Below are 243,793 nucleotides of genomic sequence, written 5' to 3'. Positions count from 1 at the left end.
TGGAAATTTAAAGTTATTCCCGATTTTGTCTTTGGCTGCCTATTAGTTGATTTTTGGACCTGGGAGAGGCATAAAGCTAGAATTGTACTTTAACTGGTTGAATATTAAAGCAAACATTTACTTGCAGTATATTAAGTGTATACAGAGAGGAAACCAGCTTTGGAAAGGAATGTGTTCATTGAGTATTATAAGCCCCTTGTACCCTGTCCTAGTACTAGAGACAAAGTCAATGGATTACAAGGCCAATGCGTTACTGGTACAATTTCAAGAAGTATTTTTTTCTGTTTCTGGGGTATACACTTTGAATTCGAGACAATATGGAACTAATGTCTTTAAAAAGAAAGATACAGTATTAGGTGGATTCTTCACTCCTACCTCATTAATATTAGATAAAACTAATCTCAGATAAATATTAGATAAAGCTAAGATTGATGAGTGAAAATGAAGATCCATACCTTATTTGTATGGTAGTTTATTTACAAAACAATATGTACAATACAACAGATGGTAAGACTTTGGTTCTTCTTCCCCCCATCCCATCCCCCAATTTTTAAATATATAGACAGGTCCTCAACTTGAGGAGACAAAACTCCTAGGAGCAAGAGATGCCCTGCTGTAAACAAACTGTTACCACCCTTTGGACCAAACACTAGGAGAAAAATAACACACACGAAGGAAGAAGGGCTAAAAGCGGTTTTGAGTTGATCGCCTCTACTGTGTCATAAAGGCAGTTAATGGCTTTATCTGCCTCCTCAAATGTGCAAACAACAATGGGACTCTTGCTTGTAATTCTCCTGGCCCAGTTTCTCTCTTGATTGAGGTCCCTTATGGCTAGATACGATTTTACTAGCAAACTGGCTTTAACATCCACTTTAAATGATTGTGATGTAGTTATGAAATGCGAAAGTCATGATGGCACAATGGGTTAAACTGCCAAGCTGCTGAACTTGCTGACTGGAAGGTTGGCAGTTCGAATCTGTGGGATGGGGTGAGCTCCACTGTTAGCTCCAGCTTCTACCAACTTAGAAGCTTGAAAACATGCAAACATGAGTAGATCAATAGGTACTGTCTCGGCAGGAAGGTAAACTGCGCTCCATGCAGTCATGCTGGCCACATGACTTAGGAGGTGTCTACGGACAATGCAGGCTCTTCAGCTTAGAATGGAAATGAGCACCACCCCTCAGAGCCAGAAGGGGAAGCCTTTACCTTGATCTGTGTTTCATTGTTTATAGGCACTGAATGTTTGCCTTTGGGTTTGTGCATGCTGGAATCCGCCCTGAGTCCCCTTGGGGAGATACGGCGGAATACAAATAAAGCATTATTAAAGTCCAAGTGACTCCAACAACTGGGGAAACAGGAATGAACAAGTTACTGGTGGGAAAGCAGGCGAAAGAATATGGACCAGGAGTGGTGAGCTGCACTCTGCTTCAAAAGCATAAGCATCTGCTGTCCTGTTGAGTCTTGCAAGGCATCTCTTGGAAAATTGCTTCTTCCTTGTCTAGTCCAGGTTCTGGGCTGCATGCTGAGGGACATGGGATTCTGCAGGATGCAGTGTAACAACCATTGGCTTTTGGCATCCCTCCTGGTGCTTACACCACAAATAACAGCTGTGATGTTGGCGCGAGGATAGTTCCATCAGCCCTGACTCATTCTCCATGTGCTATTGGACATAGCGCCAAGTCATGTGCAGAGGGGTCAAGCCCAGTGATGGGTTAGTGGTGTACAGTAATGCTGATCACTCCTTGAAGCCTTGGATGCTGCACAGAATACGCTTCTGATGCCCAGGAAGTGTCACTCCCATTTGCTTCAAGTCCCTTGGAAGAAAAAGGGAGAAAAGTTTAGTCAGGTGACTGCACAAGGCAGCTATCCAATGGTGGATTTCATAAAGCACTAACATCCCAAGAAATGCAATCCCCTTTCCACCAATCTAAAATCTCAGAACCGCTCTGCTCTAGTCGATTCCTAGAATATAACTAAAATCAAAGAACAGCTTAGAAATAAACACTTCCAAGGTGCTATCTCCCAAAGAAAAGATGACAATTCAATACTGGTGGACACATAATAGAAATTTAACAGATCCAATAAAGGCTTGTTCATCCACTGGGGGGAAAAGCTTTATAGAGTTGAATTTCTCTTATTTTATATTGAAGTACAAAACTGGGAAATGGTTCCTCCTGTTAAGGGAAAATTGTAGAATATAATCATCTCCATGCCTTTGGTGGCCATAAATCTTCAAGATAGATATCTCACTATTTGAAAGTGTTCTTGGTTGTTTAAGGCTGGATCTCCACTGCCAAATAGTTAAGTTTGAACTGCATTATATGGTCAATATAGATCCATATAATGCAGTTCAAACTGTAGATCTAGCCAAATTGCAGTGATACTTCTGAGAAGTATCACATCTACAGAAAAGCACGGGATTGTGTAATATGTGGACTTTTTTGGCCTCTGTCACAGTATTTTCCTGTTTGCTCGGTTTAGTATTTAGAATACTACTGCATAAGTACAGGTTGCGTATCCTTTATCCAAAAGGCTTCGGACCTGAAGTGTTCTATATTTTGGATTTTTAAAAACTATTTGCATGCAGATAATGAGATATCTTAGAGATGGGACTCAAATTTAAATATGAAAGTAGTTTATGATTCATATACACGTAATACAAATAGCCTGAAGGTAATTTTGTACACAATGTTTTAAAATACTTTTGTGCATGAACCACCAGAAAGAAAAGGTCACAATTTTGCCACTCGTGGACAGCTTTGGATTTTGGAATTTCAGATTTTTTTTCATTTCAGGAGTGACTTGAGAAACTGCAAGTCACTTCTAGTGTGAGAGAATTGGCCGTCTAAAAGGATGTTGCCCAGGGGACGCCTGGATGTTTTGATGCTTTACCATCTTTGTAAGAGACTTCTCTCAAGTCCCCACATGGGGAGCTGGAGCTGACAGGGAGGTCATCCGCATTCTCCCCGGATTCGAACCGGCAACCTTCAGGTCAGCAACCCAGCCTTCAAGTCAGCAGTCCTGCCGGCACAAACATTTTACCCATTGCACCATCGGGGGCTCTGGAATTCCAGATAAGGAATGCTCAACCTGTATTATTTGCTACTGTTGTGTGCACTCTTATTCTTTCTCTCTTTCATTGCTGTCTAGGCTTTTTTAGCTCTACAGAAAGCTGGAAAACCTGGTTAACCAGAGAAAATCAGGGGGTGGGGAGGATACATTTGTGGCCATAAGGTCTTATGATTCTACTCTTTAGAATGAAAAAAAAAATCTGCCTTTGTAGCTTTTCTACCACTTGATTGACAAAATGAGGTTGGGATGGAAATGGGATAGAAAAGTCTTCCTGATCAAAGCAGCATCACATGTGATTGTGTGTGTTACACCTAAATGCATGCACATGCTAGACTGCCTACTTTTCTTGAATTATAACTTCTTACCACATATTAATGCTGGAAAAAGCTGGCTGAAGAGCTCCTAAAGAACTATTTATTTATTTATTTACAGCATTTATATTCCGCCCTTCTCACCCCGAAGGGGACTCAGGGCGGATCACATTACACATATAGGCAAACATTCAATGCCTTTTAACATAGAACAAAGACAAGACAAACACAGGCTCCGAGCGGGCCTCGAACTCATGACCTCCTGGTCAGAGTGATTCATTGCAGCTGGTTGCAGCTGGCTTGCTCTCCAGCCTGCGCCACAGCCCGGGCCTAGCGATGTGGTTGCTGTTCTAGGCACAGGACAGAAAGCTTTTCCATGCTTCATTTAGTAATGATTATATGGGTTTAATGGTTGCTCTGGCCATTTATAGCTGCCACTCCTATTTCCCTGCTCTCTGAGCAGAACCAAGTCAAGATACCCCAGACTTACTCAGCAGTAAGTTCCAGAACAGACTCCATGGTGTTCAGGCCAGCCGTGCGGAAGTTAAGGATGTAGCGTTTCATGCGGATGGATTCCAGCCATTCTGGGATAGACCGATAGGGAATCCCATCGGACCCACTGCAGCTGGGCAGGCGGAGCGTCACCCTGGAGATTGATAGGTGGAGTTTAGAGATTTCAAACTGCAGTGTCTAAGAGAGACAGGATCCCCTCCAGCTGGATATGGAGAGAAATGGCTCCTATTTTCATGGGGAGTTCATAGTGGCCATGATTCATTGATATCTTCCTAGGTTAGCCTTGAGAAACTGCCCTTTGCATCAAAAGACCCAGGACCATGGCATTTCTACTTTATGCTAAAAACAGAGTTGCATCTAACAGGGCATAGTTCTACACACAAGTTCTGTGTACAGAATTCTGCTAGCAGAACTAAAATTACACTTAATTTCTACAGGCAGGGAAATGCAGGTAGGAACAGCCTAATCTGCCCCCACCCCATCCAGCATTTACAGTTCTGACCACTTTGGTTATCACTCACCTGGGGTCAAAATCAGCCACACTCCGAAGCAAATGTGGGCTGGAGATGAAGTGGTCTAGCTGAGCTTGGATCTCCCGGAAGCGGGGCCTTCGTGCCCGATCATAAGACCAACACGCTTTCATAAGTTCATAGAGAACTGATGGGCAATCCACAGGTGGCGGGAGCCGGTACCCATCCTCTATGCTTTTCATCACCTGCCCAGATAAAATAAAGGAAATTGTTCAACTGATTCCTGCTTCTTGACAGGGGGTTGGGCTGGATGGCCCATGAGATCTCTTCCAACTCTGATTCTATGATTCTCTTGGAAAAAATGCCTTCTTAGAAGAAGAATTTCTGAAAGGCCCACTTTCTTAAAGTGTTAAATCTAAATAATATGGATGCTTTGCAATTGGGCTGTAACTGATCAATTAGTTAAAATTCTTGAATCAGGTAATGGCCCCTGATACTTTTGATTTTTTTCCTTTTCACACAAATTTAGGATTTCAGTTTAAAAGTTCTACCATTTGGGGGAATCCCCCAAATTGGGCATAAGAAGACTACCATTTTCAAAATTACACTTATCAAAGCACATGTAGGAAGTCAGTGAAATACGCTGCTTTGGGGTAGTAGTGGAGTCTCCTCTGAAGACTTTTAAGCAGAGACTGGATGGGCATCTCTCAGGAATTATTTCATGGCAGAATAGAATTGACTCTGGAGTTCTCTTCCAATTCTATGATTTAATTATTCTTTTATAAAGATTGTGTTTCTTCAATACTACTGGATCCAGCAACATATGGCTGTAGATGTATGGGCTCTTTCTCACTACAAAACACTTTGTTTAATAGAGTTCTTTCACTGGCTGAGTGTGGAAGAGATTGGCCTGAACCCTGCTGGTTATCTCAGCTAGAGTAAATCAGCTATTGAACACATAGACAAATCCCATTGATTTGATGGGCCTATGCCACTTAGGACTAACAATAGGGTTTGAACAATTGTTTTCTTATCTCTTTCTTTCCAAAAAATATCCCAATCTGCCCTGAAAGGTTAGGCGACCTTTGTCAGAGAAGTGGGAATGCTGCAGGCACTCTTTCTTTTTAGGCTCTCACCTCCTGATTGGACATATCTCCATACGGCTTGTCACCATATGAGAACACCTCCCACATAACAATGCCAAAACTCCAGACGTCACTGGCAGAGGTGAAGATCCGATGGGCAATGGCTTCTGGAGCTGTCCAGCGGATGGGAATCTTGCCACCCTGTGAAAAGAGAGCTTGCAAATGAAAAGCTTGTACTTGGCCCCTACAAGCTTAGGGGGGATCTGTTTCCCTCCAAACTGGCATACAGTAATTTGATCTTTTTACATTTAGTGACAAAGTACCAAGGGAAAGTTTTTGCTTTGTAAATAAATGCACAACATTTTACAGAAGGCACCTATTGGCTGGGCTGTATATCCCCTCAATTTTTCATCCATGAAGGATGAACATATAAATGTCTTAGAAATCATATTACTTTCCAAGTTTTAAAAAAGGAAAGAAAGCATGACATTCACAGGCACAAGATGTAATCAACTGGTACTGCTATGGCATCTGTTGCTCCAAAAACAGAACCAGGAGGAAGCCAATCTTTTTCCGAGCTCAGGATAATCTGTTGTGATTTATAATAATAATATAATAATATACTTTATCAATAATATAATATTCTGCGCTATCTCCCCGGAGGGACTCGGGATGGATTACAGGTACATGCATGGCAAACATTCAATGCCATTATACAATTGACAAAGACAGAACAGTACATAAACAGGCAGGCTTCCCTCTTTTTCAATCTCTGGCATCTGGAGGCTGTATTCAACTCGACCATGGGGAAGTGCTGTTGCTCCATTCTTTCATGCCAAGGAGCTTTGTCATTCATAGACACCTTCCTGATTGGACAACTGGCGCATTTTTCAGGGGTGCCTTTTTCCTCCCTGCTAAAAGTCGTACCTATTTCTCTACCCACATTGCTGTTTTTGAACTGCCAGGTAGGCAGAAGTTAGGCTGACGGCGGGAACTTCCCCCGTTCGTGGCTTGAACTGCTGACCTTCTGGTCGGCAAGATCTTCTATAGTTGGCGGCAGTTAAGTGGCAACCCCCCTCCAAAAAAAATTCAGTTTTTTTAAAAAAATCTGGTTTACTCATGAATTTTAATTGGTTAACCAAATCCCCATGAGTGTCCACTGAAGTTTATCTGTCTTGAATGTCCACTGAAGTTTATCGATGGAGCCTGATTTCTAAATTATTTTGTGTTATGGAACTATTCGTGATTCGCTAAAAAAGTTTGAACCCCCCCCCCCCTCCACACACACACACACACACACTGAAATATTTTTCTGGCTGCGTTCCTGGTTGGTGGTTAACCAGCTATGCTATGCTGCGACCTACCCTGTTTCCCTCAAAATAAGACCAACCCCGAAAATAAGATCTATCATGATTTTATAGCATTTCTGAGGATGCTCGAAATATAAGCCTTATTCAAAAATAAGCCCTAGATATAGTTCACTTCAAAAGTCAATTTGGAAGAATAAGACTGCCCCAGAAAACAAGCTCTAAAGCATCCTTTGGAGCAAAAATTAACATAAGACCCTGTCATTTTTGGGGAGACAGGGTATTTCTTTATTTGTACAAACTACCTTTTCATATATAATGCCCAAGGTGGAGAGCAATACCATAGACAACCTTAAGTGAACAAAAAAGAAAAGTACAGTGAAGAGCAACATAGTAAAATCATGTAAGAGCAGATTTATAGAAATCAGATAACAATAGCAACTTAGAAGCCTTTGGAAAAATAACAGCAGCAGAAACAAAGCAGTCACAAATACACACACAGCAACAGAATGATGTCTTCACTGTCGGATGCTATTATGACAGTGTGGGTCAGGGAGGAAACTGGTGCTTTGATCTGTCTATTCAGTAGCTGCCTATTCAGTTTTCTGGTGGCCAAACAGAAAAGTCTTCTATATCTCAAGGAAATCTTTAGCAAGATTTGTATTAGATTTTCCCTGAGTGCTGCTCAAACTGATCTAACTAGATGGAGTTTTATACCTTTAGAGGGACAGTACATTTCTCCAGATCACAAGGATAAAACAGATTCAATCCAATTACGTAAAGGTCCAACAATCTGGATAATGAGAAATGCCCAGGGAAGAAAATAATAGGGTTGGGTCAAAGGCTGAACCGTAGAAGCTATGTTACCTCCACCAGTGTTAGGAGAGAAGAGACATAGCCTACCCTTATAATAGATGGGGGAGGCCACAGGTTAGTGATGAAGCACAGGCCAAGTTCAAGCTCCAATATCTCATATATCAAGAATGAGACATCCCAAAGGCTGAAATCAAGAAAAACGCTAGCCATGCAGATTTATCACATATATAGAAAGAGAACCAGATGGGATGCTTCTCCAATATATGAAAGATAATCTACACGAGGGGGAGAAAACCTCATTTTAAGTTTCACTCAGTATAAGGTGCCTTCACAGTTTCAAAACTGATGTCAATCCTTACTTATAAAAAGATTCATCACATATATAGAAAGAGAACCAGATGGGATGATTCTCCAATATATGTAAGATCTATGTGAGATGGGGGGGGGGGGGGTCATTTTAAGTTGGTGAATAAACCAGTCTTCTGTTGGGATCTTACGTTTATAAAACTTTTGTGGTTTGCAATCTATCTCTACCTTTCCTTCCTTCCCCTGCCATATGTTCCCATCAACAATGTCCTTTTCATCAAGAAGAAACCCTTTTGACATATTTCTTCATTACCTTTGTTTCATACGTTCCTTCCACGTCATTTTCTAATATCCGAGAAAGGCCAAAATCGGACACTTTGCACTGATGGCTATGAGATACCAGAATGTTGCGAGCAGCCAGATCCCGGTGTACGTAGTTGCGGTCTGACAGGTAGGTCATCCCTGAGGCAATGCCCTGCAGCATTATCACTAACTGCACGGCGCTAAACTTGTCCATGTTCTCCTGAAAGGAACAGAAGAGGCAAAAGATGAGTCTTCTGGTTGTGCTCAGAAGCTCAGAAAGGAACTTGGAATCACTATCAGCTGATGTACTGAAGGCAAGAGGATTTAAGCTTTGGAATTCTCTACCCAAATATGCTCTCGTCTTTATAGTTTCTAGACTTTTTAATTATCCCCCCCCCCAAATGGATCTTGTCCTGTTGTTGAACTTCATTTTGTGTGGGGTATTTTGTTTTAAAATATGTTTATATTATTTGATTACATTTATTGTACACTGTGGATTTTAAGCTTTAGTTTGTGACATGTCAAGAGTCTTCACCTATCGAACAGGAGACCCCGGTAGTGCAATGGATTAAACCCTTGTACAGGCAGGACTGCTGACCGAAAGGTTGGCAGTTCGAATCCGAGGAGCGGGGTGAGCTCCCATCTCTCAGCTCCAGCTTCTCATGCGGGGACATGAGAGAAGCTTCCCAAAGGATGGTAAAACATCCGGGTGTCCCCTGGGCAACGTCCTTGCAGATGGCCAATTTTCTCACACCAGAAGCGACTTTGAGTTTCTCAAGTCGCTCCTGATACGAAAAAAACACCTATAGAAAAGAAACTCAAATACAATTTCTGTCAAGACCTACCAGTTCTTTCATGCATAAGTTTAGACTGTCAGGCATCCAATTATTTCATCCAAGTTCTGCACAAATCGTGAAACACCAAAACAAGGCCAAGGTACCACCGGAAGTGGATTGACAATATTATTTTTACAGTCTGACTGCAAATCTGGGGTTTTTACAGAGCCCCTGGTGAGCCATCATACATGGCTGATAGACTATATTTGCCTGATGATCTCAATACATACAGATGTCATCTATGAACTTTACTTCCTTGACTCCTCCTTTATACTTTTATAGATATAACTATTTCAATGTGGAAGCTCCCAAGGGTGCTAAATCAAAACAATAACTAATACAAAGTAACACAAAATAATGTCGAGAATTTGGAAAATACATTAACACCCATTAAAACAAAACTGGGTAATCATCCGTCAAATTAATTTTTTTCAAAGGAAGCAAAGAATATTTGTCGATGGTAACAGTTTGTAAGGCCTTGTTGAAGGTTTTCATGGCCGGAATCACTGGGTTGCTGTGAGCTTTCTGGGCTGTATGGCCATGTTCCAGAAGCATTCTCTCCTGACTTTTTGCCCATGTCTATGGCAGCCATCCTCAAAGGTTGTGAGGTCTGTTGGAAAATAGGGAAACTAGGTCTAGGTGGCTGACAAATGTATGCAACAAATCAAAATGCGGCCTCTTACCCGTAAGAAGTTATCCAGGGCCCCGTTATCCATATATTCTGTAATTATCATCATTGGGTTTCCTAGAATACAAACATAGAAGGAAAACAAATTACTTCTGCCTCCTTTATATAGCTCTCATCTTTGTTTTGAACCTTTAATTTTATCCTAATCTAAATGCTAATGTTCAGTTTTTTGACTTACACAATATAACAAAATTTGAAAAAAAAAACCTGTTCCTGGTTTGAAGGTGTTATTTCCTGTTTAATTGTGCAGAACTTACTTTGAAAGTAGTTGTTATAATCCAGAAACTTCATTTTTGTGGCTGACACAAACTATGTTGAATTGCTTGAGACTTGATGAGATATTCATTGAAAAACTATAGCAAAATGTCCTGCAGGATGTCCTGCAAAAACCAAGTTTTTGCAGTTTAATAAAACTTTTCCATATTTTTATTACAGAACCAATTAGGAAAGGGCATGTATAACCCAGGAACAAAAATTGTGTTATGTAGTGTTAATAAAGTTACTTGTCACAGGATCAGACTATGTGCCTTCTAGCCTAGCAGTGCACATTCTGCCTTAGTAGTAATTCTCATTGCCAAATCTACAACTTGAAATTATTTTGACTATTCAAGACAACCTGTGTGCAAAGTTTGTATCCTGCCCAAATGGTGCTATTGTACACCAGGAATGTGATGCTCCTTGGTGTTGCAAGATTTTATTATCACACTGCCACTTCTGCTGCCTCCATTGAGCTCTTACGTTTTGTAACAACTCCTTCTAAGCGAACGATGTTGGGGTGATTGAATTGGCCCATGATTGTTGCCTCGCGCAGAAAGTTCCACCACGTGGAATCTGAGTAACTTGACTTCAATGTCTTGATGGCCACAACAATATGGTCTTTTCCTGGGAAACGCAGAGACCCACGATAAACTTCCCCAAATTCTCCTGTAGAAGTTAAAAAGGAAAGACAAGGTATGCATAAAAACGAAGATGTGGAATTTCCTGAGATAGGAAGGCTAAAGTCTAATGGTACCCACCTTCACCAATAACGTTCTCAATATTGACAAGAGATGGGTCTAGCTCTTTCGTGAACTCCAGGACTCCCCTGCTGGGATCCTCATAGGGCTGGAGGTCTACATAAGGTTTTAGCCAGATATCATCTGCAATGATATGGATGTAAAGGATTTTGAGAACAAAGATTTTGATGAGGGAGACAAGTTTGTTGACTTCATTGACAGAAACAAGAAAAACGCCAAATCTTATCCCAAATCATGCTGGAGAGGAAGTAAATTCACTGCAATAATTGGCAAGCTCTAGGCATCTTTCCAAAACATGCAACTTTCATTATGATTTGTTAAAGTCTTTAGAACTTCTATGTAAGGAATATGTGTAAATAATAATTTACTCAGTTGCTTGTACAGTGTTCCCTCACTACTTCGCGGTTCACTTTTCGTGGATTCGTTGTTTTGCGGTTTTTCAATAAACTCTCAAAGACTATAATAAATCATAAAAAATTACAATTTACAGCCTAAGGAAGGGAGGAAGGAGAAGCCAAAGGGAGAGAAAAGGAGACCAGGCAGCAACAGGAGAAGAAGGAGGTGATTTATCAACACACGATTGGTTGATAAAGACTTAAAATAGTGTATAACTACTAAAATAATGTATAAATATTAAAATAAATATAGCGTCCCTACTTCGTGGATTTTCACTTACTGCGTGTGGTCCTGGAACCTAACCCCAGCGATAAGTGAGGGAACACTGTACTGTTCAGTGTAATGACCCCAAATGCATTGGAATGGCTAGTAGTTATCTAATATTTAAGTAAAGGTAAATGTAAAGGTTTCCCCTTGACATTAAGTGTAGTCGCATTCAACTCGGGGGGGGGGGGAGGGCTCATCTCCATTTCTAAGCTGAAAAGACTGCATTTTCTGTAGCCACCTCCAAGATCATGTGGCCAGCATGACTGCATGGAGCACCATTACCTTACTGCCGAAGCAGTACCTATAGATCTACTTACACTTGCATATTTTTGAACTGCTAGGTTGGCAAAAGCTGGGACTGACAGCGGGAGCTCACACTGTCCCATGGATTCAAACTGCCAACTTTCCGGTCAGCATGTTCAGCAGTTCAGTGGTTTAACTCCCAGTGCCACCGCGGCCCCATCTAATATTTAACATTTCAGAATTACATATTATTATTGCTGTTGTTGTTGTTGTTGTTGTTGTTATCTCTCTAAAAGGTCTCAAAGTGGCTCACAATAAAATCAGTACAATACAATACATTCCTGTTTTACATAATTTCATTACTATATTTTATTTATTTAAATGCACTTAAATGCATTTTCATACTGAATTAGGATGGCCTCTTTCATTTCAACCAGTGTTTCCCCTGGTAAACTACCACCACAATTTTTCTGATTAAGGATCTGGAACATAATATTTTTTATTTTTTTAAAAAAAATCCCTCAATTTCAGCAGACTGACATTTCCACTCCTACCTAGTACTGGCAGTCCTTGGGTCACAAACAATATAGGTTGTGTAGGTTTGCTCTTAAGTTGAAGGGGCAGTGGCTAGCACAGCAGGTTAAATCGCCAGCTACTGAAGATCTTGCTTTTAAATTGAAGAGGCAGTGGTTAGCACAGTAGGTTAAACCTCCAGCTACTGAAGATCTTGCCAACCTGAAGGTTGGTAGTTCAAGCCGCGAGTGGGGTGAGCTCCCGCCATCAGCCCTACCTAGCAGTTCGAAAACAGCAATGTGAGTAGATAAATAGGTATTACTTTGGCGGGGAGGTAAAAGTCACTCCTGAAAAACATGCTGGCAATTCAATCAGGAAGGCGTCCATGTATGACAGGCTCCTCGGCATGGAAAAATGAAACACCAGCGTCTCCTCATGGCCAAGTTGAGCATAGCCTCCAGATGACAGAAATGGAAAAAGAGGGAAGCCTTGCCTCTGTTTATGTACTGTACTGTCTGTCTTTGTCAATTGTATGGCGGCATTGAATGTTTGCCATATATGTACCTGTAATCCGCTCCGAGACCCCTCGGGGAGATAGAGCGGAATATAAATAAAGTATATTATTTTATTATGACACAGCAAACAAGATAGATATGCTGGATTTTGTATCACAAAATCACAAGTCGAACACTTCCCAAGTGTCTAGGACTGTGTGATGTATTTTTGGATGATGCGTGCAGATCCCAGTAGGGTGGCCTTTTGTAGTTGGCAGATCGTGATTTTGTCAATGTCTATTGTTTCCAAATGCCGGCTGAGATCTTTTGGCATGGCACCCAAGTACATTATTATTATTATTATTATTATTATTATTATTATTATTATTATTATTATTGCATATATATGTAAATCAGAACAGGTACATTTTAAGTATAACTCTAGCCAATTTTTTTGCTTGTTTCAGATATCATAGGGAAGAGTTAACACCTCCGTAATGTTTGAATTTCTGTCCATATCCCTATTCAGAAGATTTCACTTCACTTTTTGTCTCTGTGACAACTGGATTTTGAAAAATTTGGATTGTCATGGAAACAAGGATTGGCGATAAAGCTTCAGTGGAGACACCATTTTTCCACGATGACTCCTCTAGGAGTGAGTTTCCCTTCCTAGGGGTAGATTTCCACTCACTTCCTGTTGTTTCCTGTTTGTTCCCCGTTTGTAACCAGAAGTCAGATATGTGTCGGATGTGTGTAACTCAGGGGACTCTCTGTATTTGGTAGGTTGGTATTGAACTGGCTACTGATTGGCTACTTGGTATTGATTGGCTACTCGGTTCTTGATCATTTTGCTGCAGATGAAAGGCTCAAGCAACCTGTGACCATAATGGCAGGAGTTTGAGAAAGCATCTGTGTGGCTACTAGGCTTGAGCGATCCACGAAAAAATTGATTCTAAACTCGTTTCAAAAGTAGGGGGGGTAGCGTTTCGTTTCTGATGTCATTTCCGAATTTTGCCCCCCCAAAAATTCGAAATTAACGAAAATTCGTTAGTTTCAAAAGTAATTCGTTAATGGCGGACGTGCATGTGCAGTGGCCCAAAACAGCTCAAGGGGGGGGGGCTTTTATGGGGCTCTCCTGCACTCATTTTTTCAGCTATACTGATCAAATTTGGTACAGTGGGAGAACACAATCCACCCTGCTTGCTCACTAAATTGCAGAGTGTTTGCCCTTTCCTAAGATTTATTGCGTAATTTCATAGTTCATATTAAAAAACTTTATTTAACAATTGCAAAAATCTGTTCCTGCTTTTGAATTGTTATTTCCTGTTCAATAGGGGTTCCTTCACTGTGAAAGTCCTTCAAATACAAATAAACAAATTACAAAAACAAATACACCCTCCCTTTTGCCCAAGCCAAGTGGTATTGCGGAGGATGATGGGACTTGCAACCTTTTGCCAGACTTTGCTAGGGTTGATAGGAGAAAGAGATTTGCAGCAAGCCCAAATTGAGCAGCTCAGGGAAGAAAGGAAAGAGAAAGCAATTCACCCTCCCTTTTGCCCAAGCCAAGTGGTATTGCGGAGGATGATGGGACTTGTTGTAACCTCTTGCCAGACTTTGCTAGCATTGATAGGGAAAGAGAGTCACTGCTGCCTGCCAGCCCTATTGAGCAGCAGCCCCGAGAAGAAAGGAAAGAGGGGGAACCAAATACACGCTCCCTTTTTCCCAAACCAAGTGGTATTGTGGAGGATAATGGGACTTGTTGCAACCTTTTGCCAGACTTTGCTAGCGTTGATAGGAGAAAGAGATTTGCAGCGCACTGAAAGGAAAGAGGGAAAAACAATACACCCTCCCTTTTCCCCAAGTTGTTTTTCGGTGGATTATGGGGAGTTTTGCCAGACTTTGCAAAATGAAAATTGGAATATTCGATTTCTTCTATTTGCAACTCACTTTAATGCCTATGCAAAGAAAAGTTTCCTAATCAAACGAAAGCCCACCTCGCCCGCACCAGCAGGCAATATGGCGCAGCAGAAAAATTGCAGGGCTGGTGGGCAAATGGCAAACGCCAAGCTTCTGGGGAAAAAAGCCCACAGGCCCTTTGGAAAAACACCCTGCACAAACACCCAACAGTTTCCCACCTCACCCACCCACCCTTTTCTCCCAGTCTTCTAATCTTTAGCTCAGCCAAGGAAGCTGTGACGCAGCAATCTTGCCTGCCTGCCTAGAATCTCACTTCCACCCTCTCCAGATTTGCGGTGCAAATGAGCCACGAGGCTCCCTGTGCTTGCTCTTTTGACGTACAAGCCCCTCCCCTGAGTTAAAAGTACTCTCTGATTGGCCACAAGGTGGAAACAACACGCTAGGTTGCCCAAGTGCACTGAAACAAGTTTGGGTGATTTGCAAAAGCTTGTTTTCCTAACGAAAAAAAGACGACATTAGAAAAAGGGCCTATCGCGGTTCGAAACCGCGGGATCCACACAAGTGGACAATCTAGGTCAAATATTGCTTCACAAGTTACAAAACTAACGAATTAGTAATGACAAACGGGGAAATCGAATTATTTGAGCAAGCCTAGTGGCTACGGTTGAGCCAAGTGGTACTGTCCATTGTACCTTACCAACTCTTCTGCCTGCCTTCTTTTTGGGGGTTACATCTTCAGTATGTATTTCTATTTGCAAAGAGAGAGTGTATTCTCTTTGAGGAGAACACAGTTCAGAGGAGAAAAGGCAGAAGCTGGGAAAGTGCAAACCTCCCATCCAACCAAGCACAGGGGAGGGTTTTGCTATTCCCACAGGACCTTCTAGCTCATTGACTCTCAACCTGTGGGTCCCCAGGTGTTTTGGCATACAACTCCCAAAAACTCCCAAAACAGTTTACCAGCTGTTAGGATTTCTAGGAGTTGAAGGTAAAAAAATCTGGGGACCCACAGGTTGACGACCACTGTATCTAGCTCCATTTGTGGGCAGCATGTTGTTGGCTGCTCCTTTGCCGTTCTTTGAGCTTAGAGTCTCACCTCGATTGTAGCTGGAGTGCTTTTGGCATGGCCGGGCTCGACGATGTGCTTGCCTGAAAGGAATAAAAATAAATATTAGGATGATGGCAGTGACCTTGCAACATACCAGTGTCAGGAGAACTCCCCACCAAATCCACTTCTATACTGTCTCAACTCTTGGAAATTGCCATTTCTACCTTCGCCGTAAAATGATGAGTCCTCCAACCAGACCAATAAACAAAAGGATTCCAAAGATAATGCAGACAATCATTCCTCCAGAAGGAATTCCAGTCTCTGAAAATAGAAAGAACGGGTTTCAGATATATTTCCAGGACAGCCCAGCTTGTGCCCACATGTGAAAGCATATTTAATCACTATATAAAGGGCAGTGTGATTGTGACCTACTTCCACAGAATCTTATTTTTCCCCTCCCTACCAGGGACCCAACTGGAATGTGGAAGAGCTGTCAGTCATAAAGCCTAGCATATGTTGACACACAATTTGCAACCCCCAGTACTCAAAGTAAGGACTTTGGCTTCTGTGAGTCACATTCTGTGTTTCTAGATCAGTGGTTCTCAACCTGTGAGTCCCCAGATGTTTTGACCTTCAACTCCCCGAAATCTTAACAGGTGGTAAACTGGATTTCTGGGAGTTGTAGGCCAAAACACCTGAGGACCCACAGGTTGAGAACCACTCTTCTAGATCTAAGTGAACTAGATCTCAGCAATGCAAACATAAGAACTTACAGATGATATACACGTGGACAAAGAGACCTCAGAAAAGTTACATTTTTGATTACAACTCCCAGAACTCTGCAGCCAGTTGTCTTCATAATGATAATATTAAAAGTCCAACACAAAGAGTAGATTTCCCTGGGGGCAGAGCCGGTCCAACAATGAGGCAAATTCAGTGGTTGCTTGGGGCGCAAAACATACGGGGGCACAGTCGAGACTGCTTTTTCTGTTGATTTCTTGTAAAACATGATGTTTTGGTGCTTAATTTGTAAAATCTTAATGTAATTTGATGTTTAATAGGCATTTCCTTAATCCCTCCTTATTATCCAACATTTTCGCTTATCCAATGCTTTTATTTTTCAGTGATTGGTTTGGGGGGGGGGGGTGTGCCAGAATTCTGTTCGCCTACACTTGAAAATTACCTAGGGCTGGCTCTGCCTGGGGGCATATCCTTTCCCTCCTATTTGTCAATTACAGCTCCTTATCTATAAGGTCATTAGAAGGACTGGTAGAGAGAGACAATTATGAAGTTTATGTTCAACATATAAATGCTAAGTGTATAGTCAAAATGCTATATTTAGTATTAAAATGCCTTGAGAGCTGCTTATAAGTAGGTGGTTTGGCCAAATTCCAACTCAAAATAACACAGATTGTTGCATGGGTAACTTCTTTCTCTTTCTTTCTTTCTTTCTTTCTTTCTTTCTTTCTTTCTTTCTTTCTTTCTTTCTTTCTTTCTTTCTTTTTTCTTTGAAACCACAGTTGGCAGTTTCCTCCGTTCCTGTCTTCCAAATGTCTCTGCTGACCTTGTATTTGGCACAGACTGCTGCATTTATACTTGTCAAGAAAAAATATAAAGTGTGAAAAACTGTGAACAGCCCAAACTTGCAGGAGGCAGGCATCCAAAAAACCACACAAAACCTAGTGTGCATCTCCAAGGTGCTATAAGACACATAGCTTTTAGATTTTATTGAAGGAAACTAGCTGGTGTAACACCAAGGTAGGTGTGAGCTGCAAATATGGCTACTAGATAAAGTCTTAACCGAAAAAGGGATGGCAACTGCATTAAGTTTTACTTCTGCAATAATGGCATGGAATCATTCCTTTCCTGTGAATACTTTTTATCTGCTTGTTTCTCTCCTGATATTTTTATTTTGTCCTTCAACAAAATCCTCTGTAACACAGCCAAACCATATTTTATTTACACTATTTCCAAAAACTTGTGAACATAATACAGTGTTCCCTTCAATTATCGTGGGGGTTAGGTTCCAGGACCACCCACAATAAGTGAAAATCTGCCAAGTAGGGATGCTATATATTTATACATTATTCTAGTAGTTATATACTATTTTAAGTCTTTATCAACCAATTGTGTGTTGATAAATTGCCTCCTTCTCCTCCCGTTGCCACTTGGGCTCCTTTTCTTTCTCTTCAGCTTCTCTTTCCTCCCTTCCTTAGGCTGTAAATTGTAATTTTTTATGATTTTTAATATTATTTTAGAGTTTATTGAAAAACCGCAAAACAGCGAATCTGCAAAAAGCGAACCGTGAAGTAGTGAGGGAACACTATATGTTCTTTCTGCTATTATAAACAGAAGTCAGAAAAGTGGTCCCCAAGAACAAAAATATGATCCATGGCCTGACCGTTACTACACTGTTGCAACGAGAGCGACTGGTCTCATGAAACCCTCATAGTGCTGAGGGAACAGGATGCAACAAGTCTCCTGACTGCTGTTTCTCCTCCTCCTCCCTCCCCTTGAGCGGAGCCATTCAATGTGGCGCCTAGAAGCAGGGGTGCTTTGGTGTCTTCATTTTTAGGCCTGTTCCTGGGGTTATTTAGGGTGCTGATTCAGAAAATTGCTTTGGATAGACCACATCAGCTCTAGATTATTAAATATGGTTTTCTGTGGGTGAGCAGATGGCACCTACTATATGGCATATGTTTTGTATTAGAAACTACTGCTGATGTGGTCTATCCAATGCAGTTTTCTGAATCAGCACCCCAAATAACCAAACCGAATCTAAAGTTGACCAAACACTGATTCGGAACGCTTTTGGTACTAATATTGGAGAGTGGTCCCTGGTCAAAAAAAGGTTGGGAACCACTAACTTACACTAAGAAAATTCACATATGTATTATATATGAGGGCCTAAATACTCTATTGTCACTCGAGCCTGTCTGATCTTGGAAGTTAAGCAGGGTCAGCAGTGGTTAGCACTTGGATGGGAGCCCACCAAGGAATACCTGGAGCTGTAGGCTACATTTCAGAGGAAGGAACTGGCACAAGCACTTCTGAGTCTTTCTTGCCTAATAAAACCCTGTGGAGTTCATGAGGTGATCCGATATCACCAGGCCAAGATACAAACATACATGGATATATGTATTGATGTTTTTGGGATCACACTTCTTTGAATATAATTCAAGATGGATAAACAGCATACAGGGAAATTTCTATCTGCTCTGTAACAAACTCCCAGTCTGGATTGCTCACTACTCCACCCCATCCTGAGAGGCCTACCTTGGGGAAGCGTGCGGAATTCCTGCTCCTGGGAAAACGGTCCTTCTCCGGATGGTGTGACAGAGCGCACACGCAGCAGGTAGGATGTGTCAGGCTGCAGGTTTGCCAAGGTCACTTTGGGTTCCTTGAGATGTTGGACAGTGTAGTGTTTCTCTTCTCCCTGTAAAAAAGCGAACAGTTGAGTCAGCTTCCAAGATTTGAACAAATCAGGGAATTAATGGGTTGCTCTGAGTTTTCTAGGCTGTATGGCCATGTTCCAGAAGCAACCTCTCTTGATGTTTTGCCCACATCTATGAAAGGCATCCTCAGAGGTTGAGAGGTCTGTTGGAAAATAAGTATGGTAAGAGAGGTTTATATATCTGTGGAAGGTCCCGGGTGGGAGAAAGTACTCAAGCAGATAGGCGTTCTTTCTCCCGTGGTGGACATTCCACAGATATATAAACCTCACTTCCTTAGTTTCCAACAGACCCCTCAGTCTCTGAGGATGCCTGTCAAAGATGTGGGCAAAACATCAGGAGAGAATTCTTCTGGAACATGGCCATACAGCACAGAAAACTCGCAGCAACCCAGTGATTCTGGCCATGAAAGCCTTCGACAACACAAATCAGGGAATGTGTTGTCGAAGGCTTTCATGGCTGGGATCACAAGGTTGTTGTATGTTTTCCAGGCTGTATGGTCATGTTCTAGAAGTATTCTCTCTTGACGTTTCACCCACATCTATGGTAGGCATCCTCAGAGGTTGTGAGGTATGGAGAAACTCAGCAAGGAAGGTTTATATATATATCTGTGGGAAGTCCAGGGTGAGGGAAGAACATAGGGACCACCAAACGCAGCGCCCAAACACGAGTCAAAGAACATGAAAGGCACTGCAGACTAACTCAACCAGAGAAATCAGCCATAGCAGAGCACCTGATGAACCAACCTGGACACAGTATATTATTTGAAAACACAGAAATGCTCGACCACTCCAACTATCATGTCAGACTACACAGAGAAGCCATTGAAATTCACAAGCATGTGGACAACTTCAACAGAAAGGAGGAAACCATGAAAATGAACAAAATCTGGCTACCAGTATTAAAAAAACTCAAAAATCAGAACAGTAAATAAGAAGCAACACTCTGAGACATAGGAACAAGGGCAGCTAACAAAGGATGCCCCCAGGCAGAAAGGAACCAGTAGATGAAGCCATTCAATACAAATTAGGGTGATTAACTGCAACATTCACGCTGGCCCCCAACTGACTAGAGTTCTTCCCTCACCCTGGACTTCCCACAGATATATATATAAACCTTCCTTGCTGAGTTTCTCCATACCTCACAACCTCTGAGAATGCCTGCCATAGATGTGGGCGAAACGTCAGGAGAGAATACTTCTAGAACATGGCCATATAGTCCGGAAAACATACAACAACCCAAATCAGGGAATGTAAGGCTCCACCTACATTGTCCTATAATCCAGTTTCTGAATCCAGATTATCTGCTTTGAACTTGATCAAAGGCTCTCAATCTGTAGATCCCCAGGTGTTTTGGCATACAACTCCCAGAAATCCCAGCCAGTTTACCAGCTGTTAGGATTTCTGGGAGTTGAAGGCCAAAACATCTGGGGACCCACAGGCTGAGAACCACTGAACTAGATTATATGGCAGTGTAGACTTATATAATCCATTTCAAATCAGACAATCTGGATTCAGAAACTTGATTCTATGGCAGTGTAGATCCAGCCAAAGAGGAACATTTTGTGGCACTTGCAAGCAGAGGACACCTCACCTTCTCAAAGTACATGACTTCATAGCTGATGGGGACATGACTCCGATGCCGAGTCGGCAGCCAAGTTACAGAGAGGCTGCTCTCATTCTGGCTGTCCAGGTTGATATTTGTCACTATGATAGGATCTGGAGATTTAAGAAGTGAAGGGAGGGGGGGGGGGAGAGAGAGAGAAATAGTCAAAGTATGAGATGCCTTTTGGCACGATGTAGCAATGTATTCAAATGTCACATTCTCATACAAAACCAGTGCATTTATTTGCTTTTCCTGCTTCTGCCCAGGCAGTGCAACCCTGGCTAAATCGGCTATACAATTCTACAGTAACCAGAGGACCAGGGGAGGCAGCTGTTTCAAATGACAAATTTTGAATGCCATAAAGGCACTGGAATGCGAGACAGACACATCTTGCACACGGCCCACCATATGTCAGCATTCTCCCAACATCACTTTCTCCTCCACTGGATTTCCTTCCCCAGCTAGCTAGAAATAATAGGACACATATTTAACCATAGGCAGGCATATTGAGCAGATGAAGAATGTCACTGTGCCCACGTGGTGAATGAAGAGAGGAGAAGGGGGAAGGGGAAGGAGGAGAAGGAGGAGAAGGAGGAGAAGGAGAAGGAGAAAGAGAGGAAGCATTTGAGTTTTCTGTCTCAGGCCCACTCCAAGTTTTACAGCTTCCAGCTCTCTGTTGTATAGTATACAAAATGACAACAGAATCCTAGAATGGCAGCACAGAGAGGCTTGTAGGTCCCGTTCACTCCCTTGTTCAGTGCAAGAGGTCTACATCTAAAGTGCTCTCAAGAGGCAGCTGTCCATCCTTGCGGCCATTGGTGATGGACAGGCCATCCCAATATCAGATCCATTGTCAGACTGCCTTCTTTGTTGTGACATAGGCCTTTGGCTATGGTTCATGTCCTTCGGGGCACTGAATCTTACTCTTATTTCAACTCCTTTCAAATCTGAAAAAAAAAATACTTTCTTTGACTCCAACTCACCAAATTACCCTAACAGGAATGCTGAATGGTCATACTGGCTGGGAGATTGTGAGTGTTATAGTCTAATAAAAAGTTAAAAATCCAGGCTTTCCTTATGTTGAAGTTTCCAGTTACAGTGGGCACTCTAATGCAGTGGTTCCCAACCTTTTTTTGACCAGGGACCACTTTGACCAGGACCACTCTCCACCATTAGTATCAAAAGGGTTACGAATTAGTTTTGGGTCAACTTTAGATTTGGTTATTTGGGGTGCTGATTCAGAAAATTGTATTGGATAGACTATGTCAGCTCTACCTTCTGATACAGAACATATGCCATCCAGTAGTCACCATCTGCTCACCCACAGAAAACCATATTTAATAATCCAGAGCTGATGTGGTCTAGCCAATGCAATTTTTTGAATCAGCATCCCAAATAACTCCAGGAACAGGCCTAAAACCGAAGACACCAAGAATTTTTTTTAGTTAGGCTGTGTTATTATCCATAGTAGTAACGGTGCAGCCATGGACCATAATTTAGTTTTTGTGGACCACTGGTGGTCCATGGACCACAGATTGGGAACCACTGTCCTAATGCATCAATGTGACTTACTATGGATTAAACATGATTAGGCTGAGTCTCCATATTTACTAACTGCATCCACTTTAAAGAGGGAAAACAAAACGAAATGCTTTTAAAATCTTGACACTTTCCATGTTTCAAACATGAAATAACCAGAATCAAACTGGCAAATTAGTTATTTTTAGTTTTAACTGACCAGGCCATACTTTTACATTCTTTATCTGAAAGAACTGTTCAGTAGTCTTCATTACATTTTTTGAAACACAGTGGTGTTATTTCATTGTTAGCCTCACATTAAGTCTCTCTTGGCCTGACCTACCAGAATGGGAAGCTGTGTTAATAAAACAGGAATGCCCAGGAGTCCCGGAAGAAAGATGGGATGCAAACATGATAAAGACTGGAAGGTCTTGTTTGGAGAGAAGAATCAGTAAGAGAGGCAACCTGCTCCCATGAAAAGTCAAGAGGTGGGGCTGGAAAGCTGGAAATTGCCATAGGCAGGCTAAGCAAGGGCTTTGTTTACTACTCGCCATTTGACACAAGGGGGCAGAAAAGAGAAAAGTGTGTGTGTGAGTTCACTGTATAAAATTTTCCATCACTGTTGTGGAATTTTTTTAACTCAGTGATTCACCGGCATTAGAAATACATAAAATCATAGCATTGAAAGGGATTCCAAGATTAACCTAGTTCAACATTTGCCAAGGTAGGAATGCACAGTTAAAGTATTCCCTTTGTGTGTGTGTGTCAGGAGTGACTTGAAAAACTGCAAGTCGCTTCTGGTGTGAGATAATTGGCCGCCTGCAAGGACATTGCCCAGGGAAAGCCAGAATGTTTTTGATGTTTTACCATCCATATCTCCGCATGGAGTTGGAGCTGACAGAAGTAGCTCATCTGCACTCTCCCCCGGGTTGGATTCGAACCCGCAACCTTCAAGTCAGCAACCCAACCTTCAAGTCAGCAGTCTGCCGGCACAAGGGTTTAACCCAGGCATGGGCAAACTTGAGCCCTCCGGGTGTTTTGGGCTTCAAGTCCCACAATTGCTACCAGCTGTTAGGAGTTATGGGAGTTCAAAACAACTGGAGGGCCCAAGTTTGCCCATGCCTGGGTTAACCCACTGCGCCAATGGGGGCTCCTAAGAGATATAGAGATGGCCATTCACCCTTTGCTTAAAGACCTTCAAAGAAGGAGCGTCCACCATCTTTTGAGGCAGTCTATGTATTTTATTGTTCAAGAGCCTTTACTGCAGGAACGTCTTCCTAATCACTTTCCTTGCACTTTGAATCCATTGGTTCCCATTTTAGTCTCTGGAGCAGTGGAAAACAAGCTTGCTCCATCTTCTACATGACATCCCTTTAAATATTTAACATGTCCTCACAGACCTACAGAGCTTTGTATTCAAGTGCTTATATAACATAGACATAGGAGATATAGCAAAGGTAAAGGTTTCCCCTAAAGTTAAGTCCAGTCGTGACCGACTCTGGGGGTTGGTGCTCATCTCCATTTATAAGCCAAAGAGCCGGCGTTGTCCGTAGACCCCTCCAAGGTCATGTGGCCGGCATGACTGCATGGAGTGCCGGTACCTTCCCGCCGGAGCAGTACCTATTGATCTACTCACATTGGCATGTTTTTGAACTGCTAGGTTGGCAGGAGCTGGAGCTAACAGCGGCCGCTCCTGGGGTTTGAACCTGGGACATTTAGGTCTCCAGCTCAGTGCTTTAATGCACTTTAACGTACTTCGCTACCGGGGCTCCATATAGGAGATATAATTACAGCATAAATGGCTTGGAACACAACCTTCTTGGTGCCCCAGCTTGCCTTAGGTCAGTGGTTCTCAACCTGTGGGTCCCCAGGTGTTTTGGCCTACAACTCCCAGAAATCCCAGCCAGTTAGGATTTCTGGGAGTTAAAGGCCAAAACATCTGGGGGCCCACAAGTTGAGAACCACTGTCTTAGGTGATATAAGCATTGGCCTGCTCTAAAAGATTGGATTTCTTTATAATAATAATAATAATAATAATAATAATAATAATAATAATAATACTTTATTTATACCCCGCCACCATCTCCCCGTGGGGACTCGGCGCGGCTTACATGAGGCAGAGGCCCAAACAACATAAGGACAAAATATAAGCAACATAATACAATCACAATATAAAACAGATAAAACAGTAATGCAATATATCAATTAAAACAACAATACAGGATAAAAAATTACATTAAAAACACATAAAAGGTAAGACCGTAATAAATACAGGATAGATTATTATAAGACATTATTTTAAGCACAAGAGCAAATCTCTTGCAATAAAAAGAGCATTCCCCAGCCTTATCATGGCAGCATGGAATCATGATGCTTGGAAAGATTTTGCTGCAGTATCAACAGCTCCTAATTCTCTCCCATGAAGGCCCCCATGATGAGAATTTTGCAGGTTTGGGATAGTGTGGGGATAGGAAAGACATAACAGGGTGTAAGGCAACACTTATGTTGGATTAAATTAAACTAAATGATAGATTGCAACGCCCATCACAGGGCTTTAATGAACAACTAGGATGCTGTTGCTGTTGCCTGGAATGGTGATGCAAAAGAAGTCCAAGGGCTTTTCTGTCATCACCACTGTATCCTCACCCCCATCAACTTAACACAATTTAGCAGTAAATGCCACTGCAATTTAGCACTCCAACGTTCTTATATCAAGGACTTGTGCATTTAATTTAAGGACAGATGGCTTCCCCTGCATTTGAATTCATCTTCAGGCTGGCTTATCATAGTAGGTTCGCTCCACATGGCATCTTTCTGTCATCAAAGATATCATGTTTTCAGAACATTTAAAATGTGACTAACCTGTTGTGAATTGGGGAAGGTGCGGTTCCTTGCAGAACTGCATCGTCCCCACTTCACATGTTACTAGCATTTAAATGTCCTGAAAACATGATGTCTCTGATGACAGAAAAAATCCCCAAAAGAATGCTCTCATGTTTTACGTAACTCCTCCATTAGTGATCCAAGGAATGAGCAACTTCAAACAGAGAAATGGCTCTTTTGCCACATTGTTTCCCCCTTGCAAGTTCAATTCAGCACACCAGGTTGCATAATTTCCGACCAGCATTTTGACAAATTTGGGGACTTTTTACATCCGGGAATTTGACGGGAGATGAAGTGGGGAAGCAAAGTGCCACATGTATGAATGGTTTTTATGACATCCATTCGGCTTAGTTTGTGGAGAAAAAATCTTCCACAAAACAACACTTTTAAAACACGGGGTTCAGGAGTTTTGGGAGGGTTTTAGGGGCCACACTTTGGGGTGCCAAGGGCCACAGGCAGCCTAGATTGACCTACATCCACATGCAACCTTAATCTTTACAGTGACTTTATATGGCTCTCCAGGATGCTTGCACTATATGGCAGTACAGATGACACAAAGAGAAGGGGCTGACAGAGAGAGGATTACTCTCAGGGAAGTATGGAGACCCACATGATTCATTGGTGGGGTAATGGGTTAAACCCTTGTACCAGCAGGACTGCTGACTGAAAGGTCAGCAGTTCGAATCTGGGGTGGGGTGAGCTCCCATCTGTCAGCTCCAGCTTCCCATGTGGGGACATGAGAGAAGCCTCCCACAAAATGGTAAAACATCAGAGTGTCCCCTGGGCAACGCCCTTGCAGATGGCCAATTCTCTCACACCAGAAGCAACGTGCAGTTTCTCAAGTTGCTCTTGACATGGAAAGAAAATCCATTGGTCATGTTGACTGGGGTTGATGGAAACTGGAAGGTATTAGGTTCTTCCCCATTGCTTTAAGGCTTTGTGTGGTTCACTTAAGATTTGACATAGAGATCCATATTCTTAGCCAAGATTATATGTAGTCTCTCATCACTCTCTCTGATATTATGCACAAGAAATGCCTAATAATACCAAATTGACTATATGTACTCACATAAACACTTGGCTGCATTTAGTTAATAAAGGTGACATATACAATAATATAGAGCCACATGGTATAATGGGGTTTGGGTGTTGGACTAGGCTTCTGTACTCTAGGGCTCAAATCATTGCTCATCCATAGAAACCCACTGGATGACCTTGGGCAAGTAACACTCTGTCAGCCTCTGAGGAAGCCTACTCTGAATAAATCTTGCTCATACAAGGTCTCCAATAGAGGTGCCATAAGTCAGAAAAGACATGAAGGCACACAACAAGGGAAAACTACAGTGCAGGTATTACTAAGACTTTTATTTGCTTTGGTTGCTCACATCCATAAGCTGGAAAGATCCCTTCCCTGGGTTCACCCCAGTGACTCACCTGCGTAGCCCACAGTCACCCAGACGGAAGAACTGGTGCTTTTGTGTGAGGCAGAGCTAAGCCCTGACACACCATTATAAGCCCGTACAGTGAAGCTATAATTGGTGTAAGACTCCAAGCCATCGACAACCACATTTGTCCTAGTGAGGCCTAAGGCACGGGGAGAAAAAACCACGTCACTCCCGCAAGGTTCACACACCAGGAAGTGGCAGCGTTTGCAGGAGACATTGTAGGAGAGATCACTGCGCCCACCCTGATCGATGGGTGGTTGCCACGTAAGGGAGACTTGGCTCCCCACAAGGGAAGAGGTGACATTGTGCGGAGCCGAAGGAGGACCTGCAAAGGCAAACGAGAGAGTGAATTGCTGTTTACAGTATAATTCCCCCAAAGCGAGTCTGAAACATGTTAGTCTTAAGGTAAAGGTTTCCCCTAACATTAAGTCCAGTCATGTCTGACTCTGGGGGTTGGTGCTCATCTCCATTTCTAAGCCGAAGAGCCGGCATTGTCCGTAGATACCTCCAAAGCCATGTGGCCGGCATGACTGCATGGAGCGCCGTTACCTTCCCGCCAGAGCAGTACCTATTGATCTACTCACATTGGCATGTTTTCGAACTGCTAGGTTGGCAGAAGCTGGAGCTAACAGCGGTTGCTCACGCCGCTCCTGGGGTTTGAACCTGGGACCTTTTGGTCTGCAAGTTCAGCAGCTCAGTGCTTTAACACACTTCGCCACTGGGGCTCCTACTGGTACTTTACTTTTTAATAATAATTTTTATTCAAGAAAGGGACAAAATGAAAAACACAAACATTTTAGATATATAAAACTATCCAAATTGCACAACTACATACTATCAACTACAACTAAAAAAACTATTTTTAAAAACTACCTGATGGTTGTGATTCCTTATGAGTTTACTCCCTTGAAGTGATAATGTGGCCGCACTACCTGCATCTATATTATTAAAGTTTACGTGATCAATAGAAAAAGTGATTTTGTGGTTACCGTTGGGACTGGATCATTTTTTTCTTGCCCTGCCACTGGGCACAAGTTGCTCATGTGCAATAGACAGAATGTGCCTAGGGCATTCCAATAGTCACCATGTTCTCAGGGCTGCCTCTTAGCATGCTGCCAAGATGCACTGTAAACAGATCCAGGACAGACCCCTGCTGCAAGTAGTCCTGTGTCATGTGATATGGTCTGGCGGGTTCCATCCTGGCATCCCACAGGCCGAAACTGGATGCATACCTGGGAGACCAGTTGTATCAACCAGATTTGATTGACCACATTATCTCCGGGATCCATATACTGTATAGACTCTGGAATCCACCAATATACTCCTTTAACCAGGGAGTTATCCTTCTTTGTTACTATTGACATGGAACTTTGATTTACTTTGAATGATTGATTTTGAAGAATAGTGTTACAAACCTTGAGAATATGATCAAGACTTTAATAAGACCAATAATTATATATGTTAGAACTGGACATTGAATTATACGTGGTTTGTTATATTGATATTGATACTATACATAAATCTATCATTATTCATTCTGTAAACGACAGGAACGGAGTTACGGTCAATCATCAGGTTTATTTAAACCTAATTTAGATCTGAGACAATTTTGAATCATATGTATTTACCTGTACAGTTGGAATATATAAACTGATACTACAATCATAATATACAAGTGACTATATCACTATAGAAGTATATAACTATAACATAACTTACTTTATATTATATTATATACCATACTTTTCCTTTTTACTGTATATAATAGACATCTGTGCATATAGCTATAGCTGCATCTGTGTCCTAGGATAGGCAAAAAGCCCATTGTGAAGGCATGTGCTGAATCCAATGAACATTGGTCTAATAGCCTCCAGTTCTTGTGCTTCACTCAATCCTTTGTTTTTCTGGCTAAGGATTACATAGTACACACACACACATATATAGACTATATGATCCTTAGCCAGAAAAACAAAGGATTGAGCAAAGATTCAGCACATACACAATGGGCTTTTAGCCTATCCTAGGACACAACCAAGACGTAGCTAGGATGGAGCCTGCCTGAACATATCTCATGATGCTGGGCTACTTCTAGCGCAGCTCTGTCCTGGGTCTGTTTACAATGCAACTTGGCAGCATGTTAAGAAGCAGCCCTGAGAACACAGATGACTACCCATGTTCTCATAGACTAAGCTGGGGAAAACATGGGACCAAGTTGGAGACAGACAGAAAATGGTGTGAGATGGTAAGGGGGTGATGTTGGATGCTGCCCAGCGGGTTACCCCACTGTCCGATAGATTCCATCACTTCCCCAGCTTATGGACCTCCATGTGAAGAGATTCAATATTACATCATTACCATTTAAATCACTGAGGCTGGAATACTCTTACAGCTTTACACTAGTGAAGTGGGAGTTACACTGGGGAAAAAAACAAAAACATTTCTCCCAGCACTGCACAGAGATGCTGCATACAAAATGATTTTGCTAAGTGGTACCACAGTGCAGCTCTTCCTCTCCAAAAACCCAAACAACTATTGATCAGCCTTCATATCAGCTTCATAACACTTCTATGGCATGGGAGGCTACAATGGACAGGTTCAAGCCATTAAAGTCACTTTTTTTCGTGTCAGGAGCAACCGGAGTTGCTTCTGGAGTGAGAGAATTGGCCGTCTGCAAGGACGTTGCCCAGGGGATGCCCGGATGTTTTGATGTTTTACCATCCTTGTGGGAGGCTTCTCTCATGTCCCCGCATGGAGCTGGAGCTGATAGAGGGAGCTCATCCGCACTCTCCCCGGGTGGGATTCGAACCTGGTAGCCTTCAGGTCAGCAACCCAACCTTCAAGTCACAAGGCTTTTATCCCCTAGGCCACTGGAGGCTTAGTCACTGAGATAGGTACTTTTGCCTACTCTGTCTCCCTCACAAGGTCTGTTTGCAGAAAAAGTAAAAAGAAACCATGATACCATCTTGTGATTGGAGAAAAGCTGTTGTACAAAAGTAGCTCTATGAGCAAAAAATCCCAAAATCCCAAACTGTACTTTCCAAAAGTATTTTTTTTTAGGACCTAAGTGGGTCTTCACATTCCAAAGAGCCAAATTCCCTTCTGTGTATGTACTGTTCTTTTATCTAGGACTTACGTGTGCAGGCAATAGTTTGATCCTCAGTGGGTGTCCGGAAGAAGCCCTTGTGGCAGGGACACGCTGTGGCTGCTGGAGAACTGGAAAAGCTGTTGGGCGGGCATTTGAGGCACTTTTCGGTTTCCAGTGAGTGACGATAGAACCCTGGCTGGCAGCCTGTGAAAAGAGCAAAACAGAGCATGAAATATTCTCATCAGTGGCTAAAGGAAATGAATTCTCTGGGGTCTTCATATACACCCCTTTACCCAAAGTAACTGCATCTCAAATTTAGGAATGATGTTCATTATAACTACCACCTGCCATCAAGACATGCACATGTAAATATAAAAGCAGTTCAGATCCACAAAATATTTTATTTTGACTTCACAGAATTTCATAGATGAGATCCATCCTTGCCAGACAGGCCATTCCACTTCAGACCTAAGGATTCTTGATGTGGGCTGAATATCTTGCAATGACCATGATGTTGATCTTGACTGTTTTCATGACATCCAAGACTTCCAGATAAACCCACATGAAGGAAAGCCAGAGAGTACTTCAGAGTTTTGCTGAAACTCTGGAGCAACTCTGCAGTTTGGGCACGGTGTGGACAGCATGACCAGGCAACCAGCACCAATCTTCTTTTTCCCTGCACTCATCAACACAGATAAAAGGAAATGGATGGAGCCTGTGTTGTCATTGCGAGATAGCCACAGTGATTTGAGACAGCTCCTGGCTCTTGTGGGTATCATATGCCAGTATAATCTGAGATGCCCTCACAAGCAGGGAGTAGGATTGTCCAGCTACATTGGCCACTTGTTGTGGAAGCCAGTCGGAAGTAGTCTGGAAGCCTTGGAGATAGCCACACACTCTGTTCCCAATCTGTGGCAGTGGTGGAGCACAATCTACATGGTCCAGCCAGGCTGAGACAAATACAGCCAAGCTGTACCTTATCTTTCCTTACTGGGGAGAGCTCCCTTCAATCAAGGAGAGGAATGGTTCAACAGGGGACATCCATGATAAGGACCAGAAGTAGACTTCAGCCAGTGACTTACGGGAGCTGCGGTGGCGCAATGGGTTAAACCCTTGTGCCGGCTGAACTGCTGACCTGAAGACCTGAAGGTTAGCAGTTCAAATCTGTGAGATAGGGTGAGCTCCCATCTGTCAGCCCCAGCTTCCCATGCAGGGACATGAGAGAAGCCTCCCACAGGATGGTAACACTTTTGGGTGTCCCCTGGGCATCGTCTTTGTAGACGGCAGATTCTCTCACACCAGAAGCAATGAAGTTTTGACACATTAAAAAAGTGAATTACGACTTTCTCACATTGATGAGGTTGTATAGGATGATTCGCGAGTCTCCGCAACAAATTAGCAAGGCAGTGGGGCAATCTCGGTGCCCCACACCCCACCTCACCCACAGCTATGCTTCCCCATCACATGTGGGGAAGTATTGCCACACAGCTTGCCCCAGCATTGGTCTCATTGTTTACAACTGAACATGGGAAGCCTCCCATGTTCTGGGTGCAGTGTCATATTTTTTATTTATTTATTTATTTATTTATTTGCAGCATTTATACTCCGCCCTTCTCACCCCGAAGGGGACTCAGGGTGGATCACATTGCACACATAAAGGCAAACATTCAATGCCATAACATAAAATAGAGACAGAGACAAGACGCAGGCACGGACTAGCCTCGAACTCATGACCTCTTGGTCAGAGTGATTTGTTGCAGCTGACTGCTAACCAGCCTGCGCCACAGCCCAGCCCATAGGCCGGTGTCATAGGACACCTTCACCCCAATTGATCCACAGAGGCCTGCTGGAAGTGAGCATGAATTGTGCGGTGGGCAGTGTGGGGCTTCGTGGATAAACTGGGGCAAAAGCATCCTGCAATGCTGCTGAAGACACATATGATGAAGTCCTGAGTACAATCTCTGTCTGAAGCAGTGAGCCATCTTTCAAGAACAACCAGCGGCCATTTGGGGGTGGAAGTGGAGGTGGAACTGGGTCTGGGCAGTTTCAGCCAATGGTTGTGCAACTTGGGGAAAGCATGTGCAACATCAAAAAAGCAGTTACATTACTATGATACCTCTGCTGGTGCAAGCTTTGAGTTTCCAAGAGGAGGCTGGTCTTACGATTGGCTTTCCTATATCAGTGTCTCAACCAAATTCTTCTAAAAGCAGCTGCTGCCATGGGGAAAGAATCAGGTTCCCGGTTTAGTCACTAAACTAGCCCACAGCTGTAGGAAGTTGCCAATACGTCACTACTAAACTTTTTCAGTGTTTTTTCCAAACCCATTCATGTCAGAAGGGCTCCCCTCCATGGCCTCTTTTAGTGGGAGACATGTTTCTGTTATCCTCATTCTTCCCTAAATCTTCTCGTGTATTGTTTCACATGTTAGCCAAGAGCTGCCACCATGATAGAGCTGTTCTGACTTCTGCAGACAAGGAAACAGAGAAGAAAACTATTGCGTGGGAGGTATAAAGGGAGTGACTGGGGAATGAGGCAAAGGCGAAAAAGGAACCCGGGCAACAGGCGCCAACTGGTTTATGTCATCACAAGAAGAGAATGGAATGACAAGATTTTAAAAAAAGAAAGCTAGGAATGAAACAGAGGACAGCAGGTGGCAGCAGCCACTATACAAAGGTGGGAATTCCTTTTTAACTTTCCCTAATCTTCAGAATGACACATATATACATCTAATTGAATTCAACAATATATTTAAACTTCTTACATCCCCCCCCCCCCCAATATACTGCAGGGCAATCAGAATTGCCTGATGAATTGTATTGTTTGAAACCAAATGGTCTCACTGAGATGTTCAAGTACTTTGGAAATCAGATTGGGACAACAGAGCTGACTATTCCTTCACAGAGAAAGAAGATTGCTACATATAAAATATCGTGTTAGGCAGATGAGTCCCAGCTGAGACTTCTACCGAACAGATTAGTTTGCTATGAAGAAATTTTATTTCTAGATTGACCTGTATTTGATCATGCAAGCCTTCACCTGCTGTATGAGGTATTAGAGTTCACCCACAGACTTAACATCTCTGTAATGAGACCACACCTGAAGGATCTGTTTCTAATATGCAATGGATTGAGAACCCTATATACTATGAACAATGCTGTAAAAACTGAAAGAAGCAGGGTGCAAAAGGCCATCTGTAGCCCAACTCCTCCTTTTGTGGCCTCCAACAATTCTGGGATTAGTCTGTCTTGGAATACAGAAGATAATTACTTCTGATTAAACAGGGGTGAGTTAAATCAGAGCAGACGGGATGATTTCCTTAGAGGAAACATATAAATTGCTGGGTGTTGTGTCTAAGCTCGATTTGCCCTGAAGGGAGTAATAGCTTTTACAAATAAGCCTCTCAGGCCTGTTTGACACATCACACAATAACTACTTTGGGTTTCCCGCAGAGTTTACCAGCCTCCCTTAACCTGGTAGCCTCTAGACCAGTGGTTCTCAACCTGTGGGTCCCCAGATGTTTTGGCCTTCAACTCCCAGAAATCCTAACAGCTGGTCAACTGGCTGGGATTTCTGGGAGTTGTAGGCCAAAACACTTGGGGACTGATAGGTTGAGAACCACTGATTTAGACCTTTGAACTTCAGCTCCTGCAATCCCTCCCCATTCCCTATGTTAGCCAGGACTGAGGATTGGCAATCCTAGCGAGTGCTAGTTTTTGAAAAGTCTGTGAGATACACTTCACAAGTTAGCTGCAGCTCATTGATGGAGACCTGATGAGTGTGTCTGCAGATATGATTGTGGCATATCAGGTTTGGGGGTCATTCTATGGAGAGGGAAAATGCCAATGCCACCTCGGGGACCCACTCCTGACCACAGCTGCTATTGCATTCAAAATGACAAAAAGAAGTACCATGGCAGAGAACCTTAAAAAAGGTTATCCTGGAATGAACTACATCTTGCCTTTCACTGCTCTACTCAAAGGACCTCATCATATGAGTAAAAAATTCAGCATTGCAGGACGCTTCTGCCCAAGTTGAGCCATGGACCCCACACCGCCCATCAGACAACATAGGCTCACTTTAGGCAGGGCTCCGTGGCTCAACTCGGGTGCAAGCATCCTACGATACTATGTCTGCAGCACTGGAACCTCCCAATGTTCCATTAGGAACAACGGGGGTAGTGCAGGGAAAGCCGTGTGGCAATGTTTCCCCACATATGATGGGAAAATTTTGCTGTTGGTGAGGCAGGACGCTGGGCACTAGGATTGCCCTGCTGCCCTGCTGATTCATCACATAGACTGGCGAATCGGAGGGTGGGATCTCATCAATGTGACGGGGACAGTTCCTTTTCTTGACATGTAGATAAATCGATTTCGTTTTGATTTTATGGACTAAAATTTCTAGATACAATCTATGAGTATATAGGGGAATAATTCCTCCAGAACAATGACTTCAGGACAGAAGTAGAGTAGCAAACCTCACCTACCATGGTCTTCCACACTGGGAGATATCTTAATGCCTATATATGAGCCACCAAATCTGCTTGTTTTGTAGTGGCTGCTAGACAACTGGGCTCAACTCTGCTTCACAGTCCTGAAGCAGGCAGACAGGCAGAAAAACTGGATGCAATTTGGGAGGGAAGAGAACCAGCAGCGAGACACCCCTCCCCTGTGTGGGGGTGGCAGACAGTGGCACCAGCTCAATCACTACCACCCATCAATTATCTTTAACAAGGCCTACATGAGCTTGTTAAACAGAAGGAAACAAAAAGAAGCTTCTACCTTAACTCACCCAGAAATCAAGAAAGTCCCCCCATTAGGGCAGATAAGGCTGCTAGGGATTTTCCCCTGCAACCACCATGCAGTTGCTTGCACCCTGTCATCAGGCTGTTCCCAACTTCAGGCCGGTATGCTTGCAGAAGAAGAGGAGATACGGATAGGAAAGAAGGAAATGACACTCCCCTTGTTTAGTGGTCTGGGAAGTACCTGCAGCAATCACTACATTGTTAAAGCTAAGCAGGTTACTCCCTTGGTCTCTTCCCTAACTGGGCAGCTCCTGATCCCTACTGAAGCTCAATGAAATGTAATAAACATTTTTTAAAAAGGAATAAAAAAACACTGCCCTAATTATTACCTCAGAAACCGCAATCATTCAACCTACCAGAAACTTCCACAACTTCTACAACTACAGACCCAAAAACACTAGATAATTGTTCACCCATCTACTGCTATATCTGGCAAGGAACAAAACAAGATCCACATTCCTTTTCAGCTCCTGTACCACTGTGGTACTTGATGTATAGAAATACTATTTTCTTGGCATGATCTATTCAGGGGTGGATTTACATTACCTTCCTCTTTAGGGTGAGAGTGTGACCCGCCCAGGATCTCACAGGGCCTTTCCACACAGTCATATAACTCATAATATCAAGGCAGATAACCCACAATATCTGCTTTGAACTGGATTATCTGAGTCCACACTGCTATATAATCCATTTCAATGTGAATTTTATAGCAGTGTGGAAGGGGCCACAGTCAGTCATACAACCTTATCACATGAGTCAGATAAAGCATCCTGCTTCACTTTTGAATAGAGGGACCCCGGTGGCGAAGTGTGTTAAAGCGCTGAGCTGCTGAATTTGCAGACCAAAAGGTTGCAGGTTCAAATCCCAGGAGCAAAGTGAGCACCCGCTGTTAGCTCCAGCTCCTGCCAACCTAGCAGTTCGAAAACATGCCAATGTGAGTAGATTAATAGGTACCACTCCGGCGGGAAGGTAATGGTGCTCCATGCAGTCATGCTGGCCACATGACCTTGGAGGTGTCTACAGACAACGCCGGCTCTTCGGCTTATAAATGGAGATGAGTACCAACCCCCAGAGTCAGACATGACTGGACTTAACGTCAGGGGAAAACCTTTACCTTTACCTTTTAGGGTGAATCCGTCACCCCGTGCGTCATTCCCTCACAGTAACGCTACCCCCATCACACATGGGAAGCATCACTTGAGAGGTGAGGATTCGTGGTGGCTCCATTGGAGCCAGCACAATTCAGGCGGGCTCCCATGTTGGGAAGGAAGTATTGTACGACACTTCCACTCAGTTGTGGCCAGGGCTTCCACTGGAAGTCCAGCAACATCATGGGATGGGCAGCGTGCCCATCTATTGTGCTGGACTGGCAGGGAAGCATCCTGGGATGCTTCCCCAAGCCCCATCTGATGAGGTCCGTGGTCTAAATGTAACAAGCTCTGGAATCATGGGATTTAAGTTTAGGGATGGGCACTTAGAATTCTCTGAGCCTCACTAAATACAAACTCTAGCATTCCACAGAATCTTGTTGTGCCACTTGAAGTAAAATAATAGCACTGTAAAGGACAAGTGAACACTTGTGAACTTAGCAGGCAGGGATTAGAGATTGACTGATCTGTTCATCTTTGATATTTGGTATGGAATTCAGTACCCCGAGGATTTCAATTTTCATTAATATGAAAAAAGATACCTTTCTAGTCCATATTCAAGCAGGGACAAAACTTGGAATATATGGAATGTTGCCGTTCCATGAAACTCCCAAAGACAAAAATTGTACCAGAGGGTGAGAGACTTGTACCTCAGTTCATATATCAAAGAGGCAATTTATTTGGAATCCCACATCAGAACAACATATTTTATGTGTGGCCAAGAACCAAAAATATCTATATATATAAAAGAGTGATGGCATCACGGCGACCCACAAAACAACAAAAGTACAGGCCCCCCAACCTCGAAATTTGACAAAACAACCCATCACCCACGCCTCAGGGTTGATACAACAAAAAGAAAAGAAAAATAAAGTCCTAATTAGAGGGAGAGCAATAATTGTTTTTATCCAATTGCTGCCAGTTTAGAGGGCTAATTTCTGCCCACTTGGTCGCCTAGCAACCAATTCAGCCAAAGGACAGCCAGGATTCAGTTAGGGGACAGGCAGATTTAGGCCTCACTTAGGCTTCTTCCACAGATTATCTAATTTGCACTGGATTATATGGCAGCGTAGATTCAAGGCCCTTCTACACAGCTATATAACCCATTTATAATCTTATATTATCTGCTTTGCACTGGATTATCTTGACTCCACACTGCCATATAATCCACTTCAGTGTGCATTTTATACAGCTGTGAAGAAGGGGCCTCATATAATCCAGTTCTAAGCAGATAATTTAAGATTATCAATATACAGTAGAGTCTCACTTATCCAACATAAACAGGCCGGCAGGATAAGTGAATATGTTGGATAATAAGAAGGGATTCAGGAAAAGCCGATTAAACATCAAATTAGGTAATTGTTATACAAATTAAGCACCAAAACATCATATTATACAACAAATTTGACAGAAAAGATAGTTCCACGCGCAGTAATGTTAAGTAGTAATTACAGTAGAGTCTCACTTATCCAACACTCGCTTATCCAATGTTCTGGATTATCCAACGCATTTTTGTAGTCAATGTTTTCAATATATCGTGATATTTTGGTGTTAAATTCATAAATACAGTAATTACTACATAGCATTACTGTGTATTGAACTACTTTTTCTGTCAAATTTGTTGTATAACATGATGTTTTGGTGTTTCATTTGTAAAATCATAACCTAATTTGATATTTAATAGGCTTTTCCTCAATGCCTCCTTATTATCCAACATATTCGCTTATCCAACATTCTGCCGGCCCGTTTATGTTGGATAAGTGAGACTCTACTGTACTGTATTTACAAATTTACCACTAAAATATCACAATGAATTTAAAACACCGACTACAAAAACATTGATTATGAAAAGGCAGACTGCGTTGGATAATCCAGAACATTGTATAAGCAAATGTTGGATAAGTGAGATTCTACTTTGATATGAAATAATTTCTGGGATAGAATAATGCAGAACAATATAATCTCTAAAACCAGGACAGTAAATAAAGAAATAAAGAAAGTAAATAAAGCAGTGAAATTGGAAATTCCACAAAGGAAACAATCAGGGCCAGCTAACACCTCCCAAGAAAGGATTCTTCCAGAAAGGAATCTGAGAAGGCAGTGAAGCACTGTATATTACCAAAGTCATTATTATTACTATCATTATTATTATTATTATTATTATTATTATTATTATTGTGTGGCGGTCAACCGTGAAAATGAATACAATCTGGCTCCAAGTATTCAAAAACACTAAAATCAGAATATATAAAAATTAATGTGGTATAATAAAACAGAACAATACAATCTCTAAAATCAGAACACTAAATAAAGAACAACACTCTGAAAACAGAGGAATTCCACACAGGAAACAATCAGGGCCAGCTAACACCTCCCAACAAAGTATTCCCATCATCAAAGACTGGCAAATCCTCTGTTTTCTTAGGGCCACAGACATTAGAAGCACATAAAATATCGCAAACAACACCACTCTGAAAACAAGGGAATTCCAGACAGGAAACAATCAGGGCCAGCTAACACCTCCCAACAAAAAAATCACTCAGAGGAAACAGCCAGGCTTTAAAGCTGCGAGGCCATTACATCCTAATCATTTTTCCTAATTGCAGCATTCATACTTGCCTCCAAGAGACAAAAAAAACAAAAAAACAATCAGAAATATTGTATATTCACAACTTTTAGGAAATAATATCCCCTGATGGCGCAGCGTGTTAAAGCGCTGAGCTGCTGAACTTCTGGACCGAAAGGCCGTAGGTTTGAATTGGGGAAGCGGAGAGAGCCCCCATTGTTAGCCCCAGCTTCTGCCAACCCAGAAGTTCAAAAACATGCAAATGTGAGTGCATCAATAGGCACTGTTCCGGTGGGAAGGTAACGCCGCTCCATGCAGTCATCCCACATGACCTTGGAGGAGTCTACGCACAACGCCGGCTCTTCGGCTTAGAAATGGAGATGAGCACCAACCCCCAGAATCAGACATGACTGGGCTTAACATCAGGGGAAAATGTTTACCCTTTACCTTAACTACCACCAATTCCTCAATACTTTATTTCCCATACCACCATACTTCGCCACAGCAACGCGTGGCCGGGCACAGCTAGTAACATATAAAACAGCTCTGTTTTGAAGTAAAGCAATACATCTGATAACCAAATATGTGGGGTTGATCGGGGTAAATTGTAGGGGTGAAACAGAAACATGATGTATATATTCAGTTTTATCATATTTATTTACTGTATTGTTATAAGTGTTTTATTTAAATTACTATATAGAGTGTAATCATGTTTCATCAAGCCTTTTTGTTTGGTTTTGTACTGTGATGTGGCCTAAGGGCTAATCAATAAATTTACTACACAATAGCAAGGACGGAAGCACCATAAGACAATGTGGAACAACAATAAACGACCAATATGAAAAATCTAATTTTTCATGTGTTTGGGATTATGCCTACATGGCCACGATAATGTGCACTCTCAGGTCAGATTTGGAGTATACTCATCACATCCAGCCATAGTGGGATATGGGATTTAATCTGGAGTTTTCTGGAAGCTCCAGAGTGATTCTTGCATTGGAAGTGTAGACAGCTGGATCTGATTTACTGTCTGCATCATTAATGGACCCATTGCTATGTTGCTGCCAGCAACCAGCATCCTCCAAAGGCTTGCTTGTGACATCACATTTTTGGTGATGTCTTGAAGCCACATGCAAGAGCTGCTTGCTGGTAGTAAAAGAATAACAGCGGTGGTCCCAGTACGCCCAGCTAGCCATGTGAATGGCCAAAAGCCTCCTGGGACTGCATCAGACAGCTCTGGAGCCCTTTAAAACAGTAAGTGTGGAAAAGACTTAAGATAGTAATGGAAAAAAGACCAATTGTCAACCAAACGTAGCTAGACTTGTATCAAATACCAGAAACATGAGCCAGAATCACAGAATCATAGAGTTGGAAGAGACCACAGGAGTCATCTAATCCAACCTCCTGCCACGCAGGAAAACCACAAAGTACTCCCTACATAGAAACACTTAACATCTGTGAAACTAGAGTGAAAGAAGATTTTAAAAAACAAATCAAAACTGAAGGAGGATAGTATCATAGACCTTGGATGTCTGCTATAGCTTAATTTTTGCACCTATAGCATTCTTACAGAGAGAGAAGGCAGAGTATTAGCCCCCAGTGACGCAATGAGTTAAACTCTTGTGCCAGCAGGACTGCTGACGGAAAGGTCAGTGGTTCAAATCCAGGGATCGGGGTGAGCTCCCATCTGTCAGCTTCAGCTTTCCATGTGGGGACATGAGATGAGCATCCCACAGTAAAACATCCGGGTGTTCTCAGGGCAACGTCCTTGCAGACGACCAATTCTCTCATACTAGAAGCAACTTACAGTTTCTCAAGTCGCTCTTGACACGAAAAACACACACACACACACACAGTCAGGGATATTTTAATGACTTTTGTTTGTAGCTACAGGAAGTTGGCTTTCCAGATGGTAAGCCACTGTGCTTAGCATAGTTTTCTCCATAAACACCTAAATGGATTATGAAAAATGAAGGACACATACTGCACAATGCAGTTTACAGAATTCTGATCCAACATTAGGATGCAAGGTAATGTGTGTGTGTGTGTGTGTGTGTGTGTGTGTGTGTATGTAAAAGTTTTCCCCTAATATTAAGTCTAGTCGTGTCCGACTCTGGGGTGGTGGTGCTCATCTCCATTTCTAAGCCAAAGAACCAGCATTGTATGTAGACGCCTCTAAGATCATGAGGCTGGCATGACTGCATGGAGCACTGTTATCTTCCTGCTGGAACGATACCTATTGATCTACTCACACGCATATTTTCGAATTGCTAGGTTGGCAGAAGCTGGGGCTAACAGTGCCCTGCTCCTCAGATTCGAACCACCGACTTTTCGGTCAGCAAGATCAGCAGCTCAGTGGTTTAACTCGCTGTGCCATCACGGGTATATATATATATACACACACACACACACACACACACATACACACACACACATACATACACACACACACACACACAAACACACAGTAGAGTCTCACTTATCCAAGCCTCGCTTATCCAAGCTTCTGGATTATCCAAGCCATTTTTGTAGTCAATGTTTTCAATATATCATGATATTTTGGTGCTAAATTCGTAAATACAGTAATTACAATCTAACATTACTGTGTATTGAACTACTTTTTCTGTCAAATTTGTTGTATAACATGATGTTTTGGTGCTTAATTTGTAAAATCATAACCTAATTTGATGTTTAATAGGCTTTTCCTAAATCCCTCATTATCCAAGATATTCGCTTATCCAAGCTTCTGCCGGCCCGTTTAGCTTGGATAAGTGAGACTCTACTGTATGTGTATGTGTGTGTGTATGTGTGTGTGTGTATATGTATATATATATATATATATATGTATATATATATATATATATATGAATGAAGACGCACACAACTGTGAACACTCTAGGCCCAGCCGTTCTAGTAAACTTTGCCATTTACTTTCAAAGGCAAGTAGGACAACTGTCCAGCACTCCTCTTGCCATAAGCCAAAGTAAAGTCCAAGCAAATACTTCCTTCCTCATGATATTCAGTTTTTTAGCCCATCCCAAGATAGAACAAAGATCAGAGCTGTACAACCCTTCCCCTTTAGACCTTTTCTTGATCCCATTTCGGAGTGACCCCACCCTGATCTTAGAACAAAGGCCCAAAGGTGCACCTTTGGCACTTGCCCAACACTGGGTGGGTGCAGTAAATGCCTTGGATCAAGCCCTGATTTTGAAAGCATACTTGGGTCTGCTGCCAGCTTAGGCTGCCTGGGACAGAGATCGAGAAGGAGAGCTGCCAGATTTGCATGGTTTTTATTGCGAGTCCTTAGGTGCTGGGAAGCTCCAAAACATCCAGAAAGGTGAAAATTCTTTCTGAATGAGAGAGGCTTTCCCCACAATGGAGTGAGAACTTGTTTTAAAAACAATTTCTAGTACCATGAAAGCTCAAGTATAACAATTCTTGTGTGTTTGGAGATGCATGTTGAAGGGGTTCACTGGAAAATCATGGTCCAAGCAGTCCCCTGCTCATTGGCTGCTGCAACTGAAGTGAGAGATACATAACTTAAAAAGACACCATCAATATGTCCCTTTTGATAGATGTTCTCTTTCTGTGTTTTTGTATGCAGACGTGTGTGCAGGATTGACAAGAGTGTGGAGATGGTGGTTATATAACCAAGGCCTAATGGTTCAAGAAGGGCGGTAATGTTGGAGAGGAGGTAATTTGCAAAAAGGAAAAAAATGATTTAAAATAGTAAAGCAGCAACAACAGCAGTGGCAGCAGTTTGGGAGATCAGAAGCTTCTAGTGTCAGCCGTAGAGCAATAGAGCTTAAACAATTCAGGAACAGAGTAAAGCTTAAAAGTTCTGTTAAAATGTTTATTCAAAAAACTACATATCTAGATATGAAAGTAGGACAGGGGCCTAGCTATCTATCTAAGTAACAGTAGGCATCTTGTCTCTTGATGCTCACAGGAGAAGAAGGACAAAATGAAGGGCTCAGGGGCTTGCCGTGTTCCCAGAAAAGGAGTAGTGTCCCTGAGATGTATTGGTCTAAGAAGAAAGCAGATACAGTAGAGTCTCACTTATCCAACATAAACGGGCTGGCAGAACGTTGGATAAGCGAATATGTTGGATAATAAGGAGGGATTAAGGAAAACCCTATTAAACATCAAATTAGGTTATGATTTTACAAATTAAACACCAAAACATCATGTTATACAACAAATTTGACAGAAAAAGTAGTTCAATATGCAGTAATGCTATGTAGTAATTACTGTATTTACGAATTTAGCACCAAAATATCATGATGTATTGAAAACATTGACTAAAAAAATGCGTTGGATAATCCAGAGACTCTACTGTAGATCGAAGAATCATAGAGTTGGAAGAGACCTCGTAGGCCATGCAGTCTAATCCCCTGCAAGAAGCAGGAAAATTGCATTCAAAACACCCCTGACAGATGGTCATCCAGTCTCTGCTTAAAGTGGTGGAAGCTCCAAAGAAGGCATCTCCACCACACTCCGGGGCAGAGAGTTCCATTGCTGAGCAGCTCTCACAGTGAGGAAGTTCTTCCTAAAGTTCAGGTGGAATCTCCTTTCCTATCCTGCTCCCTCCTCCCTATGATTTCCCCTCACATATTGATACATGGCCCTCATCATGTCTCCTCTCAGCCTTCTCTTCTGCAGGCTAAACATGCCCAGCTCTTTAAGCCGCTCCTCATAGGGCTTGTTCTCCAGACCCTTCATCATTTTAGTCACCCTCCTCTGGACACATTTCAGCTTGTCAACATATCTCCATTAAATAGGAGGAGAGAAAGGAAGACAGGCAGACAGAAAGCCCAAGAGAGGAAGAATCTTTCCCTGCCAGATAATATATCTGCCGATCTAAGTCCTTGATGAAGACTACAACCTTGTGCAGGAGGCGGTTGAGTTCCAACAGGCAAGGGCCTTAAAATGCATGTGTTTGTCCTTGGAGCAGAGAAGATCCGGGTTTTTTTTTCTTTCTTGGGTGGGAAGAACAAGAGTCAACTGTGTTTCCAACAGACCAACCGGTGAACATTCAGTGTGCAGGAAAATGGCCTCAAATTACATGCCTAATGCTGGAGAGGAATCTGCCTGATGCAACCACTGCTGGCACCCGCTCTTCCTACTTTCAGCTGTATAGGCTGAGATGATGAACCTATATAAAGCCTACCTCAAGTCTGATAAAAGGAGAGTCCTGGGTTCCTGTGAGATCTCTAGTCCTTGAAGTCCTGTGTCACATGGACTAGCCAGTAGTGGCAACTGAGCAGACTGTCTCATACTGATATTTGAAAAACCTAGTAACCTGAGATGGTTCTAGAACCTAATCCCAAAATTTTTTAAATGTAGATTTCCCCGTCCCACACTCCCCCCAGTCGAGTCCAAAACTGCCCCTGCTATACCTGTGCACATGTGTGGAAGGATGGCCTGCTGGTACACTGGAAAAGGAATTATTGGGAAGTATCAGCTGAAAAGAACACGCACAGAGTAGATCTTATTCTACTTTAAGGGCATGCTACATGGCAGCCTGCTCACTTGATAAGCTCATGTATGTATTGTTGTAGAAAACATGTAAATCATATGCTGCACCCATCTTGGCTTGGCAATTGATTTCGTTCCAGGCATGACTTCGCTCTTATGTAAGGCCCCCATTTTGCATTCACTTTCCAAGTCTCTGCAGTTTTAGAAACAGACATTTCCTTTGAAGTCACTGTCTGAAGATATCTCTGTCTTCAACTATGCCTAAACTAGGTATGGGAGAAGGTAGGATGGCAACTATTACTTGGGCGAGTGCAGCTGGGATCTGCCTGGGCAGGATGGGCTCCCCATCCCATTCCAGGGGACTGTTCAAAACCCAAGAGGGTGGGGAGAAACAATAATTGTAGTAGCGAAGTGGAAAAACTGGCTGAGCCATGGAACAGCAGGAAAGGAGGCAGCAACTCAAGGCTGGGAAATTTTGTTGATTTGTCACCCAAGACAGGAATGGTCAAATAAAATAAGGACTTCCAGTGTCAAGCAATTGCCCTGGATCTGGCCAAAATCTGCCATGCAATTTGTTCACCAGTCATGAGATTGCAAAGGATGGGATTCTAAAGCAATAAAACCATCACATAATGGCCCCAGATGTCACTTGTACTAAGAGGCAGTGGCAGCAATAGCAATGGGGAAAATACCTGGATTGCCTATTTCTTGAATGGCTGGCTTCAAGGTGTTCTTAGAACCAAGGCACTATATATGGGGCAGGTGATCTGAAAAATCTCCTGTGCCATGGCTTTCAAAGCTATCATATTCATAGTCCTCTGTTTCTCAAGACCCCTCAAGTCCAGCCATCAAAGATACTGGACCTGACCTTTTCCCATTGTGAGTATGGTCAAGATGAGTAAAGCTATGAATGAGGAAGGACACATAAGCTTTAGGAGTGGTTGCAGAAATATGTTTTGAAAGAAGAAAGTGCAAAAGCCGGGCTGCAGTTAAACATCAAGAAAACCAAGATTATGGCAACCAGAATGATTGATAACTGGCAAATAGAGGGAGAAAACGTGGAGGCAGTGACAGACTTTATATTTCTAGGCGCGAAGATCACTGCAGATGCAGACTGCAGCCAGGAAATCTGAAGACATTTACTTCTTGGGAGGAGAGCAATGGCCAACCTCGATAAAATAGTCAAAGGCAGAGACATCACACTGGCAATGAAGGTCTGTGTGGTTAAAGCAATGGTATTCCTCATAGTAACCTATGGATGCAAGAGCTGGACCATAAGGAAGGCTGAGCGAAGGAAGATAGACGCTTTTGAACTCTGGTGCTGGAGGAAAATCCTGAGAGTCCCTTGGACTGTAAGAAAATCCAACCAGTCCATCCTCCAGGAAATAATGCTCGGCTGCTCACTGGAGGGAAAGATATTAGAGGCAAAGATGAAGTATTTTGGCCACATCATGAGGAGACAGGAAAGCTTGGAAAAGATCATGATGCTGGGGAAAATGGAAGGAAAAAGGAAGAGAGGCCGACCAAGGGCAAGATGGATGGTATCCTTGAAATGATTGGCTTGATCTTGAAGGAACTGGGGGTGGCGACGGCTGACAGGGAGCTCTGGCATGGACCGGTCCATGAGGTCATGAAGAGTCAGAAACGACTGAGTGAATGAAGAAGAGAAGAGAAAGGTTAGATTTCACCCTCTCCCCTCCTTTCCCCAATACCGAGTTAATGGAGTACAAACTATGTCTAGCTACACTTTGCACACAGTTTGCAGCAAATGAAGTAAACTGAGGACAAAGTGGACAAGTGAAGAGACATTGGGACATTTTAAAGGTATCCTAAACAGCGAAGGGGCAAAAGATTAATTGGGATTGTCCCCCAAATTGGAACAGTTGAATAGTATGTTTTCAATTGTGTTCATTTAAATCCCATTTATTTGTTTTGCCAAGTCTGATTGCTGTCACTCCTTGCAAAGCAGGGTTGTTGTTGTTGTTTTTTTTTTAAAAAGATGATGTAGATGCCCCCACAGGGTGTAAATATTAGACTGAATTGGCTTTAAGAAAATAATGACCCAGAGAGATTGTTATGTAGCACCTATTCTTCTGTCTGAAAAAACACTGCCTTTTATCTCTCTTGAATCTCCACGCATTTGGCTCCAGTAGATGTCCCCAGATTCAAGAATTATAACAAAAGAATGCAAGCCTTACTTGCTACCAACATTTTACACCATGTATTATTTATTGTTATGTTCCCCCTTCCTTACCTTTTGGCACACTCCACACATGAAGATAAGCAGGGGTGAACAGGGGACTTTTGGGGGAAGTCAACGTTACCCACCTCTGTATTAATAGACACAGGGAGGAATCCTGTTGGAATGGATAGTCTCCACTTGAGCAGACCCATTGAAGCAGCTCTTGAGGATGCTTCAAAATACAAGGACATCTAATTCAAGGGTGTCAAACTCATTTTTACCAAGGGCCACCTCAGTCTTATGGTTGCATTCAATTGGCTATTTGTAATTTTAAGACTATGTTGCTCTGGCATTGAAAGTCTCATGGGCCACATAAAATAACCGCTATAGCCTTTGCATTTGACATGTGTAATCTAATTGATTCAATGGGTTTACGCAAGTCAGGAATAGAATTTAGTTCACTACTTTTCTAGCTGCCTTCAAAACTGTATTTTAAAGGCATTTTATAGCCATTTAACATAAATATTTTCACATTTCATGCCATTTTGTTATTAGACTCAATGATTTTTTTTACTCTCAAATGAGTCACATAAAATAATAGAAAATTAATGGGAAATGCAAGAACCAACTTAATTAGTTACTTGTTTTTATAGTCATAAAGAGTAAGATAAAAGTAAATATTTCTCCCTGACATCAAGTCCAGTTGTGTCTGACTCTGGGGGTTGGTGCCATCTCCATTTCTAAGCTGAAGAGCCAGCATTGTCCGTAGATGCCTCCGATGTTATGTGGCCGGTATGACTGCATGGAGCGCCGTTACCTTCCCATCGGAGCAGTACCTATTGATCTACTCACGTTTGCATGTTTTCAAACTGCTAGATTGGCAGAAGCTGGGGCTAACTGCAGGAACTAACTCCACTCTCTGGATTCAAACCGCTGACATTTCGGACAGCAAATTCAGCAGCTCAGCGATTTAACCTGCTGCGCCATTGGGGGCTTCTTCATAAAGAGTAAATGTAGCCAAATACTTTGAATACTACTATGAGTTTGGATAGTTACATTTTAAAGATGAACTGCCTTTAAAAAGTAACTTTCCAAATTTTGCCAGCAGCAGAAGTTTATTCATTTGTATGTCTGTGATTCTGGCACACCTGAAATCCTGGTAAACCACTGTTGTTCTTACTAATAAAAGAAGAAAAGAGTTTCCTACACAGCGGTTCCTGGCAAGGATCCCCAGTTGTTGTTACACAAGAACCGCCACCATTCCCAAGAACCATGGTTAAGAATGCCATCCAACGAAATCTTGAGACTCAGGCTGGGTCTACGCTGCTGTACAATCCAGTTTCTGAATCCAGATCATCTAGTTTGAACTGGATCATATGAGTCTACACTATAATCAAGTTCAAATCAGATAATCTGGATTCAGAAACTAGATTATATGACAGTGTAGATGGTGCCTCGGTGCTGAGAATGACTGTGATTTCCCTTTGTTCCATATTTTTTTAAAATAATTTATGTTTGCAGGCCTTCAAGGAGTGTGATTGTATTTGGTATTCATTTTTTCTCTCATGATCTATGCTTGAAACTACTGTTTGGCTGTGAGTATTTGAGGGTAACAATTACATTTGGAGCCACACATTATTCTCATTGTTGACTCTCAAGTGGCCTACACAATGATTTTAAACTAGCCGGATTGTACTGCCACAAATATGACTTCAAGAGCTGGAGACACTTGTTGATTGTACCGCTATCTGACAACCAGATCTACATCCCAGAAAGAAAATAAAAAACTTGCTTGGCACTAAGAGGGTGTGGAAGAGCAAGTATGTTGAATTGTTTAACTTTACCAGCAGAATAACAGTGAAACAGAAAGCCTTCCTGTGAATCCGGAAGGACAGGTGAATTAGATGTATAAACAGCAACAGGAGTCAGATACGGTATGCCGCTATTAGGTGCATGCCATGAGTATCATCCCTTGGCTTGCCCCATTGAGTACCTACCTACACATGCTCCTTCGACCTCTTCAAAGCCAATGACGCATATACACTGCCCCATTGGTAACAGCCATTCCCCGTTGGAACTGCAGTGCATCTTGGGTGGAAAGCCTGGTTTCTCCGCTGCATCCTTCAGACAAGTGCCAAATACTGTTTCCAGTCCCTCTGAACTAGCCAATGTCTCTGGGAAATGGGCCAGGCCATGCACAGATTCTGAGCATGTCTTGTAATAAACCCGCACAGAAACCAGTGCCACACAAGCTCCCGAGTTCTGAAAGGCTAGATAGAAACCACGTTGGTGCAGCTTTTCTATAGAGGACACTTCCATATTCAACTGCATGTCACCTGATGCAATGTCCCGGGCTGTGAAACTACGGTCACCGGCCACAGTGTTGATCTGGAATAAAAGAGAATCATTAATACTTAAACCAGTCAGTAAAATCAAATCCTGCCCCTGTCTCAAATTAATCTTCTATGCCTGTAGGTGAGGGTTTGAATGCTCACCCATATTCAAAATATCCTGGCTATAGAAAAGTAACATGTTGCAGAAAGGGTTTGATCTGTCTTTTTTGTTCATATGCAACTTTTCGAAGTGTAGGGGGTTTTTTTATGAGGAAAGGTCTCACAGGGATAATTCATTCTGTGATCATCATCACTTCATACTCTAGACCAGAGGCATTTAATATGTGGCCATCCAAATCCCAGAAGCCCTAGCCAGCTTGCCCAGGAATTCTGGGAACTGAAATTCAAAAGATTTGGAGGGCCACAAGTTTGAGACCACTGTTCTAGTCTATGATAATGTTGTTGATGATGATTACAACACTTTCCTTGCTTAAAACTCAAAATGGTTCAATACATTAAAAACCTACAACATATAAATATTAAAATAGAATTAACCATAGACATGTTAAAAACAAATACGTTTAAATCATACAAAAGCATTACAAACTTGTTGGCTTGTTGTTAAAAACTTTCCTCTTTAAAAGCCTGCATGAACTTGAGGACTTGAGGACTGTTTCACTTTGGCACTTGGATTGTTAATTTAAGACTGTCAGTTTTATCCACAGGCATCACTGCGTTTTAGGAATTTTAAAATTTTTATTATGTGTCATTTTATGCATGTTTGCAGTTGTAAATTTTCGGTTGTGATAGCCTTCATGTTTATATATTGTTTATTTTATGTTTAGCACTGGTAGTGCTTCTGTGAGCGCCCTGAGTCCCTTTGGGGAGATGGTGGCAAGGTATAAATAAAGATGGTGATGATGATGATGATGGTGATGGTGGTGATGATGATGATGATGAATAAAAAGATTGTAGCCTGTCGCCGGAAAGCAAACAGGAAGGAGGCCAATCTGGCTTCACTGGGCAGGGAGTTCCAGAGCCGAGGGGCAGCCATTGTTCCCACCAACTGTGATTGAGAAAGTGGTGGGACTAAGAGAAGGGCCTCTCTTCAGGATCTCAAAGTCTGGACAGGTACATACAAGGAGATACAACCTGCTAAATAGACCTGAGCCATATAGAGCTTCAAAGATATTACCCTTGTATCTGGAAACAAAGTGGCAGCCAGTGGAGCTATTGCAGAAGAGGAGTTGTGTGCTCCCTCTAGCCCAGGGGTCCCCAAACTAAGGCCCGGGGGCCGGATGCGGCCCTCCGAGGTCATTTACCTGGCCCCCACCCTCAGTTTTATAATATAATATATTGTATATACATATAATATTGATAATAATATTATAATGTAATACAATATAACACTAATAATAATACCATATAATAATATTAATTATATATTCTATATTACATATAATATTACTATATTATATTACAGTATAGTGGTATAGTTCAATAAAGTAATATATAATTCTAATATTGTGTTATGCTAATAATATAATATATTGTATGTACATATAATTTGTAAGCCACTCTGAGTCCCCTTTGGGGTGAGAAGGGTGTGATACAAATGTAGTAAATAAATGCAATAAATAAATAAATAATAAATAAATACATTTTAGACTTAGGCTCGGCCAAAGTTTGAAATGACTTGAAGGCACACAACAACAACAACAACAACAACAACAACAACAACAACAACAACCCTAATTAACTTGACTATCTCATTGGCCAGAAGCAGGAGTACACTTCCCATTGAAATCCTGATAAATGTATGTTGGTTAAAATTATCTTTATTTTTAAATATTGTATTGTTCTTTCATTGTTGTTGTTGTTGTTGTTGTTGTTGTTGTTGTTGTTTTTGCACTACAAAATAAGACATGTACAGTGTGCATCGGATTTGTTTGTATTTTTTTTTCAAATGATAATCCGGCCCGTCAACAATCCAAAGGATTGTGGACCGGCCCTCGGCTTAAAAAGTTTGAGGACCCCTGCTCTAGCCTGTTCCAGTTAACGATCTGCTGCAGCTCTTTGGACAAGCCAAAGTTTTTGCATTGTTGATGCAAAATTTTAACTATGCAAAAGCATTCCTGGACACTGCTGAAATGTGGGTCTACAGGTTCAGGAATACCCCCAACCAAGAACTTGTGTCTTCAGAGGGAATATAACCACATTTAGCATAGGCTGAATCCTTTTTCCTTGATCTGCCTTCCAACTAAACAGGAGCACTTGTTTTGTCTGAATTCATTTGTTTGCCTTCTTCCAGTGTATTATTATTATTGTTGTTGTTGTTGTTGTTGTTGTTGTTATTGTTGTTGTTGTATGACACAGCAAACAAGATAGATATGCTGGATTTCGTATCACAAAATCACAAGTCGAACACTTCCCAAGTGTCTAGGACTGTGTGATGTATTTTCGGATGATGCGTGCAGATCCCAGTAGGGTGGCCTTTTGCAGTTGGCAGATCGTGATTTTGTCAATGTCTATTGTTTCCAAATTCTGGCTGAGATCTTTTGGCACGGCACCCAATCTGCCCATCACCACCGGGACCACCTGCACTGGTTTCTGCCAGAGTCTTTGAAGTTCAATTTTGAGGTCCTGATAGTGGCTGAGTTTTTCCTGTTGTTTTTTGTCACCTGGGATGGCAACATCAATGATCCAAACCTTTTTCTTTTCCACACCTGTGATGTCTGGTGTGTTGTGTTCCAGAACTTTGTCAGTCTGGATTCGGAAGTCCCACAGTATCTTTGTGTGCTCATTTTCCAATACTTTTGCTGGTTTGTGATCCCACTAGTTCCTTATTGCTGGGAAGTGGTACTTGAGGCATAAGTTCCAATGAATCATTTGGGCCACAGAGTTGTGCCTCTGTTTGTAGCCTGTCTGTGCAATTTTCTTACAGCAGCTGAGGATATGATCAATGGTTTCATCGGTTTTCTTGCATAGTCTGCATTTTGGGTCATCAGCTGATTTTTTGATCTTGGCCTTAATTGCATTTGTTCTGATGGCTTGCTCCTGGGCTGCAAGGATCAGGCCTTCTGTCTCCTTCTTCAGTGTCCCATTTTTGAGCCAGAGCCAGGTCTTCTCCTTATCAGCTTTTCCTTCAATTTTGTCAAGGAACTTTCCATGCAATGTTTTGTTGTGCCAGGTGTCAGCTCTAGTTTGTAGTGCGGTTTTCTTGTACTGGTTTTTTGTCTGCTGTGCTTTGAGGAGTTTCTGATTTTTGACTTCAATCAAAGCAGGTTCTTCACTTTGCTTTACATATTCTGCCAGGGCATGTTCTTCTTCTTCTTCTTCTTCTTCTTCTTCTTCTTATTATTATTATTATTATTATTATTATTATTCCACTTTTCTCTCATGGCTGGGATTCAAAGCATCATACAATGTTTAAAAGCAGCAAAAATACATAACATAAAAATTCAAACAAAATCATATAACTAAATAAACAGAATACACACTACATAAACCACATATAACAACTTAATAAATATTAAGATATTATACAATTAATATTCCTTGATACACACTGGTTTAGGGACAGGACAGCTTCAATTCACATTTGAATGGCACTTCTTATTCTTGAGTCACATAGTCGTTTCCAACTCTTTGTGACCTCATGGACCAGTCCACGCCAGAGCTCCCTGTCGGCCATAGCCGCCCCCAGTTCCTTCAAGTTCATGCCAGTCACTTCAAGGATACCGTCCATCCATCTTCCCCTTGGTCAGCCTCTCTTCCTTTTTCCTTCCATTTTCCCCAGCATCATGATTTTTTCCAGGCTTTCCTGTCTTCTCATGATGTGGCCAAATTTTGGATGGCACAGCACCACAAAATTCCAGATGATTTCTCCCAGCAGTTTCATGTACATACTAAATAGCATGGGATGTAAGACAGAGCCCTGAGGTACTCCACAGACCAATAGCCACGTCTTGTACAGGAATCCCCTAGCATTATCTTCTGACTTTGTCCCTCTAACTCCCATCTCAGCAGGGCAGCCCATAAGGATACCATGGCCAATTGTATTGAAAACTGCTGAGCAGTCCAGTAGAACTAACAGACACATTCTCTGTGTTCAGTTGTCTGAAAAGGTCATCCACCAAGGTGACCAAAGCTGCTTTAAAACATATTGAAATGGATCAAGGTAATCTATTTCACCCAAAAACCCCTGGAGCTGAGAAGCTACACACATTCCAATATCTTGCTCAAAATATGGAAGTTTGGACACTGGCCAATCGTTGTTCATTACAGAACTATTCGGGGACAGCCTTTTAATTTAAGCTTCTTAGAAAATTAAAGTTAAAGAAGAACAGAAGGGTTGAAATACAACTTGAAGACTATCTCCACAGAACTTAAAGATAAATAGATTTGTACTATGAAATCTGACTGAAGACAGAAGAACTCAGAGATATTGTTATGGAAGAATGCAAAAATACACTATCTGTAGCCAAAAAAAGGAGGATCCTCAATGGATGACAGATGAAGCTCTTCAAGTAGTTAAAGACAAGTGACAAGCAAAATTAAAAGATGACAGAAATAGAATCAGAATCCTGAATGCAACTATTCAGTGACTTGTTCACAGGAACAAGCATTACAAACTATTATAATAATCAGTGAAGAGAAATCAAAGGTGACAACAACAAAAAGGAAGAACCTCTGGCAGCTCCACTGGCTACTAGTTTGCTTCCAGGTGCAGTTCAAGGTGTTGGTTTTAACTAGGGCCATGGCCAGAAAAAATGGGGGGGGGGGGGGGTTGAAACTTTTTTTTAGAGAATCATGAAGAGTAGTTCCATAATGCAAAATAATATAGAAAGCAGACTCCATCAATAGACTTCAGTGGACACTCAAGATAGATAAACTTCAGTGGACACTCATGGGATTTGGTTAATTAGTTAAAATTCATGAGTAAACCAGGTGTTTTAAAAAACCTGAAAAATGGGGGAGGGGGGTTGAACCCCTAACACCGCCCTATGCTACAGCCCCGATTTTAACTTTTAAAGCCCTGAACGGTTCAAGCCCAACCCATATCTCTGACCACATCTCCCAATAAGAGCCTGTCAGAGCACTACAATCTGCTGGAGAGGCTCTACTCTCGGTCCCACCTCTGTCTCAGGTACGGCTGGTGGGAACAAGAGAGAGAGAGCTTGCTTAACAGTGGCTCCTCGGCTCTGGAACTCCCTCCCTAAAGACATCAGAAGGGCTTCCTTTCTGTTGTCCTTCAGAAAGCAAATTAAAAACCTTTCTCTGGAAAGAAGCCTTTGGAGAAGACAATTGACAGACTGTGTTAAATGACAATGGACTTCGACTATGGCAATGAGATGGAGCTGGTTTTAAATATTGTTGGATTTAATGCTGTTGTACCATATTATAATTTTTGAATTTTTGATGCTTTTAATTTGAGTTGATATTGTCTTATGTTTGAACGGCATTGAATTGTTGCCTACTGTTAGCCGCTCTGAGTCCCTTTACGAGGGGGAGAAGGTGGGATATAAACCAAAGTAAGTAAGTAAATAAATAAACCTCTTCCACAAATCCAAGAAATTAAAGAGAAATTTAAACCAAGAGTGAGGATGCCTTATATAGCCATCAATAGAACACATTTCATGAACAAATAGAAAGAAAAAAGATGACAGAAGAAATACACAGAAGAACTATACAAAATAGATAAAAAGCGGACAGATTCATTTGAGGAAGGATGATATAATGATGAACTTCCAGTTTTGGAAAGTGAAAGTGGCATTCAGAGTAATAAATCACTAGTTGGCATATGAACAGATCCACTTGAGTCTACAGAGACAGGAATTACTCTAGCTGATATGGAAAATGATATAAAAGTAAAGGTATTGCCCTGACATTAAGTCTAGTCATGTCTGACTCTGGGGGTTGGTGCTCATCTCCATTTCTAAGCCGAAGAACTGGCGTTGTCCATAGACACCTCTAAGGTCATGTGGCAGAAAGAGGGAGGAGCTTAGAGAGAGAATCCTAGGATTGGCCAGAGCAGATGGGAGGAGCCAAGTCTTAGAATGCAGAGAAAAAAAGAGCTCCGAGGCAGTTCGGTTTTGGGTTTTGGAGAGGAAAGAGCAGTTTGGAGTTTTGGTTGTGTGTGAGAGAATTGAAAGCTGTGAAACTGACAGGATAGGTCAGGCAGTTTGGATCTATTGGGAAAGATAATTCAAGAGATTGACTCTCACTACTGGGCTGGTTAATAGAAGGACTCTAGGTTAGAGTTAGTTAACAACCCAGGGGGCTATCTAGATTAGGTTAGTCGAACTTGTGACTATTCTCAGCAAATAGAGCGAGGGTTTCTGTGACCAATAGATAGTTTGGTTTGATTGGAACTGTTTGAAACTAAGTGAAGTAATCTGAAACATACAACTAAGTTAAGCTGAAGAACTTCTGTAACTGTTTACGCTTATGTACCTCTCTGAAGTAATTATTTGCTTTTTAGGAAAATAAATTTTTATTCTATTTTCAACTTTCAAAAGCCTCTACAGTATATCTTTCTATTAAGAAGCCTTTATAATAGTTCCATCAATACAACAAGTAAATACCACAGAAAAGCCTCATAGTAAACATCAGTTTGGGAGCCAGGGGGTGGGCAGGGAATAGGAGAAACTTATCTCAAATACATTTAACAACACAAATCCTAAAAACATTTTAGGTTGGTGGCAGCTACCATTTTTAAAGAAAATCTAAAATCAAACTGTGTTCCCTCACCTCTCACATACGCGTGCTTGTGTGTGAGAAGAGTGTAGAGTGAGGGGTGTGTGTTATAATGTGCCTTTGCAATTCGAAAGGGGAGGCTTCTGAAAAACACCCCAAGGGGCCTGGGACAGGTAACTGATTACCTCAACTGCAAAGTAGCACTTTCCCATTTTTCACCTCTTATACCTAGAGGGCTGATGCACATATCCCCTGGAAATAGAAAAAAATACTGCAATTTCTGGATCCAGATTGATCTAGAAATCCAGTTTGTTTTAAAATCTGTGGTGTGATCCAGCCTCTGTGGAGATATCACCCATCTACCCTCAACCTGTTCCAGATATGTCAATCTAGTCATGCGCATAGCTAAACCGGTTTCTGCCAAATTGGTTCCAAACTGACGTAAGTAGTCAGTGTGCTCTAAGACATTTTAAAATCAGCTGAAATATTAATGAAAAAGGATCAATGGGACCATCCTTCCTAAATCAGCACAATTGGAGGGCATGAGATGTGCATGCTGGAGTTTAGATTTTGCTAAATCGTCATCATGGCTCCAGCAGCATTGTTTCTATGTTTTCAAATATTTTTAAAATGTTGAGGGAAGGATGGGATGATTTACACCAAACCTAGTTGTATGCATTGAGCCTTCTTTCAATACCTGCCTTCTCATCTTCCTTGTTGATAAATTTCCCAACCCTCTTTTGCCCTTTGCAGCTGCTAGAGGGATTTACTGAAGTAGGAGGAGGCAACTCTTCATTCAAAAGATGTATGTGTGTGTGTTTTAAAGCTTAAGAAAGAACCTGTGTCATACAAGGATAAAGAAAAGAACAATTGGATAACATGAGCAGGGGACAGATATGTAGCTTTTAATTAGGGATATTGTGGTGTTGGGAAATACTCATGCCCTTGTCAGTCATGAAACCGCAAACCAGACTGTATGGCTTCTGTAACAAAAGAAGTGGCAGTGTAGACAATGGGAGTGAGCAATTCAGTGTTGGAAAAGAAAATTACTTTTAAAAGTAATGTTGTGGGCCTCTTGAGTAACATAATAGTGAGTAAGCAATATTTTTTTCCTTAGGAGATATGAAAATGTCAGTAAAAACAGACATGAACAAAAGACCTATCTTCCCCTCACCTTTTAAAAATAATTTCCATACTGATTTTAAATGAATGATAATGAATTTAAAACACTGATGAAATAGGGATAAACAATTAATTTTAAATTAATTATACACATGGTTTAAAAAACCTCAAGAACTCTCAAAGATGATTACCAGTGGTTCTGATATGACTTCCACTAGTTCCTTCAATACTCTTGGATGTAGTTGATCTGGCCCTGGGGACTTACATTTGTTTAGAGCGGCCAGGTATTTCTGGACAACTTGTTTCCCTATTTGGGGTTGGATTTCCCCTAATCCTTCGTCCACTCCATGTTGCTGAGGTTGAGGCTGGCTTTCTTTTTGTGAGAAGACTGAGGCAAAGAAGGCATTAAGTAGTTCTGCCTTTTCCCTATCCCCTGTCAGCATTATCCCATCTTCTCCTCGCAGAGGTCCTATTGCTTCCTTGTTCTTCCTTTTTCTACCAATGTAAGCAAAGACATAAGGTGCTCCATGCAGTCATGCCGGCCACATGACCTTGGAGGTGTCTACGGACAATGGCGGATCTTCGTCTTAGAAATGGAGATGAGTACCAACCCCCAGAGTCAGACACAACTGGACTTAATGTCAGGAGAAATCTTTACCTTTACCTCCTCTAAGCAAAGAAGCCCTTCATTTCTTTGAACTTTCACCAATAACCACAGGATATCAATTTCCCCACTCAGTTTACTCTTCTTGCAACCCTTTTTTGTTTCATTGTTTAAAGTATTGTCTGTATGAGGCAATGAGGGTTTTTTAAAATAAAAAAACAAACAAAAAAAACAAAGCAAACAACAAATGTTTCATGATGTCGCCCAGTCAATCAGCAACCCCATGGTCTTTCAGCTTTAAACTAGTACTACACTTGATCTTAGCCAAAAGGCCGAGAAGCGATAGCTTTAAACTAGTACAATTTGTTTCCACAATGCTCAATTTTCAAAAAAAGAATTCTAAGTATGACATAAATATGGTATGCATACTTACAATGATTTGCATTCTTATGTATATCTACATTTCACAAATATAGTATTTCATGAAATACTACATAGTTCTGCTACATAGTTGACAGTCTTTAGTAGTGGTCAACAGCCAATTAGTAAAAAATTCTGCATTCCTAGATGTTTTGTTTCAGTGTAACTGAATAACAAATTGGTGCATGTAGCGATTTTTTGTCCACCTGCTTGCAAATAGGCCATGATGAGTAACACCTTTGCCTTTTATGTTTCCCAAAAACTCTTAATTTGAAGGTAGTGGTTCTCAACCTGTGGGTCTCCAGATGTTTTGGCCTTCAACTCCAGAAATCCTAACAGCAGTTAAACTGGCTGGGATTTCTGGGAGTTGTCAGCCAAAACACCTGGGGACTCAAGGTTGAGAAAAATTGCTTTAGGGGATTCAAGCTCTCCTTGAAGCCATGGAAGAATTCAGGGGCTTCAGCTGAGAAAATAACCTGGAAAATCCTTACTGATGCTGTTATTGTTGTTGTTTAGTTATACCCCGCTTTTCTCTCCACAAGGAGACTCAAAGAGGCTTAATGATAACTTCATAAGGTATACTTTGCTAGATATAGATCGTCTTTTTAAAAAAAAACATACCTCTAATATCTGACCAGAAAAAAGAGGAACATGTATACAAGCAAATAATCAGACACCCATGATGAATGTGCATTCTGTGTCAAATCCAGTATGAGCATTGTGTATATGTGAAAATTTGTGCCAATTTGTGCTGAACAGACACAAAAATGTGCATGTGCATATGCACACACAATGAGTGGTCCAATTTATTTCATAATAAAGTTTTCCTGTTCGCATTGCAAATAAAAAATGGTCTCTCTGGTGATAGAAGACAAAAAGGCACTTCTGCTTGGGAAGTGGATCCATCTTTGAGTTTAAATGCTAATAAAATTTCTTTGGATAATTTCAAAAACAAACATCCAGGACATACTGCAAATGAATGCTTACCTTCAAAGCTCTACCTGGCTGTGCTCCACCCAATGTTTTATATATACCGGTACTTCCTCTATGTCCCTGGCCATGATCTTTAGTCCTGAAACTCTACTAAATTGCTCTCACCCTCAGACACCTTGGAGAATTTTGCTCATGGCTTCCTCTGAAGCCTGGAACTAATGAGACTTTATTTCATTTCTCTGCATTTACCCTGCACTATCCTCACTTAACTTCTATTATCTTTCCTATGATCAGCATGTAAAAGATAGGGCCTGGGGGATCTTACATTTATGAAAGGTCCATGCATAGAGGGAGCATGCAAAATGTATCAATAGATCAAATTTCTACAAGATAGCCAGTTTGTGGCAAGGATTTGAGTATTGAACTAGAATTCTGGGAGGCTAGGATAGGAATCCTTGCTTAACCATAGAAGCCCAGTGGATGGCACACTTTTAGCCTCAAAGGAAGGCAATAGTAAAACTCCTCTAAATAAATCTTGTCTCCAATCTCTATGATAAGGTTGCCATAAGCTGAAGGCAATTTGAGGGACATACAACACTCCTATGCACTTCTCTTTAACAATATTTGCTAAATCTTGCTGACCTTAGTGAAGAGCGGGCGACGGAACTGGATTCCAACGTCATTATCTGACTCCATGTAGTAGAGATTGAATGTCTCCTTGCAGCTCACCACCTCTCCTTTGAAACTCTTGCAGTCACGAATAGTGAATTTCAGCTCCACAAAGATGTTAGAGGAGGCGACATCGCGGATTATCCAGTTGGTGCGAAGCCAGTGGTCTGTGTCTCCCTCGGAGAGGACACTGCAATCCTGGTACATGTACACAGGTGTCCCGTTTATCATGTGTTGTGTCTCACTCCACTGTGCATTGGAAAGGAAACAGAAGAGAGGGATTCACATTAACATGAAGCCTTAGAGAGTGAATGCAAGAGCAAGTGAGCAGAAGCAAGTACTATTGGTAAAGGTAAAGGTTTTCCCCTGACATTAAGTCTAGTCGTGTCCGACTCTGGGGGTTAGTACTCATCTCCATTTCTAAGCTGAAGAGTTGGCATTGTCTGTAGACACCTCCAAGATCATGGAACCAACATGACTGCATGGAGTGCCATTACTTTCCCACTGAAGTGGTACCTATTGATCTACTCTCATTTTCATATTTTTGAACTGTTAGGTTGGCAGAAGCTGGGGCTAACAGTGGGAGCTCACCCCACTTCTCAGATTCGAACCGGTGACCTTTTGGTCAGCAAGTTCAGCAGTTCAGCAGTTTAACCCCTGCAAGTACTATACTCGTGTATAAATCTAGAAATGTTAGTTTGAAAAATCGACGCAAATGTATCCAAAGATCAGTGTAAGACCTGCATCTTAACTCTAATGAAAAAAGCAACCATCCCCTTCTCTGCGTAGTGTCAAATGGCAAGCAGCATAGTATTTCCGGGGAGGACTTAAAAGAAGCACCGACCCTCCGTATTCTCTTGGCATTCCTGAAATGTCTGAGCAGGAAAGCAGCAGCAGAGGCCATGGGTGGCTGGTGCCCTGCGGTAGCATCGGTGCTTTCCCCTCTCCACGGAATGACCCTTGACTTATCTGTGGGTCATATCAAAATCCATAATTTTGGCCTACAAACCTGCCCTCAATTTATACATGAGTATATACAGTACTCTTTTTTTAGTGCTATAATGGGCCAAATAAAGAAAGCATAATATGGAAGTTAGAATAAATAAAAAGGCAGGTATGCTTAGGACTGCCCTCTGCTTATTTACTGTCACCTTTACCTTACTACACCCATTCTATATTCTCCTCTGTGAAAAGTTTTAAATGCAGACTACACAGACTAGACATGGTTTTGTTGTTCAACATTTCAGAATCTCGTTGGTTTATGTTAATTTTATCATATAAACAAATCAGTAGCAAGAACCAATAGCACATAACCCATGCCTACAAAATGGGATGGGAGTCAAACTTGTCATAAGGCAGATAACTGCTTCATTGTGGGGAAAGAGATGTATCTCCCATTCAAAACAAAGTAGAGTCCACGACATGCGAATTTGAAGAAGAACAAACCACAGACCACCTATTACAATGCAACCTGAGCCCTGCCACATGCACAATGGAGGACCTTCTTACAATGACACCAGAGACACTCCAAATGGCCAGCTTCTGGTGAAAGATGATAATAATAATAATAATAATAATAATAATAATAATAATAATAATAATATAGACTACAAACAGAGGCACAACTATGTGGCCCAAATGATTCATTGGAACTTATGCCTCAAGTACCACCTCCCAGCAGCAAAGAACTGGTGGGATCACAACCTGCAAAAGTCTTGGAAAATGAGCACGCAAAGATACTGTGGGACTTCCGAATCCAGACTGACAAAGTTCTGGAACACAACACACCAGATATAACAGTTGTGGAGAAGAAAAAGGTTTGGATTATTGATGTCGCCATACCAGGTGACAGTCGCATTGACGAAAAACAACAGGAAAAACTCAGCCGCTATCAGGACCTCAAGATTGAACTTCAAAGACTCTGGCAGAAACCAGTGCAGGTGATCGGCACACTGGGTGCTGAGCCAAAAAATCTCAGCCGGCATTTGGAAACAATAGACATTGACAAAATTATGATCTGCCAACTGCAAAAAGCCACCCTACTGGGATCTGCACGCATCATCCGAAAATACATCACACAGTCCTAGACACATGGGAAGTGTTCGACTTGTGATTTTGTGATACGAAATCCAGCATATCTATCTTGTTTGCTGTGTCATACAATAAAATAAAAAGTTTATTTATATCCCACCTCCATCTCCCCCGAAGGGAGATGCTAGTATAATGCCAAGTTTTAAACTTTGCTTGTGTTTTGGACTACAAGTTCCAGAATCCTCTAGTCAGTATAGTGAGTGGAAGTTCGTAATCCCAATACTATCTTTTCCAATCTCCCCCCTCTCCTGCGAAATGGCCCCTTTTGTTACACAGCACTTTTCCTAACAATTGAAGCAATCGGGTTTTGTTCTATATTGATGTCTGCTTGCAGTCAATTCTCACAAATAGTTTTTAGGTAATCCATAAATGATTCTGACACACTGAAAATATGAAGATGAGGCACAAAGTTAGAAATGTTCCCTAAGACCATACAGCAGGTGCAGAAGCTGGAATGTTTACTCAGCCAAATGTGCTCACACATCCTATATAACAACTTCAAAACTCTTGTCTGTGGTTGGCGCTACTTTTAAAGGCTTTGTTCAGATCTTTTAAAAATCAGTTGTATGTTATCAAAAATGAACCCCAAAAGCGAGGAACAGATTAATTGCCTTGCGGGGTCCCACTCTGCCTTTCTCACAAATCCCATAACCACATGAAGCCTCCCTTATGGATCTGGCCCCAAGTCTGCATAAGCACCACGCATTGCTGCATACCTGCACTATCACTATAAGCAAGGTTAGGACTTGACTATTTCTCTTGTGTCACAAAGGTCCCAAGCCCAGCAGGAACTCAAAAACCCACATTTTTGCACTTTGTTATATCAGTGAAGCTCATCTGTACACCTAAGAAGCACCCATTGTCCATATATCCCAGGATCAATAAGGGTGCCTGGGCTTGAAAACAGTCTGGAGAGCAGACCATCTATCCAGACAGAACCCTGCAACTACCATCCTTTCCCTGTACTGATTGGCGGGGAAAAGGGGAATTTCCGAGCCCAATTCAAGGTGCAGGTTATCACCTATCTATATATATATATATAAATGTTCTGACCGTTTCCCCCTTAACTTAAACAACAAAAGTACTGGAGCAAATCACACCAAATTTGGCAACAAAAGACATCGTCATCCAGTCTGTGTTTTTACAACAAAAAACCTAGAAAAAATAAAGACCAAACAACAAAATGTAGCAACTGATGTCTAGGTTTTAAAGTAACTGTTATGTTATGTTGTTTTATTGTTATATAGTTAAGTTGTTTTAAATTCATGGATTGTATGTTAACTTATGTTGTGGTTGGGTTCGTCCCCATGTAAGCCGCCCCAAGTCCCTTCGGGGAGATGGAGGTGGGGTACAAGAATAATATATTATTATTTTATTGTATGACACAGCAAACAAGATAGATATGCTGGATTTCGTATCACAAAACCGTAAGTCGAACACTTCCCAAGTGTCTATGACTGTGTGATGTATTTTCGGATGATGCGCGCAGATCCCAGTAGGGTGTCCTTTTGCAGTTGCCAGATCGTAATTTTGTCAATGTCTATTGTTTCCAAATGCCGGCTGAGATCTTTTGGCACGGCACCCAGTGTGCCCATCACCACCGGGACCACCTGCACTGGTTTCTGCCAGAGTCTTTGAAGTTCAATCTTGTGGTCCTGATAGCGGCTGAGTTTTTCCTGTTGTTTTTCGTCAATGCTACTGTCACCTGGGATGGCAGCATCAATGATCCAAACCTTTTTCTTCTCCACAACTGTGATGTCTGGTGTGTTGTGTTCCAGAAATTTGTCAGTCTGGATTCAGAAGTCCCACAGTATCTTTGCATGCTCATTTTCCAATACTTTTGCAGGTTTGTGATCCCACCAGTTCTTTTCTGCTGGGAGGTGGTACTTGAGGCATAAGTTCCAATAGATCATTTGGGCCACATAGTTGTGCCCCTGTTTGTAGTCTGTTTGTGCGATTTTCTTACAGCAGCTGAGGATATGATCAATGGTTTCGTCGGTTTCCTTGCACAGTCTGCATATTGGGTCATCAGCTGATTTTTCAATCTATTATTATTATTATTATTATTATTATTATTATTATTATTATTATTATTATTATTATTGATTGGCTGAGTATGATTGTCTTCCAAAGATAGAGACTTGAATATTATTATATTATTGGCCAAGTATGATTGTCTTCCAAAGATAGAGACTTGACGGTGGTCCGTAAGTAATTTCAGAAACCTATTCTGGATCCACACGGTCGTTTACATTGAGAACATAGGTTTCCAGATTGAATGTGGTTATGACAGTGGTTTGCGTGACATGCCTTCCTCTTGGCACATTTGTTGGATTGTAATTGTGTTGCCACCACTGCTCCCAGCCAGCCACATAGCTCCTTCTTGCTAATTGTGCCATGTCCCTTCTAACGTTAGCTGAGAAGCCTGCATCAGCCAGGAGTTTGGACAGATCTGGCCAGGATCTGTAGTGGGATGACATAGAAACAGCCCAGCAGAGCAAATATGATCCTGGGCCATCTGGACAGTGAGCTGAATCTAGAATCACTCAGGGAAAAGTTTTCACTGCACTTTATTTATTTCGTGTCAAAAGCATTGCATAACAGATACATTTTAAAATGATAAAAAAAGAAAATCACAAGCAACTAAATAGTTTTAGACCAAAAGCGGGCAATAGCAACCGCATTGTCCGTAGCTTTAAGCAACTCCTCCTCCGTACATGAGGCAGGACATTGTGGGCAAGCATACATATGCGGAGTTTTTTGTTCTGGACACGGAAAGAGCCTCCTCGAAGAGTGAGTAAATTCAGTCGGGCGTCCCCTGTGAAACGTCTCTTGTAAGCAGCCAATCTTTCCAAACCCAAAAGCATTGGATGATTTCACTGCACTAACCTGCCTGGAGTAGACAACACCCATGGCCTAATTCTCAAGGTTATTATGAGGACAATACTGGATATCAAATAATCGCATATGCTACCTCAACCTCTCTGGAGGAAAGATTCAATTAAAATGTAATAATATAAATAAGTATAAATAATTAACAGAAATTGACACCCATAATTCAAAGCTTTACCGACTATAGATGCAAACTGGTTGTGTCAGTGTGTCATTTTAAATCTTGAATTCATAAGTACTTCACAATTTGTTTATTTCATTGCATTCTTCTCGCTCTTTTCCTCCCTTGATGGTATATATTACTCTTCTTCACCTGTGAATGTGATTCAGTTAGGACTTCATCCCATTGATGAGGGGCAGCGGGGGGATTCACCAGCCTCTGTGGTGAATCTGCAGAACATCGAGGTAATCCTGTCGCCCCGCGCCCCACATCGCCCACAGCAACTCTTCCCCATCACATGCAGAAAAGGGTCACTGAACAGCTTCCACTTGCGCTGGCCTTGTTACTGCCTTCATCTATGCATGGTATAATCTGTACAATTTGACAGTCTGCATAGGAAAAATACCTCAACATGTGCACAAAAGAAGAAATTGATGCATTAAAGAAACCAGTGAGAGTGTTTCAGCCACTTGGGTCACAATACTCTGTCATTGGGGCTGGGCTGTGGCTGTTTGGCAGCCAGCTGCAATAAATCACTCTGACCAAGAGGTCATGAGTTCGAGGCCAGCCCGTGTCGGGGTGAGCACCCAACAATTAAAAATAAAATATAGCCCCTGCTCGTTGCTGACCTAAGCAACCCGAAAGATAGTTGCATCTATCAAGTAGGAAATTTAGGTTCCACTTATATGTGGGGAGGCTCATTTACGACACCATTAAAAAAAATCATCCAGCCGCCATTGGAATGAGGAAGTTGCCGTTGCAGTGGATGATAAAGCAGCTGCTCCCCCTGTGGCCGGAATCAAGCATACCCTCAGGAAGCTGGAAGCTGGAGAAGGTTTAAATTGCCTCTGCGTCTGTCTCTGTCTCTGTTCTATGTTATATGGCATTGAATGTTTGCCTTATATGTGTACAATGTGATCCGCCCTAGTCCCTTTCGGGGTGAGAAGGGTGGAATATAAATACTGTAAATAAATAGTAAATAAATTATCTGTCGATGAAAACCCTACATTACAATTTGTCAAGAAGTACTGGTTTACCCCTGTGGCTTAAATCAAGATAATAGGGTTTATTCTCACACTTCGTGAATGGTAACTGGTTATTTTGCATGCATTTTATCTTTAATACAATGCCCACAATCTGCTTTTGAATTGGGTTTTTTTTCCTGTCAGGAGTGACTTGAGAAACGGCAAGTTGCTCCTGGTTGTGAGAGAATTGGCAGTCTGCAAGGGTGTTGCCCAGGGGAGGACCTGATGTTCTGATGCTTTACCATCCTTGTGGGAGGCTTCTCTCCTGTCCCCACATGGGGAACTGGAGCTGACAGAGGGAGCTCACCCGCTCTCCCGGATTCAAACCGCCAACCTGTCGGTCAGTAGTCCTGCCAGCACTTGGTGGCACAGTGTGTTAAACCGCTGAGCTGCTGAATTTGCGGACCGAAAGGTGCCAGGTTCAAATCCCGGGAGCGGAATGAGCACCCGCTGTTAGCCCCAGCTCCTGCCAACCTAGCAGTTCGAAAACATGCAAATGTGAGTAGATCAATAGGTACCGCTCCGGCGGGAAGGTAACGGCACTCCATGCAGTCATGCTGGCCACATGACCTTGTAGGTGTCTATGGACAACGCCGGCTCTTCGGCTTAGAAATGGAGATGAGCACCAACCCCCAGAATTGTACACGACTGGATTTGATGTCAGGGGAAACCTTACTTAACCACTAGGCTTGCCCAAAAAATTCGATTTCCCCGTTTATCGTTCGTAATTCATTTGTTTTGTCGCTTTTGAAGCGATATTCGAATTGCATTATCCCGTCGTGTGGGTCCTGCGGTTTCGAACCACGATAGGCAATTTTTCTGATGTTGTCGTTTTTTTTCGTTAGGTAAGCAAGCATTTGCAAATCACCCAAACTTGTTTCAGTGCACTGGGGCAACCTAGCATGTCTTTTCCACCTTGTGGCCAATCGGAGAGCATGTTTAACTCAGGGGAGGGGCTTGTATGTTCTGAATGAAAACTGCAGGGAGCCTCATGGCTCATTCGGCCCGGGGATCTGGAGAGAGAGGGTTTCTTTCTCACTAGCTCATCCCTCAGTACCAGCAGAACTACTTGTAATGAGTACAGAGCCAGTAACATGAATACAACACTGGAGATAATTTCAAGAGCCACAGGTAAAAAATCACTTCTGTAGCCCTTTTATTTTCTTGCACTGCACAAATGGCTGGCTCTCTTAAGATTATCAATGCTTGCAAAGTCTAGCAAACGGTACAATCCCCATAATCCTCACAAATAGAACTTGGGCAAAAGGGAGGCTGTATTTTTCCCTTTTATTTTCTTGCACATTAGTGCAGTAAGTGCACATTGGCTGGGTATCTTACTCCTATCAATGCTTGCAAAGTCTGGCAAATGGTGCAATTCCCATAATCCACACAAATAGAACTTGGGCAAAGGGGAGGCTGTATTTTTCCCTTTTATTTTCTTGCACATTAGTGCAGTAAGTGCACATTGGCTGGGTATCTTACTCCTATCAATGCTTGCAAAGTCTGGCAAACGGTGCAATTCCCATAATCCACACAAATAGAACTTGGGCAAAAGGGAGGCTGTATTTTTCCCTTTTATTTTCTTGCACATTAGTGCAGTAAGTGCACATTGGCTGGGTATCTTACTCCCCCGCCCCTTCCTGGGCTGTTTTGGGCCACAGCGCATGCGCGTCCGCCATTAACGAATTACTTTTGAAACTAACGAATTTTCGTTAAATTTCAAAAATATTTGAGGGCAAAATTTGAAAATGACATCAGAAACGAAACGCTAGCGCCCCCTACTTTTGAAGCGAGTTTAGAATCAATTTTTACGTGGATCGCTCAAGCCTATTAACCACCTGCCAGCACAAGGGTTCAACCCCTTTGGGGGGTATTTCATTTTTTTTTGGTTTTACACAGTTTCCTTTAGAACGGGGGATCTTAACTAGGGGTCCATGTACCGCCCTGGGGGTTATTGGAAAGATTTCAGGGGGTCCATGAACTTGAATTGAAAAATAAATTGAAAAATAAATTAAGTACAATATAGCATGGACTTACAGTATAATGATGATTTATTATTATTTTTACTTTTAAGTAGGGTGTTTTGGCTACAGTAGATAACTGCCTGCAAAAACTTAGTAAGGTTAGTGGAAATTGTTTTATGACACATTGGGGGAAACTCGAATTTCTGAATGTTCGATGAAAATGACCAGATGTTGCATCATGTTAGGTTATCAGGTATTGAAATTGCGGGAAAGTTGTGTATAATGTAATTTTGAATAATTCTAAAATTTAATTTAAAGATGTCGATGTTGAGAGTCATAAAACTATCGACTGCTACATTCTGAGAATGGATCAGTGGTTTTCACCTGACTGGCAAAGGGGTACATAGAACAAAAAAAAATGTTAAGACCTATGTAAGTAAATACCTGTCAACTGATAATGGAGCTTCTTGAGTTTCATAAAGCAGACTGTAAGCCATAAGGCTGGAAGTGGCAGGTTAATAGCAAGTTTGTTTATCTTTAAGGTGCCACATGAGTCTTGGTTTCTTTTGTTTCAGAGGTCAGAGGAAGGGAACAGAATGTAATGAGAACGGAAGCAATTTAGAATAAAATAGTGACTGTGAATTTTTAGCAGGGGTGGGGAAAGAATAGAGTTTAGCAAGAAGCAGCAGCTTTGGGCTTGGACTAATAATAGACTTTAAAATCCACATGCATTTTAAATATGCAAAGTTATCATTCTCACTTATTCTATACATGTGGCCTTCTGAAACTGTGGAAACGAGTAAGAACTGATTAGAAACACCATCTCATTAAAAGTATAATAGATTTCTTAAACTATATATATCCCAGCACAAGGAGAAGAGGTGATGGCTGTTTATTTTTTAGATTCAGTACCCTGTTTGAGGGCCTCCAGTGGCACAGCTGACCAAAAGGTCGGCGGTTCAAATCCAGGGAGCAGGGTGAGCTCCTGCTGTCAGCCCTAGCTTCTGCCAACCTAGCAGTTCGGAAACATGCAAATGTGCGTAGATCAGTAGGTACCAATCCAAAGGGAAGGTAACAGCGCTCCATGCAGTCATGCCGGCGACATGACCTTGGAGGCATCTATGGACAATGCTGGCTCTTCAGCTTAGAAATGGAGATCAGCACCAAGCCCCAGAATTGGACATGACTAGACTTAATGTCAGGGGCAAACCTTTACCTTTACCTATCCTGTCTGAGGCGCCCCCAGTGGCGCAGCGGATTGAACTGCTGAGCTACTGAACTTGCTGACCGAAAGGTTGGTGGTTCGAATCCAGGGAGCGGAGTGAGCTCCCAATATTAGCCCCAGCTTTTGCCAACCTAGCAGTTTGAAAACATGCAAATGTGAGTAGATCAATAGGTACCGCTTCTGAGGGAAGGTAACAGCACTCCATGCAGTCATGTTGGCCGCATGACCTAGGAGGTGTCTACAGACAACGCCGGTTCATACAGTTATGATGGAGGACCTACAGATTATTAGCAAGAATAACGCTCTAGGACTCTCTAGCTCTTCCAGTGTGATCCTATGGCCAGCTTCCAGCACAACTTGACCACAGAGTTGTTCTAGAGGACCTAGAAATTCATAATAATAATAATAATAATAATAATAATAATAATAATAATAATAATTTATTCTTGTACCCCGCCCCATCTCCCCGAAGGGACTCGGGGCGGCTCACATGGGGTCTTGCCCAACATCACAATATAAAATCAAAACAAAAACACAAATTTACAATAAATCAACCTAGAAATTCCTATAGAAACATTCTCTGAAGCAACCCCCCCCCCCAAAAAAAAACTTTATTCACTTTCAAAGGTGCCCTGTGTCCTTAATCCCTGCAAATTGTGGAGTGCTGACTGTATCCACATATTCCAATCCATTAGTAGAGGTATGAACAAAGAATATAGCCTCTCTTCTCAGAAAAGGAGATAGCTCCTTTTTTTCCAGGGCTCACATTGACCTGTGGATAAGTTGACCCATGTCTTTTTTGGTTGATGTCTTTGACTAAAATTTATTGATTTATATGTGGGTATATAAAGTACAGTAGAGTCTCACTTATCCAACATAAACGGGCCGGCAGAATGTTGGATAAGCGAATATGTTGGATAATAAGGAGGGATTAAGGAAAAGCCTATTAAACATCACATTAGGTTATGATTTTAAAAATTCAGCACCAAAACATCATGTTATAAACAAATTTGACAGAAAAAGTAGTTCAATACGTAGTAATGCTATGTAGTAATTACTGTATTTACGAAATTAAGACCAAAATATCACAATGTATGGAAAACATTGACTACAAAAATGTGTTGGATAATCCAGAACGTTGGATAAGCGAGTGTTGGATAAGTGAGACTCTACTGTAATGTATACTGCACATGTAAAAAAGGGAATAATCTCAGAGAGAATTTTTAACACTTGGAAACAGATGTATTGTTTTCACACATTAACACTAACAGACCACTGTAAAGATCTGAAAGACGTCAATCATTTCACATTGCTCTTTGTGACCAGGAACATGATTTCTTCCTTCTAGAACAGTGGTTCTCAACCTGTGGGTCCCCAGGTGTTTTGGCCTACAACTCCCAGAAATCCCAGCCAGTTTACCAGCTGTTAGGATTTCTGGGAGTTGAAGGCCAAAACATCTGGGGACCCACAGGTTGAGAACCACTGTTCTAGATCCTACTACATTTCCATCCCACTCTCACAACTACATACATTTTGCTCAATGCCTGAGGCTTTAACATTGTTTTGTTCTGAATCTGAGTAAGTGCGTTGTTATCCAGAAAAATTCCTCCTAGTCTTAAAGGTTTGCCACATTCTGTTTGCCCTCCACCTTTCTTCTTCCTTTTTATGCAGCAAGAGACTAGCATGGTTACTTCTTTGAAAGCAGTACAAAAAAAGTAACTTTCAACACTCTGGTCCTGTGGCAGTTACATCTAGAGTCTTGCTAGCATACTGATGTGTGTCCAACACAACTCTCTGAGCCCTACAAACACACCTTTCCATGCAGTGGCTCAGGATTGCTAGTCATCCAGCCTGCTGTGCAGGAATCCACCAGCTCCTGGGTAGCTCCTGTTCCCTTGGCCCTGTGATCTCAAGTTCCTTTCTGATTGAAGACATTCAGGAAAAGAAACTTTATGGAAGGGTGTGGGAAACAGTATATGGGGCGTGTTTGCATGTGTGTGTGTGCATGTGCGTGTAAGGGGACGATTATATCCTTTTTATGTCTTCTTGGGTTTATGGAGCTTCTTGATGAGTGGTGTTCAACTAAGTACACAAAGCAGGATTTATTGCAACCTTTGTCTCTTAACAAGTCATGACAGGAGCCCAGCTGAAAATGGAACAAATTGTAGGAAGGGAAAGATCTATGTCGATAGATACATAATTGCGTGTGTGGACTCAAATGATAATGGAGATCCGTACCTCATAGAGTTTTTTTTATTAAAAAATCCGATTCATGCCAGAAAAAAAGATATTCTCTAGGTGGAAAACATAGTCTGCCCATTCGTTTTAACAGCAGACATTCATGTGGGAGAATTTTTTCCTTCAAAGTGCAGCTGTAGGCGTGAAAGACACTGTAATAACAGTGCAACAGATTTGTTTCCTGTGTGTCTTCTAATTCAAATTGGCTTCCACTGGAGACAAACATGTTTATTACTAGCATTAGCACTGCCGAGCTACAGTTTCTGTCCCTGACAGGAGGTGGAAACTGGATTCTGGAGTTTACTGACGCTAAAGACGTCTGTTGGTTGCTATAAAATTCTAATGGCATTCTTTAAACTTGCTGGGAATTGAAATTTACTGGGGGTTTTAAGACCCCACTCTGTTAGATGTCATTAGCACCTCTCCTATAAATATAAAGATGTGAACTGTTGCCACTTGATATATTTGGTTTAATATACAGGCAGTCCCCAAGTTATGAAAAAGATAGGATCTGTAGGTTTGTTCTTAACTTGAATTTGTTTATATGTTGGAACAGGTACATTTTAAAGTGTAACTCAAGCCATACACACACGTGTTGGATAGCATAGAAAAGGTGTAACACCCTGTGGTGTTTGTTTTGCAGTCTGCACCCTTGTTCAGAGAATTTTACCTCACTTTCTGTCCCTGTGATAACTGGATTTTGGAAAATTTGGCTTGCTGTGGAAACAAGGATTGGCGAAAAAGCTTCAGTGGAGACACATTTTCCCCATGATAACTCTTCCAGGAATGAATTTCCCTTCTGATGGGTATATTTCATAAGCTTCCTCAGAGCAGGTGCTGGACACCCCAATTCTTCCCAAGAGAACTGGTCCGCCAAAGACATCTCACCAGGTGTCTGCCTCCCTAATTCTTCCCAAGAGAACTGGGCTAGCCATAAGCGCCTCACTCCACTGATCTGGCACTTCATCATAAACTTTGCTTCTTTTCTGTTTTCAGAAAAGCCCTTCGATCAAACAGTAAACCATCCGGAGAACCCGGGAGAGGCTGCACTGTCTCAAGGGCGTCCTTAATTGGCTCTGGCACGGAAATGTCAACAGTAGGCATCTGGAAAGGAATTGAATCTTGCTGACTTGGGAAAAAACCCAAGTTTTCTTCAGTTTGGTCAGCAATGGCCGTGGGGTCAGGGGCCAAAGGTGCCTGAGACATCACATCTACACTCTTCCTTAGGAGTGAAGTGATAAAAAAGTTGACCCTGGAAATTTATCCTCTAGTGATTTCCAAAATAATTAAAATATAATTTCAAGAAAGTTGATTTTCTAAATGATTTGGCAATTTCAATCCTTCATTATTCCCATACCACAAATACAGTGTTCCCTCTCTTATCACTGGGGTTAGGTTCCAGGACCACCCGCAATAAGTGAAAATCTGCGAAGTAGGGATGCTATATTTATTTTAATATTTATACATTATTTTAGTAGTTATGCACTATTTTAAGTCTTTATCAACCAATCATGTGTTGATAAATCGCCTCCTTCTCCTCCCGTTGCTGTTTGGGCTCCTTTTATCTCCCTCTGGCTTCTCCTTCCTCCCTTCCTTAGACTGTAAATTGTAATTTTTATGATTTATAATATTCTCTTAGAGTTTATCGAAAAACCGGGAAACAGCAAATCCGCAAAAAGTGAACCACGAAGTAGTGAGGCAACACTGTATTTGTTTCAGGTATCTGGAAATTGAATAATGGAACTGCATGCATTCCAAACCTGGCGAGTAACATCTGCAGCCCTGAGATAGTTGCTCACACCGGTTTGAAATGAAATATTAGAAAACATGGTTTTTCCCCTAGAATTTGCTCTACATGGGGGAGAGAGGAAGAATATGGTCCAGAGGCTTCCCATGCTTACTTTCAGAGACTTAAACTGTGAGGACAGCTCTGAGCTTTCTTCAGGAATAACCCATTATTACAGTTTATCTTTTAATTCTAATCCAAAGTGATTTCTAGAGAAGGCATGCTGTTTCTCTTGGAAGACTTAAACGTAAAGCAACTGACACCTGATAGACTTGAAATTGTTACAGACAGCCTGTCAAAGTAGTTGGAATGTATTGGCTGAATAACAAAGAAGTCTACAGGGAGCTTTGTTTTAATTCTGAGGTCTCTTGCTCTGAGCTCATTTGTTTAGCTGTATCCTGCAGAAACACTCCTGTGCCATTTCATGGCCTACGGCAATTGCATCAGATTAATTAATACTAGCATGGCCAATGAGGCTGGGCCCATAATCTGGCAGCAGGGCATATCCTGCCCAAGGAGATGGCGCCAGATTAAATCATGGGTACGTCCAGATAAAATATTTCAAACAGGATGGTCAGGAAATAATTGTGAAGGATGTCCTTGATTTGGCATGTGCCAGGTTAGGGTATGGATATTTCCAGGAAAGCAGCTTATGGTATATATTATTTATTTTACTCAAGGTATTTTTACACAATCCTTATGTTATAGTCCCCAGACAGTTTAAGAGAAAGAACAGAATAGCAAACAGAATAAAATAAAACAATAAAATCGACTACTGCCGATTTCTGAGCCTGAATATATTGCACAAGATTTCCCTAGCCTAAAATGATACATTTTAATATATTGGGTTTATGGTTCCCGTCCCCTTGATCTGGTCATGTAAGTGTGATTTATTGTTATAATTGTATTATTTCACTTTTTTTAATAATGTGTATTATGTTGATACGTAATGTTTGTGTTGCTTTTATGACTGTAAACCGCCCTGAGTCCCATCCGGGAGATAGGGCAGTATATAAATAAAGTTTTATGATGATCATGATTATTATTATTATTATTAAAACGCTCATCTGCAGTTGGTGGCTCTTCCATCATTTGTAGTTTTGTAGGGGTTGGAGGGGCTTGAAAATCTGACTGAGGTATCATGTTTTTTTTTTTAATGTCATAAGCGAATTGAGAACATACTGTAAGTTGCTTCTGGTTTGAGAGAATTGGCCATCTACAAAGACGTTTCCCGGGGATGCCCAGACGTGTTACTATCCTACTGGGTGGTTTCTCTCATGTCCCCGCATGGGAAGCTAGGGTTGTTCTTTATTTACTTGTCCTGATTTTAGAGTTTTTAATACTGGTAGCAGATTTTGTTCATTTTCATAGTAAATAAATAAAGAACGCCACTCAGAAAACAGAGGAATTCCAAACATGACTCAATCAGGGCCAGCTAACACCTCCCAACAAAGGATTCCCCCAGGCTGTAAACATCTAGTCCTTGAAAATGAAAGGCTATTCAGTGCTAATCAAGGTGGTCAATTAAAACATTCACACCTTCCTCAAACAGACAAGAGTTCTTTCTCCCACCCTGGACTTTCCACAGAGATATAAACTGCACTTGCATAGTTTCCAACATATTTCACAACCTCTGAAGATGCCTCCCACAGATTCAGGCAAAAGTCAGGAGAAAATGCTTTTGGAACATGGCCATAAAGCTCAGAAAACTCACAACAACCCACTGTATTAGCTTGGCAAGAACCAGGCCTGTAGCGAGGGGGCGGTTTTAGAGGTTCAACCCCCCCCCCCCCCGAAATTTTTCAGGTTATAAAAAAAACCTGGTTTACTCATGAATTTTAAGTTAACTAAATCCCCATGCTAAGTCTATGAGACACAAAACATTAAGAGCCCCTCCAGGCACTATCTCAAGCAGATATTGACAGGTTTGTAGCGGGGAGGGGTGTGTGCTAGGGGTTAAACCCCCCCCCCCAAATTTTCAAACCCCCCCCCCCCCCCGAAATTTTTTTCTGGCTACGGCAAGAACTGTTTTTAAAGAAACCTATGCTGTTCTTAGTAATCACAGTATTAATTTCAATGGATACACAATGGGATTTTCTATCTATTTTTTTGTTCCAGATTCTGTTCTATGCCAAGTTGACTGGTTTTTTTCTCGCCTTTTTTTTTGAAGACAGAGGCAACAATTGCCCTTCTCTGGTCTGCTGAGATCTCTCCTACTCTTAAAGAATTTTCAAAGTTTACACACAAATAACAAAATTATCAGTTTTTAGGCCTGTTCCTGGGGTTATTTAAGATGCTAACTCAAAAGTTGCATTGGATAGACCGCATCAGTTCTAATTTCTTTTATGTGGTTGAATTTATAACATTGTAGTTTGTATCATAAATTTGTGCTTTTGGAATGAAATCAATAGATCTTCATATAGTACACTTTAATTTTAATTTTAATATACTTCCTTTGTGCTTAAATACTATTAATTTAAGCACCATATTTAAACATCCCGATTTTTGAAGGGTGAGTTGAGTGAAGAGTGGTATATGGTATATATTCTCTATCTCAACAACTAGAACTGAAGTGGGAAACTGGTGCCATTTTGGAATCAGCAGGGTAAATATTCCCAGAAACAGAGGTAACATTTGAGTGTTGGATTATTGACTGTTGCTCTGAGATTACATATGCAATTTCCTTTAGTACTCTGGAATGTTGCTCATTCCACCTTGGAAATTTTAATTCATTGTAGTCATTCAAAAAATAAAACAAAACTGTGATTGAAAATCTTAGAGAAATAGCAATGTGTCAGGTATTAAAAATGTAATAATTCAAATCCCAAACAAGTCCCTCTAGAGCAGGGGTCCTCAAACTTTTTAAGCCGAGGGCCGGTCCACAATCCTTCAGACTGTTGAGGGGCCGGATTATCATTTGAAGAAAACAAACAAACAAATTCCGATGCACACTGCACATGTCTTATTTGTAGTGCAAAAACAATAACAACAACAATGAAAGAACAATACAATATTAAAAAATAAAAATAATTTTAACCAACATACATTTATCAGGATTTCAATGGGAAGTGTACTCCTGCTTCTGGCCAATGAGATAGTCAAGTTAATTAGGGTTGTTGTTGTTGTTGTTGTTGTTGCGTGCCTTCAAGTCATTTCAAACTTTGGGCGAGCCTAAGTCTAAAATGTATTTATTTATTTATTATTTATTTACTGCATTTATTTACTACATTTGTATCACACCCTTCTCACCCCAAAGGGGACTCAGAGTGGCTTACAAATTATATTATATTATTGGCATAGCACAATATTAGCATTATGTATTACTATATTGAACTATACCACTATACTGTAATATTATTAGTAATATTATATGTAATATAGAATATATAATTAATATTATTATATGGTATTATTATCAGTGTTATATTGTATTATATTATAATATTATTATCAATATTATATGTATATACAATATATTCTATTATAAAACTGAGGGCGGGGGCCAGGTAAATGACCCCGGAGGGCCGCATCCGGCCCCCGGGCCTTAGTTTGGGGACCCCTGCTCTAGAGAGTACATTTACAGCTAGTGAACAGAGGACGCCCTTTGGAAACATGTCAAAGTTGCTCTCGGAGAGTTCTTTAACATCATCAGATGAGACAGACTTTTCCACTGAAAGAACTCCTAAGTAGGAAGACACAGTGTTGTCAGAGAAGAACTGCCTCTTTGCTAACATTACAGACATTGAAAAGTCTTTATAACGAGGCTCATTAGTGTTTGATAAAAATTTATCATGAGTCTTATATCACTTGCACTGTATTCACTTTCCTGCTTAATTTATTGCACTCAGCTCCCTACAGTCCAAAGGACTTCAGCATTTATGATGCATAGGTAAAGGTTTTCCCCTGACGTTAAGTCCAGTCATGATCGACTCTGGGGGTTGGTGGTCCATTTCTAAGCCGAAGAGCTGGCATTGTCCATAGACACCTCCAAGGTCATGTGGCCGGCATGACTGCATGGAGCACCGTTACCTTCCCGCCGGAGCGGTACCTATTGATCTACTCACATTGGCATGTTTTCAAACTGCTAGGTTGGCAGGAGCTGGGGCTAACAGCGGGTGCTCATTCCGCTCCCGGGATTTGAACCTGGCACCTTTTGGTCCGCAAGTTCAGCAGCTCAGTGCTTTAACGCACTGTGCCACAAGATGCATAGGAGCAATCATATTCCACAAAGAGATCGAGGTATGCCAGCCATTCCAACTGGGAACTGTCACAAGCCCTCTGGAATACTGTGTTTTCCATAAACTTCCTGAGGCAGACCATCCTCACCAGCCCTTCACTCCTGCAGTGGAAAATAGTCTAACTTCATCAGGAAGTACCTAACCATATTGTATAGCAGGGGTCCCCAAACTAAGGCCCGGGGTGCGGCCCTCCAAGATCATTGACCTGGCCCCCGCCCTCAGTTTTAGACTTAGGTTCGCCCAAAGTCCGAAATGACTTGAAGGCACAACAACAACAATCCTACTTAACTTGACTATCTCTTTGGCCAGAAGAAAGCCCACACTTCCCATTGAAATCCTGATAGGTTTACACAGTATGTTGGTTAAAATTGTTTTTATTTTTAAATATTGTATTGTTCTTTAATTTACTAATACTGTGCAATCCTAACAATATAATATATTGTGTATACATATAATATTGATAATAATATTATAATGTAATACAATATAATATTTATTTATTTATTACAGTATTTCTACCCTGCCATTCTCACTCAATAGGGGACTCAGGGTAGCTAATAATAATGATACAATATAATAATATTGTATAATATAATAATATTAATTATATATTATATATCAAATGTAATATTACTAATAATATTACGGTATAGTGGTATAGTACAATATAGTAATATATAATGCTAATATTGTGATATGCTAATAATATAATATATTGTATGTACATATAACTTGTAAGCCGCACTGAGTCCCCTTCGGGGTGAGAGAGGGTGGGGTATAAATGTAGTAAACAAACAAATAAATAAATAAATGTTGGGGTTTTGTTTGTTTTTTTGGGGGTTTTTTGCGCTACAAATAAGACATGTGCAGTGTGCATAGGAATTTGTTTGTATTTTTTTAACGATAATTCGGCCCCTCAACCATCTGAAGGGCCATGAACCGGCCCTCCACTTAAAAAGTTTGAGAACCCCTGTTGTATAGTCTTCAAAAGGAGGCAATCTCTGTCCACGGAAAGCCAGAGTAAAATCTCCCACTTTCTGTTCAGTCAACAAAACCAAATAAAGGGGAAAAATACAATTTCCCCCAAACCAAATAAACAGTTTCCCCTGCTATATAGGCTGGGGTGATGACATGTTGGGACAACCTTACCATGGTCATGGCAGACATGCATTCTGAAGTTACCAAGACTAAGATGCTGGGAATTGTCATCCGAGAGTCCTCAATCTCAAATCCAAGACTACCCCTGTCTGTTGAGCAACCAGGTGGGCTGTGGGTTGGGTGATACGCCAGCAGGATATCACCTTGACTACCCAGAAAAAGACAGAAATACACTCAAACCTGGAATCCAACCAGGCAAGTAGCCTGGAGACGGCTATGGAATTTTACATGTCAGGAGAATAGTGCCTAAATCATGGGTAAAGGTCTATTCTGCTTTGGTCAAACCTCACCTGATTGTGTCTGGGCATTACAATTCAAGAAAAATATTGGCAACCTAAAGTCTGTCCAGAGGAGGGTAACCAAAATGGTATAAGGTCTGGAAGCCAAGCCCTATGAAAAGTAGCTTAAGGAGATGGGTATGTTTTACTTGGAGAGGAGAAGGGGGATGCAATATCTAGCCATGTTTAAATCTTTGAAAGAATGTAATACTGAAGAGGGAACAGGCTTGTTTTCTGCTATTTTGGAGACTAGGACATGGAGCAATGGATTCAAATTGCAGAAAAAGATATTTCACCTAAACACTATAAATGATGGTATGAACTGTTTGACAGTGGAAAATGCTTCCTTTTATAGAGGTTTTTATACATGGCTCAATGGCAATCTGTCAGGAGTGCTTTAATTGCGTGTTCCGGCATAGCAGGGGTTGGTATGAATGGTCCTTGAGTCTCTTCCAATTTTATGATTGGTATGATAGATTGACTCAGCTCAACTATTTGAATTTGGGAGACATATGCCAGCCAGCTCTAATGATTTCACAGGCACATCTTCCTTCAGCCAGGAAAAAAAGTAAGAATAAAGCAACCAAGAATGTCATTAAATGTACTAGTGTAGTATGCATTCAAAGTGCAAGTTAAAAGAGACCAACTGCTAAAGTCAAGGCACGATTTCTCAGATACAATCAATACTTAACCGTGATCATCCCATAAAACCTGTCACAATTATAACCAAATATCCGGAAGCAAAATTAAATTAATAGATACATTTCATTTAAAAGCTAGAGGCTAAGATCAAACAACAAACACATCACATTCCCACTCCTAAGCCTACTGGTTAGCTCATAAAAATACAACTCAAGATCTAACCGCGCTGTGCTCTTTTATACTCTATGGCAGTGGTTCTCAACCTGTGGGTTCCCAGATGTTTTTGGTCTACAACTCCCGGAAATCCCAGCCAATTTACCAGCTGTTAGGATTTCTAGGAGTTAAAGGCCAAAAACATCTGGGGACCCTAGGTTGAGAACCACCACCTTAGAGGCAGTAGTTGTGGTGTGGCTGTTTTGTTCATCTATGCCAGGCATGGGCTGTTGTGACTCAGCCTTTGTGTGACTCTGATGAGAATTCTGGGATGCAGTTTCCAGATGATGGGATTCAGGTTCAGGATGAGTTTCAAGATAACTTTGATGGGGATTATGGGATTCAGGTGCAGAGTGTTCCTGCTGTGGGAGATGAGGAGCAGGGAGGCTTTCCCATGGGAAGAAATGTTGTTGTCAATGATGATGGTTTTCAGGTGCAAGAAGTAGAAAGGGAGAGCGGTTCGCAGCCTCAGTCTGATAACACTAACAAGCCCTGTGGCCTTGAAAGCGAAAGCGATGAGGCCGCGTCTCTAGATCAGGCTAGTCGTTTGGAATTTCGGGGGTTGCACAGAAGTCTCAGAATAGCAAATAAGAGGGAGTTCAAAGGGCAAAGAAATGTCTTCATGTTATGCTATTAAAACAGTCTGCTGAGAGGGAAATCTTCGTCAAAGCAATTTCCTCGCTTGAATCAGGAACCAAGTCGGCTTTCCTGTATTATCTTGTAGCCTGGTGTGCATTTGGTGTGCAGTCTGGTGTCTTTAGCAAGGTGAAGCTAACCTGAGGTGCGATATGGGCAAACTTTGGCCTTCCAGGTGCTTTGGACTTCAACTCCACAATTTCCACAAGAGCCAGTAGGCTGTTAGGAATTGTGATAGTTTATTTATTTATTTATTTACAGTATTTATATTCCGCCCTTCTCACCCCGAAGGGGACTCAGGGCGGATCACATTATGTACATATAGGGCAAACATACAATGCCCATAAACCAAGACAGAGACAACAGACAGACAGACACAGAGGCAATTTAACCTTCTCCTGAGGGGATCTTCGATTCTGGCCACGGGGGGAACAGCTGCTTCATCATCCACTCTGATGGCACTTCCTTCCTCATTCCAATGTTGTAAATTAGTTAAACTTGCCTCCCCACTTTTATAAGTGGTACCTTATTTCCTACTTGATAGATGCAACTATCTTTTGGGTTGTAGGTCAGCAACGAGCAGGGGCTATGTTTTATTTTATTTTATTTGATGGGTGCTCACCCTGCCATGGGCTGGCCTCGAACTCATGACCTCATGGTCAGAGTGATTTATTGCAGCAGCTGTTTACCAGCCTGCGCCACAGCCCAGCCCCTTAGTTGAAGTCCAAAACATCTGGAAGGCCAAAGTTTGCCCATGCCTGATTTATAAGATCCCCAGTCTCTCTCTTTTGTTATTAGCTGTGTACTTCCACCTTTGATGTGGTGGCAATCCTCTTCATCCTTCTTTGAGATCCTCAGAGTCTTCTCAGTCTCGCAACTTATGCTTAACACAAATAGCAAACAAATGAGACATAACATTGGAGAGAGACTGAGGATCTGTGAAATGATGGGGACCCAAGTATAGTGCTTGGCAGAAATCCACATCTTTCTAGCTTCTCACAAATACAGTATGTATGTACCAAACTACTTGTATTCCAAAATTTGAAACAACCCAAAATACAAAATACTTCTGGTCTCAAGGGATACACAACCTGTACAGGAAAGCTGAATCCTTTGCCTCACTAGCTATCCCTGAAAATAGGTCACTATGGGGAGTAAAATAGAGTCTGCAGGCTATATTAGTGACATTAAACTCCAAGGAGGCTGAGAACCAACCCCAGGGTGATGGGCAGCCACATCACAGACGCTGTGGCTGTGGAATAATCTGATAACATTTTGAAACCGCCATTATGTGACAGAGATTGTCTCCTCCTCTGGCAATCCCTGACACATGCAGTAGAATTTCATTAATCTGCTATTTATGTAGGCGTTAACATGTGGTATAGAAACTAACAGGCGGGACAAAAAGAGTCTGTTTTCATTAATCTGAATTATCTATTGAAAGGTTTTTGCCACTCATTTCAGGCACCTTCCCATGGTTTGCATAAAATCAATCAATAGAGGGTTTATAGTCTAAAGATATGACACAAAGGGAAAAGAGGAAGAGGAGGAAAAGGGGAAACAAGTAACACAGGTGTTCATTCTTAAAGTTATATAATACTTTTATAACTGGGGGAGTTGAAGTCCGAAACACTTGGAGCCCCAAAGGTTGGGAATCTCTGTTTTAAAGTCAAGGGCAGGAAGGGATACAGAAGTGGCAGAGTCAACTGAATCTCATCCTTTCACAGAGCTAGTAGAGTGGGCCTTCCTTCATAACTTCCTCTGGGGCAGACAACGGAATAGCAACTCAAAAGTGAAAATAGAGAATAAAATAACCAAAAGTGGAAGAGGAAATAAAGGCAAAAAGACTGGAAGCATTTAATCACTATCTGCCTAAAGCAGCTGTGCAAGCAATGAATTGAGGTTGGGACAAGAAAAGACTTTTCAGGTCATGGAAAACTGGGTTTACAACTCAGAGAAACTGCTGTACTAAAAGGCCTAGTGAACCTTTCATAGGTTTTAATCTTTCAAAGTGCTGTCCAAGGTAGTGGGTCTGATTCCCCCAAACAGTTTGGCATCTTGAATAGCTTCTTCAAAATTGGATGAGGGTGGATTCATTGTGCCCTAACAAAAATCTACCAGCTGCCACTAGTTTTTAATGTTGTTCCTGAAAGGCAGTCCACCACTCACATGTATTTTTCCCCCTGAAAGACACTCAGTGCATTGGAAGCATTCTAAGAATGGAATAGCCCTCTTGAGCACCTTAGCCATTACTATTAATGTTTTTTTTATCATGTCAGAAGCTACTTGAGAACATACTGGTGTGAGAGAATTGGCCATCTACAGAGACATTGCCCAGAGGACACCTGAATGTATTACTATCCTGCTAGGAGGCTTCTCTCATGTCTCTGCAAGCTAGGGCTGACAGACGGAAGCTCGCCCTGTCTTGCGGATTCAAAAAGGCAACCTTCAGGTCAGCAACCCAACCTTTCAGGTCAGCAGTCCAGCTTAACCCATTGCAACACCATGGTCGGCAGTCCAGTTTAACCCATTGCGACACCATACCCTGTTTCCCCGAAAATAAGACATCCCCGGAAAATAAGACCTAGTAGAGGATTTATTGAATTGCTAAATATAAGGCATCCCCTGAAAATAAGACCTAGCAAAGTTTTTGTTTGGAAGCATGCCCGGTGCCTGCCAAACAGAACACCAGAGCATGCAGAATTGTTAAATGTCCATACCAGCTGTACATGGAAATAATGGTAGTAACAAGAAATTATTGATAGGATTCACAGTTTGTCTGGTCTTGCTGGTTTGTGATGACAACTACTGTATAGTATATAATAAATGTTCATATTTGTTTTGTTCAACAATAAATGTGAATTCTTCTTCATTGAAAAATAAAACATCCCCTGAAAATAAGACCTAGCACATCTTTGGGAGCAAAAATTAATATAAGACACTGTCATATTTTCGGGGAAACACGGTAGCTCTTAACATTAATGTTGTTAATCATTTATTGATTGATTGAAATATTTATATCCAAGCCATGGAAATCTCAGAGCAAGTTAAAAAGGGTTTAAAGCAATTCAGCAAACGGCAACAAAATGGTGTTCTGTTCTCCTTCCTCCCATCTCAGGGGGAGAAAAGGTTATGTTTTTGCTTTGCGGAAAGTGCATTCAGAAGTTGAAAGGATGGGAAAGAGAGTGGGGGGATTGTTTCCATTCAATACAAGTTTAACATGACATGAAGATTGGTTTAGGATGAATGTAGGATGATGTCATGCGGAAGTGAGTGTTTTGATTCATGTCTGGGGAACTTCCAATGCATCTTACAGGCTTATGTGATAATCTCCTATCTGTTAACGTAAAAACAACCAATGTTGTGCCACTTTCTCTTAAGTTGAATTGCTTGGGAAACTCAGGAGCAGAGCAAGGTCAATAAAGGTAACTGGGATTTAGAACTAGAGTGCTTCTGAATATGGGCTTAGCTGATTCAGCTTATAGTTTCTGATAGACTTATCCCTTATGACTTTTCCCAGCTTTTTCTTTGTTTATCTACAATTCTGTATTATTCATTCACTTATAATTGTGTCTTGTTTTCACTTGTGTGTCACATAACGCAAATAGAAAAAAAGGCAAAAATTAAAAACAGGGTGTTATGTGTCACAATTTCAGCCAACACTGCTTGAATATTCGTAAAATTCAAGGAAGTCCACAAGTTATAGAAGCTGGAAAAAGACGACACCAGAGGAGGAATGTAAAATAAGATACCCCTCCCCAATATTATTTATGACTCCAAAATGACCAAGCAAACATGTCATGTAAGTACACATATTATGTAAAGCAAGAAGCCTACTTCATAGTTTTGCAGTTTTGTTGGTGTCTAACCTCATTAGACTATTGTACTGCATATGAGGTGTAGCCTGTTTATTTTGAACTACCAATCTTTCCAGCTTCCCAAGAGTATGAAAGAAGAACCACAGAAGCCAAAATTCAGGTTTTCTAAACTTAATAAAGCTCACATAGCCTGAAAACATTCAACGCAGAAGTGAATGTGATGACAAACAAATCACTCTGACAAGTCTGTCTCAGGCATATCTGCACAGCTGTCATCCTGCTCCAGAGAGAATATCTGAAACCCACAATATTGTTTATAATATTGTGCAGATTTGTCTCAGCTCACCTGGTGGAGCCAGGTGTTCTGTGTATATATGAAGCGGGAGGTTCCAGTCACGTCACTACTACCATCTACTGTATTTCAACTTACACCAGCTCCCCACCAGAATGGCTAAAGGGCAGAAATGCTAGAAAATGTAATCCAAGACATCTAGTAGGCACCAGGTTTTGGAAGGCAGCTTGAGATTCAAGAAGACTCCCCACTTCATCACACGGGCAAACTTACCAGTCGTAGGACTCTTTCAGCACAGTTTGGGGATGGAAACCTCCAGAAATAGCTGCATTTCATTTGATGGGATCTGGCAAGTTCTGTCTCCAAACTGTGCTGAAAGTATCCTACATCAGAGATACGAGGACAGCATGAAGCCAGGCAATGATGCTTTCCCCCATGTGCAGGGTGTGGGGCGCAGGATTCTCCCACTGCCCCAAAGATTCTCTGTAATGCCTAGTGAATCCCCTTGCTGTTGCCTGCATTAGGGCACCTAATGTGATGAAGTCCTTAGTCTGCATCTAGGTAAATGTAAAGTCTAGTCATGTCCGACTCTGGTGGGGGGGGGGGGGGGGGTTGGTGCTTATCTCCATTTCTAAGCCAAAGAGCCAGCATTATCCATAGACACCTCCAAAGTCATGTGGCCAGCATGACTGCATGTAGCGCCGTTACTTTCCCACAGAAGTGGTACCTATTGATCTACTCACATTTGCATGTTTTCAAACTGCTAGTTTGGCAGAAGTTGGAGCTAATAGTGGGAGCTCACTCCACTTCCCGGATTCGAACCACAAAACTTTCAGTCAGCAAGCTCAGCAGTTTAACCCGCTGCACTATTGGGGACTCCATGGTGGACTGCATCTACACCAGTTGAAATACTCCAGAGTAGTCTCAGATACAACACAGGGAATCCATGCCAATCAGTGTAGATGTACCCCAGAGCACATTTGCAGTCAACACGGTTGGCTGATCCACCAGTACATCAGTAACATAACCCTGTTCTTTAGGGGGCCACCACCATCACTATTTCATCAGCCAGAAACAACTCGAAATAGCTCCCAGGCAGAGCCTGCTCACAACAGAATGCTTGGCCATGTGATCACCAGAAGTGATATTGCCAGCAAGGCTCTTCTGGGGAGCTGCTTGGACTGCTTCTGGCCAGTGAAATAGCAGTGAATCATTGTATTTATTATTTATTTATTTACTACATTTATATCCCGCTCTTCTCACCCCGAAGGGGACTCAGAGCGGCTTACAAATCAAATGAATATACAATATATTAATAGCAGAGCACAATATAAGCATTAAATTACTATACTGTAATATATCATTATATGGTAATATTGTTAGTAATATTACATTTAATATGTAATATATAATTAATATTATTATATTGTATTATTAGTAGTATAATATTGTATTATATTTTGTGGTGTGGACACTTGATTGCCCTGAATCCAGGCTGATACAGCTGTCCTACACATCCAAAACACTGGGGGTCATGCTGGAGTTTCCTGGAAGCCCTCGAGTAACTTGTTCTTGTACTGGATTAACAGCTGAAAGCTGCAGAAACCACTGTTTGTCACATGGACTGCTCACAGTGGGTTCATAGAATCATAGAATTGGAAGAGACCTCATGGGCCATCCAGTCCAACCACCTGCCAAGAAGCAGGAAAATCGCATTCAAAGGTTCAGAGTGAATATGTTCTATTTGACCCATGTAGACCCGGGGCCAGTGTCATATCCATGCCAGCTATGAAGCCATATAAGTGACCTTGGAATAGTCAACTTATTTGACTCCAAGAATTACTTTGAAAATAAATAGGATGAACTGACTGTGTAAACCTCCCTGGCCTCCTTGGAGGAAGGGATGTGCGTGAGAGTAGGTGAAGTATAATAAGCATATTTGTCTCAAGTCTAGTCCCTGCCCGAGGCTTGGGAAAGCCTGTATCTGTCATAAAAGACAGCGCTGGGTCACATGGATAGGTGGTTGACTAAAAACAAAAACAAAATGCTCCAGATGTTTCTATTATTACTACAACCATACAGTCTGAGGTGTCAGAGCCCTGGGAGGTTGGTGTAAGAAAAAGACATTCATTTGCCACATTGTTGTCATCTCTACAGCATCACCACCAGTTTCGTGACACTCAGAACCTGTTTCCCAAATGGAAATTGTTTTTCCTACATAAATTTTTCAGTTCCTCCCTTTGCCAAGAAAAAAACAAACCTTGATGATTCCATTTCTTTCTTTACTTCCATTTATATTATACCTTTCTCCCAAATAGGACTCATACATTAATCAAAACAACTGAAATGTTAAAACATAATTTATTTAATAAAACACTATATGAAACATCAATACTTTAAAACAATATCAAATCATTTAAAACCATAACCATTAAAATCAATGCAGTATATGTACCATATAAAGCCCACTTAGGTTGCATCTGCACTGTAAAAGGGTTCTTTCTCCCACCCTGGATATTCCACAGATATATATACACTCCACTCGCCTCACTGCCAACAGAATCTCAAAATATGCCAGCTACTGATGCAGGCGAAACGTCAGGAGAGAATGATGCTGGAACATGGCCATGCGGCCTGAAAAATTCAGAAACCCAATAATTATGGCCATGAAAGCCTTCGACAACACAGTAACAAGACAATTCATAATTTCAAAGGGAAAGCCACCATCCAGTCTTAACTATTTACTGCTGTACTTTCAGCACTTTATCCTATTCCTGAATCTCATTGCCTTGCGTTTTTTGCACATGCCTGCCTTCCCTGTAATTTCTTAATAGCCCCACCATTTAGGTTTTTATTCATGATGCTCGCTATGCATTTTCTGAATGTTATTTTACAGTTATTGTTTTAATTATATATGATGTTGTTGTATTTTTATCTGTTGATCGGGCTTGGTCTCCATGTAAACCGCTTTGAGTCCCCTCGGGGAAACAGAAGTGGGTTATAAATAAATTATTTGAAACACAACAAGATGAGTCCACAGCAAACACTCTGCTGGCTGTTGTGTTGGATCACACATCGGACACTTTCCGACTGTGTGATGCAGGGGTCCCCAAACTTTTTAAACAGGGGGCCAGTTCACAATCCTTCGGACCATTGGAGGGCCGGACTATAGTTGGCCACCGAGCTATAATAATAATAATAATTATTATTATTAATAATAACAACAGCAATAATAATAAAAAAGAGGGTTGGAAGAGACCCCTTCGGCCATTGAGTCCAATCCCCTTCTGCCTTTGTGCATGGAAAGCACAAGCAAAGCATCCCTGACAGATGCCCACCCAGCCTCAATGTTAATAATAATAATAATAATAATAATAATAATAATAATAATAACAACAACAACAACAACAACAGCAATAATAATAAAAAAGAGGGTTGGAAGAGACCCTTTGGGCTATTGAGTCCAATCCCCTTCTGCCTTTGTGCACCGAAAGCACAAGCAAAGCACCCCTGACAGATGGCCTCCCAGTCTCAATGTCAATAATAATAATAATAATAATAATAATAATAATAATAATAATAATAATAAAGAAGGTTGGAAGAGACCCCTTGGGCCATTTTGTCCAACCCCCTTCTGCCTCTGTGGACCAAAAGCACAAGCAAAGCACCCCTGACAGATGGCCACACAGCCTTAATGTTAATAATAATAATAATAATAATAATAATAATAATAATAATAATAATAATAATAATATAATGGTTGTAAGAGAAGAAGAGAACCCTTGGGTCATTTAGCCTAACCCCCTTCAGCCCTTGTGCCGTGGGGGCCGGATAAATGGCTTCGGTGGGCCGCATCCGGCCCCCGGGCCTTAGTTTGGGGGCCCCTGGTGTGATGTATCGGCGAATAATGCGGGCAGATCCCAGTAAGGTGACCTTTTGCAGCTGGCAGATGGTAATTCTGTCAGCGCCGATTGTGTTTAAGTGCAGGCCAAGGTCTTTAGGCACTGCACCCAGTGTGCCGATCACCACTGGGACCACCTTGACTGGTTTGTGCCAGAGTCTTTGTAGTTCGATCTTTAAATCCTTATATCGTGTCAGCTTTTCCAGTTGTTTCTCCTCAATCCTGCCATCACCTGGGATTGCAACATCGACAATCCATACTTTATCTTTAACACGATTGTGAGGTCAGGAGTATTGTGCTCCAAAATTCGGAAGTCCCAGAGTAGCTTGACATGCTCATTCTCTGTAACTTTTTCTGGCTTGTGATCCCACCAGTTCTTTGTCGCAGGCAGATGGTATTTGTGGCACAAGTTCCAATGAATCATTTGAGCAACAGTGTTATACCTCTGCTTGTAGTTATTATTTTATTATGACACAGCAAACAAGATTGATATGCTGGATTTCATATCACAAAATCACAAGTCGAACACTTCCCAAGTGTCTAGGACTGTGTGATGTATTTTTGGATGATGCGCGCAGATCCCAGCAGGGTGGCCTTTTGCAGCTGGCAGATCGTAATTTTGTCAATGTCTATTGTTTCCAAATGCTGGCTGAGATCTTTTGGCACAGCACCCAATGTGCCCATCACCACCGGGACCACCTGCACTGGTTTCTGCCAGAGTCTTTGAAGTTCAATCTTGAGGTCCTGATAGCGGCTGAGTTTTTCCTGTTGTTTTTCGTCAATGCGACTGTCACCTGGGATAGCCCGGCTAGCTCAGCCGGTAGAGCATGAGACTCTTAATCTCAGGGTCATGGGTAGTTGTTATTATTATTATTATTATTATTATTATTATTATTATTATTATTATTATTATTATTATTATTATTAAAGTGCCAGTAGAAAAACCAGGTGCAATAATACCTTAGAACAAGAGTGGGTAAGATCTAGCCCTCAAAATCCTCCAAGTGTCTAGCAAAATAGCAAGCAAAAATAATTATTTCACTCCAAAATGAAAGCTAAGTGCTGTGAAAGGCATTTACACCACATATGATGCCAGTTAGGGAGCCAGCAAGATATAGTGACTTGGAGACCAGGGTTCGAATCCCACTGGGGCCTTGGGCTAATCACATTCAGTTCAGAGTAAGGGAATGACAAAGCTCCTCTGCAAAAATCATGCCAAATAAACTCTGTGAGAGGGTCACCTTAGGATCGCCATAATTCAGAATACTGATCAAAATACTGTCCCTTCAATCATTTCATGAGAATTTAGCATTAAAAAAGTGTTTTCGTTTTTGCAGATGTATGTGTGGATTCGACCCTCCAAAATATCCTGAATGAGAAATGCAGCCCCTTCAGTTTTCCACAGTTGCCCACTCCCACTTTAGAGATTCAGAGGAAAGATTCTGCTGGAGAAAAGCACTTAGTCAACTGCCAGATTGAAAACAGACAAATTTGCAAAGAATTTGTTCACTGTATTATCTTTGGCAAAAGGCAGGCTACGGAGAGGAATCTCTTCTACTGGGTGGGGGCTCAGGTGACGGAATTGCCTTCCCCAAAGTTGAAACTGAACGCCGACATGTTCCAGCCCAAACCTGTCTATCTGTTTTGGCAGCTAGGAGCTTTTTTTGTGTCAACCTTGGATTGAGCCAAAGAGCTCCTCAAACACATCTTTTCTGCCCGGAGCTAGATCCCTCATAAAGCAAATCACTCCTCCACTTGACGAGAGACAAACACTTCGCTAAGGAGAGGCACACACTTAATTTTTAGTTAGACCCACACCTTGACCTCAGGTAATAGATAACTCTCCATGAATTTTGGGTAAGAGGCCAAAAATGAACTATTTTTGCAGAGTTTTATCTGGAACCCACACATGGGAAGAAAGTTGCAAAAGAGGAATTTTCTGGTGTGTGAGTGTGAAAAGAACAATTACAGTAGAGTCTCACTTATCCAAGCTAAACGGGCCGGCAGAAGCTTGGATAAGCGAATATCTTGGATAATAAGGAGAGATTAAGGAAAAGCCTGTTAAACATCAAATTAGGTTATGATTTTACAAATTAAGCACCATAACATCATGTTATACAATAAATTTGACAGAAAAGTAGTTCAATACGTGGAAATGTTATGTTGTAATTACTGTATTTACGAATTTAGCACCAAAATATCGTGAGATATTGAAAACATTGACTACAAAAAATGGCTTGGATAATCCAGAAGCTTGGATAAGCGAGGCTTGGATAAGTGAGACTCTACTGTATGTGCAAAAAGGAACTATAAAGAGTCTCTCTTTCTTTTGCTTCTCTCTGGAGATTTTTTTTTTATGTCAGGAGTGACTTGAGAACCTGCAAGTCACTTTTGGTGTGAGAGAATTGGCCGTCTGCAAGGACATTGCCCAGAAGATGCCCGGATATTCTGATATTTTACTATCCTTGTGGGATGCTTCTCTTATGTCCTAGCATGAAGCTGGAGCTGATAGAGGGAGCTCATCCACACGCTCCCTGGGTTTGATTTTAACAGGCAACCTTCAGGTCAACAACCCAACCTTCAAGTCTTCAGTCCTGCCGGCACAAGGGTTTAACTCACTGCACCATCAGGGGCTCCTTTTCTGGGGATGAATTGCATTTTGTTTGCATTAGGGCAGTAAGGAAGAAAATCGCAAGGCAGAAGCCACAGTTGAGGCCAGAAGCCATTAATATCGTGCATATTCTTTCAGTTTAGAAATGAAGTAAAGGATGCTCTGCATTTATCCAGAGGCATTTTAATTTGTTCCTTTTGGCATTTGAGGGTTGACTCTCCCTTATCTGAAATGCTAGGGAACAGAAGTGTCCCGTATTTCATTTTTCCCCAGATTTGAAGCAGAATAGTGCAATAGGTACATCTAAAGGAGATGGAGGTGCGGAGACTCAGGAACTAGGCTTGGAAATAATTTATTTTGTTTTTAATTATCCCTTGTTTTTTAAAAATTTAACAACACATTTAAATTCATTGGACACCAAGTGACAGTTAAAAACAAGATCCTTAATGATTAACTTACTAGTAAAACAAATTAAGTTTATTTGCCTCTTAATGTGTCAAGCTAGATGAATTAATTGCCCTTATCAAGATAATATTTGCATCCCCATGCATGTATTCATTTCCTGAGTACATATGTACACTTGAGCCCTGTGCAGGCATTCATCTGCTCATTCATACATTTCGATTGGGATAAGCCACACGACCTTGGAAGTGTCTACAGACAAAACCAGCTCTTCGGCTTAGAAATGGAGATGAACACCAACCCCCAGAGTCGGACATGACTAGACTTAATGTCAAGGGAAAAACTTTATCCTTATGATATAAAACAATTTCGCGAATGCGGTATGTGGTTTTAATTTTAAAAAATTGCTGGTTGCTTGACAGTTCTGGTTGCTTGAGTTTTGGTTAACTGAAAGTCTACACGGCATGAGTAGCTTTCCTAAAGAACACAATCCAATGCAAACCCTAATGAACAATCTAGGATTTACAGTAGAGTCTCACTTATCCAACATTCGCTTATCCAACGTTCTGGATTATCCAACGCATTTTTGTAGTCAATGTTTTCAATACATTGTGATATTTTGGTGCTAAATTCATAAATACAGTAATTACTACATAGTATTACTGCGTATTGAACTACTTTTTCTGTCAAATTTGTTGTATAACATGATGTTTTGGTGCTTAATTTGTAAAATCATAACCTAATTTGATGTTTAATAGGCTTCTCCTTAATCTCTCCTCATTATCCAACATATTCGCTTATCCAACATTCTGCCGGCCCATTTATGTTGAATAAGTGAGACTCTACTGTATTACTATGTAGGGCAGCAGCAACACTTTTAGGAATAATTGTTTAAATTACAATCAAAATCACACAAGACCCCAACATTCCTTACTTCTACTGTTTGTTAAACAAGAAACTGGAATACTTGAGTGCAAATCCCCAAATTGTTGAATTTGAAAAATTGTATGGATATGCAGATCAGCAATCAGTATACTAACATATATAGACTATGGACATCATCAGGCAAGCAGGAGGAAAGCAGAGGGAACTGTTCTCCTTCGTTTCCTACCACCGTTCCCTGTCATTCCACGTCATTTTCTGACCTTTCCCCTGCTTTCCCTGCTTTCTCCCCATTTTGTGCAATTACTCGGGTAGCACCTGACTCCTGAAATTGGAAACTTCTCTCCGTGTTCAGATGCTGGCGACACAGATTGCCACAAGCAGCCACAGGGAGTGGTTGTCCGTCATGGGATGGCCTCTGTGAGACTTGTTTTGCTAGCACCTGAAAACACAGATAAGACTAGAGAAGATTTGTCTCTTAGCTATAGTGTCCTAAACTTGCATTCTGCCCCCCAGGTGTGCTAGCAAATGTTATGCTATCATAATTGTTGAAATCATACGTGGCAGGTATTCCTATGTGTGGAAAGGCGCAGCTGTGTCCTTTTTCCTTTCACTTAATGCATCAAAATGAATAAGACTGGCCCTGCTAAAAATGCTCGTACTAGCCAAAAATGGTTTCCTCTTGCTTACCATTATTATTGGACCTACTTGCCTGACTAAAGTGTATTGTTCAAAAATTGTAAGTTAGTCACTGGCACCTCGGTGGCGCAACAGATTAAATCCTTGTTGTTAGATCCCCGCCAGCCAGGGCACCAAGGCCCGCAGTGTTTCAGGACTTGCACTTTGACACAGATAATGCTGAGGATTATACTGACATTTCACCCTCCACGGAGGGGCCTTTACAGCTACAGGTGCCTGAAGATATTGGCTCTGGAGACTTACTAATTGGGGAAGCTTCTTCAATTCCTCCCTCGCAGATAGAGCCAGATGTTGCTGAGATGCCTGGGAACGGGGTTTTTAATCGTAGAGATTTTGTAACCAGGGACAGAAGTGCAAAACAAGGGGTTCGCCAGAGCCAGAGACTGGCAAATAGATGGGATAATGGTTAGTGTTCTCATGGGAAAGTTTTGGGAGTTTTTACTTCCTAAATTCTGAACAGTCCAGAATCTGTTAAAAGTGTTTTGCTCAGTAGATTTTCTCACGGTATCAACGTTGCTTTCTTGGAGAGAGGTTTCTCCATCTCCAGCTCTTGTTTCCAAGCCAAGTATTCCAGTTCCAGTCAGGCTGTGCCGTGCCGCGACTCTCGAGTAGACCTTGACTTTACTTCAGTTGTTATTCCTTGTTCATGTTTCAAGTTTGCCTCAGCTTTGACAACCTTGCTGCCTTGATTGCTACGAAGTATTTTCAGTGGATTGAACTCTGTTTCCTGCCAGCCTTGTTTCCCTGTTTCAACTCATGGACTTTGATTTCTTTGGAGAGCTATCGAGTTCTCATTGTGGATTATAATATCGGACCTTTCCCTTTACCCATTTGGAACCATCATTGACTTTCTAAAAAGAACTATTCCTTACTCAGACTCTATACCTAATTTCCTTTGGATATATACAGTAGAGTCTCACTTATCCAACACTCACTTATCCAACGTTCTGGATTATCCAACGCATTTCTGTAGTCAATGTTTTCAATACATCGTAATATTTTGGTGCTAAATTCATAAATACTGTAATTACTACATAGCATTACTGCACATTAAACTACTTTTTCTGTCAAATTTCTTGTATAACATGATGTTTTGGTGATTAATTTTTAAAATCATAACCTAATTTGATGTTTAATAGGCTTTTCCTTAATCTCTCCTTATTATCCAACATATTCGCTTATCCAACATTCTGCTGGCCCGTTTATGTTGGATAAGACTCTACTGTAATTGCTTTAATAAAGATATAATGTGTTATATTGGCTCTTGTCTGGTTTTCGAGTGCTCATGCTCCCTTGGGGTGCAACACTTGTGCTGGCAGGACTGATGACTTGAATGTTGAGTTGCTGACCTGAAGGTTGCCAGTTTGAATCCAGGGAGGGTATGGATGAGCTCCCCCTGTCAGCTCCAGCTCCCTATGTGGGGACATGAGAGAAGTCCCACAGGATGGTAAAACATCAAACATCCAGGTGTCCCCTGGGCAACGTCCTTGCAGACAGTCAATTCTCTCACACCAGAAGCGACTTGCAGTTTCTTAAGTCGCTCCTGACACACACACACACAAAATCCAAAGAAACTGGCACCTCTCACTTACCCTGGGTAAAAGTTTAAACCCAGCAACGACCAGCACTACTTTGAAAAACACTTCCCTTCCTACATTTATCCAGTTGTGTCCCTCCTGACCACACCTGGCTGCAGGTCATCCAAACACTGCATCCCAGGATTCAAAAACTGATATGCATTTACCAAGCCTTTTACCATTAGTTGGCTGTAAAAGCTGCTCAACAATGCCCCCTAAAGATATTCAAGCTCACTGTTCTTTGCAAAAAGACATCAAGGAAGCAGGCAGAGCTAAATCTCGGAAACCTAGAACCGTCTTTCTGTTACACAACATATGAGTATTCAGACACAGAGAGAGACTGTAAGAGACATGAAACTGCTTCCGCAATCTGCATATATTTGATTCTGTTTCTTTAAAGGTCTCGGCAACATCGTGCAGAGATGTTCTACGGTAATCCCACTGCAATTGTTCTTAATGTAATGCAAATCAAATATGTGAATAAGGTGACTAAGAGAAATAATGGAGTTAGTGACTGAACTTGCATGTAAAACAGGCATGGTTAGTTGGCAATATAATTAATTACATGAGTCACAGCAGCAGAATGGCTATTAGTATACTTTTCCCTCTGTACAAATGGCTACATTTCCTCGCCTTAAACAATCCCTTGTGCATTTGACCCCACAAGAGGGATAAGACCCCCAGATGCAATGCCTCTTGCCAGTACTGGTCTATGGTCTATGTTACCTATGACATTATTGGCCCCAATTGGAAGCTACTGTTGATTTTACTGATGGTTATTTTAATGTAAATTTTATTTTTTGTGTAATAATGTGTTTTTATATTGTTATATATTATATGTCTGTATCTTTGCTGTAAACTGCCCTGAGTCCCTTCTGGGAGACAGGGCAGTATGTAAATAAAGTTATTATTATTATTATTATTATTATTATTATTATTATTATTATTATTATTATTATTATTATAGTACTGATCTCTCACCCACAAAATCTCCTTAACCCAGCGCCAAACTACACAGTCAGCAACCTGACATGACATCACTGTTGCTGTTGACCACCGACTGGGAGAAATGGAAGGCTCACACAAACTTTTGAAAGAACTGTGTTGTCGAAGGCTTTCATGGCCGGATTCACAGGGTTGTTGTGTGTTTTCCGGGCTGTATGGCCATGTTCCAGAAGCTTTCTCTCCTGACGTTTCGCCCACATCTATGGCAGGCATCCTCAGAGGTTGTGAGGTATGATACATCTTTAGAATCAGAAGGTCAAATAGAATCAGAAGGTCAAATATACCCAGAAGCAAGTCTAACACATGAGGTACCAAAACGTGTGTTGGTCAGCATTATCTTTTATTTCTCCTCTATCTAATCTTACTTTGTAGGTTAATTTTTTAGATAAGGTTATGGCTCGTATTCCATTTATCCAATTCTATATTCATTAATTCTATTTTTTCCATATTTTGATTATCTCCATCCTTGCAGCACATACCAGAAATACTACAAGGTCTTAGTTTGGTACATTCTCATTTCTTCAAATAAGGAAATAAGCAGTAATGCCCCCCCTAAAGTACACCTTTTTCCCATTATTAAGCTTATTCAGGTTAAGATCTCTTCCTAAACCTTTGGTATTTTGGGGCATGGCAGCCACATATCTCCTAATGCTCCACATGCTCTCCAGCATAATTTTGATTAGTAATTCCGTGTGATTTGGTAAAGGTAAAGATTTTCCCCTGACATCAAGTCTAGCCGTGTGCGACTCTGGGGGTTGGTGCTCATCTCCATTTCTCAGCCAAAGTGCCAGCATTGTCCGTAGACACCTCCAAGGTCATGTGGCTGGCATGACTGCATGGAGCGCATTTACCTTCCCGCCTGAGCAGTACCTATTGATCTACTCACATTTGGATGTATTCGAACTGCTAAGTTGGCAGAAGCTGGGACTAACAGCAGGAGTTCACCCCACTCCCCGGATTCGAACTGCCGACCTTTCAGTCAATAAGTTCAGCAGCTCAGTGGTTTAACCCACTGCATCACCGGGGGCACTTGAGTGGATAGTAATTCTGTGTGATTTGGGTGGCTTTCAATTCATTTTCTCTTATTTGAACTGATTTTCATTGACGTAAAGTACTTCCTTTGGTTTGATCTGGATCTCTCTCGGTTCAGGTTTAGGTATCAAGGGGAAGAAAAGCATACCTATAATCACTACCAGGGTTCCATGCTTGGTCATATAAACTTTCCCCAGTACTTTTAACCCATTAAAAATTGGTAGTATCCCTTCCTTTTTGGGAAGGGACTCTAACTATGTAATACATTTGTTTTGCACCCTTGAAGTATTTTTGACATGTGACACATACAATATTTTAAGTATGTTTAGCATAGTTTTGTATAAGAGCATTATGATGTTGGTAATTTATCCTCCCTCCCTTCCCTCAGCAATTTCTAATACATTTGTCTTTCTTGCAGTACATTGGGTCAAACTGTCCATCATGACCTCAAAATCCTTTTCCTGGTCAGCTACTTCCAGCTCAGATCATATCAGTGCAATATGTGAAGTTAATGTGTATTGCATTATACTTTCTCCTACTTATTTGCATTGGCTGTCTTGCTGCCTGTTCATGTCGTTTGCAGAGATTTTTTAATAATTCAGTGCAACCCATTTTAAATTTACCATCTTAAACAACTTGGCCACTTCAGTAGTCAAGTTTAAATTCTGATAATTTATAAGCATGCTAATAAACATTAGTTATTAGTGCACATCCTTGTTCCTGTTGTTTCACTCCTGTTCTTAATGAGTCCTTTGGAAGTCGGATGTTTGTAATTCAAGGACTACCTGTACTCTTATCCCAGAAGTACAGTAGAGTCTCACTTATCCAACACTCGCTTATCCAACATTCTGGATTATCCAACAAATTTTTGTAGTTAATGTTTTCAACATATCGTGATATTTTGGTGCTAAATTCGTAAATACAGTAATTACTACATAGCATTACTGTGTATTGAACTACTTTTTCTGTCAAATTTGTTGTATAACATGATGTTTTGGTGCTTAATTTGTAAAATCATAACCTAATTTGATGTTTAATAGGCTTTTCCTTAATGCCTCCTTATTATCCAACATATTCGCTTATCCAACGTTTTGCCGGCCCGTTTATGTTGGATAAGTGAGACTCTACTGTACTAGGTTTACTGCGAAACCCAGTCAGGGGATTTTTTTTAAGTCCTTGTACATAGTGTCTGTCTATCCCATATTTTGGAAGATTAGTCTGGATGGGTACTCTTACATGCGTCAACCCTAGTTTAGTCTCAACAAAAGTAGATCTGCTGTGTCAAGGGAACTTATATACGTATTGATTTATTAAGTTCTCATTGATTCAATGGATCTGCTCTTGTTGGGATCACCACTTTATTTAAACTCAATTCTCTGAACTTCACGTGCCATAATCCCTGACAATTTGCCATCTAAAAGTAGCAATGATCCAAAACATCAGCAGGTGGTAGGAATAAGTATTATATTGTCTACCTTGCTTAGTAGGATTTGCCTTTTCTCTGCAGAAGCCATACTGAATCTTCTCCTTCAGCAAAACATTCTTCTATGTGCTTGATAGTTTCATGCCTAAGATTTTTTTTTTTCGTGTCAGGAGTGACTTGAGAAACTGCAAGTCGCTTTTGGTGTGAGAGAATTGGCCGTCTGTAAGGATGTTGCCCAGGGGACGCCCAGATGTTTTGATGTTTTTATCATCCTAGTGGGAGGCTTCTCTTATGTCCCCGCATGGAGCTGGAGCTGATAGAGGGAGCTCATCCGCGCTCTTCCCAGGTGGGATTCGAACCTGGCAACTTTCAGATCAGCAACCCAACCTTCAAGTCACAAGGCTTTAATCCACTACGCCACCAGGAGCTCCATGCCTAAGATTATAATACATGATTTACCTTGAACAAGATGTTAAGGTAACTAACTTGTAAACTAGGAGAGTATTTATTAAAGACAATTTAACTGTTTATAGGTCTGTAGAAGATTCTACAAACCAAACCTGTTAGTAGATTGCTAGCTTTCATCATCATAATCAGTTTCACGTGCAAATGCTATGCAGTTAAAGAATCTCATGCTTGGTTACATTGACAGGGATTACAAATGGTTGCACAGCACATTGTCATCTTATATGTGTATAGGTTCAGTCTCTGGCAATCTCTACTCACAGCAGCATATGACAAGGAAAGCCTATTCAACTTGGTATGCTTTGAGTCTTGTTTAGGCAGAAAAACAGACATCTAAATAAATAAAACAACAACAACAATACTTGGCAGAGAGGACTCCAGGGATACTGCCTTAGTCTCAGAAACTTCCAAAGCTCTGAATCTCCAGTCCTATTCCTCTGACTTCTTCTCTTTGCACAATTCCCTCATCCTAATTTATCAATTAGACAATGTGGGCTACTACACAGCAAATGAGAAAAAGACAATGTGAGACGACCAGTAGAAGAATTACAGTAGAGTCTCACTTATCCAACATAAACGGGCTGGCAGAATGTTGGATAAGCGAATATGTTGGATATTAAGGAGAGATTAAGGAGAAGCCTATTAAACATCAAATTAGATTATGATTTTACAAATTAAGCACCAAAACATTACGTTATACAACAAATTTGACAGAAAAAGTAGTTCAATATGCAGTAATGCTACATAGTAATTACTGTATTTACGAATTTAGCACCAAAATATCACAATGTATTGAAAACATTGACTACAAAAATGCGTTGGATAATCCAGAACGTTTGATAAGCGAATGTTGGATAAGTGAGACTCTACTGTAACTGGTGGGAGATAACTACATTCTCTCCTATTGCTCTGTAACGTTTTCAAAAGGAGGGGTGGGGTGGTGGTTTCTGAATCGCATTCTGGAGATTCTGCCATTTCAGCATCTTCTTAGTATCTATCGGAATGAAAGTCTAGAATTGGTGGGAAAGTGATAAACTCTAGGGAAAGACAGCAAGGCAGGAGGAAATCTAAAGACAAAAGGTAGACAAAAAAAAGGATCAGATGCTCCTGGGAGAAGCAAGGAATTCTTTGTGGAATTGAAAGGCGGCATGGATTGAATGCTTAGTGTGAGTGCAAGTGTATGCATGACTAAGCTTGCCCTGTCTTAAACTTTGCCTGAAATTTGAGGATTTTGCCTCCTTCTCCAGCAGGATTTTTTAAAAAATCCAGTCTGGAGCAAGCAGAAAGGCTACTTTATATTTGACTTGATGTTTCTTTTATTAACCTAATATAGTAGAATCTCGCTTATCCAACCTTCACTTATCCAACATTCTGTGTTATCTAACACAATCTGCCTTTTAGTAGTCAGTGTTTTGTAGTCAATGCTTTTACTACATTGCAATGTTTTGGTGCTAAATTTGTAAATTCAGTAATTACTATATAACGTTACAATGTATTGAACTGCTTTTTCTGTTAATTTGTTGTAAAACATGTTTTGGTGCTTAATTTGTAAAATCAAAACGTAATTTGATGTTTAATAGGCATTTCCTTAATCCCTCCTTATTATCCAACATTTTCGCTTATCCAATGTTCTCCTGGCCCATTTATGTTGGATAAGTAAGACTACCGTATTCACATTCCCTAAATCTGTGACTATCAGGACCTGAGCACCAAACTTACTTGAGGTGTTGGGGGTTTCTGGGCAACTGCCCTTAGTAGTTTGCCCCATTTAATCCTGCACATGCCCATTACCCATAGTGGCTAAATGGGGCCCCAGTAAGGAGCTCAGAAGTAAAACCAGTAGTAGCAAGATGATGGAATTTGAAGGACAAAGAAGAAGAGACAAAGGGAGAGTGCAAGAGCGTCAAGGACAAAACAACATATCCGGTACAGTACACTCTCCATATTAATTTGGGAGTTACTCCTTGATTACCTAAATAATGTCACATGAGACACTTGGTCCTTAGGGCAAGCCAAAAATAACAGAAACTGCTATTTTAATTGCATTGTTTTTCTCCCCAGCTCCACATAGTACTGCAAATGGGTTGGCCCTGTGGAAGTCCCAGCATATACTTGAGTGTGTTGAATGCTGGCATTGGGCAGGAACACAACAATAATCTTTCTCTGACCTGAAAGATGCCATTCTGCAGCTTCAACAAGTGCCACAAAATCTCATTTCCTTACCCTTTAATTTCCAGTCTCTATTCCTTAAGCGTTAAGGTCTAAAACTTCGCAATCCCAAATCCATGAAGTATTGGGTTGTGATCCTGACTTTGTGATACTCAGAACACCATCTGTGTGCTTTTATTTCTTAAAATGGAATATCTAAAAAACCAAGTGTTGGACAGAAGTGATACCTCTTCACTGAGATACAGTTGCCTAGACTTTTCAGCAGTGTTGCTTTCTTCTTAGCACCCGAGAACTCAATGATATTTCTCTTCATATGAGAACCACATCTCTTGAGGACAAATGTGGCTTGTATTTGTATAATGCTTTTACAGATTGTTCTCTGTAAACCTTTCATAACCATCCTGATGATTGCCTCAGAAAGCCCAGAGGACACACAAGTCCAAGAAGTTGACAGGAAAAGTTTAGACACGGGAACTCTTGACCTAAACTACCATGTCACCTATTGATTAAACTGTACACAATACTATCTTCATATCTGTAGGGCATACATTCCGGGACCTACAGTGGAATCAGAAAAGTAAAGATAATAGCAACCCTATTGAAACTTCTGGACTTCCATCATGTTACCACGATGGAGCTGCACTCAAAGACTAAGAAAACTCATAGAAAAGACTTATTTTGTCAGATATGAATAAGTGGAAACCATGTGAACTGGCTCCACAGATATGGAGGTCATATTGTAATGGCACTATGTATTCAGAGATCCAGTCTACCCTTGCTTCAGTTTGCCAATGAGGACATGGGGGATTTTTTTTTAATGCTGGCAGTCCCCAAGTTATGAATAAGATGACTTCTTTGGATAACATAGGGAAGAGTTAACACTCTCATGGTGTTTGTTTTGCTGTTTGTGCCCCTGTTCAGATTTCCCCTCACTTTCTGTCCCACTGATAATCGGATTTTGAAAAATTTGGCTTGTTGTGGAAACAAGGATTGGAGATAGAGCTTCAGTGGAGACACCTTTTCCCCATGATAACTCTTCCAGGAGTGAATTTCCCTTCCTAGAAGTAGATTTCTCTCACTTCTTGTTTGTAATTATGAGTGAGTGCCTGCTGTTAACTCCAGCTTCTGCCAACCTAGCAGTTCGAAAACATGCCAATGTGAGTAGATCAATAGGTACTGCACAGCGCTCCATGCAGTCATGCTGGCCACATGACCTTGGGGGTGTCTACGGACAATGCCGGCTCTTCGGCTTAGAAATGGAGATGAGCACCAACCCCCAGAGTCAGACATGACTGGACTTAACGTTAGGGAAAACCTTTACCTTTACTTTACCTGGATGTTTTTAACGTAGGGACTGCCTGTATACAATATATAAAAGGAGTCTCAGGACATAGATAAAGATGTTTATGGGAACATTTAATATCTTTGTGTTGAAACATGCTGATCAAATACTGTCAAGTTGTGTAGAAGGGATCCATCAGGAAGTTATCAGAGTTCTAGATCCATAGGCTTTTGATCCACCCTGCTTTTTTACATTAACAACCCTGTGGCTATGTCCTGGACATGCAGCAAGAAACTCTCTCATACTGGATAGCATCCAGTGCCTTTTCTTTGTGTGGGCTAATATTTATCATAAAAACATTGAGTTGCAAGAGAACTACAAAGCCATCCAATCCAACCCCATTATGCCATGCAAGAATACACAATCAATGCATTCTCAACAGAAGGCCATCCAGCCTCTGTTTAAAAACCTCTTGAGAACGAGACTCTACTATTTGTGCCTATCTGAACTACGGAGATGAAAACCACTAAAGTAGCTCATCGAGTTCTCTGATTAGACATGCCTGGACATATCCTCTATCTAAAATCCATTCATTGTGAAATCAAAGTGGCTGCTGTCATTTTACTAGAAATCCAGTAAGATCGACAGAGAGATAAAACATTGCTTCTGTAGCAACACCCATGGAGTTTGTAAAACTCACCTCTCTCAGTGTCAAATCAGAAGTCAACATGTTAAACTCAGTCTATAAAATCTTTAGCAAGTTGGTTCCTTGCTCTTATATCCCTGGGGTGAAAAGCATCCCTAAGGTGAGAAGCCCTTCACATGTTTTAGACTTCAGCTATCAGAATTCCTCATCACTGTCGGGAGTTGCAATCCAACCCAGATGGATGGCTGCATGATTCCCATTCCTTCCCATTTCAAGAAAACAGCAATGTTTTATGTCATGATTTTCACATTGGAGTTTGGGACTGGGCTGTAAACATCGGTGCAGGCCAAAATGCTCATATGCATATTTCTTATTCCTCATGTGCAGTTACGATTAATCAGGTATTCTTTCTGTATATTCAGGTTTATGACCTATGATTGACGCTGAAGATTTTGTGGCAATTGAGAAGCTTCACATGTCCACATGAACACAATGGTCAAACTTTTTAACAAATGACATTGCTATAAAGCACTGTTCTACATGTTGAGTATTGTTGAAATGGAATTGCTGCCTGTACGCAAAATATGCCTGGAATTCCTTTTCCAGTTTCCCTGGCTGGTAGTGAGAGCTAACATCAGCAGAAGCCAAATTGATAGTTCATATCAGAGAGAGGGCCTTCTCTGTCGTGGCCCCTCAGCTTTGGAACCTGCTCCCTAGGGAGATTAGGCTGGCCCCCACCCTCCTCTCCTTCCGGAAGAATCTGAAAACCTGGCTTTTCCGGAAAGCCTTTGATGAGTGACTTTTGTTGGTTTAAGATGCCTGCCTATGTAATAATAGACCCACTGATCTGCCCTCTTACTGTCACTATTGTCATTTATAGTACTTCATTGACTATGTCAATTATGTAACTATCTCCCCCCGATTTGACACATTTACCTTTTGGCCCAGACTTGTGTTTGATATACCTGTTTTAACATTTTATCTTGTAAGATTGTCCTTTACGATTGTTTTACCGATATTGTTGATTTATTATTGTAAATTTGTGTTTTTGTTTTGATTTTATATTGTGATGTTGGGCAAGGCCCCATGTGAGCCGCCCCAAGTCCCTTCGGGGAGATGGGGCGGGGTACAAGAATAAAATTATATTATTATTATTATTATTATTATTATTATTATTATTATTATTATTATAAGTGATATATATAGGCACTTATACTTGGGGATTATCATTCAACTCTTAAGATATATGTATATCTGTATCTATCTATCTATCTATCTATCTATCTATCTATCTATCTATCTATCTATCTCTCCCCCTTACATCAGCACAGTACATAGAATCATAGTGTTGGAAGAGACCTAATTGGCCATCCAGTCCAACCCCCTGCCAAGAAGCAGGAAAACCACATTCAAAGCACCCCTGATAGATGGCCATTCAGCCTCTGCTTAAAAGCCTCCAAAGAAGGAACCTCCACCACACTCTGGGGCAGAGAGTTCCACTGCTGAACAGCTTTCACATTGAGGAAGTTCTTCCTAATGTTCAGGTGGAATCTCCTTTCCTGTAGTTTGAAGCTGTTGTTCCACATCCTAGTCTCCAGGGCAGCAGAAAACAAGCTTGCTCCCTCCTCCCTATGACTTCCCCTCACATATTTGTACATGGCTATCATGTCTCTTCTTAGCCTTCTCTTCTGCAGGCTAAACATGCCCAGTTCTTTAAGCCGCTCCTCATAGGGCTTGTTCTCCAGACCTTTGATCATTTTAGTTGCCCTCCTCTGGACACATTCCAGCTTGTCAACATCTCCCTTCAACTGCAGTGCCCAGAATTGGACACAGTATTCCAGGTGTGGTCTGACCAAGGCAGAATAGAGGGGGAGCAGGACTTCCCTGGATCTAGACGCTATACCTTTATTGATGCAGGCCAAAATCCCATTGGCTTTCTTAGCAGCCGCATCACATTGCTGGCTCATGTTTAACTTGTTGCCCACAAGGACTCCAAGATCTTTTTCACATGTACTGCTGTCTAGCCAGGTGTCCCCCATTCTGTATCTTTGCATTCCATTTTTTCTGCCGAAGTGAAGTATCTTGCATTTGTCCCTGTTTGTCCCAAGATCTTTTTCACACGTACTGCTATCGAGCCAGTCATCCCATTCACGAAACATTCAGCAGCCAACATTTTAAAATTGCGGGTGATCAAATTTTATTATTTCAGAGATGCCTTATCTTGGACTCCATCTCAGTTCAGGTTACATCATATACCAGCCTAATAATCTCCATGATCAAAGAAATAATCCAGTTTGCACAGAGCTACAAGGAAACAGAAGGATCAACAATCCTGTGCAATTTGGAAGTGCCTGCTGGTAGCTACAAATAACTTAACCACAACTCCCGTGCTGCTGGGGATAGGGCAAAACAACAATGCACACCAAAACAAAAGCCAGAATTGCTTGGGTGGCATTTGCCCGGCTACAATTACAATTAATAAGGACTTCAGGGTTGCAACCCGTATCCAAAATCTCACGTCCTGTCCTGGCACTCCTAGAACGAAGGAGTGGTACTTGTTGGAGCAGGGTGGGTGGGTGGCGTCATGTGGTAGTTAAAAGGGAAGGAGAAAGAGAGAGATTTCCAAGCCTCCTCGGTCTTATCTCCAGTGCAGATTAATTATGTACCACTATTTCCTGTGTGTTTTCAAGTATGATTATGCCTCCCTTGATACCTTTTGCTTCCACTCTTCCACAGGGAAAAAAGATATTAACAGTGCAAAAGGGAGTGGTTTTTAGCTTGCATCTTTGCTCTCCTTGCCCAGAGTTTTAACCCCTTCACTGGAAAAGCTGAGGAATGTATTTGGGGAAATGATTATGTTTGGTCTAAAATTATTATATTTTTCTATTACAATTACAAAATGGGGCCGTGGCGGTGCAGCATGTTAAACCACTGACCAGTGAAACTTGCTGACTGAATGGTTGGCGGTTCAAATCCACAGAGTGGGGCAAGCTCCCATTGTTGGCCCCAGCTTCTGCCAATCTAGCAATTTAAAAACATGCAAATATGAGTAGATCAATAGGTACCGCTCTGGCAGGAAGGTAACAACGCTTCATGCAATCATGCCAGCCACATGACCTAGGAGATGTCTACAGACAATGACAGCTCTTCGGCTTAGAAATGGAGATGAGCACCAATCCCCAGAGTCGGACACGACTGAACTTAATGTCAAGGGAAACCCTTACCTTTACTATATTACAATTATGGAAAGCCGTCACAAACCTTTCTCCAAATCAGGGGTGGGCAATTATGAGAGATTAGTAGGTAAAGGTTTTCCCCTGACGTTAAGTCCAGTCATGTCTGACTCTGGGGGTTGGTGCTCATCTCCATTTCTAAGCCGAAGAGCCGGCGTTGTCCGTAGACACCTCCAAGGTCATGTGGCCGGCATGACTGCATGGAGAGATTAGAGGCTGCATTATACCCTGCAGGAGACATTGGAAAGATATAGCTTTTCAGCACACTCCCACCAGGCCGTTTAAGAACAGAATATGACTTTTTGACAACCATTACCTGTTGTCAAACAGAAATCATTTGCTATTTTAAAATAAGTCTACCTAAACCTAAAATGGGGGTAGGGATGCCCTCATGGATCCAAAAGGTATTTTGGGTGAGAGGGTAATTTTCCCACCCTGCCCACCCCTGCTCTTAATGTAAGTTTCTTTCACTGTTATTCAGCAGGAGAAGCTGAAGTGCGCATTCAAACACACACCTGAGGATAGCTTCCAACATTATTTCAGGTGGAGTTGGCATCCCATGATTAATGAGAGAAGAGAGTGATCTCCGTGCCAGGTCTAGTTAAATCATGAGCAGAGACATACTATTCCTACCTTACCTTCTGCTCAAACATATTGCTTAGTGTCTCATCAGAATCAAAGATCCTGGTTTGCTGCCTTAAACAAGCCAGGATTAATAAATTATAAACAAGTCTTAGTTCTTAGCTTACAAAGTGGTCAAGAAAACAACAGATTTGTTCAACATGCTGAACCAATTCTTTCGAGTTTGTTTAGTTGTTCACACTAAAGGGAGGAACCAGGTAATTGGGACTGGACTGAACACATCAAGACAGAACTCTTACACAAGAATGTGTCAGTATTCATGAATTATTGCTCTATGCAAATATAGCCAGCCTTTTGTAAATTCTGCCAGAGGCTGATCATAGAATTGTGTTGGAGGCCTATATGCGGCACTTGGAGTGTTTCTGTGAGCCGCCCTGAGTCCCTTCGGAGAGATGGTGGTGGGGTACAAATAAAGATTTATATTATTATTATTTTATTGTATGACACAGCAAACAAGATAGATATGCTGGATTTCATATTACAAAATCACAAGTCGAACACTTCCCAAGTGTCTAGGACTGTGTGATGTATTTTCGGATGATGCGCACAGATCCCAGTAGGGTGGCCTTTTGCAGTTGGAAGATCGTAATTTTGTCAATGTCTATTGTTTCCAAATGCTGGCTGAGATCTTTTGGCACGGCACCCAATGTGCCCATCACCACCGGGACCACCTGCACTGGTTTCTGCCAGAGTCTTTGAAGTTCAATCTTGAGGTCCTGATAGCGGCTGAGTTTTTCCTGTTGTTTTTCGTCAATGCGGCTGTCACCTGGGATGGCGACATCAATGATCCAAACCTTTTTCTTTTCCACAGCTGTGATGTCTGGTGTGTTGTGTTCCAGAACTTTGTCAGTCTGGATTCGGAAGTCCCACAGTATCTTTGCGTGCTCATTTTCCAATACTTTTGCAGGTTTGTGATCCCACCAGTTCTTTGCTGCTGGAAGGTGGTACTTGAGGCATAAGTTCCAATGAATCATTTGGGCCACATAGTTGTGCCTCTGTTTGTAGTCTGTCTGTGCGATTTTCGTACAGCAGCTGAGAATATGATCAATGGTTTCGTCGGTTTCCTTGCACAGTCTGCATTGTGGGTCATCAGCTGATTATTATTATTATTATTATTATTATTATTATTATTATTATTATTATAATAAAAAGAACATTTCTCCAGGATTTTCTCAGGACCTTATCACATTAGTATATGGATTCGCTATGCACAGTGGCGAATCTATGGGGTCCCATTGCAGGGTGTGGAAAACCTGTCTCCACATGCCCCGATTTCCTTACTTACTACTGGTCCCATGCCATGGGGAAAGTGTCTGCTGCCTGGTTCCTCTCACTGTTACAAGTGCAACATGGGAAGCCTCCCATGTTGCCGCAGTGGTGGCGTATGCCATTTCCTCTCCCCTTTCTCTATGAAGCCCCACTGGAAGTACATGTACATCATGTAATGGGCTCCATGGCAAAAGAGGAGAGGAACCGGTGTATGACAAGCAAATTAGCCCGTCATAAGTCCTTCTGAGTGATCCTATGTTAGCCTATGACCAAAAGCCCCAAACGCCGTTCACTTCAGGTAAGAAAACCAGGGTTCCAGATTGTATTACATTAAAGGTCCTGGAATGGATTCCTGCATGATATGTGGACCTACTGGAAATACATAGAGCCTCTGGAGAATCTTTACAAGTTCCAGCATCAAATCGAGCAATCCTTGCACGTTGCTGGAAGCTGCTGCTCTGCTAGTTGAGCTGGAGATTGCCATAAAGCCCTTTCTTCTCTGCCTGGAGCTAAGCTCCCTGAATGTGGAGAACTTGCATCCTGGTCTCATGCCTGGAGGTGACTCGTGAAGACTGACAACTTAAGGCCAGGCCCCAAGACCTGGCAAACCCACCTCTCCCAGACATTTCTTTCCTAAAACTCTATAATCCTATTTGATACAGGTACTTATGCCATATCAGAATTATAGGCAGTCCCTAAGTTACAAACAAGATCGGTTTTGTTGCTTTGTTCTTATGTAAGTTGGAACAGTTACATTTTTAAAGAGTAGCCACAGATAGGTAAAGGTTTCCCCTGACGTTAAGTCCAGTCATGTCTGACTCTGGGGGTTGGTGCTCATCTCCATTTCTAAGCCGAAGAGCCGGCGTTGTCCATAGACACCTCCAAGGTCATGTGGCCGGCATGACTGCATGGAGCGCCGTTACCTTCCCGCTGGAGCAGTACCTATTGATCTAATAATAATAATAATAATAATAATAATAATAATAATAATAATAATAAAACTTTATTTATATACCGCCCTATCTCCCGGATGGGACTCGGGGCGGTTTACAGTCATAAAAGCAACACAAACATTACATAACAACATAATACACATTATTAAACAAAGTAAAATAATACAATTATAACAATAAAACACACTTACATGACCAAATCAAGGTCATGTCTACTCACATTGGCATGTTTTTGAACTGCTAGGTTGGCAGGAGCTGGTGCTAATAGCGGCTGCTCACGCCGCTCCCGGGGCTTGAACCTGGGACCTTTCGATCTGCAGCTCAGTGCTTTAACGCACTTTGCCACCGAGGCTCCTTAGCCCCAGATAAATATATATAAAAGCTTTGGATAGCACAAGGAAGGATGAACACCCTTGTGGTGTTTGTTTTGCTGTCTGTGCCCTGTTCAGAATATTTCACCTCACTTCCTGTCATACCAACGCCTTAAATCAAAAAATAGTTTTCTAATATCTACAGAGATACTCGCAGGAACACCTCAGCAAGTGAGAGTCCAAAAGTGGCAGGCAAAAACTCGGAACCTCAAGCCATAGCTGATACTGAATGAGAGACTCCCTCCTGGGCACACAGAAGACTGGGCAACTTGGAAGGCGCTGAACAGACTGTGCTTAGGCACCATGAGATGCAGAGCCAACCTTAAGAGATGGGGCCACAAAGTGGTGTCCACAACATGCAAGTGTGGAGAAGAGCAAATCACAGACCATCTATTACAATGCAGTCTGAGTCCTGTCACATGCACTATGTAGGAACTTCTTATAGCAACACCATAGGCACTCCAAGTGGCCAGTTACTGGTCAAAGAACATTTAGTATAATGCCAAGTTTTTAACTTTGTGTTTTAAATACATCACCAACTGTATCCTCGGTTTTCTTCTGACATGACAAATAAATAACCTCACTTTCTGTGAGAATTGGATTTTGAAAAAATTGGCTTGTTGTGGAAACAATGATTAGTGTTAAAGCTTCAGTGGAGACACATTTCCCCCCGATAACTCTTCCAGGAGGGAATTCCCCTTCTGAAAGGTAGACTTCTCACCTTCTTATCTCACCCCTGTTCTTAACTGTGAGCCAGATGTCTGTAACTTGGGGATTGCCTGTACAAATGGCACATAAAGTCCCTGCTTTATAGAAGATGCTATGAAGGCAACACGGGTCAAGCTTGGCAAAACAAATGAGAAATGGGATTCAAGAGAACATGATTGGAGTCATACTCTCTTACAGTTCCAATCAATCTCCTGTATCACTTTTCCAGCTGCTATTAAAATCCTCTAGTTTCTCTCTTTCTCTTCTGCTTTCTCCCTTTTTCCTTAAATTACTTCAATTCAAAGTGCAGAAAAAATATTTGTATCCCATTAATTTGAGTGGGGTGTAGAAAGAAAGCTGCTGTAACCTCTCATAATGTATATCCTTTTCTCATTAATAACTTTAGCCATCTTGACTATGTTGTGTGACCACGTGTATCTCGGTTTTGTCTGTGAAATATTGGAGGGTATCTGCTAAGCCTCTTGAGTTCTTCCTGCCTTTATGTCTGATCTTCCATCTAACTGCAAGCAGAATAGTGTATAACACTCTCAATTTGCTTCAGAGTGGACAAGGCACCATGCAATTGCCCCTTGTCTCCTTTCTGAAAGGGCAGCACTTTGGAGTCACAGCCTTTGCTCTTGCCAAGGCCATCGGAAGTGTAAACAATCTCACCGGCCCACAAGTATCAAAGGCTGATGTCCATCCCTGGGTGCTTTGCCTTTGTCCACAAGGAAATAATTGACAAAATTTGTGATTGAGGCATGCCTCAGTCTTGAAAGCCAACTAGAATAATGAGGCAGAGAAGACTATTGCACAATATTTGTTGAGATGGTTGCCTGGCTACAATATCCAGTAATTGCAAGAATCTTTAGATAGTGACCCTTGGCAGGAAACACAGAAACAGCCAAGCCCACTTGAATGCAAAGCAATACCTCGTGCTGATTAACCACGGCGTTATGAGACATGCTTTTGCATTCACAGAAAGAAGGCCTTCCCACTGCCTTGGATCCCTGGTCACTTCCTCGTTCACTCTGGAGAGACGTCCTTAAAAGACAAGGAGAAACTCCAAATGATTACAATGAGGCATAATTGCCTGCTTTGGGCAAAGTCCTATTAGTCCAATATGCTGGTAGGGCCAACAAAATTGGGTGGGTGGGTGGGTAGGGAGCTGGTACAAAAGACTGGCAGATGAGAGAAGATCTTGGGGGTCTAACCATGTTGTATACAGTTCTGCCTTTCTTGCTGGTGTCATTTCAAGGAAAGTAATAATGACACACTGGGGGCACAGTGCGTTAAAGCGCTGAGCTGCTGAACTTGTGGACCAAAAGGTGCCAGGTTCAAATCCTGGGAGCGGAATGGGCGCCCGCTGTGAGCCCCAGCTCCTGCCAACCTAGCAGTTCAAAAACATGCAAATGTGAGTAGATCAATAGGTACCACTCCAGCGGGAAGGTAACAGCGTTCCATGCAGTCATGCTGGCCACATGAGCTTGGAGGTGTCTACGGACAACACCGGCTCTTTGCCTTATAAATGGAGATGAGCACCAACCCCCAGAGTTGGTCAAGACTGGACTTAACGTCAGGGGAAAACCTTTACCTTTACCTAATAATGACATGCAAAATTCAAATGCCCGGTTAGATCTTTTTGGCTGGTCCACCTGAGACTCAAAGCTGCCTCTTGGCAAGCAAGGAAAAGAAGCTGGACTCCTCAAGAGTTGCTACCACAGCTGCCAGTTGAGGCAGTCTGAACATGGGACCAAAGGAATGAAGTCCTCCTGCCTTTAGCTATGCCTGGCTCTACGCTGTGCTATAGACCTATCCCTAATCCTACCACCAAACAACCTTTATTTCCTTCCATACCCAGTGTGCCTGCTTTCCTTGTCTCTTGGAACAATGTGGGTTTGCACAGGAGAACCCCTGTAAGCATGTTTGCAGAGCCATTTCCCAGGCCACAGGAGGAGCAGGCAAAGATCCTGTTTCTCAGATCTCTCCCCTTCATGCATAGCTCAGATCCTTCTACACAAGCATATAACGTGGCTTGGAATATGCATGAAAAATGCTGGTTCCAATCCGCATAACGTTCAGATTGGTTTCAATATGACTGGAAATGGGACAGGATTTTAACTCCCCAGCACCCCAATCCCCCTCCAAATCTCCCTTTACCTATGCTCCCTGCTTTTTTCTTCCTATTTAGTCACCATTAAGTGCGAAGTAAGGAAGAGTGAGCACTTCCTCTCATCTGAAGTTGTCCATCTCAAGGAGCACTGGTTAGGTGATATTTTCTTGCTTTTTTAGGCCAATTAGGGTGCAGGGGGCAAGAAAGAACTGCCATCACTACCTGGTCCTGAGGAGCATGAGACCACACATAGGGGTCCGGGATAGCTGTCCCCATTTCTCCCAAATGGGTGTAGATCTGAATCCTGAAACAGGATTCAAATCTTCCCTGGGTTAAATTGCTGTAGCCTGTGTGTGTTGTGTGGACAGAGGCTAATGCACCTCTACACCGCATTATTTGTAGATGCACCCCCAGAAGCCCCTACCCAACTCACCTATGGTTACCCTTCATCAGTCTCTGTCTGTTGCGCAGATTGGCTTCTGCTTTTTTTCATGTCAGGAGCAACTTGAGAAACTGCAAGTCCCTTCTGGTGTGAGAGAATTGGCCATCTGCAAGGACATTGCCCAGGGGATGCCCAGATGTTTGATGTTTTACCATCCTTGTGGGAGGCTTCTCTTGTGATCCCGCATGGGGAGCTGGAGCTGACAGAGGGAGCTCACCGCCTCTCCCTGTATTCGAACTGCCCAGCAGTCCTTGTGGCACAATGGTTTAATCCATTGTGCCACCAGGGCTGCTAATCCAATGAGAGACCTGCCTAGAATTTTTTTTTTCACTAGGGCTCAAACATGCTGTAAGTACTGGCAGCCAATATAACTATGTCAGCATATTTGGCAGAAGGCAGTAGAAAGTAAGAGACTGCAGAAATGTGGCTTGGAGCTGGTAGATTCTATCTGTCTTATCTCACTACCGCTGCACAATACATGGAAATATACAGTCACCAATGTAGTGCACCAACAGGATCCCACCCTTAGTGAATGCATGGATCACACTGCATCAGTATTGAGAGAGATCAGCTGGCAGAATCTGACTGTGAACTACAGCAGCCATTCTTAGTCTTTGATCCAATAGATGCTTTCGACATGCTTCCAAAATCCATGGGGATCCGCCATACTGACTGGAGCTACAGAGAACTAAAATTACAAACATCTAGAGAGCCAAATCCAAAACAGGTCAATGAAACCTCACCAAATACTATTCAGATTAGCCATTAATTAGTTTGTGGCTAAGAGATGATTGCTATGTGCTTGAAACTGGGACTTTTTTTGTTTGTCATAAATTGTCGAGCAAAACCCTTGCTAGTTTCTTTCAGAAATGAGGTGAGCACTTTCTTTCACCACGTCCCAATTTTCTGCTGTTTGTGGACACGTTGAAACAGGCATTAAATGGCAGTTGTATGAAATATTACGATTGTCAGACACACAGTATACTACAAAATTGTGGTGTGTGTGTGTGTGTGTGTGTGTGTGTGTGTGTATATATACACACACACAAATAAACACACCATGAGTAGAGATACAGAATATATATATATATATATATATATATATATATATATATATATATATATATATAGGTAAAATGTAAAGGTTTCCCCTGATGTTAAGTCCAGTCGTGACCAACTCTGCGGGTTGGTGCTCATCTCCATTTCTAAGCCGAAGAGCCGGCATTGTCCGTAGACACCTCCAAGGTCATGTGGCCGGCATGACTGCATGGAGCTCCGTTACCTTCCCTCTGGAGCGGTACCTATAGATCTACTCACATTGGCATGTTTTCGAACTGCTAGGTTGGCAGATATATATATATATATATATATATATATATATATATATATATACACACACACACACACACACACACACACACACACACACATACATACACACACACACACATATAAATACATACATACATACATACATACATATATATATATATATACACACACATATAAATAAGCACACCATGAGTAGAGATACAGAATTTTGGAAATGCTGAAACCATTGAAAATTCACATCTCTTAATACCCACAACACCTTCCCCGCAGAAAAACCCAACTTTTTCCCAATAATTGAGGAAGTACAATATTAACACCCTTTACAAAATTCCCTTTGTTATTTTAGGGATTTCAAATATATTATGTATAGCCTGGTTTCTTTTTGAAGTTTTATTTTTTGAACTGTAAGAAATACCTAAACTACAGAAACCTTTATGGTTTTGCTAGTTTAGAAAGAAGTGGTGGAAAGACCAATAAAAACTGAAGGGACCGTCAACATCAGTGACAGAAATACATAATTTTATCTCATTTAGTCCTCCATAATGCCAAGCAGACACATATAAAAGAAATCTGAGAAAAGGAAATCAAGACCAGAAATGGCAATGATACTGTACATAATCTTAACTAAAGGTCTATCTGCTATATAGATTTTGGAAGTAAGGTGGGAAAGTAAATATATTAACACCTTATCATAAATATGTTATTCATATCCCATAATCCAATTTTAAATCTATGGAAAACATGCCAAAAACAGATTTTCCTACTTTTTAAAAACTTCTTCCCTCTGGAACTTCACATTTCTACATGTCAGCGATCAACACAGGGACTGTTTGTCTCAAGTGGCACAAGCAGCAAACATGTTTTGCATGTCTGGACATAACTTTAGTTACAACACACTTGCTACTACTGCATTATTCTCTTCTGTAAAGTAAAGAGGGGGGCATCTGCCTAGTTTTTTTTAATAACTAGGCAGTTGGCAGGCTGTACAATTCTACAACCACAATTGGTAAAAACTAGGTGCTTAAGCACTTGTCTCAGTAGAAATTCCCTTTTGTTGGCAGAAACCTCTTCTGATAGATGATTTCAGAAATTTGCCAAAATAAATATTTGCCAACAGAACTGGGTGAGAGAGGAGCCAAATTATCCCAGACTGAAACCTCTTACCACCCAGTGACACAGTCACAACTCTGGAACAAAGTTGGGCTAGGATGAGAATAATCCTAAATAATTTCCAAGATCATCAGATTGGGAGGAGCATAGATCTAATAGAGCATCACTTGATCCAGTGGTTGCTCAGTTGGTCCTTGGCCACCTTGGCTGATGAGAAGTATTCTTTTGAAAGAGTACTAATGGCCAGCCAATACTGCTAAAGCCTGGAATAAAAGCTTATAATGGGCTGTTTTTGTAGTGTTTGTTTTAAATTGAAGCAATACAACTTGTTTATTTTTATTGTGTGTATTTTTAGCATGCATTGTGCCGATTATGGTTGTGCTGATCACTCTGACTGTGGTGATTCCAGTAATCGCTGAGGATTGTGCTGATTCTGGAAGGTTTGTTTTGTGCTGATTATGTTTTATTTGAGCTTTCCTCTATTTGTTCTATCCTCCTCCTCTGGATTGGTGTCACAGGGTGAGGGCTTTAAACCTTTGCCCTAGCTGTCTACTATTTTTTCAGGGACAAACTCTTCCATGCTCCCATCACAAAGAGCAAGAATAGGGGAAGTGATCTGGATTGGCATTGTGTGAGAGATAATGGATTAAAGGCACTCTCCATCATCCTTCGGTGCTGATTCAATTTACCTCCTATGTTTTTGTTATTTACTTAACAAAATCATACAGAAGCAAATTGCAGTTTGCATCACACATAATTTGGCCCTATGGCTAATACTCTGCTTATATGTCTGTATCAAAATAGTTTTTTAAAGCCATAGGTATCTATTTGTATAAACAGGGACAGGGTCCTTAAAACAGCCTTGATTACTGAAAGGACATGGGGATACTGACAAGCTGTGTTAGCACATTTTCCATCTTTTTTGCTGTTCAGATTTTCTATATAAATACAGGAATTTATCACATGAAGTAGGAAACTGGTGTTGCGGTTTTTTTATCATGTCAGAAGTGACTTGAGAACATACTTCAAGGCCATCTACAGAGATGTTGTCCAGGGGATGCCCGGATGTGTTACCATCCTGCTGGGAGGCTTTTCTCATGTCCCCGTAAGCTAGAGCTGACAGACAGGAGCTCATCCCATCTCGATTCAATTTGAATGGGCAGCCTTCAGGTCAGCAACTCAACCTTCAGGCCAGCAGGCCAGTCGGCACAAGGGTTTAACCCATTGCGCCTCTGTGGTATTGCAGCTGGACTGTCACTACATGATACCATGTGTATCCTCTGACCAGTTTGTCTCCCCCTGTCATGATTTTCCCATCCCTAGCTATCAATGAGTAAACCTGCTTGATCTACTACCTTAGTGCAATGAGTCCCTTTCACTTATTTTATTTATTTATTTATTTATTTATTTATTACAATATTTATATCCCGCCCTTCTCACCCAACAGGGGACTCAGGGCGGCTTACAATGAAACACACATATAAAACCTGTACAATACACTATAAATCAGTTAAAAATTAACTTACATAAAACATTCATAAAACGCATTATAAAATACAGATAGGCGTGTTCAAGTATGTGCCAGCATACTGACAATAACATGATTTCAAGGGATGGGATTCCTCTCCTCACTCCTTTGTTATGGCCCAGGCTATTTTTATTTTATACACATCTTTGTCTTTGTTTGGTTTTGGTCCCTTTCATTTTTTAGGAAGGTAGGGTGGGGTGAAAAGAGCTGATCCAAGAGACTAGGGGATGTTAAGGTAAAGGTAAAGGTTTCCCCTGATGTCAAGTTCAGTCGTGTCCGACTCTGGAGGTTGGTGCTCATCTCCATTTCTAAGCTGAAGAGCCGATGTTGTCTGTAGACACCTCCAAGGTCATGTGGCCGACATGGCTTCATGGAACGCCGTTACCTTCCCGCCGGAGCAGTACCTATTGATCTACTCACATTTGTATGTTTTCAAACTGCTAGGTTGGCAGAAGCTGGAGCTAACATCGGGAGCTCACTTTGCTCCCCGGGTTTGAACCTGGGACCTTTCGGTCTGCAAGTTCAGCAGCTGAGAGGTTTAACACATTGAGCCACCGCAGGATGTTAGAGATGCCAAAAAAAAAGTATCAGGGGCCAGAATGCTATAGTTTGCTAGCCTTTGATTTAGGTTTCTTTCACACTACACAATTTTAACACTCTGATCCCCTTTCTGATAGCCACAGCTGCAGACTATGAAATTCCAGAGTTTGCAATTTGGAGATGCATTAGAACTCTCTAGTACCCTTTCCTAACCAGCAAAACTCATGATTCCATATGGTTCACTCATGGGAATTAATATGGAATCACAGCACTAGAATTGTGTAGTGTCAAAGATTTGGGATTCCAAGGAATCACATATTCCTTGCTCATGCTGTAAAAGAAACGTCTACAAAAGGAAGACTTTGGAATGATAGCCTGGTAGAGCCTTCCTTTCCCATGAAACAAAAGCACCAATCTAAATGCAAGTGAGAACAACTCTCAGAAAAGTCGAGGTCACCTTACTGCACTGCAAGAACATCAAAAAAAAAAAAGAGAGAGAGAGAGCAGCTGAAGTATATGTGAAAATCCCCAGAGGCAATGGAGATTTACTGTGCATTTCCAAAAAAACGTTTGAAGTATAATCACGTAGACTTACACAAGGATAAATTTAAATAGATAAATAAATCTTGAGAGCTTATGATCAAGAAATTTATTTGGGAATCCTTAACAGAAATTGTCTATCTGTATGGAGCTTTTTCATATTTCAGCACTAAAAAACAGAACAGAACTCTTAAAACAATTAACATACAGCTCACAATGGGCAACTAGAACCAACAGGGTGTAGTGGTTTGTGTATTGGACAAATCATCATCATCATCATCATCATCATCATTTATATTCCACCCTTTTCTCCGAAGGGACTCAGAGCGGATTACAATATATAAAGCAGACACAGGCAAACATTCAGTGCCTTATTACAATCACATAGAATAAGACACACAACACAAACAAAGGCAAAGCCTTCTCCTTTCATTTCCGTCTTCTGGAGACTAGGACTCCAGGAGACCAGGGTTCACGTCTACACTTTGCCATGGAAACTCACTGATAACTTTAGGCAAGTCACACACTCCCAGCCCCAGAGGAAGGCAATGGCAAATCCCCTCTGAATAAATCTTGCCAAGAAAATCCCAAAATAGGTTTGACTTAGGATCACTATAAGTCAGAAATAACCTGAAGGCACACAGCAACATGATTTTGTCTCCCAAATGAAGTGTTGGGAAGTAAATGCTGGAAGAAAGTAAAGAAACACAAAGCTAGATGTTCATGGAATGAGACCAAAAAGTGCAAAATAAAGGGGGAAATGTATTAATAGATACCATCAAGTAAAAATCAACATCACATATGATCTGTGGGCTCGATCATTAAGCTAAACCACATAACAGCTATTGATCCATAATACCGTTTGCAGAAAAATAGAGAAAAGGCTGGACAAAGATCTTAAAGATGGTTCTAAGTCAAAGGTCCCAAACTAAGGCCTGTGGTTTGGATGTGGCCCTCATTTACCCACCCCTGCGCCCTACCCTAAATTTTAGACTTAGGGTCGCCCTAAATCAGAAATGACCTGGAGGCACACAACAACAGCAACAATCGTGACTATCTCATCAGCCAAAAGCAGGCCCATACTTCCCATTGAAATACCGGTAAATTTATGTTGGTTAAAATTGTTTTTCATTTCAAATATTGTGTTTTTGTTCATGTCTTCTTTGCGCTACAAATAAGGTATGTGCAGCGTGCATAGAAATTTGTTAACTTTTTTTTTTTTCAAATTAATGTCCAAAGTTCCGTCTTGTAATGTGAATGTTGGCTTTCTTCTCCTATGCAAGTCCCGGTACAAGCATCTGTACTAGAGTTGGGCCCTGTTTCATCTGTTTCTTACATGTTTTTGTTCTGTTCTATCCATTCAGATGGCACGGAATGGTACAACCCCCTCCAGAACGGAAAGAACAGTGAAACAAAAAAAGAAGGGGGGAAGGTAGCCGGTTTATTTTCGGCACGCCGGCTGTAGGCCCTGGCTGGCATGGCTTACAGCCAAGCGCTGGGCACACGATGCTCATAAACCCTGTTGTCAAGGCCTACACCTGAGTGTTAAATGCTTGTACTCCCAGCTCGCAGGGCCTACAGCCAAGCGCCAACCGCTCAATGTTCATAGGCCTGGTAGGCAGGGCCTACAGCTAAGCACTGGGCACCAAACCCGCTCAGATGTAGTCCCTGGCTGGCAGGGCCTACAAGCCTTTGCTGCCCAAGGTCCGAAGATCTTCGTATTTTTTCGGACCTTGAACAGAAAAGTTTGTATGTGTAGAAGCCCGTTTTCAGAAATGGCAGATGGAAACAGAAACAGGTAGTGATTCCATACAAATGCATGAGACTAATCTCTACTCCATTTGTATTCTCTCAAGAGCTTCCCTTTGTTTCTTTGCATTTCTCCCATTTTCCAGATCTCACCCATTGAAAATCACTTACACTCACATTATCACTTCCTTTGACATTTCTATTTCCTGCCTGTTCTTTTCCAAGGCCTTTGCTGCTTCTGCCACTCATTTATAGGTTTTCTCTCTGCATTTTCCTTCCATAAGATTAAATCAGCTCGGACAGATGCAACCTGAAGCCTTTCTGACATCGAGGCCAATGCTTTTTGAAATTCCACCACTACGGTACAACCACAAAATTCCATGTTGCAGTTCAATATATACATTACTTCCTGTTCCATTACAGAATGTTTCCTACTTACCCCAGATTCAGAAGGATCTGGCAACCAACCTAGCTCATTCTGAGCAGTACTCGTGTCAAGAAGATTCACTGGAACAAAAATACAAAAAAAGATTAGACGGACAGGTGTCAGACAGGTTTCAAAGTTTGCTGAGATGACAGAAGAACATACAAGATCAATCTAGTTTGGTGTTTTTGTCAACCAATAAGCTGTATGTTATTTAGAATCAGAACACAAGCTGAAGGGCAGCATCCTGCTTGCTATAAGCCCCAAGCTTATTAGCATATCCTTAGCCTTGGTTGTTAAAGGAAAGCTATTATCCGCTCTGCTCTAGGTACATAGTTTGCCATAGGGAGGCATCACTTGTACATGGGCAACCAAAAGTTGTATTCTAAAACAAGAGACCCAGGAGTGATGTTAAAAAGTAACTGGTAGATTGACTGATAAACAGACAACATCAATATGTTTGGAGGACAGTGGTGGCGAGATCATGATAAGGGGTGTCACAGCTTATTCAGCTTGACTTTGCTTACTTGACAGGACTTTCCCTTCCTTTGAGCTCCCTTTACACCCCTTCTCTTTGCTATGGAAGACGTTCCACACATCTTTAGTGCATTTTAAGGGCATGCATACCTTGGGTAGCAGTGGGAATGGAAAATCATTTCTCCATACAGCATGTGTTGTTTTGGAAGAATAATATAGTAGAATATAGTGAGCCCTCCACATTAACTCTGGTTAGGGGATTAGGAGCATAGGACCTCTGTGAAAGTGAAAAATTGAGGGAACACCTTTCTAGGAATTTCTAGATTCTCTAGGACAGCTCTATGGCCAACTTATGGATGCTGACCTTAGAATCCCATTGGAGGACCTAGAGCAGTGGTTCTCAACCTGGGGTCCCCAGATGTTTTTGGCCTTCAACTCCCAGAAATCCGAACGGCTGGTAAACTGGCTAGGATTTCTGGCAGCTGTAGGCCAAAAACATCTGGGGACCCCAGTGTGGAGATGTGGCAGGCAGAGGAGGAATTTTTTTATTCACTTTAGATGGAAGCGTAACTTAAGTTAGAATATATGTGACAGAGGCTTAGATGTTAAAGAAAATTACAGTAGAGTCTCACTTATCCAACATAAACGGGCCGGCAGAATGTTGGATAAGCGAATATGTTGGATAATAAGGAGAGATTAAGAAAAAGCCTATTATACATCAAAATAGGTTATGATTTTACAAATTAAGCACCAAAACATCATGTTACACAACAAATTTGACAGAAAAAGTAGTTCATTACGCATTAATGCTATGTTGTAATTACTGTATTTACGAATTTAGCACCAAAATATCATGATATATTGAAAACATTGACTACAAAAATGTGTTGGATAATCCAGAATGTTGGATAAGTGAGTGTTGGATAAGTGAGACTCTACTGTAATAAGTTTATTTCAGGCACAGAGCTTAGTGGTTACAATTTGTTTCTCAGAGTTAAATTTTCTTAATCTGTTGCAAATATAACTTATGATGAATCCTCTCTCAAAATACTTTCTCCTTTCCTTGAGTAGTCTAAACCTTTTCTTCTTCTTACAACCAAAACTATTAACTGATCACTTTGGATCTAACTGGGATTGCTTCCCCTTACCTCTCAGACTCTCTGAATAAACCCAAACAAGTCACTTAACTTGCTTGATTTGACACAACTAGAGGTCTGAGCTTCCCTGGTTTCCCTAACTTGGAACCAGTGTCTTTCCTGTGACTAAAAATCACAGACTAAACTGTTTTTTAAAACATTCCCTCCTTTTCTTCCAAACGGCAGGTGGGTCCGCCTTCGTTGCTATGGTAACCTGCCTCAGAATGCTGAGCTGGCTACCATCCCCCTCGCACTGGTAACTAATACTTACCCTTTTAAACATAGTTAAACATGACTTTTAAAACAAAATTAAACAAACATGACATCTATAAATCATAATAAAAACACACTTCTTTACACCCAGGTTGTCAAGACCCAGGCTGCAGAGCACCAATAACCATACACAGAGGCCAGAATCTATCTAATATCTTTATTGAAGGAATATATAAAGTTAATAAAAACAAGTGTAGAAAATAGTCCAGAATTAGACCTTTCAGGAAAGGTCAGAATTAGTCCAAGAAAGCAATGTCCAATAAGAAATATTAAGGTCCAAAGTTGTAATCCAATAACCGAAACACTCACTTTGCCAAGCAAAGTGAGGGGAGATGACAAGGTCCTTTAGTCCATGAAACTTGAGCGAGGCTAGGAAATAACTTGATACTTGAAACAAGGCTTGAACGTGGAACAAGGTAACTAGGAACAAGAACAAGGTCCGTGGAATAACTTGGTAAAATCCGTGGTACAAGGCAAGGATTGGTCCTGGGAAACAAGGCAAAGTCCGTAGGTAAACAAAGGCTGGGAAGCAAGGCGAAGGCTGGATAGCAAGGCAAGGCTTGAGCGAGAGCGAGGCTTGAATCGGAGCGCGCTGTCCAGACACGACCCGCTCCGTAGGCTGACGAATTGACTCCGCGAAGTTACTACGCGGGTAAAACACCTAAATAGAGTCTAGCTTTCCCGCCGAAGCAGTTCTCTGGGAATCAGAACCGAAAGCTAACTCTGAGACCAGATGTGAGACTCCCCAAAGATTCTCACGAGAAGCAGTCTTAATTGGCCACATTCTTAGCTGCAATCCTTGCACTCCTGCGCGAAGCTGAATCCAAACTTCTCTGTTGTTTACAAAACTCCCGGCGCAAGAATACGGGAGAAGTAGGCTCTGGGCTTGTTTGACATACTTCTGGGAGACAACTTTCTTGCAGGTGCAAGGTTCCCAGATCTGCCTGGGAAAGATCTGGCTGAGAGGAATCCAGTTCAGACTGGGAAGGTAAAAAACCCAAGTTTTCATCTTCATCAGGAATTACAATGTCCTGAGCAGGACTACAAGGCCCATGGGTCATCACACAGGTTGAGAATCACTGACCTAGAGATTCTTAGAGAGGTATTCTTTCTGGGAATCTCCAGCTCCTCCAGTGTGACGGAAAGACCTGGAATACTTTGGACCACCTGTCTCCTCTGAAATGCCTTCCATTTCCTTTCTCTGCTGCAGTTGTAATGTCAGACAAACAGAAATGGAAGAACTTCCTGCAGCCACTTTAAAAAGATCTCCAAGACTAGAGACTTCTCCTTTGTTCTGGAGTCTTTTTGAGCTACTGTCATAAAAACTGTACCTTTGTAGCTCTAGAGCAGTAGTTCTCAATCCATGGGTCCCCAGGTGTTTTGGCCTACAACTCCTAGAAATCCCTGCCAGTTTACCAGCTGTTAGGATTTCTGGGAGTTGAAGGCCAAAACATCAGGGGACCCACAGGTTGAGAACCACTGCTCTAGAGAAAACTATGGAGACTTGCGGCATTTTAAATCCACATGATTCTAATTTTTATTGCAATAAAAACTCATAGGTATCGCCGTCACAGCCATAGAAAATGATCTTATCCCAACAAGATGTCAGAAGGCCAGCTGAATTGATGTGATGAAATGTCATATGGACATTTAAAGGACATTTAATGTGATTTTTGAAACATGCATTTAAATCAGAGATATTGTATCAGTTGAGATCAGTGAATTACTGCTTTATATTTGTTTCTTACAAAAAAAAAAAAAAACTGCCATTAATTGTCTATGATTACAACATGCCAACTAGCCCAAAATAAACCTAAAACTATCTGGGACTTAATAGGAAAGAGAAATGACACCATAGCCAGGAGCCATCTCTCCAACCCAGAGGAGTCACATCTAGCAAAAGGATGAAGTGACAGGGACAAATTACCAGAACAACAAATCAATTAGTGTCGCCTCAGGGAAGGAAGCAGAAACAGGAATGAGAGGCCAACAAAGATCACGTGAAATACCTTAGAAAGACAAAGTATGTGTTTTAACACAATTTTGTATCCCACTTTGTTCGTTACAATGAATCCACAATTTGTTCCACTGTGTCTCTAAGGGTGAATCTACACTGGAGAATTAATGCAGTTTGACACCTGTTGTGGCAGAATGCCATGGAATGATAGAAGCTGTAGCTTAACAAGGTCTTTAATCTTCTCTGTCAAAAAGTGGTGGAGCCTCCCCAAACTACATCTCCCAGGGTTCCATAACATGAGCCATGTAAGTTAAAATGTGAAATTGCATCAATTCTACAGTGTAGATGCACCCTTAGTTAAGCTTCTACCCTGATAAGTTTCCGGGTTTTGTACAAACATAAGACTTGTTAGGGGACCAAGAATGCCTTATGACTGATGCACTGCTTCTTCTTTATCTTTTGTGTGGGCTTTCTCTTCCCAGTTTCAGTCCAATGGCTATGGTTGACTTGGCAGCTACACCTAATCACAACCAGCTCCAAACCAGTTTGCAATCATGATTATAAAAGAGTTTGCTGGTTGCGGTTTGGGCAGTCCAGCAATTATTGCAGAACTCCTTTTCCTTGGGTTCATCCCAGAGTAAGGCTGTGACATTTAAAGACCTATAGCTATGTAGATGAAACTAATTGTGGCCGAGGACGGTTCCTACTCTAAAACTTCTGCTGCTTCTTCCCACGGCTCATCTTTTAACCACCCACCCTCCATGCCTTACTGGCCAGAAGATGAGATCTCTTTTTTTATTTATTTTTGCTTCCTGATTCCTTCTCATCCTTCTCTTTTCTCCTTTGAATTCCATACTTGTCATCTGTTTCCCCATCTTAATGTAAATTTTGCCATTATCTACTTTTGGCCTCGATTGTCCCTCTATCTTGATTTGTGTTTCATTTTTCGCTGCTCTTCATCCTCAACTCTTCTGTCCATTTGCCTGAATTATGTTGGTTACTATTCAGTGTGATTTTTCCTATGGTTATTTTTTGTTTTGACCTGTTATTCTCTTCTCTTGCACTCCTTGAATGCATACTTTAGCATATTCTCAGTGACTATACTTTGGACTTGCTGGTTTTCTTAACCCTGTCTTCTTCTTAACCTCCTTTGGTTAAGCTTTGCTTTGCATAATCAGAGGATCCTGTCTTATGCAAAATTCTAAAGGGCTGGGTGGCCATCTGTCGGGGGTGCTTTAAATGCGATTTCCTGCTTCTTGGCACAACTCTATGATTCTATATAAGTGTCGGACATCCTTACAAATTTGTAAAACAATGCTTCTTTTCATAATTTACAATGCATGTCTGGAACTAAGATTGCCAGCCAGTGTTTCTTTCAAGCCTAGGGTTTCTTGGGAAATTGTGATGGGGTGAGATGCTTTTATTGAGATTGTGCTGTAATCAATATGTTGTCAAAGGTTTTCATGGCCGGAATCACTGGGTTGCTATGAATTTTCCAGACTGTATGGCCATGTTCCAGAAGCATTCTCTCCTGATGTTTTACCCACATCTATGGCAGGCATGCTCAGAGGTTGTAAGGTTTGTTGGAAACTAGGCCAGTGGGGTTTATATATCTGTGGAAAGTCCAGGGTGGGAGAAAGAAGTCTGGTCATTTTGAGGCAAGTGTGACTGTTGCATTTGGCCACCTTGATTAGCAATGAATAGCCTTGCAGCTTCAAAATCTGGCCTCCTCCTGCCTTGGGGAATCCTTTGTTGGGAGGTGTTAACTGGCCCTGATTGTTTTCTGTCTGGAATTCCCAGAGTGTTGTTCTTTATTTATTGGGATTTATATGTGTGTGGAAAGTCCAGGGTGAGAAAAAGAACTCTTGTCTTTTTGAGGCAAGTGTGAATGTTGGCCACCTTGATTAACATTGAATGCCCTTGTAGCTTCAAAGTCTGGCTGCTTCTTGCCTGGGGGAATACTTAGTTGGGACACTCAATAAAGTAGCTAATACATTTTGTTGATTAGCCTATCGGCCATATCAAAAGTTTTGACAAACACATTTAACACATACAACATGCAACCCACATTAAAAACAAAGTTAGACTACACAGAGAAGCCACTGAAATCCACAAGCATGTGAACAATTTCAACAGAAAGGAGGAAACCATGAAAATGAACATCTGGCTACCATTATTTAAAAACTTTAAAACCAGGACAGTAAATAAAGAGCAACACTCAGAACAACACTCTGAAACTAGGGGAATTCCAGACAGTAAACAATCAAGACCAGCCAAAACCATCCAACAAAGGATTCCTCCAGGCAGGAAGCAGCCAAGCTTTGAATTGGTAAGGCCATTCAACTCTAATCAAGGCGGCCAATTTATTCTGAATGGCCTGCACTTTGATAATCCTTCTCCAGAAACAGATTAATCAGATAGTTATTAAATTTACTGCTCCTATATGCTTGGATACAGAATTCATAATATCTCCATCTTAATTATACAGTGATTTTAAACAATATTTATCTCACTCTTTTCAATGTTAAATTATGATGGGCCAGTTCAGGATTAGCCCTATCTACCTGCCTGCATTTTTGATCAATCAAATACAAAAATTAGAAAAATGTTCTATACTTGTTTACAGAATAATAGTCATATTACTCCATAGGGGTGGGCAGGAGGAGTTTAATAGCATCTTTAAAACCAATAAATGTTTAATAGCATAAATTTTATGGAGCAGAGTCTATTTAATCAGATGTCTGAAGTATCCTTAAATATTTCATTCCACCTTCTTGGGTTTTAATAGAGACAATTATTTCTCTTGCTTCTATAAATATTTTATAGATTTATTTATTTGTAGATTATTGCATTATCGTGAATTATTGCAGTTGTGGGTGGATACAATTAACCTTTAATTTATTAGTCACAGGCTGTGCGTGTAGTATTACATTATCAAGCAGCCTCTATTTACATTTTCTTTTTCTACATCCATGTAGAGCATCATAAAATGTTGAATATCTGATGAAGCTGAATTTATATAATTGAACAAATGCTCTCGACAGACAGAACCTTAGGACCTCGTCACATTACTGATTTTCAGCATCCTAAGACGCTTGCATCACACTAGGAGGATGGAGCCTGCCAGATGCCATCAGAGTACAAACATCTACTTCCAATGGGGCTCTGTCCTTTTAGCATGCTGCAATAATAAATAATAATAATAATAATAATAATAATAATAATAATAATAAAACTTTATTTATACCCCGCCACCATCTCCCCAACGGGGACTCGGGGCGGCTTACATGGGGCCATGCCCAGAACAGTACAATATAGCAAAATATAAAACAACATATCATAATACAATTAAACAATACAATAAATAATCATGTACAATGCAACACAATATATATACACACACACACACACACACACACACACACACACACACATATATATATATATATATATATATATATATATATATATATATATATCAGGGCGGGCTGCATGAGACAGTTAGTTAAAACTAGGATAAGTGTCCTAGGATACTGAAAAGAGAACAGGGGAAGCTTCCCGTGTGCTCACAGAGCAGTGGTTCTCAGCCTGGGGTCCCCAGATATTTTTTGGCCTTCAACTCCCAGAAATCCTAACAGCTGGTAAACTGGCTGGGATTTCTAGGAGACATAGGCCAAAAACATCTGGGGACCCACATGTCTTTCTCACCCCGAGTTTTAACTTAATGTTCATGTGGTCTGCCCTTGTTTTCATTGTCTCCTTGTTTTATTTTGTAATGGATATTATTATTTATTGTATTGCTTATTGTATTGTGATGTGCTGTTCTTTTATATGCTGTTTACCTTGTATTGTTTTGGGCATGGCCCATGTAAGCCGCCCCGAGTCCCTGTTGGGGAGATTATTATTATTATTATTATTATTATTATTATTATTATTATTATTATTATTATTGAGAACCACTGCCATAGAGTATAAAAGAGCTAGTGCAGGAGCAGCAATGCTTCCCCTTGTGCGATGAGTAAGTTGATGATGCGGGCGATGCAGGGTGATAAGTTGGCGCTATCCCCGTAAATGGGATTAGGTCCATAGAGTTAAAGGGATACTTTCTAGCCTCTTTTTGCAGTTATCTACAGAATGAGGCATCACCCCTGCTCTTTAGGTATTTATCTTTAGGTGTTTATCCACTGCAAAACCGCTTGTAGTGTCAAGACATTTCTTCTAATTTTCAATCTCAATCTACCTTCCTATAACTTAAAGCCATTTGACCTTGGGAACATTTACACAGACCATTTCATGCAGGCTTTTTTATTGTTATTATTATTTAAGAAAAGTTACAATTATATACTTCTGCCAACCTAGCAGTTCGAAAACATGCCAATGTGAGTAGATCAATAGGTACCGCTCCGGCGGGAAGGTAACGGCGCTCCATGGAGTCATGCCGGCCACATGACCTTGGAGGTGTCTACGAACAACACCGGCTCTTCGACTTAGAAATGGAGATGAGCACCAACCCCCAGAGTCAGACATGACTGGACTTAACGTCAGGGGAAACCTTTACCTTTACCTATTACATTTAATATGTAATAATAATAATAATAATAATAATAATAATAATAATAATAATAATAAATAGAGTAAAATAATAAATGTAACAATACCAATAATAATAGAGAAAAATAATAAATATACCATATATACTTGAGTATAAGCCGACCTGAATATAAGCCCACCAGGACCCTCACCCGAGTATAAGCCGAGGAGGGTTTTTTTTTCAGTCCTAAAAAAAAGGGCTGAAAAACTAGGCTTATACTTGAGTATATACAGTACTTCTCTCAACTTGGACATTATGCCTCTTTTAATGCAAGCTAAAATATCATTCCCCTTGCAGCATCACAATGCTGGCTTCTTATATTCATTCTATAATTAATAATATCTCTCAAATTGTTTTCATATATGGTACTTCTGAGCCATACATTCCCCATCCTATAAGTGTGTATCTGGTTTCTGCACCTGAAATGAATAATTTTGCATTTGTCTTAATTTATTTTAATTCATTTCTGCCCAATTTTCTAGTTTATTAAGATATTTCTAAAGTCTGTTCCTGTCTTTCAATGTGTTAGCTACCTGTCCCAGTTTTGTGTCATTTGCAAACTTGGTAAAGATTCAGTCTTCTTAAGGATTCACACCTCCTCCTCTTTTAAACCATTCAATACAAATGTTAAAGAGCAATGGCCTTGGGACAGACGACTGTGGCACTCCACCGCCTTCAAGCCATTGATGACAACTCTTTTGAGCACAGTTTTCCAACCAGTTATGGATCCATCTATTCGAAATTCAATCTGTTTGCTAATCAAAATATTATGAGAGATGTTATCAAATGCTATTCTGTAATACAGATAAATGACAGCATTCCCACCATCAATTAATGACCTAATCGAAAAAAGATATAAGATTATTTTGGCAATGTTTGTTCCTGACCAACCCATTCTGTCGCCTACTGATTACTATATCAATCAAGATAATTGCAGACAGACTCCTGCCTAGTCTGTTCCAATATTTTTCTTGGTAATATGGTCAGATTGACTGATCAGTAGTTTCCCAGATGTTATTTTTTACCTTTTTTGAAAAAGGAAAAAAAAAATGCTTCTCTCTACATATACTAGCACTTCACCTCTTTTCATAGATTAAAAAATAATAATAAGTGGCCTTTTTACATAACCAGCACATATGGTTAAAAAGTGTCCACCTTTCCCCCACATTTCCAACAGTCTCTAAAACAATTTTTATACATCTTGGCAATCCTTTCTGGTGTCAGGTACCATCTGTACATCATTTTATAATATTTTTATTTCAAGGCATTACAGTGTAAATTTCAGACTCTTTGTCCAGACTCTTATCTCTACAAAATCCATGCAATTCTGTAAGGCAGTTTTTCTCACTCAACTAGATTTGTTAAAACAAAGATTTAAAAATTGCTTAGAAGTTTGAATACAAAGCGACAATTTCTTTTCCCTCCCATCCCCTCGGCCATACTGTTGTGGGACCACAGTTTATGAACAAGTTTAGACACCTGGATGGAAGTCACACACACATGTTCATCTGTTGCAACTATTCTCTGCCTCTCTGATTCCCATCCTATTTCAACTGGGTCCTCCATGAATAAGTGAGGGCTATAAAACTGAGCATGCTTTGAAAGCGTGAGAGAAAATCCCAGAAGTATTGTTTCACTGCAGGCTCTCAGATGTTCTTAAGTTTCCAAAGAGAATCTTACTTCATTACAGTGAAGATTTAAGATGATCATGAAACACTGTACTCTTTTACAGATAGAGTATCACTTCCTATATACTGCAACACATTACAGAATCTATGAAAAGGGGGGAATACTTCAATTTACCAGTGATATCAAACTATGGATCAGGGACCGAGACCTACTCATTTACACATTATTATCAAGGATGAGGCATACAAGTTCTTCTCAGCTGCTTGCTACAGCATATCTTGCTTGAGCTTATCTCAAAGGCAAAAGAATGCCTATATTTTGGGTTAAAGTAGGGGTTCTCAACATTTTTTTTGGCCAGGATCTACTTGACCAAGGCCCACTTTGACAAGGGATAACTTGAACAGGTACCATTCTCCAACATTAGTACCAAAAGGGTTACGAATCAGTTTTTAGTCAACCCTAGATTCGGTTTTTGGGAGCCCTTGGTGGCACAGTGTGTTAAAGCGCTGAGCTGCTGAACGTGCGGACCAAAGGTCCCAGGTTCAAATCCCGGGAGCAGAATGAGCGCCTGCTGTTAGCCCCAGCTCCTGCCAACCTAGCAGTTCAAAAACATGCAAATGTGAGTAGATCAATAGGTACCGCTCCAGCGGGAAGGTAACAGTGCTCCATGCAGTCATGCCGGCCACATGACCTTGGAGGTGTCTATGGACAACGCCGGCTCTTCAGCTTAGAAATGGAGATGAGCACCAACCCTCAGAGCTGGTCACGACTGGACTTAATGTCAGGGGAAACCTTTACCTTTACCTTAGATTCGGTTTGGTTATTTGGAGTGCTGATTCACAAAATTGCATTGGATAGACCACATCAGCTCTAGTTTCTTAAACAGAACATATGCCATTCAGTAGTCAGCAGGGCTGTAGCCAAGGGGGGGTGTTAGCGGTTCAACCCCCTCCCCGAAAATTTTCAGGTTAAAAAAAAAACCTGGTTTACTCATGAATTTTAACTGATTAACCAAATCCCCATGAGTGTCCACGGAAGTTTATCTGCCTTGAGTGTTCACTGAAGTTTATCGATGGAGCTTGATTTCTAAATTATTTTGCGTCATGGAACTACTTCACTCCCCCCACCCCCCTTAATTTATTTTCTGGCTTTGGCCTTGGTAGTCGCCATCTGCTTGCCCACAAAAAATGATATTTAATAAACTAGAGCTGATGTGATCTATCCAATGCAATGGTCAGCTCTGCAGAAAGAAGCAGAAATAAAATTAATAAAATCAAATCAATAAATAAAAAGGAAGGAGGTTCGCGGACCGGGTTTTCATTCTCGCGGCCCACTGCTGGGCTGCGGCCTACAGCTTGAGAACCACTGGGTTAAAGATACACTAGAAAAACATAGTTGGCCTATAATAGGTTGCCATATGTGTGAGAAGGCAGAGTTTAACCTATTTAGCAGCACTGGCATAGAGATTTCACTTCCAGAATGGAACCTGAAAAATGGAAGTGTAGGAAGCAGTAGCAATGTACAGTATAGTCTCACTTATTCAACATAAACAGGCCGGCAGAATGTTGGATAAGCGAATATGTTGGATAATAAGGAGAGATTAAGGAGAAGCCTATTAAACATCAAATTAGGTTATGATTTTACAAATTAAGCACCAAAACATGTTATACAACAAATTTGACAGAAAAAGTAGTTCAAAATGCAGTAATGCTACATAATAATTACTGTATTTATGAATTGAGCACCAAAAAATCACGATATATTAAAAACATTGACTACAAAAATGCGTTGGATAATCCAGAACGTTGGATAAGCGAGTGTTGGATAAGTGAGACTCTACTGTATTTAGAATGCTGCAAACCATGCCTCCACCCACTTCTATGGGTTCCAGTTGCCTGGGACTTAGGGCAAGAACACTTTGTCCACCGCTGGGATATGGAGAGTCCCACTAGCAAAACCACCAGGCTCTGTATATCCCAGCTTTCAGACCTACAGTATCTAGGGAGCCAATACTTTGCAGAAATATATATTCTATCCCCCCACACTCTGAAGGTGAAGATTTATCTATTGAAATTCAATTTCTGGATTCCAGACATGTATAACTTTTAGATATTTTGATAAATCTCTGTACCAGTGCCAGCAAAAGCAAGGTCTGAGAATGGGACTGAGTGTAGCAGGAAGAGCAAGATACTTCAATGTTTTTCTTTTGGAGGTTCATAGTTCATTCCACAGACAGTTCAGGCACTGACTCTTTTTCAATATGTGCATAATGTAAATGGAAAACACTAAGTTTAGTCACATGTTCATGTTCAAGTCTGTCATTTAAGAGGTGGGGCACAAAATATTTGAAATTGCAAAACATGAATTTGAACTGTGTCAATTTATCTGAGATATCCCCAACATTATGGTGCCCAGTTTCAGGAAATCACTATCCATTACCAGAATGCCTTGTACAAATACAGTAGAGTCTCACTTATCCAACATTCGCTTATCCAACGTTCTGGATTTATGTTCTGTTTATGTTGGATAAGTGAGACTCTACTGTACCGGTATATATTTTCCTTCCTGTGCCTTATTTATTTAAATAGATAATGGCTCAAAAAACCTCCAGAAAGTATACTTTTTCTTTAAAATGACACTTTCTAGCCCAATTAAATTATTGTTAAAAGGGAAACCACACTGGAGGCTTCTGAGTGCAAAATGTATCATTTGGGGGACTAAAAATCCTTCTTCCAGGGTTGCAAAAAAGTTATGGCTCAAAGATTTTTTCTCTCCTGTGAATAATGGAGAAAAGGTGAACTCTTTTTAATGTGAAGGTTAAATGGGAAATTAAAGATTTAAATTTGGATGGACCATTATTCCACTTACTGCTATGGCAAATGGACCTATAATGGCAAATGGACCTCTATGTTTGAAATGATTATGCTGGTTTGTGATGACCACTATTGTACAGTTTTTGTTCAACAATAAATGTAAATTCTTCTTCATGGAAAAATAAAACATTCCCTGAAAATAAGACCTAGCACATATTCGGGAGCAAAAATTAATATAAGACACTGTTTTATTTTCGGGGGGAAATAGTAGTGGTCCTGAGTTATACTTTATTTCCAAGCTCTGATATAATGTTATTGATTAAGGCTTCAGTTCAACTTTTAGACACAACTACCCTGTTTTCCCCAAAATAAGATAGGGTTTTATATTAATTTTTGCTCCAAAAGATGTGTTATGGCTTGCTTTCAAGGGCAGTCTTATTTTTCCAAATTGACTTTTTAAATTAACTATATCTAGGGCAGTGATGGGCAACCTATGACACGCGTGTCAGCACTGACATGCCTAGCCATTTTTGCTGACAAGCTGCTGCATGCAGATTGATTGGATGACTAATGTCTTTTGTGGCCAAATTTAGTGTGATTTGGTCCAGTGGTTTTGTTGTTTACTCCATGGGAATTATGCACATTACATATATATATAATTCTATTATTATTCTATTATTATTGTAGTATATTATTATATCATTACTATTATATTACTATCATATTATTCATTATTCATGACTACATTGAAACTAGAAGAGAGAGAAATCAGCGTGGAAACTGCAAGAGGTACCATAGATTGTTGTACATGGAAATAATTGTAGTAAATAGTTTTTGATTTATTAAATACAGTTATATATTAAAATAATATATTTTTGTTATTTAAACTATATGTATTGTGGAATTATGGTTTTTTTCTCGAAGTGACACACCACCCAAGTCATGCTAGGTTTTTTGGTGAATTTTGACACACCAAGTGCAAAAGGTTGCCCATCATTGATCTAGGGCTTATTTTTGAAACAGGGCTTACATTTCGAGCAACCTCAGAAATGCTGAAAAATCTTGATAGGTCTTATTTTCGGAGTAGGTTTTATTTTGGGGAAAACAAGGTAAAGTTGTCTCATGCTGGTTCTATGCTGCCATAGGGTCAATGTAGAATCATATGTTGCAGTTCAATACAGTTCAAACTGCATTATATGGTTCAACACTCTTTTTAAACTTAGGATCGAGATGGATTAATTGGCATACCATGGATTCAATCGTATTAGCCTGTGTGAATCATGTGGGCACATAAGGCTAATGCAATTGCTACACTGTATTAAACAGCTGTGTTAAAAATATTCCTCTCATGTTTTTTTTTAAAAAATCGTGTCAGAAGTGACTTGAGAACATATTGCAAGTCGCTTCTGGTGTGAGAGAATTGGCTGTCTACAGAGATGTTGCTTAGGGGATGCCTGGATATGGTTTTATTGGTTTCTTGTCTTGTTTTTATTGTTCTATTCGGGCTTGGCCCCATGTAAGCCGCCCCGAGTCCCTTCGGGGAGATGGGGCGGGGTATAAGAATATTATTATTATTATTATTATTATTATTATTATCATTATCATTATGTTAGCTGGGAGGCTTCTCTCATGTCCCTACAAGCTAGAGGTGACAGATGGGAGCTCACCCTGTCTCACAGATTCGAACGAGCAACCTTCAGGTTAGCAACCAAACCTTCAGGTCAGCAGTTCAGCCAGCAAAAGGGTTTAATCCATTGCACCACCACGTCTCTCTCTCTCTCTCTCTCATGTTAATATCACTTCTAATGATCAGCCTTCCAGTGCATATATAAATCAACCTTAATATCATTTAAAACATTTTCCCAAATTTCTTAGACCCCAAAGTCTTGTTTTCTGCCTTCTTTTATACAGAGTACATTGGGCCGTTTATATTAGCTGAGGTAAGGATGCAGACCTGCACATATGTTGAAAAAAATCTAATTAAAAGCCCACTTAGAGACTTCTAGAAAGAGAATATCTCTCTGGGAGTTTCTAAATCCTCCAGCATAACTTGACCATAGAATCACACATGAGAATGTAAAGGAGTCCTCTCTTGGAATCTCAAAGAACTCCAGCACAACTCCGTGGTCAACTTCATTCTGGGAAACCTAGGGATTCCTGGAGTGAATACATTAATCAAATCCCTGAACAATCAAATTTGCAAAAGTCAGACTTAAAAATCCATGAGGAATCAATTCTGCAAAAGTCAAAGTCCAAAATGTCGGAGGCTGACTGTAAACATGGGACACCAAGCAATGAAATACATACATTTTCTGGCAATTATGGCCCCTTCTACACAGCTGAATGAAATCCCACTTGTTTTGCTTTGAACTGGAATATATGGCAGTGTGGACTCGGATCACCCAGTTCAAAGCAGATATTGTGGGATTTTCTGCCTTGATATTCTGGGTTATATGGCTGTGTGGAAGGGCCCTATATCATTGCATTCTTCTACAACAGTGGTTCTCAACCTGTGGGTCCCCAGGTGTTTTGGCCTACAACTCCCAGAAATCCCAACCAGTTTACTAGCTGTTAGGATTTCTGGGAGTTGAAGGCCAAAACATCTGGGGACCCACAGGTTGAGAACCACTGTTCTACAAGCTTGACATATCATATATAGAGTTAGCAATTTGTCTTCACAGCAACTCCTTAGACACAGTGTTGCAATAGCACAGCCTGTCTGTTTGGCTTCTCTTGTTATTCAAATTGTTTTCAATAGGATACCTCTTCCAGACAAAACAACTCCACGTTCCCATAACAAACCAATCTCTTTTCTCAATCCATTTTTACTTTTAAAATAGCCACCAAGCAACCAATCTTCCACAACTTCCCTTATGAAACCTTAAATATTTTTAAAAGCACTCTTTAAGATCTCTCATATTAGAACAAAAATCAGGAAACTCACCGAGAGATTATGTAGTATCATCACTGAATCAAATATTTCTTTATGTCAAACCAATTCGGATGTTTTAAAGAAGTACTGTATATACTCGAGTATAAGCCTAGTTTTTCAGCCCTTTTTTAGGGCTGAAAAAGCTTTCCTCGGCTTATACTCGAGTGAGGGTCCTGGCCGGCTTCTATACAGGTTGGATTATACTTGAGTATATAGATATTCAGAGTTGGACAGTCCTATCTTATTAAAGTCTTATTATTATCTTAAATTACAGTTTTATATAAATACTAGCTGTGCCCAGCCACACGCTGTGGAGAAGTATGGTGGTATGGGAAATAAAGTATTGAGGAATTGGTAGTAGTTAAGGTAAAGGGTAAAGGTGACATTAAGTGCATTATAAATGGGTTATATAGCTGTGTGGATGGGCCTTGAGTCTACACTGCCATATAATCCAGTTAAAATCAGATAATCTGTATTTTATAGGCAGTGTGGAAGAGGCCTAAGTGAGGCCTAACTCTGCCTGTCCCCTGGGCTGAGTGGGTTGCTAGGAGACCAAGTGGGCAGAGTTTAGCCTTCTAACTGGCAGCAATTGGATAAAAACAATTATTCCTCTCCCTCTAATTAGGACTTTAATTTTATTTTATTTTTGTTGTATGAATGTAGAGACATGGATGAGGGGTTGTGCTGCCAAGTTTAGTGTTTCTGGGATGTGCAGTTTTGTTGTTTGGTCCTAGGCTGAAATTTCACTACCCTTTTATATATATAGATTCAAAACATTTAACCTAGTGATGCCTCAAATAATACAATTTTATTAATATCTATTTTTTATTTTTGAATTTGACTAGTAGTTGCTGCATTTCCCACCCTCGTCTTATACTTGAGTCAATAAGTTTTCCCAGTTTTTGTGGTAAAATTAGGTGCCTTGGCTTATATTTGGGTCAGCTTATACTCGAGTATATACAGTAGTTGAAATAGTGAGTGAGACTGCACTTTTGTACAGCAACATGAGCTTGGCAAGATTCTTGGGCTGATAGAGATGATCTCAGTTTCAAATAAATTCTTAGAGTCCACATCCTAGTTCTAGCCAAAGAGATAAAAAAATTAATACCTTTTCACAAAAAAAGCATTTACTGTGAAAAAGCAGGAAGAATTTTTTACCATGGGAATTTTCGAATATATAGTATATATAGTGTTTCTTGAGTGTCTGGAAACCCCAACAAGATGGATCTTGGACTACGAAAGAAAGCAAGAGTGGCTCAGAAAACAGTTTATTCAAGAAGAGTCCCAAACTTACAAGTATGCTATGAAGTATGAGAATGAAGTATGGGAGGGAAAAGGTACGAAACTAGTTAAACCTCCAACTAATAGCGACATTTGGAAGACACTGTGGCCACTTGGAAAATTCAGGAGATGTCTTATTTTTGGGAAAACAGGGTACCAACATGGGAATTAGAGGGAATGCTTAAACAATTGAATTAAAAAGAAGGTAATATTATTTTATTTTCATAATTAAAAATCATGTTGTCCTTTGATATGATTTAATATCAGAATGATTATTTATAATTGATATGTATATGTTTTTATAGTTTTATAATATTGTGTTTTACTGTTATTGTTATTGTTTGAATCTGGTATTGAATTATTGCCATAGTTTGTAAGCTGCCCTGAGTCCCCTTTCGGGGCTGAGAAGGGCAGAGTATAAGTACAGTAAATAATAAGAAATAATTGTTTCAGAAATCCTCCTACGAAAGTTTTAGGAAGTGGGCCACTTTTGTATGCAGCAGCTACTTTAAAATGACGTGTTAAGGTGTTGTATTAGTAATTACTGGCGGAGTTAACTAATAACATGCTTCAAGTTCTTCTGAAAAACAATGAATGGTGATGATAGGAGGTGTTGGTGATAATGATTGAGGAAAAGTGCCAGCAAAAAGCCAAAGGGAAGGGGACTACCCTAATTACTCTGTCATCCCGGTTTCTCTACTGCTTTTAAAATGTCCTGGTTTCTCTCTTCTTCTCCTCCCACTTCCTTCTTTTGTCCTCAGTTTACTTCAGTGGCTGCAAATTGAGTTCAGAAGGGGGTGGATTTGGCCTTTCCCTTTAGACTCAGTCAAAAAGAAAAAGGCTGCATTTCTCCTAGCTTATGCCTTCTTTCTCGTTCATAACTTTTGCCATCTTGACCACACTCTGATGTTGCTTAGCCAGTTTTCACCTGTTAAATGTTGGAAGTTATGCTGAAACAAAGGTTTAAATAGGAGCCCTGGCAGTATGCATCAAAGGGTATTATGCAATTCTTTCACCTTTTAGTCCTTAACACATGATGTGAGGCAGGGAAGGAATGAAATGGCTAGCGAGGTAGAAGGGGGAGGATTATAGGATGCCATTGTTTGGGTCCTTGGTAAAGTTTTGTCAACATAGTAGATAAAAGCTTTGTCTGGAAGCATCATTAATTCAGCTGAGCCACGGTGGCGCACTGGGTTAAACCCTTGTGCTGGCTGAACTGCTGACCTAAAGGTTGGGTTGTTGGTCTGAAGGTTGCCTGGTTTGAATCCGCGAGATGGGGTGAGCCTCCGTCTGACAGCTCTAGCTTGCGGGGACATGGGAGACGCTTCCCAGCTAACACACCTGGGCGTCCCCTGGACAACGTCTCTGTAGATGGCCAATTCTCTAACACCAAAAGCAACTTGAAGTATGATCTCAAGTCACTTCTGACATGATAAAAAATTAGCTTTGACGTTATCTGGAAATTTGTACATTCTACATCTTCAACCAGAAAGCATTAATTGAACCACTAATTCAAATTGGTGGTTTATGATTGCTAAATTTCTGTGTATTTTGGTTATTTCATCAGGACGTATGTCAATATTTTAGTAACCTGGAACTGAAGGTCATTCTAGTACATGCTGCCAGTTACTAATAGAGTGTTAAGCTGAAGTCCTTTGACTGACACAATGTTGATCACAGAGTTGTGACTAATTAATGTCAGTAATTACCACGACATTACAATGTCCTATGCAATCCTCGTCTGTGAAGTATCTGAACTATATCTAAATTAAAGACGGGCTGTATTCATTTGGGGATTATAAGTGTTAAAAGCCATTTTAATGTACATATTTGCTGTATTTTAATTGTTTTTACTACACTGTTATTATTTGTTTGTTTTTTTTAACTTTTGTATTGCTTTTTAAAAACTTTTTAGTGTGGATAAATGTTAGCCGCCTTATGTCTCCATGGGGAGAAAGGCAGGATATAAAAAAAGATGATGATGATGATGATGATAATATAGTAGAATCTCACTTATCCAACATAAACGGGCCGGCAGAACGTTGGATAAGCAAATATGTTGGATAATAAAAAGAGATTAAGAAGAAGCCTATTGAACACCAAATTAGGTTATGATTTTACAAATTAAGCACCAAAACATCATGTTATACAACAAATTTGACAGAAAAAGTAGTTCAATGTGCAGTAATGCTATGTAGTAATTACTGTATTTACGAATTTAGCACCAAAATATCATGATGCATTGAAAACATTGACTACAAAAATGTGTTGGATAATCCAGAACGTTGGATAAGTGAGACTCTACTGTAATAATAATTTCAAAGTGACTGTTGTACATATTCAAGATGGTAATTGATCAGTCAAGCCCCATCAACACTGCCATATAATTCAGTTTCTGAATCCAGATTATTTGCTTTGAACTGGATTATATAGATCTGGCCTGAGGTCCCTTCTATGCTGCCATCTAAAATCCACATTATCTGCTTTGAACTGGAATATATGGCAGTGTAAACTCATATAATCCAGTTTAAAGCAGATAATGTGCATTATATGCTTTGATAATCTGGATTATATGGCAGTGTAGAAGGAGCCTTAGACACTTGTTTGCTAGGAGTCTTAGCAAGTCAGCAGTGATAGGCTATATAGAAAAAGAATTTTTCAAGGACACCAAGGCCCTTTCTACACTGAAATATAATTCAGATTATCAAATCAGATAATCCACATGAACTGGATTATATGAGTCTACATTGCCATAGTAATACAATTCAAAATAGATAATATGGATTTAATATAGCAGTGTAGAAGAGGCCCAAGAAGCATATTCAGTTATTAAATACTACTGACAAAGAGTGGTGGTTGAGAATCGGCGACAAACAGGAGTGTTTGGGTTTTTCTTATACATCGGTTATAAAGCACAGGTGCTGTATGTTACACAAAGAAGCTTTGATTTTCAACTGAACTGTCTTTAGGGCCCCTCAAGCATTTTGATTCTATCTCTAGTACATTGGTTCTCAACGTGTGGTCACCAACTGTATTTGGCATTCAACTCCCAGAAATCCTAACAGCTGGTAAATTAACTGGGATTTCTGGGAATTGTAGGTGAAAAACATCTGGGGATCCCAGGTTGAGAACCACTGCTTAGTGTAATAGATTGACCCTAAAGTTGCTTCTTCACAGGAACCAAAATATTCTATCCTATCAACTCTTTGCCTATTAAATATATTTCTCCCCCAAAGTTTAGAAATAAGTTTTATTTGAGGTGCTGTGTCACTGTTGGAAACATAAATTCCAAGACACATCTTAACCCTCTCTGCTACGATGCATGCATGCATTATATGGCAGAAAGCACAGGCTTGCACTGAGAAATCATGCATTTCATTCTAAAAGATTCCTCTGAGTCATCTCATATATCCATAACCTGGAGTGTATCTACACTGTAGACCAGGGGTCCCCAAACTTTTTAAACAGGGGGCCAGTTCATGATCCTTCGGACAGTTGGAGGGCCGGACTATAGTTGGCCACTGAGCAATAATAATAATAAAAATAATAATAATAATAATAATAATAATAAAAAAGAGGGTTGGAAGAGACCCTTTGGGCCATTGAGTCCAATTCCCTTCTGCCTTTATGCACCGAAAGCACAAGCAAAGCACCCCTGACAGATGGCCACCCAGCCTCAATGTTAATAATAATTAATAATAAAGAGGGTTGGAAGAGACCCCTTGGGCTATTTAGTCCACTTCCCTTCTGCTTTTGTGCACCAAAAGCACAAGCAAAGCACCCCTGACAGATGGCCACCAAGCCTCAATGTTAATAAATAATAATAATAATAATAATAATAATAATAATAATAATAATAATAATAATAATAATGGTTGTAAGAGAAGAAGAGACCTCTTGGGTCATTTAGCCCAACCCCCTTCTGCCCTTGTGCCATGGGGGCCGGATAAATGGCTTCGATGGGCCACATCAGGCCCCCGGGCCTTAGTTTGGGGACCCCTGCTGTAGACTTAATATAGGCATCATCTACACTGGCATATAGTACAGTTTCATAATGCCCTTTGAACAACATTATATGCTATTGTGTAACCCATGAAATGCAGTTCAAAGCAGTTAAACAGCATTATGAAACTGCATTATATGCCAGTGTAGATGGAGCTCTAGTGATGCACCAGTATTCTGTGGCAGAGAAGGGTAAATGCCTTGTAAAACTACAACTCCCATTATTACAAAGCATTGGTTACTTAGACGTACGTGAACCAACAATAAGCCCTCCCTTCATTTCACAACTGAAAATGTATAGGCCCCTTCCACACAGCTGTATAAATCCACATTGAACTGGATTATATGGAAGTGGACTCAGATAATCCAGTTCAAAGCAGATATTGTGGATTATCTGCCTTGATATTCTGGGTTATATGGCTGTGTGGAAGGCAACCATGCATGATTTTACGGGATCCTTCTCCTCTCTTTACTTATTGGGGGTCACAGTGTCAATTTCATATCATCTGCGAGCTAGGGAGAATATTAGGATGAATAAAGATGATAAACAATTAACTGGGCTTTTCAGTCTGTAACTTCCTTCATCTAGGGCCATTTCACAGAGTGTATGTAAGTATATACCTTCAAGTCACCTACTGCTGTATAATGACCCCATGAATTTCATAGGGTTTTCTAAGGCAAAGAATATTCAGACGCATTTTTGCCAGTTACAGTCTGCAACTTCCTTCACCCAGGGCTGTTTCCCATATTTTGTGTAGGCACGTACTTTCAAGTCCCTTGTCAACTTATATAGACCCAATTAATTTTATAGGGTTTTAAAGGAAAAGAATATTCAGAGTTGGTTTTTCCATTTCCTTTCTTTAAGCTGCTGTAGCCCACAGGAGGAGTCCCCAAACTAAGACCTGCAGGCCAGATGTGACCTTCCAATATCTTTTACCCACCACCTGTCCTAAACTTTAAACTTACTGAATATACTCGAGTATAAGCCTAGTTTTTCAGCCCTTTTTTAAAGATTGAAAATGCCCCCCTCGGCTTATACTTGGGTGAGGGTCCTGGTTGGCTTATATTTGGGTTAGCTTATACTCGAGAATATATGGTACATTTATTATTTTTCTCTAATATTATTGGTATTATTACATTTATTATTTTTCTCTATTATTGTTGTTACTATTACATTTATTTTACTCTATTTTATTATTATTAATACATTTATTATTTCACTTTAATCTTATTATTATTATTGCATTTATTATTTTACTCTATTTATTATTACATGTATTATTTTACTCTATTATTATTAAAAGGATACATAACCACATTTACATTGAAGAAGATGAGAATAATGATTTGATCAGAGTTGGACAGTCTTATCTTAAATTTGAGCTTTATGTAAATATTCAAAAACATTTAACCTACTGATACCTCAATTAATGTAATTTTATTGATATCTATTTTGTACAGTGTGCATACTGTGTTTCCCCGAAAATAAGACAGTGATTATATTAATTTTTGCTCCCAAAGATGCGCTAGGTCTTATTTTCAGGGGATGTCTTATTTTTCCATTAAAAAGAATTCACATTTATTGTTGAACAAAATGAACATTTATTATTTACTGTACAGTAGTTGTCATCACAAACCAGCATAACCAGGCAAACTGTGAATCCTATCAAGAATTTCTTGTTACTACCATTATTTCCATGTACAACAATTTATGGTACGTACATTTACCAATTCTGCATGCTTCGGTGTTCTATTTGGTGGATATGCTTTTAAACAAAAACTTTGCTAGGTCTTACTTTCGGAGGAGACCTTATATTTAGCAATTCAGCAAAACCTCTACTAGGTCTTATTTTCAGGGGATGTCTTATTTTCGGGGAAACAGGGTAGGAATTCATTCATGTTTTTTTCAACCGATAGTCCTATCCCCAACAGTCTGAGGGACCATGAACTGGCCCTCTGCCCTACAGTATTCATTGGCGGTTTCCTATTCAAGAATTAGCCAGGCTGATCCTGCTTACTTTCCAAGATCAGACAGGATCAGATGCCTGTTACAAAACAGCAAATCGAAGTTACTGTCACCGGCTTCTGCAAAGAATTGCAGCTCATTGACAAGTGTACTTGTGTGAAACATGAGCTTCCACAGTGTTCGAGGTTGTGTGAGGTGGTCCTTAGTTTACTCCCCAAGCATTCTCCTCCATTCAAGTTCACACACTTTGCAACTTCTCATGTGCTCTTCCCAATTTCCGGCTTCTAAGGAAACATGCCGTGTTACTGTGTTTCTATTCCAGTTTCTTTATTCCCCACTCTGATACCTTTCTGAGTTTGCTCTGGTTGATCCAAAACTCCAGACCTTGGAGCTCTCCCACTATCTTTCTGATGGCTACTTGCAAGGCTTTCTTACCTTCTTTTCCAGCTACTTCACACAGAAGGGAAACCCACAGCAGGAGAAGGAGCTCGAAGGAAAGACATGCCTTCACACTAGGCAGCCTCAGCACCATATTCCCTGTGGAGGCAATCCTGCTCCCAGATCTTTGGACTGCTCTTCAGCTCTGCCAGTCTACAGCTTGTTCAGTTCCTTGGCCACAGGTCCCAGACATCTGGGCACTTGCGGGCTGCCTTTTTGCACGAGGCTCTGTCTAGAGCCGTTTGACTGAGTGGGGCTCAGGCATTGCAAAATCGGCCTGCCTGTCCCTGAGTTATGATGAAAGACTCGAGGCAGAGGAGTGGTGAAACCAGTTCTCTCCCAATCAACTCCCTTGCCTGACTTGCTTTAAAGGGACTGGCCCAGAACTTCCCATCTGACAGACAAATAAACTCACCTTAAAGGTAGCACTAGTCACCTTTCCTGGGTTCCTCCCTTTCGGTGTCCTGTTTGTGACTCTAGGGTACCACCTTGTGGGCTTCTACTGACAATTTTGATCTCCTACTGAGTGCACTTTGGCACAACTTCCACAAGTGTTTAACAGTGGAAATCCTAGGCTTTATAACCTACACAGATTACATAATGCTATAGGAATTATCTCTCTGCTCAGTTTAAATACATTTTAAGAAAAATCTAACTTGAAGCTGTTTTCTTCACTGAATGACCAATGAAGGTAAAAGTCCCACTTATCCAACACAAAACGGGCTGGCAGAACGTTGGATAAGTGAAAATGTTGGATAATAAGGAGGGATTAAGAAAAAGCCAATTAAACATCAAATTACATTATGATTTTACAAATTTAACACCAAAACATCATGCTTTACAACAAATTGACAGAAAAAGAAGTTCAATACACAGTAACGTTTGTAGTACAGTAGAGTCTCACTTATCCAACATTCTGGATTATCCAACGCATTTTTGTAGTCAATGTTTTCAATACATCGTGATATTTTGGTTCTAAATTCGTAAATACAGTAATTACTACATAGCATTACTGCATATTGAACTACTTTTTCTGTCAAATTTGTTGATGTTTTGGTGCTTAATTTGTAAAATCATAACCTAATTTGGTGTTCAATAGGCTTCTTCTTAATCTCTCCTTATTATCCAACATATTCGCTTATCCAACGTTCTGCCGGCCCGTTTATTTTGGATAAGTGAGACTCTACTGTAATTACCGTATTTACGAATTTAGCACCAAAACATTGCAATGTATTGAAAACATTGATTAAAAAAATTGGCTACTAACAAATTGACTACAAATAAAGATAGAATTGCATAAAATGAACTTACACTGACAACATTGTCGGAAATTAAATCCATAAAAAGTTCAGTCCTTGCTGCCTAGAAAAACAGCCGTGGATCCGGACGGGAGGCAAACTGTGTTGGATAATCCAGAATGTTGGATAAGCTAATGTTGGATAAGTGAGACTTTACTGTAATTGGAAATACTGAAAATTCTACATGGCTCAAGTTCCCACTGTGCGAGGAGCTATATTTTCTACCAAAGGGAATATCCTGAGAAGATTAAAGGAAGACCCCATGTTTTTGCTTTTCTCACATAAAGGAACATCTGTCTTTCTTCAAGAGAAATTTCTTTACCTCTTCCGTTTTCCCTAAACACCATGTCTCTACATGGCATTTATAACATGTTTTCTTTGTCATATACACCATTTCACCCCATCAATAGAGCCCCCGGTGGCGCAGTGGGTTAAACCCTTGTGCCGGCAGGATTGCTGACCTGAAGGTTGGGTTACTGACATGATTACCACTGTATAAACGAAACAAGCCCTTCTCCAAACAACACTCAAGGATCATCTACCCACAGAACACCCCGAAAATGTTGAGGAACATTGGAACAAACTGAAGACCTCCATCATCACAGCCTGCGAAGAAACCATTGGATACCAAACTAAGAAACATCAAGACTGGTTTGATGATAACGACAAAGAGATCCAACAGCTAATTGATAACAAAAGGAAAGCCTTCCAAACATGGCAGAGAGACACCAACTGTGCTGCCAAGAAAAAGATCTATGCCAGTGCAAAAGCTGAGGTCCAAAGAAGGACCAGAGAACTCAAGAACATCTGGTGGACAAAGAAGGCTGAAGAAATCCAACACCTTGCAGATACCCATGACGCTCAGGGATTTTTCAAAGCCACAAAGATCATTTATGGACCAAGAAACCATGGCATACAGCCTCTACGCTCATCAGATGGAACCAAAATTCTGAAGGACAAAACATCAATTGCACTACGTTGGAAAGAGCACTACCAGAACCTGCTGAATCGCAGCTCCAATGTGGCCGAAGAGACCCTCTCACGAATCCCGCAACAACAAACCAGGGATGAGCTTGCAGCACTGCCATCAGCCAACAAAAAAACAACAAGCCAGCGGACCTGATGGGATTCCTGCTGAAATCTTCAAAGAGGGTGGACCTGAGCTGATACAACAACTCCACCAGCTCATTGAAAAGGTGTGGATGACCGAGAAAATCCCAGCTGACTTCAAGGATGCCACCATCATCACCCTTTTCAAGAAAGGGGACAGAACAGACTGCGGGAACTATCGTGGTATCTCCCTTCTAACCTCCGCCGGGAAAATCCTCGCAAGAATCCTGGCAAACCGCCTTCTCCCTGTCTCAGAAGACACCCTCTCAGAATCCCAGAATGGCTTCCACCCCTCCAGAGGAACAGTGGACATGATCTTCACTGCACGACAGCTCCAAGAAAAATGCAGGGAACAAAACCAACCTCTGTACATGGCATTCATTGACCTTGCAAAGGCATTCGACACAGTGAATCGCAGCGCTCTCTGGACCATTCTCCAAAAAATCAGGTGCACTGACAAATTTGTGAACATCCTGCGGCTCCTCCATGACGACATGATGGCAACAGTCTTGGACAGCAACGGCTCCCAAAGTGACCCATTTAAGGTGGAATCAGGTGTCAAGCAGGGATGTGTTATTGCCCCCACCTTATTTTCCATCTTCATCGCTATGATACTTCACCTTGTTGATGGGAAGTTTCCCACCGGAGTGGAAATCATCTATCGAACAGATGGCAAGCTATTTAACCTCAGCAGACTGAAAGCCAAAACCAAGGTCACCACAACATCTGTTATAGAACTCCAATATGCTGATGACAACATAGTCTGTGCGCATTCAGAAGAAGACCTACAAGCCACTCTAAACACCTTCGCAGGAGCATACGAGAAGCTCGGCCTCTCACTGAACATCGAGAAAACCATTAGCTGGTGCTCTGGATTAGCTGGTGCTCTTCCAACAGGCACCAGCTAATCCCTCTGCAAAGCCAGGAATACAGCTTAATGGTGTCACATTAGAAAACGTTGACCATTTCTGCTACCTTGGCAGCCACCTCTCCACAAAAGTCAACATCGACACTGAAATACAACACCTGAGCTCTGCGAGTGCAGCATTTTTCCGTATGAAGCAGACAGTGTTTGATAACTGGGACATCCGTAGAGATACCAAGGTGCTTGTTTACAAAGCCATTGTCCTCCCAACCCTGCTCTACGCCTGCGAAACGTGGACTGTGTACAGACGTCACACCAAACTCCTGGAGCGTTTCCATCAGCATTGCCTCAGGAAAATCCTGCAAATCCCTTGGGAAGACAGGCAGACAAATGTCAGCGTGCTGGAAGAAGCAAAGACTACCAGCATTGAAGCAATGCTCCTAGGCCATCAACTCCGCTGGACTGGCCACGTTGTCCGAATGCCCGATCACCGTCTCCCAAAGCAGTTACTCTTCTCCGAACTCAAGAATGGGAAATGTAATGTTGGTGGGCAGGAAAAGAGATTTAAAGATGGGCTCAAAGCCAAACTTAAAAACTGTGGCATAGACATTGAGAACCGGGAAGCCCTGGCCCTTGAGTGCTCTAATTGGAGGTTAGCTGTGACCAGCAGTGCTGCGGAGTTCGAAGAGGCATGAACGGAGGGCTTAAGGGAGAAACGTGCCAAGAGGAAGGAGCGTCAAGCTAACCCCGACCGGTACCGCCTTCCACCTGGAAACCGATGTCCTCACTGCGGGAGAATATGCGGGTCAATATTCAGCCACCTAAGAACCCCCAAGATGGAAGACAATTGTCCTCGAGCTACGAGGGATCGCCTAAGTAAGTAAGTAAGTATAAATATGTGAAAGAATGTCACAAGGAGGAAGGAGCAGACTTGCTTTCTGCTGCTCTGGAGACTAGGACTCAGAGCAAAGGACATTCCACCTGAACTTCCACCTGAACTTAGGAAGAACTTCCTGACTGTAAGAGCTGTTCAGCAGTGGAACTCTCTACATTGGAGTGTGGTGGAAGCTCCTTCCTTGGAACCTTTTAAACAAAGGCTGGATGGCCATCTGTTGGGGATGCTTTGATTGTGCTTTTCCTGGATGGCCCATGTGTGCTCTTCCAACTATGGTGTTTTTTTGCCCATGATCTTAACAAGTGTTGAAAGCCGACTGTTCATATCATTGATTTTATAGGAGACAAAATCCTTATTCATAAAGTGAGATTATACCTTTCCATTTGATTTCCTCTCTGTGCTTGGGAATTAAACTAAAGAAGAAATTTGCAAACTTGGGGTTCTCTTCCATTTTATTTTTGAGCAAGATCTTGTCATTGCATGGTCCATCAGTGCAGAGGATGAAATGTTGGAGATGTATTTTCTCAAACGGTACCAATTGGAACCTGAACAAGATCAATATGATTTCACCAATCTGACCTTTCTGTTCATTTTCATGACTCGACAGGTGTCGGTGTTATTTTTCTGTATTCTGTTCTTCAGGCTTTGTCCATTCACTGGAGATGGAAACTCCATATCTTATTCATCCAGGGAAAGGCTTGTCTCTTGGATCCCAGGGCTTATCTCCCCCAAGAGGGACAGTTGAGAACTGAAGAAAGTGTCCGACCTTCTTGGCGAGAATAACCTGGAGGAAGAAGACAAGGAGGTCAAACCTGCCCATCTTCTTCTCAAGTGTTACCAAAATCAGCTATCTGCCACAAAGGCACAGTGTGGGTCCATTGCACAGCATGCCATCCTACACTGAAAGCTAGGAAAAACAGGACAGAGTTTGAAGGCAGAAGCAGATGTTTTATTCATCTGGCCAGATAGATGTCAGAGAAGTGCAATCACAAAAAGAACTGACATAATGTACAATACAGAGCAAAGCATTTTATCCCCTTTGGTAGCCATTCACAAGATCCACTCCTTCCCCCCGACTGGCTCAGAAACGGTTGAGCTAGGACCCAAGCTGTCATTGGCAGGGAACACCTGTGATGTCAGAGGTGAATGGAATTTCCCTTGTGGTGCAAAAAAATTGAGAGCTGCTCTTTGTCCATTTAAAGCTGGAGCCATTTGGAAGATCCTCTCAGCAGGAAAAGGACAAGACTTGGGAAATAGTCCAGGATGGAATCATGGGGCTTATAATAGGTGTCAGTCCCAGAGACAAAAGATAAAGTTTCTGTAAATACCTTGACTACATATATCATATATAAAGAGGTCTTTTTTTCCCTGAGGAGATTCCCTCTCAGCTGAGTATTTGGCCAGCTTCTTGTATGTTCAGCCCCCCAACAGTTTCCCAGGCACATTATATATAGTTCACATTTCTTTAGGCACACAGTTTCTGTGCATATATATGTAATTCCCCTTATCTGATTGTTCATTAATAAAGAAAAGATATGTGCAAGGATTCTCCTCCAGTGGCAGATTGAAAAAAAAATAGTTATTTCAATACAGTTGTGCATAGATTTCTTAACAGGGAAGAGGGGAAAAGAGGGAGATTAGTTTGAGGAAGCAGATAATTCTTAATTGCATTTTAAGGAAAAACACATTTTCCTGTTTGCTCTGTCTGACCTGAGGGGGATTTTACTGTCAAACCAGTTTTTCAGTTTGTCTCTTAGGCTTGGTAAATGACTAGATTAATCCTCTCAGGAATGTTTGGGGCTAGGCTGGGGCTTATTATTTGAGGGGGGGGGGGTTCAATCTTTTGATAACACAAGGGACATCTTTCTTTTCTCCATCTGGAAGCTGAATGTTGTTCAGCTCTCAGGTTTTTACTCACTGTAAACGGCGAAAAGCTCCATGATCATTTCCACTAAGGCAGCCAGGGCCGCTAAGACAATGGCAATGATGGCTAGCTTGGAGAATCCCCGGACTGCAAGAAGAAAGTGCATGATAATGATGATGATTATGATTAACATTATGTATACCCTGCCTCTATCCCCATGGGGACTCAAGACGGTCAACAATCTCACAGTACAAGTGCAACACAATAGTTTTTAAAAATGAAATAGTAAAAGTGTGGTAAAAATGGAATTAAAATACAATAAATACACTTAAAATGGCCTTTAAAACTCATAGCTCCCCCTTCCAATCCCACCCAACCTCCTCAAAGTCACCCCTTACCCTTCTCCAAATGCTTGCTGGTGTTGTGGCTCAGTCTGATGATGAAGGAGGATTTGGTGTTTTGCAGTCTGAGAATGTTTTGCAGTCTGAGAATGAGCCTCTGAATGTTCCCCAGGCAGGGAGCCAGAATGACATAGCAGAGGAGGGAGGGAGTGATTTGCAGCTTACAGATCAGATCAGCCTGACCCTGACATGAGTGTGAGAGAGATTCACAGCTCTCAGAAAAGAATGGGGGAAATCAACAGTTGCCAGATAGCAATAATGAGAAAGAGCAATTAAACAGAAATGCTAGATTGCTCCTGAGAAATCGGCCTCCTAGATGTTCTCTGAGAATTCTGGCTAGAAGGCAGGGTGCTCAAGGTCACAGGAATGTGTTCATATTTTGCCAGAATGGGTATAGAGAAGGTGTTTGAGTTGGAATCTCAGATCAAGCAATGTCCCTTTTGGTGCAAAGTCTCCTGTCTTGTTCCTGTTCAAGCCTCAAAATTCTTGCTCAAGTTTTGCCTATGTCTTTGGGATGGATTTTGCCTTCTTGTTCCTGTATTGACTCATGTATTCTGGATTTTGCTTTGGAGTTCATGTTCATGTTTTAAGCCTTTGGATTTTGCCTTGGGGTTCATGTTCATAGGGATATACCTGCTGTTTTCTGGAACTTTTGATCCTATTTTTATTATTGCATTTTTACCATTTGTTACCTTTTTACCAATAAACTGTTTATACCAAGTCTGTCTCAGTGGTGTGTGTTGAGAGCAAGGTGTGTTGGGAATGGAAGAGCCGTTAAGCTCTAATCACCCTCTTTATGAGGTAAATTACCATTAAAATAGCAGAGTAAAGAATTGCAGCAGCGTGAGACTTGCATGGGTGTGAGTTTGGAAGGCCTCTGAGTCATCAGGAAGGCAAAAGGGATGCAAAGTTAGCTTTAAAGATTAAAGGATTTATTGAGGTAAAAAGAAATCAATTGATGGATAGAAAAGGCTTGGAACTAACTAGCTAATCTATCCTGTTCTAATACACATAGACGGATTAAAATAACAAAGCTCTATAGATAGGCTACATCTTGGCTATTAGAGGACAGAGGTGCGTCCTCTCTGGAACAAAGCAGGAAGCTTGAATGGCGGTCAGCCTCGTGGGTCGCTTCTTCTCTAGGTCCATAAACATTCCAAAGGACCAAATTGGGGAAGTTACGTCAGAGCCCTAGGAGAGATTACATTTCTAGGAACATCAAAGGGTGGGCTGACCTAAATAGGATGGGAAGCAGGAAACAATTGTGAATCCTATCTAGGCATGCTTTGGAAACGGGAAAAGGATTCCCTCAATCTAACTCTATCATCTATCTGACTACATTTAGACTTGAGTAGTCCAGGATTAATCCCAACAAGGTGGACCTCCCTTGGGGTGCAACAGCTGGCAGAAGAAGGTCTTGGCCTGCCTGGGGAAGGCCAGCAGGGATGGGGCCATCCTGGTCTTTCTTGGGAGGGAGTTCCACAGTCTGGGAGCAGCCACTAAAAAGGCCTTCTTCTGTGTTCCCACCAAGAACAGGTGGTGGGACCGAGAGAAGGCCCTTCCCAGTAGATCATAGATATCTCCCAGGTTTACGCTGGTTAAAATTGTTCTTCATTTTAAATATTGTATTGTTCTTTCTTCTTCTTCTTCTTCTGCTTCTTCTTCTGCTTCTTCTTCTTCTTCTTCTTCTTCTTCACTACAAACGAGATATGTGCAGTGTGCATAGGAATTTGTTCATGTTATTTTCAGTGAGTTCACACAAACAGTCTCCATCCACCTGCCACTGGCCTGGCCAGTCTGTCAAATTTTCAAAAGTAATGCGGTCCCAAACGTTTGCCCATGCCTGATATATACATTATATATAATATCATATATAATATAATATTTAAACATTTCTTGTGGTTCCACGAGAAACATTTGCTTCAAAATGGTCTCCGCATCTGAAAAATGTTGAGAACCCCTGCTCTAGGACATTTCTGTGATTAGCATCTGATGGAAGCGGATAGAATTGTGCCAGAAGATGAAAGGAGAATAATCCTCTTGCCTTTCTAGGTTCTTTTAAGCAATTCTATGGTCAATGTCAATAAGAAATCAAACCAAAGGAGGAAGCAAATGGTTGTGGTACTAGAATTTTTGGCTTAGTCGTTTAGGCCAAGCGAGGAGCATCTTCCAAACTCTGTTCTGCATTGTGTGCATTTCTTTATGTGCCCCCATCACCTTCCCACACTTTGAATGAAAAGATACAAAACATCCATACAAAACACACCCCATAGGGCCACCTCACCCAACAGAAACCATGTTCTCTCTCAGCATAATCACTACTATTTAAAAAAACCAAACCTGCAATGTCATGCAAGAGAAAAGGGGAAAAAGAAACATTGTGACTTACCATTTATTCAGATATTGTTTGGATCTGCCAAAAATAAAAATATTCTGCTAAAACATGGCACACAAATGTGATAGACAGTCACGTTGTGTAAAATGTGACAGATAGTCATGCTGCACAAAAATGTCATAGACATATTGAACTAATATGTAATAGACATATTGTATAAACGTGATACAAATAGTCATATTTCACAATACTATTATAGACATATTTCACATAAACATTAGAGACGATCATATTGCACAAAATTGTAGACATATTGTACCAAAGTGATATGAACGTATTTCACTAAACTGTTCCTGGCAGTCATCTTGGACAAAAATGTTACAGACATATTTCTCTATAATGTTGTAGGCATATTGCACAAAAATATTGTACAATCATATTTCACAAAAACATTATTGACAGTCACTTTGCACAAAATGTTAGAGCTACTGTACAAAAATGTTACTGACAATTTTATTTCACAAAAATGTTATCAGACATATTTCACCAAAAAGGTCATATTTCACCAAAAAGGTCATATTTCACGAAAAGAGATTGCTGTATAGCACAACAATTTTATAGATGATCATATTGTACAAAAATGTATAGACATATTTCAATAATTAGACAGTGACATTTCTCAAAAAAGGTTATAGACAGTCATGTCTATATAACCTCGTCATATTGTAAAAAATATATTAAAGATAGTCGTTATGCCACAAAAATGTTATTAAACATATTGCACTAAAAAAGGCGATAGAGGGTCATATTACAAAAATGTTATATTGTACAAAATGTTATAAAGAGTTTTATTGCACAAATGTTATATCGTATTGTGCAATATTAGAGAGATCTACTGCACAAAATGTTTTGAAAACTCATATTTTACAAATATTTTATAGTCATATTTTCATTATATTGCATAAAACATTAGAGTCACATTGCTCTAAATGTTATAGCCATATTGCGCAAAATCATAGTGAGTCATATTGCACAAAAACATTATAGAGCCATATTGCACAAAAAGTTAAATACATATTTCTCAAAATGTTACAGAATCACATTGCACAAAACATGATAGTCATGTTGCACAAAAATGTTATAGAACATCATGTGCACAAAATGTTATAAAGCGTTATGTTGTACAAAATGTTATAAAGTGTCATATTGTATAAAATGTTAAAGAAGCCTACCCAGGATTGCAAGCTTCATGCTCCCAATCCGAATTCCGTCACGGCCATGAATCAGGACTATATAGTTTTCAGAGTCGTTGGCTTTTAAGTTTTTGATCTCAAGGGAGCAGTCAGACCTCATGGTCTCATGCCCAGTGAAGCTTGACTCCTTCCTAGTCATAGGGCGTGGATAGAAGAAACGAATCAGGATGGTGCAATTATTGGACATTTCACTTCGGTACCAGCGGCAGCTCAGTGGGACGGGAGGGAGGTTGTTTGGGGTGAGGCGGACACTTCCTCCTTCCTTTGGCTCTGATGGCTCCATTTTGATATTTGTCAGCTGCAAGAAGGCTTCAGTCGACAAGAAGCAAACACTCAGGATGACAACGACTGTAGAGAGATCAAGGGAAGGGACATCACTCCCAGAAAAGCATCCCTTTGAGGCAAAGTCAAATAAACCCACATGTGATTCATATCTCAAAGCAGCCTCTGGGTCTCCAAAACATATCTCCAAAGTTTCCGGTTCCCCCTTTTGACTTGGAAGGTGCCTTCCAGCCTGGCAAAAGGGGCTTGGACTGGATGACCCTTGGAGTCTCTTCCAACTCTAGGATTCTGTCCATCCATCTATATTATGGGGATTGACTGGTTGGCCTTTGGAATTTCTTCCAGTTCTAAGGGTAAAGGTTTTCCCTTAAGTCTAGCCGTATCCGACTCTGTGGGTTGGTGCACATCTCAATTTCTAAGCTGAAGAGCCGGCGTTGTCCGTAGACACTTCCAAAGTCATGTGGCATGACTGCATGGAGTGCCATTATCTTCCTGCCAGAGTGGTACCTATTGATCTATTCATATTTGCATGTTTTCGAACTGCTAGGTTGGCAGAAGCTGGAGCTAACAGTGGGAGCTCACCCTGCTTCCTGGATTCGAACCACCAACCTTTTGGTCAGCAAGTGCAGCAGCTCAGTGGTTTAACCTACTGCACCACCGGGGGCTTCCATTGCACAATATACAAAAGATAAAACACAATAAGCCAATAAAACAAGAATTAATACAACAGTAATAATATCAATCAACCACATCAGCCATCCAGCCATAGACATGATTGAGAGATAGATAGAATCCTAGATTTGGAATCGATCTCCAAAGACTATCCAGTCCAAACACTTTCAGCCATAAATGAAGGCACCATCCAAGCCCTCCCAACAGATAGCCATCCAGCCATAGAGATGGATAGATATAGAGAGAGGGTAAAGGTAAAGGCTTCCCCTGACGTTAAGTCCAGTCACGTCTGACTCTGGGGGTTGGTGCTCATCTCCATTTCTAAGCCAAAGAGCCAGCGTTGTCCATAGACACCTCCAAGGTCATGTGGCTGGCATGATTGCATGGAGCGCCGTTACCTTCCCGCCGGAGCGGTACCTATTGATCTACTCACATTGGCATGTTTTCGAACTGCTAGGTCGGAAGAAGCTGGAGCTATCAGCGGGCGCTCACTCCGCTCCCGGGATTTGAACCTGTGACCTTTCGGTCTGCAAGTTCAGCAGCTCAGTACTTTAACACACTTCGCCACCGGGGTTCCAGAGAGAGAGAGGATAGAATTCTATATTTGGATTTCTAAAAACCATCCATTCCAACCCTTTCTACCATAGATGAAGACACCACCCAAGCCCTTCCAAGGGACAGTCATCCAGCCATAGACATGCTTGAGAGGGACAGAGTCCTAGATTTGGATCTATAAAGACCATGCAGTTCTTCCTAAAGTTGGGGTGAGATCTCTTTCCCTGGCCTTTGAGTCTATGTCCCCTCCCTCCTCCCTGGGAGCTCCTTCCATGTTGGAATGCCTGGCTCTGCTTGCCCTCTCCCTCCTCCTTCACCTGCCAGGAGCTTGGGCGAGGAGCCGCTTTCAGCCCCGAGGAGGGCTCCCATTCCGCCTCTCCTCCGCTTCCTTCGGGGCTCCCTCTCTGGGCTTTTGGGGCTCCCTGTGAGCCCGCCTTCCCCTCCCCATCCTTCCCTTCCCTGGAAAAGAGGAGCGGGCCCGGTTGTCGCCGTCGCCAGCCAGCTATTGTGAACTCAGCGGGTGCGGAGGGCTCCCCGATGGTCATCCTGGAGCATTATTCCGATTGGCTTGCTGCGAGTGGCCATGTTCCGGAAGCATTCTCTCCAGACTTTTCGCCCACAGCTATGGCGTGCATCCTCAGAGGTTGTGAGGTATATTGGATACTAAGTCAATGATATTTATATATCTGTGGAAGGCCCAGGATGAAAAAAAAGAACTCTCGTCTATTTGAGGCAATGTTGCAATTAATCGCCTTGATTAGAATTGAAAAGCCTTGAAGCTTCCAAACCTGGCGGATTCCTGCCAGAGGAGGTCCTTTGTTGGGAGGTGTTAGCTGGCCCTGATTGTTTCCTGTCTGGGATTTCCCTGATTTCTGAGTGTGGGTCTTTATTTAATGTCCTGATTTTAGTGATTTTTTTTTAAAAAAAATACTATCAGCCAGATTTTGTTAGTTTTCATGGTTTCCTCCTTTCTGTTGAAATTGTCCACATGTGTGATTTCAGTGGCTTCCCTGTGTAGGCTGATATGGTGGTTGTTAAGGTGGTCCAGCATTTCTGTGTTCTCAAATAAAATGCTGTGTCCAGGTTGGTTCATCAAGTGCTCTTCTATGCCTGACTTCTTTGGTCATATTAATCTGCAGTGCCTTTCATGTTCCTTGATTTGTGTTTGGTCAATACTGCTGCGTTTGGTGGTCCCTATGTTGACTGGTCCACAGCTGCATGATATATTTTTTATATTGGGATATAATGTTTTAACTGATTATGTATTGTGGTCAGTTGTATTTGTATGAATTTTATATGTTGTACGCCGCTTTGAATCCCACCCACAGGAGAAAAGCAGGATAAAAATGAATTAATAATAATAATAATAATAATAATAATAATAATAATAATGGGGCCCCTGGTGGCACAGCGTGTTAAAGCACTGAGCTGCTGAACTTGTAGACCAAAAGGTCCCAGGTTCAAATCCCAGAAGCGGAATGAGTGCCCGCTGTTAGCCCCAGCTCCTGCCAACTTAGCAGTTCGAAAATATGCCAATGTGGGTAGATCAATAGCTACCATTCCGGCGAGAAGGTAATGGCACTCCATGCAGTCATGCCGGCCACATGACCTTGGAGGTATCTACGGACAACGGCGTCTCTTCGGCTTAGAAATGGAGATGAGCACCAACCCCCAGAGTCGGTCCGACTAGACTTATCGTAAGGGGAAAACCTTTACCTTTTTTACCTTGATTTCAGTGGCTTCCCTGTGTAGGCTGACATGGTGGTTGTTAAGGTGGTCCAGAATTTCTGTTTCCTCAAATAAAATGCTGTGTCTAGGTTGGTTCATCAAGTGCTCTGCTATGGCTGACTTCTTTGGTCACATTAATCAGCAGTGCCTTTCATGTTTCTTGATTTGTGTTTGGGCAATGCTGCTGCGTTTGGTGGTCCCTATGTTGACTGGTCCACAGCTGTATGATGTATTTTTTATATTGGGATATAATGTTTTAACAGATTATGTATTGTAGTCGGATGTATTTATTATGAATTGTATATGTTGTATGCCGCTTTGAAGCCCACCTACGGGAGAAAAGCAGGATAAAAATGAATTATTATTATTAATAATAGTAATAATAATAATAATAATAATAATAATAATAATAATAATAATAATGGGGCCCTTGGTGGCACAGTGTTTTAAAGCGCTGAGCTGCTGAACTTTTGGACCAAAAAGTCCCAGGTTCAAATCCCGGGAGCAGAATGAGCGCCCACTGTTAGCCCCAGCTCCTGCCAACCTAGCAGTTCGAAAACATGCAATGTGAGTAGATCAATAGGTACCGCTCCGGCGGGAAGGTAACGTCGCTCCATGCAGTCATGCTGGCCACATGACCTTGGAGGTGTCTATGGACAATGCCAGCTCTTCGGCTTAGAAATGGAGATGAGCACCAATCCCCAGAGTCGGAAATGACTGGACTTAACATCAGGGGAAACCTTTACCTCTACCTTTTATAATGTTTTAACTGATTATATATTGTGGTCGGATGTATTTGTATGAATTTTATATGTTGTACACTGCTTTGAATCCCACCCACGGGAGAAAAGCAGGATAAAAATAAAATAAAATAATAATAATAATAATAATAATAATAATAATAATAATAATAATAATATATGGTAGACTCCTGCAGAAGTGAGAGGATCCCTCTTGTCCTTTGCGGAACGTAGCATTTGTTGGATTTTCTTAGTGGTTTTGTAGATAGTTTGTAAGTTGTGTTTCTTCATCAGCTTTCCTATACGGTAGTGGTTCCCTTGATATATGGTAAGAACACTTTTCCTTTGGGTGGATCTTTATTCTCGTGGCTTGTTTTTGGTCTTGCACCTCTTCTGATGTCTGTGGTGGAGTCTCCACTGGCCTGTAGAGCCCAGTTTAGGTGGTTCAGTTCACCTTGGAGTAGGTGGGCTTTGCAGATTCTTTTTGCACAGTCTGCCAAGGCTTTAATTGTGCTTCTTTTTTTGGTGATGGTTGGAGTTAGGCTGCAATGCTTTTCAATGCTAATCAAGGTGATTAATTGTAACATTCACACCTGCCTCCAACAAACAAGAGTTCTGCAGATATATAAACCCCACTTGCCTAGTTTCCAACAGACCTCACAACCTCTGAGGATGCCTGCTGCAAAGATGTGGGTGAAACATCGGGAAATAATGCTTCTGGAACATGGCCATACAGCTCGGAAAACTCATAGCAACCCAGTAATACCAGCCATGAAAGACTTTGACAACAAATTCAAGTGGTGTCAAGTAATATTAATTCTACAATGTAAATGCATCCTTGATTACTGGGTTGTTGTGAGTTTTCCAAGCTGTATGTGATGCCCGAAACCCCGGCTTTTAAATTAATTTAAAAGCGCAGCGGAGAGTTCCGCAGATCACTCACCAAAGGAACGGAGCGGGACCGCAGCAGACTATTATTAAAAGATTTTTTTCTTTCTTCACTTTCCCCTTCCCTGAACTATGTAACAAACCCCCCAATAAAAGTAGCATTTATTTTAACAGTAACACTCTCTATCTGGTTATTTTGTGTCATTCTCTGACTCCTTCCTTTGCATGCAATTTCTCTCTCTCTCACTAACCCGTCTGATCTTTAAAAACCCTGGCGGAGGCTTCTCCGCCATAGATTAATACGGCGGACGATACAAATTGGCTCATATCTTTATCAAAATTACCCCTAGAACGCTCCTCTTTTAGTCCTAACCCTTTCTAAGGCTCCTGACTCGAAGACCACCAACGGAACCGGAATCGGTCCAGTTTTCGGCACCTCAACAGCTGACTGTCAAACGGGACCGACTGCTCTTTTCAAGCCGGGCTGCCCTCCTCCAGCCTTATCCCGGACTTTCCTCTCCCCGCGGCTCGCGGAATGGTTTTAAGAGATCCCTAGCCCCTTTCTGTGAACTGGGGATGGGGGGATCGCTCTCCCGCTGGGGAGACATAGTTCTCCAAGGACCCTCACCCTCTCTGCAGCTGCCAGGGGGTGCCCGAACGGGTGCCCTCCACGTTTCATTCATACCTTCATAATTTTATGAAGGAGAAGAACACTCTTCCCCAGACCTATCCCTGGACTTATGAAATCTTATACTTCCAAAGACTACAACCCACATGTGCCCCTTCCCCATGCCATCTCTATGAATTCCTTATGAACTCTTTTTCCTCATGTATCCGTGAATTTTCATATTCTATGTACTTGGACACTCTCATGACTCACTGTTGTATGAATTTCTAATCGTTGGGCTAACTTCATGAATTGTGAAATCATGCTGCTAGAACTCCACTCCTATGACTTTCCATATTGGGTTCCCCAGATGTTGTGAACTTCGTTCTTATCAAATGTTTTCAATTGTTTATATCATTCATGATCCCCCTTTATGCAATGTAACCCACCTTTATGGATTCTCCCTTACTTCCTTGAAATCTATCTATCTGCCTATATGTATTTGTACTCTTTGGGATCCCCGGAAAATATGCGTTTTTCCCAGCTGGGTTTACGCTCCAACTTTATTTTATTTTTCATTTTATTTCACATAATTGGCAAATCATGAAATCAAATGGGAAATACTTTGACCCCAACATGAACCCCAGCCCTATGACCCAGGTTTACCTTCCCCAAAACAAAAGGTTAATCCGCTGCTGCATAACCTAATCAGAATCAGATTGCATGGACAATATAGGGCTTGGGTCGCCGAATAAAAGGTGATTCGCCCTCAAGGCAAACATTGTCATATCTCCTCCAAAGGGAAAACCAGGACGTCTCAGGAAGACGCCCTGCTGCGCCCATTGCCACCCATCCTTACTTCCCCCTGACACCTTAAGGCATATCTGAAATCAGTGTACATGACAGGAACCCCTGATGACTGTCATTAATCCCTTTAGAAATCGGCCGGGCAAGGACTAATCTGATATTTCCTGCCCTGTCACTTCATTGTTTCAATAGCTCCCGCCTCCTCCTCTCTGATTGGCCCGAGTGGGGACAAAAAGCGGCTCCCCATTGGGCCAGCAGAGCAAGGCGGGAAACGAAAGCCCGCCTCGTTCAACCTTCTAGCCTATCCGCGATCAGATGGGCGGGGGAGCGGGGCGGGAAATTCAAAGGGCTGTCAGACCGAAACATTGTATAAATATGGCTTTATTTGAAACATATGATACGCTAGTAGACTGAATGATAGCTACTGGTGTCCTTTTCAGCTGAATCGCTCAATAAAGACTCCTTGGCGGATTTTCCTTCATCTTTGGCGGACCTTCTTCATTTCGGCTCCAGGTTGTATTGCGGCTCATATTCTCTTATCGGCTCCGCCAAGGTCCGTTCCCTCAGGACCGGATCGGCTCTCTCCTTAAGGGGCCCGATCCCCTAGAAACGCGGTCGATAACATATGCATTCTTTCCTTACGTTTCACCGGCATCTGTGGCAAGCATCCTCAGAGGTTTGTTCAGGGGTCTCTTGGAAATGAGATTAGTGGAGTGTGTATATGTGTGTGGACTGTCCAGAGTAGGGGAAAGAACCCTTTGTCTGTTTGAAGCAAGTGTAAATATTGCAATTGGCAAGATTGATTTAGCATTGAGTAGCCTTGCAGCTGCAAAGTCGATCAGTGTTGTTGCCTGAAGTCATCCTTTTGTTTGGGATGTGTTAACTGATACTTTATTATTTGCTGTTTGGAATTTCCATTTCTGAGTTGTGTTCTTTATTTACTGTCTTGATTCTGGTGTTTTTTTTAATATGGTAATACTTGGTTACTTAGACATTTTGCTTTTAGTAATTAATCTCAGGTTTTAAACAAGGAATTTGTCAGTGAACTAACAAGAAGCCATCCCTTCATGACACAATAGAAAACTTATAGGCAACCATGCATGATTTTGAGGGAACCTTCTCCTCTCTTTGCTTATTGGAGGTTGCAATGTCAATTTCGTAACATTTGGGTTAACTATTTTTCCCAACATTACATTTGGACGTCTCTACCCAGTTGCTTTGCCAGCTCCAACCCCCAGAGTCAGACATGACTAGACTTAATGTCAGTGGAAAACCTTTATCTTTTGCCTTAGTGATATACAATGTGCAGTACAGAAATTGTTGCAAATTAAAATTCTATGCATTAGGTCTCAACAAAAATGCAATGTAAAATACAAAAAGCAAGAGTGCAACATGAATAATCGAGACGGTGCAGTGTGAATACAAAAGGAGCAATTAATAAAGGAAGTAGTTGACTGCTATCTGCTGCTGGAGTCTTCTTTCTTTTGGAAATTTTTAAACAGAAGCTCGAAGGCCATCAGTCAGGAGTGCATAACGGATAGGGATTGAAAGAGATGCCCCTTCTGGTCTTTATGATTCTATCATCCTACTTATCCACCTACAAATCTAATACAGTAGAGTCTCACTTATCCAACATAAACGGGCCAGCAGAATGTTGGATAAGCAAATATGTTGGATAATAAGGAGGGATTAAGGAAAAGCCTATTAAACATCAAATTAGGTTATGATTTTACAAATTAAGCACCAAAATATCATGTTATACAACAAATTTGATAGGAAAAGTAGTTCAATGCGCAGTAATGCTATGTAGTAATTACTGTATTTACGAATTTAGCACCAAAATATCACCATGTATTGAAAACATTGACTACAAAAATGTGTTGGATAATCCAGAATGTTGGATAAGTGAGTGTTGGATAAGTGAGACTCTACTGTAACTGGATCCTACAAGTTTTGTTCTTAATGTTTTTATGTTCTGAGGACTCTTTTGCCTAAAAAACAGGATAGTGAACTCCCCAAACATTTCTTCTAGCTCATCTAATTTTAAAGCATCCCATTCCCTACCCAATCCAAACACACCACATTTTAGCATTAAGAGAACACAATGTTACCAACCTAATAAGAGAGTATGAAGCATCCTAGCTACTCCACAAAGGCAAAGCAGAAACAATTTTGTAGAAAACCCAAATCTATGGCTGAATGAAAGGGTCTAACCAATATTTTCCACACAATTTCTGATTGAACCATATGGATAGATTTCATCAGCCATTCCTGGAAATGACAGTGAGTCAGAATTCTCAAACTATAATTTTGCAATTTTTTGAGATTATTTTTGCAAAATATGGCATTTCTATGGGAGAATTTTCATTGCAGCAAAAACATTATATATACACAAATAAAGCATATCTGGAAGATGCCCAACCAACCCCTATCTAAAGGTCTCCAAAGAAGAAGAGTCTATTCCCCCTTTTCCATCAGTAATGTTTTTCATAAGTTATTTGTCATTTTAGTAAAATTGTATACTTTATAAGCAATGCGTGTTGTTTACTATGTAATGTTATATATTTTAACAATTCAGTTAATTTAAAACATTTTCTATTGTATTTTTGTGTAAATTTTGTTACAGTAGAGTCTCACTTATCCAACATTCGCTTATCCATCATTCTGGATTATCCAACGCAGTCTGCCTTTTAGTAGTCAATGCTTTTGTAGTCAATGTTTTCAATACATTGTGGTATTTTGGTGCTAAATTTGTAAATACAGTAATTACTACATAGCATTACTGCGTATTGAACTACTTTTTCTGCCAAATTTGTTGTATAACATGATGTTTTGGTGCTTAACTTGTAAAATCATAACCTAATTTGATGTTTAATAGGCTTTTCCTTAATCCCTCCTTATTATCCAACATTCTGCCGGCCCGTTTATCTTGGATAAGTGAGACTCTACTGTATTTCATTTCAGCATAGTATGGCCCAAAGGCTAATGGAACGAATAGTTTATTCTAAGCCCCTACTCACCAGCCGATTACACTGTTATCAAGCAATATGAAAAAAATAATAAAGCTTAATTATTCTTCAGATTTGGAGTGTCAAATACTCTGCAGTGGAGAATTCTTCAACAGCTCAGGGAGGCCGACAAATGCATCATTTTTTTTCTTTTTCTGAAAAACAACAGGGTATAGCTAATACAGTAGAGTCTCACTTATCCAACATTCACTTATCCAACATTCTGGATTATCCAATGCAATTTGTCTCTTGCCCAGATCCACAGCTGTTTCTCTAGGCAGCAAAGATTGAACTTTTTATGGATTTAATTTCCGACAATGTTGTTACTGTAAGTTCATTTTATGCAATTCTATCTTTATTTGTAGTCAATTTGTTAGTAGCCCATTTTTTTGTAGTCAATGTTTTCAATACATTGCAATGTTTTGGTGCTAAATTCATAAATGCAGTAATTACTACATAACATTACCATGTATTGAACTACTTTTTCTGTCAATTTGTTGCAAAACATGAATGTGTTGGTGCTTAATTTGTAAAATCATAACGTAATTTAACGTTTAATAGCTTTTCCTTAATCCCTCATTATCCAACATTTTTGCTTATCCAATGTACTGCCGGCCCGTTTATGTTGGATAAGTGAGACTCTACTGCATATGTTGAAATAAAACCAATTGTAGCAGTCATATTGCACAAAATAATTTGGCTTATACAATGGAATCACAATTAATTCTCTTTCCTATCAGACTATTAGACATTGACTTGAATTTGCAGTGGTTTGTAGGATTTTCTTCTTGATATATTCCCTTCTCTTCAATTACCCAAGTACAGCACAATGGAGTTGAACATTCAGCAATATATCCATCTGATGGTCTGACTACAGTGATGTTGTAAAGCTTCAGTCCACATTTTCCAAATAGGTAGGTGATGAAATTCATATTGGTAACTTCATTTACATTTTTTCTCTTTTTAGCGCGAACTTTTGTGGAGATGATTGATGCTAGCCATTTGTACCAGAAGAAAATCACGTTGCCATCCAGCAACTTGAAGAAAGGTCTGGCACTAGCAGTCACTTTAACATCTTCGTATGCCTTGTTGTCAATGTGAATGATCAAGGATTTGGTTTCTGAATCTGATTCTGAAAAAAATAAACATAGGGAATATTATTATGAATTACCAGCTCCAGGATACCATAACACAGATAGTTCGAACCCCCAACAGTCTGAGCGACTATGAACTGGCCCATGGACAAGATTGGTTTAAAATGGAAAACTTGTGCAATACTCACCAGAATCTGGACTGTATGTCATGAAGACAGACAGCATTCAATTTGTAGTGAATGTGGGTTTATTGGTTAATGTAAACAAGTGCCCAGAAGAGGGCAAAAGACAAAGCAATATGAATTGACAGTCAGTAGAGAAGCAAGTGAGATGTCAGAAATCAAAGAAGTCAAGTTGAGTATCCCTTATTCAAAATGCTTGGGACCAGAAGTGTAAACATTTTTGTATTTCCCCACCACTACCACCACCACCAACGTTTTGGCAATACAGTAGAGTCTCGCTTATCCAACGTTCTGGATTATCCAACGCATTTTTGTAGTCAATGTTTTCAATATATCATGATATTTTGGTGCTAAATTCGTAAATATAGCACTTACTACATAGCATTACTGCGTATTGAACTACTTTTTCTGTCAAATTTGTTGTATAACATGATGTTTTGGTGCTTAATTTGTAAAATCATAAACTAATTTGATGTTTAATAGGCTTTTCCTTAATGCCTCCTTATTATCCAACATATTCGCTTATCCAATGTTCTGCCGGCCCATTTATGTTGGATAAGTGAGACTTTACTGTACATGCATATCCATATGAAATATTTTGAAGGTGTTGGTGGAATGAAAATCATGCGTAGTTCACGTTCGACTAATCTACACACTGTTTTGCCAGAGAAAATATATGCCACTCAGATGAAGAGTAAATAACAAGAAGTTTACTCTTCAAAATGTTTGCTCTTCAAAATGTTGGGTGTGGCCCAAACAATCAGCTTGGTGCTTGGCATTTTCCTGTTCACACACACACCAGCTGATTTTTTCATGCTGTAACAGAAGGGACCGAGTCTAAATGCAAAATTCGTATACTGGTATGTTCAGTGCCATAGCCAGAAAAAAAATTTTGGGGGGAGGGGGTGGAAACTTTTTTTTTAGCAAATCATGAAGAGTATTTCCATAACACAAAATAATTTAGAAATCAGGCTCCATCGATAAACTTCAGCGGACACTCATGGGAATTTGGTTAGCCAGATAAAATTCATGAGTAAACCAGGTTTTTTTTTAAACATGAACATTTTCGAGTTGGCTACAGCCCTGGCTATATTTTATATATACCTTATACACATAGCCTGATGGTAATTTCATCCATCATATTTTTAATAACTTTGTACATGAAACAAAGTTTGTGTGGTGTCACTATCTCAGCCACCATTGGAGACAATTTTGGATTTTATAGTATGTCAGATTTTTTGGCAGGAATATGGGCCCCTCTGGCCAATGGGGCTTTGAGCTTAAGCACACCTAAGCACAATGTTAAATCTGGCACTGTGTACAGCCACTTCCACACAGGAATACATTGCAAGCGAAACTGGCATTTTAAATGTAGAGGCCAAACAGTGGCCCAAAATCCTGCCTTCTTGGCTGGGCGGTGGCCAAGTTACCCATCCCTATCGATTCGTGATCAACGGGTTTAGTCATTAAAAACAATAGAAAAGCCTCTATAGGAGCCACACCTTTTTTGTCTTACCTTCCTGGGGTTTAAAAATGAAACTTTAGAGAATGGAGGGAAAAATTCCACCTCCAAAACTCTTTAGTTTCATTTTCCAGCCCAAGTAAGACAAGACAAGCATAATAATAATAATAATAATAATAATAATAATAATAATAATAATAATAATAATAATAATAGACAACATTACAATTTGTCAACTGCAAAAGGCCATACTGGGATCTGCATACATCATTTGAAAATACATCACACAGTCCTAAACGCTTGGGAGGTGGTCGACTTGTGATTTTGTGATACAAAATCCAGCATATAGATCTCGTTTACTGTGTCATACTATGTCTTTGTGTCAATAACAACAACAATTTTTTTTTGTATCCTGCCTCCACATCCTCGAAGAGACTCAGGGCGGCTTACATGGGGACAAGCCTGATCAGACATAGATTAAAAACACAACTCAATAAAATTTAAAACAACATCATAACTCATGGCTCCTACGAGATCCTAGGAAACAATTCCCAGTGCCTTGATACCTGCAAATGTCCACATTTGTAGATAAAATGCAGACCTTTGCAGGTATATTTTGAACTTGGAATAAACCTGGTTAATCAGGTTAATTCCAGGTTGAAACGGATTATCCTGAAATGTCATCTGGATGCCCCTGGCTAATCCGTTACCTATCCCACATTATGTGCCATGTAGATGGGACTTGGTTTGTTCTACACATTTGGTACAATAATCAAGAATGTTTTGCATCCCAGAAAATCTCTTGAAGGTAGAAAGTTGGAAAGTACTCTTTTTATAGACCACAAAGTAACAATATATTGTTCAATACGTTGTGACATATCATACCATACCCATTTCCAAAGGAAAGTGTATTCTTCAATACTGGTATGCCACTGATTGTGTACTGGAAAGAAAGAAGAAGAAAAAGCATTTCACAACCAAAGGTTTCTGATAAAGCGTGACAATGTTTTTCTTCTCTTTAATGCCATGGTGGCACAGCTTCATCATGACATTATCCCCGTAAACAAACAAACTATATATTCCTAACTTGAGGACCGGTATATGCACAGAAATTTTTGTTTGGTAATTGCAAGCAACAAAATGCAGATTTCTAAACGAAGCAAAGGCTCTTTGTGGGGTGAAAAGTCCTATAAGGATTGTGGAAATGTCAGATATCACTTTCCACTGCAAGACCTGGCCAAGTGACCTTGATCCCTTTCTCCTCTCCAGCTTACTCCTACCTTCACTCCTAGCCTGGAATACTAGCTTTAAAGGACACAGAAAATATTAATATTTTCACTCTCTTCCTCCCATCATTTTGGTGGGATTTCAATGTTCAAAGCATAGAAGTATTTCTGTTGTCTTCAATGCAACGTGCCACTGGAAATAAGCTTAGCAAGATAATAGTGAAGTCACGGGGCCTTTCCACACAGCCCTATATCCCAGAATATCAAGGCAGAACATCCCACAATATCTGCTTTGTACTGGGTTATCTGAATCCACACTCAGATAATGTGGGTTTTCTATCTTGATATTCTAAGATATAGGGCTGTGTGGAAGGGCCCATGGTGTTGCTTTCTGCTTTCAAGTTATCAATTTTACAGCACAACAAGGAAGAGAAAGTAATTTTTCAGCCTTTCATCACCAGGAAAAGAAAGTAATAGAAGCAAGAAAGACAGGCTGGCAAAGGCATGTATTTATGATTGATGGCAAAGGGCCAGAGAGAACAGGGATGTGAAAGTATGGGTGCATCTGCACTGTAGAAAAAATTTCAGTAGAAACCATTTTGACTACCATGACTCAATGCTGTGGAAAGATAGGTTTTGTAGTTTTACAAGTCTCTACCTTTAGCTGCCAAACTGAAAATCCCAGAATTCCATAGCGCCGAGCCATGGCAGTTAAAGTGGTGTTAAATTGCATTCAATTGACAAAATGCTCCCACATTTTTTAAAAAGTTAAATATTAATGGTGTGCATTGTTGATAGAGGTATATTATATTTATTTATTTATCGTGTCAGAAGTGAATCGAGGGTACAGTTATAATGTATTTGAAAAAGCACAAACAAAGTTTCAAAACTTGACATTATACTAGATTTTCTTTGACCAGAAGCTGGCCACTTGGAGTGCCTCTGGCATCACTGTGAGAAGGTCCTCCATTGTGCATGTGGAAGATATATTATAAAAACAAGGGGAATGTTTAGAGAAGCTAGCCAGGAGGAGAAAGTAGACTTAAATGTTATGGATTGCAATGAAGCAGAAGAAATAGTATCTTATATGGAGACTTTCATTTCAGAATTGAAGAAATACAATAAACATACATTTGGAATAACATGGAATCTATTTTTAAGTGATCTATATACATAGGAGTCCCGGTAGCGAAGTGTGTTAAAGCACTGAGCTGCTGAACTTACAGACTGAAAGGTCACAGGTTCAAATCCCGGGAGCAGAGTGAGCGCCTGCTATTAGCTCCAGCTTCTGCCAACCTAGCAGTTCGAAAACATGCAAATGTGAGTAGATCAATAGGTACCGCTCCGGCGGGAAGGTAACGGCGCTCCATGCAGTCATGCCGGCCACATGACCTTGGAGGTGTCTACGGACAATGCTGGCTCTTTGGCTTAGAAATGGAGATGAGCACCAACCCCCAGAGTTGGACATGACTGGACTTAACGTCAGGGGAAACCTTTACCTTTACTATATACATTTCTCCAGTGTCTACAGTGTCTCTCTAATGGTGATGCAACCATGTAATTAATAGATTTTCTCAAATAATGTCCATTTAAAAATAACTTGTTTTATTAAGCTTTCGGAACCTTAAGCTTTCAGAACCTACTTCTTTCCTAATCTGTACCGTACAAAACTGTTTGCACTTTTTTGGCCCACTACCCCTTTTAGGAGCCAACCCAGGTTTTTATCAAAGTGTGCTTATTGTTTATTGGTATATGTGATTTTATTTGTTTATGATTTGTTTGAGTTGAGTTTTATATTGCTTGTTGCCTGGGCTTGGCCCCATGTAAGCCGCCCCAAGTCCCCTCGGGGAGATGGGGCAGGGTATAAAAATAAAATTATTATTATTATTAAATTATTATTATTATTAGTGCACTTCTACCTTCCAGAGAAAGAAGCTACACAAATAAATCAGGATCCACCAGGCTTTTGTGGTGCCTTAGACCCTTTAAAGGAGGAGTCCTTGACCTTTTGAGTACTGTACTTGGAAGCCTGTTTAATGAATCAATAGAACAAAGTTGCAAAGTTCTTATTGACTCAAAAGGGTATTGAGTTTTAACTAGACTAAAAACTAAGAGCAGGATTTAGGCCTGAGGAGGGAAGAAGCTTCAACTTCCCACCCCAAATTGCGCATAAGGAGCAAGGAGAGTTTTAACCCCTTCCCAATATTTATGTGCAAGAATGCTGGGGTGGGAGAAAGACTATCTTGGGGTCATCGAGGGAAGGAGGAACTTTTTTCCCCCAAAGTATTACTTAACAGTCCATGTCTACTGAGCATGCACAGTCTTAACTGGGGGCTGTTTTCATGCTACACAATGATAATGCTATGATTAATTTCAGGAGGTTTTGGCAGGAAAAGGTGGTTAAGGATACTTTTCTGAACTACAGGTACCAGAATACTCAAGCCAGCTTGCATAGGCTATGCTGGGAATAGGAGCTGTAGTCTGGAGAATATTTTTTCCAGCCTTTGGTTGTTTATTTTAACATGGTGGAATTCTAATTTAATTTGTTATTACTATATGTACTCATGTATAAGTCGACCTCATGTATAAATCTAGGGTAGGTTTTTGGGATTTGATATAATCTGTGGATAAATCAAGGTTATAGATGAGGAGAAGGGAATCACGAAGTCCACATTGGGGCCAGCCACCTTTGCTGCCATTTCCTAGTCCAGATTTTCAAAAAAAGTCCAACTCGATTCCATGGCAGAAACATTAGAGAGGGTAGGTTCTTCTTTCACGTTATCCCAGGATGGACCATGTTCTTTCTAATTCTATGCCATTCTAATCAGAGAAGGAATGGTTCATTTTTGAATAAGTTAATGTACATTGTCCACATTATTCCATGGAGAAGTAAACACTGGGGGGGGGGGGGGGGTTGCTTGAATTTTTTTGACAAACATTTCTAGACTTTTCCATGAGTATAAAGGGAATTACTACTTTATTCTTGTCAAACAACCAGAATCAATATGATCGTAAAGTGTACAAATATAATAATAAAATAAAATAAATGGCAAATGGTATTACAATGCCTTCATTTGCAAGCATTTCAATGTGGAAATTACTACTTTAAAATATATGTATGTTTAATTGATATAATAAAAGTAAAACACAAACATCTAGACGTATATACAATTTTCTCTCACCACACGATATTACAAAATAATCACAAAAATGATTGTGTGTCTCTACTATAAATACGAAGCATGTGCAAAAAATTCAGAAGTTTTAGAAGTCAGAAGCCATATCCGAAGCGTTTGTGCGGCCCACAACAAATATTTTAGAATTGAAACTTACCCCATACTTTTTCATTTTAGTTTTGTAAATTTCAGAAGGCTCCCAAAGTGAGTTTCACATTCAGTGCAAGGAAGCAAAGCCATTAAGCCAAAAAGGCTGCCTGCCTGCCTGCTGGGAATTAATGGAGTCTCAGCATTAGGAGCCATGAAAAGAGTGAGCAGTGTATTTTGGGACAATATCGAACTCTGAGAAATATAGTTTGGGAAGGGGAGGAACCCTATGCCAAAGAATTCAAAAGGCTCTGCCTTAAACTACGTTTTTCAGGATTCATCACCACCAGAAAGCCCCAATTAAGAGAGGAGATCGGTCTGTAGCCAGCCAGAGTTCCAATAAATTTGTTAATCTTCTATACTATGATGTCTGTACCTGGGTTATAAATAGCAGTTCCTAATTGGTTCTTTTATAAAAAAAAACATGGCAAACATTTATTACACTGTAAAAACTTTGTTTTTGCACAAAGGACATTGTCCTATAGCACATTTTGCTCTGTTGAGTATCCACCAAATTAACAAAGTTTCTGCCACAAAAGCAAAGTTTCTGGAGTAGAACAACTACAAATTAATCAGGATATAACACTTTGAAACTGGGAACAGATTTTCTTTATTGTTAAAAATGTTGTTTATAAAAACTTGAAAATTCACCAAAATTCCATGGATAAGTGAAACATTCTGAAATTTGGTGAGTTAACAGTGGCATATATGTTTTACCATTGTAGAAAATTTCACTCCAATAGCTTTAAAAATGAGGGAGAAAGGAGGCCCTGAATTTTCCCCAATTATTGTAATTTAATTATGTGCAATTACTGTAACAAAATAGTAACGGAATTTTGTTAGTTTCTTTATAGTAGCAAAATTTTCACTTAGTATATTTTAGAAACTCTTTAGAAACTAAGTGCCAGTGCCCCAGTTTTGCAATGACTTTTGAACCATTTTTAATGGATCACACATCCCTAATGAATAAATACCAAACACATACACATGAAAAAATAGAAAATCAGTTTCTCACTTTCTTATCATTTGCTTACCTGTAGTATTTAACAATTCTTCCTTACAGAGTAATAAAACTATGTTCTTATACTAACAGTTTGAAATTCGGACAATGATTTCCCAAAACCTGTTTAAAGTCTAAAATCACTGCTGTTCACTTTTTTTAAAAAAAATCAGACTGCACGTTTTGTACTTCTTTTTAATTTTTTTTAAAAATCCCATTTGATAACATGTTTTGAAATAGGACAATCCGAATAATGTTAAAATTACATAATTATCCATTAGGATTGTACAATAAGTTTTGTTGCAAATTTCAGCAAATGACTTTTTAGGCTAAAAAAATGAAAAGATGTTAAGCATGTTATCCATCACCATGATAACTGGGACACATAAAACAAGTTAACTTACCAATCTTACCCAGTTTCACCCTCAGCAGATAAGCAGAGCCTTGCAACTTTAGCTAGAAATAGGAAGGAACAGTAATCAGGAGAAAAGTGAGAAACTAAATGAAACAGAAACTCTTCTTCTCCGGGTCATCCTAAAAAGAGAAAAATACTCTTGTGTGCCATCTTGTGGGGTCTGCTGATATTGTCGCTTTGCTTCCATTGGGATCTTCTTGTACATTTGGTGATTTCAACATTTGCTTGGCTACAATGTAAAATTCAAGAGGAAAGCTTCAGAGCTACATGTAGCCTCATGAAGTCTACCCTCGGTCTGCATGGACTAGCAGTAACTCCAGGATTTACACATGAAAATAATCTAGCTCCACTAGTATTTCTGTGCATTCTTGTTATGTGATTTTGTTATCGAAAAACTGATCACCCTGGGATGTGGGATATATTGGGATCTGTTGCAGCACATTAAAGGCCTTAACCTGGACATCCTTGCAACTTTCTTTAATGCATACTGCAGCATGCATTGGCAGTGTGCCTTTTGTAGGCACTGCAGATTCAAGTCACTTCGAAGCTGTGTTAAATGATCATTATAGAGGATTAGAGGAAATATGTAGTCGGCCTACTTGCTTCTGCTCTCGGGGCGCTTCCAGACAGCATCAAAATCACAGAATCATAGAGTTGGAAGAGATCTCACGGGCCATCCAGTCCAACCCCTGCCAAGAAACAGGAGGTTCGCATTCCAAGCACCCCCAACAGATGGCCATCCAACCTCTGCTTAAAAGCCTCCAAAGAAGGAGCCTCCACCACAGCCCGGGGGAGAGAGTTCCATTGCTGAACAGCTCTCACAGTGAGGAAGTTCTTCCTGATGTTCAGGTGGAATCTCCTTTCCTGTAGTTTGAAGCCATTGTTCCGCGTCCTAGTCTCCAGGGCAGCAGAAAACAAGCTTGCTCCCTCCTCCCTATGACTTCCCTCCACGTATTTGTACATGGCTATCATGTCACCTCTCAGCCTTCTCTTCTGCAGGCTAAACATGCCCAGCTCTTTAAGCCGCTCCTCATAGGGCTTGTTCTCCAGACCCTTAATCATTTTAGTCGCCCTCCTCTGGACGCTTTCCAGCTTGTCAACATCTCCCTGTTGACTAAGAAGCAGCTAGAAGGTAAGCACCCAGCTAAGAGGCGTGATGGAATTGCTATATTTCCCTAACACTTCACAGAAAGGTTAGATCAAGGACATTATGTTAAAAGTAACTGATTTCAGGACTTAAGGGATAAGGTGGGGAATGAGGCAGGTTTCAACAGTTGGGCCTGCCAAGGTATTTGGGCCATGACAGCTGCACAAACATTCTGAGTATTTACATATTCCGAGATGAAAGTACTGGGCAACTGTGAGAGAAATACTTCCATTTCAACCCATTTCTTTCTTTTTAAAAAAACAGCTTCCAAAGAGGACATTTGTAACTGCACTACTACCGGTATGTCAGAGTTCAATTCCCATTTAATTCAGTGAGTTTCACTTCTGAGTAGATATAGGATTGCAGTGTATTTTCCAATATTTGTTGCAGCTATCACATAGATTGAGCCCCCAGTGGTGCAGCAGATTAAACCACTGAGCTGCTGAACTTGCTGTCCAAAAGGTTGGTGGTTCGAATCTGGGGAAGAGAGTGAGCTCCCACTATTAGCCTCAGTTTCTGCAAACCTAGCAGTTTGAAAACATGCAAATGTGAGTAGATCAGTAGGTACTGCTTCTGCGGGAAGGTAACAGCGCTCCATGCAGTCATGCTGGCCACATGACCTAGAAGGTGTCTACAGACAACGCCGGCTCTTTGGCTTAGAAATGGAGATGAGCACCAACCCCCAGAGTCGGACACGACTGGACTTAAAGTCAGGAGAAATCTTTACCTTTACCTTATCACATAGACAATATACATTTGTTATACTGTACACAACTTGTGACCCACAAGATAAATATGGCTGCATGACTATATGCAAGCCAATGTTTGACAGTTCCACTGCTTTGTAGCCAAAACCAGCAACAAAGTCCAGTGGTTAAGGAAGTCTTTAGTGGGCTGTCTTTTATGACAGACTTGTTTATTTATTAGCTTCTTGCTATTTACAACATGGAAAAAAAGACGCAAGAGACACCTACAGTGGAAAAATGGTTGATGAAACTACTAGATATAAGGAACATGGACCTACTAACTCAAATAATATCACAGAGCAATCCACCAAGGATAAAAACAGATTGGACATGTTTAAAACCAATCTTCGGCTCATAAGAAATAAGAGCTTTTGTAGCAATAATGTTCAGAAGAGAAGGAATTTGACTCAGCAGTGCAGAAGATCTGGAAGGGTAGGGAGTGGGTACCAGTTAACAAGTTTATGTGCAGGAATACATATATACATATATACAGAGGTGTGTGTGTGTGTATATGTACATATGGACAAGGTTTGGTTTGTTTTCTCTTTTTTTTCTTTTTTTCCTTTTTTCTCTTTTTCCTTTATTTTCTCCTCTTGCAATCTTGCATATTCATTCTTTCTACTTATCATATTGTTCCCACACTTTTTATTTATTTGGAAAATCATAAATAAAAATTATTTTAAAAAAAAGAAAAAAAAGTTGCCTTTGTTTCTGGACTGTGTTAAGTTCAATGGTTCACCAATTGTTCAGACCTGGTCTTAAAGGCACGCCAGTCCAGCTGAGCTAATCTTTTTCGCAGCAGCTTTCTCACAGCTCCTTTGATTTCTTTGTTCTGGAGACTGTAAATCAAGGGATAAAGCAAGGGAGTGATGTTGATGTAAAGGAGACTTACCATCTTATCCCTGCCTGGTGAATATATAGACTTGGGTCGGACGTACACAAAGGTGGCACAGCCATAATGTAAAAGAGTGACAGTCAAGTGAGAAGCACACGTTGAAAAGGCTTTGCCTCGGCCAGCAGAATCACGAATCTGCAACATGGCCAGTATGATGCAGATGTAGGAGGCAAGGATGAGGAGGAAGGGGAGCAGGAGAATGAGGATGCAAGCTGCAAGAAGTGGTAGTTCACTGGTGTAGCTCTCAGTGCAAGCCAAGTGCAGTAAAGCAGGCACATCACAAAAGAAATGATCGATATGGTGGGAAGCACAGAAAGGCTGGCAGAAGACTGCTGCTGTCAGGCCCAATGAGATTGCAAAGCCACCAAGGCAGCAGAAGATGGCAAGCTGAAGGCAGAAGCCTTGGTTCATCACTGCCACATAGTGCAGGGGCCGGCAGATGGCCATATAGCGATCATAGGACATGACTGTGAGGAGAAAACATTCAGCCCCTCCCAGAGCCACAAAGAAATGCATCTGAGTAGCACAGCCTAGAAAGGAGATGGTATTTCTTCTGGGATTGCTGAGGCTCACCAGCATCCTGGGGGCAACGACAAGGGTGTAGCAAAGCTCAATAGCAGAGAGCTGGAAGAGGAAAAGAAGCATCGGAGGGCGGCATTGCTCAGCAGCTACTGCTAGAAGAATGAGAAGGTTTCCTGTAAGTGTGGCCAGATGTATGACTAAGAAAATGATGAAGAGAACGGTCTGCAAGTGGAAGAGGTCAGAAAATCCCAGAAGCAGGAATTCCATGGTTGCATCGGGTGTTGTATGGTTTTTCCTCTCCATACAGTTTCTACATTATCTCTGAAAGAAAAAAGATGCAAATTCAAGCCACCTTGAAATGTGTAAAATTTTATTTTAAAAATAAACTCATTACTCTGATCATTTAAGAAATTATTTGTTGCTGCTCCTACTATGGTCCAGAAAGTGTCTCACTGGATTGGTCCGCTGAAGATATGGATTGAAAGTCATCCAAGCTCAAGCTAAAATAAACCAGTTACTGTATATATTCATGTACAAGTCTGGAAATGTTTGTAAAAAGAAAATATCCCAAGAAAACTTAAAAGAAGCAGTGGCCCATCTACTCTCTCCATCATGGTGCTGCTTCTGGCCTTTTTGAATACCGTAAGGAAATTATGGTAGTGTCCAAGAGGCAGCATTGCTGCTTTCTGCTTTCCACAAAATGACCCTTGATTTAACCATGAATCATATCAAAATCCACAATTTTGTGCGCACACCCACACCGACCTGTACTTGACTTACAAATGATGTTGGCTCATATATTATATATGGCAGGTTTTTTAAAATTCATTTTTATTAGAGAAGAAAGAGAAAATGAGAAAAAAATAACCCCATATATATATGCACACACACACAAAAACCCACAAGTATTTTCCTTTTACAATAAAAGTGGGAGAACATAAATAGTAAAGGAAAGTAGGGAAGTAGCAAAGGAGTGTTAAAAAAAAGGTTTGTTAACTTCTGATCTCTTCTATCGAAGTTTAAAACGTCCATATATTTGTATAAAAATATACATTTCTTTTCTTTAAGAACACAACCACCCATTTGTTCATGCTATTTTTATGATTGGGAATCTACTTCTCTTCGTTTCTTATTTTAAATATTCTTTCAAAAGTGTCCAATCAGCTGATTTCTTTGGTATGCCTTAATTTCTTTTAGGACATTGTGTTAAGTTGTCCATATTCATGATATCTAATATTTTCAATATCCAGTCTTCTATCCAGGGGGTTTCTTTCAATTTCCAGTTTTTGGCATAAATTATTCTAGCTGCTGTCACCAAATAATTAAATAGTATATCTTTGCTTAAATCCATTTCAAAATCTGGCATTCCTAAGAGAAAGTATTCTGGTTTCATTTGAAAATTTATTCCTAATATTTCTTGAATTTTTCCATGTATTTTTGTCCACTTTTTTTTTTTTTGCAATTTTACAGGTCCACCACATATGGAAAAAAGACCCCTCCTGAGTTTCACATTTCCAACACTTATCTTGTACTCTGTTGTTGTGAATTCTTATTGCTAGTTCCCTGGCCTTGGTATGTAGCATCCCACAACCTGTTGCCCTCCAAATATTTTGGAGCATAACACCCATATGCCCTAAGCATACCAGTGATCAAGAACACTGGATCTGTAATCTCAAGCATATATAGGACAGCAGATTGCAGAAGGCTTTCATGTTTTAATTTCAGAGTCTCCAAAATACAGAAGTTTTTCCTCCTTGTTATCTAAGGCCATACTGCAAATTTTAAACAGATTGGTGAAGACTTGTTACTGTCATTTCTTTATATAGCACTATCCAATGAATATGACACTTTCAAAAAGAAAAAGAAGGAGAAGAAAAAAGAAGATTGTGAACTGTAAAATGATGGGGATAAGGAGGAAAGCAATAGCAACTATTTCAATACGAGCACTATTCTAACAGAGAAGCAGTCAGGAAGTATATAGATGGTCCTCCCTATTGTGTTTTTTGTACGCCGCTTTGAGTCCTATTATGGGGGGAAAGCGGGATGTAAATAAGCAAATAAATAAATAATATCAGTGAATTCTTTATTTATGGCTAACTATCCACAGCTCAGAAATAATAACAATTTACAATTTTCAAAAGCGAACCTTGATGCACTTTTACTACACCACTGTATATAATGGGACTTCAGCACCCACTAATATTGATATCTACTAGGGGTCTTGGAACCAAACTCCAGCAAATAACAAGGGCCACTTTAACTGCCCAGCATCCCACTCCATATTAAAAGGCTTCTAGCACAATTATTTTATCGACACGCAGACGTTACATGAGGGCAGAATTTCACATTCAAGAACCTTAATGAAGCAACCTCCACATTAAAACTGTAAGTGTTTGTATGATGACTGCACCACATCAACTGGACTATGAGAGAAATGCTTGCCTTGACATTGACAGACATAGTTTTTGTTCTCAAAGTTCTATTACTGTAGATTTCCTAAACTAAACCTCTCTAAATTTCTGTTGCTACGGAGGTGATGTGGCTTTAATTACTGGTTTCCAATTTATTCTAATAATGTATGTCACTCTAAAAGCAATGTCATCCTAAAAGGGAATGGAGGATAATATATGAAAAGTAGAAAACTACCATATACACTCATGTATAAGTTGAGGGCAGGATTGAGGACAACATTTATGGATTTTGATATTGGAATTTTGATATGGTGGTGCAGTGGGTTAAACAGTTGAACTGTTGTATCTGCTGACCTAGAGGTTGGCAGTTCAAGGTTGTGGGTTGGGGTGAGCTCCTACTGGTAGCCTTAGCTCCTGCTAACCTAGCAGTTTGAAAACATGCGAACATGAATAGATTAATAGGCACTGCTTCGGTGGGAAGGTAATAAGGTGCCTATGCAGCCATGCCGGCAGCTAGACCAGTAGGTGTCTACGGACAACATGGCTCCTCATTTTGGAAATGGAATAAGAGCACCTTCTCCTGGCCAAAGTTGAGCACCATCTCCAGAAAGCCAGATATGAAAGAGAAAGCCTTTACTTTTGTTCTGTGCATTAGTATGTCATTGTTATTTCACTGTATTGAAGACACTGAATGTTTGCCTATCTATGTATGTTGTAATCTGCTCTGAATCCCCTTGGGGAGATAGAGCGGAATATAAATAAAATGTATTATTACTATATTATATGACCTGTGGATAAGTAAAGAGTCATTCTGTGGAGACGGAAAAGCACCAATGCCATGCCTGGGGGCCAGTCATCCCTACCGTTTCATTTCTTCACCAGATATTCAAAAATGCCAGAAGCGGAATATAAATAAAATGTATTATTACTATATTATATGACCTGTGGATAAGTAAAGAGTCATTCTGTGGAGACGGAAAAGCACCAATGCCATGCCTGGGGGCCAGTCATCCCTACCGTTTCATTTCTTCACCAGATATTCAAAAATGCCAGAAGCAGTGCCACAACAGAGAGAGTAGAGGGGGGAACAGGGCTTCTCCTGGGTTGGAATAAAACCTTATCTTTTGCCATGTGTGCATACCCTGACTTCATCACTCTGACAAATTTCATCATGGGCCAAAGATACATAGAAGCCATTCAAGGTGCAATTAGAGTCAGTAAACTTAGAGAAAGTAACAAGAATGAACACATTGGGTGGGACATGCAAACGGGAAAAAATGAATAAATATGGTAAAAAAAATTACTGATAAACTTGTCTATAAGCATTACGGACAAAAACAAAGAGGAGAAAAGGCAGTGTTAATTAATGTAGCAGTATATATTATATACTATGTGAAACTCCGATTTTAACTCAATTTCCAACTAATTACAGAAAGGCAATATTCCTGGGCACTGCCCACATCTCATGCTGTGCCACTCTCCAGAAACATCTTGAGCACCAGAAAGTCTGTTGACAGACTCTTAGGAAAGTGTAACAGCATTTCATTTCACAAGGACTGAGAACAACTCAAATGCAATAGGGTAGCCATGCAAGTGAAAGAGGGTGCTGCATGTCGTCAAGTAGTTTCTCACCTACAGTGACATTAAAGGGAACTTAGTACATGATTTTCTTGGCAAGATTGGTTCAGAGATTTGGCATTACTTTCCCCTGCAGCTAAGAGGTGTCACCGAATGGGTTTTCATGTTTGAGCAGTGCTTTGAACCCAGTCTCCCAGGGTACTAGTCTTCACTCAAAACAATTGTCTGCATTGGTTCGCATTATCCTTTGAAGGACAGCGGTGGGGAATGCCTTCTTTATATGAGAAGATGGCATGCAAAGAAACATAATAGAGTCCCTCTTTCACCTGACCTTGCTGCCTTCTTGATTTCAAACACTTTCTGATTCCAAGGTAACCTTAACAGTTTCTGGACAATGGAAACAATGTATGCCATGGGATGCATAAAGCACTATCATAACACACTGGTTCTCTACATGGAGAAAATGAACTATAAATCCTAGTTTACATGCCCCTCCCCAAAATGTACTCACATTGAACCCACTGTGTGCCATCCACATGATGTATATGGCCCATTCAGCAGCAGAACTACTGCTTCCAGTCTTAAATCTGTCACAAGAAGATCTGCAGCTTTCTCCTGAGCTTCTAGGAAACTCTGGAATGGCACTCTCTGTTTTTCACATGTGGACAACTGGATTAGAACCAGTGTTTATGTGTTCAAAAGACCCATCACTGCTTCACCAGCCACAAACAGCAGAGCCTTGCTGGCGACATTGTTTCTAGCAATGCCATGTCTGAGCACCTTCACCAGAAGCTACATCATCAGCAAGACTCTGCTGGAGAACTGCTTTTGGCTGGTGAAACAGCATCAGTGGCAACTTCCAGGAGAATAGGATACTGGTGCTGATGTGCTATGAGTTTGGTAAACCATGTAAACCACCAAAAGGATTCTCGGGACTTCCAAATCAGTAGAACTCCTTGTGATGTGTCTGGGATGGTTCCAGAACTGACTACTCCAGGTTAATTTGCCTGAGGTATATGCAGCCAATATCATCTTTCAGCTTTTCTAAAAGCCTGGGAGAATAGGTGCATCTGGACTTGATAATGAAAAGCATACAACACGAGAATTAGATGCAACAACTGGTTCAGGATCAGGAATGACAGATAGATTGGTCAGACAGGAAGATGGTATGTTTCCATTAGCTCTGTGTTTCTCCAGTGAAAACCTCAGTACATACCACCAAGGGTCCTTGTTTCACAGCTTATTCTGAATTAGAAAGTTTATCATGCCTCTATTTTGGTTAAAATCAATGCATTTGCTGTATGAGACCATGGTCTAATAAAGAGCATTTTTCTGCCCATCTAAATTGCCAGCTATGTGATATTAGGAAATTGCAGTATGAGCTGCACATATTTAACTTTCTAAACCATTTCCTATTTAACCATGTTTTTTCCAATGAGATTTTGGGCAGTGTTACACAGAGCCATTTTCCATTTCTTAGGACATGAGCAGGGTTGTTCCATACACTTTTTCTAACATCTGTTGTTGTTATATGGGAATGATATCAGTTTTTCATAAGAAACAACTAAGGCCCTATCTACACTGCCATATAAAATCCAGACTTACCTGCTTTACATTGGATTATATTAGTCTACATTGCCATATAATCTAGTAAAAAGCAAATAATCCAAATTTAAAATGGTAGTGCAGAAGAGAGATACTTTCCCATTTCTGATAGCCCTCTCACAAAACAACAACAACAACAAAACCCCACAGAAAAGTGTAGTGGACACAGATAATTGTCTAGATGTAAATTTGTGCTGGAGCTTCTCAGTACTATTTCACATACATATGGTTCTTTTTTTAGTTAATCTTTATGGAACATAGAAAGTTTGCAATAAGAACCCAGTTTTATTATTATTTTTTTGCCATGAGATGGAGCTCCAGGAATCTGACTGCAAACAGATTCAAGCTATAGTCTTGAATCCTTCCCCAACACAAAGCTGTCCATCTGTGGCTGCCTTCAAATTGGGTTCCCAATGCATTTTTTCACAAGCTTACCTTAGTCATATCTTGCATGAGAAGTTGGTTGGCCACTGTACAAACAAAAAGCAAGACTAGACAAGCCTGCCATCTGATGCAGCATACATTCTTTTTATGCTCTTAAAGAAAGGAATAAGCGTGGTCTCCTCTTGATGATTATTTTTATTCCTTTGTATTGAGATGGTTATATGTCAGCCTGGAACACATTGTCTTTGTGCAGATTCATTACCTTCAAAAATAGTCCTCCAGGCATAGCTACAGATACACAATTACTTTATTGTGGCTTACTTCATCTGTTACTTATAGTTTGTGCCAATGAGGCCCAACCTTCCTCTTTCCCTAGCTTTGACTATCCTCTCTGGAGACTCTCCTTAAGTAATTTTGATATTACCAAGGAAAGAAACTTTGCTTGTTAATAAGAAACAAGAATAGAAAGTTAATGATTTCTCAATCAAGCTTATCTTTGCCCAAACAATATGAGATGTGGATTGTTTTAATTCTTCACTTAGAAAAATGCCTAGTTGGGTTTTTTTATGATATCCTTCAGAAACCTAAAAACTCCTTATTATTCTTTAAAAACCTATACTCTATACCACCTCTGTTATCAAATACAAGTCAAACATTTTTTTCAGAGATAATTAATGACTTTCTTAATGTCAGGAGCAACTTGAGAAACTGCAAGTCACTTCTGTTGTGAGAGAATTGGCCATCTGCAAGGATATTGCCCAGGAGATGTCCGGATGTTTTGATGTTTTTTTCAATTCTTGTGGGAGGCCTCTCTCATGTCCCCGCATAGAGCTGCAGCAGATAGAGGGAGCTCATCCACGCTCTCCCCTGGTTAGATTCGAACTAGCAACCTTCAGGTCAGTTTCAAGTCATCAGTCCTGCTGGCACAAGGGTTCAGCCCACTATGCCACTGGGGTAGCCATTGAGTGTAGTAAATCAGGGAAAACAATTAAAAATGAGGGATAGATAATTAAGGTCAAGGATGTTTAGCTATAAAAGTAAATAAACCCACTTAAAGTTATCTTTGGGCAACATCTCAACAAGCAAGTTCATGATGTGGACACAAAGGTTGGCTCTTGAGACCATTGTGAGGACTCTATAGCATCACACTGCATTATTTACTTATAAAAAAGGTAAAGGTTTTCCCCTGACGTTAAGTCCAGTCATGACCGACTCTGGGGGTTGGTGCTCATCTCCGTTTCTAAGCTGAAGAGCCGGCATTGTCCATAGACACCTCCAAGGTCATGTGGCCGGCATGACTGCATGGAATGCCGTTACCTTCCCGCCAGAGCAATACCTATTGATCTACTCACATTTGCATGTTTTCGAATTGCTAGGTTGGCAGGAGCTGGGGCTAACAGCGGGTGCTCATTCCACTCCCGGGATTTGAATTTGGCACCTTTTGGTCCGCAAGTTCAGCAGCTCAGGGCTTTAATGCACTGTGTCACCAGGTGCCCCATGTTTACTTATACTTGAGTATTATTCTGTAAGACCCAATGTGGTGTAGTAGTTTGAGTGTTGGACTATGACTCCAGAAGCCAGGGTTTGAATCCTCACACAGCAATGGAAATCCACTGGGCAACCTCAGACAAGTCATTCCCTATCAGCCTCAGAAAAAGGCAAAGATTTAAAACCTCCTCCAAACAAATTTTGCTAAGTAAACCCCGTGACAGGGTCATTGTAAGTACTGAACAGCGACTTGAAGACACACAATAACAATATTATTTTTGTGCACCTTAAGGTGTAAGCTATTTAAGGACCTCATCACATGAAGGTCCTTAAGCTGGGGGACAGCGGGGGCATCTTTGGGACAGCGGGGTGAATCTGTCGGGCAGCAGGGTAAACCATCAGGCAGTTCCCCACATCTGCCCCTTACTATCACATGTGGAACCCTGCCTGTCCCTGGCTTACTCTATGAGAACATGGGTTCTCAGGGATGCTACTTAGCAAGCTGCCCATACACAGTATGCACAAAGCTGGGACGGAGCTCTGCTGGAAGTAGCCCGGCATCATTTGATGGACTCCAGCAGGCTCTGTCTCGGCTGCAGCTCAGCAGCGTCCTAGGACAGGGCTTTTTGCCTATGTGATGAGATCCTAAGAGGCAGCTTTTGCTTTCCTCCTCAAGGGAGAAGGCTGGAACAGTATGATAATTTTAAAATCTCCATGTATTCATAATCAAATATTCCAACTAACCATAAAGGTGCGACAGAGGTCCAGTGCTGTAAATCAATATCCATTGCTCAAAGCTGAAGACTGTCACATTAACAATTCCCCCTCAAGCTTCGAGATTTATGTCTCAGCACGCCCCGCTGCGACTCTGCTTCTCCATGGAATCAATCTTCCTCCGAAGACACACCAGATTCACACTCAAGCAGGCTCACCAAAACAGCAGGTCTCGTCTCTGGTCACACTCGCAGCTCCAACTTTCTCTCCACTCCAAACTCCAGAACTCCGGTCCAGTCTTGGTACTGGTCAGTCTGGTCAAACTGGTCTGGGATCTGGGCCCATAACCAATTGTCAGAGTAATGCGCGCAGTGTAGCAGCAGAAGTACGATGTCAGTTGAGCGCAGAACGAAAGGACGTCAGAGACGAAGTAAAAAAGTATTTACAAAGTTTTACTTGACAAGACAAACAGACTTGCAGACAATGGACATAAGACTTTCGCTCTAGACAAACAGCACAGATCTTCTCAGCAGGCAGAAACAGATCTCATCTGATGCAATCAGCTATATATAAACACACTTGTAGTCTGGACACTCCTATCTGGCTCCAGCCACATATCCAAGGTCAATACAGCTTCTTAACAATTCACTCTTTACACACTATAGCATTACCTGGATGATGCAATACATGCTAGACACAAAATTCATTTAAACACTATCTATACACAAATCCCACATTAACAAAGACCACCCCAGGATTTCTGTAAACCAGCCAAGTATCCAATCCCATCTAAAGGAGATTAAGTGAATTGATCGAATGTATGTTAGGGAGGCCCTGATGGCACAGTATGTTAAAGCGCTGAGCTGCTAAACTTGCAAACCAAAAGGTCCCAGGTTCAAATCCTGGGAGCGGAATGAGCGCCCACTGTTAGCCCCAGCTCCTGCCAACCTAGCAGCTCAAAAACATGCAAATGTGAGTAGATCAATAGGTACCGCTCCGGCAGGAAGGTAACAGCACTCAATGCAGTCATGCCAGCCACATGACCTTGGAGGTGTCTATGGACAACGCCGTCTCTTCGGCTTAGAAATGGAGATGAGCACCAACCCCCAGAGTCGGTCACGACTGGACTTAACGTCAGGGGAAACCTTTACCTTGACCTACCTTATGTTAGTATAGATCTATGAAGTTCTCATTTAATGAATGTACTCTAGTTGGGATGAACAACTGGTTTTCTATCATATTTCTGCTTTGCTCTTTTAGCTTTCAGCTTCTATCCTAGCAGGTGGGCATGTGTTCAACAGATAGCATTTTGAACAATCAACCAAAGAATATCACTTCTCTTTACAAATACATTATCTACGTAGTTGCTGAAGAAGTAATTTTAGACATGTTATTTTTAAAAAGCTATAGAAAAGGATGCACCTACTCTGCTCTGTATCCTCTACCAAACCTAGATCCTGCTTTCATTCCAGACTTTAGAGCACTGCTTCTTAAACTATGGGTCCCAACCACAAATAGGGTCCCCTTAGCTCATGTTGGGGTTTTGAAACATTTAGCAACAGTGAAAGTTTTTTAAACATCAGCGGCTGATTTCGACATTCATACAAATATGTTGTGCAGTGTTTACAGTGGACTAAGAACTTCATCACATGGGATATGTAAAGTGTTTGGGATAGTTGGTTTCTCCTTAAGCTCTGTCTGGAAATTAAATGGATGATTTCCCTACCCCCATCACACCGTTCTCTTTCTCTGCTTTCTTTAGGATTTATCTGTTTGATTTGCTATCACATACTTTCCTCCCACTGACCCTCCCCATTTTTGTTTTTTTTTTAAAAAAAACTGTGTCAGAACCCTGCTACTAGAGCCTGGATGTGGCTCTGAGTTTCAGGGTCACTGACATTGATAAGACACCTGCGTCCCAGGGCTCGGAGGAGAAACGGCTGATGGACTTGGCGGGGAATTTGCGCGGGGTTTTACTGAGCGGGAAGAGACGGTTCAAATGAGGGGGAGGGTATATAAAGGAGGGTTGGCCGGAGCCTCCCATTCTTGGCTTTTCTGATGTTCATGTTTCCTACAGTAAAAGTTCCTGGTGATACCACAGAGAGTCTCGTGTGTTCATTCAGGAGCGGCTGTGGTGAGCTGACACTAAGCCAAGAATACGGACACCATCCCGCTGTAGCGGTGAGGTGTAACATGCAAGTGGAGGATGAAGAGCTCTTGGGCGCCGGAGGAGGAAGGTCGGAAAGGGCAACTCCCGAGACGGACGCTGAGTTCCACCAGCTGGCGGCCCTGGCGTCATCCACCGCTTATGCCCAGCCAAATGGGGTAACCCAGAGGCGCGGAGTGGTGCGGGGAGATAGCACCGGAGGAGAGGAAGGTTCACCTTCCCCAGGCCCGCAAAAGATGGTGTTTCTGGAGGAGAGGATGTCGGCGATGGAGACCACCCTGGCAGTGATGTCGAGGGCGATGGAGCGCCTGGCGGTTTTGGCGGAGCCGGAGCGAGGAAGGGAACTCCGGGCTAGCTCAATGTGGGACGTGAGCATGGGAAGCAGCCAGGGCTTTGCAGACCTCCCAGCACCGAAGGGAAGGGAAATGCGAAAGGAGCCCGGTGCCCGGCCCAAGATCCAAACGAGCCTGACGCGGGTGGAGGAGAGTGACGACGAAGGGGAAAAGCCTCCGAGAATCCCGGCTACGCTCCCAACTGAGACCCTGGTGCCCCGGGCGAATGCCGGGCGTGGCGCAGGACAAAGGGAAGCAGCAGCGGGGCCCACTGGCCCGCAAGGGGGCTTGCGACGGGCGGAGAATTGGGGATTGCCACCACAGGGACCCCTACCGAGACGAGAGGAACTAAGGATCGAGTTTGGGGGAGAGTCCTCTGAACTGGATTTTTTCCTGACCACGGTGAGGGGCTATATGGAGGACAATGCCCACACTTTTAGAACGGAATCCAGCCGGGTACGGGCCATTGGTGCAGTGTTGAAGAGGGGAGCGGCCAGCTGGTACGTTCAACTACACGCGCGGCGCGACCCATGTCTGGGGTCACTCCGACGCTTTATGGGGGCCCTGGAGACCCGTTTCCGAGATCCACTGGAGCAGATCCGGGCGAGGGAGGAGTTGAAGACCGTCTCCCAGGGGCAGAGGTCGGTATCTGAGTATGCGGAGGAGTTCCAATGCCTCGCTGAAAAGGTGCCGGAATGGTCTGCAGTGACAAAGATAGAACTCTTCAAAGAGGGGCTCAGGCGGGAGATCCTCTCCTGGGCGGTGCATCGTGATGAGCCTGACACACTGCGCGGATGGATTCAGCTGGCGGGGCGCATCGAGACATCGCTGGCCCAGGCGAGGAGGCACCGAGGAGGGCTACAGCAGCGGCCGCAGATGAAAGAGGGGAGCCGGAAGGAGGGATCAACCCCAGCCGGGAGGAGAACGGAGCCGACAGGGAACGTGAGCACCAGCAGGAGGGGCTGCTTCGTGTGCGGCCGTTTGGGCCACAGGGCTGCCGAGTGCTGGCAGAGAAAAGGGGAAGGCGGAGGCCCGCCCAAACCAAGAGCCGTGGCAGGGAAACGCGCCGAGGAAGAACCACCGATGAGGCACCACTCGGGGGGGTTGGTAAGTCAGGACAAAGCCATGATAGTGGTCCCCATTCAGCTGGAAAGTGGCAGCAAACAAGCAACCTGCAAAGCATTTGTAGATTGTGGATGTTCCAGGAACATCATCTCCCCTGAATTAGCCGAGGGATTGGGATGCGAAAGAACGAACCTAGAATCCCCAATAGCTTTTTCGCAGTTGGACGGATCCACAGCATCGGGATCATTAGCTAAGTACAGTGCCGAAGATGTAAAGTGTAAGATAGGGAGTTGGGAAGGAAAGGTGTCATTTGTGATATCACAAATAGCCAGCTATAATGTTATACTAGGCATGCCATGGCTGGGGCAGGCCAACCCGCAAATCAACTGGGAGGATAAGAGCATGATCTTCAGGATGAAGTTGGAAGGAGGGAGCCAGGAAGTGGAGAGGGAGCCGGGGAAAAGGGGGGAGGAAGACTCTATCAGGATAGCAGAACTGGCAGATAAATTACCCCCAGAGTATCGGGATTTTGTGGACGTATTTGATGAGAAGGAAGCAGACAGTTTCCCACCGAAGCGGAGAGTTGAAGTGAAGATAGAGCTAGTCCCAGGAGCAGAGCTTCCTAAGGCAAAAATATACCCAATGTCGGCTAGGGAAAAGGAGGAACTGAGAAAATACATTGATAAAAACCTAGCGAGGGGTTTCATAGAGCCTTCAAATTCCCCTCTAGGGGCGCCTGTGTTGTTCAGGCGCAAAAAGGACCAAACGCTGAGGCTCTGCATTGACTACAGGGGCCTGAATGCAATCAGTTCTGGAAATAAATACCCCCTACCTTTAGTGAAGGACTTGATCGCCCAGTTATCGGAGGGACAGATATTCACTAAATTGGACTTAATTGAAGCGTACCATAAATTGCAGATTAAACCAGAGGACAGGTGGAAGACGGCCTTCTCCTGTGCATTCGGATTATTCAATTATCGTGTGCTCCCTTTCGGTTTGTGCGGCGGAGGCGCCGCGTTCATGCAATTAATCAACGAAGTGTTGCATCCATTGTTGTACAAGGGAGTCTTTGTTTTTTTAGATGACATATTGTTAGTATCTCGGACTAAGGAGCAACACATAGAACTAGTCAGGGAAGTCCTGCAAAAGTTGAGAGAAGCAAAACTGTATGCGAAGCTTGCCAAGTGCGAGTTCAATAAAGACCAGATAGACTTTCTGGGGTATAGGATTTCCTCCCAGGGAGTGGCGATGGACCCTGCGAAGGTAGAAGACGTGAGGGGGTGGGAAGCCCCCAAAACACGGAAGCAGCTGCAATCCTTCCTAGGGTTCGCAAACTTCTATAGAACATTTATCAAGGACTTTGCGCGCCTCACTTTGCCATTAACGGATTTGTTAAAGACTAAAGGTAGGGGAGAAACAGCCAAAGTGAAGGCCCCAGGGGCCAAACTGACCTGGACAATAGAATGCCAAGAAGCTTTCGAAGCCCTTAAAAAGCGTTTTACTGAGGAGCCTGTCCTACAGCACCCTGATATGTCTAAGGCCTTTGTACTACATTGCGATGCGTCAGACCGGGCATATGGGGCAGTTCTGCTACAGAAAGACGAGGGGGGGAACCTGAAGCCATGTGGCTATCTGTCAAAAAAGTTTAGCGATACAGAAAAAAACTGGCCGATTTGGGAGAGAGAAGCCTTAGCTATTCTAAAAGCACTAGAGTGCTGGAGACACTTTCTGGAAGGAAGTGGAACACCGTTTGAGGTGTGGACTGACCATAGAAATTTACAGTATCTAAGATCCCCTCGTAAACTATCAGCGAAGCAAATTAGATGGGCCCAATATTTCAGCCGTTTTGATTTCAGACTCAGATTCTTCCAGGGAAAACATAATATACTCGCTGACGCTCTCTCTCGGATGCCTCAGCACGGGGGAGGAATTCAGGAATCTGAAGGGAGTATTTTTCTTGATAAGCAATGGGGCCTGGCAGTACTAACTCGAGCACAAGCGGCCAAAGAAAACAAACGTACTGCCATTTCCACGGGGGGAGGAGAAATATGGGAGGAAGAGTTGAAGCGAGCGTATGGAATGGACAAATGGTTACAAACAAACAAAGAAAAGGGAGAATTGTGTGGGGATTTGGTGTTTGTAAATAAGAAATTGTATATTCCTGAATGTTTAAGACGAGAAATGTTAAGGAAGTACCATGATAACAAGGGTGCGGGTCATCTAGGCCCCACCAGGACTATTAAACTGTTGGCCAAACAATGCTGGTGGCCCGGAATGAGGAAAGACGCCAGGGGGTACGTCACGCAGTGTGAATTATGTGCAGAGGGAAAAACACCACCGGGGAAGCCCCAGGGGCTATTGCAGAAGGTGGTGGAGCCCATGAGGCCATGGGAATGCGTAGCCATGGATTTTGTAGGCGAACTACCCCCCAGCAGAGGCCACAGATACATTTGGACAATATTGGACCTATTCTCAAAACAGGCACACTTTGTGGCTCTGCCAAAACTCCCTTCAGCTGAAAAACTTGCTGATTTGTATGTGAAGCATGTATATCGCCTACATGGGTGTCCCGACAAGATAATTAGTGACCGGGGAGTCCAATTTACTGCAAAATTTTGGGGAAAATTCTTACAGCTGTTAGGAGCAGAAAGGAACCTGAGCTCGGCCTTTCATCCCGCGACCAACGGGGGGGTCGAACGTACCCAACAGACACTGTGCCAATTCTTAAGGATGTACACCAATTATAGACAGGATGATTGGGCGGACCTTCTTCCGTTTGCTGAGATGGCTTTTAACGGGGCCGTACATTCGGCCACAGGTCGTGCCCCATTCGAAATAGTATACGGACAGGAGGTGGCACCTTTCCCCAGGCTACCCGAGTGGAAGGAAGGGGAGGGCCAGACCGACGAGGAATGGCCGGCCAAAATCAAGCAAGGGTGGCAAACCGTGGTAGAGGCATTGCGGGAAACACAAAAGAAGTACAAGCTCTTTGCGGATCGTAGGCGCCGAGAGGGGGACAAATTGGGCGAAGGAGATCTGGTTTGGCTGAGCACAAAAAACCTGAAATTGGGGTTCCCATCCAAGAAATTGGCTCCACGCTATATAGGGCCATTCAGGGTAGCAAAAAGAATAAACGAAGTGACCTATGAGCTGAGGCTACCAAAGGACCTAGGAAAGGTACACCCGGTATTCCATTGCAGCCTGTTAAAAAAGTATAAAGGAACTCTGGACAGCGGAGAACAATAGTTGTGTTTAATCTTTTCCTTCCAGGACGAAGGGGAGGAGGACGCCATGTCAGAACCCTGCTACTAGAGCCTGGATGTGGCTCTGAGTTTCAGGGTCACTGACATTGATAAGACACCTGCGTCCCAGGGCTCGGAGGAGAAACGGCTGATGGACTTGGCGGGGAATTTGCGCGGGGTTTTACTGAGCGGGAAGAGACGGTTCAAATGAGGGGGAGGGTATATAAAGGAGGGTTGGCCGGAGCCTCCCATTCTTGGCTTTTCTGATGTTCATGTTTCCTACAGTAAAAGTTCCTGGTGATACCACAGAGAGTCTCGTGTGTTCATTCAGGAGCGGCTGTGGTGAGCTGACAAACTGTTTTTCTCAGGAGTTCAATTTACAGCCTGAAAAACTCACAACAACATATATAGAGGGGTTATTCTCATGATGCAGAATTGAAGGGAAAGGGGAAATAAAGCTTTAGCATCTGGGGGCTCTCCCTTTGCTGTCATTCTGGTGATCCTCCTCGCTGTCTCTTCTTCCCTGTATTGGAAGAAGAAAGGAAAGAAGGAGAGGAGGTAACACATGGCACACAAAACACATAAAAGGAAGGAAGGAAGGATAGAAAACCCCCAGAAAGTGCATGAGACAGAAAGGAACATAACATACTGCCGATCTTCCCTCCTCCATGAGCAAAAGACAATTGTGCAGCTTTTTCTCAAAGAGGCATTTCAACTTCTCCCACAAATTGCTTTAAAATTGCATTTTAAAGCCGAAAACTACAAGGAAAGCCCTGTCTCTTAAAACCTTGATAATGTAAGTTTGCATTTTCTGGTAACTCTGCCTTCCAGCTGCGCCACTTCTCCCCCTCCATGCTGCTCCTTCCAAAATGTTTACATGACATTTGATGTAATTGTAAAGTTTAAATTAACAAAATTAATCCTTCATTTTCAGTGAGAAAGAGTGAGAAAAGAAGACAGTCTTGCCTTCTCACATCACCAGCATGGCACCATTGAAGTAATGGAACCTTAGTGCAGAGATAAAGTTCCAGGAATTTGGTATGAGCAGGGCTATTGTCAGGTTTTGCCATCAATACCTGGGAGTGGCATCCCTTGATAAGAAGAAAAATTTAGCCCTAGAAGAGGAGGATTTAAGACGGGGGTGGCACAGTTATTTATGGAAGGGAAAAATAAAAATAGAAAAAAGCTTTAAAAACCACTTTATAAGGGCAGCACTGATAAAAACATGGGACAAGTATAGTGATAGATTTTACACAAAAACTCCCTTGTGGTATTCGTCACTTGAAGCAAATCACAGAAGAGAAACCCCCAGCAGAAAGTGGATCACATATAAACAACTACCAACATTTAATAACCAAGAAGTTAAACTAAAAACATATGGGGAGATTAGAGAAATTGACCCAACCATAACCTGGCTCCAGTACTGGCAGATCAACGAAGAATACAAAGAAGATAAAAAGAAAGGATTTAAATTAAAAGATACATTTTGGGACAAAGTTTTGAAGATAGACAACAAATTGATAAAAATAATATATAGGCAATTACTTATACTGGGCGTCAGAGGAGGACAAGTGAAGGAAGTGATGATAAAATGGGCCAGAGTAGTAGGACATACCATTAGCATGAGTCAGTGGAAGGAGTTATGGACAAAGAAGCTAGGATATGCATATGCTGCAGAAATTAAGGAGAACTGGATCAAAATGTTTTACATGTGGTAGCTAACCCACTAAAAATTGGCTTTGTATAATAATGGAAAACCAAACGGAAAGTGTTGGAAATGCGGAAAGAATATTGGAACTTTCATACACATGTGGTGGGAGTGTAAAAGGGTAAAGAAATACTGGTATGAAGTGTAGAAAAAATGACAAAAAGTTTACAGAAACAATTTCAATTTAAACCAGAAACTTTTTTATTGGGAATCACAAATCCACATGTAGATAAAAACACAGGATGATATTCTACTTTACAGCAGCGGCTAAAATTACTTTGGCGCAGGTATGGAAAACTGAAGAAATACCTAATTGAAAAACGGATTTCTAAAGTGTTGGACATAATGAACATGGACCTCTTTACACAAAAATTGACCCAGGATGGAATATCAATCAATAGAACCGACTGGAAACCATTGATAGACTACCTACCTGGGAGAGGCATTATCATGGAGACGTAGCAGATTGGCAACACATATTTCACAATCCTGGTTTGTCAGCCCTGTGTCATAAAGTCCATACAGTAGTTTATAATTGTAATATGTGTGTGTGTGTTTGTGAAAAATATTATTTGAAATATGTTTGTGTACTGAAGATTTGTTACTGGAACCTGCAAGGCCAGGCAAGGTCCTCAATAATAAACAATATTTGACAAGTCAGCTTTGAAACTGATTCTGTTCTGTTCAAATTATATGTATTCTGATATCTGTTAATTGCCAGAACAGACTTTTATTAGTCTGACTAGTGAGTGATGTCTACTTGTAGAAGCTGGCTGATGGCGGAAAGTGCACCAGATGTCACCATATTGCTAACCAAAAAATGGGCTGCACATGGTTTGCCGAGCTATGTTAGTTCAATTTGATTTTTATTAAATCCTGAAATGTCTGCCATGTGGCACTGGATTGGAAGCAGGGCCATTTACAAGACCTGATTGATGCATTGGAAAAATGACAAGCAACCCGGAAAGCTCTACTGGCTGTTGCCAATATTTCAAAGATTAATTTACATGCAACTGTGAAATTATTTCTAAAAGAGGCCAACAGAGATCAATTAAGAGAATGTCATAAAGCCCTTTTGTGTCTAATTAAAAAGTTTGTCTATTAATTGCAAATGAAAACAACTGCTGAGTCTCTGTAGTCCTGGCTCAATCTGAACATCCAAGCTGTTCCACTGAAAGTATGTAGCCTGGAAGACTCTGGGGCCTTGTTTAGAGGAACTGGTGCTGTACTCGACAAATGCTGCATTGAACTATTGATTATTCCCTAAGTGCCAGTCTGGTTCATGCTGACCATGAGGCAACCTCCCAATCAAAGCACGCTTCTAAGAAGTACTGAAAACATAATCTCAGTTTTGAAAACCAGAATAAACAAGATTGTGCAGTTCCAGTTGAGGATTGTACAAGTCTAATTAAACTATAGAGGCATGGGATAAAAAGCCTGACCTTCTGGAGTCACTTGGTTGCAAGTACAGGTAAAAGGGAGTGCAGACGAAGAGAGGTGGAAAGACTGACCTCCCCAATAAGGGTCACAGCAAACAGAAACTTGATATGGCCTCTCTTTTCTCTCTCCCCATCACACTCTGAGAAGAAGAACATTGTCGGTGCAGGATGGAGAGGCCACCAAGTCATCACAATAGGAGGTTCCCAAGGAAAGTGGTGATGAGGTGAGGGGCCCTTTAGTGTTCTCAAACAGCAAAAAAGTGGCACGACAGCAAGAAGACTAGAATGGGTCAGTGCTTTTTAAAAAGTTCTGGGATGATCTGAAACAGTGGTTCCCAGCCTTTGGTCCTGCAGGTTTTTTGTCCTTCAGCTCCCACAATTCCTGACAGCTGGTAAAATGGCTGGGGGTTTAGTTCCAAAATGATGGAATATCGTGATGGGGAAGTATCAAAGATGTTCTACTGGCACCATTTTCCCAACCTGGTTACACTGACCAGTGGATAAGTCAATCCAAATTTTTTGGATTAGATTTTTTATCCAAGATTTCTCAACCTATGCACAAGTATATACAGTTGAAATGACAAAGCTCCAGGCTGAGAAGAGACAGAGAAGAAAGTTACAATTTTAGGATGGAACAATACTATTATGATTCAATCATCACAGATTTCAAGAGGTATTTTCTATTAAAGAAAACATACTCAAGCCCAGTGAGTTATTTGATGAAGGAGTGTCAACCACTTGCTCAGTTTGTCCCGAAGTGATTAAACCATATTGGAAATTTCGGAATAATATTATTAATCCTGGAAATAAACAAGGAGTTTTTTCCTGTAGAGCACTATGTGTGGGTATTTAGAAAGTAGTAGACTAAACCCCATGCCATTTTTGGTGTCTGGATTTTGGAGGCCCCCTAATCATTTTTTGGGAGCCTCCCGAATTCGGGTGAGCAAAATTCAATTTTTCAATCCAGTAGCCAAAAGATCCGCTTTCACTCCGGGAAGATCTGGCCCATTGACAGCAATGGGGGAACTTCCCAGGTTCCCCTTTCCATTCTTTTTAGGGCCTCAGTCTTAAGAAGCCACTTTTTCTGGTATTGTTTCTCCTTATATCCTTCAATAAGACCTAGGTTAAGGCATTAGACTTTAAAAAAGCCACCCTTTGTGGGATCATTTCCTCTTATATCCTTCAATAAGACCTGGGTTAAGACATCAGGCTTAAGAAACCATCTTTTCTTGGATCGTATCTCCTTATATCCTTTAATAAGACCTGAGTTAAGGAATCAGACATAAGAAACCACCCTTTCTGGGATTGTTTCATTTTATATCCTTCAATAAGACCTAGGTTAGGCTTAAAAAATCACCCTTTGCAGGATCATTTTCCCTTATATCCTTCAATAAGACCTGGGTTAAGGCATCAGGCTTAAGAAACCACTCTTTCTGGGATATTTTCCCCTAATATCCTTCAATAAGACCTGGGTTAAGGCACCCTTTTTAAACACTTATTTCAGTGGGAGCCACACCACCTGAAGGAGCATTAGCCATTCTTTAAAAAAGTTATAAATTATCTCCTCATTTTATAGCGGCTTTAGAAATGGCAAGATACCTCTATCCCACATTTGAAGTTTGTGTCATGTGAAGGGCACCATCAGTGGCATTTTCTTAAGTGTGTAGAAAGTAAACACTTTTTTGTTGCTATTTGAATCAAAAAGCAAGGTAAGTTTAGATCACCACTGGACTGGAGCATGATCTGTCTCTTTCAGAAGCCTGCTCACAAGAGAAAAATGGTCCAAGTCCATGTATTTTCTGGACATATGCGCAGTCATGTACAGATGTAATCACGATGCAGCTGTATTCTCAAAATCCCATCTGATCAAAACATAGAAAAGATAACTTTTACCTCCAGCAACCAGATATTAGTTAAGGGTACATCAGAAAAGCCCATTATCATCAAGGTTTTTTCCCATTGAAATCACAGCATCTAAGTTGCAAGAATAGGAGCCTCTGATGGCCTAGGGGATAAAAGCCTTGTGACTTGAAGGTTGGGTTGCTGACCTGAAGGCTGCCAGGTTCGAATCCCACCCAGGGAGAGCGCGGATGAGCTCCCTCTATCAGCTCCAGCTCCATGCGGGGACATGAGAGAAGCCTCCCACAAGGATGGTAAAACATCAAAACATCCGGGCGTCCCCTGGGCAACGTCCTTGCAGACAGCCAATTCTCTCACTCCAGAAGCAACTCCGGTTGCTCCTGACACGAAAAAAAAAGTTGCAAGAATGCACCAAGAGAAAAATCTTTAAAATTATATTAGCCATTGTAGAATGCCTCATTTCACAGACTTAAAGCCAGATGAAAATGTTTATATATACTCTTGAATAGGAATGAAGATTTTGAATGATTATATTTTTATTTATTAAGACAGATTAAAACATAACCTACACACAAAACCCAAAAACCAAAACAATATCAACAACAACAAATATTAAAAATACTTTTTCTATAGTAATACTACAACATCCTATACATTAAAAACCAATAACTACCAACAGTCTATGTTATCAAATCCATTATCTGTCTGGTGATGATATTCTGTCAATTTTCTATACCCATTTAGTGAAAAGGAACAATTGGTACATCCTTTCCCCACAAAAAACCACACTTCTAGTTTAAAAAAACTAGCGATGGAGATTTGGCCCCATCTTTGCTGGAGGAACACAATAAATGGGCCCTAGTTTCTCTTAATGTTAGAGATTTCTCCTTAATCAACATATAAAGTTTATCTATTTCCACAAGTTCACTTATCTTCATAAGCCAATAGTTTTGTGATGGAATCATTGTCTTTTATCTTTGAACGTAGGCAATTCTTACTGCTGTTACCTTCTCTAGAAATAATCTTTTACATTTTCTATTGAGTTATTCATCTAACATCCCAAGCTGATAGATGTTCAGGTTTCACTGCAAATTTGACCTTAACAGTTTCTTCCCAAATTGTATGTATTTGTGCCCAGTCTTTTTTAGCCTTTTAACATGACTACCACGTATGATTAAAAAGTATCGACCTTTTGAATGGGAATGAAGATTCAATGTTGGATGTTGTTGCTGCATATTTCAAAATACTTTCCAGAATAAAGGAGAGAAAGGATCCCATGAGAATATAGAGTTCAAAAGAGCCAATGACTATATATAGAGAATGGTGATCTTCTATACCCCAAACATGTCAGCTATTGACCATGAATTACTGAAGGTATTCCTGTTACCATTAGAAAAAAAATTCCACATGTGTATTCCCACCTTTAACATCATTCCAACTAGTTTTGATAACCATCTGCTTTCAAGCTGAGGCAAATTCAGTTGATGTGACACAAGATAGGCTTTTATTACAAAACTTTGATAAATGATGCTTTTGGTTGTTCTAAGTACAACAATCAACTGACTCAGTTACATCAAAAATAGCTACAATGTGGCAAGTTTAGCCATGACAAATATGTGGCCTCATTGCCCAAATAAATAAATCCAAGCTTATTTCAGCCTCAGCAAAAAGAAACAAACAAAACTCTACCAAAAAGAAGCAAACAAACACGGGTATTGCCATAGTCCAAAACCCACCGATTCTTTCCTTTTCTCAGTATACATTCTAAACATTTTAAAATGTTGTTACTGCTGCTTTACAGTGGTCAGCTCACAGTATGAACCAGTTGTATATTTTAGTTCTGCTTGCCTTTCAGTCAGAATAATGAAAAATTATGTATTGGTCAAGAAAGAATGTGTACAGAAGCCACATCCTTTGGCAAGGCCGAACCAGATGGTGTGCCTGGTGAACGAAGCAACGCTATTGTTTTCCTTGGCAGAAACCTCCCTAATCTCCAGTAAGAAAGGGTATATGAAGGGTCAATTCAACATTCTGGGGCCCCTTCTACACTGCCATATAAAATCCAGATTATCTGCTTTGAGCTATATTATATGGCAATGTAAACTCATATAATCCAGTTCAAAGCAGATAATATAGATTATCTGTTTTGATAATATGGATGATATGGCAGTGTAGAAGAGGCCTGGGATATTGGCTCATCAAGGAGGATTTAAACCTCGATTTATAAAGAATCAGTAAAGAAAGAATTGGGCCCGGGCTGTGGCGCATGCGGGAGAGCAAGCCAGTGTAATTAACTGCAATGAATCACTCTGACCAGGAGGTCATGAGTTCGAGCCCCGCTCGGAGCCTATGTTTGTTTGTCTTTGTTCTATGTTAAAAGGCATTGAATGTTTGCCTATATGTGTAATGTGATTCGCCCTGAGTCCCCTTCAGGGTGAGAAGGGTGGAATATAAATGCTGTAAATAAATAAATAAATACTCTCCAGTCAACCCATATGGAGCTGTTGCTGTATTTTTATATATTAAATTATTTTTATTATAATCTCCTGAATCTAAAACATTTAAATGCAGAAATGAGTAATGAACATCTCATTATTTTCTGGATCTGTTGTTGTGTTCCTTCAAGTTCTTTTTGATTTATGGCGACCCTATCACAATATTTTCTGGGAATGAGAGTGTGACAACCCAAGGTCACCCAGTGGGTTTCCATAGTTGAGTAAAGACTTGAATCCTGGTCCCTCAAGTCTTAGGTCCCATCTGCATTGCCATGTAACATCAAGATTATCCAATTTGAACTGGATTATATGGCAATGTAAACTCATATAATCCAGATCAAAGCAGATAATCTAGATTATATGGCAGTGTAGATCCAGCCTAATGACCTCATCAGACAGTCGGTGCCACCAGTGTTCTGGTTAGTATAGGGGTGTGGGGAATCTGGTGTCCCATGCCCCGCATCACTCGGGGGAATCGTGAGCATGTGTGGTTTGTGTAGCTTCCCCCATAGATTGTATGACAACACAGGAGCATGCACTGGTTCTGACCTCCTTCACCCACAGAACCAGCGTGGCATCATGTGATGGGAGCTGAATCTGTGGATGACTTGGACTACAATCGGCGCATGCTGCCGATTTTAGCCCTTTGTGATGAGGTGGTTAGTCTCATTGTCAAATCTCTACACTACACTAGTTGCACACTAACTGTTTCTCTCTGGATTCTTCCAGATTCAGGCTCCATCTACACTGAACATTTAATGCCATTTCAAACCAGTATTGAAGAAGGTGGATTTGTTGTGCAGATGTTACATAGGAAATCTTGGAACCAGATTGTGGCCTGGATGGTGATTATACAAGCCACAGAAAACTGATTCACATTATGGGCTTTCTTTTGCACACTTTTGTGGAAGACTGTGGTCTGGCCACCACAGTTTGAAGCTAACTTCGAACTGCATTAAATACTGTAGATGTGGCCTCAAAGAGATGCATGTGAATAGGTAGCTATTTTTATGAATAATTTCAGTTATACAGCAGGAAATTAGAAATTAGAAAAAAAATTTAGAAAAGCCCTAAAAACATGGCGATGTGCTCAGGCTTTTAACAAATAAACGATAAAGACGACTCAGACTGATGTATGGCTAAAGCATAAGGATATTGGATGAATGGATTTTAACCATATGTGTTATATTTTATACTGTATTAATTTTTTGTAATATATTTTATATGCTGTTTGATTTTAATTATGTGTCGGCATCAAATTGTTGCCAATTGTACGCCACCCTGAGTCCCTTCGGGTGAGAAGGGCAAGATAGAATGTTGGAAATAAATAAATAAATAAATAAATTGGAAAGCTAAAAGATAACGGTTGTGATTCATAAGGGTGCCAGAAGGCAGCAATGGTCCTGAATATTTGCTGGGTGTAGTGTGTTTTTAAATAAATATCCATTAGGAATGTTTTTGAAGTTGATGTTTTCAGTGTGGTTTTTGAGAGCAGATTCTCATCTGCATCCTCAATAGTTTATTATTTCTAAGAGTTCTCAGAACTCCAAATACACAATTCAATTTTTTTTTTTTGCTATGTGAAAAAATGTCCTACACCACTTCAGGAGCAACAAAACCTACAAAAGGCCACCCTCTCCTCCCAACAAGGGAAACCTTTCAGAAGATAGCCAACTCTGGAAGATAGGTTTTCTTTTTGACCAATTTTCAGCTGATTTTCAGGGGTGCGAGCTGATGCTTGATTCCCACATCTCCTGTAAATGTCTATCCCTCCTCCAATCTGTAACATTTCCTTTATTACATTACAGTAGAACCTCTACATAAAAATGTCCCAACATAAGTATGTTTTAACTTACAAATCCTTACTCAGCCTAGTGATGTTTTGTTATCTGAATGCTGTTTTGACTTATAAACAGTGCAAAAGAGGCCTTTTTGCCTCTTAAACCAGTTCTAACAGGAAGGCAGAGAGAAACAAAACCTGGACTGGATTCCTAACCAGCGCAGCTCTGACTCCTCTTCCTGCAAGGCAGAAACTCCAGTTCCATGTGATTGCTTCCCCTGAACATTCTGGGAGGAGTTCAATCTGGATATCCCACTCCAGAGATTGCAGTCCACCCTGATGCAGCAGAGCCTCAGCCTAACATAAGAGTACAGAGCTTCCAGCAGACTGGAGCATCCATTGTACCTCTTGGTTCACTGCCTCAGCCTGCATGCCTTTGCCTGCTTGCCAGTGCTCTTATCCACTTTGAGAGATTGCTGTCCACTGAAAAAGTTTGGATTAGTTCACTTTGTGTGCATTTCATTCCTGGTACTGAGACACCCTCCCAGAATCCCAGAACGGCTTCCATCCCTCCAGAGGAACAGTGAACATGATCTTCACTGCACGACAGCTCCAAGAAAAATGCAGGGAACAAAACCAACCTCTGTACATGGCATTCATTGACCTTGCAAAGGCATTCGACACAGTAAACCACAGTGCTCTCTGGACCATCCTCCAAAAAATCGGGTGCCCTGACAAATTTGTGAACATCCTGCGGCTCCTCCATGATGACATGAAGGCAACAGTCTTGGACAGCAACGGCTCCCAAAGTGACCCATTTAAGGCAGAATCAGGTGTCAAGCAGGGATGTGTTATTGCCCCTACCTTATTTTCCATCTTCATCGCTATGATACTTCACCTTGTTGATGGGAAGCTTCCCACCGAAGTGGAAATCATCTATCGGACCGATGGCAAGCTATTTAACTTTAGCAGACTGAGAGCCAAAACTAAGGTCACTACAACATCTGTTATAGAACTCCAATATGCCGATGACAACGTAGTCTGTGCGCACTCAGAAAAAGACCCACAAGCCACTCTAAACACCTTTGCAGAAGCATACGAGAAGCTCAGCCTCTCACTGAACATCGAGAAAACCAAAGTGCTCTTCCAACAGACACCAGCTAATCCCTCTGCAATGCCAGGAATACAACTTAATGGTGTCACATTAGAAAAGGTTGACCGTTTCCACTACCTTGGCAGCCACCTCTCCACAAAAGTCCACATCGACACTGAAATACAACACCACCTGAGCTCTGCGAGTGCAGCATTTTTCAGAATGAAGCAGAGAGTGTTTGATAACCGGGACATCCGTAGAGATACCAAGGTGCTTGTTTACAAAGCCATTGTCCTCCCAACCCTGCTCTATGCCTGCGAAACGTGGACGGTCTACAGACATCACACTCAACTCCTGGAGTGTTTCCATCAGTGTTGCCTCAGAAAAATGCTGCAAAACTCTTGGGAAGACAGGCGGACAAATGTCAGCGTGCTTGAGGAAGCAAAGACCACCAGCATTGAAGCGATGCTCCTACGCCATCAACTCCGCTGGACTGGCCATGTTGTCCGAATGCCTGATCACCGTCTCCCAAAGCATCTACTCTACTCCGAACTCAAGAATGGGAAACGTAATGTTGGTTGACAGGAAAAGAAATTTAAAGATGGGCTTAAAGCCAACCTTAAAAACTGTGGCATAGACACTGAGAACTGGGAAGCCCTGGCCCTTGAGCGCTCTAATTGGAGGTCAGCTGTGACCAGCAGTGCTGCGGAGTTCGAAGAGGCATGAACGAAGGGCTTAAGGGAGAAACGTGCCAAGAGGAAGGAGCGTCAAGCTAACCCCGACCGGGACCGCCTTCCACCTGGAAACCGATGTCCTCACTGCGGTAGAACATGCAGATCAAGAATAGGTCTCTTCAGCCACCTAAGAACCCACCCCCAAGACACCAGAGATGGAAGACAATCCTCCTCAAGCTACGAGGGATCATCTAAGTAAAAGTAAGTACTGTATGTTTCACTTCAGGAAGAGAGAGGGGGAGAGAAAAGAGCAAGAGAGGAGAGAGGGAGGCTAGGATGACAGTATGAAGAAAATGATGCTGTTTCACCTTGGTATTATACTGGCCAACACACATTTTGTTGCCTCAGTTGTGATTCCTTACCACAAATTTGTGCTTCTAGAATTTTAAAGTTGATATTTTTTATTGTTCCATGTGAAGGTGCATTTATACATTATTTATAATGTATAAAGTACATTTTCTTATTTAAAATCACATAACAAAAATTGGGGTGGTTTTTGGGGGTCTGGAACAGATTAATAGCATTTCAATAGAAAAATTCACTTTGAGAGAAGAATGCTTTTACTTAAGAACATGGTCACAGAACAATTAAATTCTTAAGTCAATGTATCACTGTATAAAAGCAGAGCATATTGGAAAAAAATAGCCAAATAAATCATTAAACTGAACAACGTTAACTTCAGTATGTAATAATTGTCAACAATGCTGTTTTTCATCACAAGAAACTGAATAACCTTTAGGGTATGCTTACTTGGCTCTGTGCATGTGAAAAATTATTAGGAATTGAATAGAGGTCTCTCCAGAAGCCTCTGTGGAACTCATTAAAAAGTTAAACTTTTGAAAGCAAGACAGTAACTTGTTTACACAGGCCATATTTAGATAGATTATTAATTGTTCTCTTAGCCACAAATGTCTTCCTACTCCAAGAAAACTCCAGGGCCTTGTTTAGAGTTATTGTTGTTGAAACCTTCAACACGACAATTTGCTGCCTGAGCAGTCCCCAGTGCCATTCTTGTCAAGGGAGTCTCAACTTCCAAATGCTGTCATTGCATCCACACACTAAGGCATACTAAAATAATAAGGTAGCTACTTTGGTATGGTCAAAAAAAGAAGAAATGCATCCCCAAAAAGGAGGGAAAGGAGAGCACAAGGTTGCATAAACAAATATATTGGCAGAGATGCACATACAAAATGGTGGCTATAATTTTAAAATACAATATTTTTAATGATACACAGAAAGACTTAACCAAATAACAGCAGATGTACCTGCTCAGTCTTTGTCTGGATTGTCAATGGGCAGGGTTGTTGTATGTCTTTCAGGTTGTGTGGCCATGTTCCAGAAGCATTCTCTCCTGACATTTCGCCCACATCTATGGCAGGCATCCTCAGAGGCTGTGTGGCATGGATCTGAGGATGCCTGCCATAGATGTGGGCGAAACGTCAGGAGAGAATACTTCTGGAACATGGCCACACAGCCCGAAAGACATACAACATACAACAACCCTGTGATCCCGGCCATGAAAGCCTTCGACAACATATCAATGGGCAGTTACCCTTTTTTCTGTTTAATGTTTCAAAAAGCATAGGTCCAGAGGGTTCATCTATTTCTAGGAACTTCATCCCTCATCATCCCTCACCTGATCCCACAAGAAGTATTGCCACCCAGCTTTCCTCTTCTGTTCTCTGTGCAACACGGGAATCCTCCCATGTTGCCAGTGCTGCCTCTTGTGACAGTTCGACCACACTTCAAGCATGGAGTCTCTCTGGAAGCAGATCTACGTCATGTAATGGGATCCAGCAGGCTCCATCCCTGAAGAGAGGTTGAACTGCCCTGGGACAGCCGATTTTGCTCCTGTGATCAATTTGATGGAGGCAGAAGGCTTTTCCCCGTCTGAAATCAAGTATAGTATAGTCTCACTTATCCAACACTCGCTTATCCAACGTTCTGGATTATCCAACGCATTTTTGCATTGGATAATTACTACATAGCATTACTGCATATTGAACTACTTTTTCCGTTAAATTTGTTGTATAACATGATGTTTTGGTGCTTAATTTGTAAAATCATAACCTAATTTGATGTTTAATAGGCCTTTCCTAAATCCCTCCTTATTATCCAACATATTCACTTATCTAACATTCTGCCAGCCCGTTTATGTTGGATAAGTGAGACTCTACTGTACTGTAATGATGAAGATGATGTTACAAGAAAAATCCACTGGGTGACAGCAGAGGCTTTTCTTTTGCAAGCTTCTCTCTCCAACACAAGAATTTCCCTTGCTAGAAAATAGCTGGTGTTCTGGGCTATGCAAAAATGTTTACAGCAGACGCTTAATGGAGCATATTATTAATACTAAAACACACACAAATGGGTGTTTTGTCCTTCCAAACAGGTCAATTATCTAAGTAGAAATACAACAAACCATAGGACCACCCTGGCAGACCATGCCCCAGTTTTAACAAACCTTTGGAAAAGTCCTGTTGCATGTCCAGGAAATCACTACAAAATCACTATCCCCAAAAGAATAAAATGAATAGAAAAGGAGAGGAAAATATCTAACAAATCTCAAGAACCTATATCATGAGAAATTGTGTTTCATGAAACCAATCTGAAAGAGTCTACAGACGTAGCTGCATCTGAATAAGGAATTGTGCGGGGGAGGTAACCTTTCTCCACAGCAATGGTTCCCGACATTTGAGCCTCCAAGTGTTTTGGACTTCAACTTCCAGAAATCCCAGCCAGCTTACCAGTTGTTAGGAACTGTGGGAGATGAAATCCAAAACACCTGCAGGCCCAAAAGTTGGGAACCATTGCTCTACAGCAGTGGTTCCCAAACTTATTTGGCCTTCTGCCCCCTTTCCAGAAAAAATATTACTCAGTGCCTCCTGGAAAGGTGGGCGTGGCTTAGAGCTGTGGGCGTGGCTCCTGCTCAAGAGGGCGGGGCTGAGCCTCTCTCCTAGTCCAAGATGCAGGGCTGCGAGGGGAGGTGGGCGAGTCCACAAATGGGCGGCCAGAACTGGGATGGGTGGAGTTATGAGCTCTGAGGCAGGGCTGAGCTTCTATCCCTGTCCTGCGGCACCTGCCAGGACACAGGGGGTGGGACTAGAGGAGGGGGCGGGGCCTCTTCCCAAGTGCCTGACAGGGCTGAACCTCTATACCCCACCCCCGTGTTCTCACAAGTGCCTCAGGGGAAGTCTACAGAGGCTCAGCCCTGTCTCGCACACTTGGGAAGAGGCCCTGCCTCCACCCCTAGCCCTGCCCTTTAGTCCTAAAAGGCCTCTCAGGAGAGGTATAGAGGCTCAGCCCTGTCTCAGGCTCTTGGAAGGAGGCCCCGCCCCCTTCCCGAGCTCCGCCCTCTGTGTCCCAACAAGTGCCTCAGGAGAGGTATAGATTCTCAGCCCTGTCTCTGGCTCTTGGGAAGAAGCCACGCCCTCTCCTCTAGCTCCGCCCCCTGTGTCCTAACAGGCACCTCAGGGGCTCAGCCCTGTCTCTGGCACTTGGGAAGAGGCCCCGCCCCTCCCCTGGCCCCGTTCCCGTGTCTAATAGGTGCCATCACAGCCCCCTGGATCGCTGCAGCGCCCAGCAGAGGGCGGTAGCGCCCACTTTGGGAATCACTGCTCTACAGCATGGTCTCGATCAGGATTGGAAACCCCTCCCCAGTAACACTTCATTGCCAAAAAATGATCAATATGTTTTAATAGATGATAGATCACTGCGGGAGCCCCCGGTGGCACAGTGTGTTAAAGCACTGAGCTGCTGAACTTGCAGACCAAAAGGTTGCAGGTTCAAATCCGAGGAGTGGAGCAAGTGCCCGCTGTTAGCTCCAGCTTCTGCCAACCTAGCAGTTTGAAAACATGCAAATGTGAGTGGATCAATAGGTACCGCTCTGGAGGGAAGGTAACGGCGCTCCATGCAGTCATGCCGGTCACATGACCTTGGAGGTGTCTACGGACAACGCCAGCTCTTTGTCTTAGAAATGGAGATGAGCACCAACCCCCAGAGTCGGACACGACTCGACTTTACATCAGATAAAACCTTTACCTTTACCTAAATCACTGTGGGACCACAAACAAGAGTTTTAGTTGGGGGCGGGGGGGGGGGGGCTGACAAGAGAAATCCTGCCAGGAGGGACTCAAGTGAACTTCATTTTCCACTGGGTAGTCAAAAAGGGAAAACTACTTTGCCTAGAAGGGGTCTCTTACCCAAGTTAAGCAGGCCTTTTGGGATGTAGTCTACCTTGTAACAGCACATTCTATAAATTTCAAGTGCGTATGACTCCCACAGAGACTGATTATACCAGAAATCCCATCAGGACTTTTGTATTCTGAAAATTTAACCTATGAAAAAATATACATATACCACAGAGACACATTTATGCATACTAAAATAGTGCATATGTCTTCTAACAATAGAAAAACTTTGAACCATCCCAAAACTAAATCTCTTCTGTGTGTTCCTTGGACAGATTTGTGGAGTTCTGTTCATGTTGGATTTAGCTGCTTATTTATACTGGATACTTAAACTTCTTGGTACATCTGAAAGGCTACTGGAAAAGCTGAGCATAAAACCCAGATGTGTGCACGTTACTTCAAGTCGCCTGTCAATTTATGGTGACCTCGTGAATTTCATAGAGGTTTCTTAGGTAGGGAATATTCCAAGCTGTTTTTTTCCAGCTCCTCCCTCTAAAATAGCCTACACAACCAGGTACTCCAAATATTAACCTGGGCTGACCCTCCTTAGCTTTCAAGGTCAGATGGGATCTGGTGTCTTAAGACAATACCCTCTATTGTTTTCATCATGCAAATTTTTACATAGTTCACCCTTGTAATATTTTATCTTGTTTACAAGTACTGCACACAATCCAAATATGTTGGATATTTATTTTGGTTGTATATTCCCAACTTGAAGCATAAAGTAAAGCTATAGAGGAGTATCAAATGAAACCAAAACAACAAATAAAGCACTCCTTGTGACTTTAATAAAAGGATGGTGTGAGAAGGATAATCCTGTCTTTATTGCTAAACTCAGGACTGGGTCAAAGTAGAAACAATGAAAAACAATAGGGAGTTGGTCAGCACACACAGGGAAACCTTACAGTTTGTGACAAAGATAAAAGGATGATGGAAGGGGACTTCCAAGTAGCGGAAATGAACATCTTTGGTAGATGGGCAATGTGAGCAGGCATTTTTACAAGGTCTTCCATTTTTTTCTGCTCAAAGGTGCTGATGCCTCGCCAAACTGCAGCTCCCAGGATTCCATAGCATTAAGTCACAGCACATACAGTCAGCTCTCGATTTCCATGGATTCTATATTCATTAATCTAAGGTTTGGAAATATCCCAACCCCCCCCCCCCCCACCACCACCACCACCACCTTTCCAATTGACATAAGGACTTCAAGTTACTACACCATTGTATATAATGGGATTTGAGCAGCCACTGGTTTTGGTATCCATGGGTGGTCCTGGAACCAAAGGGCCTGCTATATTTTAGTGCCAAGATCCGAGATACAACTCACACTAAGGAAACATAACCCTTCAAAACAAGCTTTTCTGGGACACGGGAGGTACGAGTGTAGGGTTAGTAGTTTCTGTGCAGAAAATACATGGGGAGAGAAATCCCCTCTTCCTGGATTTACTGCTGGGCCTTTTCCCATCAGTATAAATATTTAATTGGATTTTGACCAATGACTGCAATATTATCCACATATTTCACAGATGCAAACCAGGACAATTATGTATCCAGTAGATATTGTTTTTGTTGTTGTTTGCTTTGTTGGCATTCTGAGAAACTTGAAATACTTCTACACATGCTGCTTGATTACTCTTTTCTTTGTAATTGGTGCTGTTTTGACTACATGAAATAGATATTTAGAAAATTAGGCTGAACCATCTACACTGACCATTTAATGCAGCTTCAAGGCAGCTTGAAACTGCAGCAACTGCAAATGTGTGCTGTAATGCAGATTAAAGGGGTTAAAATGCTTTAAAAAGTTGTAGGAAAGTCTGAGATAGGCCCTTTAATGTGCTGCATGAGATCCCAATATATCCCAGATTGCAAGGAGGAATTGGCTCCACAAACTGCAGAGCACATTGCAGACAGACACCCATCCTTGCAGAATATGGAATATGAGGTGAGGGGGCTGCTAAGAAAGGGTCCCAAGGCATGGCTGGCTACCTGGGATCTAACTGACCCCCAGGGAGGAGTAACTGATGACTCCATTCTTGTCACCTCCCACACCCCTGGAACACTGGTGCACATATTTCCTGGAAATAAGAAAAGGACTCACATTGAGGTATGGTTCAATTGTCAATGTGATCACTTTCCTGGCCTCAAACCAGTTCAGACCTGTCAATCTAATTACTCACACAGCAAACCCAGTACCTCCTAAACCACTTCGCAACTGACCTAAATGCTCAGTGTAGATGTGTCCTACATGATACTTGAGTACTCTGTAGTGGGATTTTTAAACAGGCAATGGTATTTTTATATATACTCTCTAATATTTCACAGATAAAAGCAGGTAAACATAGTCCAGTAACACTAGTTGTGCCATCACACCCAGGAACCCTTTGGTTGAAATTAAGATGTGCTCCTTTCTTTGCCGGGCGAATTGCAGGGGCCTTACCTTGAAGCTCAGGAGTCCCAGCAACTAAGGCCACTACAAATTGAACATCAAACAAGATTTTTATTTTCTCAAAGTTCTTGAAAGGCTTGGCACAATTTGTTGAGGTAACAAATACAGTCAACTTATAAAATCATGCAGATGTTTCCTTTTAACCTTTCCCTATGGCTGCTGGGTTAACTTCTTCCAAAGGTAGATAGATCATGGGATGCTCTTTACCCTAACCCTGAGTTGCTATATCAGAAAGAGCAGGTCTTTCCCTGTCTAAACTCAAAACTAGCTTGGAGACGAAGTAGTTAGAGCTTCTTCCAATGGCAGAGAAATCCTGGGATATTATCTGCCCTAGTGCTGAGTTGCTATTTTAGAAAGAGCAGGTCTTTCCCTATCTAAACTCAGAACTAGTTTTAAAGGCAAGAGGTTAGTACTTATGATGGCTTGTGTGAGCTGGCTTGGCTTAACCACACAAGCACATCTGAGTTCTTTTCTCTATTTTGTAGAAGGCAAAAAAAAATGGCTTTTCAAAATGGAGATTTTATCTCCAGGAAAAAGGGGCGACCCTCAAGATCAAAAAGATACTTTTGCAAGCCGACAACAGCAAAGGCTTCGCAGGCTGGCTACAAACCTCTGTTGATGGTTAACTATCAGGGTGTTGTTGAGTCTGTAGCAACCCTGAAAGAAACGCAAAAAGGGTGCTATTTCCTACAACTATGGGACAATGCAAGTCAAACTCCTGGGAGACGGAACACTAGTGTATGATCAAGATGACAAAAGTTATTGAACTGGAAGTACAGATCAAACCAGGAGGGATGGAGCAATTTGCTTTTGCCTGTGAAGGGCAAAATATATCTCCTCAGTTGTGTGAATTGAAATAAGTTGAAAATAAGCTATGGTCAAAGGGGAAAAAGTGAAAGAAGGACAGAAAAAAATGAGATATTTTTAGTACAAAAGATGGCACCTTGTACTATTGAGATGTTGCAGTTATGTGGTTCCAGCAGAGGTGTGAAGAAGATGTCATGGATAACTAGGAGCATGGATAAAGAGGATTTGTGCCTGGCGAGCGCAAGCAATACTGACTGGGCCAGTACAGAGAAACCCTCACCATGTTGAAGACAAGCCACAGAGGTTTACTGAATCTGACAAAAAAAGATATACAAGTACAGAGGATGCTTTGAAATGTACAAGCATAAATCCACAGAGAAAAGCAGGATTTCTTATGCAACATGACCACTATTTAAAACTCCCACTTCCCTCCCTGATTGCTTGAGAAAGTGGTTGCCTGAACTGGCCCACTTGATTGGCTGAGGCACTGCTGACATCGTCACCTCCAGGCAGGGATTCCCTTTAGCGGGGAAATGCCAGTCTGGGATTCCCCAGCCAGAGAGCTAATCAGATCACGGGACGTCCCCTAGGAAGGGGCACCCTTCATGAAAACAATGTCAAAGAAATGATTAAGAGTAGGTGTGTGCATGACATCAGATTGCTGATCCAGATTCAGAGGTTTCAGCTGATTTGAAACCGAATCCCTGGAAACCGTGCGGGTGGGGGCAGCCAAAGACTGGCAATAAGACTGGCGGGCAGATGTCAGTCTTTGGCTGTATCAGTTGCATTTGACTACCTCAAGAGAAGAACAGCCGCGCAGGGTTTTTTCCTCCTTCCCCCTTTAGCCTTGCCAGAGCCAATCAGAAAAAGATCATGTGTCTTTTTGCAAAGCTGGCATTTGAGAGGGATAGATGTGTTAGCTTCGTGTGTCTCAGTGTTGCTGCTTAGTGTTTAGGGAATGGATCGCTTTTTGAGAATTCCTTCTGCATTACATTTTTTTAGTCAAATATATTTCAGTCCTTTTATTTGTGCTATGCAAAGCCAAAAGTCTATGAGTATTTTGCCTCAAAAATATTTTTAAAATAAAAATTTTAAAACTCCTCCCCCCTTTGTTACTCTTTTACTTATTTTTCTGGTTTGAGTGTGCTTGCAAAAGTACTGCAGTGCGCACACACACTCCTACACGTAATAAATATAGAAATATAATATTATTCTATCTTATCCTATCCTGTCATATCCTATTTGTCACTGATCCACTCCTCTGGGCTTCATGCAAATCTGCCATTTGCCAAAATATACAATCCTGTGCTTTTCTTTTCTTTTCTTTTTTCTTAACAAACTTGATATTACAAGTGGCCTTTGGGCAGATCTCATACCCGATGGGACGAACCAATGGTTAAGCACAAGATAATATTATAATTATAATAACAATTATGAGGTTGTTTTTAAAAAAAAGACATTAAAATTTCCTAAAGAGGTAGTGGATGACCCAAACATTCTGAAACTTAAGGGGTTTGCAGGGGTAAATGTGTCCTCCAAATATGGCCATTTTCATCCTGATAGCCATAAATGATGAAAAAGGTGATGATCTTGGCCATCAAGGGTTGGGCTTTCAATAAAAATGTACAACAAATGTACGTTTTCTGAGCCTCTATTTCCGTGGTCAGCAATCTCTCAGCCTAAGCGGACCACTTCATTAAACAAATATTTGCTGGCTTATCTGGTCTGACACGGAAACTGTCTATCTGTTCAGATACACATAAAATGGATTAGGATGACTGATCTTTCTGGGAACAGCCAAAGGGATTCTGCCCAGGAAATGCCTCAGCGGGGTTACAAAAGGTGAAAATCTCTAGGCTATGCCTTGCTACATTTTATAAAGAAACATATACACTTTATGTGATGATACACACAAAAACACATATACAGACAGATACATAAAGTTAGGCAGAAGGAACAGATACATTTTATTATTGAGGTTCGGGTTATCGTGGTTTGACAACAAAGAGAGTGACAATGGTGGTTAGAAGCTGCGATCGCAGAAAGGCTATGGGATCATGGCTTCATGTGGCAATGTCCCACATCACTTAAAGGTTTTCCCCATATGAAAATTATTCATATCTACATGACATTTTCTTTGACATGTTGTATTATTTCTTTTTGTTTCCACCATCCTTACCCAAAATTTACCAAATGCATAGTCTAAATTTAAATTATCTTCCCTCCCGCCCCCCTGCCCAATGAAAACATCAATCTGGTTTAAGGAATGATTAATGGTGGCAGGAAAAAGTTGCATCTACTTAGAAGAGACAGACTTCTAAAGATAAAGATAAATTGTTCACTTTTTTTTTGCTACGGCAGCTAGAATGGTTTTTGCAAAATTGTGGAAACAAGAATTAATTCCAACAAAGACACAATGGTTAGATAAAATTTTAGAAATAAAGAACATGGACAAACTAACTTTTTTACTAAAACAGAGTTATAGTAAAGGCATAAAAATGACCGATTGGTCAATTTTTGAAGATTATATAAACATGAGTTAATAGAATATTTTTGAAACATAACAAGAGTGTTGGGAGGAAAGAAAAACCTGAAATACAGTAGAGTCTCACTTATCCAACATAAACGGGCCAGCAGAACGTTGGATAAGCGAATATGTTGGATAATAAGGCGGGATTAAGGAAAAGCCTATTAAACATCAAATTAGGTTATGATTTTACAAATTATGCATCAAAACATCATGTGATACAACAAATTTGAAAGAAAAAATTGTTCAATACGCAGTAATGCTATGTAGTAATTACTGTATTTACGAATTTAGTACCAAAATATCATGATGTATTGAAAACATTGACTACAAAAATGCGTTGGATAATCCAGAACGTTGGATAAGCGAGTGTTGGATAAGTGAGACTCTACTGTAATACTATTGGGAAATTTTAACTGACCTAAATGGGGTTATGGATTTATATTCAAACAACCAACGGCTTAAGGAGGAAGAACGGAAGTCAAAGAGCTCTCTCTTTTTTCTTTTCTTTCTTTTTCTTATTGGATCAGGAGGAACTATGGGTGTGGGTATTTTTTGTTTTCTTCTTATTCTTGATCTATACTATCTTTTCTCTCACTTTTTCTAAAAAAATGTTCTCACACTTTCGCTGTATTTAATAATTGAAATTTGAATAAAAATTAATTTTAAAAAAAGAAAAAGTGCACAAAATAAACAAGATTAAACTATTAAAAGAAAAAGAAAGAAAAGAAGAGACAGACTTATATTTATATAGTAGCATAACCTTCCTTGGTTTGCACTCTGTTTCTTCAATGCACAAAGTATCCAAGATTTGAAGCTTATTTACAGGATCGGGGTGGGATTGTAGACAGTGAGGCTGGAGGGAAAATAAATGCAGAAAGTACTGACGGTGCCAGTTACATTATTAGCATTGGATATTCCCCATGCTGCTGCTGATAAGTCAAACATCCTGGCCCTAGGTAAGCCAAACAATACACAGTGTGATTAAGAAACAGTTTCCCAGTCCAAAGCAATAGTTGAGGTTAGTGGAGGAGACAGTCTGAAAAGGAGAGGTGGGATTATTCATTTGCACATTTCAGCCTTTTACTAAAAGTTGAAACTGGGGGAAATAGCATCCAAGTCCCTGAAAAAAAAAGGCCTGTTATAAAACAGTATATCTGTTTTTTTGATGTCACAGATCTCCTTGTTGTTTTTGATGCCGCACTTAATACAACCATTCCTTTTGAAATTAGGATAAAGTGGTGAGATTTTAGGACCAAATTATATAATGAGGGTTACACTTGGCTAGACACCATTTTTTCTTTTCTTTTTCTATGTCTGCATCCTGCTGCTATAAAAGGCTTTAGAATTCATGTTAGGATTTGGCATAACGGTGTTTTCGGATTATAAATCTGGAGCAGGAATTCCAAAATGGTTAAATGTTGCTCAGAATGCCAGTATCATAGTGGATAGTTTGCAAATCTGCTACTATATCTTTCTCATAATACACCTTTTCCTAGGCTTTATCTAAGCTGCCATATAATGCAGTTTGAAGCTTCATTATATGGTCAGTGTAGATTCATATAATGCAGTTCAATGTAGGTTGGGTTGCTGACCTGAAGGCTGCCAGGTTCGAATCCCACCCAGGGAGAGCGTGGATGAGCTCCCTCTATCAGCTCCAGCTCCATGCGGGGACATGAAAGAAGCCTCCCACAAAGATGGTAAAACATCAAAACATCCGGGCGTCCCCTGGGCAACGTCCTTGCAGACGGCCAATTCTCTCACTCCAGAAGCAACTCCGGTTGCTCCTGACACACAAAAAAAGTATAGTTAAGCACGGGACCCCCCCACCCCAAAGAATTTGTAGTTTCCCAAGGACATTAAACCAAAATGATATAAAGCACTGTCCTTCTGTATACTTTTGAGTCTTCCCAGCCCTGCAATGAACCACCAGCAGCTCACCCTCCCTAGGAAGTCCATTTCTCCCCATTTTTACACTTTTTGACCCAGCTCTTTAATCTGTATTGGTCTGGATCAGTGCATATTGCAGGGAGCCCAGTCTCCTTAAGCTGCTTTGGACAAGTTCAAGTGCTTGTTTCATGGAGCTGGGTCCACTGAGAGCCAATGAGATCTTTAATTTTCACCAAGTTGCGACTTAGCACTTATCTCATGGAGCCCAGGCTCTTTAATTTGCACTGGTCTGAACTAGCACTGATCCCATGGACCTTAGCCAGTGACTGGAGGTCTCTCTAGGGACAACCAAATATCATGTCTACAATGGACATTATTTGTCATGACTGAGCTGATGGCCTTATGATTGCTATGTGGTATTCCCCTCTGGTGGGACCAAGGCCATCAACACAACAAGACCCTGGACAAAGAAAATATTATTACTCTGGAGTCCTAACAGACATTTTGGGACCCTCTCTTTGTTTTGTCTGGGAGCAGACTTTGAAAGGTCATTACCCATTGTCCCCAGTAGCCTGGACTCTAAATTTGCCTAATCCCATCATTTCTACACCTGGACATCCATTGCCTTTAAGATTTCAGCCTAAACCTCCAGATATAGGTGCTGCATCCTGGAAGCTCTTCTCCACTCAAGGAGACACCAACAGCTGATTGGCAGCTTATGAGCATCCCTGACCTGTAGGGAAGAAATCCCCAGCTGCATCATTGGGGCCAGTGCCAATCCCAGAGCCAGCCCGTCTGAGCCCTCTTCCCAACCAATCAGGAGTGCAAGTGGCACTGACCAGCTCCTGCTGCCCAGCCAATCAGGAACAGGGGGAGAAGTTCAAACTTGGACCATGTTAACACATGGGTTTTCTGCTGTATAAAAATGGTTTATGTTTGTACATTTTGGCATACATTGCTGTACATTGCATCCAATCTTCAGATTGAATAAGACCTCTGTCATTTGCCTTCAACTGGTGAGTCCTAACTTCTTCCTGGAATATTGGCATTAGCTGGCCTCACCAGGTATGAACCCTCTATATCCGTAGGTCTTAGAAATATAACACTGCAATATAATCCAGATTCTGAATCCAGATGATCTGCTTGGAACTGGATTAGATGGCAGTGTAGACTCATATAGTCCAGTTCAAAACAGAAAATCTGGATTCAGAAACTGGATTATATGGCAGTTAGATCCATCTTGAGTGTATTGAGTTATATGACAGTGTAGATGGGGCCCCAGTCTGTGCACTACCTGACCTAGTTTTAAAAGCCAAAGAATCTGTCTCCTCTTGTTAAGCACTTCTTCTAGCAGGGCTATCAGAAAGAGGTAATCGGCAATTCACTTGGACAACTATGTGGAAAAAAGCCCTTTCAAGTCATTAAAATGCTCCTCTGGGTGAAGCAAAAGTAAATAATTCATACAAGCCAAAAGTGGATTCTCTTCTGGCCAGCAAATGTCTCCAATGGTAGTTGTGTCCCGCAAATTATTAGGTATCCATTCTTCCATTCAAAAGGTTCTTGAGTGGAAGCTTGCAGTTTACAATCCTGACATTCGGATTGTGTTGAAAATGATTTTTTAAAGTTAGAAAGTTAATGGAGAGCTATAAATGTATTTATACCCACTAATACTCTTGGGATTTTTTATTTTGATAATTTCCATAAAATACCTAAATTAAAAAGAGGAAATTCCCCTAGAACTCTCATCAAAGATTGCAAAAACCAGTTAACAACACAACTGATCTGGAATGGTAAAAGATATAAATGGGGATTACCGTATATACTCGAGTATAAGCTGACCCAAATATAAACCGAGGCACCTAATTTTACCACAAAAACTGGGAAAACGTATTGACTTGAGTATAGGACGAGGGTGGGAAATGCAGCAGCTATGGGTCAAATTCAAAAATAAAAATAGATAATAATAAAATTGCATGATTTGAGGCACCAGTAGGTTCAATGTTTTTGAATATTTATATAAAACTGTAATTTAAGATAATAATAAGACTTTAATAAGATAAGACTGTCCAACTTTGAATACCTATATACTCAAGTATAAGCCTACCTTTTTTAAAAAAATTTTATTACATTCCAACAATTAACAAAATTTAAGCGATGCATGTCTTATTTCAATATACATAATACCAAAAGTAAGTAATAGTAATAAGACTTTAATAAGATAAGACTGTCCAACTCTGAATACCTATATACTCAAGTATAAGCCTACTTGAATAGAAGCCGGCCAGGACCCTCACTCGAGTATAGGCCAAGGGGAGCTTTTTCAGCCCTAAAAAAGGGCTGAAAACTAGGCTTATACTCAAGTATATACAGTATTTTATTTTTGGTTTGCCATAATTTGCAGAAGCCATTGAAACAGGAGTGGGTCTCATGTGGATCACTGATTTAATTTTATGTGTCCATTTGTCCCCACTGGGTCTCCTAAAGACAGGACTGAATGTCCATTTGGAAACATAAATATAACTTTAAAAATGCCTTGGTGATAAATCCAGCACATGTCCTTGCTTGATAACTAATCAACTTTACTGGAAAATGCTGGCATCTTGCCGTTCAAATGGAGCCAAAGTTGATTCTTCAGTAAGCAAATTCAAGTCCATTTCTGGATGAGAATTCCAACTTTCTCATCCTCCTACAGAGCTGTTGATTCTTCTACACATACAAGGGTTTTCACATGGCTGACCACACTTAGATTTAACCCAGTGAGCTTCCTAATACATTGTGTGCTCAAATTGCAGAGCTTAATATGGATGTTGAACTTTGTCTTCTGGCACCAGTATAAAACTTTGAGATTGTACAAAGCAGTATCTGCAGTTAAGCGTGGTCCAGTATTCAACCTTCTAGCTTCATAACCTTAATAATCCTGTAAGTACATCTCAATAAGCAGTTCACACACAAAGCTCTAGATCTCCAAGGCACCAAATGAATGCATAACTACTTGCAATAACAATATTTCATTTAATAATAGTCACAGCCCCCCTTTGGGAGAGAAGGGGGTACAACTATCGCGCAGGGAACTTTTTTTTTTTGCAGCTAAGGGATATCCCTTGGCTTCCAGCTGAATGAAACCCCATAGCTGCGAAGTTGCATGCCTGCCTGCCACCAAGGAGTATAAGGCATCTTTCAGCTGCTAGCAGTTGAGGGAGGCGCAAGAGCTCTTCCTGGTAAATGTATGGGCAGATGAAGGATTGATCGCCCACCCGTGTGCTTGACAGAGAAAGTTGTGAGACCTCCCTCAGATGCCACCAGCTGAGGGAGATCCGGAAGATGTCTCTGGAAGATGTGCAAGCTGGTGAAGGTTGCCCCCTTGCATAATAATACCCGTCAACTAAGTGTACGACTAGTATGCTAGAGAAACAAAAATACCACAATTATGAGATGGCAACTATTATGCGATGAAATATCCTGTTCCCAGAGTTAGTGTCCCTCTCTCCTTGTGATCAGCCTTAAATCTAATACTGCTACCCTTCAGCAGAACAAAATCTGCTTGAACAAGATTTATGATATTTCAGTATAAGTGAATTTTTCATCCCCTACTCTTCCTCCCACTGTGTTCTGTCATGCGCTGGGCCTGTAACTATTGTCTTTGTATGGGACGTATACTTTATGCCCAGCGGGAAGCCAGGGTGCCTCAAAAGAGAGGTTCTTGAGGATTTTCCTGAAAATGATAGTCCTTTAAGTCTTTAATGTGATAACAAAGTCTTTATTGTTGAACAAATAATAAATCTTCAAGGAGTCAAATAACACTTCAAGGTTTCCTTAATAAACTGTTAGCTTTCCAATCTTGTCTTCGGGGGATGGGCAATTGGCTTGGGATAACTATATTTTCTCTGTAAGAAGAAAATACCCTTATAACCTCTCCCAGGCTGTCTATGAAATGGGCCTAGCTGATGTGGGACCTACTACCGATTCCAAATGCATCTGGGCATCGAGTAGACCTACCAACCAAGGCTTGCAGATGTTTCAGCTGGGGTTCTATGGATCTGTGATGCTGTTCTCTCTCCGAGGTTTCTTTGGAAATTTTAGGGCTGTTTCCCTCAGGAGCTGTGAGGTTGAGAGGCTGTAAGATCTCAGCCAGAACTTTTGGGACCTTTTCCCCTGGAATTTCTGCTTCTGTTTTCTCGGATGTTCTATATTCCCGGATGTTATTGAGATATGAAGCTTTTCTACAGGATGAGCTGGACTACGTCCTATAGCTTAGCTTCCTTAAGTGAGACTGACTTAAAAATGGCTCCTTCCCTCCCAGAGCCCTGAACAAGGGGCGGAACCAAACTTAATGATGATTGACAGGTGGCCTGTCCTATGACTGCAAACATTAGCAGCAAGAAAATAAAGTTGGAGCTTCTGGTACAGCCGTACCAGCACACACTGCCAATATCTATATTGTTGGAAGGGAAGAAGCACCAGCAAGCATATATAGAGTCATTAGAAACAAAGGGAATCCTGTAGTGCATGCATGCTATTTTGTTTTTAGCACTGTTTCCTGGTTCTGTGTAACTCAAAATGTTTGCTCCCTGCCTATATGAAGAGGTCCCTTCTCCCTTCTTCTCAGGGCTCTTCAACATAGGCCTCAATCATGGGAGGAACTGTGATTTTTTTCACCCAGTTCCTCCTGGGATTAAGGCCCCAGACACACCCCAAACCCCAGGCTTTCCGGGGGCGGGGGAGTGTGGCTACATTTCCCCCATTGCCCAACCTCCAGATGTGTCATTTTTACATGCTAGGAGCTTTTGCCAGATGGGCCTGAGCATACAGCCAGACCCCTCATGTAATTTTTTGGGGTAAATGGGGGAATGGGAGGGGAGGATGGGGTACTATCCCACTCCTTTGGCATCTTAGAGTCTGAAGAATCGGGTTGCAGTGAGGATTGTCCCCCTAGGATTGTGAAAATGATCCCAGGGGTCAGTCCCTACAAGGCCCATACCTGGAAAAATCTGGACCTTATAATAATAACAATATCAACAACAGCAACAGCAATAACAACAACAGTAATAGTAATAATAACAACAACTTTATTTATACCCCACCCCATATCTCCAAAGGGACAGTGTCTTTCCAGTGTCAAATTAATCTGGAGTAAACTGGGAAATCCCAGTTTACTCAGGGTTAATTCAAGTTTAACTGAGGACTCATTTGGACATTCCAGGTAAACTCGTGACAAGTCCCGCATTTTGGGCCTGTCTGGAAGGGCCCTCAGAAGTCTTTAGTATGCTTTATTACCCTGTGTTTGAGACTGGAAAAACAAGTGATATCTCTGCATCACGATGGCTTACACACACATGTGAGATTCAGCAATACCAAAGAAAGCAAAGAGTCAGCAGTACCACGTTCGGTAATTTTCTTTTGTCTGTCTACTCTTTTATCTGAGATGCATTACCTGCAATAAAACAAGAAAGTTTACAACTTTTTTGAAAGTTAACCAGAGTATGCTGCAATTTTTCTCTTATGTTTCTTACCATAAGCTCATATATAGCATTAGCAACACTGCATTTTACTCTGCTATAGATATGAAATATTCCTACATTTCCCTCAATCAATCATTTGATAAAAGCAAAGCAGACTTTCATGAGCTTTTGAAGGGCTACTCCAAACTGGGTGATTTGGAGAAATATAACTTAAAAGTCAGAATAGAACAGAAGGGCCATTTAGTCCACGATGCAGGAGCACTGAGTCAAAGCACTCCCAACAAATGACCATTCAGCCTCTGTTTTAAAAACCTCTCAAGAAAGAGACTCCGACACACTCAGAGAAGCATATTCTATTGTCAAATTGCTCTTACCATCAGGAAGTTCTTCCTAATGTTTAAGTGGAATCTCTTTTCCAATAGTTTGAACCCATTGTTCTGTGCCCTAGTCTCTCGAGCATCAGAAAACAAACTTGTTTCATTCATTGAAGGAAATGTATTGGGCTCAAGCCTTCTAATTTACATTTATAGAACAGTAAGGCTCTGAACTGGTAATGAATGCCTAGAACCATCGGGGTATGGTAAAAGGCGGCACTAAAACATAAACTCTGTGTGTGCCAAATGTGAAATGAGCACGTCAGGGTTTATGAAGTTCAGCAACAGCATTAGGTAATTCTGTGATGTGCACTCTAAATGGGTTCCTGAGTCAACTCAAACACAAATGACCTCCTATATATACAATTGAAAATAAACCAGTTCAGTAAACAATATGTCTGGCAAATTAGTTATACTGTTTAAATTCACAGTAATAACAAACACCATCAAATGGATTGTCCAATATACATTGACATGCAGTCGGCGTTAAATTCACAGTGATAACAAACAGCCTCAAATGGATTGTCCAATATACATTGAAATGCAATCGGCGTTGTGTATTCTAATGCCGAGAAGAGTAAGTCCGCCACGACCGGTATATATGGATATATTTTCTTACTTATATTAGTGTGCGTAACTATTTTCAGACCACCAGAGGAAGGCCTGATGCAGGGCCGAAACCGGTCGTGGCGGACTTACTCTTCTCGGCATTAGAATACACAACGCCGATTGCATTTCAATGTATATTGGACAATCCATTTGAGGCTGTTTGTTATCACTGTGAATTTAACGCCGACTGCATGTCAATGTATATTGGACAATCCATTTGATGGTGTTTGTTATTACTGTAAATTTAAACAGTATAACTAATTTGCCAGACATATTGTTTACTGAACTGGTTTATTTTCAATTGTATATATAGGAGGTCATTTGTGTTTGAATTCTGTGATGTGGCCATGTTCAAATAGGGTACAGAAAAGGACAACCAGAATTATCCAGGTGATGGAATCCCTCCCTTATGTGGGAAGTCTACTATCTGGTTTTTTAAAGCATAGATAAAAGAATAGGAGCAAGGATAGTTGGTTTTTTTGAAATTGTGAATGGTAATTGTATTGAAGTATGAGTATTAATGTTTGTTGTGTTTAACTATGTGCTTGTGGTTTGGTTGGGTAGGTGTGAGACAGCAGCAGCCATTTAGTGGCTCTCCTCTGAGGCAGTTGCCATGGAGATGTGGGCAGAGCCATCTGCTGAGGGGAGGAGAAGTGAAGAGGTTTTTAAAAGTGAAGCCTCAGTCTGTGCTCTGATGAGACACAGGGAAGATTGATTCCAGGTTGATGGGATCAAGGAGACTCAATTGTTCATTTTGAGTCGGTTTCAAATAAATTTGGTGACTTATTTAATGTAGTTGTATCCTGGAAAGGCACAGAGAATCTGTGATAGTATATCACAGGGGTGACTGTGGTTTGAAGTCACTGGATAGTCCAATTTCAGACTTTGGGAACCAATCCCAGCTGGACTCACAGTTTAGAAAGGAGCAGAGGAAGTAGTTTTAACTACTTTAAGTAAAAGAAAAGATACTTTAGAGCAGGGGTCCTCAAACTTTTAAAGCAGAGGGCTGATCCACAATCCTTCAGACTGTGGAGGGGTCGAATTATCATTTGGGAAAAAAAACCAAACAAATTCCTGCGCACACTGCACATGTCTTATTTGTAGTGAAAAAAACCCCAACAAAAATGAAAGAACAATATTTTAGAATGAAAACCATTTTAACCAACATAAGCCTATCAGGATTTCAGTGGGAAGTGTGGGCCTGCTTCTGGCCAATGAGATAGTCAAGTTAATTAGGATTGTTGTTGTTGTGTGCCTTCAAGTCATTTCAGACTTTGGGTGAGCGTATGTCTAAAATTATTTATTTATTCATTTACTACATTTATTTATTACATTTATATCCTGCACTTCTCACCCCGAAGGGGACTCAGAGCAGCTGTATGTACATACAATATATTATTAGCATAGCACAATATTAGCATTATATATTACTATATTGAACTATACCACTATACTGTAATATTATATGTAATATATAACATATAATGGGCGGCCCTGATGGCACAGTGTGTTAAAGCACTGAGCTGCTGAACTTGTGGACCAAAAGGTCCCAGGTTCAAATCCCGGGAGTGGAATGAGCACCCGCTGTTAGCCCCAGCTCCTTGGCAGAACCTAGCAGTTCGAAAACATGCAAATAAGAGTAGATGAATAGGTACTGCTCCGGTGGGAAGGTAACGGGGTGCTCCATGCAGTCATGCCAATGGCCACATGACCTTGGAGGTGTCTACGTACAACGCCGGCTCTTCGGCTTAGAAATGGAGATGAGCACCAACCCCCAGAGTCAGACATGACTGGACTTAATGTCAGGGGAAACCTTTTTATAACATATAATTAATATTATTATGTGGTATTATTATTAGTATTATTATATTGTATAACATTATAATATTATTATCAATATTATATGTATATACAGTATATTATATTATTTAAAATAATATAAAATATTATATTATAAAACTGACGGCGGGGGCCAGGTAAATGACCTTGGAGGGCCACATCCGGCCCCCGGGCCTTAGTTTGGGGACCCCTGCTTTAGAGAGTTTGATTCATTTCATTCTAGTATTGTAACTGTTAATAAGAATACCTCTAAGTGAAACATATTTTGTAACCACCAAGCTTGTGTCTGAATAAACTTGATATTGTTCTTTTTACATTAAAATCTCTATCGTCTATAGACTCCCTCAGCACAATTGCGCTACCATTTTAACACTGAATAAAGTAAAAGGCTTTCTCTGAGCTATTGGGTGGTTGAGCACTTTTATAATCTAAAGGTGTCTCTTCACACAGTGGTGGCTGCATTTCCACTAATCGGTGGCAGTTATCTTTTATTATTTGGGACATCTATTCGTTATTAATTGGGTCTTCTACGCTACCCTCTTTTACAAATTGGTGGCAGCGATGGGATAAAAAAGATTCCCCCCTGCCTGAAAGAGCCAGTCATTACTAGTCCTTTACAGTAATTATCCCTTCCCTCTACTATTAGAGTTCCCACTCGCCCAGGATAGTTAATTGGCAGTAAATTCAGGACAAGCAAAATTACATATTGCTTCAAACAATTTATCATTCATTTATGATACTCATTGCTATGTGATGTGGTAATATTAGAGCCTTAGATGGGCTTAAAAGAAGATGAGATAAAGGTATGGAGGACAAGCCTGTCAACAGCTATTAATCCTGGCAGCTCAATGGAAACTCAATCAATGTCACTGAACAAGAAGTCTGCCATACCGCAGAGTGAGGCAGATGACTCAGGCAGCTGCAGGTGCTAAGGGTCAGGGAGTAGACTTAGTACTGCTTAGGGGCAGTACTTGCTGCTTTATTGTGGTGACATTATTCACACTGAATTAATAAGTGTCATCTAACGGATTTCTATGTTGGGTTGCTGTGAGTCTTTCGGGCTGTATGGCCATGTTCCAGAAGCTTTCTCTCCTGATGTTTTGCCCACATCTGTGGCAGGCATCCTCAGAGGTTGTGAAGTATGAGGATGCCTGCCACAGATGTGGGCGAAACGTCAGGAGAGAAAACTTCTGGAACATGGCCATACAGCCAGAAAGACTCACAGCAACCCAGTGATTTCCAGTCATGAAAGCCTTTGACAATACAATGATTTCTATGTTGTTGTTGTTGTTGTTGTTGTTAATATTATTATTATATCCTGCTTTACCTCTCCCGAAGGGGAGAAGATCGCTGATGTAGAGGAGGCACACATCTGTCCTTTGCCTCAAATACCTAAATGTCTTGGCACTGCAAAATATAAAGTTACCCTCATCCATGCAACTAAAATGGGAATGCAGCGAAGTTTAGGAATGGGTTACCTCAAAGTATACATCTCAGCACTCCACTATTGTATTATTCAGAAAGGACACCAAGGTCTGTTGCTTTCCAAAATGAATGAAACATGAGGTTTTATGGTTCTGGAAATGAATGACAGACCGAACCTGGAATCACATTCTCTGAAACAGGACATTTTAAAAGAGAAAATTTGTGAAAGCTGTATATTTTTAAGATAGGATTGCTAGTTCTTAAGGCATTATTTATTTATTTATTTATTTATTTGCAGTATTTATATTCCGCCCTTCTCGCCCCGAAGGGGACTCAGGGTAGATCACATTGCACATATAACATTCAATGCCATAACATAGAACAGAGACAGAGACAGACGCAGGCATGGGCGGGCCTCGAACTCATGACCTCTTGGTCAGAGTGATTTGTTGAAGCTGGCTGCTAACCAGCCTGCGCCACAGCCCAGCCTTATTTATCCACCTGGAAAATTGAGTGTCATCTAGAACTGGGATAAAAAGGTATTGCTGTATATGGTGATATCTTGACTTAAGAGTTTAATTCATTCAGTGACCAAGCCATTAACTCAAAATGCTCTCATCACAATACAATTTTTCCCATTGAAATGCATTGAAATGCTATTAATCCGTTCAGCCCCCCGAACCCCACCCTCAATTTTTGTTACATGATTTAAAATAAGAAAATGTTCTTTATAAACAACAAATAATGTATAAATACACATTCACATGGAACAATAAAAAAGGAAAGATCCGTTTTAAAATGGTAGAGGCACAAAGCTGTGGCAAGAAAGCATAAAGTCAAGAGGCAGAAGGATCATTTTCTTCATACTGTACTCATTTCAACTTCCCTCTTGCTCTCTCTCCCCCCTCTCTTAAGGAAGTGAAACATACAAAGATTAAAAACCACACAAAATCAACTAACCCAAAGTTCCTCAAAGCACACAAGAGCAAAGTGGACAGCAATTTCCGAAAGTGGAAAACAGCATGAGACACAGATGCACAGAGGCTGCTCCCTTGAAGCCTTAAAGCCCTGCGCTAGCACTCCCTCTGGTGCTAGCTCTTAACTGAAAATGATGCTCTTATGTCAAAGTGAACCTGGACCAAGCAACAGCTCATAATTCAAAATGCTCTTAAGTTGGGATGCTCTTAAGTAGAGGTTGCACAGTATGTTGTTTATTCGTTCAGTTGCTTCTGACTCTTCATGACCTCCTGGACCAGCCCACGCCAGAGCTCCCTGTCAGCCGTCGCCACATCCAGCTCCTTCAAGGTCAAACCAATCACTTCAAGGATTCCATCCATCCATCTTGCCCTTGGTCGGCTCCTCTTCCTTTTTCCTTCCATTTCCCTCAGCATCATTATTTTCTTCAGGCTTTCCTTTCTTTGCACGATGTGGCCAAAGTACTTCATCTTTGCCTCTAATATCCTTCCCTTCAGTGAGCAGTCGGGCTTTATTTCCTGGAGTATGGACTGGTTTGATCTTCCAAGGCACTCTTAGAATTTCCCCCAACACCACAGTTCAAAAGCGTCTATCTTTCTTCGCTCAGCTTCCCTTATGGTCCAGCTCTCGCATCCATCGGTTACTATGGGGAATACCATTGCTTTAATTATGAGAACCTTTGTTTCCATTATGATGTCTCTACTCTTCACTATTTTATCGAGATTGGTCATTGCTCTCTTCCCAAGAAGTAAATGTCTTCTTTCCTGGCTGCAGTCTGTGTCTGCAGTAACCAGGACCGGCCTGAGGAAATTTTCGGGGGTACACAAAAAAAATTTTGCGCCCCCCCAACTGCGCCGTGGGAGGCGTGGTCAGATCTGGCCCCGCCTCCCATGCCACGCGCGGGCACCCTGACCCCGCCCCCACGGCACGGGCGGCGCGGGAGGCGGGGCCAGGGCGCACGCAGTGGGAGGCGGGGCCAGAGCTAGCCACACCTCCCACCCCGTGCACCCTGTCCCAGGCAGGCTGCGGTGGGAATCTGGTCCTTCCAGGCCGCAGTTGATAACCGAAACCCCGGCTTTTAAATTAATTTAAAAACGCAGCGGAGAGTTCCGCAGGCCACTCACCAAAGGAACGGAACGGGACCGCAGCAGACTATTATTAAAAGATCTTTTTTTCTTCATTTTCCCCTTCCCTGAACTATGTAACAAATCCCCCCAATAAAAGTAGCATTTATATTAACAGTAACACTCTCTATCTGGTTATTTTGTGTCATTCTCTGACTCTTTCCTTTGCATGCAATCTCTCTCTCTCTCTCCCGTCCCTTTAACTCCGGCTGAGGTTTCTCCGCCATAGATTAATATGGCGGACGATACAAATCGGCTCATATCTCTATCAAAATTACCCCTAGAACGCTCCTCTTTTAGTCCTAACCCTTTCTAAGGCTCCTGACTCGAAGACAACCAGCGGAACCGGAATCGGTCCAGTTTTCGGCACCTCAACAGCTGACTGTCAAACGGGACCGACGGCTCCTTTCAAGCTAAACTGCTGCCTTATCCCGGACTTTCCTCTCCCCGCAGCCCGCGGAATGGTTTTAAGAGATCCCTAGCCCCTTTCTGTGAACTGGGGATGGGGGGATCGCTCTCTCGCTGGGGAAACATAGTTCTCCAAGAACCCTTACCCTCTCTACAGCTGCCAGGGGGTGCCCGGACGGATGCCCTCCACGTTTCATTCATACCTTCATAATTTTATGAAGGAGAAGAACACCCTTCCCCAGACCTATCCCTGGACTTATGAAATCTTATACTTCCAAAGACTACAACCCACATGTGCCCCTTCCCCATGCCATCTCTATGAATTCCTTATGAACTCTTTTTCCTCATGTATTTGTGAATTTTCATATTCTATGTACTTGGACACTCTCATGACTCACTGTTGTATGAACTTCTAATCGTTGGGCTAACTTCATGAATTGTGAAATCATGCTGCTAGAACTCCACTTCTATATTGGGTTCCCCAGATGTTGTAAACTTCGTTCTTATCAAATGTTTTCTATTGTTTATATCATTCATGATTCCCCTTTATGCAATGTCACCCACCTTTATGGATTCTCCTTTATTTCCTTGAAATCTATCTATCTGCCTATATGTATTTGTACTCCTTGGGATCCCCGGAAAATATGTATTTTTCCCAGCAGGGTTTATGTTCCAACTTTATTTTAATTTTCATTCTATCCCATATAATTGTCAAATCATGAAATCAAATGGGAAATATTATGACCCCAATGTGAACCCTAGCCCTATGACCCAGACCTCCCTTCCCAAAAACAAAAGGATAATCTGCCACCGTTTAATCCAATCTCATTCCGATCGCATGGACAATATAGGGCTTGAGTCACCAAATTCCTAAAGGTGACTCGCCCCCAAGGCAAACATTGTCATATCCCAGGCCAGGACGCCTCAGGAAGGCACCCCTGTGGAGCCCGTCAATGACGGCTCATCACCACCCTTCTTTACTTCCCGTCTGACACCCCAAAGACATATCTAAAATCTGTGAACGTGACAGGACCCCGGACATCCTTGATGGGTGCCATTAATTCCTTTAGAAATCGGCCGGGCCAGGATTAATCTGATATTTCCTGTCCGGTCACTTCATTGTTTTAATAGCTCCCGCCTCCTCCTCTCTGATTGGCCCGAGTGGGGACAAAAAGCGGCTCCCCATTGGGCCAGCAAGGCAAGGCGGGAAACGAAAGCCCGCCTCGTTCAACCTCCCAGCCTATCCGCGATCGGATGGGCGGGGAAGCGGGGCGGGAAATTCAAAGGGCTGTCAGACCGAAACATTGTATAAATATGGCTTTATTTGAAACATATGTTACGCTAGTAGATTGAATGATCGCTACTAGTGTCCATTCAGCTGAATCGCTCAATAAAGACTCCTTGGCGGATTTTCCTTCACCCTTGGCGGACCTTCTTCATTTCAGGCTTCAGGTTGTATTGCGGCTTATATTCTCCTTTTGGCTTCGCCAAGGTCCGTTCCCTCAGGACCGGGTCGGGTCTCTCCTTAAGGGCCCGATCCCCTAAAACGCGGTCGACAACACAGTGAAGGTCCAGCCGCTGCCTGGAAGGACTGGACTCCTGCCACAGTCTGGCTGGGACAGGGTGCCCGCCGCGGGAAGCGGGGCTGGCCACGCCTCCCACGGCAGGCACCCTGTCCCAGCCAAGCTGCGGCAAAAGTCCTTCCAGGCCATGGCCTGGAAGGACTCCCGCTGGAGCGGGCGTGCGCTGCGGGAGGCGTGGCCGGCACCGTCTCCCGCGGCGGCCACCCTGTCCCAGCCAGGCTGCGGCGGGCGCTGCAGGGGCGTGGCTAGCGTCCTGTGTTGGGCCGGGCCTGGCAGTAACCTTTGCTCCTAGAAATATAAAGTCTTTCACTGCCTCCACATTTTCTCCCTCTATTTGCCAGTTATCAGTCTGGTTGCCATTCTTGGTTTTCTTGATTTTGCACTTTCTTCTTTCACCATTGGTTATAAGGCTCCTCAGCTCCTCCTTGCTTTCAGCCATCAGAGTGGTATCATCTGCATGTCTGAGGTTGGTAATGTTTCTTCCAGCAGTTTTAACTCCAGCCTTGGTTTCATCAAGCCCTGCACATCCTATGATGCGTTCTGCATACAAGTTGAATAGGTAGGGTGACAGTATATAACCCTGCCATACTCCTTTCCCAATTTTGAATCAGTCTGTTGTTCTGTAGCCTGTTCTTACTGTTGCTGCTTGCTTGTTATACAGATTCCACAGGAGACAGTTCCAGGAATTTTAGTTTTTTAAAAAACCCACCTGAAAATGGGGTCCATGGGTTAATATCATTACAGTACCATAACTCTTATAAAAAGAAACATCTTCAATGAATAGAATGGCAAAAGGAAAGATAACTTTATCTGTGGAACCTCAACCTCAAGCCATATCAGAGCCCATAATTTTGCCTCTAAAGCCTGTTCTTGATTTATAAATGAGGTCAACATATAAAATAATCTCTGATGCTAAAGTGTACTTGCTTTTGAAAAGAGCTTACAATATGCTTCAACACTTCAAGTGCTTAGGCCTGCTGTTAGCTCCAGCTTCTGCCAACCTAGCAGTTTGAAAACATGCAAATGTGAGTAGATCAATAGGTACCACTCAGGGGGGAAGGTAACGGCATTCCATGCAGTCATGCCGGCCACATGACCTTGGAGGTGTCTACGGACAACGCCGGCTCTTCGGCTTAGAAATGGAGATGAGCACCAACCCCCAGAGTCGGTCACGACTGGACTTAATGTCAGAGGAAACCTTTACCTTACCTTAACAAGGAAGCTGAATACTGGTGTTAGTTTTATGGATACCCAGGGTTTATCCTTTCTGTTTTCCAGGAAAAGTGGGAGAAGGAGGGAAACTGTCCTATCTGAAATATTTCATGATACATCTGCACATTCCTATGCAATTCCATGAGATGATTGCCAATTCTAGCTTTTCACTTATGAATAAACTAATTATTCATTTTCTCCCAGGCTTCAGCATTCTTCGCGTCAATGTGTTATCAGTGCGGTCTGGAACATAAGCATAAATTTAAACAAAATAGACAGACTAGCCAAAGAACACTGAGTTTTGTCCATCTATCCACTTCTAGTTTCAACTGCCTTAGTATGGGATTGAAATGTTTACTTCTTCAACAGAGTATCCCAATATTTGGATTCTCAGGAATGTGGATGCTGGATGCCTTTGCATATGTCTATTTACCATTCTTTCCAAGATGACAATGGGATATGTTTTCAGTTTCCATATCCCTCTTTGCAGGTTTGTCTTGTTATTACATACCTTTATCACATGCTATCCCTGCACCATTCAGGGATAGTGTCAACATACTGGGATAATAACACTCCTAATTATCCCAGCAGAACTAGAATGTCTCAGGAGTGGGCAGTCTCACATCCACCTGTCCAGGTAAGTAGTGTAAGTCCATTCTCCCACTGTACTGCTTTCCTTTTTATTTTGTTATTTTCCCCCCAAATATTGCAATTTCATGAAGTGTAGGTAATATTTTTTAAAGGAAATATTTCTTTTTCAGTCAGCAGGGAGTGGGAAAGGAGGACAATCCTGCTCCCTGACGTCACCAGCATGTGGTACCATGGTGTTGGCTGGGGCTGTTGATGGTTTTTCTTGTCAACATAACTGCTTCATGATGGGGAGGGTAGTAGATCACCAATGGCTATCTGTGTAATTCAATATACTTTTGTCACCTCTGTGCAATAAAGTCCAATGAATTGGCTATGAGCTATTCTCCTTGCTACAACTCAGCTGCTTGTCTGCCCCTTTCTTCTTCTGGCCCAGGGGAAACTCTGTTGCTAGTTTGTTTTAAGACAATGGTCAAAAAGTTATGTGTAACCTTGTTCTATGAAATTAGTTCAGTTGCCAGCATGCTGCAAGTGGCTTCCGATTCCTAATTCATCTAAAACGCAGATGTGTGATTTCATCTTAAGAACAGACAAGCATCTCAAGCTCTGAGGATTGCCTGGGAAGGAATCCCTCTGGAGCATTGCAGCACACCAAAATACCTGGGAATTATTCTGCTCTGACTTATAAGAAACACTGCTTGAATATTAAGCAAAAAGTGGGTGCTAGAAATAATATCATATGAAAGCTGACTGGCACAACCTGGAGATCACAAGATACAGTGAAGATATCTGTCCTTGCCCTTTGCTACTCTGCTGCTGAATACGCATGCCCAGTGTGGAATACATCTCACCATGTTGAAACAGTGCATGTGGCTCTAAATGAGACATGCTGCATTATCACAGGATGTCTATGCCCCACACACCACTGGAGAAATTATACTGTTTAGCCGGTATTGCACCACCTGACATCTGTCGGGAAGTAGCAGCCAGCAATAAAAGGACCAAGGCAGTGACATATCTGGCCCATCCTCTGTTCAGGTATCAGCCAGCATGCCAATGCCTTAAATCAAGAAACAGTTTCCTAAGATCTGCAGAGATACTTGCAGGAACACCTTCTAAAAATGGCAGGCTAAAACCCAAAACCTCAATCCATGGCTGATACCAGATATGAACCCCCTTCCCCATGGCACACAGAAGATTGGGTGACCAGGAAGGTGCTGAACACATTGCGCTTTGGCACCACGAGATGCAGAACCAATCTTAAGAAATGGGGCCACAAAGTGGAGTCTGCGACATGTGAGTGCGGAGAAGAGCAAATCACAGACCACTTAGTACAATGCAGCCTGAGCTCTGCAACATGCACAATGGAGGATCTTCTTATAGCAACACCAAGGGCACTTCAAGAGGCCAGCTTCTGGTCAAAGGAAATTTAGTATAATGCCAAGTTTTTAACTTTGTTTGTCGTTTTTCTGTACATTATAACTGCATTCTCAATTTGCTCCTGACATGATAAAATGAATAAATTAATAAAGTTGCCAATATGCATGGAACCAGAATTCTGTAGCCATTGTTCAACATGCTACACCGTCTTTAGCCTTTTCACTTATTTCACTTTCTTGCACCGACCTTATTTAACATCTTCATGAACGATCAGCCACAACCACCACTCACAAAGAGCTTTATATATGCTGATGACTTTGACCTTACAACACAAGCGAAAGATTTTGAAACAGTTGAAAACCAACTCACTAATGCCTTGAAAGATCTCTCCAGCTACTACTAAGAGAACCACCTGAAGCCTAACCCTGCCAAGACACAAGTGTGTGCTTTCCACTGACGTAACTGTGAAGCCAACAGGAAACTGAAAGTTACTTGGGAAGGCCAAGAGCTCGAACACTGTTTCCATCCTAAATATCTTGGTGTCACCTTAGATCGAACACTAACATATAGGAAACACTGCATGAACACCAAGCACAAAGTAGCTGCACGCAATAACATCCTGCGGAAACTGACTGGCAGCGCATGGGGTGCAGACCCACAAGTAATAAGAACATCAGCCCTGGCCTTGTCTTACTCAGCTGCTGAGTACGCCTGTCCTGTCTGGCAAAAGTCTGCCCATGTGAAGCAGGTGGACATAGCACTAAACGAAACATGCAGAATCATCACAGGATGCCTTAAACCTACACCTGTTGATAAACTCTACAAGTTAGCTGGCATTGCCCCTCCTGACGTGCGACGGGAAGTTGCTGCTAACTGCAAGAGAAATAAGATCGAACATTGTGAAAGCCACCCACTGCATGACTATCAGCCTCCTCCCACCAGACTCAAATCAAGGAAGGGCTTCATGAGAACCACCACTCCTCTTGAGGTTCCTCCAACAGCAGCAAGGGTGTCCCCTCTGGGCAGCTAAACCAGGCAATTCCAACTGGATGCCCCCCACGAGGGTCTTCCTCCAGGGGCAAACCAAGAATGGGCAACTTGGAAGTCCCTGAACAGACTCAGAAGCGGAGTGGGCAGATCAAAAGACAACTTGGCAAGGTGGCACTACCTGGAGGAATCCTCCACCTTGTGTGACTGTGAAGCAGAACAAACAACTCCGCATATGTATGCTTGCCCACAATGTCCTGCCTCATGTATGGAGGAGGAGTTGTTTAAAGCTACGGACAAGCTGAATAGCCCTTTTAAACGTAAGGAGTGGTGGTAGAAGAGTGATTAATAAAAGTGTGATGGCACGCCCGAGCTTTTGGGAAAATCTATTGTGTCTGACTTTACTCGGGGGCTATGTGTAGAACTTCTGTTAAGATCAAGACCCTTAACATACAGAGGCACTTAAGGCAAGGTGGAAAGATAACCAAAATGAGTTTACTGAAAATAAGATGAATAAAGGGTTAACTCCACCCGGGACTATTATAAGATAGTTTAGAACAATACATTATGAAAGGAGATTTTGCTGGTTGCAGTAATCTCTCTGGAGTCCTTGAAAGTCTTCTGCCTCTGATGCAAAGCAATGGTTTACAAGCTGGTGCTCATAATCTGCCTTTCTTGTGAAACTTAAGCGGGTCAAAAGCATCTGTTGTCTCTGGGACTGGTGGTATATCAATACTGCTGAATGCAGGTGCTAAGGATGCCTGTTTTGGATTGCTTGGGCCTAGGATTATCAAACAATGCCCGAGCTTCTAGTCTCTGTAGCTCTGCTGCAGAAAGAAGGAGGAGTCTGGCAAGACACCTCTGTACAGGCAAATGGAATAGACCAACTAAGGCTGACCTCTAGGGAGTTTTTATGCTTTACCCACAAACTAATACAAAGGGAGATATCTACACTATTGGGAAAACCTATAAACACAGGGAACTAAAGCAAAGGAGAGGAAAAGACTAAACCAAGACTTCACAAAAAAGTTACTGCTATTATAGGAGGGACAAGAAAGCAAAGTGACACACTCACAGCTTTTTATTCCACCACTGACTTCACGAAATACGTTTTAAAGCAACAACTTTATCATTAGACCTAGTGCAAGGGGTGGGAAGGAGAAGAAACCATTAATTCTATGTCTTCATGTCTAAATGTTGTTTATATCTTGATTTTAATTCATACTTATATGTTTCTTGCTTATTTTTTATGATTTGGTTTTATATGTATGTTAGTCATTGAATTTTGCCATTATTATGTTGTAAACTGCTTTGAGTTCCCCCAGGGGTGAGAAAAGCGGTATTTAAACACAGTAAGTAAATAAATAATACCCACATCACTGGTCACATTAACTGTGTGGGAAGAGCTTAGGGAAATGCCATACCAAAACAATTGCTCTCCGCCATGAAGAGTGGCTGGTCAACTGAAATTCCACTTACAGCAGAAGTGGACCTTCTCATTTTCAATGGTACTTGAATTGGAACCCGTGTCTCACCCTGACTGGTTAGCAATCTGATCTGTGCTGTTGGGATCTTGGACAGCTCTAAGTTTCCACACCACAGAGCAGTCATCTGCAGTTCAATGATAAAGAGGAAGTCAACTGATAATGGGTTGTTTGACGTCCCTATCACTGTCATACCTCAATCCCTCTGAGGGGCTAACAAAAATTCCCAGGGAACTTTTCTAACTGCTAGCTTATTTGGAGTTGTAAGCATTGCATATTGTCACTCATTATCAAAGACAAGCCTGTAGATTTGTGACTGGGAAATCTCTCTTCCTAATGATCGAGGCATGCAGAGACTATCAGTTCTGCATCCTCTTTTAGTTGGACAATGAAAAAGAAATCTTAACTCTCTTCCTGTTTAAAAGATACTGCTGGTATAGAAAACAAAAAATCTAAGCCTCTGTCCTAATCCTCTGGCAAGGGACCCAAAAGCATACAAGAAGGAAATACTTTTATTGGGAACTCATTAGAAGTCACAAGCCTTGAAATGTCCATAAGAAAGGATGTTAAACAAAACTGTAAGGGAAGAAAGAGTAAAGTGGAAACAGGATTATTTTCCAAGTCCAGGATTTATACTGAAGTTGAACTGGAATGCAGGAGACTTACACATGGAGTATTAGATTAGACTCCCAGTTTTCAAGGCACACTGCAAAATTTATGTTTTGGAGCAAGGACACATATAAAAGCAAGCAGATCTGATCCTATTTATTAAAACAGTAGATCATGTAGTTAGTAGACACATACATATTTTCACTTTTACAGTAGAGTCTCATTTATCCAACGTTCACTTATCTAACTTTCGGTATTATCCAACGCAGTCTGCCTTTTAGTAGTCAATATTTTTGTAGTCAAGGTTTTCAATACATTGCAATGTTTTGGTGCTAAAGTCATAAATACAGTAATTACTACATAACATTACCGTGTATTGAACTGCTTTTTCTATCAATTTGTTGTAAAACATGATGTTTTGGTTCTTAATTTGTAAAACCATACTGTAATTTGGTGTTTAATAGGCTTTTCCTTAATCCCTCCTTATTATCTTTTTTTAAATATATTTTTATTGATATTATCTTATATTTCATGTTGTGAGTATATTGCACATTTAATACAAACATTCATACCTACACATCATTTATCTCTTATCTTTTTAAAAATATATATTTTATTGATATTATCTTATATTTCATGTTGTGAGTATATTGCACATGTAATACAAACATTCATACCTACACATCATTTATCTCTTATCCCTTTTTATTATCCAACATTTTGCTTGTCCAACGTTCTGCCGGCCTGTTTATTTTGGATAAGTGAGACTCTACTGTATTATGTGTATAGATTTCAGAGAGCACGCACTCACACATCATAGCTTGTGTAAATGAAACACAGGGCGAAATTGATCTTTAAAACTCAAAGCAAGATATTTCTCGAAATCTGTTTTACACCGTCTCTGTACAAACGACTACAGTAGAGTCTCACTTATCCAACATAAACGGGCCGGCAGAACATTGGATAAGCGAATACAGTAGAGTCTCACTTATCCAACATAAACGGGCTGGCAGAATGTTGGATGAGCGAATATGTTGGATAATAAGGAGGGATTAAGGAAAAACCTATTAAACATCAAATTAGGTTATGATTTTACAAATTAAGCACCAAAACATCATGTTATACAACAAATTTGACAGAAAAAGTAGTTCAATATGCAGCAATGTTATGTTGTAATTACTGTATTTACGAATTTAGCACCAAAATATCACGATGTATTGAAAACATTGACTACAAAAATGCGTTGGATAATCCAGAACGTTGGATAAGCGAGTGTTGGATAAGTGAGACTCTACTGTATGTTGAATAATAAGGAGGGATTAAGGAAAAGCCTATTACACATCAAATTAGGTTATGATTTTACAAACTAAGTACCAAAACATCATGTTATACAACAAATTTGACAGAAAAGGTAGTTCAATACGCAGTAATGCTATGTAGTAATGACTGTATTTTGGAATTTAGCACCAAAAAATCACAATGTATTGAAAACATTGACTACAAAAATGCGTTGGATAATCCAGAACGTTGGATAAGCGAGTGTTGGATAAGTGAGCCTCTACCGTACCTGAAAATAACCTCCCCTTCAAGGACTCAATTTTACAGTAAATGTAGCCTTACTTTTCTTTTTTCTTTCTTGGATCTTTGCATGAGTACATGTTAACTTGAGGCAAAACTGTGGAGGAACATTCGGCTTTGTACTGTAAGAACATTAAGTGACATTATAAAGGTATCTAGATCGGAAATAATTGGTTTAGAGGGGGAGATAAAAAGCATTTATACATGAGAACCTTGAAGCAACAGATAAGACCAGTGTAGAGTAACAGTAGCAACGCATCTGAAGCAGAAATCATAGAAGTAATGAGATACGATTGCATAAGTTGCCACAGGTGTATACATGTCTTTATGCCTAAAATAGCTTGGTAAGCCAGCAAGAGGAAGCAGTATTAATGAGAACACGAGGGATCCCTCAAAGGGGACTTAGGCTCATGCCAAAAAAGTTACATATGAATTGTTTTTCTCTTTTGATGTGTTACTCAAGAGTTCTAATTGCCACACTTAAAAAGGGAGTGATTCAAAAGATAGCTGCAATTCATCTTGGATTAGTGATATTTAAGTCTGCTTCAAAGCAAGATAATATAATTAAGCTGCAACCAACTTGTGCCATTGGTTTCAATGGGATCTAATAGTGACTCCTCCTGGCTGGATGGGGGCTTGTTGTGAAAGATTGTCTTTCTGAAGCATTCTGCTATAAAATCCACATTGAACTGGATTATATGGCAGTGTGGATTCAGATAATCCAATTCAAAGCAGATATTGTGGATTGCCCGTAGACGTCTCCAAGATTATGTGGCCGGCATGACTGCATGAAGCGCTGTTACCTTCCCGTCAGAGCAGTACTTATTTATCTACTCACATTTGCATGTTTTCGAACTGCTAGGTTGGCAGAAGCTGGGGCTAACAGCAGGATCTCACCCCACTCCTCGGATTTGAACAGCCAACCTTCAATTCTCTCCCTACCACACCCACTCCCATTATTTTCCCTCAAGAGTTGCTGCTACAAATATGGGGGGGGGGGGGTGGGAATCAGAAAGAATAAAAGTAGGTTGAGTTGGGAATGGAGGTATTTATTTATTTATTTACAGTATTTATATTCCATCCTTCTTACAACGAAGGGGACTCAGGGCGGATCATATTACACATAAAAGGCAAACATTCAATGCCTTAACATAGAACAAAGACAGAAGACAAACGCAGGCTCCGAGCTGGCCTCGAACTCATGACCTCTTGGTCAGAGTGATTTGCTGCAGCTGGCTGCAGCTGGCTGCTCAACAGCCTGTGCCACAGCCCGGGCGCAGGTAGGTGAGAGAATGAGTCTTCTCGGTTTCCTAAAAAGTGTACCTTATCTCCACAACTTGGAAAGTTTCCAAGGTAGAAACTTTGTTTTCCAAATCCATATTTTCATCAGAATCTAGTCTTAGCATTCATAAAACATCATCTGGAGGATGCTATTAAAACATCAATGTTATTTTGCCTCCTTGTGGAAAGTAAATTGCCAGCTGTACAGATTTTGATGAGAACTACCACAAAAATAAAATCTGGCTAACAGTATTAAAAACCGTAAAATCAGGCGAGTAAATAAAGAACACTCAGAAAACAGAGGAATTCCAGACATGCAACAATCAGGGCCATCTAACACCTCCCAACAAAGTACCGTATATACTCGAGTATAAGCCGACCCGAATATAAGCCGAGGTACCTAATTTTATCACAAGAAAACTGGGAAAACATTGACTCAAGCATAAGCTGAGAGTGGTAAATTTCAGAAATAAAAATAGAAACCAATAAAATTACATTAATCGAGGCATCGGTAGGTTAAATGATTTTGAATATTTACATAAAACTCTAATTTAAGATAAAACTGTCCAGCTCTGATTAAATCATTATTCTCATCTTCTTCAATGTAAATGCCCTTATATATCCTTTTAATAATAATAGAGTAAAATAATAAATGTAATGACAATAATAATATCAGAGTGAAATAATAAATGTATTAATAATAATAAAAATAGAGTAAAATAAATGTAATACTAACAATAATAATAGAGTAAAATAATAAATGTAATAATACCAATAAAAATAGAGAAAAATAATAAATGTACCATATATATACTCGAGTATAAGCCAGCCAGGACCCTCACTTTAGTATAAGCTGAGAGGGGCTTTTTTCAGTCCTAAAAAAGGGCTGAAAAACTAGGCTTATACTCGAGTATACTGTATACTGTATTCCCCCAGAAAGGAAGCAGCTAGGCTTTGAATCTGCCTCAAACAGACAAGAGTTCTTTCTCCCACCCTGGACATTCCATAGATATATAAACCCCACTTGCCTAGTTTCCAACAGACCTCACAACCTTTGAGGATGCCTGTCGTAGATGTGAGTGGAACGTCAGGAGAAAATGCTTCTGGAACACAGCCATACAGCCCGGAAACTCACAGCAACCCAGTGATTCTGGCCATTAAAGCCTTTAACAAAACAATGAATGTGGCTCGTGAACATCATGGGTTCATGCTGCCGATAGCCAGGTTCTACTGCATTTTAGGAAATTTTATGTTTACAATTTTTACAATTTTATTAGCTGAGATATTATGTGCGTTGTTTTTATACTTATGCCACTGTGTATATATTTATGTATTGTTGCTTATGAGGCACTTGGAGTGCTTCTGTGAGCTGCCCCAAGTCCCTTCGGGGAGATGGTGGCAAGGTTTTTTTTTATTATTATTATTATTATTATTATTATTATTATTATTATTATTATTGACACAACGACGTTGTATGACACAGCAAACAAGATAGATATGCTGGATTTCGTTTCACAAAACCACAAGTCGAACACTTCCCAAGTGTCTAGAACTGTGTGATGTATTTTCGGATGATATGCGCAGATCCCAGCAGGGTGGCCAGAGTCTTTGAAGTTCAATCTTGAGGTCCTGATAGCGGCTGAGTTTTTCCTGTTGTTTTTCATCAATGCGACTGTCACCTGGGGTGGCAACATCAATGATCCAAACCTTGTTCTTTTCCACAACTGTGATGTCTGGTGTGTTGTGTTCCAGAACTTTGTCAGTCTGGATTCGGAAGTCCCACAGTATCTTTGCGTGTTCATTTTCCACGACCTTTGCTGGTTTGTGATCCCACCAGTTCTTTGCTGCTGGCAGGTGGTACTTGAGGCATAAGTTCCAATGGATCATTTGGGCCACACAGTTGTGCCTCTGTTTGTAGTCTGTCTGTGCAATTTTCTTACAGCAGCTGAGGATATGATCAATGGTTTCGTCAGCTTCCTTGCACAGTCTGCATTTTGGGTCATCAGCTGATTTTTCGATCTTGGCCTTAATTGCATTTGTTCTGATGGCTTGCTCCTGGGCTGCAAGGATCAGGCCTTTTGTCTCCTTCTTCAGGGTCCCATTCGTGAGCCAGAGCCAGGTCTTCTCCTTATCAACTTTTCCTTCAAAACCCTAACCCATTAGCATTATGGAGAATCAAACCCAAACGAAGTCTATACTGGCTCGGTCGTCGCCCAGGATAAAAAGGACCACGGTGGATGCTGCTGATTCTGGACATCCATCGACAAGTGGGCTACGGAATCATCAAAACCCAAATGAACAGTCACAGAAGCGGCAGAAATATACAATGCCAGAAAACAGCACAATTATTATTATTATTATTACTATTGGTAATTTCATAGTTATTGCTTCTCGGGCCCCTTCTACACTGCCATATCAAATCCATTTTACCTGTTTTGAACTGGATTGGATTTATCTGATTTGATAATATGGATTATATGGCAGTGTAGAAGGGGGCTCAGTCTCGCACACCAAAATGAAAAAACATGTCCTTTCTAGCAAGATGTGAAATGCTTCCCACTCATATTTGAGGATTGGAGATAACTTTGTGCAAACTTTTCAATGAACAAAATTATTAATAACTATGCAAACTATGATGGTTGTGTGAAATTAAAAATATTGGATGTGTAGTTTGTGTCATTTTGTCAGTTGTGGAACAGCAACACAATATCATGATAGCTGTTCAAAACAATGGAGTTTGTTGTGTGGACACCGAAGCTTGGATAGATTTTTTGTAATTTTTTGTGATAAATCTGCCTTTTCTCTGCTTGCTGTGCTTATATCCTTCACCAAAGAAAAAGGCAGAGGCATTTTTTCCATAAATTATGAAAACCTTGATTTTTAAAAATGCCTGCCTTGTCTTGTAGTTTTGCTGAAGGGAATATTTTTGTGGGAACCATTAATTTCTAGGCAGGCTGTCTGTACTTGTTGAAACAGCCTCTAATTGAGAATTAGACATATTATGAATACTCTGTGTACAACAAATATATGTTCCCTAGTAACAGGTGAAGCACCCTTCAGAGCACATAAAGGTGATCTCTCTTCTCATGGCTTAAATGAGGCTTTATTGTGCATATTCATAAATAAGTAATATATAGCATCCTTGGTAATAATTGAACTCTCTCGCTTCAGGCTTCAAACTGTGCCTTGAAACCACTTGATAAAGTTCACTCCCAATACATAGAAATGGAGCATGTTAAGGAAGAGGGTTTAGCTTTTGCTTTGTAACTTGGCAACATTTCCTCTTTCTAGGAAGATCTTTTAATTAAAAAACAGAGTTTATATAACATAAATTGCACTTTTAAAATGCACATGCTGCAGCCTCAAGTCATAGAGATGCTTTACTGATTGGTTCCTAAAATTATTTATATTGGCATGTATTTGGGGGCTCTGTGAAGGGAAAGCATTTTATTTAGTTGTGAGGAAAACAAAGCAGCATATGGGTTTCTGTCTCTCTGCCTTTAAAAAAACACCCTTACTCCTTTAAATGAATGTTTAATATTGTTATTGATGGTATATCCACATGGTCAAATTAATTCACGTTGATAGCACTTTAACTGTTATGGCTCAATGCTATGGAATCTTGACATTTGTAGTATGGTGAGGCACCATCACCTTTTAGAAGAAAAGGCTAAAGACCTTGTAAAACCACAGTTCCTATGATTCCACAGCATTAAGCCAAGACAGTTAAAGTGGTTTCAAACTGCATTAATTCTATAGTGTAGATTCATGAGTTTTCACTGAGGATGGATCTACAATGCCTTATAATCCAGTTTCTGAATCCAGATTCTCTTCTTTGAAATGGATTATATGAATCTACGCTGCCATATAATCCAGTTCATAGCAGATAATCTGGATTTAGAAACTGGATTATATGGCAGTGTATATGGGGCCTGAGTTGCTGAAACTATATTTAAGTTCTACCACTTCATGGTTAAGGGTGAAGATTTCCATTTATGAATGATTCACTATACATGCAAATACTTAGGCAATCCCTCGTAGTTCGAGGATGATGGTCCTCCATCTTCACTATCTTGAGGATAGATCCGTAGATGGCCGAAGAGACCTATTCTTGATCTGCATGTTCTCCCGCAGTAAGGACATCGGTTTCCAGGTGGAAGGCGGTCTCGGTCAGGGTTGGCTTGACGGGCCTTCCTCTTGGCATGTTTCTCCCTTAAGCCCTCCATCCGTGCCTCTTCGAACTCTGCAGCACTGCTGGTCACAGCTGACCTTCAGTTAGAGCGCTCAAGGGCCAGGGCTTCCCAGTTGTCAGTGTTTATGCCACAATTTTTAAGGTTGGCTTTAAGCCCATCTTTAAATCTCTTTTTTTCAAATAACTGTATAATAAACATGAGAGTCAAGGATGGGTTTTAATTCATTTCCCTGAAATTTTCACTTCTGTGATTTATTGGTGTGAAAAGTATTCAGTCACAAGAGTCCCCACCTGCAATATGAAGTGGTATTACATTGTCAATATTGCCATCCCTTTGAACAGTGAGCCTGAAGGTGAAAAGAGATTGGAAGTAGAGAGTAGAGGCAAAACAGAGTTGTGCACGCAGCCCCTGCTTATTGGTCAGGTCAGGGACCAGAGTACTGTCAAAAAGTGGTAATTGTTGAAATGTGGAACCCAGGAGTCTAATATATCTATCGACACACACGCATGCAATCAACTCTTCACATATGCAGATTTGATTTACAAAAATTACTATTTATCTATTTGGGGTGCATTCAGACAGGGTGCAAAATGCGCACCCTCATGGATATTTGCAAGGGGGCGTCCAGATGGTGCCTCACGAAATCATGAATGCTTTCATCACAAAGCAGGAAAACCCTGTTTTGTAGTGAATTAATTTGTTAGTGGATTTGTTCAGCACCTTCTTAAAAGGCACAGGACAAACCCACTATGGCCACTGTCTGGACTGGCCAATCAGAAGTTTTGGGACTTCTGAAGGGGCTGTCCCCACATCTGTGTCGTGTTTCCAAGCTGAATCAGACCCAGGAAACGTGAGAGGGCTCTAACTTATTTTTTTAAAGTCTGGGGGGGGGGGGGTTGGGGAGGGGGGGATGTCTCCCTGTTCTCCCAGTAGGAGGACATGTAGACAATGCCCGCTGAAAGCGCAGGCTTTTGTGGTGGTGTGCAGAATACAATCCGCCCTGACCCGGGTTTGTTAAACCCGGGTCAAAGCGGACCTTACGGCTGTCTGGAACCGCCCATGGTTAAAATGTACTCTCTGGGAATCTCTCTGGAAGTTGACTACAAAGTCATGTTGGAGAGCCTAGAGATTCTTACAACCTCATCAGACACAGACGCCTCTGTGTCTTCTCCCCATTTCTTTTTGCTGCTGAAACAGAATCCCACGGTGTCCATCACATGAAACAATACTACTTCTAGTAGGACTTCATGGCAACATAGAGAAACAGAGCCCAGAGTGCCTTTTGAGGAGTCAGGTATTACCTGAAATGACACAAAGTGAGAGAAAGACAGACCTCTACAGGGAAAGAACGTTGAATGGGAGAAGATGAACCTCGGCAGGAGGGAACAGAATAAAGTGTTTCCTTCTGCTGTCCCCTGCTTTGGTTTTGCTCATCTGATGAGGCCCTGAGAGAAGTGTTCTCTCAGATTTAAAAAATACAATTTTTTATTTGTGATGTTTCATATTCACAAGTTCCCCTTGTACCTAACCCAAGCAAATGTGGAAGTCTGACTGTATATATTATATACAATTATTAATGTATTACATCAATCTTTCCTCTCTTAAATGAAATTCAAAGCAGCTTTATTCCTATATGTTATATATATATATATATATATATATATATATATATATATATGGTATTATGTATCAGAATGACAAATAATTGAAAAACAAATATATATGAATGTAAGAGACACACTGGAATTTATCAAGCTTCATGCACATACAATCGGTGAGTGAACAATAGGGATGAGAATCATGTGGACCTCTAGATGTTTTTTCACTGCAGTCCCTAACTTGTCTTGCCTTTTCTAGCGAAGGTTTTTTCTTTTCTTTTTTAGTGATATACCCCAAACTAAGTCCTTCCAGAATTACAGTCCTAATAATGGATTGAATATGTTTGGTGGGGTCTTTATCTATGGGCAAATAATGATCTTGGACTGATAGTTGTCTATACACTTCCTTCATATAGTCTACTTTATTCATTACAACAATTGCTCCCCCTTTGTCAGTCGGTTTCCATATAATGTCATTTTAATTGGCTAGATCTTTCAGCGTTTGCCATTCTGCCTTGGAAAAGTTGGTTCTGAATTTATCTTGCTTTGGAATGTGTTTCAAATGAATTTCATCACTTATTATTTTTTCAAAAGCTCTGATACCCACATGATCAGTGAAAGGAACAAAGGTACTATGAGATTTTGATTTGTTGTGAAAATTGCTTCAGTTTATTAGACAGGGCTTCCAAATCAGTTTTATGTTGATCATTCACATTTTCGCAACAAATAAAAACTTGCAAATTCAAGAAATTTGAGAGAGATTAAAACGATTACAAAAACAACAGAGTTTACCACTGGTTATACACCAATTTTCATAAACCTAAGAAGCAGGTCCGTTTTAGTGAATATACATCAGAAGAGGATTCCACCTCCTTTTCTGATGGATCCTCCAACAGTACTTCAACCTGTGGAAGGGATAGCACCCCGATGCCCAGACGCACCAGCAGAATTAGAAATCAGCCTAAAAGATGTTTTCAAGGGGCTCCCAATCAGAAACAGAAGATTTAATAGTTAATCTGTCAGACAGAATTTTGTCCCCACTAGAAAGATCCATAATCAACAGGGGCTTATCATTTGTTCCGACACCCAAAATCAATCATTTCAGGACTCGTATTGAATTGGCAAAACTGTTCCATTCTATAAAGTTACGTTATCATTTTGCCCACTCATTAAACATTTGAAATACAACAAACGGGAGCAATGCAAGGCCTTCCAATAAAGATATTAGCTGGTCATGCTGATCATGTGGGTATCAGAGCTTTTGAAATTCATTTGAAACACATTCCAAAACAAGATAAATTCAGAACCAACTTTTCCAAGGCAAAATGGCAAACGCTGAAAGATCTAGCCAATGATAATGACATTATATGGAAACCGGCTGACAAAGGGGGAGCAATTGTTGTAATGAATAAAGCAGACTATATGAAGGAAGTGTATAGACAACTATCAGTCCAAGATCATTATTTGCCCATAGATAAAGACCCCACCAAACATATTCAGTCCATTATTAGGACTGTAATTCTGGAAGGACTTAGTTTGGGGTATATCACTGAAAAAGAAAAAAAAGATCCTAACAACCCCAAATCTACGCATTCCAGTTTTATATATTCTACCCAAAATACATAAAAGCACCAGGCCACCTTTAGGCCATCCCATTGTATCTGGGTCTGGTTCAATCCTTGAACCATTGGCTAGGTTTGTTGACTTTTTCTTACATCTTTTTGTTAAACAAACTACATCAAATATTAAGGATACAAAGCACTATATCAATATCATAGAAAAGCTTCTCATTCCCACCGATGCTGTTCTTATGACTATGGATATAACTTCCTCTACACTAGTATCCCATTATCAGAAGCAAGGGAGGTTTGTGAAAATACACTAGACCTAAGATCGAGCTTACATCCTCCAACCCATTTTTTAATTGGATTTAGTTGATGTGATCTTAGAAAAAAACTATTTTAAGTTTGATCAACACTTTTATTTTCAGATACAGGGAGTTACTATGGGAAGTGCAGTGGCCCCATCAATAGCCAATTTATTCATGAATGAGCTGGAGGTTAAATTTATTTTGAATAATATGTTAAATCCTGTTTTTGACCATATTGTGAAGTACTGCATATTGAAAGAAAAGGTAGAGGTAAAGGTTTCCCCTGACATTAAGTCCAGTCTTGACCAACTCTGGGGGTTGGTGCTCATCTCCATTTCTAAGCTGAAGAGCCAGCATTGTCCATAAACACCTCCAAGGTCATGTGGCCGGCATGACTGCATGGAGCGCCGTTACTTTCCCGCCAGAACGGCACCTATTGATCTACTCACATTTGCATGTTTTCGAACTGCTAGGTTGGCAGGAGCTGGGGCTAACAGCGGAGGCTCATTCCGCTCCCAGGATTTAAACCTGGGCCCTCTTGTTCCGCAAATTCAGCAGCTCAGCTTTAACACACTTTGCCACCAGATTTATTGATGACATATTTATAGAAATGAAAAATCACCAAACCGCTCAGAAACTTTTAACGTGGGTCAATACTATTCATCCCAAGATCAGATTCACAGGCAATATTAATACAAACAGTTTAGCCTATTTGGATGTGAGGGTCATCAAAGATAACAACAGACTGATTGTTAGGAATTATCAAAAACCTGTGGACAGAAATGCATTTTTACATTATAGTAGCTACCATAGCATACCTCTAAAAATAATCTGCCATACTCAAAATTGTTAAGAATTAAACGCAATTGCACTCTACCACATGACTTTAAACAAGATATGGAAACAGTAAAAACCCAATTTAGAAATAAGGGATATTCAGAACATCTAATCCAGAAGGCTAGTGTAAAAATATCAAGAGTTTCGATAACCACATTATTAAAGGATAGTTCTAAACCTAGGCATAACAGAATAGTATGGCCCTTCACACTGACCAATCTATCTAAACATGCAATAAAAACAGTGAGAAAATATTGGAACTTGGTGAGTGACCTACCAGGATGTGAGAATCCCCCTCTTATTGCCCATAGGAGAACACAGAATATTAGAGCTATTTTAATGCATTCTGATATAGACCCAAAACTACATTCCATAAAATCCAATCTGGTGGGAAACTTTGCATGTCGACACTGCTCCATATGCCCACAATTTGTACAGGCCAAGTTCTTCAAGAATCATAACATCAATTTTGAATGTAAAATACATCATTTTGCTTACCTGTACCAATAATGGGGTTATTTATGCTATCACTTGTTCATGTCCGCTAATGTATATTAGTCAAACAGGCAGGGAAATTAAACTTCAAATTACAGAACATAAAAGTAAGATCAGAAAGCATTCAATTGATTCAATTTTTTACAAACTTTTTGAAGATTTGAACCATAGCCCTGAGTCACTTCAGGTCCAGATTCTAGAAGTTGTTATTCCTTCTAAGGGATTTTCAGGCCAAATTATTACAACGTGAATCATTTTGAATTTTCACTCTCCAGACAGAATTCCCTAAAGGTTTGAATGATACCTACTCTTATGACTGTTTTTAATAAATCTGTTGTATTTCTTTAAATGTGACTCATGATGTGACGCCTCAGGGCAGCGTGAGCACTGGGAACCAGACGCGGAGGCCAATAAACAATCTAATATCTTTATTCAAGAAATAAAGGAGTCAAACAAAAATAAGCAGAGTATATAGTCCAGCAATAGTCCTTTCAGAAAAGGTCAAATATAGTCCAGTAATGTGAAAGTAGATGTCCAGTATTAGAGTTCAAAATTTTAAATCCAATAACCGAAATACACTCAAACTTCTAGGCTGTTTGAGTGGGGATTATAGCAAGGTCTGTCAAAGAGTTCCAGGTTTCAAGTCCGAGGCTAGGATAACAAGGCAAGGCAAAGTTAGTCGTGGTAGAGCTGAATCGCTGTCCAGGCTTGGCAGGGAGACGAGATGCAACGCCCGGTCTACTCGAGAGTAGCGCGCCACAGAAACTAGAGTCGATGTGATTTCCTCAACTGACACGTTGACACCACAAAGGTCAGCCTGCACACAGAACTTTTATGGGACTTCAATCTCCCCTCAAACCAGGTGCCTGA

At 41.1% G+C, this 243,793-nt stretch overlaps 2 protein-coding genes, 1 long non-coding RNA gene and 1 other non-coding gene across 4 annotated transcripts; all 4 read right to left on the bottom strand.

Moving 5' to 3' along the window:
- Window positions 1-456: 456 nt before the first annotated feature.
- On the bottom strand, window positions 457-153,778 carry epha1 (EPH receptor A1). The gene is made up of 19 exons (XM_062971742.1): window positions 153,588-153,778; window positions 151,741-152,109; window positions 118,261-118,328; window positions 58,515-58,790; window positions 47,759-48,149; window positions 29,635-29,790; window positions 26,491-26,826; window positions 20,644-20,768; window positions 18,875-19,034; window positions 15,823-15,919; window positions 15,647-15,699; window positions 10,724-10,846; window positions 10,446-10,631; window positions 9,703-9,764; window positions 8,194-8,403; window positions 5,503-5,652; window positions 4,418-4,611; window positions 3,874-4,029; window positions 457-1,814 (listed from the first exon to the last, which is right to left on the bottom strand). The coding sequence occupies exons 1-19, from the start codon at window positions 153,637-153,639 to the stop codon at window positions 1,736-1,738; spliced, it is 3,243 nt and encodes a 1,080-aa protein (XP_062827812.1). The 5' UTR covers window positions 153,640-153,778; the 3' UTR covers window positions 457-1,735.
- Window positions 56,676-56,863, bottom strand: LOC134297214 (U2 spliceosomal RNA). The gene has a single exon (XR_010003959.1). It is a non-coding gene; the product is annotated as a U2 spliceosomal RNA (small nuclear RNA).
- Window positions 153,779-161,412: 7,634 nt separating the features above from the next.
- On the bottom strand, window positions 161,413-169,968 carry LOC103280426 (uncharacterized). The gene is made up of 4 exons (XR_507341.3): window positions 169,740-169,968; window positions 166,237-166,308; window positions 164,677-164,729; window positions 161,413-162,180 (listed from the first exon to the last, which is right to left on the bottom strand). It is a non-coding gene; the product is annotated as an uncharacterized LOC103280426 (long non-coding RNA).
- Window positions 169,969-171,980: 2,012 nt separating this feature from the next.
- Window positions 171,981-173,374, bottom strand: LOC100567020 (olfactory receptor 10AC1). The gene has a single exon (XM_003226557.3). It carries the CDS (start codon window positions 173,361-173,363, stop codon window positions 172,371-172,373), a length of 993 nt encoding a protein of 330 aa, XP_003226605.2. The 5' UTR covers window positions 173,364-173,374; the 3' UTR covers window positions 171,981-172,370.
- Window positions 173,375-243,793: the final 70,419 nt, after the last annotated feature.

The sequence above is a fragment of the Anolis carolinensis genome, chromosome 2 (assembly GCF_035594765.1).
Source record: "Anolis carolinensis isolate JA03-04 chromosome 2, rAnoCar3.1.pri, whole genome shotgun sequence".
In the NCBI taxonomy this organism is placed as follows: Eukaryota; Metazoa; Chordata; class Lepidosauria; order Squamata; family Dactyloidae; genus Anolis; species Anolis carolinensis.
The sequence above is the reverse complement of the archived record's forward strand: the minus strand, read 5'-3'. Positions and strand labels throughout refer to the sequence as shown.

Excerpts from the sequence above, each read along its gene's own strand:
- epha1 (XM_062971742.1), bottom strand. The coding sequence starts at position 153,639 with ATGGGAGCCCTCCTCGGGGCTGAAAGCGGCTCCTCGCCCAAGCTCCTG. Across the intron at positions 15,700-15,822 it reads CTCATCATTTTACGGCGAAG|GCAAGCACATCGTCGAGCCC; the intron begins GTAGAAATGGCA and ends TATTCCTTTCAG. Across the intron at positions 5,653-8,193 it reads AAGGAACGTATGAAACAAAG|GGTGGCAAGATTCCCATCCG; the intron begins GTAATGAAGAAA and ends CTCTTTTCACAG.
- LOC100567020 (XM_003226557.3), bottom strand. The coding sequence starts at position 173,363 with ATGGAGAGGAAAAACCATACAACACCCGATGCAACCATGGAATTCCTG.